The sequence below is a fragment of the Callithrix jacchus genome, chromosome 4 (assembly GCF_049354715.1).
Source record: "Callithrix jacchus isolate 240 chromosome 4, calJac240_pri, whole genome shotgun sequence".
In the NCBI taxonomy this organism is placed as follows: Eukaryota; Metazoa; Chordata; class Mammalia; order Primates; family Cebidae; genus Callithrix; species Callithrix jacchus.
The window spans coordinates 51,959,756-52,240,208 of NC_133505.1; the positions used below are offsets into that span (position 1 = coordinate 51,959,756).

The 280,453-nt window shown below is 47.1% G+C and overlaps 10 protein-coding genes and 1 non-coding gene across 53 annotated transcripts; 6 read left to right on the forward strand and 5 right to left on the reverse strand.

Annotated features, from left to right (window-relative positions):
- Positions 1-1,517: 1,517 nt before the first annotated feature.
- Positions 1,518-30,309, forward strand: TJAP1 (tight junction associated protein 1). 24 transcript variants are annotated; one of them, XM_078369228.1, is made up of 13 exons: positions 1,518-1,580; positions 2,059-2,177; positions 12,303-12,393; positions 13,157-13,286; positions 22,272-22,369; positions 23,296-23,473; positions 25,138-25,166; positions 25,888-26,049; positions 26,368-26,434; positions 26,675-26,704; positions 27,471-27,578; positions 27,696-27,779; positions 28,507-30,309. In XM_078369228.1, the coding sequence occupies exons 6-13, from the start codon at positions 23,375-23,377 to the stop codon at positions 29,602-29,604; spliced, it is 1,677 nt and encodes a 558-aa protein (XP_078225354.1). In that variant the 5' UTR covers positions 1,518-1,580; positions 2,059-2,177; positions 12,303-12,393; positions 13,157-13,286; positions 22,272-22,369; positions 23,296-23,374; the 3' UTR covers positions 29,605-30,309. The 24 variants fall into 24 exon arrangements, with proteins under 24 accessions (XP_078225354.1, XP_078225351.1, XP_078225357.1 ...); XM_078369225.1 differs by having other exon boundaries at positions 2,089-2,177; XM_078369231.1 differs by having other exon boundaries at positions 2,089-2,177; positions 23,301-23,473.
- Positions 30,310-30,775: 466 nt separating this feature from the next.
- Positions 30,776-34,166, reverse strand: LRRC73 (leucine rich repeat containing 73). 2 transcript variants are annotated; one of them, XM_002746575.6, is made up of 6 exons: positions 33,338-34,166; positions 32,581-32,741; positions 32,108-32,230; positions 31,638-31,738; positions 31,267-31,489; positions 30,776-31,119 (listed from the first exon to the last, which is right to left on the reverse strand). In XM_002746575.6, the coding sequence occupies exons 1-6, from the start codon at positions 33,607-33,609 to the stop codon at positions 31,049-31,051; spliced, it is 951 nt and encodes a 316-aa protein (XP_002746621.1). In that variant the 5' UTR covers positions 33,610-34,166; the 3' UTR covers positions 30,776-31,048. The 2 variants fall into 2 exon arrangements, with proteins under 2 accessions (XP_002746621.1, XP_078225372.1); XM_078369246.1 differs by having other exon boundaries at positions 32,581-32,820.
- Positions 34,167-35,658: 1,492 nt separating this feature from the next.
- On the reverse strand, positions 35,659-40,026 carry YIPF3 (Yip1 domain family member 3). 4 transcript variants are annotated; one of them, XM_035295731.3, is made up of 9 exons: positions 39,824-40,026; positions 38,981-39,190; positions 38,703-38,809; positions 37,366-37,411; positions 37,137-37,229; positions 36,885-37,016; positions 36,574-36,687; positions 36,253-36,376; positions 35,659-36,132 (listed from the first exon to the last, which is right to left on the reverse strand). In XM_035295731.3, the coding sequence occupies exons 1-9, from the start codon at positions 39,902-39,904 to the stop codon at positions 35,984-35,986; spliced, it is 1,056 nt and encodes a 351-aa protein (XP_035151622.1). In that variant the 5' UTR covers positions 39,905-40,026; the 3' UTR covers positions 35,659-35,983. The 4 variants fall into 4 exon arrangements, with proteins under 4 accessions (XP_035151622.1, XP_078225371.1, XP_078225370.1 ...); XM_078369245.1 differs by having other exon boundaries at positions 38,981-39,282; XM_078369244.1 differs by having other exon boundaries at positions 38,981-39,285.
- Positions 40,027-40,186: 160 nt separating this feature from the next.
- POLR1C (RNA polymerase I and III subunit C) lies at positions 40,187-78,394 on the forward strand. Of its 4 annotated transcripts, none has more exons than XM_017971114.4 (9): positions 40,187-40,278; positions 40,406-40,477; positions 42,418-42,525; positions 42,801-42,933; positions 43,152-43,271; positions 43,361-43,513; positions 43,686-43,835; positions 43,995-44,111; positions 78,200-78,394. In XM_017971114.4, exons 1-9 carry the CDS (start codon positions 40,210-40,212, stop codon positions 78,205-78,207), a joined length of 930 nt encoding a protein of 309 aa, XP_017826603.2. In that variant the 5' UTR covers positions 40,187-40,209; the 3' UTR covers positions 78,208-78,394. The 4 variants fall into 4 exon arrangements, with proteins under 4 accessions (XP_017826603.2, XP_017826604.2, XP_002746623.2 ...); XM_017971115.4 differs by lacking the exon at positions 78,200-78,394 and adding an exon at positions 56,003-56,230; XM_002746577.7 differs by lacking the exon at positions 78,200-78,394 and adding an exon at positions 44,252-44,575.
- On the reverse strand, positions 45,399-91,042 carry XPO5 (exportin 5). The gene is made up of 32 exons (XM_002746576.7): positions 90,753-91,042; positions 88,496-88,617; positions 87,540-87,612; positions 86,343-86,480; positions 85,984-86,166; positions 84,797-84,823; positions 83,521-83,706; positions 81,628-81,704; positions 78,237-78,336; positions 76,635-76,718; positions 75,881-76,006; positions 74,523-74,613; positions 72,428-72,556; positions 70,828-70,958; positions 68,657-68,812; positions 67,237-67,278; positions 66,820-66,909; positions 65,690-65,889; positions 65,039-65,138; positions 63,997-64,178; positions 55,478-55,578; positions 54,290-54,386; positions 53,503-53,639; positions 51,878-51,975; positions 51,219-51,265; positions 50,702-50,799; positions 49,689-49,751; positions 48,899-48,981; positions 47,881-47,988; positions 47,606-47,743; positions 47,265-47,429; positions 45,399-47,111 (listed from the first exon to the last, which is right to left on the reverse strand). Exons 1-32 carry the CDS (start codon positions 90,855-90,857, stop codon positions 46,974-46,976), a joined length of 3,615 nt encoding a protein of 1,204 aa, XP_002746622.1. The 5' UTR covers positions 90,858-91,042; the 3' UTR covers positions 45,399-46,973.
- Positions 91,043-91,171: 129 nt separating this feature from the next.
- On the forward strand, positions 91,172-133,349 carry POLH (DNA polymerase eta). Of its 4 annotated transcripts, XM_002746578.6 has the most exons (11): positions 91,172-91,416; positions 96,789-96,929; positions 97,463-97,597; positions 101,960-102,177; positions 114,286-114,455; positions 117,884-117,987; positions 119,870-119,989; positions 120,610-120,733; positions 121,223-121,288; positions 125,737-125,906; positions 129,216-133,349. In XM_002746578.6, the coding sequence occupies exons 2-11, from the start codon at positions 96,793-96,795 to the stop codon at positions 130,099-130,101; spliced, it is 2,130 nt and encodes a 709-aa protein (XP_002746624.1). In that variant the 5' UTR covers positions 91,172-91,416; positions 96,789-96,792; the 3' UTR covers positions 130,102-133,349. The 4 variants fall into 4 exon arrangements, with proteins under 4 accessions (XP_002746624.1, XP_078225350.1, XP_035151605.1 ...); XM_078369224.1 differs by lacking the exon at positions 101,960-102,177 and having other exon boundaries at positions 129,216-130,874; XM_035295714.3 differs by lacking the exon at positions 96,789-96,929 and having other exon boundaries at positions 129,216-130,874.
- On the reverse strand, positions 132,187-142,083 carry GTPBP2 (GTP binding protein 2). Of its 4 annotated transcripts, none has more exons than XM_035295716.3 (12): positions 141,781-142,083; positions 139,776-139,802; positions 139,313-139,497; positions 138,844-138,952; positions 138,454-138,651; positions 137,979-138,153; positions 137,603-137,822; positions 137,027-137,162; positions 136,831-136,889; positions 135,454-135,625; positions 134,823-134,987; positions 132,187-134,021 (listed from the first exon to the last, which is right to left on the reverse strand). In XM_035295716.3, exons 1-12 carry the CDS (start codon positions 141,964-141,966, stop codon positions 134,013-134,015), a joined length of 1,641 nt encoding a protein of 546 aa, XP_035151607.2. In that variant the 5' UTR covers positions 141,967-142,083; the 3' UTR covers positions 132,187-134,012. The 4 variants fall into 4 exon arrangements, with proteins under 4 accessions (XP_035151607.2, XP_002746625.3, XP_035151609.1 ...); XM_002746579.7 differs by having other exon boundaries at positions 132,187-134,607; XM_035295718.3 differs by lacking the exon at positions 141,781-142,083 and adding an exon at positions 141,424-141,652 and having other exon boundaries at positions 132,187-134,607.
- Positions 142,084-143,592: 1,509 nt separating this feature from the next.
- Positions 143,593-143,729, forward strand: LOC118153209 (U4 spliceosomal RNA). Its single transcript, XR_004742472.1, has one exon. It is a non-coding gene; the product is annotated as a U4 spliceosomal RNA (small nuclear RNA).
- Positions 143,730-150,733: 7,004 nt separating this feature from the next.
- MAD2L1BP (MAD2L1 binding protein) lies at positions 150,734-155,230 on the forward strand. The gene is made up of 3 exons (XM_002806704.7): positions 150,734-150,818; positions 151,284-151,549; positions 154,318-155,230. The coding sequence occupies exons 1-3, from the start codon at positions 150,788-150,790 to the stop codon at positions 154,828-154,830; spliced, it is 810 nt and encodes a 269-aa protein (XP_002806750.2). The 5' UTR covers positions 150,734-150,787; the 3' UTR covers positions 154,831-155,230.
- Positions 155,231-159,422: 4,192 nt separating this feature from the next.
- Positions 159,423-180,844, forward strand: RSPH9 (radial spoke head component 9). 7 transcript variants are annotated; one of them, XM_054254022.2, is made up of 7 exons: positions 159,423-159,677; positions 164,400-164,565; positions 168,045-168,174; positions 169,357-169,503; positions 170,677-170,744; positions 175,192-175,272; positions 178,892-180,844. In XM_054254022.2, exons 1-7 carry the CDS (start codon positions 159,451-159,453, stop codon positions 179,201-179,203), a joined length of 1,131 nt encoding a protein of 376 aa, XP_054109997.1. In that variant the 5' UTR covers positions 159,423-159,450; the 3' UTR covers positions 179,204-180,844. The 7 variants fall into 7 exon arrangements, with proteins under 7 accessions (XP_054109997.1, XP_035151627.1, XP_054109999.1 ...); XM_035295736.3 differs by having other exon boundaries at positions 170,704-170,744; XM_054254025.2 differs by lacking the exon at positions 159,423-159,677 and adding an exon at positions 159,816-160,038.
- MRPS18A (mitochondrial ribosomal protein S18A) lies at positions 179,553-199,227 on the reverse strand. Its single transcript, XM_002746592.7, has 6 exons — positions 199,105-199,227; positions 189,381-189,412; positions 186,814-186,921; positions 183,316-183,439; positions 183,023-183,092; positions 179,553-180,005 (listed from the first exon to the last, which is right to left on the reverse strand). The coding sequence occupies exons 1-6, from the start codon at positions 199,214-199,216 to the stop codon at positions 179,861-179,863; spliced, it is 591 nt and encodes a 196-aa protein (XP_002746638.1). The 5' UTR covers positions 199,217-199,227; the 3' UTR covers positions 179,553-179,860.
- Between the last annotated feature and the right edge of the window lie 81,226 nt (positions 199,228-280,453).

Below are 280,453 nucleotides of genomic sequence, written 5' to 3' on the forward strand. Positions count from 1 at the left end.
CTACACAGGAAGCTGAGGAAGGTGAATCACTGGAACCTGGGAGGTGGAGGTTGCAGTGAGCTGAGATCACACCACTGCATTCCAGCCTGGGCAACAGAGTGAGACCCTGCCTCAAAAAAATTAATTAATTAATTTAAAAAGCAGAATAAAAAAAAATTGTTGAATACCTAATATGCCAGGCATTGTTTTAGACACTGGAGATGCTGTGATGAGTGAGAAAACATCCCAGACCTCTGAAGTTTGCTTCGTAGTGGGGAGATGGTCAATACAAATAAATATTTAATATAATGTCTGATAATGATAAGTGCTATGAATGAAAACATTAAAGCAGGGTAAAGAAGAATAGGGATGCTGATTTAGATTGAGTGGCCAAGCAAGGCTTCTCCAAAGTGATGACACTTGAGCAAAGATACAAATGAGAGTCAATATCTGGAGGAAGAACATTCTAGGTATGGGAAACAGCAAACTTAGAGACCCTGAGGCAGAAATATGCTTAGTGCATTGGAGGAAAACATGCCATTTATTCATGAGGCATTTATTGTGTGCCAAGCGCCTGCTAGGGAGTATGAAGATGCAATCATACTCGGTTTTTGCACTGAAGAAGCAGCAGGGCAAAATGATATAACATGTAAATAAATAATTACACTGCATGAGACAGCTACAATAAAGCTATATACAAGTTTCTAGTGATGCCCAGCAAAAGGAGCACTGGGCTGGGCATGGTGGCTCACACCTGTAATCCCAGCACTTTAGGAGACTGAGGTGGGAGGATCACAAGGTCAGGAGTTGGAGACCAGCCTGGCCAACATGGTGAAACCCCGTTTCTACTAAAAATACAAAAAATTAGCTGGGCGTGGTGGTGCACGACTGTAGTCCCAGCTACTCGGGAGGCTGAGGCAGGAAAATTGCTTGAACCTGGGAGTCGGAGGTTGCAGTTAGCCGAGATCGTGCCACTGCACTCCAGCCTGGCGACAGAGCGAGACTCCTCCTGAAAAAAAAAAAAAAAAAACCACTGAAGGAAAGACTTTCTGGAGGAGGTAACATTTGAGTTGATGGTTTGAAGGAGTAGGAAGAATTGAGGATGCAAGGGAGGAGGAAGGAAGTTAGACGTCTTAAGGCCTGATGTCCGGAAAACAAAGGACAATTTGGAAACCTGAAGTTCCCGGGAGAGGTTAAAAAAAAAAATGAGGCTGTTGAAGGTGGAATTGGCTAGATCCTGCAGATTTCTGGATGCCAAACCCAGTAGCAAGAGTCTCTCTCCCACCGTATCTTTGAGCTGGGTTCCCCTATTCTTTTTTTTTTTCTTTCAGTACTAGAGTCTTTCCCCATTTCCCGCAATTGCTCTGTTCCTGACACGTCCTTCCTTCTCCGGTGGCCAGGCCTCCAATCCCTGCTTTCAGGAGAGCCCCACTTTTCGCCAGCATCTCGTGTCCCAGTTCGCCAACCCGAGGCCCCGCCCCCATGGCACCGCCCCCGATGACGCGAGACGCCAAGTGCGTGGGGATTCCCGCAGCCTTGGCCACTACCCGGCCTGCCCCGCGGCAAGATGGCGGCCTGAACACAGCTGGCAGCGGCGGAAAGTTTGTTGAGGGGTTGGAGTAGTCGGGCGGGGAAGCCAGAGTTGGGAGGATTGCGGGGACCCTAGCCTGTAGTAGGGGCGAAGGGGGGACTGGCTCCCGGGTTGAAAAGAGGTTATGGAATGGAGGAAGGTCCTAGGCGGAGAGGAAAAAAAGGAACTGGGGCGGAGGACAGGGGCCCTAGGGTCTAGTGGCAGCCCTAGCGGGAGAGGGATTTGGGGCGGGGCAGCCACAAGTAGGTGGTGTGCAGGCCCTGGAGACGCAGAGTCACAAGTTGGAGGAGACTTTCTTATCCGCGAATAAAGAAGCCTAGAGCGTGGGACAGAGGCCCGGCTCTATCCGGCCAGTGGGGAAAGGGATCTTTCTACTAGAGTGGGATAGTGAGGAAGAGAGATCTGGAGGATGCCGGGCAGATCTGCTAAGGAGGGAATTAAAGCCAGTCAGATGACGCTCTTCTAGGCTTAGATCAGCCTTTCCACAGCTCCTGTAGCAGCATCTGCCCCAATTTCAGCTGAAGATTCATTCAGGTGCCCCAGGGACTGGAAGAAAGTACAGTGCCTACTTGGAAAGAAGACTTGCCCCAGCCCAACCCCAGAGCGGGTAAGGTGCTTCCAGTGACAGGTTTCTGGCTGGCATGCTCCCTGGGAGGAGGATGCATGGGCTTAGAATGATGCCAAGAATCATTTGGTCTGAGAAGGACTCTCTTCTATAAAGGTTGTCCTTTCTCTGAAGTCCTTAAGTTAGTGTTTGACGTAGATTGTAGGCTGACTTTTGAGAGTTGGTGTAGAATTGAGCCTTGTGCGCCTTCACCATTGCAAGCAAAACAGGCCTAGAGACCAGGCTGAAGGATTTTAATACATCCCTGTCACATGCAGTTTCTTACATGCTCCTTTCTGCTTCAATTTCTCCATCACATCTTCATTTTGGCATCCTGCCTAGAAGTGGAGATTTATGGGTGACAGATGGTGGGGAGTCATGGGAAAACAAATTCTGATCGAGTTCACTGACCATTTAGGTACTTGCTGTCACCAATTCCTAAATTCATTCTCGCTGTGTGTCTACTTTTGCTGTTTCAGTAAGAAGTGCTCATTGGTGTTCCTCTGGGGATGTGGATTGTGGTGGGGGTATCAGAGGTGAGAGAAAGACAGGTTGGGATTAGTGAGAAAAAATATAGGTCAGTTTCTGGTTAGGGGTCAAGCCGACTAATGTAAAGCTCTGGAAGTGTTTAGCACCTCACTCCTTATCCTTGAGACCCCTAATATTTGAGAGCTGCTTTACAGTTGGAGCAGTGTGGTGATGGAAGGAAAAGATTATGAAGCTTGCTGTTTTCTCGTAGTTTTTTCTCTCCTTTGTAATTTTCCCATCAAACTTCTTTTGAAAAAAATCAGTTTCATTAGCCAAACTAAGCATGGCCTGAGAGGAAGTGAATTTGGTGCTGGAAAGAAAGGAGGGGAACTAGAGCCAGAGAAGACAGGGAATGTGGCCTTCATTTCCTTTGGTGAGTGTTATGCCGTAGCTAGAGTTGGGAGTAGCTTCTTACTAAATCCTGTTTTGGGAGCAGCATTGCTTCATGGTGGACTGGGAGGTATGGTTTGATCTAGAACTCTTCATTAACCCTCTGCTGTCTACCCATCCCCCCAGCCAAAAGCTTACTCCAGACAGAACAACCCAAATTACTGTTACCAGGTCAGCTTCAGTACCTTTAAGTATCTGAAGAACTGATGATATGTAGCTGTGACTCCATTACTGAAGGTTGAGAACCTTCTTTTTCTGAGGACAATTTGTGCTCCCTTTGAAATTGTAATCACCCAAGGGTAGTGTGGTGAGAACACTAATAACACTCACTAAGCACCTTTAATAAGGGTGGCATGGGCTGGGCGCAGTGGCTCAAGCCTGTAATCCCAGCACTTTGGGAGGCCGAGGCGGGTGGATCACGAGGTCAAGAGATCGAGACCATCCTGGTCAACATGGTGAAACCCTGTCTCTACTTAAAAAAAAAAAAAGGGTGGCACATCCCTGTAGTTTTAACTTAAATATGCCTAGTGGCAATTTGTATCTCTCGTTTGTTTGACTATATTTGTAGTCCCAGCTACTTGGGAGACTGAGATGGGAGAAGCACTTGAGGCCAGGAGTTCGAGTGCACTATGATGGCACCTGTGAATAACCATTGTACTCCAGCCTGGGCAACGTAGGAGACCCAGTTTCTAAGAAATAACAAAAAAAGAAAGCACTGACTGGGGCCAGGCTGCCTAGTTCAAAACCTGACTTTGCCATTTGTAGCTCTGTATGCCTCAGTTTTCTCATCAATCAAATGGGGATAGTAAGAGTACCTATCGCATAGAGTTGTTGTGAGGGTAAATTAGTTAATACATTAATATGTTTACTCAGTGCCTGATAGTAAGGATAGTAAGTTTTAGTTATACTAGTGAGATCTCAGCATTAATTTCTGCTTCATGGTTGAACCTGCTGTCTCTTTATAAAGCATCTGCACTGGTTTGGGCTGCTAACCTGATGTTAAAGAGATGAAACAGCTTTTGGATAACACAGATCTTTTTTGTGGTGAGAATATCCTCATTAGGCTTTTTTTTTTTTTTTTTTTTTTTTTTTTTTTTTTTGAGACAGAGTTTCGCTGTTGTTACCCAGGCTGGAGTGCAATGGCGCGATCTCGGCTCACCACAGCCTCCGCCTCCTGGGTTCAGGCAATTCTCCTGCCTCAGCCTCCTGAGTAGCTGGGATTACAGGCACGCGCCACCATGCCCAGCTAATTTTTTGTATTTTTAGTAGAGACAGGGTTTCACCATGTTGACCAGGATGGTCTCAATCTCTTGACCTCATGATCCACCCGCCTTGGCCTCCCAAAGTGCTGGGATTACAGGCTTGAGCCACTGTGCGCGGCCTCATTAGGCTATTTAACGTGATGTTAAAATGCCAGTGATTTCCTGTTTGAAGCTGAGGCTGTAGAATTATCTTTGCAGTTGAGTAATGATGATAATAATAACAATAATACCACTTCTCGAGCACATTCTGTGCCTAGGATTGTTGTAAGGGCTTTTTATATAGTAACTCATTTAATTTTTGACTTTTTTTTTTTTTTTGAGACGGAGTCTCGCTCTTGTCACCCAGGCTGGAGTGCAATGGTGCAATTTCCGCTCACTGCAACCTCAGCCTCTCAAGTAGCTGGGATTACAGGTGCCCACAGCCATGTCCAGCTAATTTTTATATTTTTAGTAGAGACAGGGTCACCTCATTGGTCATGCTGGTGTCAAACTCCTGACCTCAGGTGATCTGCCCACCTCTGCCTCCGAAAGTGCTGGGATTACAGGTATGAGCCACCATGCCCAGCCAACTAATTTACTTTTCATAACCATTTGAAGTAGATAACTTACTATCCTTTTCTTACAGATGAGAAAATGGAGGCAAAGTGGTTAAGTAATTTGCTTAAGATCATCCAGCTAGTAAATGACAGAGCTGGGATTTCAACCTAGGCAATCTATCTTCAACAGTTGAGCTTTTTTTTTTTACTTTAGATTTGTATCAAGTTAACTTAAATATGCCAATGGCAATTTGTATCTCTTGTTTTTTTGACTATATCCTGGTTCATGTTCGTTTGTCAAGATGGTTAAATGTATATCCGTATTGTAGCAGAAATTTTTTTGATTATTTAAAAAAATGTTTAGGGGCTAAGTTTTTCATCACAACCCTCTCCTTCCTCTCAGAAATAGTAACTGGTGCATGGGCTGTGGTGAGGGAGCCTGCTGTGCCATGTCAGTCAAATCTGGACTCTCTTCATTATTCAACTTGGTGATGTGATGCAACCTTGGGCCTGAGTTGAATGGGCAGACTGACATTAGAATCTACTCTGAGTGCACCTTAAAGGGATGTGTGTGTGTTTATTACTATAAATGCATATAAAAGGCTCATTTCTGACTTTAATTACTGACATGAGCAGTTGATGAGCCATGGTAAATATTAAATTCATAGTCTGGATGTAATTTCTCTTTTCTTTTCTTTTTTTGAGATGAAATTTGCTCTGTCGCCCAGGCTAGAGTGTAGTGACACAATTTCAGCTCACTGCAACCTCTGCCTCCTGGGTTCAAGTGATTCTCCTGCCTTAGCCTCCTGAGTAGCTGGGATTACAGTAACAGACCACTATACCTAGCTGATTTTTGTATTTTTAGCAGAGATGGGGTTTCATCATATTGGCCAGGATGGTTTCGATCTTCTGACCTCGTGATCTGCCCACCTCAGCCTCCCAAAGTGCTGAGATTACAGGTGTGAGCCACCGCACCCGGCGGTAATTTTTCTTTTAAAAATAGCAAGGCGTCATCCCCCGCAAAAAAAAAAAAAACAAAAACCAAACGTAACATTCATTGTCTTTCCTGAATAAAATTAATAAAATTTGAAACAATAAATAATAAAAATAGCAAGTAGCAAACTACACAGAAAAGAAGTGGCATTTTAAGCAGCTCCTTCCCCTCAGCTGGAGGGGAAAATGGAAAACAGATGTGCTGCTGAAGTCTGTGTTGTTGAAGAAGGCCCTGGCAGGGGTGCTCAGTCTCTCCCTTTAGCCAGGCAGGAGGCCCAGTGTAGCCTTGGGGCAGAGGTGTGCCCTAAGTTTGATTGACTGGCTTTCCTTTGCCCTGTGTTTAAGACACTCCTCTCCTCCTTCTGAGTCATGTCCTGTCTATTTAACACACCCTCAGGGGCCTTTTTCTTCAGCAAATGACTCTACTCTGCCATTGAAGTAGGCAGGTGTCTGTTATCTAATTAGATTTCAGGGGAATTGGGGGCTCAGGACTTTGGACTTTCCCTGGGAACTCTCTGCTGGCCCTCTGATGAACCTTTCCTGTATGTTTGGCACATGTGATTTTGAGAAGTAGACAGTATCTGTCTTTGCTTCCCACTCCATGAACGCAGGAGCCATGTATCTTAGGATAGTGTACTGTATTTTGCATTGCGCTGCAGTCAGCATGCTGAAACGTGTTATCTCCGAAGAGTGTACCTTTGTGCTTTGGTAGAAGTCCTCACATTTTCTGGTCACATTTTAGGAAATTATGGAGTTGCAAGGTGAAAGATGATCGATTTTGAGTTGATTCTTCCCCTTTACTGTTTTGTTATGTAAATAGATTCTCAGAGTGCCCCTTAGTCAGGTATTTATGAAGCCAATCTCTTCACTTCCTTCTCACCACCATGTTTTGAATGCCAAGGACCTTCATTTCTCACCCAGATTCAGCCTCTTAAATAGCTCTCTGAACTTACCTCCTTCTAGCCTCTAGATCTTTGCATACGCTGGTGCTTCTCCTCCTTTACTTTTCTTTTTGTCTTTCAGGTCTCAGTTTAAATGTCACTTCCTTTAGGATCTCACCCCTGCCCCCTTATTCTGTGCTTCTGTCTGATACTTATGCTGTCATAATTGCCCATTTACTTGTCTGATTCTCACAAGACTAAGTGCCCTGAGAACAGAGACTATGTCTTTATTCACTCCTGTGTTTGTAGCATTTAGGACAGTGCTGGGCCATAATAGGTGCCTTATGTTGCTATGGTGCATGTAGAATGAATAAAATGTGGTGGGCAGTCTCTTCTCATGTCAATCTGTCTTCTATGGTGCTGTCAAAATTGTTTGCCTATAAAATAGATTTTCCTTAGAAATGCCATGGATTCTTCCTTACCTAAGTTAAAGCCCACACTGTCTAGCCTGGCCTGCCTAAAGGCCCGTTATACTGGGGTCCAGACCAGACCATTAATCTGAGTTGCTGCTGTTCCACCTCATCTGTCCTGTGCTTCATTGCTCCCAAATGTTTCACTGCTCCTGAACCTGTCATGGCCATCCATTTACTTTCATCTTTGCCTGTGTACTTCACTCAATCCATAATGCTCACTTCCACCTCTGAAACTGCCCATCCCCAGAGATCCATCTCCTTTGTCACCTCCAGTGAGAGGTCCCCCCTGCTTTCCTTTCCTCCTCTTGGGCCCCTGCAGCACTTTCTTTGAACCTCTGTTTTGACACTTACCATGTTGTTTGGTGAGGGCTCTGTTTACTTGTCTGTTTCTTTCACTGGGCTGATCTCCTGTAGACAAGGGACTTTCCTGAGCATGTGGTGGAGAGGAGTTGGTGGGAATGGTTATGAACAGTGTGAAAAAATCTGACTGTGGAGCTAGGCAGACCTGGTTTAAATCCTAACTCTGCCACTCACCACCTGTGCAACTTTGGGCAAGTTTCTTAACCAGTAGGGTTCTTAGTCTCATCTTGGTCTCTAAAATGAGGTTGGCTGGCTGCAGTAGTTCACTCCTGAAATCCCAGCACTTTGGAAGGCTGAGGCAGGAGAATCACTAGAGGCCAGGAGTTTGAAGCCAGCCTGGGCAACATAAGAGACTTGGTCTCTACAAAAAAATGTATAAAACTTCTCTGGGTATAGTGGCATGTACCTATGGTCCTAACCCTCAGGAGCTGAGGTGGAGTTTAGCCCAGGAGTTGGAGGTTGCAGCGAGCTGTGATTACACTCCAGAATGGGTGACAGATCCAGACCTGATCTCTAAAAATATTAAAAACAGGCCAGGTGCAGTGGCTTACGCCTGTAATTCCAGCACTTTGGGAGGCAGGTGGATCACGAAGTCAAGAGATCAAGACCATCCTGGCCAACATAGTGAAACCCCAACTCTACTAAAAATACAAAAATTAACTGGGCATGGTGGCATGCGCCTGTAGTCCCAGGGAGTACTCAGGAGGCTGAGGCAGAAGAATTGCTTGAACTCAGGAAGTGGAGGTTGCGGTGAGCTGAGATCGGGCCACTGCACTCCAGCCTGGCAACAGAGCAAGACTTCACCTCAAAACATAATAATAATAAAATAATAAATAAATAAGTAAAATGATTATCTTTTTTTCAGTAGTAATGAGTTTATACCTTCTAGCATGGTTCCTGGCATATAAAGGACACTTGTTGAATATTTGTTGAATGAATAATGTTCCCATTTTGGAAAACACTGCAAATAGGAAAAGGCTTTGTTCCATTAAATCTAGAATAAGCCTTTTGATTCCTGCCTGGTAGCCAGGAGCATTTTTGAGGTGGGAGTAAAACTGAGTCTCCTTTCTTGTGATGAAGTAGTAAAAAAGATGAGATTAGGAACATCGTCAGTGAGCAGCCTGTGCAAAGATTGTTGATGTTTCTCCCTATCTCTTTTTTTTTCTGAGACAGTCTTACTTTGTCACCCAGGCTGCAGTGGTACAATCTTTGCTCACTACAACCTCTGCCTCTCAGGTTCAAGCAATTCTCTTGCCTCAAACTCCTGAGTGGCTGGGATTACAGGTGTCCGCCACTGTGCCCAGCTAATTTTTTTGTATTTTTAGTGGAGACAGGTTTTACCATGTTGTCCAGGCTGGTCTTGAACTCCTGACCTCGTGATCTGCCTGCTTCAGCCTTCCAAAGTGCTGGATTACAGGCGTGAGCCACAGCACCTGGCCTCCCCATCTCTTGTTTTGTGATGACTCTTTTGATGATCGTGATAAGCTGGCCCTGGCCCTGGTGATGTTGGTAGTGGAGGATTCATAATGTAATTAGTTAAGGCTGGGGGTAGACAGAAAGCTGCATGCAGTGGATGACTGGATGGAGAGTTTCAGTATCCATGTTTCCCAGTATTTTATGGACTGAAATATGGGTGAAATGGATGGAACACATCCAGGCATTGAGGAAGCCAGACTTCTTGGCTCCACTTTTCTTAGGGCTTTGATGGTCTTCTTATGTCACGGAACAGGCTTAACTTGGTTGCTTCCCACAAATGGGGCTGATAGCTGCATCACGATCCATTCTTTGCTTTTTTGTTTCTAGTGCAATTGATGGGGGGTAGTCCTTAGGGCCCCAATTCCTAACAAAACCAAATGAATGTCTGTCTGCAAGTTTAGATCTCTTAAGTGTATAATGCCAGGTGATACTCCAGTGCAAGTTTACAATCAGATGAGGAACATATGTCTGAGTTCTCTGGATGACAGCCTTGTCTGGTCCTTAAACCCTTGTCCCAGCTAGGTGCCTCTCCTTTGTGTGCTCAAAGCACTTACCACACTGTGTTGGAAGTGACTGTTAACCTGTCTTCCCGACTAGGGATAAGATCTTCTGTCTCTGAAGCTTCTTAGGGACAAGCTTTTTTACTGAAGGCCAAGCATTTAGGCACTACAGAGTAAGTGCTGAGCAATGTTGGTTACTGTGTGACCCAACCCAGTCCTTCCTCGGTGGGATTAAAGAAGATGGAGTCTGTCTGGCAAAACCTTTGGCACTCTTAGGAAGGAAGGTCCTGCATAAACAGAAGGTGATAGTGTTAACAATAGCATTACTAATTATTTTCCAGGATTGCATTCATGTGGTTAAATGATCTTCCAGGTGCTTGGCTTCAGCTGTCTCCTTTTTAGCTTTTTTTTTTGAGATGCAGTCTCACTCTGTTGCCATGCTGGAGTGCAAAGGCATGATCCCGGCTTACTGCAACCTCCACCTCCTGGGTTCAAGCAATTCTCCTGCCTCAGCCTCCTGAGTAGCTGGGACTACAGGTGCGTGCCACCATGCCCAGCTCATTTTTGTATTTTTAGTAGAGACAGAGTTTCACCATGTTGGCCAGGTTGGTCTTGATCTCCTGATCTTGTGATCTGCCTGCCTTGGCCTCCCAAAGTGCTGGGATTACAGGCGTGAGCCACTGCGCCCTGCCTCCTTTTAGCCTTTTCATGTTCTTTTTTTTTTTCTTTGAGACAGTGTCTCTGTCATCCAGGCTGGAGTGCAGTGGGCCAATTTTGGCTCACTGCAACCTCCACCTTCTGGGCTCAAGTGATTCTTGTGCCTCAGCCTCCCAAGTAACTGGGACTACAGCTAACTTTTGTTATTAGTTATAATAACTAATAATAATTATTAGTTAATGTTTTAGTTATAACGTGTTATTAGTTATAACTAATAACATATGCCACCACGTCCAGGTAACTTTTGTCTTTTTGTTAGAGATGAGGTTTTGCCATTTTGGCCAGGCTAGTTTCGAACTCCTGACCTCAGGTGATCCCGCCTGCCTCAGCCTCCCAAAACGCTGGGATTACAGTTGTGAGTCACCATGTCCAGCCAGCCTTTTATGTTCTAATAACACATCCCTAAGCAAGCAGGAAGGGGTTAAAGGAGGAGGTGAGGTATATGCTTTTTTTTTGCCTAATTAGCATCTCCTAAAAGGTATTTGGCTGCTGGCTGCTTCTGTGTAATTCTTCAGGCTGCCCTTTCCAGTGCCCGCTGCAACCTGCTTGCTTTTCTGGTCCTATCTTGAGTCCCATCAAGGCGTGCTCAGTGCTCACAGCCAGAGCTTACTACAACCTTGTTAATGCCCAGATGAATCAAAAGGATGAAACCAATAGCTAAAAATGAACTGAAGGAGTTTTCCCTGGGTTCTCTCCCTTGTCCCTGGGTGTGAGAGTGTACATTGCATTGTGGCCTGTCTTTGCAGATGGAACTTGGCTAGTGTGATAAACTGTATTGTATGTTAAGCAGATTTGAGAGGCGGTTGAGTGAACCAGCCAGACTGGATTGCTTTGGATATCTTAGGCTTCAAGAGAACTAAGTCTCCTTGACTGGCCCTGAGTAGAAGAGTGGGACCTCTTCTTTGTTAGCTACTATCTTGTAAGTGCCAACTGTGTGCTAAGATGATTAGAATTTATAAAGGGCATGGCCCCTCTTTGTGAGAAGCTTCTGTGCTGTGGTGGGGAACTCGGTACCCATCCCCTGAGGGGAGGATCCGCCTAATGAGAAGCCATTCTAGACCCCAAAGCCCTGGACTTCTACTCAGCTAACCAATAGGATAAAACTCTGCTTATCATTTTGGGTACCAAGTGGTAGGTGGCCTCTTTATACCTTCACAGGTAGCCCAAGTAGGGAACCGAAGCTCATAAGTCTTTAAGGGTCTTGATATCAGGGCAGAATTGTCCTGGCTTTCCTGTGGCTTCCTGGAAAAGAGAGGTTTCCACGCCTTGCGCTGGCATTGGAGACACTGGGTTCTGTCCCAGTTCAGCTTGTGGTCTTAGGCAAATCACTTGTCCTTTCTGACCCTCACAATGGGAGAGCTCCCTACTCTTTGTGCCTCACTGGACCATAAGCATCAGAGGAAATATCATGGAAGGGAAAGTGCTTCTGGAATGGTAAAGCACAGTGTAGATGCAGGGTTTTCATCTGCTTGCCTAGGAACTGTTGGTTTCACCATAAACGTATGTCCCTTGTATAAAATACTAAACATACAGAAAAGTGTACAAAATAAAAATATCCTCCCTTTCTTCTCCCATTGTTCCTGCCTGACTTGTTTCTCCAAAGATAGGGAAAAACTGTTCACCATTTATCATGTACCCTTCTTCTAATAGGTTTTTTTTTTTGGAGACAGTTTCGCTCTTGTTGCCCAGGCTGCAGTGCAATGGTGTGATCTCAGCTCACTGCAACCTCTGCCTCCTGGGTTCAAGCAATTCTCCTGCCTCAGCCTCCTCAGTAGCTGGGATTACAGGCGCCCACCACCATGACCAGCTAAGTTTTTGTATTTTTAGTAGAGACAAGGTTTTGCCATGTTGGCCAGGCTGATCTCGAACTCTTGACCTCAGGTGATCCTCCCACCTCGGCCTCCCAAAGTGCTGGGATTACAGGCGTGAACCACTATGCCCGGCCTCTAATAGTATTTTTATGTCTAGACATTCCTCACCACAACTCAATACTAATGTATACTCTTCTTCAGCTTTCTCTGTTCACTTAACAAGTGACCCAGGAGTGGAATAGTCCCTGTTGGAGCTTCTGAGGAGCTTGGTTACAGCCTCCTTCCCAGCTGAGTGAGTTATTCTGGGGCTGGCTCTCTGGGAGGGTTGGAGAAGCTTTGCTAGACGGTCTTGCCACAGCAGGCACCCTGGCTGTCTCTGAGGGATAGTTTTTGATTCTGTGATGAAATTGGCAGGAGTATCCTTGAGTAGGGATCAGGATTCCTGATTTCTGAGTCTGGGAGTCGTGCTTCTCTGGGGCTGGCTCCCTGGGAAGTGCCATCACCTGGCCCTTTGAGAAACTGTAAGGTGGTAGTTTGTGGCCTGTGCTGTTGACCGGCCCAGCTTTAGGCCAGGCACACACTGCCCCATTGTACTGTGCTTTCTGATGCAGCCCTTGTCATAGCCTCTGATCCCTGGGCTGCTTCTCTCCCAGCTCTTCGGAGCCTGTGGGAGGTGGTGGGATGGACTCTGCTGGCACCAGTGTGGGATGGGTGGCAGCTGCAGCTGTGGGTGGCTTTGTTCTTAGAGCCTAGCTTTCAGAGGCCTGGTGCAGCCTGGCAGCAGTGTTTGGGTAACAGGCGAGATAGAGGAGCTGAGCCCCTTCTCCAACAGCCATCCTCCCTGTTGACCAACCAGAGAGGTTTGCTGCCTGAGGTCAGCAAGCTGGCCTCACTGGTTGGCAGGGGGAGTGCCTGGCTTCTGCCTGGCATGATTTCTGGATGGGAGAATGCCCCTGAGGGTCTGGTGGTAAATCTACAGTGCTTCCCGTTAGGAGAGTGCAGTGTGTCCCCTTGGGCATCCTGTAGCTTGGCATTCCTCTGCTTTCTCTCTGCAGCTCCGGAGTTGGGCTGCTCACAAACCAAGCTGTCTGTTTATATGGAGTGCCTGGAGGGCGTCTGCCATGAGTCTGTCGCTAACTGCACTAACCAGGAGAGCTGGCTGGTTGGGGAGAAGACACTAACCCTGTGAGTCTGACCTTGGCCAGCTAACCTGCCCTGGGGTGCCACCAGCAGGGCCTCTGTCCTCCATCCCTCCCCACAGCCTGGCTGCCTCCCTCCTTAGCTTATACCATGCCATCTCCTCTGCTCTCTTGTTCTTACTACCGGGTCCCTCTATTTTCCCAGTCTCCCCTTGCTGTGGGTGAGGATGTGCCCCCTTCACGGCCACGAGAGGGAGATTTCTCCATGGCCATCTGCCTATCACCAGCCTGCTGCTGGGCTCCACTGCCCCCGCCCCACCGTCACCCTCCCCCAAGTCAGCCCCACACTCTTCACTTCTCCCTTCAAATAGAGTTGGTTGGAGTTTCTGTTGAATCTGTGCTTTTAGCACCACAGAGTTTGAGAAGATCCCTCAGTTACCATGCTGCTGCTGCTGCTTTTCACACCTCAGAGACAGATGAACTAGAGTGGGAAGGGAATTTTCTCCTAGACCAGATCATTTCCTCTCTAGGTTAAGAAGTTAGGATCAGCTACAGGATTCTCTTTAGGACTGGGGAGGTAGAGGAAAACCTTGGCCTGGTTCTGGGGAATTCCCTGGGCAGGAGAGTGAAGCTACTTAAACTGAATGCTGGGGCCCTGAACCAGGGACCTATGTGAGATGTCACTCCCATTGGTGACCGTTGCTCTGGAAGGTGGAGTTTGGCCCCCTCACCCCCTTCCACCTCTGGTGCTTCAGGTGGACTTTAGCCATGAAAACTGGGAAGGGCGCCTCAGTAGAGTCAGGGTAGGACCTGGCTTCGGATTCCACATTGAGCTTAGAAAAGATCCTGGCTTCAGATTGAGAGAGGGGTGAGTGCAGCCTGGTATCTCCCACACAATCCCTTCTCCCTCCAGGCTTGGGAAGGAGAGGTGGGTCTGGGGATCGTGAGAAAGTCCATTGCCTGTTATTTCCTTGTTTTCCACACAGGTCACTCTAGACAGACTGTAGCTCCGACCTCTGGAGGCAGTGCTGGGGAGGCTGGACAGGGGAGCTTGAAACCTGAAGGCTGTCTAAGTGGATTCTGTTGCCCTTGGGCTGGGCAGGAGACAAGAGCCTACCAGCATTGGGTGGGAGCTTGTAAATGGGAGAGGGTGGGTTATGGGTCCGGAGTGAGCAGGGTAGCACTCCCGAGCGGGATGATGGTTTCTTGGAGGTTGGTAGATTAAGAGACCAAAGTTGGTAGGGGATATCCATATTGACGAGAAATATCTTTTTTTTTTTTTTGAGATGGAGTTTTGCTTTTGTTGCCCAAGCTGGAGTACAGTGGCACGATCTCAGCTCACTGTAACCTCTGCCTTCCGGGTTCAAGTGATTCTTCTGCCTTAGCCTTCCAAGTAGCTGGGACTACAGGCATATGCCACTATACCTGGCTAATTTTGTATTTTTAGTAGAGACAGGGTTTCTCCATGTTGGTCAGGCTGGTCTTGAACTCCCGACCTCAGGTGATCTGCCCGCCTTGGTCTCTGAAAGTGCTGGGATTATAGGCATGAACCACCGCACCTGGCCCAATACGAAATATCTTGACGAAAATGTGCTATGTTTGATACATTAATATATGTACTATGTAATGTTAAGGATGTATAGTATTAATCAATATCCATGTGGAAATGCATTTTATTATACGATTAGTAATAGTGAATGTGGCCAGGTACAATGGCTCATGCCTGTAATCCCAACACTTTGGAGGCTGAGGCGGGCAGATCATGAAGTCAAAAGTTTGAGACCAGCCTGACCAACATGGTGAAACCCTGTCTCTACTAAAAATACAAAAATTAGCTGGGCATGGTGGTGCATGCCTATAATCCCAGCTGCTCAGGAGGCTGTGGTAGGAGAATTGCTTGAACCTGGGAGGTGGAGATTGCAGTGAGCCGAGATTGCGCCTCTGTACTCCAGCCTGGGTGACAGAGTGAGACTCTGACTCAAAATAATAATAGTGAATGTATGATAGTTGATTAATAAATAATACCTGTTTATATGCATGTGGATTGAGCTTATAATGTATTATTTTATATGAATGTACTATGTATAAATAAACATTTATAGTACTATATATTATTCATGGGGACTAGCAGTAATGCAGAGACATTTAGGGACCCCAAATGGGGAGTTCACAAGCTGGAGGGTTTCTTGACTTGGATCTGACCAGGAAAACAAAAGGGCCTGGAGTTGAGGCCTGGTTTAGGGCCATTTCTTCACGTTGGCCTTTCTTAGGAGAGGGCATGGGGTCTAATGTCAAATGCAGGCTATGAACTTGAGATTTCTTGCCCTCTTTTTTGGGGGGGTCAGGAGGGATTGGTTCGCCTGGCTCTTTAGCCTCTTGTTCCTGTTACGTGTTTGTCTGGATGTGAGGCCAAGTGGATAGACTTGACGTGTTTGCTCAGGTGGGAGCCAGGTGAGCTCTCACAGGTTACAAGCCCTCTTTCTGAGTCCTCAGGATTACTCTGGGGCAGAATAATTCTCACTCTTTGTCTTTCAAAACCCTGTCAATCTGTTTGGTTTAGAGTAGGCAGGAGGCCAGGTCAGGGCTTCAGGCAGCTTTTGCCAAGAGGGTGAGGTTGTACTTGCCCAGAGGGGTGGTGCATAGCTGTTGGAGGGGCAGCAGGGCTGGTCTGGGCACAGACTGACATCTTCTAGCCTCGTCATCAGCCCAGAGCAGAACCTCTGCCCGGGCCCCACCCCATGAGCTGTTGGCTGCCTGCCTGCCACGCGCCCGGGATTGCTGAGGGCTTTGCTCATGTATCTCAGGAACAGCTGCATGCCGGAAACTGGGGGCTGGTGGCAAGCAGGAGGGGTACCCTGGGGATGATGTGGGAGAGGCTGAACCCAGCTTTGGTGGGATCAGCTCACTGTGCTGAGGGACTGCTCTGCTATTCACAGGCAGTCTGGGAGAGGGGCTGTATTAATGGTGCAGGGGGTGGGAATCTTCACGGGCAATCCCCAGGACCAAGGCCAGGTCACCTGGTTCCAGGGCTGACCCTTGCAGGGTGGCCATTTGTGTTCCTTGGACATCAGTTGGAAGTAGAGACTGAATTTCAGAGGCTTGAGAAGCTGCCAGACTTGGGTGGCAGTAGTGTAGCTGACCCCCACAGGGGCACAGCTTGGCACAGGCTTGCAGAGTTCAGAGACTCCACATCTAGCACTTACAGCTCAGGAACAGTTCCTGTGGGGGAGGCCCCAGTCCCTGTGTGATCAGACATTTGTGTTTTAGTGGTTGATGAGGGGCTTTAGGAAGGGCTTGTATTTATTGTTATTATTTATTTATACCCTGCTGGGTTCCAAGGGAATTGAGGCGGCATACAACACAGCTGGTGTATTCTGAAACAGGCCAGGGTATTCCTCATTTGAAAAGTAGTGATTACTAACTTCCGTTTGATTTTGCCTAGTTGAATAATGAAGAAGAGCTTGGATGATTTTCATGGTGATGTGTCTGGTCCCTCCCTGATTCAGAAGATTGGGTTCATTGACTCCTCAAGGTCTCTTGCTTGATTGATTCATTGACAGCAGCAAGGCTTCCTAGTAGGTTCAGAAATGATCTGAACCCAGATAAACTGATGGAGACACAATTACCTAAAGTAGGTATTGGTGATGTGGGGAGTAGGGAGGTAGTTGCCCTCTAGGGCAGGGCAGTTGCTCCAGGATCAGGAGAGTTTTGGAGTGAGGTAGTAGTGCAAAACCTGGGGAACTGGAGGTGTTTGCTGAGGAAGGCTCAAGTTGGAAAAGCCAAAGAACCATATGCACTTTGGATTCTTGTCTCCCTCTCCTGGGCCAGCAGGAAGAAGGCTGGATGCTTGGAGCTCCTTTCCTCTTCTGTACCTTTGACTTTGCCTGCATCTTAGGCAGAACCCCAGAAAGGATGGCAGAAGGAACGTGGGATGGCATCCTTGGCTCTTGGGATTGAACCTTTTTGCTATTGCTTCTGTGGGTGCTTGCTGGGGACAGTAAGATAGTGTATTGGGGAGCATCAGGATTCTGAAGAGGTTTCTCTCTCATCCCACTCTGTCTACAGCAACAGCAGTCTTCCACCATGGTGGAAGCCCCTGATCAAATACATGTACCCACAAAAGGGAGCAAGTGTAAGTCCTATCTCCTGAGTGGTGCTTGGCACATTTTTTTGTCCTTTTGTTAAAGGACACTCTTAGCCAGCTTCTGGTGCAGATCATGCCTTACACCTATCTGTCTACACTCTGCTTAGCTGTTCAGAGGGTTCACAGTGCAGCTCTGCTGTGCGTGCCGAGTCCCATTTCTAATGAAAGTAGACTTTGTTCTCTGAAGGCAGCTATCCGTGCCCCATGGGCTGTATTTAATACAGGGCAGGCGGCAACAGGCGGCCGGCACTGACTGGCAAATTGCAACATGGCAATTAGGAAGCTATCACCCTTCTTTCCACCCCAGCAGATATGAAGTAGAGTCTCTCCTTTGAACTGATTTTTGAGTAAGCGGAGAATGAATGCTATGCAGAGCATGGCAGAAACTGGGGTTGGATGGGGTAGGATGAGGCAGGGGCAGGGAGGGTTGAGGAGAGCCCCTTTCCCTTCTCACTTCACCTTCATGGGATGGGAAAGGGTTGCTGCCACTCTGGGGGTCTCCCTCAACACTGCCTGCAGGTCCAGCCTGAGGAGCCCCAGGCCACGTTAGGTCAGCGAGAGGTTTTAAGCTAGGCCTCAGCCATTCTCCCAGGGCATAGCAGTTCTTACAGAACAGACGAAGCACATGATCTGGTAGTCCCACATCCCGAGTCATCTACCCCCAGTTCCTCAAGGCTCAGGTTTAGTTTGGGGTGGGGTAGGAGTGGGATTCTTTCCTGCTGATTTCTTTTTTTTTTTTTTTTGAGACAAGAGTCTCACTCTGTCACCCAGGCTGGAGTGCAGTGGCATGATCTCAGCTCACTGCAATCTCCACCTCTTGGGTTCAATTTTTGTAGAGACAGAGTTTCACAGTGTTGACCAGGCAGGTCTTGAACTCCTGATCTCAGGTGATCTGCCCGCCTTGGCCTCCCGAAGTGCTGGGATTACAGATGTGAGCCACCACACCCACTCCAGAAGACTGTGCTATAGCAGGCCTAGAGTTAGAGCCTGAGCAACGTCATTTTATGAGACAAAGATGTTTTTTCCAAAAATAAGTTGTTCTGTCCCATTCTCCTTGCAATAACTGCTGACCTTGGCTTCTGTAAACAAAACTGCCAGCTTGCTCTAAAGAACGCACACTGCCAGCTGGGCGCGGTGGCTCAAGCCTGCAATCCCAGCACTTTGGGAGGCTGAGGCGGGTGGATCACGAGGTCAAAAGATCGAGACCATCCTGGTCAACATGGTGAAACCCCGTCTCTACTAAAAATACAAAAAAAATAGCTGGGCATGGTGGTGCGTGCTTGTAATCCCAGCTACGCAGGAAGCTGAGGCAGGAGAATTGCCTGAACCCAGGAGGCAGAGGTTGCGGTGAGCCGAGATCGCGCCATTGCACTCCAGCCTGGGTAACAAGAGTGAAACTCCGTCTCAAAAAAAAAAAAAGAATGCACACCATGTAAAGCTGCTTGTCTTTTTCTTATTAGTAACTGTCTGGCCTTTGCTTATCAGTAGTTACCAAGGTAAGCTTCTGTAGAGTTGCTTGCCCTGCATCTAGGATGTGGTTTTTCAGCTTAAATGTCCTGCTCCCCCTGAGTTCGGGGCCACGGGTTGGAGAGACGAGAGTCCTCCGTGGTCGCCGGCAATAAAAACCCTGCAATTGGGCATACTTTTGTCTTGCTTGATTATTTCAATCTCGCATCCAATACTTCAAGACCATCTTATTGGTGGTGCCCTGGAGCCAGCTCAGCATGGGCCATGGACTCAGAATGGGCCATGGACCACAATGAGCCAGTGGCGGCCAAGGACAGCCTCTGGGGTCACTCGCTCATCATGGTCCGTGGCCCATTCTGATTGTCCATCTGCTCTCCTTTGGAACCTTTTCTTTCCCGCACGGGATTGGGAGTCCTCCTTGGGCTGAAACACTCCAAGGCAACTTGGGAAACCTTTGCGTGAAGGAGATGTGGCCAGGGGAGGCTACAGCTAGTAGCTGAGTCTTCCTGGAGGGACTTCTCTGATGCCATCTGCCTTACCCCTTTACCTTCTCCCAGCTTGCAGGCCGAGTGTCCTGCTGCTTCTCTCTTTACTGTCCACTGCACCTTGCATCACTATCTTCCTCCGGTCTGTCCAGACCTTTCCTGCACACCTTCCTTGCTTCCCGTCAAGGTATGTGGGCTGCCAGGCCCATTGTATTCCTGTTCATTGCTGGAACTGTGGGCCCCTCACGGGCTGGATCTGGGGCATTCAGCAGATTTCAGAAGTTGGAGCTAGGGCCTGGGTGTCCAGCACAGCCTGTGTTTATGGACACAGGGCAGGCAGTGGTCCAGATCTCCCTCACGGCCTGGTGTTGAGGAACTTCATGAGCTCCCTGGTAGATTGCCTTCCCCGTGGCCATTGCCTCTGCTTCCCTAGTTTCCTGTCCCTGTAACTCGGATGTGTGTGAGAGTAGGCTCTGATGGAGAGAATAACCTCCCATCACCACCACCCCAATCCCCAGAGAGTCTGTGTTTGCATCTACTGTCCGTCCCACTGCCAGCCACCTTCTCCGGGTGCTCCTTGCCTAGTAAGCCAGATCGCCTCTGGTCATGGAAGCCCTGGGGATAAATATGTGCTATAGGGCCAGGGAGTGGTGCTTGAGGTCAGGGTGAGGCAGGTTGAGCTATAGGATGTGTGGCAATGAGAGCCAGGGCTGCAGGGTCTGGAGTGAAGCAGCCCTCCCTGTAGTAGGATTGCTGGACACACGAGCATGTTTGCGTCCTCCCTGCAGGTGTCTTAGTACCCAGAAGATAGCATGGGCCTTGGCGGGAATAGGGACAGGGAAATAGAGAGGTGGTTGGGAATAGAGGAGGGGCACACAAAGGGGCCTGCAGAGAGAAAGGGCTTCCTCAGCCGACTGGGGAGCATGTGGGGGAAGGGAGCTGGGACCCGGCCCTCTGTAGAGAAGGGGTAAGGCAGAGACCAACTCTCAGAGCTACCCCTTGATTTTGTAGAAGCTTTTGACTGCTCACATCTCTCACTGTTCCATCTCTGGCCCTACCCTGTTTTCCAGCTGATGTACCCCATGTATTTACTGTCTTGAGTATCAGAACCCACGTATCCAGGTGGGTTTGGGACTTTTCTGGGCCTCTCCCTCAGGCCATAGGACCACCCACCCTGGGCCCCTCTGGAGGGGCAGCCCCAGGGAACCTGTGGGGAGGACTTGTTTGCTCCCTACACCCCAGGAATGTGCTGTCCTTCCAGGCCCGCCCACCTGGATTCTTGTGCAGGGAGTCAGCTGACACAGCCTGCTGCATGTGCCCTGTGGGGACACGTTCTGCCTCCTGTCAGGGGGAGGAGGTTGGCGGCTCGTGCCTCTGCTGCCACACCCCAGTTCCCCGAAGAACCCCAAGCTAGGGCCTAGGCTGTCCAGACAGAGAAGGGAGACCACTCCTGCTTCCCCACCCTCCCTGTCCCCAGGTCCTGTTAGAATGTGACAGGAGTCACTGCAGGGCCTGGAGTAAAGCAGCCGTCCCTAAGGTAGGATTGAAGTAGGATTGATTGCGCGTGTCCAGCAATCCTACTGTAGGGAGGGCTGCTTCACTCCAGGCCCTGCAGCCCTGGCTCTCGTTGCCACCATTCTTCCTGCCCCAGGCCCTGTTGGAATGTGACAGAAGTCATGGCCAGGGCATGTCCCGACAGTAGGAACACATGTTTTAGCTCGCAAGGCTTCCCTCAGTCTCCAGCTCTGTTTAGGTTGATGGGGGCGGGAACAGATTGTTTTTTCTGCTCAGAAGGCCACCTGAGGTTACTGCCTGATCATGGTGGTGGCTGCTGCCCCCGTGCTGCAACCCAGCTTATTACAGGTGGGGGCCGGGGAGGGGTGTGGGCCCATCCCTAAACTTCAGGAGCCTGGAGGGGCTCTCACTGGTCACTCAGTCCAGCCACCTCTGTGTAGATAAGCAACTGGCTTATCCAGTGAGGAAGCATGTTACACAGGGCCCCGTGGTGTCAGCACTGATCCTGGAGCCCAGGTGTCTCCAGCTCCCCAAACTGGGGTTTTGTTCACCAGTGTTTCTCAGCCTTGGCACTCTGGACCATTTCTGTCGGGAATTCTTTGTGGTGGGAGCTGTCCTGTGCGTTGTGGGATGACCAACAGCATCCTGGCTTCTACCCACTAGATGCCATTAGCACTTATTCCCTCCAGGTTTGGACAGCCACAAATGTCTCCACACAGTTGCCAGACATCCTTGGGGAAAGAGAGTGGGCGCCAGACATCCCTGGGGAAGGAGGGTGGGCGCCAGACATCCCTGGGGAAGGAGGGTGGGCGCCAGACATCGCTGGGGAAGGAGGGTGGGCAGAATTGCCTGGTTGAGAACTACTGCTCTGTGTTGCTCCCTTTTCAGATTTCTTCTCCTAGCCCTACGCCTTCTCATTGCAAAGGCTGTTGACCATCCTTGTATACCAAATAGCCTTGGGCCTCCTTCTGGAAATGCTGGGCGCTCTCTTTCCATCATTTTCTCTCTCCATCTTTCTGGATCTCTGCGAGGCTTTTTCCTGGTGTTCTCATTTGTAACCCATGTTCCCCAAATCTTAGTTGTTTCCAAACTCTGAGAGGCCTGGGAGATGAGGAGGACAGATGTGGAGGAGGGATAGAATGGAACCAGACCCATTCCAGAGTTGGACAATGTACTGAGACCATGAACATACACACAGTCTCATCTGGGCCTGTGATAGTGCTGCCATGGAGAAAGGCAGGAACCCAGTGCTTCCGGTCATCTGTTCCAGCTGCTTTCCCCTCTGGCCCCCGTTTCATGGCCCTCCTGCCCTGGTTTTCCCTGGGGCCTTCCGGGTCCCAGACTGGGCAGGCAGGCCTGTGGCACTGACAGACAGGCGGCTGACACCTGGTTTCCACTTTCTTCCCTTCTCTGGTTTCAGGAGCTGTTGGCTAAAGGAAGTGGAGGGGCCGTGGGATGCGGAGAGCCGAGGGCTAACTCCCGGACGGCGGAACAGAGAGAGCTGCCGACAAACAGACGGTATGTCCCCGATGAGGCCTGTGCCCTCAGCCTGGCTGTCTTCTGGGGCAGGTGATGGGGCAGGCAAGTGTTCTCTCTCAGTGGGGGCTGGTGAAAAGAGTGGTAGAGGCCACAGGGGTTTGGCTGTCATTGGCTGAGTCCAGAGAGCTCTCTTGGGCTTTGAGACTCCCACTGAGGATCCTGGATTGGATCCCCTAACTCATATTTTTTGGTTATGATTTTTTATTTTTAGCTAACATTTATTCAACATATTCTAGGTGTTTTACATCATCTTTACAACAACCCCATGAAGTTGGTGCTATTCTTAGCTGGGTGCAGTAGCTCACACCTATAATCCCAGCACTTTGGATGGCCAAGACAGGAGTTGCTTGAACTTGGGAGTTTGAGCCTGGGCAACAAAGAGAGACCCTGTCTCTACAAAAAATAGCCAGGTGCAGTGGCACATGCTTGTGGTCCGAGCTACACAGAAGGCTGAGGCAGGAGGATTGCTTGAGCCCAGGAGATCGAGGCTACAGTGAGCCAAGATTGCGCCACTGCACTCCAGCCTGGGCAACAGGGCAAGACCCTGTCTGAAAAAAAATAAAAGAAAAACAAAAAGAAATTGGTGCTGTTTTATTGCTAGAGTTAAGAAAACTAATGCAGAGAGAGCAGTTTTACCTTCTGAGGTCTTCAAAGCCCACAAAGGAGTGACGAGGAGAGTGGTGGGCTGCTTTTCAGGCTTCCTGCCCCACTCTTAGAACCTAGGTGCCCTGGCCCTAGGCCCTGCCTTACCCACCCATCTGTTCCCTCCAGCACTCCTTTGACCTGTGGGGACTGACACGCTTAAATCCAGCCCTTCTAGTGATTCCAGTAATGGCCCAGGTCTGTCTGCCTGTGTGGTGGCTTCAACCTATGTCCACTTTCATCATCTTTTGTTTTTTTCTCAGTCCAGAGTCCTCCTGGCCACATCTCTGAGCCTCCCTCCTTGCTCCCCGTTAGCAGCTGGAGGAGCCGTCCCACCCCAGAATGACCAGTGCCGCCCCTGCTAAGAAACCCTACCGTAAGGCACCGCCGGAGCATCGGGAGCTGCGACTAGAAATTCCTGGATCCCGGCTTGAGCAGGAGGTCAGCAAGACTGGTACCCTAGCCTGACTGGCAGAGGCAAGGCCCCTGAGGCTGTGTGTATAGCTGACTTCTACCTGAGCTTCTGGTCCCGAGTTGGGGTGAGAGTGGGCCTTGCTGTTGCAGGCCTGAGGTCTCCTAGCCACAGTAGTGCAGGTGGTGGCAATGTAGGCTCATGGGAGACTGTGAGTATATGTCCACATGTCAGGGAACCCCTGAGTCTTTGTAGCTTAGCAGAAATGATCTCATACGGTATTCTCCCTGCAAGAGGCAGCCCAGCAGACTGAGGGGTCCTAACCCGCTGGTGGCTGGGACTCTGGTCCTTCATAGTGGAGAAGAGCCTTCAACCTGTGGCCCCTTTGGGGAATATCAGGAGGCAGTGCTACCATCACTTTCCACCAGTGCAGCTGCTCTTCATTGTCCCCAGCACGTCCGGCTCTTCCTCTAGCTTTGCTTTGTTTGGCTGACATTTGTTGAATACGCACTCCCTGCCAGGAACTGTTAGGTCCGGGCCCTGCTCTTCGGAGGCATATAGTCAGCTGCAAAACATTGGCTCTCCTCCCCCATTAACCTCACTCACAGGAGGAAACAAGGGCCACAGTGCTTTACTGCCCTTGCAGCATGTCTCCACCTGGTCGCAGTGCATGGAGCACATTTAAAGAACGGGAGACACAGCAGCTGCTGAGCATCAGGCAGACTGTAACCTGCTTTAGTCAAATTCAAGGTAGAAAAGCCATGACTTGTTCATTTCAGTTCAGGGAACATTAAATTAAGATGCCAGCTATTATGCTAGGCGCTGCTCAGCGAGCATTACCTCAGTTTTGTAAGTAAGGGAACTAAGGCTCAGTGAGGTGAAGGTTGTATAACCAGTATGCAGTAGAATCGGCCCAAATCCAGTTGTCAAAGTCAGTGGAAAAAGGAGGCCACCTACCTCCATTTTTCTGCCTGAGACTGTACTTCTGAAGCAGTCAGCTTCATGTAGAATAGGCCCCTTGATGTTTCCCTCTCACCGTAACATGGGCCTGCTCTGCTTTGTAGTTGTCTGAACTTGACTCTTGAGCCATGACCGTCATAGGGGTTTGAGGAAGATGGGGCAGGAGGTTAAAAGCCAGACAAGACCCCCCTTCCTCCCCTCAGTCGGGATTAGCCCTCTTCTCCCATGCATTTTTTCCTCCTGAGCCTCTGTAAGGTCCTCATTCTGCCTTTGTTTTCCTCCCATGGCTGAGGGCTTGGCCAGAGCTCAGAACTCTTGTGTATAGTTCAGCCTGACTTCACTTTTCTGGAAGGTCTCTGCCATGCCTGTGTGGAAACAGGAGACAGCGCCCACCAGGAGCTGAGTGAACAGCTGAGAGGCTGTCTCTGCCCCTGGGGAGAGGTAGCTTGGGTGCCAGGACTTATTTGAAAATGGCTTTAGGATGAGGGGTGAAGGTTGGAAGAGGTTCTTGAATCTTCTGGTTGGCATGGGAGAGGGTAATCAAGGCTTGTCCCAGCATTACTGAATTGCTACCATCAGTAGAGAGCCCCATAGCCCTCTTCTGCTGTGAGTCTTTGGGCTTCACACCTGAGCCTTTTCATGGCTGTTTGGAGGGTGAGGCAGCCAGGGGGCCAGTGGTCCAGAGCTGAGCCTCATGTCTCTCTCTCTCTCTTTTTTTTCTTTTTTTGCCTAGGAATCCCTGACTGACGCAGAAAGGATGAAGTGAGTATCCGCTGCCCAAGATACTGCTCTGCGTCATCTCTGTCCCTCTTAGCTCCAGGCTAGACTATTGGTACAGTTGGACTTTTCCTTGGATTAGGCAGAAGTAAAGGTTGGGATGGGTCGTTTTAGGGACTTTGGGAGGAGTTTTGATGTTGTGGATATTTTTTCTGGAAAATGGGATTTTATTATTCCATGGGCTTTGAGAGAGCCTAGAATCAGGAGGTGAATGGCTCTGAGGGGGCTGCTCTTCTTGCTAAGGAGCCCTTCCACAGCTGCTGACTCCTGTACCAGCTGCTACCCTGCAGCCCTTAGCCACATGAGGCTTCTGGAGAGGAGGGCAGTGCTGGGCTGGATTTCCCAGAGATGAATAATGGAGAAGCCTGATTGTGCAGTGGGGAAACTGGAGCTGGCGGCCTGGTGGCCAGCTGACATGGGCTGTAACCAGAGAAAGGCTGGGTGCCATATCCGTCTTTTCATTCTCAATAGTGAAGGGAGGCTGGACTGTCCCCTACCATCCCCTTTCCTTCCCCAACCCTCCAACCCAGGCTGTGTTCCCCGGGCCAGCAGGCCTATAGAATATGCTGTCCTAGACTCAGGCTGAGACTCCAGGAGTTTCCCTGCCCCTGGTTGCCTGTCCTCATGTCATCCCTTCCTTCCTGAGCCCAGGCTGGATCTTGAGGGCAGGCCCTTCTATCTCTGATACCCCTCTGCCCTTGACCAGGCTCTTGCAGCAGGAAAATGAAGAGCTTCGCCGGCGCCTGGCCTCGGCCACTAGGCGCACTGAGGCCCTGGAACGTGAGCTGGAAATCGGGCAGGACTGCCTGGAGCTGGAGCTGGGCCAGAGCCGCGAAGAGCTGGACAAGTTTAAGGATAAGTTCCGCAGGTGTGGGAATGAGAAAGCCAGACACACACACACACACACACACACACACACACACGTTCAAGGGTAAGTTCCGCAAGTGTGGGAATGAGAGGCCAGACACACACACACACACACACACACACACACACACACACCCCACGCATCCACCCACCCTTCATAGGAGGTTAGGAGATGGAAGATGCCTCAGAGATCATCTGATTCTGATTAGAAATTCTTGAGGGAGAATGACACATTCAAGATCCCCTATCAGGGTTACTGAACAGGGCCTGAAGGATGGGATCTTGACCCAGGGATGTGCCTTGTATTATCCCTTTTCAGGCTGCAGAACAGCTACACAGCTTCCCAGCGGACCAACCAGGAGTTGGAGGACAAGCTGCACACACTGGTAATCCGTCCAGGAGGGCAGCTTGGTGGGCACTGTGCTCACAGCATAGCAGGAGGCCAGGAATGGCCAGGGGAATGCCACTCTGCCCTGGGGCTCGGCGGTGGGGGAGATGGTGGGATGGGGCAGTGGTCGGGGGACCGCAGTGTGCTCTGCAAGTCAAGACTGTCTTAATGCTCACACTGTTTCTCTTCTTTCCTCGTCTTCCCCTTCATGCTGCCACCGTTGCTGCCGCACTCTCAGGCCTCTCTTAGCCACAGCTGGATTTTTGCAGTTGCGTCTGAGTTTGTGTGTCTTTTCCCTTGCCCTGGCCTCTTCAGCTGAGATCTAGAATTGTGGACCCTGGCTGTTACCCTCTGCCCCTTGAGTACACCCGCTCCTTTCTCTTCCTTGTGGCCCATTTAGTAGTCAGTGCCTCCCTTCCAGGAGAGAGCTGGGGAGCCTAGCCTGCTCTACCCTTGGCTCTGGCAGAGGTACTGATTGATGTCTCCACTGAACACCCAAAGCTGCTTGGCTGCAGTGGCAGCAAGCCCAGGCTGTGGGTGGGGAGGGGAGGCTGCAGATCCAGTCCCTGGGCTGGAGATCAGAAGGCTACTTTTGAGCCTGCAGCTTGCTCCCTGCTCAACGAGGTACCCCTGGCTGCCACCAAGCCCTGTTCCCTCTTCCCTCTCCTAGCCTGATACTGCAAACAGCTGCACATGTAGGAGGCTTCAGCCCCCTGGTTTGCAGTTACTGCCTTTGAGGTACCAGCTGCCTTCCCTGGTGCCTAGAGCCTTTGGAACCTCAGGGGATGGACAGCTCTTTATACTGCCTGTGTCCTGGACCCAGGTGGCAGGAGGTCATGCTAAAAAAGCCCCCACCTCACAGCCAGTCCAGAGAGCGGGAGAGATGCCCAGTCTCCTTCTGTCTGTCCATCATTTGTCTCTGTTCTGTCTGCCTTGGCTGCCCTAGCACCTGTGTTTCCAGGATGGGAGGAGGTAGAGGGAGAGGAAGGGCTGGCTGGGGTTTGGGCTGGGTTAACCATAAGTCTGTGCCTCAGATCAAGAAGGCTGAGATGGATAGGAAGACGTTGGACTGGGAGATCGTGGAGCTGACCAACAAGCTGCTGGATGCCAAGAACACCATCAACAAGCTGGAAGAGCTCAATGTATGTGTGCTTCACTGCTTAGGCCTTCCCCACCTGGGGCTCGCTTTGTCCTGGGCCGGCCCTGCTCCCTTGGGAAGGGCTGGGCTGGGCTGGGCTCTGAAGCAGCTCTGTCTATAGGAGCGGTACCGGCTGGACTGCAACCTGGCTGTGCAGCTTCTCAAGTGCAACAAGTCCCATTTCCGAAACCACAAGTTCGCCGATGTGAGTAGAACACACCCATTCCCTGCCCACATAGACCATTCTGGCCACTGTAGGACTCCTCTAACCACAGTTTCTGCACCTCTATCCTCCTGTTTTTAACTCCTCTTTCCACTTTGCCCTCCTCTTGCCTCCATGTCACCTCTCAAGCCAGTCAACTCTGCCCCTGGTTGGTGTCCTGTATACTGTCGAGGGCCCATCACTAGTTCTGGGGGGCCTGCCCTGTTGGTTTCTGTAACAGAGACAGAGAGAGAGGATCCCAGGCAGGAAGGAGAGAGTGGTCAGAGCTATCTGCCCAAAAAGTACTTAGGATTAGGCCCATCTGATTGTGTTACCTCAAGGGGTAAATGACCCCAGAGCTTCAAGCCCAAGGTTGATTGGCCTGCAGAGGTAGAGGGATTTCTAAGGCCACTGGTCTATACAGATTGTCCAAACTTAAGTATGGTTTGGACAGAAGCTGGGAGACAGAAGTTTGAGAACATTCAGGCATCGGCAGCAGATCTGGGCTTAAATGCTGGCCATTAACCAAAAACTTCAAGTTATCATCTCTGTGCTGGGCCTGTGTGTCTGTGAAGTGAGGGTATACACACTGGCATGCTGTAAGAACAGGAGGTAACAGAGTGCTGAGCACACAGAGGTACTTAAACGTGGGAGCCATTACTTTCGCCATGAGTCAAGTTGTCTTTGGCTGTGATCACTGATGTCTCTCTTTCCTGGTCTTTTACCTCAGCTGCCCTGTGAGCTACAGGACATGGTTCGGAAACACCTCCATAGTGCTCAGGAGGCCGCCAGCCCAGGTTCTGCCCCCAGCTTAGCCCCAGGGGCTGTGGTGCCTACCTCGGTCATTGCCCGAGTGTTAGAGAAGCCAGAGTCTCTGCTGCTGAATTCAGCCCAGTCAGGCAGTGCTGGGCGCCCCTTGGCTGAGGATGTCTTTGTGCATGTGGACATGAGTGAGGGCGTCCCAGGTGATCCAGCCAGTTCCCCAGCTCCCGGCAGCCCCACCCCCCAACCCAATGGAGAGTGCTACTCTCTGAGTACTGCTGGGGGCTCCCCGGAGGAAGAGCTGCCCCTGCCAGCCTTTGAGAAGCTGAGCCCCTACCCAACCCCGTCTCCACCACACCCACTGTATCCTGGCCGCAGGGTAATAGAGTTCTCTGAGGATAAGGTTCGGATCCCCCGCAATAGCCCCCTGCCCAACTGCACTTATGCTACCCGCCAGGCCATTTCGCTGAGCCTGGTGGAGGAGGGGAGTGAGCGGGGCCGCCCTAGCCCAGTACTCAGCACCCCTGCCTCAGCCCAGGCCTCACCCCACCACCAGCCCAGCCCAGCGCCCCCAACACTCAGTGCCCCAGCCAGCTCTGCCAGCTCTGAAGAGGACCTGCTGGCCAGCTGGCAGCGGGCATTTGTGGACCGTACTCCGCCACCTGCTGCTGTGGCCCAGCGCACAGCCTTTGGACGTGATGCCCTCCCTGAGCTGCAGCGCCATTTTGCCCATAGCCCTGCTGACAGGGATGAGGTGGTCCAGGCACCTTCTCCCCAACCTGAAGAGAAGGAGCTTTTGCTATGCACAGAACCTGACTCTGGCTTTCCAAGGGAGGAGGAAGAAGAGCTGAACCTGCCCATCAGCCTTGAGGAAGAGCGCCAGAGTCTGCTGCCCATTAACAGTGGCACAGAGGAGGGGCCTGGCACTTCCCACACTGAGGGCAGGGCCTGGCCACTCCCCAGCTCCAGCCGCCCCCAGCGCAGCCCCAAGAGGATGGGGGTCCACCACCTGCACCGCAAGGACAGCCTGACCCAGGCCCAGGAGCAGGGCAACCTACTCAACTAGGCCCCTGCCGGCCTTCCTGCCATTGCTGCACTGGGACTGCAAGGAGGCCCCACACCTTTGCAGCTCAGGGTCCCCAGTCCAAGCCCTTGACCGTGTCCCTATCCAGACCTGCACAGCTGCTTCCTGTGTGGGTGGGGTTGGCCGTGGGCCACATCAGGCCTGTCAGCTGCGTTGACTGACCACAGCAGCTGGCCTCATGGTTTTCCCCTTTTCTTAGAATATTTATTCTCCAGAGGTGATGTGCAGTTAGGTCTCAACACCTTTTCTCCAATCGGCCCAACCCAGCCCAGACTGGTCTGTTGTGGGGAGCTGAGGAGTTTATCAGTATTCATCTTCCAACCTCCTGTCATAGTCAGAAGCTTTGTTTTTTTTTTTTTTTTTTTTTTTTGCGGGGGATGTTGTTGGAGTTACTAACCTCATTTCTGTCTCCTACCTGTTTCCTTTCCCCCAATCCTCCGCATGAGCTGTTGCCCTCAGGGGGCCTGGCACAGCTGGCCTCGGGGATGAGGGAGAGGACTGACTCAGGGCTCCCCTCAGCTGTTTCCTCTCTCCCTCTGGAAGGGAGGGTGGGGTTCAGGGGCCTCAAGCTGGGCTCTGGGTGAGGCCTGACCCCCTCCCCAGCCTTGGCTCTAGACTGTTACTCCCAGCTTTGGGAAATTTTCACATTGATGACTATTTTAAAATCAAATAAAACTATTTTACTGGTATGGCCGAACCTGTCTTAATGACCTTCCCTCTCCCACCCATCTCCCTATTTGTGAGTATTCCCAGTTCTTTTTTTTTAGGAAGATGGCCACTACTTAAAAAGAGGGCTAGAGTAGTCCCAGGGCTTGTCTCATCCTACTCTGCTATTGACTCCCCCTTGCCCCACTCTGCCTAGGGTTTCCCTGGGCACAGAGCATCAGGGAGAGGGGGCACCTTCAGTAACCTTAGCAGGGTTCCTGAATCATCCCTTGGAGGCAGGAACCAGATCTTTATGGGGCTTGTGTAAGGTGTTGCCCCAGAAGCCAGGGTACTAGGCTTCGGGCCAGGCCTGTTTTGAGAGATTCTGGACCCGTTCACGCAGCCTGGAGCTTGGGCTGTGGGATGCTACTGCTCCCTAGTGGTGCTTAGTGGTAGTTCCAGCTCCTCCCCTACTGCCGGCCCCCAGTGACTACAGGCACACGCCAGGTTGTGGAGTTCATAAAATCTTTTCCGAGCCAGCGGGTTGCAGTCAGAGCTGCCAAATTCAAAGGTATTGCCCTGGGTTTAAGTGCCCCCCCAAGGCTGTTGCTCAGTCACAGCTTCCAGAGCTTCCTTCCCACCACACTGCCAGGAGCTGCCAGAGCCCTGTGCAGCCCCTGACCCCAGTTCCCTCCCAAGCCCCAGGGCCTGACCCTGATATCTAGGGCAAGGTGTTCGGGACATAGACAAGCAAAATGGTGTGCAGAAGCCCAGTGGAGAGTCACATCTCGGTCTCAGCCAACAGACTGTCCCCTAGTCCTGACGTCATTAGCACCATCTGAGAGCTGGGATCTGTAGAAGGGCAGACGGGTGTTCAGACCACCATTCCTTCCACCGTTGGGGACCACAAATAAGTGAGAGCCAAAGTTCTCCACACCCACTCTCCCTTGTCCCGAGCCTCTTCCAGACCTGGCTCTGATCAACCCTCTGGGTTCTTACCGCTGGGGCACATCCAGGAGCTGCTGCCCCTCTGGTGGGCAGCAGGCTCCCGCCCTCTCTCCCACTCCTGGATGTTGCCAGCCCCTCCTGCCACTTCCTCCTCCTCCTCTCCCTCAGAGAGGAGGTCACAGATCTGTTGCTGCAGCTCTGGGCTAATGCTGTTCTCAGCCAACACCAGGCTCCGTAAAGCTGTGGGGTAATTTTCTACCATGTCCAGCAGGGTCTGAGGTGGAGAAGAATATGGAAAAGGATGAATGTAGTTAAGGCAGGTCCTCAGACCCCAACCTGCCACCCCTTAGGTATGTCAGCAGACAACGTAGGCTAACCCCCACCCCATCCCCTGGCTGTTTCCAAACATGATTACTTCCCACCTGAGCTGACTGGTTGGTGAGCCCTGTGCCCTCCAAGTCTAGGACCTCTAGGGTACGGCTGGAGGCCACAGCTACAGCCAGCATTCCTGCCACATGGTCACCTGGGGAGACAACACACATGCACACGTTCACATCATTCACACACATGCCTGCTAATCCTTACAGATAGCTTCCCCATTGCCTTAACAACTTTAGATAGTAACCCCTGGCCAGGAAACACAGACAATTGGTGGTCAGGAAGGGATCATTGTGATTGGTGAGCATGAAGCAAGTTAGGGCTCGGGTGGTGACTGATGCTTTGATCTAATTGTTGGTCACCTGGTCCTCCACATAGCTACCTCCTTGATTCCTGGAGGTTCTCCTGCCTCTTCCCTCTCCCAGTGTAGGGGTTACCATACCAACTGATGGCCCCAGGCTCTTGGATAGGGCATGAGGCAGTGAGAACCTAAGGGGATGTTCTTGAGCCTCACCCAGCGGGTTGTAATCCAGATTGAGGACGCGGACTTGGGAGCTGTGGGCCACGGCAATGGCGAGGCGGCTCCAGCCCTTAGGGGTGATGCCAGGGTTGGCACTCAGCGTTAGCTCCTTCAAGCCTGGGCAGCATCATAGCAAGAAACCAGAATAGGGAGAGTTAAGCCCTCCTCCAACCCTTCCCTACCCTCCCTGTGTCCCGGTGTCCTAGTGGCTGGGCACCACCTCACCCCCGCCCCCCCCATAGCGTTCCAGAGCATTAAGGAGACCGATGCCTCCCCTGCCTGCCCCAGCCTGCCTGGATTCCTGAGTTTCCATGCCACCCCTAGTCCTGCGCCTTCCTGAGAGGGTTAGAAAGACGTTCTCACCCACATCGTCAGAGCTCTGGGCTCTGGGCCACACCCCCTTCCCTCTGCATTTCGATGTTCATTGCTGCCACACTAGCCCAAGCCCTGAGCAGGGCCCTGCTCACCAGATTTGGCCCCGTCTGGGGGCAGGAGGCCACAGATGAGGTTGATGGCTTCATCACCCAGCATGCAGTCCCCCAGGTCCAGAGCCACGAGGGCAGGGTGAAGGGCCAGGGCTGGGTTCAGCAAGGCCAGCCCTGCATCTGTCAGGGGGCTTCCATGCAGGCTGGAGGGGAGTGAGAGCGGGATTACTGCAGGCTTCAGTCCTATCTACATGGGGAAGGGCACTTTCACTTCTGTCAGCCCTAGGGATGGGGAGGGCACACAGTCACAGCACTCGAGAGGCCCAGAAAAGGAGAAGGAAAGTTCTAGATTCTCAGGAAATATAAGTAAAAGGAGAATTCAGTTTGGTTTTCTGGGGCAGGGACTGGGATCCAGGATATTGCACAGGGAGAGGCAGAGAAGGGGTGGGTGGGTGGAGGACTGGAATTCTGCAGTGGGCAGGGCTCTCGTCCCCATGGGGGGATTCCCTCTTGGGAACCTAAGAGCTGCCCCAGAGAAGTAAATGCAGGTGATTAGGTGGGGAGGTATGGCCCCTACCCAATGTCAGGAAAGGGTGGGTATCCCAACTTGGGTGGGGTCGCGCTTAAAAATTCCAAGCGTGTGCTTGGAGGGTGTTTTGAAGGGCCGAGGCACGGTGTGTGTGCATAAGGTATGTGAAGGTAGGATGGTACTGGAAGGAGTGTGGAGAAACAGGAGGTGGCAGGGGAGTGCATGGAGGGATGCAGTGCCCGGGACCCCCTTGCGAGGGGGCGCACTCACAAGAGGGACTGGATGGAGCGGTTGGTCCGCAGAGCCTCAGCCAGTTGCTTGATGCGACTGGGGCTAGACACGACGCCCAGGTTAAGGTTGAGCTGCGCCAAGGACGTGGCCCCGGCCAGGGCCCGGCAGATGCGGCCGAAGTCGCGGTCGCAGAGGCGGCAGCCGCGCAGTGATAGCAGGCGCACGGCGTTGTCGCGCAGGCCGCGGCAGATGTCCCGCACCTCGGCTCCGGACAGCGGCTCCCCGGAAATCTGAATGGAGCTGGGCAGCATCGTGCCCTCAGCTGGGCCTCTGGGGCCGGCGCCGGAGCGGAGGTTGGCGGGGTCGCGGGCGGGGCCGGGAATAGGGCCGGGGTCAGGGTCCCGGCCGGGGTCGCGGGCGGAGCGGGACTCGGGGCGGAGGCAGAGGCGGTGGCGGAGGCGGAGGCTGCGGCGGGGGCGGAGAAGAGCGATCGGGACGGAGCCGGAGCCGGCCCGAGGTGCGGAGGCGTCCAGGGCGCTGGTCCGGCTGAGGTGGGGCGGTACTGGGGCGGGGGCGGCCCGAACGGTCAGTGTCAGGGCGTTGGGCTGGGCGCGTTTCGGGGGCTGGGCAGGCGTTGCTCGGCGCTTGTCCTTGTCCCTCGCGGTCGTGGCGGCAGCGGCTCAGGGCCTTCGGCTTACCGATCCTGGCTGGGAGGCCGTACCCTCTCCCTCCCTCTCTGCCGCCCGGCTCCCCCGACCACCCCGTGGGCCTGGCCGCACGGCTGGCTGAGAGAGCCCGAGGCGGGCGGCGGGCGGCAGCTCCGGCTCCGGCTCCAGCGGGCGAGCGGGCGGCGGGTTTCCATGGCAACGGCCGCGTCACCGCCGCTCGCCCCGCCCCCTGCCCGGCCACGGCCACGGCCACGGCCACGCCGGCCCACGAGGTTCGCGCACAAGGGGCGGTTCGGGGCAGGGAGCTGGGAGTGATAGGTCGCTCTTGCCTTGGGAGTGGGGTCAGCCAGCTGGCAGAAGGAAGGCGACAGGGCTGAGGCCTAGGACTTACAGGGTGGGGCATACTGGCGGGGAGCGGAATGAAGGCACGCCACGTGGAGATGGCGTTGGACAGTTACCGCTTTTTCTGCCTATTCTCCAGTCCTTCCGGTTCCTAAGGTCCAAACCCTCGCCACGATCCAGGACACTGTTCCCTTCTATTTGGAAGGCCCCAGGGCACTTTCATACGCACCTCGCCCCGCCCTCGCCCCCGTGACGCGAGGCGCAGCGTGAGTGGGGATCCCGGCCCACGGGGACTTCCCCGCTTGCTCCTCGCCAAAATGGCTGCCTCGCCAGGGCGGCCCCAGGGACCACGGCTGGGCACAGACAGCCGGAGTTGCTGGGGACAAGAGAACCCCAGAGGGTCCCTAGGGCAGGGGAGCCTCAGATAGATGCAACGTCCTGGTGCCACTCCTCCAGGTGCGCAGAGCACTGTTGACGTCTGAGGGTGTGTCCATGCCGGGAGACTGGGGCAGCCAATACAAAGGAGGGGCCGGGGCCAGGGCCCTGGAGCAGTGGTGAGGACGTGAAGGCGGCTAGGCCACCGGCACGGTACAGGCAACGCCGTCACAACTTTGTCCACTGGCCAGGGTGATGGGGACCTCGCTTGTGTAACACAAGACAAATGAAGGGCACCTCTGTTAGTCCCTTTGTTAGGAGGGTTAGATGCTGACCCAGATTTACTAGGAGAGGATTCTTTTCCATAAAACGTAATATTCAATGTAGTGAAGGGAGGTCAAAGGCCCTATTCCCTCTTAGCCACCTGAATTAACTTAGTAAGTGGAGCAGATAAAACACATGGTGGTGGTGGGGTGGCGCTATGTTAGGAGTGGTGGTTGGTTTTAAGAGGAAAGACAGAAAAACCGAAAGGAGCTAGCTCCAGTACCACCAAGGCAAAGCCAAGTTTGGCTTCAATTATGAGCTCCACAGGAAAATTATGCCCACAGTGCCCAGCTGCAGAAGATTTTCCTTGTTTTGACACAGGGTTTAAGTCGGGATGTTTTGTCCAATTGTCACTCCTTCATTGGTTTTCCAAGAGTGTAGCTGAGTGCAGACTCAAACTGGGTGCACTTTCCATCAGGCTTATGGTTTTTTGCTTGAGGCCTCCCTGCCCCTTCATGGGTCAGGTGTCCCCTGCCCTCAGGGGCAGGTGGTTCCATATTCAATCACTGCCTTCTCTGTAGTCTGGCCTGTCCCACCTTTATCCTGCTGGTTGAGGATATGAAGGGAACATACAATATTACCATGGCTGACAGAGCAGGAAAGTATAGAGGAAGTAAGGTAACAGGGAGGACCACTGGATCAGCTCTGCAGTTCCAGACTTCAATCAGCATTTTAATTACCAAGTCTATATTTAGCAAGACAATGTGGGAGAGATAAAGAGGAAGGAAGGGGTAGGAGGTGAGGGAGTCTCAGAGGAGCTGACCCACTTTGTGCACGGGCTGCAGAGCCTTGCAGTCCTGGCCAGGAGTTCCTGACCTTGTGCCCTTCAGAAGTGCCAACAGGCATCAAGGAGGTACTTAAGCAGCTACAGCTCAGTAGCAGCTGCAGACCCCATATGAGACATCAGGACTGTCCTTTAGTCTTCCTCCTCTCTGCAGCTGTGGTAGAGAGGACTGGCCAATAATTTCAGGTGGGGTCAGTGTGACTGCAGGGTCACAGCAATAGCCTTGGCTGTGGCATTGAGTATGGTGGTGGGAAGCCGAGCAGCAGGGAGCATGGCAGGGATGTCTCTGGGGACCCTCTGAATGGGTGGGATGTTGGGGCCCTCCAGTGTATCCAGGATCCCTGAAAGGAAGATGGAAGGTGAGTGAGGGTCAGATGGGGCCAGGCCACTATCATATCCTGCCTTTTGCCCTAGACAGCTGCTTTCCCATTCTCCCCCACCCAGACCTTCCTGCCACTTACCCTCTACCACTTTGTGGTAGGCAAAATGCAGATAGAGCAGGAAGAGCATGTGTAGGGCAGCCAGGGTGCCACAGAGGAGCAGCCGCTGTGTGGGGCCCACGGTCCGAGACACCAACACTGCTACCTAGGGACATGAGAATATAGCTCAAAGGGCCTGGCTCCAAAGTGAGGAGTGGGTACAAGACAACCCCACCCAGGGCAGAACCCTCTTTGAGCCCCTCCCTCCCATTTAGGGCTCTTTGTGAGATGGACAGCTCCAGGCTGTCTTCCCCAACTCCCTGGGAGGACATCCCACCCCTGGAAGCCTCTTGCCCGGCTTACCATGCGCATTGTGGACAGCCCACCCACCAAAAGCCAGAAGAGGTAGAAGAGGGCGTGGAGGTGGATGTTATAGGTGATGAACAGGACAATGCAGTGCCCGAAGAGGCCATAGCCCTGGGAAGGAGGATGGTGGAGAGGAAAATCACTCAGGTTGGGCTGGTTTCTGGCCCCTCATGGGGAGCCTGGGAAACAGATGGTCCAATGGCCCACTCCACCCATTCCAGGATCTGAGGCCCCAGGACAGATGCAGACCAAGACCTGGCTACTCTTTTTAACATCACCCTTGCCTACCACCATGCCAGGCTCCTTACCAGCAGTGCCAGCATCTGCAGCATGGTGATCTGGGCGTTGCACAGGTAGGCGAGGAAGTAAATGAAGGATGAGACGCCCAGCCAGTAGCCGAAGCAGGTGCCAATGGCTGTGCCCATCAGGGTGCCCTCCCGCTGTGGGGCGAAGGCTCTACTTAGTCCTAGGAGGCTTCTGAGCTCAGCCTCATCTAGGGCCTTCCACAGGGAGGCCCTACTTCAGCCACCCCCCGACCCAAAGTCCTCTGTCCTGCTTACAATAATAGTGTCAGATGTCTTCATCCCGTGGAGTAGGATGGCAACCAGTGTGAAGACCAGCATGAGAGGTCCATAGAGTTCACCTGCAATTTTCTGTCAATATACCAACTCATTCAGGCTGGAGGGTACAATGGCTTGTCTGTTTATACCTTCCCAGGCTTTGCCTGGTCGCCCCACCCTCTGCCCTGGTGCTTCACCCGGCTCTCCAGACATGCCACCCTCTATTCACCTGGGGGAAGTTGACCATCTTGATAGGGATCATGGACTCCAGAAGCCTGAGAGAGGAGAGGAGAGATGAAAGCAGAGACAGCACTAGGCCATGAAGTTCTGGAGGGCAAGGCCTGAATCTTACTCATCTCTAACTCCAGGGATTGGGGCCTGGCCTAGAGGACATGTTAGATGACAGGGGAGAACAGGGTAGTAAAGATATACAGGGAATGAGGAAATCATTTCCTTGCCCCTAAAATTACTTCCAGGAAGGTTAACCCTCTGAAACTTAGCTGACTGAAACAGCAGCTATGTGCAGAACTCAGCCCTGCTGGGCCTTCAGAGAGGGCCTGACCATGTATCTGTCACCCCGTCTCCCCTTGAAAAGACAGGCAGACCTCAGCAGAGAGTACCCAGAGTATTAGACTGTAATGGGGAAGCCCTAGAAAAGGTCTAGTCAGCTAGATGGAAGGTTTAGAATGAAAGGTGTTACTGAGGGAACAGTAAGAGTGCCTCCAGGCACTGTCGAGCATTTTCTTGAAAAACATATGTGGAGTAGTAAGAAAATTCAGTCACCGCTCCCCACCCCCGTCCCTGCCAAGGTGGCTAGCTCCTAATCATACCTTGGATTTTAGCTAGATTTTACTTCCTTTGGGAAACCTGCCCCGTCCCACCCACCAACCTGCTATGGCTCACATATCGATCCCGTGTACCCCATCATAGCATGAGGACTGTACTATAACTGTACTCAAGAGCAAGGCTCCCATCCATCTTCACCACCGAACCGGATACAATTAGCATAGGGTCTGCCACAGAGCAAATGCTTAATAAATACTTGCTGAGTGGTCCTGGGTATTTGCTTAGCACTGATTAAAGGATGAACAACAACAAACAAAACAAGCCAGGATTATATCTAGTTCTTGAAAAGTCACTCAAAAACTATGCCCTGATATTCTGGTTCAGAGACTGTTCTGGTGCTGGGAATAAAAAGATAAACAAGATAGAGCCTGCTCTGGGGGGAAAATTCCAGCAATATGAAAGGATGGCAGTGCTGAAGTGCTGTCTGTTGGAGGCAAGTGTTCTATAGGAATACCAGGAGAGAACAAACTGGGGATGGGATTGAGGAATGTGGAATAGGGGAAGTGACATCTGAGGTAGGTTTTGAGGGAAGATGAGTAGTCGGCTAGATGGAAAAGAGGAGGAAGGCGCTGTGTTATGATTATTTGTGTTCAATGACAGGTGCAGTGATGAGAGGTGATGAGGTCACGAAGAGGGGGAGCCCACCAGAGCACAGGGCTTGTAGAGTGCATGAAGGAGTAGGTATTAGGAGGGAAGCTTCTTCAAGAGAAGGCTCCTCACCTGCTTCGCACCTGGGCAGGCTCCACATCAAAGTAGGGTCTCAGGATGTCGATGTTGGCATACAAGCTGAAGGCCCTGGAGGCTTGTCTCTTCCCAGCCTGCCACATCTGAAGGAAGATGGGCATAGGTATTGTGGAACTCTTGGCATTAGACCCTGTTGCCTATTTTCCATTTGATTTCTACCAGGACAACCTGGGGCGACACACCAATACCAACTCCAGGACATGGGACACACCTAGGTTTACTTTTCCACCTGCAGGGGATTCCATCTTGCTTACCTGATCAGCCACCTGCCGGCTCAGCTGTCCCTTAAAGCCCTTCATGCCCAGGAACTCTCCATCCTCTTCTTCAGCAGCAGCCGCATCAGCGTCTGCATCAGCGTCTACTTCTTCCTCGCGCAGGCGCTGATGCAGTTCACCCATATCCTCGAAGCTAGAGCCTGAGGTATCATCCATGTTCTCCATGTCAATCACAGCTGAGCCTCCGCCCTGTTAAGACAATGGCTCCTAGAGTGCAGGACTTTTCTGTTCCATCCATTAAGTCCTCTGCTCATCCCAGGGCTTAGGGCTTTGTTCTTCCACTGCTGAGGATACGGCTTGGAATCACTACAGATCATGCCACTCCATTCCCCCTCATTTGCTCTCAGAACGCTTGATTTATAGCTTTGGCTATCTTTTCTAGCCTGGGAAACCAACTAGTCTTCCATTCATGTCTTTCTCCTACCTTACCTATCAAAGACTAAAAGCTTGAAAAAGAATCCATTTCTGTCTTTCCAAAGCCCCAAACAAAACTATGAACACAGTATGTTTTCGGCGAGTGCCAGTGAATCCCACCCAACCCCACTCCAGGCCTGACCCCAACCAACCTCCTAACTTGTTCCAAGAATACGTTCTTCCTAACGCCTCGGGCGGGCCCAGAGACCCGAGATCCTCAGGCTGGAGTAGTAGACTAGTCTGGCCCTTTCAGGTCAATGTTAACTCCACTGACTTTTGTGTGCAAGACCCAAAGAAGGCAGTTTTGCAAATGGAGTGAACTTCCAGGCCCCGAGGGAGAATCCCCAAGACACTTCTGGACATCGCCGGCCCTCGGGTTGCTGGCATCTGGTGCCTTGGGGCCATTACCTGGATGTTTTCTTCGAACCCTCCCCATTCCGGGCCAGCTCCGTTTCGGGCGCCGCCCGTCGGCGCCGCTGTAGTTGCCATGCCCTTTGAGGGCTCCCGTCGCTGAAGCCCGCGATAGCCCCGCGCGCAGGGAAGTGTGCGAGATGTGAGTCCCAAGAAGGGAGAGGTCCCAGGTCGCGGAGAGGTGGGATCAGCCGGAACACAAAAAGGAGAAACCCGGATGTTTGGACAAAACCAACTTCCGGAAATTGGGGACGTGGATGAAGGTGGAGCAAAGTCTCGCGATATTTAAGATTCCAGGAGGCGGTGCGTTGCCACGGAGATGGAGCAGTGCTGCTAGAACGCACGCGCCAGCTAGAGCCTGTAGTCTTTTGGAGAGATTGAACATGGCGGCTACTCAGGCCGTGGAAGAAATGCGGAGCCGCGTGGTTCTAGGAGAGTTTGGGGTTCGCAATGTAAGACTTGTGTCCTTGAGCTCAGGCGGGAGGAATGAGAGCGGAACAGGGATGGGTCTTGGGATTGGCGTGGGGATAGCCGTAGGCTCACTGTCCATTTGTGGACAAACTCATCCCTTTGCTCTAGGTCCATACCACTGACTTTCCCGGTAACTATTCCGGTTATGATGATGCCTGGGACCAGGAACGCTTCGAGAAGGTCAGTGGGGCCAGAGTTGTCCGGGGATTGTTAGGAGGGCCAGACCCTGTGGTCTCAGCAGCATGTGTCTGTCTCAGTAGCTGCTCTTGGGGGTCGCTCCGTTTGTAAGTTTTGTTGAGCAATGTGGTAGACCTCCGTTTACAGGCCAAGTTAGACACAGTTTCTACCCAGTTCTGCAAACAAGATGTTCAGTCTTGTTGAGGAATGGTGCGTATAAACAAGTGAATCTAGTTTAATATGGTAAAGGTGGTTGATAGCTGTGAAGATGGCAGGATTCGTGTGGGGAACATTATGCTGAGACCAGGAAGAGGGGCCCAGAGGTACTTAACATTTCTTGAGGAGGGAAGATCTGAATTGAGCTTTGAACGGTAAGTAAAGAACAGGAGTTAAATTAGGAAGGCTTTGAGTTTCAGGTCAGTGAAGTTGAGGATATACAGGTTTTGTGTGTATTTAGTCTATTATTGTTTCACTTAGCTTAAAATAAGGATTAAAATTGCATTTAAATAGATCACTGAATGTTACTGTTTATGCAACTGAACTGTGTGTGCAGTTTATAAAACATGATCTATAAATCTGTGCTTGGGAAAATTTTACTTTTTTTAACCTGTTGATACAGGAATAAAGTATGAACAATGAAAAAGGCTAATGCTTGAAAAAAAGTTATGGTGTGAATTGTGCTCCGGGAATGTCCAAGCAGTTCTGGCACTAGTGGTAGGCAAGATTGAAGTGTGTCTTGGGCACTGTTGATGATAGGGAGCTTGAATAGTTAAGCAGACATGATTAGATTTGCAACCCTGATAGCTGGGAGGGAATGAGTTTGAAGAGGATCGTATGGAGCAGGCAGATCTGTTGTAAGGGAAGCTGAGGTTGAAGGTATGAACTAAGACTGACGGTAGAAAGAGAGCAAAGGAAGAAAGAAGGTAAATTTGTGATTGCTTTGGTAAAGGCTGTTGGGGTAGCATAAAATGACTTTTTGACTTGGGAACTGCTTTGATGCATTGTGGTATCATTTACTGAGAGAAGAAATGGGTCTGGGGAAGAGGAATGATGATACGTCGTTTCCTGCATTTGGAGAAATCTAGCAGGCTAGAAGACTGCATATTTGAAATGAGATCAGAAGGGAGGTAAAATTTTGGGAGGTGTCAGCACAGATAGTTGCTAAAACCGTTGTTAGTGTGGTTAAGGTCACCTGGGAGAGAGACCAGAACCTGGTAGATTTAGAGATGGGTGGACGTTGTTGATCATCAGAGAAGGAAGAATGGAGCTCAGAAGCCAGGAGAATAGTTCAAAAAAGGAGGGGATTTTTTTTTTTTTTTTTTGAGATGGAGTCTCTGTTGCTCAGGCTGGAGTGCAGTGGCAGGATATCAGCTCACTGCAACCTCTGCCTCTTGGATTCAGGCAGCTCTCCTGTCTCAGCCTCCTGAGTAGCTGGTATTACAGGTGCACACCACCATGGCCGGCTAGTTTTTTGTATTTCTAGTAAAGATGAGGTTTCACCATGCCAGTCTCGAACTCCTGACCTCGTGATCCAACCACCTTGGCCTTCCAAAATGCTGGGATTACAGGCATGAGCCATTGCGCCTTTCCAGGAGGGGATTTTTTTAATCAATGCCAGGCGTAACAGACGTCTAGTAAAAGGACTGTCTAGTGTCAGCATGACTAAGCAGTGAGGTGGGTTTCTGTTCTTAGGACAATAGCTTCTGTGGATGGTTTGGTTGGGAGCCATATTGGATAGGGTTTTAATGAATGGAAGACAAAAAATGGACACTTTTCATGAACCTAAAGCAAGCACTGGACGAGAAAGAACATTTAATAAGGGACGTCTGGGCAAAGGGTGGTTTTTGGATGAGTGGATAATACTTGGAATCATCTGAGGGGGAGGTATGAAGAGCTATTACAAAGAGAGCAGGCTTCACTTAATCTTTTTCCTGTCCCTCTAGAATTTCCGTGTGGATGTGGTACACATGGATGAAAACTCACTGGAGTTTGACATGGTGGGAATTGATGCATCCATTGCCAATGCTTTTCGACGAATTCTGTTAGCTGAGGTATTGGCAGGCATGGTGACAAGGTTGGATTTGCTTTGGGAACTGCACTGACACTTGGAGTGTCACTTGGAGAATTAAGTGTCTCAAGCTGTCCTTCCCTTCTTATTTTTCCTGGAGTTTTGCTGGCTAAGGATTTTACCTTCTCATTCTTTGTAAACTTCTCATTAAACATTCTAGGAAGAGAGATAGCTCCCTACCTCTGGAGGTTGGAGTTTGTGGGGATAGGTAGGGGGTCTATTGGGTTTTTGCTGATAAGTGATTTTTTCCTTGGGCAGGTGCCAACTATGGCTGTGGAGAAGGTCCTGGTGTACAACAACACATCTATTGTTCAGGATGAGATCCTTGCTCACCGTCTGGGGCTCATTCCCATTCATGCTGACCCCCGTCTTTTTGAGTATCGGAACCAAGGTGAGAAAATGAAATTTTGGGAGAAGTGGACTGTCTGGGTTTAAATCCTGGTTGACTGTGACATTGGGTAAGTATATTAGTGTTTTTCATCTGTGAGAACACTTGCCCTCTCTTCCCAAGTTTGCCAAGATAATTAAATGGGAAATATGTAAAGCATTCAGCATAGTGCTGGCACTCAGATATTTACTAGTTCTTAAGAGCTCTCTCCATTGGTGCAGGAGATGAAGAAGGCACAGAGATAGATACTCTACAGTTTCGTCTTCAAGTCAGATGTACTCGGAACCCCCATGCTGCTAAAGATTCCTCTGACCCCAACGAACTGTACATGAACCACAAAGGTAAGTAGTGGTAGAGTGAGGAAGAGGGCCCACCTGTGGGTGGCTGCTAGTTTTAGGGACTGAGATCCTCTGACACGTTTTTCCTGCAGTGTATACCAGGCATATGACATGGATTCCCCTGGGGAACCAGGCTGATCTCTTCCCAGAGGGCACTATCCGACCAGTGCATGATGATATCCTCATTGCTCAGCTACGGCCTGGCCAGGAAATTGACCTGCTAATGCACTGTGTCAAGGGCATTGGTGAGAACCCTTGGGCCTTCCTGGGAAGGGCAGTGGGGCCAACTGACTGAGGAACTCAGCCAAGATATTCCCCAAAGGTAGAAAGCCAACAGGGTTATGTCTTTTGCTGTAAGTAGCTTAGGAAGAATGAAGAAGGGTTTCCTATAGGCAGATTTTCCTTCTTCCCCTCCAGGCAAAGACCATGCCAAGTTTTCACCAGTGGCAACAGCCAGTTACAGGCTCCTGCCCGACATCACCTTGCTTGAGCCCGTGGAAGGGGAGGCAGCTGAGGAGTTGAGCAGGTGCTTCTCACCTGGTGTTGTTGAGGTGCAGGAAGTCCAAGGTATGGTATTTGGGATGCTGTTCAGGTCAGGACACAAAGTATATTTTCTCTGAAGGTGACAGAAATAAAAACTGTGGTCTCCTAAAAGTATACCATGTTTTGGTGTTACCAAGTGGTAAATTAGAAAAAAGAATCAAAAACATGGTTTGTTCTCATTAGGTAAAAAGGTAGCCAGAGTTGCCAACCCCCGGCTGGATACCTTTAGCAGAGAAATCTTCCGGAATGAGAAACTAAAGAAGGCTGTGAGGCTTGCCCGGGTTCGAGATCATTATATCTGTGAGTATGAATTGGTGAGATGGGTGGGTAATGCTCTTTGGTGCTGCAGCTTCCTTCCAGTCTAATTGTAAAGTTTAGGAATAATAGGGGCTTCTTACAGGCAAGCGCTGCCTGGGCTAAAGTCTCTCTTTGGTCCCCAGTCTCTGTTGAGTCAACAGGAGTGTTGCCACCAGATGTGCTGGTGAGTGAAGCCATCAAAGTACTGATGGGGAAGTGCCGGCGCTTCTTGGATGAGCTAGATGCGGTTCAGATGGACTGAGCTTGGATGCTCCTGAGGCAAGCTGAAGCTTTGGGTTCTGACGGACCCACCCTACAGAGCCCAGTGTAATTAGGGATCCTGAGTTTTCTGGGACAATTCCAGCTTTACTTTTAATCAATACATTTTGTTAAATGTGCCATAGAATGAGACTTTTTTAGGCCTTTATAAGGCCTTAGATGTAAATAAACTCATGTCCAAACAAAAACTTTGAGACTACTTTGATTTTTTTTTTTTTTAAAGACAAGAGTCTTACTCTGCCACCCAGGCTGGAGTGCAGTGGCACAATCTTGGCTAACTGCAATCTCCGCTTCCTGGGTTCAAGCAATTCGCCTGCCTTAGCCTCCCAAGTAGCGAGGATTACAGGCGTGCACCACCACGCCTGGCTACATCTAATTTTTTTTTTTTTTTTTTTTTAGTAGAAACAAGGTTTCACCATATTGGTCAGCTGGTCTCAGAACTCCTTACCTCAAGTGATCTGCCCACCTTCGGGCCTCCCAAAGTGTTGGGATTACAGGTGTGAGCCACCACAAAAGAGGAGGGCCTCACTTCAGAACTGGGTTGGCATTTAGCAATTAAGAACATTGGATGTGCACTTCAGCCTGGGTGAGATCTCGTCTTGAAAACAACAAAAAAACACCGCCTGAGAATTGGCAAATTAAGTTGGTTTCTGGGAGCACAGCCAAACCCCTAGGAAAACATTCAAGCTAGAATGAATGTGCCACTTCACCTATCTCCTGGATTACCAGGGAAGTTCATGTTGCTATTGACAGCTCCAACAAAAAAATAGCAATTCCCTTAGGTCAGGCACAACAGCCACACATGTAAAGACACTGAGAATGGTATGGGCTGCCTAGTCTGGTTATGTCATGAATAGATCCTTTTCTAACTGGCATCCCATTTCAGAAAGCTTGAAAGACCAGGTCCACTGATCACATTTTTTCCTGTTTAGTCCTCTTTGCAAGGTGCTCATGAGGAAGTGAGCATGTGACTGGAGCATGTGACTGGTTTGAAAAAGGCAGATGGGTCCCTTTCTGTATGAAACGGAGATTTTTACTGACATGCAGATGTGCTTTAGAGTTAATGTTTCTACAAAAGGTTTCTATAAACAATAGAAAATTTCTAGCATGAAGTCACAGGATGTTAAAAATATTACAACACAATAAATACAACTACACCCTCCACAGCCCCAACCAGACAGGAATAGGCAGCTATAAGGTTTGGAGGGAAACACTGAGATCGCCTTCACAATCAGCAGAAACCTGGAGCACCACACAGGAAGAGGGAACAAGGGCGAGTCTATGTAGCAGAGAGAGCAACACGCGACTCCAACTTCTGCTTCCCCAGCTTTGCCTTTTCCCAATCTGACCCTGCCTGTGGCTTGCAACAGCTAAAAACCATAGCTTCAGTCCACTTCGGCTCTCATAGAAACCGTCTTGTCAGTGCACTGGATGGACAACAGGTCTGTTTTTGTACAAAGCACATGGGCACATGCTGTGGTTTCTATATCGATTAAGTCTGCCTTACGGCCAATAATAACTTCAAGGCCAGGTGCCATATGTGTGTCCTCTCTGCTTACAGGGCCTTTCAGTGACCTCCAGAATGGACTCACAGTACAGGTTGTGATGCGAAGGCATATATTCTTTTCTTTTGGAAATGGCCCTTGAGAAAAGTAACCGGGACCTGAAAGAAAGACCATGAGATTGTGGAAGGCACCTGGACTTAGTCCTAGGAGAAGACCAGTGAGTGGCTCTGCTAGCTGCTTATCACAGTTGTAGCCTAGTTGGTCTGGATTATCCTTGGATGACAATGGTGTCATGTGACACTATATAGGGTACTGTGGCTCTTGTGCCTGAGTGGACCCTGAGGCTAGGGAAGCCAGACTGAGGGGTCATTCATGGAAGGGCAAGATGTGAGAGCTCTAATGGGGATGTTAGCACTAAAGATTGCCCAGTCCTGGTCCTTGGAGGTACTATACTTAATACTGTGCCAAGTTTAGCAATAGCCTGTACCATGGATCCCATCAGGTGACCAGATTCTTGCACAAAGCAAAGTTGAGGAACTGGCCAAGTTCTCTTCAGCACTTAGCACCTAATCCAGACATGCCCCTTAGGGAGTGGGGAAAATTCCCTGCCAGCCCAGCAGCAAAAGGGCTCAGTGGGACTTGGAGTGGTCCAAGAGAAACTCTGACACAAGTAGTTGAGGGCTGTGCTCTTGCTGCAAGCCTCACTAGTCGCAGTGTTGGGCACAGTACTCCTAGTTACCATTCTGTATAGGTGTGTGGCTGCACAGGGGTGGGAGGGCGTGCAGGAGAAGGGCAGCTCTGCTCTAGCTTTTCGTGGAGAAGCCAAAACTCCAAGTAGAATGGGAACTATCTGGGACATTTAGACAGAATGGTATAAGCCCTAACTCCCTTTCTTTGTACTTTAGTATAATTATTTCTGGCCCTGCACAGGGCCTGTTATCTCCAGCTCCAGACCTGGATCTCTCTCCAGGCTGACCATGGTGGAAAGTGAGGTGGCAGTGCCAGAAGGGCCTAGAGATTAGCTACAAAGGGAAAGAAGAGATGACAATAAAGGCCGAGGAAGGATGCCCAAAAGCTTGATTCAAGGTTCAAAGATGGTGGCCAGGCCACCCCCATCATTGTCCAGCACCTCCGTCTCCAGCACTGGCTTTGGTTTTTTGAAAAGTGAGGGAAGATTCTTAATGTGAACTTCTTTTCGGAACTGCTCTCCCAAGGGTTTCTGTGGAAAACAAATGAGAAAGAATTAATGCTGGGCTCTAAACAGTAAAGATTATCTCACCACAATGGTCAATAACTACAGCTGCTTTATGGTTTTCCCATACACATGATTTAAGAAGGGGGTTGGGTGCACTAATGAAGGTGCATGACCTACCCCAATGCAACCAGCAATGAGGCGTTTGAATTGGTCCTTTCGGCGCTTGTCAGCCACTTTCTGCAGGGAGGGGTTTAAAAGCTTGCAGTCAAACTGGTCCAGTGAATCCTTCTGTATTTCAGGGATTTGCTCCATTACAGCTCTTATCTCCAGGTACCTGGGGCGCTGGTATCAGTAGGGATAAACTTACTGGATGTAGGTCTGGACAGTGCTACCTTCCCCATTTCCCACCACACCCATTTCTAAGAGCTAGCACCATCAATGGTAAGGCCTAAGAGACCAGGAGCAGATACTGAGTGATGGAGCTACAGCCATCCTGCCCCCATGCTTTCCCCACTCACCAGCGCCTCATATATCTGGAATGCCAGATGGACCAGGGAAGCCATGCACCCGTCGTGCTGCCCGTGCATCTGTAAGCCTTTCAGCACACTGGTGAAAAGCCATGTAACTGCATCTGCGAGCAGTGTCCCTGACAGCACCTGGGGAGACAGCTGTGCTTTAGGGCCACAGGGGGACTCTCTGAAGGCCTCAGTACCCCAATTCTTCTGAAAGATTTAGTCAATCTGCATGACCCAAACCTTTCATGAGGGGCAGGGAAAAGGGTGGAAAACCATACTTGTTTGAGGAGAGGCCAGCAGAGCTGTGTGGTTGTCCTCTGGCAGGACAGAGTATCCTTCCAGGCCAGGGAATTGAAGGCTGTAATTAATAGTGCTGTACAAACATCCTAAACAGGAAAGGATGAAGGATTACAATAGGAAAAGCAGCACAATTTTTTTATTATTCTTATACATCAGGAGCTGGAGTTTCTTTTTTCTCCCCCCTCTAAAGATGGGAGTCCTCGTTTTGTTGCCCAGCTGGTCTCAAACTCCTGGGCTCATGCAATTGCGATCCTCCCACCTCAGCCTCCTGAATAGCTGGGACTACAGGTGTGTGCCACCAGGCCTGGCTTAGGAGCTGGAGTTTCAAATAGCTAAGCAGGAAAAATAAAAGCTGAAGTGAGTTTACTTCCTCTATTTTTGTGTATCAACAGTCAAAAGAAAAAATCATTGGGAGGTTGAGGCAGGTGGATCACAAGGTCAGGAGATCAAAACCATCCGGGCCAACATGGTGAAACCCTGTCTCTACTAAAAATAAAAAAAATTAGCTGGGCATGGCGGCACACGCCTGTAGTCCCAGCTACTTGGGAGGCTGAGGCAGGAGAATTGTTTGAACCCAGGAGGCAGAGATTGCAGTGAGCCAAGATTGAAGATCGCGCCCCTGCACTACAGCCTGGGTAACAGTGTGAGACTCCATCTCAAAAAAAGAAAAAAATTAAAATGTGAGAAAACCTGTATGTGTAGCATGGAGACAAAGCTCAGGTCTGTCGGGGGGAGACTAAACACCAGGGATCTGTATCAGTGTGCCTACTATGTTTTTTCCTGAGAGCTTCTGCCTATGCTGGTATGGGAGACACCATGGCATTGTACCGTTTCCCTCCTTTTTTTTTTTTTTCTGGGAGCTTTAGGAACCAGGAACTTACATAACAAAAGAATAGCAGAAAAATCTCTCCTGATGGCATCACAGAGCAAGAAAAGTAGAAGGAGCCTCCCCAGCTGAGCAAGGAGTAAAGGTATCTATCACCTGCTCCTACCCACCTCATGCTTCATCAGACATTTGCCCAGGTCTGTAAGCTCTGCCATAGCTGAGGGGGAGACCTCTGTGGCCATCATTTCTTCATCTGTAAGCAGGGAGTAGAATGTTAAGCTCCATCCTTTCAGAACAGAGAAGATTATCTTGTTTTGACAGAAGTGCAAAAAACAAAGCAAAGCTGAGTGTTCTAGGCTAACTGGTGCTACGTAGTACTTCTTAATAGAAGTCCATGCCCATGGCCATACCTGGGGAGCTTCCAGGCAGAAACACAAAAAGCTGCAAATGCTGAAGATACTTTGTTGTTGGACAAGTATTTGAGCACCCTCTGTACCAGGCACTGATTTAGTTACTGGGGATCAAAAAAAAAAAGGACAATAGGTCCCTTCCCTGATGGGAGTTTACATTCTAACAAGGGAAATAAGTAAGAAAGGAATATATAAAAACATAATGTTGGGTAGTGACAACTGCTATGAAGAAGAATAAAGCAGAGAAATATAGAGTAGCTGGGGTTGCTGTTTTTCATAGGTTGGTCATGGATGAGCTCTTGGAAGAGGTGACATTTGAATGAAGCAAGGGAATTAGTTGGGAGAAAATCATTCTAGACAGAGGAAACAGCAAGTGCAAAGGCTTGGAGGTGGGAGTATGACAGAGGCACAGAGCAAGAGGGCTAGTCCAGAGATAACAACTAGATGTAGGATGTCTCCTCCTCACCAGACTGCGAAGAAACTGACCTGATTCAGAAGGAACAATATCAGGAGGCTAAGAGTAGACCTCCAAGGTCTCAGGCTCACTTACCATCTCCATCTGCTGGGGGAGCACTACTGTGGTCAGCACCCTTCTTTGAAACACAGCAAACCGCTAAGGCAAGAAAGCAAGGTTACTAGGTCAAGGGAGGGTATATACTACCACAACAGCCACTTCAGGCCCACTGATCCCAACCTGTCTCTGGCCAGGTGAGGAGGGAAGATGATGGGGATACTGTGTAAGGCATAAAAATCAGCTTCACCAATAGGAATAGAGGCATTCTGATGACCAGACTGTTTTGGTCCTTCAAGTTCAATTAGCTGGGAGAAAATTACAGAATTCTCTGAGAGTGATTAGGAAAGGATGCTTGATACATCCTTGGTCTACTTTGAATCTTTTTTTTTTTTTGAGACGGAGTTTCGCTGTTGTTACCCAGACTGGAGTGCAATGGCATGATCTCGGCTCACCACAACCTCCGCCTCCTGGGTTCAAGCCATTCTCCTGCCTCAGCCTCCCGAGTAGCTGGGACTACAGGCGCACACCACCATGCCCAGCTAATTTTTGTATTTTTAGTAGAGATGGGGTTTCACTTGTTGACCAGGATGGTCTCGATCTCTTGACCTTGTGATCCACCCGCCTTGGCCTCCCAAAGTGCTGGGATTATAGGCGTGAGCCACCGCACCCGGCCTGGTCTACTTTGAATCTTAAACAAACAAAATGACACAGTAAAAATAAAAAGCAAATTAACAGCCTCCATGTCCAAGAATTTAAAGTTCCTCTATTTTGACAAAACTAGGAAGTTATTCCTAATGAATCCAAATTCCTTCTGCTATTTTAGATTGTTTACCCATATTCTGGCCTTGGTACAATTCAGCTTGCAATTCATAAAGTGTCCTTGGGTTGACCAAGGACTGCCTTGCTTCTATCCAGTTATTCTTTAGGGTCTGACAGTGTTGTTGCAAACATGAATCTTTGCATCAGTCAGGGCTTCATGGGGTTGGCTTAGCGACCAGCTCTTCTTCCAGAAAAATTCTCCATAGCCCTGATTTCCACATGCCACTTACTGATTAGGTCCATGACTTCTCGAGTTAACATCCTCACCAGTTGTTCCTCCAGCATCTCTTGAGACTCTGGGTTTTCATCTGCAGCCTCATCTTCTCCACTGCAGAAAACCAGGGGGCTAAGTTCCATAGGAGTGCAGAAAGGGAAGGACAAGTAAAGCAGGGCCCTAGCCGGACTCTCTGTGACCAATTTCTTCTCCTTTGGGTTAACATTCTATGCACAAGTTGGGAATGGACAGCAGTGATCCACTGAGGACACTATTACTAGTGACTCTGTGCAGTTGAATAGACATTACAGAATCAAAATAAGTAAGGTAACAGTAGCCCCTATGAAGGCTGGATCTCAGAGTCTGCCTGCTGGTCACAGGCTGTCCAGATAAGCCATCTATCACCTAAGCTGAGAATGACTATAAGCTACTGCTCTTCTAGCTCTGAGACAGCAGAATCCCTGCCCCCTTTCTTTCCTAATCCCAAACCTGGCTGCCAGCTCATTCACCAAGAAGGGGTGGGTATCCCTTACCACAGCAGGCTCCTCTGGTTGATAACTTGCCATTTCTGAGAAAGCCTCTGGGAAAACACAAAGGAAATAAATGCTAGAATTGGGGAGAGGATTGGAACACATAATATCTAAAGTCAAGTCCACTTCATGATTAAAATTAGCCAAGGATGAGTCTAGGCATCAGTGACAGCCTCTGTAGACTCCACACCACAAAGTTAAAAAAGCCATCTATGGTTTCTGTAACCTCTCCCATGTCCAAGATAAGGGTGGTATATCAAACACCTCTTTGCTTGGAAAGAATTAAAATAACATTTTTAGAATCCTTGGGTCTCTAGACATACCTGTTCTCCACCCAGCTGGTCCCCCTGCTTAATTCCAGAGTCAGGGTAACAGACCCAGCATCCCTGGCAAGGGTCTGTGAACAAGCATTCCTCTTTTTACCTCTCCTCAGTTAACAGGTTAGGAACAGAATCTGCATCTGAAGCTGCCTTGTGGCAATTAAATCAGTTTACTTCTTTGGGGCTTGCTCAATCCTACAGCAAGGATAGTATGCTAGGGTAGAAGCTCTGCCCAGCCAGTCTGGCAGGGCTAGGGGACAACCCTTCTAGGAGCTCCTGACTTACAAGGCTCAAAAATGGCCACAGACCTTCTTTGTTTCCTGTTCCTGACTTATCTCTTACCATATGGAGGTAGGTGAAAAGAGGTCCGAGGATAGGGGATACCAGGGCTTCATAGTGCTCGGGGGGACAGAAGAGCACCAGAGGCTTTACAAAGACCCGTGCTGCAGCAAATTAAGGAATTTTAGTGTATAAGCCCATGCCCTCACCTGCCAGGTGCTGGCTATACCCCTGGGCAGAATCAATCCCTAAAGGGTTTGCCAGATGTCAAAAATATCCTATGCAAATAGTGAAAAATCTTCAAGTTCCTTTTCTAAAATCCTAAACAGTATGAAATCCTCAATTTCATTATATTAGTTTAGCTGTACTTTCATCAGGCTGCACATTATGGTCACTGGGTTGCCTGAAAGTTGGAAGAAAAAAATAGGAAGGAGGATATCCTTGTAACAAACTCTCCTTCATTATTCTCCTTATAATTTCAGGTAAAAAAGACAGAGTCTCAACTAAATAAGGGTCTGAATAAGAAGTACGAAATTGCTTCTTCTGGCTGGTTGTGGTGACTCAGGCCTGTAACTCTAGCACATCAGAGGCTGAGGCAGGAGAACTCCTTGAGCCCAGGAGTTTGAGACCAGTCTTGGGAACATAATGCAGATCCCATCTCTACAAATAATAATAAATAGCCAGGTGTGGTGGTGTGCATCTGTGGTCCAGTCCAAGCTATTCAGGAAGCTGAGGTCACTTGAGCCTACAGGTGAGCTTTAATAGCACTACTGCAATCCAGCCTGGGTAACAGTGAGACCCTGTCTCAGAAAACAAACAAACAAACAAAAAGCAAGTGTTTTCTAAAAACACAGAAAAGGGGTAAAAGTTTTATCTTTCATGGCTGAGCATGGTGGTTCATGCCTGTAATCCCAATACTTTCGGAGGCTGAAGCAGGCAAATTGCTTGAGGTCAGGTGATTGAGACCAGCCTGGCTAACATGGCAAAATCCTGTCTCTACTAAAAATACAAATATTAGGTTGGCCGTGGTGGCTCACACCTATAACCCCAGTACTTTGGGAGGCCGAGGTGGGCAGATCACTTGAGGTCAGGAGTTCGACCTCATGTGCTCAGCCTGGCCAACATGGTGAAAACTGCTCTTCTAAGAACACAAAAAAGTTAGCTGGGTGTAGTGGCATGCGCCTGTAATCCCAGCTACTTGGGAGGCTGAGGCACAAGAAGCGCTTGAACTCAGGAGGTGGAAGCTGCAGTAAGACAAGATCATGCCACTGCACTCCAGGCTGGGAAATAGAGCAAATAGCACCCAGTGGTGGTACATGCCTATAATTACAGTTAGTTGGGAGGCTAAGGGACAAGAACTGCTTGAACCTGGGAGGTGGAGGCAAGATCACACCACTGCACTCCAGCCTGGGCAACAGAGCAAGACTCAATCTCAAAAAAAAAAAATTATTTTTAATATTTCCAAGGAGGAGGAAAGTAAAAATTTTCCCCTAAGGAAAAGTTTATGGCCATCTGGACTATCTTCATGTTTTGCTGCAATCTGCCAGTGTTTTTAATGACATGATGCACTTAGATACATAATCTCATCTCTTCCTTCCAGTTCTCCCTCCTCCCTCTGGTTCCTGTGAGCTGTTTCTGTCTCTAATTTTCTGATCTTTTGGGTTATATAGGGACTTTCGAAAGGATATGAAGCATGGGTCTGAGTCGGTAGTCAGGAATATTGTTCAAGTTGACAAAGGCTGAGCTGAGAAGCTGGGTAGCAAGGTCCTCCACAGAATAGAAGTCTTGCTGCATGGAAGGGCCTGCCTTCCCTAGGATATGAAAACTGTAAAGGGGGGAAAAAAAAACACTGGCAATGACAAATCCAACATCTGTTACTGCCAGCCCTGACCCATGAATTTCATTTCTAACCTACAATAAGATTTTTCAGCCAGAAAAACAGCTGTATTTACTTAAGAGAACTTACAGATATAGCATCTTTTTAAACACAGATATTAGTGGCCAAGATCAGTAGTAGATTTCATTACTATTTAATGTGGACTTATAATGGAGGATCTCATTAGCTAGGCTGATCAGTGTACTGGGTTAGTGAAGCCAAAGCCCATGAGGGCCAGTTACCTCCCCAACCCACAATCACTATCCAGCCACCTCACTCCCGTGAGAAGTAGGCTACAAGCAGTGTAGAGTCTAAGCAATCCCCATCACTTTTAGCTTCTGGTTGGGTTTCATCATTTTATACACTAGAAACACAGACAAGTTGGGCATGAAGCAGGCTGGGACTGTGAGGCTCATATGACAATTACAAAAAAAGCAAATGCAGCAAAACAGGCTGTTCATTATTATTTAACACTAGAATCATTAATTTCCTATCAAATTCTTGCCTCACCCTACATGGATGAAAAGTCCAACCCATGGACACTCCTACACAATACATACCCAGGAAGAAAATATGGAGAGGCAGCATTGGTTCCTTACCAGTTTTCATAGAGGGTAGAGAAGAAACGCTGCATTCTTTCCAAGACAGTTTTGAAGACAGGAGAGTCACTGAGTTCCAAGAGAGGCTGAGGTAATCCTACAGGGAAACATGGGTCAGGAACACGACACTCCACTGTCAGGAGTTTCAACTGGTCAACACTCTACAGCAGGCAGATGTGGTTCAGGGGAGAAGACGTGTGTATGTCTGATGCTGTAACTGCAAAGCAGTTGGCTCTGTAATTTGTTACACTCTTTCGGACCCAGAACTTTAGACTAGACCCAGGTACTCTTTTACCTGCTTTTTTTTTTTTTTTTCCAGATACAACTTGTACCAAAAAAAGTGACAACTCGAAAGTATTTTTCCATAAAAAGCTCTGGGGATGCCCCTGCTATTAAGTTGTGAAACCCCCCCAGTTTTGCTCTTGTTGCCCAGGCAGCTCACCACAACCTCCACTTCCCAGGTTCAAGTGATCCTCCTGCTTCAGCCTGCCTCCCAAGTAGCTGGGATTACAGGCATGCACCACCACGCCCAGCTAATTTTATATATATTTAGTAGAGACAGGGTTTCTCCATGTTAGTCAGGCTGGTCTCAAACTCCCAACCTCAGGTGATCTGCCTGCCTTGGCCTCTCAAAAGTGATGGGATTACAGGTGTGAGCCACTGTTCCCAGCTGTGAAACCCCTTTTTTAAGCAAAATCTTACACAAAAGACTAAGATGTATAGCAGCTCAAAATGAAACCCACTTACCTTAGTATTTAAAACTGCCTTAAAAGATCTATATTTTAAGTGTCATCAGAGATTTTATATTTCAAGTCTTATAGTCAGAAGCTATCAGAGGGAACTGTTTGTCCATTCTAGTATTTCTGGTTGGCCACTTATTTCTATGGCAGGAGTTCCTGACTTCACTTGAATAATGGGATGGGGGTGTGTGGTGAAGCAGCACCTACTTTTTATATTAAGAGCAATACACATTTTGGAAGTTCTATTTTTATTGGTGCCTGCAACATAACCCTTAAGTGGAATGGTGTCAAAGGAAAAGAGGACCACAAAGGAAAAGAGTCAGCCCTGGCCAAAACAGACACTCCAGCCTGGGTGACAGAGACTATGACTCTCAAAAAACAACAACAAAAAAAAGGACATCCATTAAGGATAAGATGAACCGAGGAGAAAAAAGGTTACATTTCTTACCTAATATAGCAGATTTTTCTGCATCAAGCATATCCAGAGCCTTGATGAAAGGCTCTGCCATTTTGGCTAGCATTTCTGGTGCATATAATGTATTGTGGGTTCTGAAAGAAACAAGAATGCTATTGAACTTTTCCATCTCATACAGAAGTAAAGAGTGAGTTTTGCTTGTAACTCAGTGATACTACAGTTCCACACAGACAGATCTGCCCATCAACACTACTCCTGGCAGGGGAAAGAAAAGAAGGTATAAATATCTGAATGCTTGCTGGAGGAGGGAACAGACTTGTACAGATTAGTATACAATACCTAAGATAAATTAACATGAGAAGCAAACCCCAAGACAACAGGACAGTATCAGAGTCCAGAGCTAGAAAGCAAAATTCTTTTAAACCTCAGGTGATCCCAGGAATTTTCTGACCACTAGTGATATGGAATGAAATATGAGCAACATTGTGGATTCACAGGTAGGAACACAGAGGAGGTAGTAATTTGCCCCATTTTTCAATGTTTTGTCTTAATTCCAAGAGCATGGACCTTGCAACAGCTGTTTGGACCTGATAGAGGAACACACTTGCCAACATATGCTGCCCCCCACCAAAAAGACTACCTGAGCAAGACTTTGAGTAAGGAGCAAGGACTGTGAACTTGATACACCTACTGTCCACAGCACTCTTTCCTGCTCACAGAGATGGCCCCACTGAACAACTGATGGCTACAGGTTTATCATGCTAAATGAAAACATCTTTCAGACCATGTTTAAGCCTCCATAGTTTGTTCTTTTTGTATTTTGCTTAAGAAGTCATTTGCTAGCCGGGCGCGGTGGCACGTGCCTGTAGTCCCAGCTACTCGGGAGGCTGAGGTGGGAGGACCGCTTGAGCCCAGGAGTTCTGGCCTGTAGTGCACTATGCCAATTGGGTGTCCGCACTGAGTTCAGCATCAATATGGTGACCTCCTGGGAGCGGGGGAGCGCCAGGTTGCCTAAGGAGGGGTAACCTGGCCCAGGTGGGAAACGGAGCAGGTCAAAACTCCCATGCTGATCAGTAGTGGGATCGCGCCTATGAATAGCCACTGCACTCCAGCCTGGGCAACATAGGAGACCCCATCTCTTAAAAAAAAAAAAAAAGTCATTTGCTGGCCGGGAGCAGTGGCTCTTGCCTGTAATCTCAGCACTTTGGGAGGCTGAGGCAGGTGGGTCACGAGATCAGGAGTTCAAGACAAGCTGGACCAATACAGTCAAACGCTGTCTTTACTAAAAAATACAGAAATTAGCCAGGTGTAGTGGTGCGCCCCTGAAATCACAGCCACTCAGGAGGCTGAGGCAGGAGAATCACTTGAACTGGGGAGGCAAAGGTTGCTGTGAGCCAAGATTGTGCCACTGCATTCCAGCCTGGGTGACAGAACAAGACTCTGTCTAAAAAAAAATTTTTTTTTTTTTACTTTTTGTGTTTTAAAACACCTGAAACTTTTTTCTGTCTATGGTGACTGATAGGAATCTAATTGTTTTCTCCCCATAGAGAGCCAACTATCCCAGCATTGAGTAGTTGATTTTTGTTTCATTTTTTAAAGAGACAGGGTCTCACTCTGTTGCCCAGGCTGGAGTGCAGTGGTGTGATCACAGCTCACTGCAGCCTCAAACTCCTGGGCTCAAGTGGCCCTTCCACCTCGGCCTCCCGAATAGTTGGGACTATATAGGTGTGCATTACCACACCTGGCTAATTAAATTTTTTTTTTTTTTTTTTCAGAGATGGGGTCTCTCTATGTTGCCCAGGCTAGTCTCAAACTCCTGGTCCCAAGAGATCCATCCTCCTGCCCTGGCCTCCCAAAATGCTGAAATTACAGGTATGAGCCACTATACCCATCCATCTTTTTCTTACTAACTTTCATTACTTCTGTCATAAATCAATCTGTAATACATACCTGGGAGTCTTTAAAAGGCCCTTTTACTATTGTGTTGAACCCATCATCACTTACAAAGGATTATCTGCTAAGAAACTGAAATGGTATGAAGTCAGTAAAAATGGTCTTAAAGGCCCTTTTACTATTGTGTTGAACCCATCATCACCTACAAAGGATTATCTACTAAGAAACTGAACTGGTATGAGGTTAATTTTCTAGAACAGAGGTCATATTAGTATATGTTTTAAGTTTGTCCAGACATATGGTGTCTGTTGCTGACAACTCAACTCTACATTGAAACACAATAGCCATAAACAGTAACTAAATGAATGGGCATGGTGTGTTCCAATAAAAGTTTACTTACAAACATGTGGAGGCTTGCATTTGGTCCTCAGGCTGCAGATTGCCAACCCCTCCTTTAGACATATTCACATATAATAAATATAAAGTAAAGTAGACTACATCAAACAATACTACAGATACAATCTTCAAAATTTCGCCAGGGAAACTCTAAGTACAAGTTCACCTTTTTCAACAAATAAACTGAAAAGAAAAGAGGGCAGGGCATGGTGGATCATGCCTGTAATCCCAGCACTTTGGGAGACTGAAGCAGGTGGATCAGTTGAGCTCAGGAGTTTGAGAACAGTCTGGGCAACATGGCAAATCCTGTATCTACTAAAAATACAAAAACTGAGCCAGCTGTGGTGGTGCACAACTGTAATCCCAGCTACTCGAGAGGCTGAGACAGAAGAATCGTTTTATCCCAGAAGGTGGTGGACTGAGATCGTACTAGTGCACTCCAACATGGGTGACAGAGGGAGACTGTCTCCAAAAACAAGAATAAAAAAGAGGGCAACTTATAAATTTAGAGACTAAGAGATATCTTTTTTTTTTTTTCTTGGAGACACTGTCTTGCTATATCACCCAGACTGGAGTACAGTGGCGTGATCTCAGCTCACTGAGACCTCTGCCTGCTGGGTTCAAGGGATTCTTGTGCCTCAGCCTCCCAAGTAGCTGGGACTACAGGCACATACCATCACACCCGGCTACTTTTTAAAGTTTTTAGTAGAGAAAGGGTTTTGTCATGGTGGCCAGACTGGTCTCAAACTCTTAGCCTCAAGGATCCCTGCCTGCCTTGGCCTCCCAAAGTGCTGAGATTACAGGGGTGGGCTACCACGCCCAGTCTAATTTAGTAACCAAGAGAGTATCTTAATCAAATATACATATATAAACCTTATGTGGATAAGCAGAAAAAAGGAAAACATTTGGTGATATTTGAATACTAACAATATACTGGATTTTGAATTACTGGTAGTACTTTAAGATATAACAATTTTTAAGATATAACAAGTTTTAAGATATAACAATGGAAATGTGGTTATATTAAAAGACTTATTACTAGATCCATATTGCCTTTTATTTTGAGACCCAGTCTCCCTCTGTCACCTAGGCTGGAGTGCAGTGGTGCAATCTTGGCTCACTGCAACCTTTGCCTCCAGGGTTTAAGCGATTCTCCTGCCTCAGCCTCCCAAGTACCTCCCAAGTACCTGGGACTACAGGTATGCGCCACCATACTTGGCTAATTTTTTGTATTTTCAGCAGAGACGGGGTTTCACCATGTAAGCCAGGATGGTCTCGATCTCCTGATTTGCCTGCCTCGGCTTCCTAAAGTGCTGGGATTACAGGAGTGAGCCACTGTGCCTGGCCCATACTGCTTTTGATTTGGGATTTTTGCGTCTATGTTTACAAGTGATTTAGGCCTATAATTTTCGTCTTTGGTACTGTCAATATCTGGTTTTGGTATCAAAATAAATTAGCCTCATAAAATGAGTTGTGGAGTACCGCATTTTTCTATTCTTGGGAATAGTTTGTGTCTAAGAGATAAATTATCTGATCCTTGAAGGTCTGGGAGAGCTCATGTAAAATCATCTAGGACTAGGTACTTTAACTACTACCAATATAATTAATATGAAGTTTATATCTCTTTAGGTTTTCTATCTTTTTGAGTTAGAATAAGTTACATTTTCCCTGGAAATTATCCATTTTTTAAATATTTTATTTTTAAAAATAGAGAGGGGGCTGGGCACGGTAACTCACACTTTGGGAGGCTAAGGCGGGGGGATCACCTGTGTTCAGAAGTTTGAGACCAGCCTGGCCAACATGGTAAAATCCTATCTCTACTGAAGATACAAAATTAACCGGGTATGGTGGCGCACGCCTGTAATCCCAGCTATTCAGGAGGCTGAGATAGGAGAAATACTTGGACCTGGGAGGTGGAGCTTGCGATGAGCCGAGATTGCGCCTTTGCACACCAGCCTGGACCACAAGAGACTCCCTCTCAAAATAAATAAATAAATAAACAAGAGATGGGGTCTTGCTATGTTGCCCAGGCTGGTCTCCAGCAATGTTCCTGCTGTGGCCTCCCAAAGAGCTAAGATTACAAGTACGAACCAACATGCCCAGCCCCATTTTTCTTAAGCTTTTGAATTTACTGAGGTTATCGCTGGCATTTTCAAAGAACCAGCTTTATTCTTATTACAATTAAAAAAAAAAACTGAGCCATAATTCACATAAGGTAAAACTAACCACTTTAGGAATACTGTTGAGCCTTAAAAAATGAGATCCTGCCTTTTGGAACAATATGGATGGCACTGGAGGTCAGTCATCATGTTAAGTGAAATAAGCCAGGCACAGAAAGACACATCACATGATCTCACTCTTCATGGAATCTAATAGTTAAAACAATTGAATGCATGGACATAGAGAGTATAATGATGGTTAGCAGAGGGCTGGGGAGGGTAATGGGGTTAGAGGTAAGGTAGGGATGGTTAATGGGTACAAAAAACCCAGAAAGAATAAGACCTAGTATTTTACAGCACAACAGGGTGACTATAGTCAATAATAACTTCTATTGTACATTTAAAAAGTATAACTGGAGTATAATTAGATTGTCTGGAACACAAAGGATAAATGCTTGAGGGGATGGATACCCCATTTTACATCATGTGATTATTATGCATTGCATGCCTCTATCAAAACATCTTGTGTACCCCATAAATATATGTACTGTGTACCCACAAAACTTAAAAAACTAACAAAAAACATCCCTCCAAAACCTAATCATTTTTAAGTTCACAATTCAGTGGTATTTAATACTTTCAAAGTGTTGCATAAACCACCTCTACCTGGTTTCAAAACATTTCCATTGCCTCCGAGACAACTCCCATGCCCATTAAGCAGTAGCAGTTTATCTAAACTTTCTTCTCCTTTCCAACCGGAGGCAATCACCAATGTACTTTCAGTCTCTATGGGTTTACTAATCTAGATATTTCATAAAAATGAAGTAATACAATATATGGCTTTTTTTTTTTGAGATGGAGTTTCGCTCTTGTTACCCAGGCTGGAGTGCAATAGCGCGATCTCGGCTCACTGTAACCTCCGCCTCCAGGGTTCAGGCAATTCTCCTGCCTCAGCCTCCTGAGTAGCTGGGATTATAGGCATGCGCCACCATGCCCAGCTAATTTTTTGTATTTTTAGTAGAGATGGGGTTTCATCATGTTAACCAGGATGGTCTCGATCTCTTGACCTCGTGATCCACCACGCCCAGCAATATATGGCCTTTTGTGTCTAGCTTCTTTCACTTAGCATGATGTTTTGGAGATTTATCCACAGCGTAGTATTTATCAGTACTTCATTTCATAAGAACTGCAGTAATTATCAATACTTTTTTTTATTTTTTGAGATAAGAGTCTCATTCTTTTTTTTTTTTAGACGGAGTTTCGCTCTTGGTACCCAGACTGGAGTGCAATGGCGTGATCTCGGCTCACTGCAACCTCCGCCTCCTGGGTTCAGGCAATCCTTTTGCCTCAGCCTCCTGAGTAGCTGGGATTACAAGCACGCACCACCATGCCCGGCTATTTTTTTTTTTTGTATTTTTAGTAGAGACGGGGTTTGACCACGTTAACCAGGATGGTCTCGATCTCTTGACCTCGTGATCCACCCGCCTCGGCCTCCCAAAGTGCTGGGATTACAGGCTTGAGCTACTGTGCCCGGCAAGAGTCTCATTCTTTTTCCCAGGCTGGAGTACAGCCATAATTTTGCCACTGCACCCCAGCCTGGGCGACAGAACAAGACCCTGCCTCAAAAGTACTTGCTCTACCAAGTGATATGAAGGTGACTAGAAATTGAAGAGAGATTACATTTTTTTAAAAAAGAAAATTACATAAAAAATGATAAGACATACTGTTGTCTTGTGGCCTTTAGACCCAATCAGGAATGGACCCCATTTCCACATCTGGGTTGTTAACACATAGATTCTGGCCACAGGCCTAAAGAGGCCTAGTTGATTAGCTTCTTTCCCTATGATTTCCATCACTTTCATGTTTCTCTAGCTGCAGAAAAGCCTTGTGGTTTAAAAAACACCACTGTGGGGCTGGGTGTGGTGGCTCACACCTTGGGAGGCTGAGGCAGGCCCATCACTTGAGCTTCATATGTTCAAGACCAGCCTGGACAACATGGCAAAATCCCATTTCTATTAATTAAAACATCATTATGGAAACAAGCCTTTCCACGACTGAATGTTTAACCCTCTCAATACAGGTCCTACTTCTTTTTAGAGACCTCTTTCCTTCTTTTGAAATCGGAACAAAATATTGTCTTTTTTTTTTTGAGACAGTCTTGCTCTGTCGCCAGGCTAGAGCGCAGTAGTGCAATCTTGGCTCACTGAAACCTCTGCCTCTCAAGTTCAAATGATTCACCTGCCTCAGCCTCCTGAGTAGCTGCGACTAGGCGCACACCACCACACCCAGCTAATTTTTGTATTTTTGGTAGAGACAGGGTTTCACCATGTTGGCCAGGATGGTCTTGATCTTTTCACCTCATGATCTGCCCACCTCGGCCTCCCAAAGTGCTGGGATTACAGGCGTGAGCCACTGTGCCTGGCCCTATCTTTTTTTTTTTTTTGAGATGGAGTCTCCCTGTCACCTAGGCTGGTAGTGGCACAATCTTGGCTCACTGCAATTTCCACCTCCTCTCCTGGGTTCAAGTGATTCTTCTGCCTCAGCTTCCCAAGTGGCTGGGATTACAGGCATGTGCCATCACGCCCAACTAATTTTTGTAATTTTAGTAGAGATGAGGTTTCACCATGTTGCTCAGGCTGGTCTTGAACTCCTGACCTCAAGTGATCCACCGTGCCTGGCCAAAATATTGTCTATTTCCACAGACATGTCCACAATGTCAACTTTATCAGACACTCCAGCCCTCCAATTTGTAAACATTAACTTAAAAATCTTTGTTTCTTGGGCTTCAGGTCTTGGGTGTCTATTTCCAGGGGTTTCCCTGAGACACTAATGATTTGGTTTGCCCAGTTGAGGCTGCTTTTACTCCCTGGAGAAGGGGCCAAAAGGTACTGAAACAGAGCTCTAACAATGTAACTTAAAAATCCTGTGAGAGTCAAAGCACAGTGGATCATGCCTGTAATCCCAGCACATTGGGAGGCTGGGGCAGGCTGATCACTTGAGGCCAAGAGTTCTATACCAGTCTGGCCAACATGGTGAAATACTGTCGCTACTAAAAATACAAAAATTAGCTGGGAGTGTGGTGCATGCCTGTAATCCCAGCTATTCAGGTGGCTGAGGCAGGAGAATCGTTTGAGGCTGGGAGGCAGAAGTTCCAGTGAGCCAAGATCATGCCACTGTACTGTACATGTCATCCTGGGTGACACAGTGAGACTCTGTTACAAAAAAAAAAAAAAAAAAAAAAAGATCCTGTGTGATATAAAAGCACTCGTATTCTGCTTTGTCCAATAACTGAATTCTATCAAAAACCTATCTTTTTCTTTTAGAGAGCAACCCTGAGTCATCAAATATCTATCTAGTAACTGACAAGCCTATTCTGGCCTACTTCCACTTGAATATATTAACTTATGTGATTTAGAACAGTGATTCTGAATGTTTAATGTGTATATAAGCCATGTGGGGATCTAGTTAAAAATGCAGATTCTGATTCAATATGTCTAGGGTGGGGCCGTGATTCTGCCTTTTAAATAAGCTCTCAGGTGATGCTAATGCTACTGGTCTTCGGACTCAGCTTTGAGAACCAAGAACCTAACAAACCGAGGTGAAAAATGTATAATCCTTTGTTTAGCATGTTCAGCTAGCAGTTGTTTGGTCCATTTGAGCTCAGACTCGGTATTGATAAATTCAGATTAGCTCATATGAATACAACCCAGTAAAAGCAGTCTCAACTGGGCAATGAGAAACACCATTATAGAAGGCAACTGCCCTGCTCCCAATGAGCAATTCCTTTACTAAAAAATTTAGACCAAATAAAACAAGTAAAAACAGGGATGAGTTATAAAGAAATGGAAGAATAACAAAGAGGAGGCTCAAAATAAGAAAAGCCCTTTTGGGATTAGTCCCCTTGGGTTCACATGAAAATTAAGATTTATGCAAGTGACAGCTGAGGTTATTTTTTAAAAACTGAGACACTCTCTAGAAAGAATAAGACTTAAATCAATGCCTCATTAACACCACTAAGATATGAAGATATATAAGACCAAACTTTTGAAATTTTTAAGGTAAAGAAGTAAAAAACAACAGAGAAAAGCCATTATTCTGGCTCACCTTATAAGGGCAAGCAAATTGTCAAGAAGTTTCAGAATCTGCTCTGTGCAGGGGTTACGGAAGATTGGATTTCCACTGGATGTATAACCCACCACAAATCCCCCAGCTTTGGCCTCTTCCAGGTCAGCGGGCCAGCAAGTTCGTTTCACAACACCCAGAATGCTGTATACACAAAAGCTCATCTATAGAAAAATGAGAATGACAGATAAATATAAAAGAGAAAGAAAACACAAAGTACTGTTAGATATATTCAAAGCTCTGGCAAAAGTGATACAGAGGCCAGAGAGAATGAAATAATTCTTTGCTCCCCCGTAGTCCCCTGTTCTTTCTTTTAAGGTGAAGTCCAAGAGGGATCCTCTCACTGCAATTTTCAGGGCCAGTGGTAGGCTCCAGAAACTTCCCTTTCAGCAAGCTATCTTTCTAGGAGCTGCAGTGACCCGCCCACAGGACCCTGATTAGAAGGTGTCTTAGATACGATCCAAAACAAAGTGTTTAAATTGCCATCATTTCATCTTCTTTGAGTTGATCCTGTACCCTCCAGCTTGGGCCTTGACAGCTAGTGTCCTAATCCCCCGTCATGGTACTCTCAATCAACCTACTACTTGCCAGGTTAAATAATGGGACTTGTGCAATAATGGAACCAGGAACATTGCTTATTTAAATAGCAAAGCACTGAAAAATCTCAGGTTTGCAAGTTAAGCCATCACTTAAGACTTTTCATGCCAGAGAGCAATGGCAGGGAGGACTCACCCTGCTGACCAAGTTCTGACCTACTTCCTCATTACACCTTCAGTCTTCAGAGCTATTTAGAGATCCTTAAAGCCAAAATAATGACTTCATAGAAAAGACCATCTGCTCTGCTGTGGGAACTAACTCAAGAATTCAAGACTAAAGAAGAAAAGAAAGGAGAAGCTTAGGGAAGTAGAGATTCCCAGGTTTCTCACCAGTATAGAATAAACAAATCTATGAGAAACTTGACAACAGACAACATCCTACTCCTACCCATGGCCAATGCCACTTCCCATTCCCAGGAAAGTCTTACTCGTGCACGGTTTAAGCCACAGGGATCCTCCAGGCCTGGGTCACAGCTCTTCTGATCTGTACCCACATATGCAATGAAAGCATCAACATCTGATAGCACTCTGAAGGTTGGAGGGGAAAAAACAAGTTATATCATGATTTTAAACAAGGACAGTTTCTTCCTCATAAGTTAACAGTTACGATTATTTGGCCCTTAAGAGCAGTTTTATAGTGAGAGGACTATAATCAGACTGTCAGCTGTCATTTGAAGGTTTAAATTTCCTTCCCACTTCCAAATGTTATTAGTAACAATTTAAGAATTAAACAAGAATATAATATTGAAAATATAAAGAAAATGATTTTTCTACTGTGTAAGCACAGATAAGTGTCTGTGTGGTTGTACGGCCCTGCCTAGCTGTTCTCATTTCTCCAAATGTGCTGGTACTGCAATGTAGACACTAAAGGAGTCTCACTCTGTGCCCTTCCCACCCATAATCTAATCTAACCAGAGATTCAATTACAAAAGACTTCTTTTAGAGAACTTCAGAATACCATAATGGTATTATGGATAATGCCATCACACTTCAATATCCTTAACCCCTATCTCCACCCTGGGCCAAGCTCTTAAACCAAAATGGGTGCATGTAGTGAGAGGGCAAAGGATCTCCTTTACCTGTGCATGTCTTGAGAAAGCCAGATGCTGGCCACGGGTGCCATCAGCTCCTCTAGGAACACTTTCTGACGCTCATAGTTCTTGAATTGGTTGCTAATGAGAACCAGTGCTTCCATGAGGGCACACTTCTCCATTTGTGTCAGGAGTAGCTCATTGGAGAGGAGTTGCTTCACATGGTTATAAAGCATGTCAAAATTGGGCTACAGATCAAAAAGAAGAAAAGCCAGAGGTGGCAAAGGTCTGATTTTCAAGGAGAGGTGGCTCACTCAAGGAAGCAAGAAGAAAACCAAGGCAGTCTCAGGAACGTCAGGCCTATAAGGGTATTACTTGGTAATTCTGTTATACATCCTTGTTTTGCCTAAATAAGCAGGCACTTTAGGCAGAAGATAGCTCTCGTCTTGAGTATCTGGATAACTGCACTTTCCCATACTACAACTGTGAAAAGATCAGCTTGTTATATATATAGGAAGACAACTACTGTGCATTCAGAGAAGAAATTTCTGGTTAATTTGTAATCTGGAGTAATGTTAAATTTCTCATCACCCCATGTCCCAAAAAGGGTTGTGATTTGCATCTGCTTTTCTCAAGATCATTCGGCACATCATTTGGCAGTAGTAATGAAGGTCATCACATGGTAAAGAGTTGTAGAATTGTAAGGGTAAACTATCTGTATTTTGAAGAGATTATATTTGCCATCACATTTCTAACTATACTACTAAGTATACGAAGAAAACACCAATTCAAGAATGCTGATTTATTTATTTTTGAGACGGTGTTTCACTCTTGTTGCCCAGGCTGGAGCAATGGTGCAATCTTGGTTCACTGCAACCTCCACCTCCTGAGGAGCTGAGATTACAGGTGCGCACCACCATGCTCAGCTAATTTTTTGTATTTCTAGTAGAGACAGGACTTCACCATGTTGGCCAGCCTGATCTTGAACTCCTGACCTCAGGTGATCGACCTGCCTCAGCCTCCCAAAGTGCTGGGATTACAGGCATGAGCCTCTATGCCCAGCCAAGAATGCTTATTTGATGTAAAGCTATAGCTACTAGTTTTTTCTTTATGCCAGGTACACTGAAGTCTAGATTTATACACAAATGTAACCGAACTTGGCTCTTTCAGCAGCTTACCAGCACAAGCTGGGGGTAGTCACGACACATCTTGATGATGGAGGAACAAGCATGTCTCCTTACATTCCTCACTGCCCGGGTTCTAGGGGCCTGGAAAGAGACATTCAACAAACTTGGAGCTACTTCCATATAGTTTATAGATGCTGTATAGAATCATGTAAATATTTCAATTAGGGGCAAGTTCACAATGATTTTTCACAACCGTAAGAATATAATGGAGTAACATTTATAGCCACCAAGAATCTGTATGTTTCCTGTATGCCCTAGAGTGTCTCTAGGGCAAAACACCATATCATACGAGAATCTACTGCCCTTACTACCCCCCTCCCACTTACATAAAAATATAAACTGGGTATCAGGTATTCATACTTTTGTTCTCAAGAAGTTGGAATCTGTTAGTTTAATTAATAGTCTTACCTTACTTTCTTCAATAGTTTCAAAAGTGACAGATGAAAATAGCTAAGGGAGAGGAGGAAAAAAGGGTCACTGATGTTTGTTTGTTTTAGAGATGAGATCTTGCTATGTTGCCCAGACTAGACTTGAATTCCTGGGCTCAAGTGATTCTCTTGCTTTAGTCTTCTGAGTAGCTGGGACTATAGGCATGAGCTTATTCATGTTGTCCATTTTCTCAGATACCTCCACAAGAGGCTTCGAAGTCACAATTTTACCATCAAAACATTTCACAATAGGATCCCAGAACAATTCATGCCATCACCCAAACACTTGGCTATGGAAACACCTTTATCTTCCTTTTATCAAAAGTTGTGTGATCTATCCCCCCCGCCCCCCAATTCCATTTCATTATTTCCCATTTACTCCTCATCCCAATGAAATATAGCTGCTTCCTTGACCACTATTATGGAATTAAACTCAAGACAACAGTGTAGTCAAGAAACTCACTGGACATTTGCCAACTCATAAGGAATAATAAGCCACTTTTCTGAACAAATAAGCCCACTTTTCTGAAGTTCTGCTGGTCTTGCGACACAACATTTTCATCTCTCTGGCTCTTTTTTCTTCTTTGGGGGCTTCTCATTTTTTTCTCTACTCCTCGAATGATAGTGATTCACTAGGTTCCTTGCTTGACTCACATGTCTCCTAACTCTAGATAATCACTTAAGTATCCTTATAATTTTTGGTCTTGGGACTTCTATGATGATGATGCTTTAATTTTATCTTGTTACTTCCTAGAATCTAGATCTTCAACCTCAAATAGCCAATTTATTGTGAGATGTCTCCATAAAGATGCTCTACGTATACTTCAAACACAGTATTCCAAAATACTCACCTCTTTCTCTTTACTCCTGTTCTCCTTCCTGATCCAGTATTCTCACTCAGGTAGTGGCTCTATCACCCACCTAGTCAACTGAACTAGAAACCTGAAAAGTATTGTTCCTTCCTCTCATAAGTCCCCTCCCAGGCTGGGAGCACAGTCTAATACTCTCCTTTAAGTATTCTTTCCCATTTCCCAGTGTACAAGTCTTCATTGCAATGCCATATAGGTAACAATATCTGTTTTTGTGCCTTTCTTCCCAGTGTTCCTAAAGAGTAGGGCACTAGCATACTGCCTAATCCACAGTAAGTACTGAGGAGGTATTTAATAAATAACTGTGTTTATTAGTTTGCCTCACATAATTTCAAAAACAGTTATAAAAATAACTAGGTGATTGATGCATGCTGTAGTCTCAGCTACTCAGAAGGCTGAGGTATGAGGATCCCATGAGACCAGGAGTTTGAGTCCAGCCTGGGCAATATAGCAAGATCCTGTCTCCAAAAAGTAAAATAAAATTTAACTTAGAAATGTCAAAATAAAATTTACAAAGGACATGGACTTTACCTTAGAGAAGACCTGGGGCAGGAACTCTGGTCTGTAGGTGACAAATGGAAACAGTGCAGAGACATTAGTAAGGACACAGGACAGGATGAGGGGATCCTTGGTATCAAAGTTCAGAACCATCTGCAACAGCTCTATTCCATCATTAACAGGAATTTCCTGTAATAAAGACATAAAATGGAGGTTGACATGCTGCCACCACTCAGAAAAAACCATTTTGGCTAAATTTTTTCTTTTTCTTTTTTTTTTTTTAAAGAGACAGGATCTCGCTCTATCACCTGGGCTGAAGTGCAGTGGCACAATCATCACTCACTGTAACCTCAACCTCCTGAATTCAAGGGATCCTCCCACCTTAGCCTCCCGAGTAGCTAGGACTACCGGCAGGAATCACCATGCCAAGATACTTTTTAAAATTTTTGTAGAGACATTGTAGAAGTGTTATGTCAACCAGGCTGGTCTCAAATTCCTGGCTTCAAGTGATCCTGTGGCCTCAGCCTCCCAAGTAGGTAGGACTACTGGTGTATACCTACACCAGTAGGTATACATGCCTGGCTAATTTTTTATTTCAGTAGAGACGAGGTCTCACTTTATTGTCCAGGCTGGTCTCAAACTCCTGGGTTCAAGCATTCCTCCCACCTTGGCTTCCTAAAGTGTTGAGATTGTAAGTGTGAACCACAATACTCAGCTGTATGTGCCCTTCTTACCATATTCTCAGCAGTATATTTATTATTCCCTAAAAACTTTTAAATTTTTTATTTCTTCAACTAATAATGAGGCCGAATGTTTCTCATATTTATCAGCTACTTCATTTATTTATATATTTGTTTCTCTTTTTTTTGAGATGGAGTTTCATTCTTGGTTGCTCAGGCTGGAGTGCAATGGCATGATCTCAGCTCACTGCAACCTCCACCTCCTAGGTTCAAGTGGTTCTCCCATCTCAGGCTCCAGAGTAGCTGGGATTACAGGCACCCACCACCATGCTCAGCTAATTTTTCTATTTTTAGTAGAGACGTGGTTTTGCCATATTGAACAGGCTGGTCTTAACTCCTGACCTCAAGTGATCTGCCCACCTTAGCCTCCCAAAGTGCTGGGATTACAGGGGTGAACCACTATGCCCAGCCCTTTTCTTTTCTTTTCTTTTCTTTTTTTTGAGACAGAATCTTGCTCTTTCATGCAGGCTCAAGTGCAGTGGCGTGATCTCGGCTCACGGCAGCCTCTGCCTCCTGGGTTCAAGTGATTCCCATGGCTCAGCCTCCCAAGTAGCTGGGATTACAGATGTACACCACCAGCATGCCCAGCTAATTTTTGTATTTTTAGTAGAGATGGGGCTTCACCATGTTGGCCAGGCTAGTCTTGAACTCCTAAACTCAAGTGATCTGCCCACCTTGGCCTCCCAAAGTGCTGGGATTATAGGCGTGAGCCACCGTGCCTGATTTATCTGCTACTTTAGGTTCTCCTCTATACATTATTGGATTCTATCTTTTGTCTATTTCTCTATAATTTAGTAAATCCTCATCTGCACACTTTAACAAATATGATTTTACTGATACAGTCGAGGCTCTCTGTGCATACCTTCCTTTTCAGACCTAGAGGTGGCCACTATACTGGTGGCCTACAGTACTCTAAAGCTGTGTGGTACTTAAAATGTATACAAAATGTGGTAGGGCTTAGAGTTAGAAAGACCTGAGTTTTGCTTCCAGCTTTGCCATTTATTAGCTGTTTGAACTTGAGTATGGTATTTAGCCTCTCTAAATCTCAGTTTCCTTTTCTGTAAAATGTACATCCACGGATTTTCCTATTCCACTACCAGTTTAAAAAAGATCAAAACTAGCCAGGCATAGTGGGTCATACCTACAATCTTAGCACCTTGGGAGGCCAAGGCAGGAGGATCATTTGAGGCCAGGAGTTTGAGATCAGCCTGGGCAACACAGACTCCATTTTTATTATAAATTAGCCAGGCGTGGTGGCACATGACTGTAATCCTAGATGCTCAGGAGCCTGAAGTAGGAGGATTGCTTGAGCCCAGGAGTTGGAGGTTACAGAGAGCTATGATTATGCTACTGCACTTCAACCTGAGCAACAGAGAGAGATTGTGTCTCAAAAAAGAAGGAAAGAAAGAAAGAGAGAAGAAAAAAGGTCAAAATCATCAGGCAGTCAGCATGGGAAATACTTACTTCTCTATCTAGTGTTCGAAACATCTGGGTGATAACACTTTCCAAAAAAAGAGTCATGGCTTCCCATTGCACGAATGAAGGTGAGAAGATGGAACAGAGGCTTCCTTCTCCACTTCCGGCTGCAGAACAAGCTTTAAAACACACACACAATTATCATCATTGAAGGATCACAAAAGACACTGAGAGAAAATGGAGCCTTAGAGAACACCCAAGAACTTCATGACTGAAGGAACAGGGTAATCTAACCCCTCTTAGCTTGGGCAAAGAAAAGATGATGTGTAATGAAAGCAATAAGGTAGGTGGAGGTTCCTACCATGCCTCCTCCTCTAACAATGAGCAGTCTGAATTCACCTCTCTGAGCCTTGTAGTAAAACCGTTTTGAGTAATGAATGAGAATACACACGTGAACATCAAAAACATTAACTAGCCCCGTAGTAGGCACTCAAAAACACAAATCAGTTTCTCCCCTCCTCCCCCCTTATAATCTTTTCCATGAGAATCTAAATAATTAAAATTGAGACCATAAAGAATCTTCCCAATTAGGAAACAATGTAATATACAAACCACTGCTTCATATCCAATAGCTTCATGACAACTCTAAGGGCTATGTCTAGAGAACTGTGCCATCCATCAGGTTTACAAATATTACCACAGCATACCACTCAAATAGCAAGGCACAAGCAAAAAAAGATTTACCAATTGCTTTTCTTTTTGAGATGGAGTCTCACTCTGTTGCCCAGGCTGGAGTGCAGTGGCGGGATCTTGGCTCACTGCAACCTCTGTCTCCTGGGTTCAAGCAATTCTCTGCCTCAGACTCCTGAGTAGCTAGGGTTACAGGTGCCTGCCATCACATGCAGCTCATTTTTGTATGTTTTTTAGCTGGGGTTTCACCATCTTAGCCAGGCTGGTCTTGAACTCCCGACCTCATAATCCCCCCGCCTCTGCCTCCCAAAGTGCTGGGATTACAGGCATGAGTGACCATGCCCCGCTGCTTTCCTTTTTTTTTTTTTTTTTTTTTGAGGAGTCTCGCTCTGTTCCCCAGGATGGAGTGCATTGGTTTGATCTTGGCTCACTGCAACCTCAGCCTCCCAGGTTCAAGTGATTCTTCTGCCTCAGCCTCCTAAGTAGCTGGGATTACAGGTGCCCAGCACCATGTCCAGCTAATTTTTTTATTTTTAGTATTGATGCGGTTTTTCCATGTTGGCCAGGCAGGTCTTGAACTCCAGACCTCAGGCGATCCTTAGCCTCGGCCTCCCAAAGTGCTGGGATTACAGACGTGAGCCACCAGGCCCGGCCTAAGATTTACCTATTGCTTTTCTTGCTTACATTCAGCATAGTCCCATTTACTAGTTTCATCTCGGTGCCATACATTTGGGCCTCCTCAAACTTTCAAGTTACCAAATGTCAGAGAACTTTAGAGACAATTGTAAATACAACTGAATGCTAAATCCCTAAATCTCTTTTGTGTGAGCCAAAAGCAAAGTTATTTTTGAACAATATTAGTATATTGTTCTGATGTGTGGCTCAGGCTCATTTCCTATACATAGTTTTGATACCGTCCTAACATTTCACTAACATTCAGTGGTAAAAAAAAACTTACAATTCACAGAACCAGCATCAAGAAAAGTTGATAGTTGATACTTTAGCCATTCCCCAGCCATCTGGAAGCTAGTCTTGGGATCCAAACGACATGCCAACCTCATCACCTCTCCTTGTTGAGCTCGGGAGGCTGCCAAGGGAAAATGCCAAGGGAAGGACAGGAATCGATAATTGGTATAAAATATGTACTTAATGTTTATTCATTTACCACCCCAGGGGAAAAGAATCAAAGGAAATGTTTTGCAGACTTGTACTTTGAATGTAATAATCACTCAATAAAACTTTGTTAATGAATCTAGAAATTTTCAAAAATAAATGATCTCTGGAAGCTAACAGCTAGATCCTATAAGTGGCAAACTAAAATTAGTCTCCCATTTCTGTTGGAATTAAAAGGAAATCAGGGCTGGGCGTGGTAGCTCATGCTTGAAATCCTGGCATTTTAGGAGGCCAAAGTGGGCAGACTGCTTGTGCCCAGGAGTTTGAAACCAGTCTAGACAACACAGTGAGACCCAGTCTCTACCAAAAAATACAAAAATTAGCCAAACGTGGTGGCATCCATCTATAGTCCCAGCTACTTCGGAGGCTGAGGTGGGAGAATCAGCTGAACCCAGGGAGGTCAAGATTGTAGTGAGCCATGATTGCAACACCACACTCCTGCCTGGGCAACATTATGAGACCATGTCTCAAAAACAAAATTTTAAAAAAGGAAATCAGGTTGCTGGTAATATAAAATGGTGCAGCTCCTGTGGAAAATAGTCTGGCATTTCCTGAAAATATTAAACATGCAATTGCCATATTATCCAGGAATTCCACTTGTAATTATATATCTGAGATTAAAAAAAAAAAACAACTTACGTCTACACAAAACCTTGTATATAAACATTCATAGCAGCATTATTTCTAACAGCCCAAAATGGAAATAATTCAAATGTTCATCAACAGATGAATAAATGAGTAAATTTGGTATATCCATGCAATGAAATATTGGCAATAAAAAGAAATGAAGGCCAGGCATGGTGGCTCATGGCTGTAATCCAATCCTCTGGGAGGCTGAGGCGGGTGGATCAGCTGAGGTCAGGAGTTCGAGACTAACCTGACCAACATGATGAAACCCCATCTCTACTAAAAATATAAAAAATTAGCTGAGGATAGTGGTACATGCCTGTAATCCCAGTTACTTGGGAGGCTGAGGCAGGAGAATCGCTTCAACCCAGGAGGCAGAGGCTGCAGTGAGCCAAGATCATGCCATTGAATTCCAGCCTGGGCAATGGAGCAAGACTCTGTTGCAAAAAAAAAAAAAAAAAAAATCAAGTACCAATAAATGTCATACCATGGATGAATCTTAGAAACATTACATAAGTAAAGAAGGCAATCACAAAAGACCATCTGTGATTTCATTTATATGAAACAGAATAGGTAAAACAGAGACAGAATGAGACTTAGGAATTCTCTAAAAAATAAAGAAACAAACAAAACCAGAGACAGAAAGTAGATTACTGGTTGCCCAGGACTGGGAGAGATGAGGGAACTGGGGAATGACTCCTAGTGGATACAGGATTTATTTTTGGGGTGAGGAAAATATAATCTAAAATTGATTGTTGTGATGGCTGCGCAACTCTGTAAAAATACTGAAAACCATTAAACTATATACTATACGTGGGTGAACTGTATGGTAAATGAATTTTGTCTCAACAAAGATATAAAAAAAAAAAGGAAATAAGGCACAAAATAAAACACAGAACAGAATATTAGAATAAAATGGATTTTTCCACTTTTTTGGAGGAAGAAAGAACTATAAGGTAAGATGGTATTTAATCCTAAGTCTGAAAAAAAGTCAAGAGCATCTTAAATATGATTAGTATACCTAAACATCAATGTCCAAAGGCTGTGTGTGGGGTTTGTGGTAAAAAACAAAACACTATGCCTGGAATACAGCCCCAGCACTCTTCTACAATGGGAAACTAGGGCTTAATAAGTAAGCTGCTATCCAGATTTGGGGATCTTTCATAAGAACCACAAACATCATGCACTGTGATTCATAATACTGGATGCCATTCTGAGACTGCTGAGAGAAATTCAAGGCCAACATCACTTACAGTTGAAGAAAGCATTGAAGTCCTCATCGCTATCAAAATCAAATCGAGAATATTCACAGCTAGGGCTGTCTGTTTTAGAAGGAAAGCCCATCTGGAAAGAGAAAGGTAATTGGGGTAGGGGATGAAAATGGACCCACTGAGAGTGCTTAAGCTTCAGGAGTTCAAGCACTTTTAATTTAGTTAAGAGTTAAGGGTTTGCATGAGATATTGTATGATAAATAACCACTTCTGTTCTATCACAGGTCCACAGTTTGCTCCCAGTTCCAGTATTCCTCAGTGGTAGAAAAGAGAATACTTTTCGTTGATACTATCCTCCAAGTTCCTCAGGGAGAATTAAATTCTTGAATTCTTTTAGGGCCCAAAATGATAATTCAGCAAGCAGTAAGGAAGAAAGAATTGAGAACCACTTGCCTCAACTACTGAACATGTAGAATAAGCTTATAGAACTTTGTATGTTTCATTCAAAAAAGTATTGAAGACCATGGCAGAAAATACAAACAGTGTGTGCTATGTGCTAGATAAATTCCTTAAGAAAATAAGGAAACCCTTGAATGTGCCCTATTTTATGATGTTACAAATTAAGAATCTGTCAACTGCAAGAGCTCTTAGTAGGGAATTCATGAGCAATTTTCTACTGAGCAATTTCTACAATCTTTGCTTTCACTCTCACTCCCCGCATTTGCCTTCCTAACTCCCACTTGGCCTTCAGAAACAATCGTTAGATATTGCCTTCTCTTGGACTCTTCCCAACTCAACCATCCTGTGTACTTCCAAAGCATTCTGCTTTTAACCCCTAAATAGCAATTACCACATTGTATAGTTGCTGCTTTTGCCCTAGTACCTAGCCCAATACTTATGATACGTAAGTACTCTGATAGAGAAGAGCAGTTATAATAACCAGTAAGGACTGATTTCTTCCTGAGGAATAAGAAAATATGTCCAATAAAGGAATCTTAGTGAAGAAAAGGCTGTTAATAATGCCAATAAAAGTCTTTTTTTTTTTGTTTCTCCCCGAGACAGGGTCTTACTCTCATCGCCTAGGCTGGAATGCAGTGGTGTGCTCTTAGCTCACTGCAGACTCAACTTCCCAAGCTCAGGTGACTCTCCCACCTTAGCCTCCTGACTAGCTAGGGCTACAGGTGTATACCACCATGCCCTGCTATGTTTTTTGTATTTTTAGTAGAGATGAGATTTTGCCATGTTGCACAGGCTGGTCTCCAACTCCTGGGCTCAAGTGATCCTCCCACCTCAGCCTTTCACAGTGGCTGAGATTATAGGCGTGAGCCACTGTGCTCAGTCTCGAAGTCCTATTATGTGTATTCACCTACACTCCACATGTTTAGATTCCCATTATATACCTTGACTAAGTTAGTCATGGAAGCACGAAGATATTTTGGTATTATTGCTAATAGCAAAGGATCACGGGACAGGATTTCATGCCTGAAGAGGGCTCCCCAAGTCATCTGAGTTGAAGAGCGTAGAAACTAAAGAGAAAAAAAGAAAACAACAGTCTTAAGGATTTGGATTCTATACCCAAGATAATTCTAACCCAGATTATTACTTAGCAGTTATCAACTCCATTTTTTCTTAGAAATAAATCTGTACAATACTTTGAAGCTGTCTCTACTGCAATGCATCAGTAATGACTACTCATGATGGACCATATGTTAGTAAGACAGGCTGTTGGTCAGGGAAATCACCTGGAGTGTGGACTGAATTTTACTACTTTTTCTTCTTTGCAAGAAAGAATACTGGAATCTCAGAGTGATATTAGAAGAACAATTTTGAACTGACTGAAATTAATTTGATAACACAATCAGACTTTTCTTTTAAAAATCTTTATAACTTTAGTACTAAATCACCTGGGACACACCTCACATATGACTGAGTACAACCAGAATATTACCTGAAAGGAAAAGCTGCTGACCTAGACAAGTGCATTGTTTGGCTTAGGAAGAAGAGCCAATACTTCTCTTAATGAAATGGCACTACAGTCATTCCCCAGGGCCTGAAAAGTCACATTTTATACATGATCTACAATATTTCAGGACATAGTGCTTGATACTGGTTCACCTAACTAAAATTTTGAGAAGTTACATGTATAACGTTTACCTGACTTGGATGGGTTGTGAAAGCAAGAAAAGATTCCAGGTATTTCCCAAAGTTTGATGGTGTTTCCACGTCAGAATCAACACCCTGTAGGAGAAGACCACTATATTAATGATGCTGATTGAGAAAATCAGGAGAGAAAAAGCAGGGGAAAAATAAAGACAAATTAAACTCTTGAAAAATTCTGTTTTTAAAGGACTTTATATTTCCTTTTGGCTAAAGAAAAGCATCACTTCTAGGGCTAAAATATAGGAAAGTTACTTTTTCTACTCAATAATCATCATTAAAACCCACTCTGTGGTCAAATAGTAAAATAAAAAAATACTCATTTCAGAAATTACAGGGAGAAAGAAAGTCTGTATTAATTCCTCAAACCTTGCCTATTCACATCTCTGTGAACCATCCTATTAAATAACCCCTTCAATAGTTTCTCTTTTTTTTTTTTTTTAGACGGAGTCTCACTCTGTTGCTCAGGCTGGAGTGCAGTGGCAAGATCTCGGCTCACTGCAACCTCTACCTCCTGGCTTCAAGTGATTCTCCTACCTCAGCCTCCTGAGTAGCTGGGATTACAGGTGTGCACCACCATGCCCAGCTAATTTTTGTGTTTTTAGTAGATACAGGGTTTCACCATGTTGGCCAGGCTAGTCTCAAACTCCTGACCTCAGGTGATCTGCCCGCCTTGGCCTCCCAAAGTGCTGGGATTACAGGCATAAGCCACTGCGCCTGCCCACCTCAATGGTTTCTTATGTCTGAAACTATCCTCTCTAACCATTTAAACCACCACAAGACAATAGAACATCAATTGCAAATGTCTTTTCCAACGTTCTATCTTCCAGCTTGTAAGACTGGGTATTAAATATGTCTCAGGCCAGGCGCGGTGGCTCACACCTGTAATCCCAGCACTTTGGGAGGCCGAGGTGGGTGGATCACGAGGTCAACAGCTCGAGACCATCCTGGTCAACATGGTGAAACCCCGTCTCTACTAAAAATACAAAAAATTAGCTGGGCATGGTGGAGCGTGCCTATAATCCCGGCTACTTAGGAGGCTGAGGCAGGAGAATTGCCTGAACCCAGGAGGCGGAGGTTGCGGTGAGCCAAGATCGTGCCACTGCACTCCAGCCTGGGTAAGAAGAGCGAAACTCCGCCTCAAAAATAAATAAATAAATAAATAAATAAATATTTCTCTAATGGAAGTTTTCCAGGTCAATTAGTTTGTCTTTTGTGATCCAATAATACATTCCTTAGATTGGGAAAAGGGTTCTTTATTCAAGTCCATGTTTCATGGACTAATAGAATATAAAAGCGTAATACACTCAGCAGATTGAGGTTCTCTAAGTATCAAAATTCACAAGAAACCAACGTTGACTTTATGGAGTAATAGGTGTGGATATCTGACTTTGGTATAACTATTTTATTGTTAAAAAAAAATTTAGATCACTTAAACACTATTAAGATAATTTAATCTATAGAATCATGCAAAAACCTGTAGGGCATTGCCCCATCAGGCTAAAATCAATGACAATTGTAACCCCTTATTGAAACTAAGTTTCTAAATATTCTTCCCAAAGGGCCTTGAAACTCTCCAGAAAGCAAGCACCAGCTCACCAGCAATGCACACAGCTGATTGCCCAGCGCACACAACACCTGACAGAGTCTCTTCAGAAAGACATAGTGTTTTTCTACCAAACCTCCTCCATCAGCAGTCCTGTAAGATGAGAGAATTCCTTATATAACTGACAAAATTAAAAAGGTCATAATAAAAACATTACTTTGTGTCTCATTTCTCCAAGTCATACAGTTCAGGTCTGTAATTCAGCAGAATTCCAATAGCTTTGCTATATTAAAAATTTTTAATTTTTTAATTTATTTGGTGGCAAAACCTGACCTGATATGATACAGGAATATGCACACAAACAGCAAGTAATAACTACTAGTATGAACAGCAGCCATATTAGCTGTCTTCTGGAGGACGAGAGTATCATGTAAAAGGCAAGGACCTTGGGGTAAACGAGGCTTAGGCTTTAGGAATGGTGAAAGACAGGATGCTATTATGGTGTCCAGTGCAATCTCTGCAGCTTGACTGCCTGTGTTTGAATCATAGCTTTATGACCCATGGCTGTGGCATGGGACCCATAGCACAAACAGAAATGGGACACCACTTAGTATGAGTGTCATGATCTCTATGGAACTAAGAATTGGACCTAAAAATACTAACTACCCAAAAAACATTATTCATTTAATTAACAGAATCCCTTAAAAACAGTGCTGCAATCTCTACAGGGAAGGAAGCCGTGATAAATGTGTATTAGAATACATAGTAAGAGATTTTAAGTAAAACATACATGCCTCACATCTTTTCATTTCTCCTTGGGACCAAAAGTGAAGAGTATCAAAAAGCTGCAACAGATTCAATGACTTATAATACATAGTTCTGCCTGACTTCCTGGTAAGAAACATTTTATCAAGAAATGCTTTAATTTTTTTTTTTTCTTTTTTTGGAGCCAGGATCTTGCTGTCAGACCTAGGCTATAGTGCAGTGGCTTAAACATGGCTCACTGTAGCCTCAAACTAATGAGCACAAGGAATCCTACAACTTCAGCCTCTTGAGTAGCTGGGACTATCGGCACACCACCATACCCAGCGCATTTATTTTTATTGAGATTTTTTGTAGAGATGAGGTCTTGCCATGTTGCCCAGGCTGGTTTTGAACTTCTGCATCCAAGCAATCTTCATGGCTTGGCCTCCCAAAGAACAGGGATTACAGGCATGAGCCATTGTGCCTGGCCTTGCTTTACTATTTTCTAGAGCAACTGGAAGAAAGTATGAGGAAGCATCACTTAGTGACTGGGGATGTGTACTGAGAAATGCATCATTAGGTAATTTCATCACCATTTGAACATTATGGAGTGTGCTTACACAAACTTACACAACAGGAATAGCCTATTACACATCTAGGCTATGTGGCATAGCCTATTGCCCCTAGGCTACAAACCTCTATAGCATGTTACTACCAATGCTGCAGGCAACTCTAACACAGTGGTAAGTATTTGTGTATCTAAATACAGAAAAGGTACAGTAAAAGTATGGTATAAATGATAAAAAATAGTATACCTATAAAAGGCACTTACCATGAATGACTGAAAGACTGAAAACTGCTGGGTGAGTCCAGAGTGGTGAATGAATGTGGAAGCCTAGGACATAACTGAACACTACTGTAGACTTTATAAACACCATTCCCTTAGACTAAGCTAAATTAATTAATTAATTTATTTATTTATTTATTTAGAGGTGGAGTCTCACTCTGTCACCTAAGCTGGAGTGCAGAGGCATAATTCTGGCTCACTGCAACCTCCGCCTCTCGGGTTCAAGTGATCTCCTGCCTCAACCTCCTGAGTAGGTAGGACTACAGACACACACCACCATGCCTGGGTAATTTTTGTATTTTTAGTAGAGATGGAGTTTCACCATGTTGACCAGGCTGATCTTGAACTCCTGACCTCAGGTGATCTGGCAGCGTTGGCCTCCCAAAGTGCTGTGATTATAAGCATGAGCTACTGCACCTGGCCCACTAAATTTATTTTAAAAATTTTCTGGCAGGGCACTGCGACTCATGCCTGTAATCCCAGACTTCGAGAGGCTGAGGCAGTTGGATCACCTGAGGTCGGGAGCTCGAGACCAGTCTGACCAACATGGAGAAACCCCGTCTCTAACAAAAATACAAAATTAGCTGGGCATGGTGGCACATGCTTGTAATCCCAGCTACTTGAGAGGCTGAGGCAGGAGAATCACCAGGAGGTAAAGGTGGCAGTGAGTCAAGATCATGTTATTGTACTCCATCCTGGGCAATGAGAGCAAAACACTACCTCAGAAAACAAAACAGAAAAAAAAAATCCTTTCTTCAATAATAAATTAATCTTAGCTTACTATCACTTTTTACTTTATAAACTTTTAAACTTTTTAAAACTATTTTTTTTTAAGACAAGGTCTCAGTCTGTTGCCCAGGCTGGAGTGCAGTGGCATGATCATGGCTCTCAGTAGCCTGGACCTCCTGGCTCCAATGATCCTAGCACCTAAGCCTTCTGAGTAGCTGGGACTATAAGTGCATATACCACCACACCCAACTAATTTCTGTATTTTTTTAGAGATGGAAGAAATCCTGCCACGTTTCCCAGGATGGTCTTGATCTCCCGGCTCAATTAACCCTCCTGCCTTAGCCTTCCCAAATGCTGAGATTACAAATGTTAGCTACCACATTCAGGGATGACTGCCTCATTTTCTTTCTTTTTTGGAGACAGAGTCTTACTTTGTTGCCCAAAGTGGAGTGCAGTGGCGCAATCTCAGCTCACTGCAACCTCCACCTCACGGGTTCAAGACAATCTCCTGCGTCAGCCTCCTGAGTAGCTGGGATTACAGGGGTGCAACACCACACCTGGCTAATTTTTGTATTTTTAGGTGAAAAAAAATACACGTTTCACCATGTATTTTCACCATGTTTGCCAGGCTGATCTCTAACTCTTGGCCTCAAGTGACCCACCGCCTCAGCCTCCCAAAGTGCTAGAATTACAGGTGTGAGCCAATGCCTCAATTTCTTATCCAAAAACACTATCTATTGACAGCTAGCATTTAAATAAGAACCTCAGCTAGGCACTCCTGTAATCCCAGCACTTTGGGAGGCCAAGGCAGGTTGATCACCTGAGGTCAGGAGTTCGAGACCAGCATGGCCAACATGGCAAAACCCTGTCTCTGCTAAAAATACAAAAATTAGCCAGCCATGGTGGCATGTGCCTGTAATCTCAGCTACTGGGGAGGCTAACACAGGAAAATTGCTTGATCCCAGGAGACAGATGTTGCAGTTAGCCAAGACTGCGCCAGTGCACTCCAGCCTGGGTGACAGAGCAAGACCCATTTGAAAAAAAAAGAAAATTCAGATATACCCAAATAAGGTAGAAAAATGATAAAGAAATTAGAAAACACAATGAAAAGTAAAGATACTCACTGTGCAGCGGAGAGTATATAATGCATGGCAACATCTCCAAATAAGACCATCAAGGGCTTCCGGTCTTCCAACTTGCCCTAGACCCAATTTTAGGAAAACACAGTCATATAAACCATACTTCAGAGTACCAACATCTTCTATAACTATATAATCAAATACATTGACTTCATAATTTCTTATATACCCCAGGGCTTAGTGAAATACTAGAAAGAAGCCCAATTCTTTAAAACCAAATCTGGATAAACTTCTACTTTCTTTTGCAAAACTATCAGTTTAGCAAAAAAGGATAAACTTACATTTTTAAATGTGTTGGGCAGGCTGGACATGGTGGCTCAGCCTGTAATCCCAGCACGTTGGAAGGGTGAGGTGGGCAGATCACCTGAGGTCAGGAGTTTGAGACCATCCTGGCCAAAATGGCGAAACCCTATGTCTACTAAAAATACAAAAATTAGTTGGGCATGGTAGTGCACACCTGTAGTCCCAGCTACTTGGGAGGCTGAGGCAGGGGAATCGCTTGAACCCAGGAGGCAGAGGCTGCGGTGAGCAGAGACTGGGCCATTGCCCTCCAGCCTGGGAAACAGAGTGAGACTCCCATCTCAAAAAAAAAAAAACAAAAAAAACCCAAAAAATTAGCCAGGCAAGGTGGCACATGTCTGTAATCCCAGCTACTCAGGAGGCTGAGGCAGGAGAATTGCTTGAACCTGGTGGCAGAGGTTGGAGTAGACTAGAATCGTGCTACTGCACTCCAGCCTAGACGACAGAACGAGACTCTGTCTCAAAAATAAATAAATGCTGATATGACAGCAAAGTAAATTATATTTGTAGATAATATTCCTATGGAGAAAGGATTTATGGTTGCATTGGTTAGCCAAGACAGATATAGGCTGGGCATGGTGGCTCATGCCTATAATCCCAGCACTTTGGGAGGCCGAGGTGGGCAGATCACTTGAGGTCAGGAGTTCAAGACTAGCCTGGCCAACATAGTGAAACCTTGTCTTTATTAAAAAATAAAAAAATTAGGCCAGGTGCGGCGGCTCATGCCTGCAATCCCAGCACTTTGGGAGGCCAAGGTGGGCAGATCATGAGGTCAAGAGATCGAGGCCATCCTGGGCAATATAGTGAAACCCCATCTCTACTAAAATACAAAAATTAGCTGGGCATGGTAGCACATGCCTGTGGTCCCAACTGCTCGGGAGGCTGAGGCAGGAGAACTGCTTGAACCCAGGAAGCAAAAGTTGAAGTGATCCGAGATTGCGCCACTGCACTCCAGCCTGGCTCCTGGTGAAAGAGTGAGACTCTGTCTCAAAAAAATAAAAAAAAAAACAACAACAAAAATTAGCCAGGCGTGGTGACATGCGCCAGCAGTCCCAGCTACTCGGGAGGCTGAGGCGGGAGAACTGCTGGAACCCGGGAGGCAGACACTGCAGAAAGCCAAGATCATGCCACTGCACTCCAGCCTGGGTGACAGAGCGAGACTGTCTCAATTAAAAAAATAAAAATTTTATATATATACACACACACACACACACAAATGTATGTATGTATGTATGTATATATGGAGACAGATATAAACCCAGTGTAGCCACCATCCAAGGTTTCTTGATAGTCATTAAGTGAGCTTTAAACTTAAACATTTACTTTTTATCTGTTAAGTGTAAATTGCCAAGTATCACAGCTATTTCAAGAACCATGCAGCCTGACAAATTTCCACATTCTGCCAAGGGATCCCTTGATATTGGCAAACTCCTGTCCAAGGGGGTTGGAGTAGCAAGTCGGCCCCAAAGAATAAAACCCAAACCTTTAAATGAGTTTCTGCCACAACATGCAATTAAACAATATACAGCCTACTTCAGAGACTCTAAGGATAAAAGTCAGTTTGAAGTGGTAACTTACTTTTCTGCTGACTGCAATGAGAAGACACTCAGCAGCTCCCAACTGAAGTCCCTGTTCATTTAACAGCAAACACAGTATCTCCAGGAGTTTACAGTTTTCAGCAGTAATGTGACTCATGGACACCCAGTCAATATAGCCTGCTAAAGTATTCAATGCGGCAACTCCTACTCGACAGTTTGCTTGGGCCTACCAGAAAAGAAGTAACTTTTGACCATGAAGTCCTCAATAACACATAAGAATCTTGTGGTTATAATTGAACTCCTAGTTTCTAAACAAGAAAATGATTTTTTAAAGAATGTCTTCATTTAACAGTCATAGGTAGGGAACACAATCACTTCTCAAACAATGGCATTCTCAACATCCATCAATAAGACCATAATGGCATATGTGGCCATTTTATCTTTTTCACAAAATCCCAAATCTTATTATTTTACTTCCCAAGGCTGGGTGCAGTGGCACACACCTGTAATCCCAGCACTTTGGGAGGCCAAGGCGATTGGATCAATTGATCCCAGGAGTTCAAGACCAGCCTCAGCAACATGGCAAAACCCAGTGTCTATCAAAAAAAAAAAACAAAAACAAAAAACAAACCCCAAAATACTCAAACCAAACACAGACACACACACACACACACACACACACACACACACACACACACACACAAATTAGGCATGGTGGTATGTACCTACAGTCCCAGGTACTCATGAGGCTGAGATTAGAATCACTTGAGCCCTGGAGGTTGAGGCTGCAGTGAGCTACGTTTGCGTCACTGTACTCCAGCCTGGGCAACAAAGTAAGACCCTGTCTCGAAAAAAAAAAAAAATTAAAAAAAAAAAAAAAAAAAAGTTTTTTTTTACTTCCCTTCCACCATAGCTCAGTGATCAAAAACAAAACATAGGATGGACGGAGTGGCCCATGGTCACTTTGGGAGGTCAAGGCTGGAGGATCACTTGAAGCCAGGAGTTCAAGACCAGCCTAAGCAACACACTGAGACCCTGTCTCTATAAAAAGTATTAGCTGGACATGGTGGTACACACCTGTATTCCCAGCTACTCACAAAGTTGAGGTGAGAAGATCACTTGAGTTGGGGAGGTTGTGGCTGCAGTGAGTTGAGATCACACAACTGCACTCCAGCCTGGGCACAGAGTAAGACCCTGTCTCCAAAACAAAACAATATAACACAAGCAAGGCTGAGGTCACCATCCACTAGGTGCATGTATCCCCTCACCTGAACGCCTCACAGGTCTACTTCGAACTTTATATAAAGAGCTCTTACCTTTGACTCCTGGGAAGTATCTGTCTTCTGAAAGGAAGTATAAAGATCCAGTGTTTTTAATGAGCAAAAGGCCACATAGTAACATTCTACCCCTCCAAAATCAATGCCCTTGAATAATTATTCTTAAATATATGCTATTATTAATCAATCTTGGAAAACAACACAACTTTACTAAGAATGCATAGCTGATATTCCCCTAGGGAAAACAAGTGAAGTCAGAAGCATAATTAAATGAATACAATTTATGACCATGTATGTATGGCATAAGTATATGAAAACCAAGTACTCAAAAATACTGGATGTTAAATATATCAAAATAATGGCTACTCAGTGAATATACAAATATGGTTGATTTTTATCCTTTTATTTCCAAATTCCCTACAGAGGCATTAAATGTTAACTTACAAGTATAAATTTTATAGGCCTAATTTTAAGGTCAGGCACGGTGGCTCACACCTATTTAATCCCAGGCTGAGGCAGGTGGATTATTTGAGATCAGGAGTTTGAGACCAGCCTGACCAATATGGTGAAACCCCGACTCTACTAAAATATAAAAATCAGCTGGGTGTGGTAGTAGGCACCTGTAATCTCAGCTACTCAGGAAGCTGAGGCAGGAGAATCACTTGAACCCAGTAAGCAGAGCTTGCAGTGAGCCAGGACTGTGCCATTGCACTCCAGTCTGAATGACAGAGCAAGGCTCCCTCTCAAAAAAAAAATTTTAGTATTTTCTTAAGGAACTTCTGAAAATAAAACTAACACCTAGGGCTGGGCATGGTGGCTCACACCTATAACCCCAGCACTTTGGGAGAGCAAGACAGGTGGGTCACCTGAGGTTAGGAGTTCAAGACCAGCCTGGCTAACACAACAAAACCTCGTGTCTACTAAAAATAAAAAATTAGCCGGGCATGGTGGCACACACCGATAGTCCCAGCTACTTGGGAGGTTGAGGCAGGAGAATTGCTTGATCTCTGTCTCTTAAAAAAAAAAAAAAAAAAAAAGAAAGAAAGAAAAAAAAGAAAGAAAAGAAAATGAGCTCTGGGTTTTCACATTTCCTAGTTTTGTTGTTGTTTTGCTTATAAAATAGCCTTTTATTTTGCTGACCTAGACATCCTAGTTCCTTACTGAAAGAGTAATAAAAAACACTCATATTGGAAAACAGAATTTTTATAGGTAGGGGTATCCCTTACCGCTTGCTGGTATTTGTTTACATTTTCTTGAAGTGTGTTAAGCAGAAAACTGAAGATGCTTTCCATGTTCTGAGTTAACGTTTGCTGGATATCCCTTCTTCTTTGAGGGGGAAGTGTCTGAAAAGTCACTACATCCTCTGCCAGTCGCAAAAGGATGAACATCACCAATTCTGTCTGTGTTTCCTACACCAACAAAAATAGGCTAGTTAAAAACTAAAGTATCTTTTCATTTTATGTATATCCAAAGGCTACTTTCTGTTGCCAAAAAAAAAAAAAAACCCACAAACAAAATCAAACAACAAACCCTGAAATTTGTTCCAAGGAAAAGTATGCCAAACTGATACAGCTGTGGTCCATACCCCTTGTTTGGAAAGGATGTCCAATTCTATTAGCATGTCAGGCCAATGCTGTGGCCACTCTCGCTTGATCATTTCCACTACAATTCGAGATAGAGCATCTTTAATATGGTTCTCCTCTTCCAAAATGTTCAATGTTCCCTGAAAAAGAACAAGAGATCTTTAAGAGATATGCAAGACTGGATTCCAGAAAAAAAAGCTGGGCTGTAGAATTACACAAAATTTATCAGCAGGCCTACTTTTAAACCAAACAGAACGAACCTGTTCTTCATGCTTGAGTCACCTGTCCTGCATTCTCGCTAATCATTCTTTCACTTAAAGCTTAAGTGAGGGTTGTTGCACCTAATAAAATGGCTGTCACATAGAGCTAGAGTGAATCATTATCCTTTACAAAATGAAAAAATTCTCATATTGGTTGTTTCAGTTTGCAGAAGGCCAGGGAGGAAGAGTATGGAAATAAAGAGTATAGTGAGTAGCTGGTAAAATGTAAGAGTATGAAGGAGCAAATAAATATTTTACCAATAGTTCTAATATTAGAAGACACAGAAATATTAGGAGATACAGATTCCATCTTTCATGTCTTTTAGTCAAAAAAAGAAAGGAAGAAAAAAGGCTATAATTCTGAACATGTTTAAAGTCATATCCTGCTTTGTGTTTAAAGGGACAGTCATCCAGTCATCACTAATTGAAATCTAAGAATCTTATTGATTTGTTGAAATTATTTAATCCTCTTTACCCTGCCTTTATAATTTAAAAAATAGAAGTCAATACATAAGAGTAATTAATTAAACCTAGAAAGAGACATATGCTGAAATATGCTTTCTGTTTTGTTTTTTTTCCTGAGGCAGGGTCTTGCACAGGTGGAGTGCCATGGCACTATCACACCTCACTACAGTCTGAACCTCCTGGACTCAGGTAATCCTCCCACCTCAGCTAATTTTTATATTTTTGGTAGAGATGGGGTCTCCCTGTGTTGCCCAAGCTGCTCTTGAATTCTCAGACGCAGGTGATCCTCCTACCTCAGCTTCCCTAAGTGCTAGCATTTCAGGTGTGAGTCACTGTGCCTGGCCTGAATTATGATTTATTGTGCTGTCTGACCCTATTCGGAACCACTGAATTTTTACACAAACTCTATATTGAAGAAGTCACACTTTGTCTAAACTACCTTGGAAACACGTTTCCCAGTCACCCTTTCCTTACATTTGCAGTCAGCTCCATGACACTGTTCTTCAGATAGACCTTCTCCAATCGAGACATGCCGTTCCACCGAAATCTGGCCACCAAGATGCATAAAGTCAACAGAATTACATTAGAAGTCTTCTCTTTACAAGAAAATAGCACTGATTTCTATATTTGATTACATTCTGGAGATTTCACTAAGAAATTATACTTTTGATTTTGTACCCTTCAACAAACTGACAAAAATGGTCTACATTTAACCAAAATACTAACAGAAAAATTCTTGGGAAAAGACTTTATATGCACAGTGGTCCATTAACTGGAATCTGCACAAGATTTGGACCCCAAATCAGCTTTTCCTCATTTTATTGATGCGCTAAAAGTGAATACACATCTATGTCAACTGCAACAATGTACTTGCCTTTCAGAAAATACAATCTGGACATCACTCATTTTCTGTGCTGGCTTACAAAATAATAGCATAATTCTGGAAAAACGATGGCTAAGTCTTAATGGCTGCCTCTTCTAATAGGTGTTGAGGGTAGGAGAATCAGGTTAGGAGGGGTTTTCAGTTATTCTCATATAATCCTGCTTTGGATGTGCCTCTCAGAGAAGGCACACAAACTCAGAGAGAGAGAAAGAGAGAGAGAAAAAAAAAAAGCCACTGCCTAATCAGAGATTTACTGACCTATACATTGCATTATTCTAAAAAGGCTTCAAAGGCTACTGGCATATAGTCAGAGCTCACTAAGTGTTGGCTAAATGACAGGTAGTATTTGTTGAATGGGTACTATGTACCACACACTTTATATGAATGAAGAAAAGAAAGGTTAAATCTTGAATGAGAGCTCCTGTGAGGTTCTGATAACATCTAGGGGATTATTCCTTTCTTCTTAGAGATTGCTCTTCTCTACTCACCTAAACAGCATCTGTACAGATTACATAAGATATAAAGATCTGTTCCAAGAGCTCCTTACTTGACAACGTGTTCCAAGATCTGAAGGCCAAAATGTCTGACGATGGCAATTTGTGTTTTCTCAGCCAACCTCAAGCCACAGGGGACACAGATAGGACACTTTTCTTTAAACTCTTCACAGAACTGAAAGAAGAAGTTAGAGTTTCTTTTGGAGGTCTAAGAGAATAGGGACTAAAATAATTTCATATTAAGAAACTCCAACCAGGGCTGGGTGTGGTGGCTCACACCTGTCCCAGCACTCTGGGAGGCCGAGATGGTGGACTGCTTGAGTCCAGGAGTTCGAGACTAGCCTGGGCAACATGGCAAAACTCCATCTCTACTAAAAAAAAAAAAAAAAATTTTTTTTTTTTTGCATCTTGCTCTGTCATGATCTTGCAGTGGCGCGATCTTGGCTCACTGCAACCTTCGCCTCCCAGGTTCAAGAAATTCTCCTGCCTCAGCCTCCCAGGTAGCTAGGACTACAGGTGCACACCACCACACCCAGCTAATTTTTGTATTTTGGGTAGAAACAAGGTTTCACCATGTAGACCAGGCTGGTCTTGAACTCCTGACCTCAGATGATCCACCCGCCTCAGCCTCCCAAAGTGTTGGGATTACAGGTGTGAGCCACTGCACCCAGCCTGCCAAAAATATTTTTAAAAATTAGCCAGGCATGGTGGAAAGTGCCTGTAGTCCTAGCCACTCAAGGAGGCTCATGTGGTAGGAGAATCACCTGAGCTCAGGACATCAAGGCTGCAGTGAGCTGAGATCTTCCCATTGCACTCCAGCTCCGGCAACCAGAGTTAGATTCTATCTCAAAAAGAAACTCCAACCTAAGCTATATGTTTAAGTTGCAAAACCTAGATCAACATTATATGGCTCTCCAAGCACAGCCGCTTTAAAATATATATATGTAATATAAAAATATAAATATAAAACGTTTTATATGTAACATTTCCTCCAAGTGGTGTTCACTTTATTTTATGAAGAGATATATATATACACGTTTACATATCTTGTGAATAAAGAACTGATAAACATCCCTTTCACCGTGATGGTTCCAGATTTTTTCCATGCAATGGTCAACAGTAGCCCTACTAATGTTGGGGAAAAAAATGGACCTAAAGGAAATTATTCGTTAGAGACATCCCCCTGATGTACATAGGGGTGAAATAATTTCTAGGGTTTCCTTTAAAAACCTGTGAGGCGGGGAGAGAGGATAGGCAGTGGAAAAAGCAAATGTGGTAAAATCTTTAATTGCTGAATTTAGGTGACAGGAACATGCAGAACCACTATCGTATTCTCTCCACTTCTGTGTCTATTTTAAATATTAATAATAAAAATCAAACTAATAGAACTCAATTGTTTGCTTCCAAACCCTGTGGCAAACATCAACATGTTGTAACGTTTCTTCCAAGTGGTGTTTACTTTCTTTTTTGAAGCTAACATCACTTTAAAAACGTACAGCACAAGCACAAGTATATTCTCCTAAACGGCCACTTCTCACAGTCCACATACATTGTTTTCTGGGCAAGCAAGCTTGGACTGTATTAGCATCCCAGAACTGCAACATGAGTCAGTCCCAAGAGCAGCGCATACGGGTCTCAAGCAAACTACTTTCAGGAAACCAAAAAGTGTGCCCTTGTTAAAATGCAAAGTGGTAGAAGTTCATCTTTGCGCAAAATAGCCTAATAATATCACACTCAGAAACATGGAAGGAGTGGAGGTGTAAGAATTACCCCAGAAAATGCCCAAGGCACAAACGAAAGTTAGCGAGAGATGTTAAAGGATACAGGCTATAAGGGCACTAGAGAGGCTGGGACTTGGTCAGTTCGGGTCAGGGGAGTGGGCCAGCAGGAAAACATTTAGGGCAGGGGAGACCATAAAGAATGAAGCTGGTGTTGGGGGAGGGATCTGCACGTGCGCCGCGGGAAGGCGAGGGGATGTGGGGCTTGGGGAATGAAAATGGGCGAGGGTCGTGGTGCGGACAACTGCACAGAAGCGAGGAAAGGGGGACGACAGGATTGTGGGTAGCGGCAGCGAGATGAGAAGCAGCAGCTAGCGACCGGAGTGTCCCAGGCAAAGTGCAGGAGCGGCAGGTAGAGAAGGCGGGGGTTTGGGAGAGGCGCGGAGGGCCGCAAGGGGAAGGTCCCGGGGAGTTGGGAAAGGAGGTCTAGGGGCCGCGTGGGCGGGAGACTTCCCCAGTTACAGGGGGCGCGGAGCTGCTGGGGCTGGTAGACGGTGTCGAGAACGGCCCAGGGCGCCAGGACCCCAGCTACCTTGAGGGCTTCCAGACGGTAGCGCTGGGTGGAGCTGGGGTCCATCATGACCGTCACCGCTTTCACCAGCTGCTCGCACAGCGCGTTCACTTGATCCATCGCCATGCCTAGCGCCACGCGCCGAGAGCGCACACAGAGTCCCAGGACCACGAGGCACGACGGCTCCCTCGGCGGGACCACCCGTTGGTACCGGGCCGCGCGGGGCAGCGGGGGGTGGAAAGCTGGAGGAGGAGCAGGAGCAGCAGCTCGCGCTGGGAAGCCGGCCCTGCGCACGCGCCCGGCCCGCCACTGCGCACGCGCCCGCGGAAGTGGCGGCTCCCGTGTGACGGTTGCGCCTGGGTGGGTGGGGCGGGAGGCGGAAGGGCCGCGGTGCGCAGCCGCGTCAACGGCCCTTCGCAGTGAGCGCGCTGTCCGACCTCAGTCTGGCTGCTTAGTTGCTGGGCGCGACGCTAGTGGCTGATTCCTGCTGGGCCGTGGGCATCCTTTACGACCCCTTCTCGGTTTCTCCGTTGTCACGGAAAATAAGTCTCGCTCGAAACTCACTGGCCCGCTCCCAGAAAGGCGAAAAGATATTCAAGAGCCCTTCCATTTTCCTTCCAGTGGACACCGACGCCAGCATTTGCGGCACCCGCTGTTCGCAGTTTGCCAGGTGTTCGTTACCTTGGTAAGAAATGGAATTGTTCACTGTCACTGTGTTTCAGACTTTCTATGTTGCCTTGGCTATTGGTTTTATTATGATGTAGCGGTGACTGGGCCGACGTTATGTGAAATAGAAATCATGCTAACAGGGATAATGCCCTGGTACCGTCCTCTAAGATTTTTCTTAGAAAAAATGTTTTTACTGTAGTTCTTAAACCTCTGCATGTATTATTACCTGGTGGGCACCAAACTGGTTTTGTGCGGATCGAAGTAAATCGAGATGTTTAAAGAAGAATAATTGCAATTAGTGAAAGTTTGTGCGGTTTTCGTAATTGACCAAGTGCTATATATAAGGATTTCAAAGTAGTGTAATCCTTATCCAAAAACATGGTTTGGGCAGAAAGTGTGTTTCATTTTCCATCTTTATAAAACTCTGGCCGGGCGCGGTGGCTCACGCCTGTAATCCCAGCACTTTGGGAAGCCGAGACGGGCGGATCACCTGAAGTCAGGATTTCATGACCAGCCCGGCCAACATGGAGAAACCCCGTCTCTACCAAAAATACAAAAATTAGCCGGGCGTGGTGGCGGGCGCCTGTAGTCCCAGCCACTCGGAAGGCTGAGGCAGGAGAATCGCTTGAACCTGGGAAGCGGAGGTTTCTGTGAATGGAGATCGCGCCATTTTACTGCAGCCTGGGCGACAGACCGAAACTCCGTCTCAAAAATAAACAAAGCTCTTGCTTTCTTGAGTAAATACATAAACTGAAAACCTCAACAGCTTTATTATCTGTTAAAGTCTGCAGATCTGCTTTTGTGATTGTGTGATTAGTAAAATGATTTCTGAACGTAAATTACTGCTTCCTATTCCTGCCCCACTCTGGTATTTGGATCTAATATGGTGCTTAGCCTGTGGGTTATTTTTGTTTTGTTTTGTGACAATGCATTTCCTATTCGTTGGCTTCATCTGTTCCAGTACTACAGAAAAGCCACTTCAACGTAAAGGGATTTCTGGCATGTTACGATTTTTTAACTTGTAAATGTTTTAAGTATCACATTCTGCCTGTTTTAGGCAAGTGGTTGATTGGAATTTATAAGGAATTAATGCTGGACTCCTCTGATTTTCTTAATTTTTTTTCACTCATCCTCCTGCTTTGCAATTATAAGACATGTTTTTTTCTTTTTTTTTTTTGTTTTTAGGACATTTTTTTTCAAGATGAATGTTTTTGAAAAACTTTTTTTAGAATACAGTTGGGTGCTCACTCAACTGTATAACCTGTGTTTCTCTTATTTGAATCATAGATTGCTGATATTTCCATTGTCTTATATAAGTCTTGGCTCCCAAACTGCTGCATATAGGAATCACCTGGAGAGCCTTTAAAAATCCCCCATGCCCAGGTCATACTCATATCGATTAAATTAGTATATATAGTTGTGGCAGTCAGATATCAATAGTATTTAAAGCAGCTTGGCCAACATGACAAAACCTTGTCTCTACTAAAAATACAAAAATGTTAGCTGGGCAGGGTGGTGTGCCTGCCTGTAATTCCAGCTACTGGGGAGGCTGAGGCAGGAGAACTGCTTGAACCTGGGAGGCGGAGGTTGCAGTGAGCTGAGATTGCACCACTGTACTCCAGCCTGGGCGATAGTGAGACTCTGTCTTTAAAAAAAAAAAAAAAAAAAAAAAGTAAAGGTTTCCAGATGATTTTAATATATAGGAAATTTTGGGAGCCACTGCTTTATATTTCTTCTTCCATATTACTAAAAATGTTAAATTATTGGCATCCACTCTCAAGCATGTAAGGTTTGTTCTTCCAAGCTACCATTCATAACTTCATGTATGTTTATCTGTTAGAGTGAGTTTTTTTGTGTGTTTGAGAAATTTACATGAGTGGGTAGAAAATCACAGAATGCTACAAAGTAATTGTTAGGCACTAGCCACTGATGGGTGCTTAGTGATTGAAAGGTTGAAGAGAAGCAAGATGTTTGCAGTCTGAAAGTATCTTTGATATCAAGTATCTTTAATATTTTTAAGTTACAAAAGGAAAAATAGTAACCTTATAATGAGAAATGTGGCAAAAAAACATTTAATCCATCATGGTTAAACAGGTAATAAAATATACTGACAGCTTGTATTCCCCCCCACCCCATGTGATGCACTGAGGAGAGCACATCAATGCCATTATATTCTTTTTTTTTTCCAAAGGTTGCTTCAAATTGCTTTAATTAATTTTCTAGCCAGGATCACACTAAATAAGACCTCATGACAGTCCCATATGCAGCCATTTCAACTAAAGCGTGGCACAGAATGCTCTGCCATGAGCCACAAGCAGCACAGTCATCACCTCCCCCAAGCACAGGTTGCTGCGGTGAGCCACCCTTTCTTCTCAACTGCATTTCAGTTTCCTAAAGGTCCCGGCCACACAGAGTTCTTTTAGGGATTAAAGTAAAAGGAAAAAAAGTAGAAGCCAACATCCATCCTTGAAGAAAAAAAGTAAATCCATTTCATGGTGAACTTCAGCTTCCTGACAGATTTGAGATCAGTATTCTCCAGTCTGAACATAGTCTTCTGTGACCTGGGAGAGTGTGGTCAGGTACTGCAAGCTCAGGGCAGCCAAGAGCATGACGAAGGACAGGTAGATGGGGGAGTAGTAGCTTCGGGAGATCAGCTGACAGTTGGGAAGATTCTGCGTCCGGATGGTGGAGATGATCTGCCTCGTTTTACTGGAAGATGGGTCTGAGTCGGGGATTCTATAGTAAATCTCTTCCAATGCCATTATATTCTTGCCAAAAATGCATAATCTTAATCATGAGAAAACATCAGACAAACCCAAATTGTTGTTATTATTATTATTATTATTATTATTGAGGCAGAATCTCACTGTTGACCAGGCTAGACTACAGTAGTACAATCTCATCTCACTGCAACCTCCGCCTCCCAGGTTCAAGCAGTTCTCCTGCCTCAGCCTCCTGAGTAGCTGGGATTACAGGTGCCCACCAACACACCCAGCTAATTTTTTGTATTTTAATAGAGACAGGATTTCACTGTGTTGCCCAGGCTGGTCTTGAACTCCTGATCTTGTGATCTGCCTGCATTGGCCCCCCGAAGTGCTGGTGTGAGCCACTATGCCCGGCCCACAAACCCAAATTAAGAGACATTCTCAAAATACTCTTAAAAAGTGTCATGGTCATGAAAAACAAGGGACAACCAAGGAAATGTCAACAGATTGGAGGAGAGTAAAGCATAAAGTTAATAATATACCAACGTTCATTTTTCAGTTTTGATAATTGTGTTATGTAAAATGTTAACATTAGGAAACTGGGAGTAGGAGAACTCTACCATTTTTTGCAATTTTCTTTAAGTCTAAAAGTATCTCAGAGTAAAAAGTTGACATTTTTCATGAAAGCTATGATGTTATGTATCATTTCCTGCTTCTCTTTTCCCTGAGTTTGTACGTGAGATTTGTCTATCAACTAGATTTAATATTGGTTCTCTTCCCTTGGTGATATAGATTGTGATTTTAATTTCCATTTCCCCATGACTAATGATGGTGAGCCTATTTTTATGTGCCAGTTGGCTATTTTTGTATCTTTTGTGGTCAGTTCTTTTGAGGGTATTTTTAAAGCTTTTTAATACGTATTACCCTCATACAGTTGTCTAATTTATTCCTATGCCAGCAGTACAGTTTGAGTATCTGTGATCTTATGATATATGTATGCTAGTTTTTGTCCACGGTTCCTGGCTCATGACTCCCCTAGCTTTCGTTATAATGTCGGGGCTCTTGAAGCAAGCCTCAGAAAACAGAATTTCTCTCTGACCTTCTGCCTTCCTTTGATTTGCCCGAAGCAGGACTCTCATCTTCCCCTGGCTTTCTGCTTTTGGGTCATAAGATTTTCATTTCAGAAGAGTTTCTACCCCATACCCTGGAGGAAGGAATGCTACCAGAGAGGCCAGGAAGAATCTGAACAGACAGGCCTTGCTGCCTATTAGTATTAGATCATACCTTTTTGTCCACATTTCTACATGGGTTGTCAGTCATGCCTAGCCAATGAAGTCTTCATAAAAGGGCCAAGAGGACAGGGTTTGAAGAGCTTCTGGATAGGAACAAAAGGAGGTTCCTGAAGAGTGGTGTTTCCAGGGAAGACATGCCTTGCCCTTTGTATCTCTTCATCTGTATATCCTTTATAATAAACTAGTAAATGTGATTTTTCTGAGTATGAGCCACTCTGGTAAATTAACCAACCCCAAAGAGAGGGTCATGAAAGCCCCAATTTATAGCCAGGCAGTAACAACCTGTGGCTTGTGATTGGCCTCAGAAATAGGGGCAGTCTTGTAGGACTGAGCCGTCAACCTGTGAGAACTGACTCTCCAGGTAGATAATGTCAGACACAAATTGGAGGATACCCACTTGGTGTCTGCTGCAGAATTGATTGCTTTGTTGGTGGGGAGAAATCCCCACACATTTGGTCACAGAAATCTACCTTGTTGATTGTTGTTGAGTGAAAGAATTTTAAAAACTGTGTTTTTTCCACTCAGGTATCCCTAATCTGAAATTTGATTATGGGTGCTTAACTGGTGATTATAATGCAAATATTGCAAAATTTGAAAAAATTCAAAATCTCAAGCATTTGGATCCCAAACATTTCAGATAAGGAATACTTAATCTGTATATTTAAATGCCTATTTTTTTTTTTTTTTTTGAGACGGAATTTCACTCTTGTTACCCAGGCTGGAGTGCAATGGCGCGATCTCTGCTCACCGCAACCTCCGTCTCCTGGGTTCAGGCAATTCTCCTGCCTCAGCCTGCTGAGTAGCTGGGATTACAGGCACGCGCCACCATGCCCAGCTAATTTTTTATATCTTTAGTAGAGACGGGGTTTCACCATGTTGACCAGGATGGTCTCGATATCTTGACCTTGTGATCCACCCTCCTCGGCCTCCCAAAGTGCTGGGATTACAGGCTTGAGCCACCGCGCCCGGCCTAAATGCCTATTTTTTTTTTTTTTGAGACAGAGTTTTGCTCTTGTTACCCAGGCTGGAGTGCATTGGCGCGATCTCAGCTCACCACAACCTCCGCCTCCCAGGTTCAGGCAATTCTCCTGCCTCAGCCTCCTGAGTAGCTGGGATTACAGGCATGCGCCACCATGCCCAGTTAATTTTTTGTATTTTTAGTAGAGATGGGATTTCACTATGTTGACCAGGATGGTCTCGATCTCTTGACCTCGTGATCCACCCGCCTCAGCCTCCCAAAGTGCTGGGATTACAGGCGTGAGCCACCGTGCCCGGCCCTTAAATGCCTATTTCATTCCTTTCTCCCATGCTCATGGTAACTCATCAGTGAAAGAAGGGAATTACAGTTTTCCTTGGCATTTGCTAAGTGTCCATAAAATGTTGTATTACAGAAAAATGGCTACTGGACAGGATCGAGTGGTTGCTCTGGTGGACATGGACTGTTTTTTTGTTCAAGTGGAGCAGCGGCAAAATCCTCATTTGAGGAAAAAACCTTGTGCAGTTGTACAGTACAAATCATGGAAGGGTGGTGGGTATGTATCATTGTTATTGTTACAACTATTAATCAATGGTAACACAGTGGCACTGTGGTAGGTGCTTTGTTGTTGTTGTTGTTGTTATAGTATCTTTATCTGTTAACCCATCCAGAGACCAGTGGCACCAGCAGCTCACAGCAGCTTTGACTTAAGCTCAAGTAATCCTCACACTTCAGCCTCCCAAGTAACTAGAACTACAAGAGCATCCCACCATACCAAGCTGATATTATTTTTTGTGGGGGTGGTAGAGATGGGGGTTGGTTGGGGGCAGGGCTCACTATATTGCCCAGGCAGGTGTCAAGCTCCTGGCCTCAAGCAGTCCTTCTGCCTTGGCCTCCCAAAGTGTAGAAATTGCTGGCATGAGCCACTGTGCCTGGCCCTATTTTTGAGATTTCTGAACTGCTTCATTTGGGATTAAATGGTAGCATCTGTGGTCAAAAAGTTTCTGATATGTTTATAGCTTACTTGTGTTAAATTTTACTTGTGATCATGTAATATGTTTTCTGTTTTCTCTTTTTTTCTAACCTTAGAATAATTGCAGTGAGTTATGAAGCTCGTGCATTTGGGGTCACTAGAAGTATGTGGGCAGATGATGCTAAGAAGTTATGTCCAGATCTTCTACTGGCACAAGTTCGTGAGTCCCGTGGGAAAGCTAACCTCACCAAGTAAGAAAAAACATTGCTTATGGAGACATAAAGGAGTCGAAAATAATACTTCATGAGGCTAAGAACTGGTGTTTTGAATTTATTCTCTGTAAATAACATCTGGAAAAAATTCTTTTTGGTCAATAATCTTGTCTCTGAAATAAAAAACATTTTGATTTGTGTCTCAGGGACAGTTCAAAACCATTGTAACATAAGAGTTGCTGCCTTTGACATCTATTCAGTTTCTTAATTGTTCAAAATTGGTTGTTAAATTAAGATTTAATACCAATTCCCATGTTCTCCTTCCAAAAGTCTAAAGTATTTGAAGTTATTAAGTTGACTGTAAAACAGAGTTTTTCCAGGAAAGGCTGAGTTTAACTGATGTTCTAGTACAATATCAGGAATTAGTTGCCATAATTGAATAATCTCAAGGGAGATTACTTTTCTTTGTTTTTAGATTAAGCTATCTCTCTGCAAATATTAGAAGTTTAGCCTTGGAATGGGGTATATGTATCAGCATAGCTAAGTCAGAGGTAGGCACAGACCCCAGCCATTAATCCTAACAGCTAGTATGTATTGAGCATATATCACATGCCAGGCACAGTGTTTAGCTCTTTATAGGCAATATGTCTATTAAATCTGACATTGTTATAAGGTAGGTACTAATATTACTCCCCCTTCACAGATAAGGAATCAAGTTCAGAGAAGTTAAATAATTTAAGTTAGTCTGGGTGGCTCATGCATGTAATTCTAGCATTTAGGGAGGCCAGGGTGGGCAGATCACTTGAGTCCAGGAGACCAGCCTGGGCAACATGGGGAAACCCCATCTCTAACAGAAAATACAAAAATTAGCACTACAGGTGTACTACATACCTGTAGTCCCGGCTACTCAGGAAGCTGAGGTGAGAAGATCACTTGAGCCTGGGAGGCAAAGGTTTCAGTGAGCCCAAATCACACCACTGCACTCCAGTTTGGGTGACAGAGTGAGACCCTGTCTCAAGAAAGAAAAAAAAGTTTACACAGCTAAGTGAAAGACTGAGGATTCACACCTGTTTTTTAAGATTCTAGTATCTGTGTTCTAAAGGTACACTATACTATACTATGTGGTGTGGTATTGGAATCATGCTTAACTCAGTCTAAAGGTAGAGTGGCACAGCCAGTCCCACATTGGAATTATTGCAAGAAAAGAAGATAAAGTTGAATGAAGATTAAGTTTTCCAAATACTTTTTTAAAAAATTTATTATTTATTTATTTTTTTAGTGACAGGGTTTCACCATGTTAAGCTGGTCTTGAACCCCTGACTTCGCGATCCACCTGCCTCAGCCTCTCAAAGTGCTGGGAATACAGGCATGAGCCACCACGCCCAACCTTTTTTTTTTTTTTTTTGAGATGGAGTCTTGCTCTGTCACTAGGCTGGAGTGCAGTGGCACGAACTTCGCTCACTGCACCTCCGCCTCCCAGGTTCAAGCAATTCCCCTGCCTCAGCCTCCTGAGTAGCTGAGACTGCAGGCACGCACCACCACGCCCATCTATGGGTTTTTTGTTATTTAAGTAGAGATGGGATTTCTCCATGTTGGCCAGGATGGTCTTGGGCTCTTGACCTCATGATCAGCCCACCTTGGCCTCCCAAAATGCTGGGATTACAGGCGTGAGCCAGCATGCCTGGCCTCCAAGTACTCTTAAAAATACTTTGGAGTGATTTGCCCAAGAGGCTGCGAGGAAGCACTGAAACAGCCTTGTTTTGGAAAAACTCAAACTATGGTTTTCCTCTGCTCTCACACCATAAGAACAGTCAATACAGAAGACATTTGTGACCAAAGGTATGGAGACATTTCCCCACACACCAAGCAGCAAAGACCAGCTGTGTGTCCTCCCAAGTCAATTCCAACACTGTCTACCTGGAGATAGCATCAGATTGCACATATTGAGGGCTCAGTACCACAAGAACACCCCCTCCTCCTTTTCCATCACAAGTCCAGGCCTTCAGAATGTCTGTCCAGCTGGCTTTAAGTTGGGGTGCCCACAACTCCCTCTTTGGGTTTGATTAATTTGCTGAAGCAACTCACAGAATTCAGGAGAATGTTTACTAGTTTATAAAGGATATTACAAAGGATACAGATAGGCTGAGCATGGTCACTCATACCTGTAATCCTAGCACTTGGGAGGCTGAGGCAGGAGGATTGCTTGAGCTCAGGAGTTTGAGACCAGCCTGGGCAGTGTAGTAAGACCTCCTCTACCAAAATTAAAAAAAAAAAAAAAAAAAAAAATAGCTCAACATGGTGGTGTCCACCTCTAGTCCCAGCTACTCGGGAAGCTGAGGTGGAAGGATCACTTGAGCCCAGGAGATTGTGGTTGCAGAGTTGTGATCAAGCCTGGGCAGCAGAGTGAAATCCTGTCTCCGCCCCCCGCCCCCAAAAAAGATGAAGAGATATGTAGAGCAAGGCATGTGAGAGGGGATGGGGAATTTTCATGCCCTCCCTGGATGACCCACCTCCAGGAATCTCTGCTATTACAGCTATTTGGAACCTCTCCAGACCCTGTCCTCTTGGGTTTTTAGGGAGGCTCCGTTATGTATGTACTCATGACTGATTAAACCATTGGCCATGGGTAATCAACTTGACCTGTAGCCCCTCCCTCCCCAGAAATTGAGGGGTGGGGCCAAAAGTCCCAACCCTCTATATATGCTTTGGTCTTTTTGGTGACCTACCCCATCCTGAAACTGTCAGTCAACGTTAGTGTACAAAAAGACAACACTTCGGTGATTCCAAGGATTTTTGGAGTTGCATGCCAGGAAAACGGGATGGAGACCCAATATATATTTCACAATGTTAGAAGTATCCCTTTCTGGCTGTGTGTGAGTATATTGCTCTTTCTTTCTTGTTTTTTGTTTGTTTGTTTGTTTGTTTTGAGATGGAGTTTTGCTCTTGTTGCCTGGCTGGAGTGCAATGGAGCGATCTCGGCCCACCCCAACCTCCACCTGCCGGGTTCAAGGAATTCTCCTGCCTCAGCCTCCCAAATAGCTGGGATTACAGGCATGCACCACCACTCCTGGCTAATTTTGTATTTTAGTAGAGCTCAGGAGTTTCAGTAAGCAATGTAGTAAGACCTTGTCTCTACCAAAATTAAAAAAAAATAAATTAGCCAGACATGGTGTTGTACACCTCTAGTCCCAGCTACTTGGGAAGCTGAGGTGTTGACTAACAGCTTCAGGATGGGGTATGTCACCAAAAAGACCAAGGCATATTTAGAGAGTTGGGACTTTTGGCTTCACTCCCTTATGGAGGGGTTTCTCCATGATGGTCAGGCTAGTCTGGACCTCGGGAGTGATTCACCTGCCTCAGCCTCCCAAAGTGCTGGGATTACAGGCATGAGCCACCACACCTGGCCTTGCTGTTTATTTTCTTTGAGGCCTATCCTTTTCCTGGCCCAAATAAAGATTAAAAAATAAAAAAGTCAAGTATTTCTCTAATTTGAGAATGTTTTAGAACAATAATTATACTAGTTTTTATTGGTGTCATGATGAAGAGGTACCAATGTTTTCATTTTTATGGTAAATATAAATTCAGTAGGAACAAAGAACTGGACACTACAAAGCAGGTCCAAACTAAAGCAAAGAAAATAGCTGCATATTGTCATAGAAGACTAGCTATATAGCCAGAAGAGCTGCTTATTAAGGTTTGAATAGAAAGCATATGGTGAGATTGGTATCTGTACCCTGAGGAAGGTTGCCTGCCTGCCCAGACATATCACCACATTCTAGGTGCTTATCTTCAACTTGATAATTTGAATATTAGTGTATCTATAAATGATTGGTTAAGGTATGTATGTATATGTGGTGATGACCAGTTCACATGTTAACCAAACTCACCATTGAAGTATAAAATCCATGTCACTTTGTTAATTTACAGTGAGAAAATACTGTCCTGAGGAAGACCAGATACTTTTGGTTCACTGATCAGTGTAGTGTTCTGTGTAAATTCCTTTTTTTGTTTGTTTAAGACAGAATTAGAAGACTTCTTGGTGAATATATGAAAATAAAAGGAATAAGTAATCACAGTAATACACCAATTTAAGGCATTTCTTTGCTTTTTAGGGAGTTCCTTATCATATAGACATGTTAATGGCCTGAATGCTTTTTGCGTTGGTAATTCTGGCATTGTGTTAAAAATGTTTGGCTCTGTAGTTCTTCCTTTTCCATGCTTCTGTTATTGACCATCTGCCTGCCTGTTGACCCTTTCAGTTGTTGCTACTATCTAGTCTCTGTTAAGCCCCATCTCTTGATTATGTGTAGTATTGTTCATTATGGCAGTTGGGGAGTGGAGCAGACAATCTGAAGATTGGCTTTGTTTATTGTCTGCATAAATGATCCGTGTATTACTTAGGTACCGGGAAGCCAGTGTTGAAGTGATGGAGATAATGTCTCGTTTTGCTGTGATTGAACGTGCTAGCATCGATGAGGCTTATGTAGATCTGACCAGTGCTGTACAAGAGAGACTACAAAAGCTACAAGGTCAACCTATCTCAGCAGACTGGTTGCCAAGCACTTACATTGAAGGGTTGCCCCAAGGCCCTACAACGGCAGAAGAGACTATTCAGAAAGGTACTTCCATAGCATCGTATTGCTTCTGCTTTCTGCCTTTGGAACCTGCTTTGCTTGGTCATGCTGATTCTCCTTGGAATAATTGAAAGGAAACTTAAACTACAGCCTGAATGAATCACAAGACTCACATGGAAGGATATATAAATTTTCTTATCTTTTCAGGTACATTGCTGTTGAGAAGCTGTGAAATCTGTATGAAAGTAAATTTATCTTTAGATATAACTAGGGCAGGTTAGTGTTATCAATAGAAAGCAGAAGGCTGACTGAGTACTTTGTCATTGGTAGCTTAATTTATATTATTGTAACTTAGTGTCTTGGTTTCTTCATCTATAAGAAGGGTAAGATTTTTAAAGGGGGACCTCAGGTATAGGGAGTTGAGTGACTCAAAATTTCTAATCACTTCTTTGCACATTATTACATATGGGCTTCACAAGACCCTTCTTACTGTATTTTACTACTTTTACCCTTCAGAGTGATTTTCCCGCTCCCTCTGCACCCTACTCACCCTCTTGCACCCATTGATATATTTGATATGTCTTAGATAAGATGGATAAATTTACAATGATGGGAATAAACAAGCATAAAAAGGCTGAGAATACCCAAAATCAGAATGCCTCTCCCTCTACAGGGGATCACAGTTCCTCATCAACAGGGGAACAAGGCCTGATGGAGAACGAGTGGGTTCCATTAACAGAATTAGGCTGCAGAAAGTGGATAATAAGAAACTTCTGTGAGTTAAAAGAACCTGTTCTAACCCAACGTAAAGAAACTAAGAACCTTGAGAAAAGGTTTGACGAAATCCTAATGAGAATAGACAATTTAGAGAGGAATATAAGTGAATTAATGGAACTGAAGAATACAATACGAGAACTCCACAAAGTATGGATAGGTTTTAAAAGTTGAATTGATCAAGCAGAAGAAAGGATATCAGAGGTCGAAGAGCAACTTAGGGAAATGAAACGAGAAGAGACGACTAGAGAAGAAAGAGTAAAAAGGAATGAGCAAAGTCTCCAAAAAATATGGGACTATGTGAAAAGACCTAATTTATGTTTGATAGGTGTACCTGAATGTCATGAAGAGAATGAATCCAAGCTGGAAAATATTCTTCAGAATATTATTCAGGAAAACTTTCCTAACCTAGTAAGGCAGGACAATACTCAACTCCAGGTAATACAGAGACACCACAAAGATATTCCTCAAGTAGAGCAACCCCAAGACACATAATTGTTAGATTCACCAGGGTTGAAATAAAGGAGAAAATTCTAAGGGCAGCTAGAGAGAAAGGTCAGGAAAGCCTGACCTTTCATAAAGGGAAGCCTATCAGACTCACAGCAGATCTCTCAGCAGAAACCCTACAAACTAGAAGAGAGTGGGGGTCAATATTCAATATCCTCAAAGAAAAGAATTTTCAACCCAAAATCTCATATCCAGCCAAACTAAGCTTCATAAATGAAGGAAAAATAAATTTTTTTGCGAACAAGCAAGCACTCAGAGATTTCATCACCACCAGGCCTGCTTTACAAGAGCTTCTGAAAGAAGCATTACACATAGGAACAACAAGTATCAGTCATCCCAAAAACTTACCAAAAGGTAAAGAGTATCTCCACAATGAAGAATCTATATCAACTAATGGGCAAAATAGCCAGATAGCATTAAATGACAATATTAAACTCACAAATATTAATATTAATCCTAAATTTAAATGGATTAAATGCCCCAATCAAAGACATAGGCAAATTGAATAAAAAGTCAAAACCCATCGGCACTCTGTATCCAGATCCATCTCATAAACAAGGACACACAAAGACTCAAAGGATTGGAGAAGACTTACCAATCAAATAGAGAGAAAAAAAACAAAAACAGGAGTTGTAACTTTTTGTCTCTGACAAAATAGACTTTAATAGTAACAAAGACTAAAAGAAACAAAGAGGGACATTACATAATGGTAAAAGGATCAATGCAACAACAGGAGTCAATGATTATAAATATATATGCACCCAATATAGGAACACCCAGATACATAAGACATTCTTAATGACTTGTAAAGAGACTTGGACTCCCGCATAATAATAGTGGGAGACTTTGACACCACACTGTTAATATTCGACGGATCAACGATAATAGAAAATTAACAGGGACATCTATGATTAGAACTCAGACCTGGAACAAGTAAACTCAGTGAATATTTATGGAATTCTTCACCCCAGGTCCACAGAACATACATTTTTCTCAGTATCACATTACACCTATTTTGAAAGTGATCACATAATTGGAAGTAAATTCACTCTTCAGCATTTGCATAGCATTTCACAGACTTAAATGAAATATTGGTTGGCTGTTATTTTCTTCCCTTATTCCTTCCTGTCACCGCTGTTAAGTACAATTATCAGCATAAAAGAGGTTTTTAATACTGTTTTTAGATTGCATCCCAGCCTCGGCAATAGAGCAAGACGCCTGTTCTCTCTCCCCTTTCTCTTTCTCTTTCTTTCTTTCAAAAAAAAAAAAAAAAACGGATGGCAAAGGTGGGACGAGAAGGGAAAATGTTGGAAGAAGGGAGGGCAGGCAGAAAAACCTACATTTTCTAGAAGAAAACAAACTCGAAATTGCTTAATTGCTAACAGGCTTCCAGCATTTGTACTGCTAGGAGATTGAAACAGGGAGCCGCCCAGTGGAGAGGTTTCCCTAGCGCCTCCGGGGTCGGCCCCTGCCCACTTCCCTCCCTGCCCGGCACTTTGGCAAGGCTGTCCTTTTCTCTCTGTTGATCTTCCTTCTTTTTCTCCCTTTCTTTATACATTTTTTTTTCCCCAGACAGAGTCTAGCTCTGTTGCCCAGGCTGGTGTGCAGTGGTGTGATCTTGGCTGACTGCAGTCTCCCCCTCCTGGGTTCAAGTGATTCTCTTTTGTCAGCCTCCTGAGTTGCTGGACTATAGGCACGTGCCACCATGCCTGGCTAATATTTTGTATTTTTAGAAGAGATGGGGTTTCACTGTGTTAGCCAGGATGAACTTGATTTCCTGACCTCTTGATCCACCTGCCTTGGCCTCCCAAATTGCTGGGATTACAGGCGTGAACCACCACACCCGGCCTGTTTTGCTTTAATTGACATTTCTCTGATTACTAATTGAGATTGAAGATCTCTTCATACACTTGTAAGCCAGCTGAGTTTCTGCGTCTGTGGTTTGCTTATTTATACTCTTTGCCCATTTTTCCATGAAAAAATAGTAAAATTATTTACTTTTGATTTGCAACAGTTCCTTGTATATCCTAATTATTGGTTCCTTGTCTTTTTTTTTATGTTGCCCTGGCTGGAGTACAGTAGTTGTCAGAGGTTATTCACAGGTGTAGTTATGGCTTACTGTAGCCTTGAACTCCTGGGCTCAGACAATCATTGCACCTTAGCCTCCAGAGTAGCTGGAACTACAGGTGTGTGCCATCATGCCTGGCTAATTTTTTAATTTTTTGTAGAGACAAAGTCTCACTATGTTGCTCAGGCTTTTATATATTTTTTTTCATTTTCTATTTGGTTACTGATGTGTTGAAAAATGATAAAAAAATTTTAAAATCTATTTTTATTTTATCTGAAAAAATTAGTGCTATAATCTGTATGAAGTGTTTTGACACTATGTGTACTTGAACGTTAATTTTTTTTCTTAGATTTGAGTAAAATTAGGACAACATAAACTTGCTTTTGTGATAATGTTAGATTATGATAGTCCTAGATTACGGGTCTAAGAATTTGGCTAAGAATGAGGTCCTTTTTTATTTTTATTTCTATTTTTTAATTTTTTTAAGGTGGGCTTTCACCATGTCGGTCAGGCTGTTTTTGAACTCTCGACCTCAGGTGATCCGCCTGCCTTGGCCTCCAAAGTGCTTGCATTACAGGCGTGAGCCACCACGCCTGGCCTGAGGTCCTTTTTTAAATTGAATATTATGAATGTGGAATTAAGTTGTATCCCCCAGAGCAAATAATTTTGCCTAAGTTTTATGTTTTGGCTGGGCACGGTGGCATGCACCTGTAATACAGCACTTTGGGAAGCCAAGGCAGGTGGATCATCTGAGGTCAGGAATTCAAGACCAGCCTGGCCAATGTGGTAAAATCCCATCTCTACTAAAAATACAAAAATTAGCCGGGTGTGGTGGTGGGTATCTGTAATACCAGCTACTTGGGAGGCTCGGGAGGCAGAGGTTACAGTGAGCCAAGATCATGCCACTGTACCACAGCCTGGGTGACAGAGCTAGACTCTCAAAAAAAAAAAAAGATGTAATATGTAAACTTTGCTTTTGCTGCTGAACAATTAGTTGTATGATATGCCTTTAACGTATTGTGCAGAAGGGTAGTAGCAGAACTGCCTGAGGAAGTTTGTGACTTAAGGAATTATTTTATTCTCTGATCCTTATGATGCAGAGTATGTCAAGCTAGAGGCTGCAGATCATTTAGTTCTCTGGATAAAATATAATGGACAGTAAAGATGTGCCACATACAAAGGAGGCAAAATCATGGTACGTAAGCATTTGATATGAAAAATGCCAAGATTTTATTATTCTGGGACCAGCATCAGAAATTTAATTATCATGATAAGAAAGGTATTCTTTGGTCTTGCCTTTCTGTACTACATTATTGCATAACTTACTTTTTTCTTTTTTTTTGAGACAGTCTCTCGCTCTGTCGACCAGGCTGGAGTGCAGTGGTGCAATCTCTGCCTCCTGGGTTCCAGTGATTCTCCTGCCTCAACCTCCCAAGTACCTGGGACTACAGGCATGTACCACCAAGCCCAACTAATTTTTACATTTTTAGTAGAGACAGGGCTCTACTAAATTGGCTAGGATGGTCTTGATCTCTTGACCTCATGATCCACCCACCTCGGCCTTCTTTTTTTTTTTTTTTTTTTTTTGGGATGGAGTGTTGCTCTTTTTGCCCAGGCTAGAGCGCGATGGTGTGATCTCGGTTAGCCACAACCTCTGCCTCCCAGGTTCAAGCGATTCTCCTGCCTCAGCCTCCCGAGTAGAGTAGTTAGGATTACAGACATGCACCACCACACCTGGCTAATTTTGTATTTTTAATGAAGACAGAGTTTCTCCATGTTTGTCGGGCTGGTCCCAAACTCAAAACCTCAGATGATCTGCCCACCTGGGCCTCCCAAAGTGCTGGGATTACAGGCATGAGCCACCTCACCTGGCCTCTGTTTTTTGTTTTTTTTTTTAATTAAGTCTCCCTCTGTTGCCAGACTCTAGTGCAGTGGCATGATCTCGGCTCACTTCAATTCTGCCTCCCAGGTTCAAGCGATTCTCCTGTCTCTGCCTCCTGAGTAGCTGGGACTACAAGCATGTGCCACCTGCCTGGCTAATTTTTTGCATTTTAGTAAAGATGGTTTCACCATGTTGGCCAGGATGGTCTTCAAACTCCTGACTGTGTGATCTGCCCATCTCAGTCTCCCATGGCGCCTGGCCATAACTACCTTTTTTTTTTCCCATATGCAACACCGGATTTTTTTTTTTTTTGGATAGAAAGTCTTGCTGTGTCACCCAAGCTGGAGTGCAGTTGTGAGATCTTGACACACTGCACCCTCCGCCTCTGGGGTTCAAGCAATTATAGGCATATGCCACCATGCCTGGCTAATTTTTATGTTTTCAGTAGAGACAGGGTTTTGCCATGTTGGCCAGGCTGGTCTGGAACTCCTGGCATTAAATGATCCATATGCCTCGGCCTCCCAAAGTGCTGGGATTACAGGCATGAGCCACTGCACCCAGCCTGATTTTTTTTTTTTAATAAACATTTGGAATTGGTTTTATAATGCCTTAAATCTGTGGCTTTTTAACGTTTGAGAATTACTTACTCTTCAAAATTTGTTGAAAGCTATAGACCCATGCTTGCCTCCAAAAAAAATATATCTACACATAAGACAATTTTGTATGCAGTTTTCAGGAGATTCACAAACCCTCTTAAATTTACCTACTTCAGAATTAGAATTAGTCTTACACATTATGTTTGTTTTTGCTGCAGAGAATTGTTGGTGTTCTCATATCTCTAACTGAAGATGGTATATCCCTACCTTGGTGGTTGAATGCTAACTCAGATGGGCATGTTCCTCTTTCTTCTGTACTTAGGTTTCTTTCCTGTGTACAATTTTTTTTTAAATGCCCGTGTTTTTAGTGAAGTCTATTTCTGTATGCCTTGTGTCTGTTACATTAGTGTGTCCAACTTAAATATTAAGCTCCCAAGTGCAGTGACATCTTATTATATGTAATGTTCAGAACAGTGCAATGTCTAGGAAATATTGACATTGACATATCATATTCCTGAATTTTTTATGTGTGCAACCACAAAAAACTGATAACAGAAATTAGCTGATCTGAGTGGATATAACCTTCCAGAAATCATTTTTAATGGATGCAACATATTTCAAATCTGAGAGGCCAGGTATTTGTAATACCTTAATACTGAGCTTTTCATTCCACCTTGCCTCTTAATGGATTAAGAGCTAGTAATCATGCTCAGCCCTCCTGCATTTGCAACATTGTATTTTCTAAAATAGTTATTTGTGTATAAAGTTTAAATAGTAGGATTTAAAGTATATCTCAGAAATTGCCAACGTGAAAACTTTCCCTTCATTGCCATTTTGTAACCAGTTTGTGAGCTAAGAACTTTTTCTTTTCCCTTTGCTTTCTCTTAATTCATTTCTTTATTATTATAAAACATAGAGACAAGGTCTCACTGTGCTGCCCAGGCTGGTCTTAAGTTCCTGGCCTCAAGCAGTTTTCCCACTTCAGTGTCACAAAGTACCAAGATTATAGGATTGAGCCATTGCAGTTGGCCTTACAAAACAATTTTATAATAATTTTTGAGATGGGGTCTCACTACGTTGCCCATGTTTGCATCGAACTCATGGGCTCAAGTGATCCTCCCACTTCAGCCTCTCAAGTAGCTGGAACTACAGGCATGTGCCTCTATGCCTGGCTTTATCTCATAATGATCATATATCTATCATCATTAAAGATTATAAAATTCAGTGGAGAGATTATACTATCCATTGCAGTCCCTTCCAAAATCCCAAAGAAATTGACAAACTGATTCTAAAATTCGCATGGAAACTCAAAGAATGTGGAATAGCCAGACTACTTTGAAAAAGAACTATGTTAGAAGACATGCTACCAGATTTTAAGATTTAACTATAAATTTATAGTAGCTAGGGAAGTTTGGTATTGATATGAGAAAATACATAGATCAATGATATAGAGTAGAAAGTATACAGGTAGATCCCACTTTTCAGGCAGGGGTGTGTGTGGTGACAATTCATTTCCACAGTGGTGTGCCAAGATAATTCGACAAGAAAAGGAAAGTCTTTTTCTCAGCTTTCATGGGCATTTAACTCCAAGAACTACGTGAAATACTTCCTGTAGTCCATTTCATGGTATTGAAGAGAAACCAAAATTTTACAGATTTTATCAACTAGAGGAAAGGTAAAAAGCATTGTAGGAAAATAAGGGAATTCTGCGTATCTTCAGTGGTCCTATTCAGTTGATACAGATAAAGAATTAAATTTAAAATCAACATTGCAACAGGATTGCAAAATTACCCAATCTAGGAGAGCAATGATGGAAAAAATCTAAAGCAAAGAAAATTTAGCTCTGTTTAAAAAGATGCAGAAAGTCACACAATTATGATATTCATTATTTTATTTCCCAAAGCTAATATATCTAGTATAAATTGTTTTAAATGATGAATGTTTTAATAGTATTTATTGTTCTTATGTACAAGCCTTGGTGTTTCAGGAAAATAGATAAGAAAATAGGCCAGGCACAGTGGCTCACACCTGTAATCCCAGCACTTTGGGAGGCTGAGGCAGGTAAATCACGAGGTCAGGAGATCGAGACCATTGTGGCCATGGTGAAACCCCGTCTCTAGTAAAATACAAAAAATTAGCTGGACATGTTGGTGCACGCCTGTAGTCCCAGCTACTCAGGAGACTGAGGCAGAGGAATCACTTGAACTCTCGAGACAGAGGTTGCCGGGAGCTGAGATGACACCACTGCACTCCAGCCTGGTGACAGAGCAAGACTCCGTCTAAAACAAACAAATAAACAATATATATATGAATGTATGTGTGTGTACAAGCCGCTGTGCTGAGGAACTTTATTTTTAAAAACTAACTTTTGTCTGGGCATGGTGGCTGAGGCCTGTAATCCCAGCACATTGGGAGGCCAAGGTGTGTGGATCACTTGAGGTCAGGAATTTGAGACCGGACTGGCCCAAAATGGAGAAAAATTGTATTTTTCTCTACTGAAAATACAAAAAAAACCAAAAAGTCAAGCATGATGGCGGGCGCCTATAATCCCAGCTACTTGGGAGGCTGAGGCAAGAGAATAGCTTGAACCCTGGAGGCAGAGGTTGCAGTGAGCCAGCCATTGTGTTCCAGCCTGGACAACAGAGTAAAACTCAGTCTCAAAAACAAAAACCTATCTTTTGGCTAGGTGCGGTGGCTTACGCCTGGAATCTCAGCACTCTAGGAGGCCAAGGCAGGTGGATCCCTTGAGGTCAGGTGTTCAAGACTAGCCTGGCCAACATGGTGAAACCTCATCTCTACTAAAAATATAAAAATTAGCAGGGCCTAGTGTCCAGCACCTGTAATCCCAGCTATTTGGGAGGCTGAGGCAAGAAAAGTGCTTGAACCCAGGAGATGGAGATTGCAATGAGGTGAGATCGTGTCACTGCACTTTAGCCTGGGCAACAGAACAACTCCATCTCAAAAATAGTACTAATAATAAAAAACTTTTAACACTTATAACAGCTATATGAAATGCAGTTTGTAGACAAGGAAACTGAAGCTTGAGAAGTATGTAACTTGTCCAAAGTCATATGTTCAGTAGGTTATGAAGCCAATATTTGAACCCTGCTTGACTGCAGAATATTCTTTTAACAATTATGCTCTACTTCCTATGGCTATACACGGTGGCTCATGCCTGTAATTTCATCAGTTTGGGAGGCCAAGGCTGGGGGTGGGAAGGTGGGAGGATTGTTTAAGTCCAGGAGTTTGAGACCAGCCTGGGTGACATGGTAAAACCCTATCTCTACCAAAAATACAAATTAGCTGCGTATGTTGGCATATGCCTGTAATCCTACTAATTGGGAGGCTGAGGTGGGAGGATTGCTTGATCATAGGAGGTAGAGGTTGCCCGGCCAAAACATTGTTTTGTTTTTAAGACAGGGTTTTGCTCTTGTTGCCCAGGCTGGAGTGCAATGGCACGATCTCGGCTCACTGCAATCTCTACCTTCCAGGTTCAAGTGATTCTCCTGCCTCAGCCTCCCGAGTAGCTGGGATTACAGGCATGTGCCACAACGCCCAGCTAGATTTGGGTTTTTAGTAGAGATGGGGTTTTTCCATGTTGGTCAGGCTGGTCTTGAACTCCTGACCTCAGATGATTCACCACCTCCAAGAGTGCTGGGATTACAGGCGTAGCCACCGTGCTTGGCCTCAATAGTTTTTCCTTGAGATGGTGTCTCACTGTCACCCAGGCTGGAGTGCAGTGATGCAATCTTGGCTCACTGCAACCTCCGTCTCCTGGGTTCAAGCAATTCTCCTGCCACAGCTTCCCGAGTAGCTGGGATCACAGGCTCATGCCACCACGCCTGGCTGATTTTTGTATTTTTAGCAGAGATGGGGTCTCACCATTTTTGGCCAGGTCCAAAAGGTAGCTTTTTTTTTTGTTTTTTTTTTTTTTTTAAATAAAGTTTCTCAGCACAATGGCTTACACATGGTGTTTTTTTCTTTTCTTTTTTATATTATCTATTTTCCTGAAACATCAAGGCTTGCACATATTAAGAATAATAAATGCTATTAAATCATCCATTATTTAAAACAATTCATACTGTAAGTGAACCAAGATCATGCCACTGCACTCTAACCTGGATGACAGAGTGTGACTCCGTCTCAAAAACAAAAGAAAATAAAGCAATTATGTCTATTTCCTAATGCAGATAAAAGGTAAAAAACTTTTTTTTTTTTTAGATGGAGTCTTGCTCTGTCGCCAGGCTGGAATGCAGTGGCAGGATCTAGGCTCACTGCAACCTCCATCTCCTGGGTTCAAGTGATTCCCTTGCCTCAGCCTCCTAAGTTGCTGAGACTACAGGTGTGCACCACCATGCCTGGCTAATTTTTTGTATTTTAGGAGAGACAGGGTTTTACCATGGCCAGGATGATCTTGATCTCCTGACCTTGTGATTCACCCTCCTCAGCCTCCCAAAATGCTGGGATTCCAGGCATGAGCTACCGCACCCAGCTGGTTAAAGCGGTGGCTCACGCCTATAATCCAAGCACTTTGGGAGGCCAAGGCGGGTGGATCACGAGGTCAAGAGATCGAGACCATCCTGGTCAACAAGGTGAAACCCCATCTCTACTAAAAATACAAAAATTAGCTGGGCATGGTGGTACGCTCCTGTAGTCCCAGCTACTCTGGAGGCTGAGGCAGGAGAATTGCTTGAACCCAGAGGCAGCGGTTGTGGTGAGCTACGATCGTGCCATTGCACTCCAGTCTGGGTAACAACAGCGAAACTCTGTCTCAAAAAAAAAAAAAAAAAAAAGGATTTTAACGAGGTACTAGAAGCTAGCTAGAATAGTTGAAGGAGAGGACTTCATGATGATAGATAAACTTGCAATAAGCCCTAAAGTATAGATATGTTTAAGGAAAGAAGAATAGAGTTAAGGAGTAAGAGCTTACAGAATAAATGATGTTTTAAGGTAGAAACATGGTATGTTCAGGAAATTGTAAGGAGATAACAAACTTGAGACTAGTGGGAGATTAGTAGGAGATAAACTGAGACAGTTTATAGAGTTGATACTTTATTCTGTAGGTGTGGAAAGCCAATGGCAGTTTTGAATGGGGGATGAGATGGATAGCATTGGTATTTAACAATATCTAAATTGGAACCATTGTGTAGAATGCATTCAGAGAGAGGATAGTTTCAGAGTTAAAGTGGCTTAGGCAAGAATAAAGAAAACCTGAATAAAACAGGTGGGTTGCAATGGATTTGTGAAATATTTTAAAGTAGGCTTTGTTGACGAAATGGCTGCCTAATGAGGGATAAAAGAGAGAAAATAAGCCAATAGTAATGTGGATTTTAAGTCTTTAATAGAAATAGGGAGTTAGTTGGGAAAAGAACATTTGAGAAAGAAGATAAAGTTTGATTTTAGTTATGTTTAGTTAGAAACTAAAAAGTTCTTCCTTAGGGAGGTAGAGCTGAGCAATTAGAATGTAAGTTTGGGGATAGAGCTAAAGAGTTGTGTGTACTCAGCGTAAGATATTTTCAAGGTTCTAAGTCCAAAGCAACATCTAACTTAAAACAGCTTGTCAGGGGAATAAATCTAGTGCCTCGGAGTAGATTATAAGCTACGCAACTGAAATCTACCTCCAAAACCGTGTAAAGGTTGATGTTTATATTAAAACTTGAGTTAATTCTAAATATTTTCTAATTGAAAAAATACATAATTCTTGGAGATGTTCAAGGGAAAGTAAGAGGAAGAAAATTCAAGAGAACTGGGGAGATAAATGTTTGTTTGTTTGAGATGAAGTCTTGCTCTGTTACCCAGGTTTGAGTGCAGTGACATAATCCTGGCTCACTGCAACCTCTGCCTCCTGGGTTCAAGCGATTCTCCTGCTTCAGTCTCCCGAGTAGCTGGGATTACAGGCCTCCGCCACCATGCCCAGCTAATGTATTTTTAGTAGAGATGGGGTTTCACCACGTTGGCCAGGCTGCTCTTGAACTCCTGACCTCAGGTGATCCACCTGCCTTGGTCTCCCAAAGTGTTGGGATTACAGACATGAGCCACTGTGCCTGGCAAAAAGTGTGTTTTAAAATCATTACTCATGAAAGATGATATTAATACAAAATATTTGTTGTACATTAGCACTATAAAATTCAGCCTATGCTGAAAATAAGCTGCGAGAATCACTGAACAAGAAATTGATCTCTCTTGTAATTAGTCTTCTAAACTGGCTGCCACTTTTTGTGAAAGCTTACATATCTAAATACCTGTAATCTAAGCATTTTTGCATTAGACAGCACAATTAAGTAATTTTTTAAAATGTCTAAATGTGACTTCTTGATTCATTTCAGAGGGGATGCGAAAACAAGGCTTATTTCAATGGCTTGATTCACTTCAGATTGATAACCTCACCTCTCCAGACCTGCAGCTCACCGTGGGAGCAGTGATTGTGGAGGAAATGAGAGCAGCCATAGAGAGAGAGACTGGTTTTCAGTGTTCAGCTGGAATTTCACACAATAAGGTGAAGGCTAATGGTAGATTTCAAAGAGAAACATTGATATCCTTAGTCAAATACAGCAAGGATAGTGGGACATTTAAATTATTACACATAGGCTGGATTCAGTGGCACACGCCTATGTGGATGGATCACTTGAGCCTAGGAGTTCAAGAGCAGCCTGGGCAACATGTTGAAACCCGTGTCTCTACAAAAAATAAGCCAGGCATGGTGGTGCACACGTACAGTCCCAGCTAATCAGGAGGCTGAGGTGGGAAGATCAGCTGAGTCTGGGAGGTTGAAGCTGCAGTGAGCCGAGATCATGCCACCGCACTTCAGCCTGGATGACAGACTGTCTCAAAAAAAAAAAAAAAAAAAAAAAAATGGTTGTTAACACATATACTTTGAATGGATTTCTGTTTAAAATTCATGTTGAGGCCCAAATGAAAGCATAAGTAATTCTGTAACATGGAAACGGACATTAAATATGTATTTTACTAAGAAGCAAGCTGAAGGCTGGGCGTGGTGGCTCACACTTGTAATCCTAGCACTTTGGGAGACCTGAGGTCAGGAGTTTGGGAACAGCCTGATCAGTATGGTAAAACATCATCTCTACTAAAAATAAAAACCAAAAAAATTAGCCAGGCATGGTGGCATGCACCTATAGTGGGGCTATTCAGGAGGCTGAGGCAGGAGAATTGCTTGAACCCAGGAGGCGGAGGTGGCAGTGAACCAAGTTCACACCACTGCACTCCAGCCTGGGCAACAGAGCAAAACTCTATCTCAAAAAAAAAAAAGCTAAAGAATTACAACGAATGCTTATTTATTTAGTGGCATCTAAATGACAGTTGGCCCTCTGTATCTTCAAGTTTTATATCTGAGGATTCAACCACCCATGGATCAAAAATATTTTTTAAAAAAATTAAAAGGCCCGGTGCAACAATACAGAATTATACAAATGAAAAAACAAGTCCAGGCACAGTGGCTCACGCCAGTAATCCTACCACTTGGGGAGGTCAAGGCAGGCAGATCACCTGAACTGAAGAGTTTGAGACAAGCCTGGGCAACATGGCAAAACACGTCTCTCCCAAAACTACAAAAAAATTAGCTGGGCTGGGCATGGTGGCACACACCTGGAGTCCCAGATACTTTGGGGGCTGAGGAAGAAGAATTGCTTGAACCTGGGAGGTGGAGGTTACAGTGAGCCAAGATCCCACCATTGCACTCCAGACTGGACAGCAGAGTGAGACCGTGTCAAAAAAAAAAAAAGGTCAGGCACAGTGGCTTATGCCTGTAATACGAGCACTTTGGGAGGCTGAGGTGGGTGAATCACGAGGTAATGAGTTCAAGACCAGCCTGGCCAAGATGGTGAAACCCCATCTCTACTAAAAATATAAAAATTATCAAGATGTGGTGGCATGTACTTGTAATCCCAGCTACCTGGGAGGCTGAGGCAAAGAATTACTTAAAAACCCAGGAGGTGGAGGTTGCAGTGAGCTGAGATTGAACCACTGCACTCCAGCCTGGGCGACAGAGTGACTCTGTCTCACCCCCCAAAAAAAAAAAAAAAAGGCCGGGCACTCATGCCTGTAATCCCATCACTTTGGGAGACCAAGGCAGGTGGATCACAAGGTCAGGAGTTTGAGATGAGCCAGGCCAACACGGTGAAATCCCATTTCTACTAAAAATATAAAAATTAGCCAGGCATGGTGGTAGGTGCCTGTAATTCCAGCCACTCTGGAGGCTGACGCAGAATTGCTTAAACCCAGGATGCAGTGAGCTGAGATCATGCCATTGCACTCCAGCCTGGGCAACAAGAGCAAGACTCCATCTCGAAAAAAAAAAAAACAGTATACTGTAAGAACTATTTATATAGAATTTATATTGTACATCATATGTGTTATAAGTAATTAGAGATGATATAAAGTATACAGGTGGATAAACAAAGGTTATATGCAAACACTACACCATTTTATATTGTGGGACTTGTACATCTTATTTACGGGACTTGGGATTTTAGTATTCACTGGGGGTCTTAGAACCAATCCCCTGCACATATTGAGGGATGACAGCATTTTGGGAGGCAGCGGATCACCTGAGGTTGGGAGCTTGAAACCAGCCTTACCAATATGGAGAAATTTCATCTCTACTAAAAATACAAAATTAGCTGGGCATGGTGGTGGGCACCGGTAATCCCAGCTATTTGGAAGGTTGAGGCAGGAGAAACCAGTTGAACCCAGGTGGCGGAGGTTGCGGTGAGCCGAGATTGCACCATTTCACTCCATCCTGGGCAACAAGTGCAAAACTCCGTCTCAAAAAAAAAAAAAGGGGGTGGGCGCGGTGGCTCACGCCTGTAATCCCAACACTTTGGGAGGCTGAGGCGGGTGGATCACGAGGTCCAAAGATCGAGACCATCGTGGCCAACATGGTGAAACCCCATCTCTACTAAAAATACAAAAATTAGCCGGGTGTTTGGCACGAACCTGTAGTCCCAGCGACTCGGGAGGCTGAGGCAGAAGAATCGCTTGAACCCAGGAAGCGAAGATTGCAGTGAGCCGAGACTGCACCACTGCACTCCAGCCTGGCAACAGAGCAAGACTCTGTCTCAAAAAAAAAAAAAAAAATGTTCTCTTGGGAGTCTGAGGCAGGCAGATCACGAGGTCAAGAGATCGAGATCATTCTGACCAACATGGTGAAACCCCGTCTCTACTAAAAATACAACCATTAGGTGGGTGTGGTGGCTCAGGCCTGTAGTCCCAGCTACTCTGGAGGCTGAGGCAGGAGAATCACTTGAACCTGTGTAGCATAGGTTGCGGTGAGCTGAGATCGCACCACTGCACTCCAGCCTAGTGACAGAGCAAGACTCCTCTCAAAAAAAGAAAAGTGTTAAAGAGTTCTCAAGGATTTAGATTTTTTAAGTGTTATTTGTAATATAAGAAGGTGTTTGCTATTGGAGGATGATTTTTGAGCCCAGTCTCTATAACAGATACTGAATTATGATAATTTGTGTTAAATTGGGGACTCAAAATGGACTATTAATCAAGAAATGTAAATGGGATAGGGATAAAACAAATTTATTTCAGCACTTTTATATAGACACACTGAGAAATGCATCTTGCTTGAGTTTCTCCTGCAGTTTCTCTACTTTTCAAACCTCTTGGAGTTGGATTAAATGGGAAGGAAAAAATGACTAGAGGAAAACTGAGAACAGGAGAGATGTGGGAAAAACAGTCAGGATAATGATACTGTGTTATGTTCCCACTGGGGATGTTGTGGGATACCAAGTTTTAGAGGTGTCTTAAGTTTCTGGTTTGGTTTTTGTTTTTAATGTAGAAATGATTTGTTGCAGCCACTGAGGGGTGTGTGTGTGTGTGTGTGTGTGTGTGTGTGTGTTTATATTCACCAACTATGGTGGGTTGACAGTAATGAGGTTTTTACACTTTGCATGCTTCCAGGTCCTGGCAAAACTGGCCTGTGGACTAAACAAACCCAACCGCCAAACCCTGCTTTCACATGGGTCAGTCCCACAGCTCTTCAGCCAAATGCCCATTCATAAAATGTAAGTATTCAGGCAGCACCTTAAATTTCAATTATATCCCTGTGTAGGAACTCTCTGGTTGTAGTTTCTTGTGTTACTAATAAAGTAGTAGAGCCGGGGGAAATAGGTACCAGTTAGAAGGAAGATAACACAGAACATTTTGAAATACTCGCTGAGACTTTTATTTTATTTTTATTTATTTTGAAAGAGTTTTGCTCTTGTTGCCCAGGCTGAAGTGCAATGGCACAGTGTTGGCTCCCTGCAACCTCTGCCTCCCAGGTTCAAGCAATTCTCCTGCCTCAGCCTCCTGAGTAGCTTGAATTATAGGCTCCCACCATGCCCAGCTAATTTTTGTAATTTTAGTAGAGACGGGTTTCACCATGTTGGCCAGGGTGGTCTCGAACTCCTGACCTCCAGTAATTCAGCCTCCCAAAATGCTAGGCTTACAGGCATGAGCCACTGTGCCCAGCCACACTGAGACTTTTAATGAACCTTCAATTCTGGGTTATCTGTGGCAGATACTTAATCCTGAATTTTTAAAAAATGAACCAGGTGTGGTGGCTGACATCTGTAGTCCTAGCACTTTGGGAGGCCAGGGTGGGTGGATCACTTGAGCCCAGGAGGGCAAACCCAGTCTGAGCAACATAGTGAGATCCCATCTCTATAAAAAATAAATAAATAAACTAAAGAATTTTCACTGTGTTCTTTTGTTTTTTTGAGATGGACTCTCTCTCTGTTGCCTAGGCTAAAGTGCAGTGGCATGATCTTGGCTCACTGCAGCCTCCACCTCCTGGGTTCAAGTGATTCTCTTGCCTCAGCCTCCCAAGTAGTTGGGACTGCAGTCACACACCATCATGCCTGACTAATTTTTGTATTTTTAGTAAAGATGAGGTTTCACCATTTTGGCCAGGCTGGTCTCTTGGCCTCAAGTGATCCATCTGCCTTGGCCTCCCAAAGTGCTGGGATTACAGGCGTGAGCCACCACGCCCAACTGACTATGTTCTTAAGGACAAGTTTAGGTTACATATTCCTTTTTTTTTTTCTTTGAGACAGAGTCTTGCTCAGTCTCCCAGACTGGACTGCAGTTGTACAATTAGAGCTCACTGCAGGCTCAACCTCCTGGGCTCAAGCAATCCTCCTGCCGCAGCCTCCCAAGTACCTGTAAGCACAGGCACATGCAACCATGCCCATTTTAATTTGCTGGAGTACAGTGGCACAGTCTCAGCTCAGCGTAACCTCTGCCTCCTGGGCTCAAGTGATCCTCCCACCTCAGCCTCCTGAGTAGCTGGGACTACAGGTGCATAACGCCGCACCAACTAATTTTTTGTAGAGACAAGGTTTTGCCATGCTGTTCAGGCTGTTCTCAAACTCCTGGGCTCAAGTGATCTACTTGCTCTCTCAAAGTGCTGGGACTACAGGTGTGAGCCACCGCACCTGGCTTTAATTTTTTTTTTGGTAGAATTGGGGGTCTTACTTTGTTGCCCAGGCTGGTCTCAAACTCCTGGAGTCAAGCAATCTCCCCACCTTGGCCTCCCAAATTGCTGGGTTTATAGGCTGAGCTACTGTGTCCGGCCAGATTACACATTCTTAAGTTTTAGCCATGGAAGGGATTTATTTTGTGTTTGGAATTTTAATCCCCAAATAGGACAGCAGGTGTTGTACAACTGAAAGTTTTATATATGGTTTACTTGATAGTTAATCAAGGACTCTAACCTTTTGGTTATGTTATTGTTAATCTTATCCTCAAACTCTAACCCCCAGAGTAACTGAATTCCCAGAATATATGCTCTCATTTGTCCTGAACCTTTTGGAGAGCTACTTACAAAAGCAGAATGCCTTATGTTTGCCGATAATTAGATAATTATGATGTGACCTATCTATTCTTTGTTTCCTTTGTTATCAGCCGTAGTCTTGGAGGAAAGCTAGGAGCCTCTGTCACTGAGATCCTAGGGATAGAATACATGGGTGAATTGACTCAGTTCACTGAATCCCAGCTCCAGAGTCATTTTGGGGAGAAGAATGGGTAAGTGATTCATATTTTTTTAATCATAACCTTTATGGAGATGCTACATTCAAATATAGACACAAGCATCTAGTAAAATCTATACCTATCTTTAAGTTAACATTTGTTTCTTGAGATAATTTCACTGGTCCTTCTTGCTTTAAAATCTTGGGTTACCGTGGCCTATCAGTCTAGAGTAGTTCTTTCCATGTACCTGGGTTGATAGATAGGATTTGTTACTTTCATGCCTGGGTATATACTAATTGCATCGTTCTTGGATGCTGAGATGCTATATTCTCTTAAAATCCTTGTGTTTAATGCCCTAGCAAACACACACACACACACACACACACAGACACACACACACACGGGGGTGTGAATCAGTGGCTTGCTTGGCACTTTTCCAAAAATACAAATGATGATTTGGCTTTAGAAAGCAGAACCAGTGTTCTCATTATCCATATACTGCACTGGAATTCATTGAGAAGGGCAGGAGTTCTGTCAGAGGTCCGGTACACTAAATTTTGGACAAGTTTTTCCTTTTTCATGAAAAGGATAAAAGGGCAGTATAATATAGTTATTTAGTTTTAACAAGAATAACCATTTAATTTCACCTTAATGTTTTTTGCTGGTCTTATTAGGTCTTGGCTATATGCCATGTGCCGAGGGATTGAACATGATCCAGTTAAACCCAGGCAACTACCCAAAACCATTGGCTGTAGTAAGAACTTCCCAGGAAAAACAGCTCTTGTTACTCGGGAACAGGTAAGCAGGCATTCATGACAGAATACTACCTCTTTTAAAGGGGTCAACGAGTAGGTTTTGGTAGCTGTGGAAGGTTTAATAAGTTAGAGAAGACCTTTATAAAGTTTGAAGAAAAAAGATGTTCTTTCCTTGGGTTGAAAATTGACTAGTTTATTATGATTTATTACTTTTTTCCCTTTCTTCCATTGAAATAAAATGGAATTTCTCATTTGTTTAGTAGATGGGGACTTCGAAATCCTAGGATATTATACTTCAAGTTTGGGTCTTGTCTTTTTCTCAGAGCTAGAGCATGCTTGAAAGTCACCTGATGGCATACCAGCAGGAAAATAAAATGAAAGGCTTGAGCTAGGGCAGGACAGAAAGAATAAGAACATTTCTGTGATCTGTGATCCTTTGATTATGGGGGACATAAAAAGAACAAATCCACCATCTAGTTCTTAATAGATTTCGAGTATTTAAATGAAAGATGAAGTGTCAATACTTTTTTAGGTACAATGGTGGCTGTTGCAGTTAGCCCAGGAACTAGAGGAGAGACTGACCAAAGACCGAAATGATGTAAGATTTTTTTTTCTATATTCCTGGGTGGGGTGTGCTTTGCAATTTATATATCAGTTTCTCTTTACCTTATGGGACGGGAACAAAGACAGAAGAGAGTATCAGCATAGAACCTTGACCTCCCAGGTTCAAGCTATCCTCCCAACTTAGCCTCCTGAGTAGCAGGGACTACAGGTGCATGCCACTACAACTGGCTACATGTTTTTATTTTTTGTAGAGACAGGGTCTTGCTAGGTTGCTCTGGCTGGTCTTGAACTCCAAATAAGGAAATTTTTTTTTTTAAGACAGTTTTTCCTCTTGTTGCCCAAGCTGGAGTGCAGTGGCATGATCCTGGCTCACTGCAACCTCTGCCTCCAGATTCAAGTGATTCTCCTGCCTCAGCCTCCCAAGTAGCTGGGATTACAGGCATGTACCACCACACCTGGCTAATTTTTTATTTGTATTTTTAGTAGAGATGGGATTTTCCATGTTGGTCAGGCTGGTCTCGAACTCCCGACCTCAGGATATCCACCCACCTCAGCCTCCCAAAGTGCTGGGATTATAGGCATGAGCCGCCACGCCCAGCCATACATTTTTCTTTCTAATGTTTTTCTTTTGTTCGTTTGTTTAAGATGAGGTTTCACCATGATGGCCAGGCTGGTCTTGAACTCCTGACCTCAGGTGATCAACCCATCTTGGCCTCCCAAAGTGAGCCACTGTGCCTGGCCTTTTTTTTTTCTTTTTTTCTTCTTCTTAAGTCCATTTTCTGTCGCTGTAACATCTTTCTAATGTTAAGGACATCTGATAGTTTCTCTTTTTTTATTTTTGCTTTATCTCCCCATCTGGAGTACAATGGCGCAATCTCAGCTCACTGCAGCTCTGCCTCCCGGGTTCAAGTGATTCTCCTGCCTCAGCCTCCTGAGTAGCTGGGATTACAGGCACCCACCACCATATCCAGTTTATTTTTTATTTTTAGTAGAGATGAGATTTTACCAGGTTGGCTGGCCTGGTCGGGAACTCCTGACCTCAGGCAATCTGCCCGCCTCAGCCTCCAAAGTGCTGGGATTACAGGCGTGAGCCATCATACCTGGCTGTATCTCTCCTTTTTAAATAAATTTATTGGCATATACTTTACATACCATAAAATTCACCCATTTAAAATAGTTCAGTAGTTTTCGTATATTGCATTGTACAACTATTCTACAATCAATTTTAGAGCATTTTGTCACCCCCAAAAGAAATCCGGTACCCATTAGTAGTCATTCCCATTTCTCTTCCACCTACCCCCGAGCGCTAGGCAACCACTGGACTGCTTTTTGTTTTTATAGACTTACTATTCTGGACACTTCATATAAATGGAATCCAAATATGTGGTCTTTTGTGACTGGCTTGAAGTCTTTCACTTAACATGTTTTCAAGGTTCAGCTGTATCGTAGCATGTATCAGTACTTAAATGATACATGCTCTTTTATTATTTTTTTTATTTTTGAGATGGAGTCTTTCACTCTGTCACCAGGCTAGAGTGTAGTGGGGCGATCTTGGCTCATTGCAACCTCCACCTCCCAAGTTCACGTGATTCTCCTGCCTCAGCCTCCCAAGTAGCTGGGACTACAGGCACTCGCCATGCTCAGCTAATTTTTGTATATTTAGTAGACATGGGGTTTCACCATGTTGGCCAGGATGGTCTTGATCTCTGGACCTTATGATCCTCCTGCCTCAGTTCCAAAGCGCTGGGATTACAGGTGTGAGCCACTGTGCTCAGCCAGTACTTACTCCTTTTTATGACTGAATACTCTGTTATATTAGTATATACCACATTTGGCTTATCCATTTATTAGTGAATGGACATTTGGGTTCTTTCCATTTTGGGCTATTACGAATAATGTTGCTATGAGCATTCATCTACAGTAGTCCAAAACTACGTGTTACTTTTTAGCTGGAATTGGTGATAAATATTTGTTCCTTTGGTAGGCATCATATAGAGGGATTGGATGCACTTGTGTTATTGCCCTGTTCAGCTTTTGCCCACTAGGTGGCACTTGGTTCTCATTTCTCTATAAGCCCCTGGGGCTTTTCTTTCCACTTTTTTTTTTTTTAGTTGAGATGGAGTTTTGCTCTTGTTGCCCAGGCTGGAGCGCAACAGTGCCATCCTGGCTCACTACAACCTCCACCTCCCAGGTCCAAGCAATTGTCCTGCCTCAGCCTCCCGACTAGCTGGGATTACAGGCATGGGCCACCAAGCCCATGTAATAATAATTTTGTATTGTTGGTAGAGACAGGGTTTCTTCTTGTTGGTCAGGCTGGTCTCGAACTCCAGACCTCAGGTGATTCATGCCCACCTTGGCCTCCCAAAGTGCTGGGATTACAGGTGTGAGCCACTGTGGCCAGCTTCCACTTTTTTTTTTTTAAGAGACAGGGTCTTCTGTTAAAAGCATTCAGTTAAAAAAAAAAAGAGAGAGACAAAGTCTTGGCTTTCATCCATGCTGGAGCACAGTAGCACAAACTTAGCTCACTGCAGCCTTGCAGCCTCAACATCCTGGGCTCAAGTAATCTTCCTGCCTTAGCCTCCCACAGTCCTGGGAGTATAGGCATGAGCCACTGTGCCTAGTCCTTTCTTCCCACTTTGTATCCAGTGGAGATCCCTGAAAATCTGTCTTTAAGCTTCAAAGGACTTTAGCCAAAAATAATTCAGGACATAGCAGATCCTATCACTTCACTGTTTTTAAAACATTCCAGTGGTTTCCCTTCAGACTTAAGGCATATTAAGGACTTTTTAAAAGTAATTCTATAAAGCCAAATATAATCTAATTTTTTACTACTTCTCTGACCCCATCTCTTATCTTCCCCTCACTTACTCTAGTCTCCACTCTATTGGCCTCCTTCCCTTTATCTAACATACCAAGTAAGCTCTTACTTTAGCACCGGCCGTTTCTTTGCCCTGGAGACTCTTCGTTCATATATTCTTAATATTTGCTTCCTTGTTTTATTCAAAGCTCTGCTCATGTTTTACTTTCTTCAGGAGGTCCCCCATAACCCTAACCCTGTCATAGCAGCAGCCTCCATCACTCTCTGCCTTATTCTGCTTTTCTTCATGGAACATTTCTGTTACATACCTATTTTTTATTATCTATAGTTCCTATTACAACATAGGATCTGGACTTTATTTTGTTCTCTCCTGCATCTCTAGCACTGTCTAGAGATACACAGTAGGTATGCAGTTATAGTTGAATAATTTTAATCAAGGACTCCTTTGTAATTGCCAATTTGTATTCCCTCAAGATATATAAATCTGTACAAATGTATTTCTTATCCAAAAAGGAGTTCCTGCTCTCAGACTGTTTGCCTTAGGGGTATTACTCCTCACTAGCATCTTTTGATAGGGGTCCCTTATGTAGAATTTTAAGCTTCTTATATTTCTGCCTCTTGGCCATTATTATTCAGTTTGCTGAGATTACAGTATTCAGATGCTTCAGACTTCACTGAAAAGTGAGTCATGATCTTGCTTTCTGGAGGCAGGCTTACTACATGGTATCTTCTCTAGATAAGCTGTAAAAAAGGTGTTGGTAGAAACTTCTGGAATTGGTGGTGAATATTTACCATAAGAGCCTCAGGGCAGAAAAAAGATATGACTTGATTGAAGGCTAGTTCCACTTTGCTCTCAGACAGTTACTTACCTGAAACCTTCCTTCAGTCACAGAATAGTATCTAGTATAGGAGTTATTTGTTATAATTGTCCTGCTTAGACACCATGAGCAATATTTAGGGGAGTCCCATTTTCATTTGTTCTGTCCTGTTCCCATCATCTCTCAAAACATCCTAGATATTCCAATGTTTCGTAACCCAAGTTATGTCTTCTTCAGTTACTTTTTACACCCAGAAATAGCATAAACTTTTTTTTTTTGTGGAACCATGTAATCAGATTTCTATTCAGAAAATGCATTCTGTTGCATATAGTTTTTTTTTTGTTTGTTTTTTTGGGGGTTTATTTTAGATGGAGTTTTGCTCTGTCACCCAGGCTGGAGTGCAGTGGTACCATCTCAGCTCACTGTAACCTCTGCCTCTCAGGTTCAAGCATTTCTCCTGTCTCGGCCTCCCAAGTAGCTGGGGTTACAGGCGTGCACCACCACAAGTGGCTAGTTTTTTGTATTTTTTTAGTAGAGATGGGGTTTCACCATCTTTGCCAGGCCAGTCTCGAAATCTTCACCTCAGGCCAACTCCTCACCCACCTTGGCCTCTCAAAGTGCTGGGATTACAGGCGTGAGCCACCATGCCCAGCCTCTTTCTCTTTTTTACATTTTATCTTTACTCCTTGCAGAACTCACAGTCTACCTTTATTCCTGACTTTTAAACTACTGTTTACAAACCATTGTCACCCTGGTTCTTTTAATTTCTTCTCCTGCAGTTGAGTACCTAGAATCCAGATGCTCCTGGTAACTTTACTTCTGGTCTTCATCCTTTCCCACCCACAGAATGACAGGGTGGCCACCCAGCTGGCTGTAAGCATTCGTGTACAAGGAGACAAACGCCTCAGCAGCCTGCGCCGCTGCTGTGCCCTTACCCGCTATGATGCTCATAAGATGAGCCATGATGCATTTAGTGTCATCAAGAACTATAATACTTCTGGAATCCAGACAGAATGGTGAGTTCTTTTCTAGCTCATCTTCTCAGAAGAGACTTATGCCCTGTCTTTGCTCTAAAATTAGTAGGCATCTGAGCTCTTCCAGCTGGGATAGACCCTGACTCAGAGTTTGATAGCACCTATTACTCAAGAAGAAAATAAATACAATACCATCCTGAGAAACAAGACAGCTCAGTGCAGATCCTTTGCCTACAGCTGATACATTCCAGTTCCCAGAGGAAGGTTAGACCCTTACCTTGTATGGGCTTAGTCAAATGGCCAGTTGTACCTTGTATGGGCTTGGTACAAATGACCAGTTGTACTTGGAGAACAGAGCTCAAATTTCAAGGGTACGTTTGGGAACTCAAACTACTTGGGTTTTTTTTGTTTTTGTTTTTTTTTTGAGACTGAGTCTCGTTCTGTCGCCCAGGTTGGAGTGCAGTGGTGCAATCTCGGCTCACTGCAACCTCCACCTCCCAGGTTCAAGCAATTCTCCTGCCTCAGCCTCCCAAGTAGCTGGGACTATAGGCATGTACCACCATGTTCAGCTAACTTTGTATTTTTAGTAGAGATGGGGTTTCACCATGTTAGCCAGGATGGTCTCGATCTCCTGACCTGAAGTGATCTGCCTGCCATGGCCTCCCAAAGTGCTGGGATTACAGGCATGAACCAATGTACCCGACAGATTGTTCTATCTTAAAAGCATCTTTCTTGTTTATAAAGGTGACCTTTGTTCACGGATAATCACTATCTGACATCCCAACTCAGTTACAAGCTCCACTGGTACTATACCAAGTGTCATATTCATTAGTAAACTTCACTTCTGTTGGTCATGAAATATAAGCCTCTTTTTGGAGCATGTTCATTTTCTGTCCAGATAATAATCATTTTCAGGATTGGAATTCTTTAATTACATATTTAATAAAGCCTGTTAACATTTGTGTGTGTGTGTGTGTGTGTGTGTGTGTGTGTGTGTCTGAGACAGTCTCGCTGTTGCCAGGCACCAGGCTGGAGTGCAGTGGCCCAATCTCGACTCACTGCAACCTGTGCCTCCTGGGTTCAAGAATTGCTTGAACTACAGGCACACACCACCATGCCCAGCTAATTTTTGTGTTTTTTAGTAGAGATGGGGTTTTACCATGTTGGCCAGGATGGTCTTGATCTCTCGAGGCAAGAGAATGATCTGCTTGCCTCGGCCTCCCAAAGTGCTGGGATTACAGGCGTGAGCCACCACGCCCAGCCACATTTTTTTAAAGTATTCCAAATTCACAATAGAAATATAGTTATGAGAGAAGATAAGTTGTTTGCTCATTTACAGGTGTATATTGAAGATTATACAAAATAAAATCAAAGTTTAATCACGTTATTACTTATCTAAATATATTGGCACTACAGTTATATGTACAGACCTATAATGTGGTGGAGTCTCTAAGTTAGAGCCTTTGTTCTTAGGGCCAGGCGCAGTGGCTCACGCCTGTAATCCCAGCACTTTGAGAGGTCAAGGCAGGTGGATCACCTGAGGTCAGGAGTTCAAGACCAGCCTGGCCAACATGGTGAAACCCTGTCTCTGCTAGAAATACAAAAATTAGCCAGGCATGGCGGTAGGTACCTGTGATACCAGCTACTTGGGAGGCTGAGGCAGGAGAATGGCTTGAACCTGGGATGCAGAGGTTACAGTGAGCCAAGATCATGCCATTGCACTCCAGCCTGGGCGACAAGAGTGAAACTCTTGTCTCCAACAACAACAAATAAATAGTCTTTGTTCTTAGAATAATTTATTTAATTTTTGCTTACTGATATATTTTCAAATATTGAAGTTTTACGAAACCAAATAATAACTGTGGTACTAGTATTCACATGAATCCATATTTGAAAAGTTATAAATTGACAAACTATAACAAATACTACTCATCAACTGGGTGAAACTCCCTAATGGACAGGGAAGCATAAAAATTATCTGATTATAATAAGACTGTACCAAAGCATGAAACCTGAGAATGGTGGGATACTTTTTTTTTTTTTTTGAGATAGAGTCTCACTCTTGTTGCCCAGGCTAGAGTGCAGTGGCACAATCTTGGCTCACTGCAACCATCACCTCCTGTGTTCAAGCAATTCTCCAGCCTCAGCCTCCTGAGTAGCTGGGATTACATGCGCCTGCCACCATGCCCGGCTAATTTTTGTACTTTTAGTAGAGATGGGGTTGTACCATGTTGGCCAGGCTGGTCTCAAACTCCTGACCTCAGGTGATCCACCCTCCTTGGCCTCCCAAAGTGCTGGGATTACAGGCGTGAGCCATCTCACCAGACCAATACTTTCATAACTTTAAAATGACATTTACCCTTTACCTCATTGAAGGACTAATCTGTACATAAAAGCATGTTTCATCTTCTGAAATTCCGCTCATGTGAAAATTTGAGTGATTAGACAGAAAGAGGAACTTTGTAACAAGAATTTCTTAAAACATTTCTGAAACTGGGACTGGCAACAAAAAGCAGTTGTGGAATTTCATTCTCTAGAAATTCCAGAGTGGTTAGTCAGTCAGGGTTAGATGGTGCGCTGTTTCAAAACAGGATAATAACTAGGAGGATTTTTTCAACTCTTTTTAGTCTAAATATTCTAGAGCTTTTTTGTTGTCTTGAATAAAATTTCTTGCTCCAACCCTGAATTACAGCAACTTTCCAGTGATACCTTATGAAAAACAATAATCTCTAAAAGGCTGGGCGCAGTGCCTCACAACTGTAATCCTAGCACTTTGGGAAGCTGAGGCAGGTGGAGCACCTGAGGACAGGATTTCAAGACCAGCCTGGCCAACATGGTGAAACCCCATCTCTACTAAAAATACAAAAATTAGCTGAGTATGCTGGTGGGCTCCTGTAATCTCAGCTACTCAGGAGGCTGAGGCAGAAGAATCACTGGAACCCAGGAGGCGGAAGTTGCAGTGAGCTGAGATTGCGCCACTGCACTCCAGCCTTGGGTGACAGAATGAGACTCTGTCTGAAAAAAACAAAACAAAACAAAACAAAAAAACAATAATCTCTAGCTGTCAGGAGGTGAGTGGTTACTAAATTAATGGTTCTCAAGACACAACATCAGTATCACCTAGGAAGTTAAATTCTCTGTTCATCATCAGGTCTGTTAATCTCTGATGCACATTAACATTTGAGAATCACTGTAGTAAAGAATAATTTTTGTGGCAGAACCAGAATCCTAGTCATCTATGGATTAAATCTGTCCTATGGTGAATTAAAACAGATTCAATTCGTAGAATTAGCAATAGGTCACTATTTTAATCTTCTAAATTGCTAATCATCTTATTTATTTTCTGTATAGGTCGCCTCCTCTCACAATGCTTTTCCTCTGTGCTACAAAATTTTCTGCCTCTGCCCCTTCATCTTGCACAGACATCACCAGCTTCTTGAGCAGTGAACCAAGTTGTCTGCCAAAGGTGCCAGTTACCAGTTCAGAAGCTAAGACCCAGGGAAGTGCTCCAGCAGTGATAGCCGCTAAGAAAGCAACCACCTCTCTGGAATCATTCTTCCAAAAAGCTGCAGAAAGGCAGAAAGTTAAAGAAGCTTCGCTGTCATCTCTTACTGTGTCCACTCAGGCTCCCCCGAGCAATTCAACATCCAAACCCTCATTACCTTTCCAAACCAGGCAAACTAAAGGAACTGAGCCCTTCTTTAAGCAGAAAAGTCTGATTCTAAAGCAGAAACAGCTTAATAATTCTTCCATATATTTCCCTCCACAAAATCCACAGTCCAGCTCTAAAGCATTACCAAACTCTTTACCAACAGAGTATCCAGGCTGTGCGCCTATTTGTGAAGGGGTGTTGAAGCTAGAATCCTCTAAAGCAACTCCTGCAGAGACGGATTTGGCCCACAACAGCCAAAGCATGCATGCCTCTTCAGCTTCCAAACATGCTCAGGAGGTGACTCAGAAAGCAACTCCAAGTCTTCTAGCTGCTGAGGATCAAGTGCCCTGTGAGAAGTGTGGCTCCATGGTACCAGTATGGGAGATGCCAGAACACATGGACTATCATTTTGCATTGGAGTTGCAGAAATCCTTTTTGCAGCCCCACTCCTCAAACCCCCAGATGGTTTCTGCATCTCCTCAAGGCAAAAGAAATCCTAAGAGCCCTTTGGCCTGCAGTAATAAACGCCCCAGGCCTGAGGGCATGCAGACATTGGAATCATTTTTTAAACCATTAACACACTAGTGCTGCCCTCAGGCTTGCCTGTAGGATTTGATATTTTATCTTTACAGATCTTTAACATTTTATCTTCACAGATTTCCCTGAGAAGGGGAATTATGAAATTTTTAATACAAAAAACAGTCCATTTAGGTGCTGAGTTCCTGTCCCATCTCTTCACAGGCATGGATTCTAATCCCACTGCTGACAGAGATGTAAAAATTAATCCTACCATTGAGTTTTTAATCTTTAGCATTTAGGGAGGCAGTGTCATGTAGTAAAAAGTGTGTGGGCCTTGGAGTCTAAGAGACCTGGTTCAAACTTACCTTTGCCTATTGCAATGATGACCTTGAACAAGTCATTTTTGTCACTTTCTCATCTGTAAAACTGAGATAATACCTTACAAATTATTGCAGATTAACTGGTTTTAAATTACATAACGGCCAGGTGCAGTGGCTCATACCTGTAATTCCAGCACTTGCTGAGGTGGACGGATCACCTGAGGTCAGGAGTTCGAGACCAGCCTGGCCAACATGGCAAAACCCCGTCTCTACTAAAACAGGAAAAGCTAGCCAGGTGTGGTGGGTGTGCACCTGTAATCCCAGCTACTCAGAGGCTGAGGCAGGAGAATTGCTTGAACCCTGCAGGTAGAGGAGGGTTGCACTCCATCCTGGACAACAAAGAGTGAAACTCCGTCTCAAAAAAAAAAAGAATTAAGTACATAAAGTTGTCACAGAAAAGGAACCAAGTTTAAAAAGGGGTTTTAATTGTAATAACATTGCATAGGTAGAAAAGAAAAAGGATTTTAAGAAAAACTTCTCTCTAGTCTGCGTCCAATTCCTAGCACCTATAATCCCAGCACTTAGGGAGACTGAGGCTGGCAGATTGCAGGAGCCCAGAAGTTTGAGACCAGCCTGGAGAAGATGGTGAAACCCTGTCTCTACTAAAAAAAAAAAAAAAAAAAAAAAAAAATTTAAATTAGCTTGGCCTGGTGGCTGGCATCTGTAATCCCACCCACTAGAGAGGCTGAGACAGGAGAATTGCTTGACCCTGGGAGGTGGAGGTTGCAGGGAGCTGAGATCATGCCACTGCACTCCAGCTGGGGCAACAGACTCCCATCTCAAAAAAAAAAAAAAACACTTCTCTCTAGCTCTGTGAAGGGGCAGTTCAGATAATGCCTTGACCAGAATTACATGTTTTCGGCTGGAGAATGTGAGGTGAAGCTTTGAAACCCTAAAAGTGATACAGTAATAGGGCAGGTCTCTGTACACAAAAGCAGCTTAATAAACAGTGAATTTCATACAGGTAAACCCTATTAGCCTCAGTTCTAACCATTGGCCTATCTCTTGCATTTTGTTTTAATAGAGAAATAGTCTCAGGTTCACCATTATTCCAGCTTAATTGTAATCTGATATTAACAAGATTTCCCAGTGTGGGCCAGGTGTGGTGGCTCATGCCTGTAATCCCAGCACTTTGGGAGGCCAAGACAGGCAGATCACTTGAGGCCAGGAGTTCGAGACCAGCCTGGCTAACATGGTAAAATCCCATTTTTTCAAAAAAATAACAAAAATTAGCTGTATGTGGTGGCGCATCCCTGCAATCCCAGCTACTCAGGAAGCTGAGACAGGAGAATTGCTTGAACCTGGGAGGCAAAGGTTCCAGTGAGCCGAGATTGCACCACTGCACTCCAGCCTGGGTGACAGAGCGAGACTCTCCGAAAAATTTTCCCAATATGTATCTTAAAGTTTGAGAAATGCTGACCTAAAAGATACTAAAGGCCAGGTGTGTAGAGAACATTTCTTAAGCCCTAAAGTACCAATTTAAGAGGTAAGTGCTTCAGCCATTAGGGTTACTGGCATGGCCTTTTCCCCCTAAATAGATATGTAGCTTCTTAAGGCAAGGATTCTTCGTAGTGCTTTGCATGTAATGGGTGCTTATATTCATTGGATGAATATATAAAGAATTTTAGATGTGATTACCACAATTGAGACCATGAAAATGTATACACTCCTTGGGAGTCTGCCTTATATACTTTTTATCCCCCTAAATGTTTCATTAATGTTGCAGAATTGCTTACTAGTTCCTGGAGATGTCTTATTAAGTACTGAAATGTGATTTTCCAAAATTTCCTTTTTAATACAGGCAAAAGATAAGGAAACTGAACAGAGCTTTCATCTCAGCGATGTACAGATCAAGTTGAATAAATTAACAGTTGGGTTAACTGGCATGGAGACAAAAACAATGCTGCAGAAACTTAGGTTTCATTGGATTTTCAGAGGCCCAAACTGGTAGAGTTGGAGGCGGGTGGGGGGAAGTGACTAGTGGCTGACCAATAAAGACAGTACCTGCAGCATACCTTATCTTCTTGGGAATGCCAGCCATGCCCTGGCACACTGGCAATGGGTCTATGGAGGGGATAGCAGACTGGCATGCAAACGTCAGTCCCAGGTGAAAACTACAGTACCTTTTTGCTGAATATAGCTATTCCTTCCTCAGCTGTTTGTCAGCAGCTATACAGAGGAAATAAACAGTTTAGCCCCTAATAGAGAAGTTGTTTAACTACAGGCTTCTTAGTAGCAAGTTAAACCAATTATATTTCATAAAACTGACTCTGAGTGGTAGGGAAGCTACCACTTTAATACTCTAGAGGCAGAATGCCACATAGGACTCTGGGTCACATACTTATTTTGCCAGAGTCTGCTCAAAATTCAGTCTCTATTTACAGTTGACTTTGGGCCCTATTTATTTACCCATAAATGTCAAAATCAAGTAGTCTGAACACAGGAACAGTGACTAAGGTTTGGTCACGTGCCCCTCATTGTTCCAAGAGCAATTTAAGCCACATAAACTTGAAAAGTGTAGGACCAGATTACCTTTTGTCTCTAAATTCTGCTCCTCTTTAAGTAGCTGGCACTGTGTCTTTGACAGGTCATAAAAGTGGGCTCCTTACTATTCTGACCACTAGCAAGTGGCCAACTCTTTAGATACAGGGTAGCTACCTATTTCAGGTGAAAGGCCTCAGTACTTTGCTCACTTGAACTATGCAAAACGGACCACTATGCTTGGTTACAGTACTGGAATGCTGATCCTATGTGAAGAAGAGAAAAAGAATGGTGAAAGATACCAGCTGGGTTCCTGACACATTCAGGGCTCAGCAATGCTGGGGTTTCCCTTGTCTCTAAACCTGAAGCAGTATCTAGCCCTGGAAGGAAGCTGAGCCTGTGGTCTAAGCATAAGGACAGTATATTCAATAAAACATTTTTTATTCTGTACAATATATATGTGTATTTAAATATATATATACATACATATATATATATGCGCGCAGAGAAACCTCAGCCAACAAATCCCTGAGTCCATGGGCACCCAGGACACTTACTTAACAAAGGGAAAGGGAGAGTCTATGCCTAAAGCATAGGAAATATGGCAACATCTTTCCCTTTCCTCCTGGTTCCCTGCAACAGAGGGAAGGGAACAGTCACTACAAATTATTAAAACGAGCGTTTAGGTGGGGCAGGAAAAAGGAGTGAGAGTGGCAGGATGGGAAACTCAAGATGCCACCAGTCTGGGGAAGTAAAACATTTAATCCAGCATGAAAGCCAATATGACTGCAGAAGAAAAGGACCAGATTGATGGGCATGCAGCTGGCCTTTGGTATATGCCAAGTCTTTGCTTGGTAGCCCCACACCTGGGCCAGCAAAACAAATAGCACCTGTGGGGCCTATGAGCCGGGAGAGGGTGGGGGAGATGGGGACTGGGGAAATGGCCCTTGAGTGAAGGATAGGGATATAAAGCTGAGGAAGAGGCCTCAGGCCTCAGCACAGGGTGGGAGCACTACCATTCACTGTCCTTATGCCATTTCTTCAGATTCTGGGCCACAACCACCAGATGGCCAAAAGCAGTTACCTTCTGTCCACAGTCAGGTAGAGATGGGCAACTTACATGGCCTTGAAAAGAGGTATAGAAAAAGGAGTGCTTTTGAGGGCCACCCCTTGTGTGATGCAGAGACCACACCAGCAAAACATGCCCAGTCCTAGTAGTGGGCAGAGGCATTGATGAGTAGATGTAGTCAGCTCCAGCAGACAGGCCACAGGGTTGCCAGGGTTGATGAGCCAACCAGATGAGCACACAGCTTCTGAGCACCGCCCTGAATCCTGTCTTTTCCCTCAGGACTGCCCTTCCCTGGCCATGCCAAGTTTGGCACCTCTCCTGAAAGCTGGCAGGGAGCAAGTGGCAGACAGCACTCCTCTCTCCCTAGCCTATTAACACACAGAGCTGCCAAAGGTGGGGCAGCATGGCCGGAAGTCACCTTATATATTGTAGGGACAGCAATAGAACTGTCCTTGCCTGGAGGATTCAGAAGCCCATGTTGGCCTGGGCTTCTCCTGCTGCAATGGCTTGTACATCAGTGACATGGCCGATGCCCTTGGTGACACCCTCCCGGAACAGCAGTTTGGCGCCCACCTTCAGGTATTCTGGGTGTTTCAGGAAGCGGAATCGTACCACTGCCTTCTCCCCTGTTCGCAGTTTGTCCTGGAGCAGATAAGTGGTCACTCCCCTGGCCAGTGCCTTCTGTCCCATTCTCTGCCAGCTGTGGCTCCACCCTCCAGGGGCCTATCAGGCCGATACCCACCCTAAGTGGGGGCTTTATTCCCATTGTGGGATCAGGGAGTTCTCTGCCAGTCTGGGGTAGGCCTCCCTCTTTTCTGACCTCTGGAGAAATGGAAGCATGGCCAAGTCCCTCTCACCTTGGCATGGATCTTTTCCACCACTGCCGTCTGACGTACGTTGCCCACATGTACTGTCACCTGGAATCCTCGTCGGAAGGTGGTGGCATGGAACAGTAGGACTATCTCTGCCTCGAACACTGAACAGATGGTAGGATTCATCTCTGGGCTCACCATCACCATGCCCTGGGGAGGAACAGACCCCAGGCCCAGGAAGGGCAGCATTAACATTAGACTCTCCCTCCCCAGCCAACCCCATGCACTTTATAGCTCCTGAATTTCCTCTTCCTCTACACAACTCCAAACACAAAGACCTTGAAAGACAATAATCAAAACTCTCAGAGGGAATGAGTCTTTACCCACCTCCTGTGTCCTCTAGCCCTTCTAACTCTTCGTATTTTTAGGGTCCTGAACACTAAAAATAGTGTTCAATAAAAACAGTGTAACATAGTGATTCACATTTAGTTACCTGCACCTCCTGAGTATTCTAAGCTGTTTTTATAATCTACGTAGCTAGACCAGAAGCCTCTTGGATCAGAAAGTGTGTTTCCTCTGAGTTTTTCTGAAGCACCCTAGATGAGTCCTCATTCAGTAGCCAGTCTCCTAGGCACTTCTCTTAGTGTTCCCTCCCCAACCTATTAACCCACCTCACCTTGCGAAGCAGTGCACGGTCAAAGTCCCCAAGCGCCAGTGTAGCAGCCTGACCAGCTCGCAGCACACGACAGGCAGAGCGGTTGCGCTGGATGCTGCATACTCTCAGCTCCAAGAAGCAGCCATCATCCGTGGGGCCCACCACCAGCTGGTCCCCCTCACGGCAAATCCCACTGCAGCCCAAAGGGCAGGTGGCACAGTGTCAGCCAAGGTCCCCAAACCTACTCTATTAGGATCACCCAGAGCATTCCTTCCCTTCTAGGGTTGAGTCCCTCAAGTGGGGAAGAACCCTAATTTCTGACTTGGATGTAACAGGGATGACCACCAGAGTTCAGAATCAGAAGACTAACTTCAGAAAAGACCAGTAGTGATGGTGGACAGAGAAGCACTTGCTGGTTTGACAACACTGAACACCTAATCCCTGAAGGGGCAAGTTATCCCCTTGGGTTTCATTCTCTGCTTAGCAGAGTCTTAGGCTGGGCGCAGTAGCTTACACCTGTAATCCCAGGACTTTGGGAGGCCAAGATGGGTGGATCACTTGAGGTTCAAGACTAGCCTGGCCAACACGGTGACAACCCTGCCTCTACTAAAAATACAAAAATTAGCCGGGCATAGTGGCAGGTGCCTGTAATCCCAGCTACTCAAGAGGCTGAGGCAGGAGCACTGCTGGAAACCAGGAGGCAGAAGTTGCAGTGAACTGAGATCACACCCCTGCACTCTAGCCTGGGCAACAGAGCGAGACTCTATCTCAAAAAAAAATAAAAAAGAAAATCTTGGCTGGGCTCAGTGGATCACACCTGTAATCCCAACATTTTGAGAGGCAGAGGCAGGTGGATCACAAGGTCAGGAGTTCAAGATCAGCCTGGCCAACATGGCGAAACCCCATCTCTACTAAAAATATAAAAAATTAGCCAGGCATGGTGGCGCACACCTGTAATCCCAGCTACTGGGGAGGATGAGGCAGGAGAATTGCTTGAACCTGGGAGGCGGAGGTTGCAGTGAGCTGAGATCATACCACTGCACTCCAGCCTGGGCAAGAGAGCAAGACTCCATCTCAAATAGAGTCTTAAGTGACCTCTCTCAATTCCCTATGTGAGATGATGTCAGTTGAATACACTATTTTTCTTCCTGGAGCCCAAGACCCACACTTCTCTCTCAGGAGCCTGGAGATGCCCAGTAGGCAGCAATACTGTTTCTTCCTTCCAAAGCCAACAAACTACCTTTCTCTAGCTCTTCTGATGGTGAAAACCTAATCTGCAAACAAGCTCGTCCTTTAAATGGGCTCCGTTCAATTCCAAGGTCTCCTCCTTTGGGCCAGAATGTCTTAGAGTATATGGCTGAGGGCTGAGAGGGGAGGGTAGCAAGCAAGACAATTCACCTGGAAAGTGTCCCTCCAACAACAGTCCCCACCTCTGGTACTGTGTAGATTTCATCTACCTGAAGCCAAAGAAAATGCTATCAATGGCCTGCCAAATAGGGATGGTGGGTCCAAAATCTCTAAACAGACTCTGGGTTTGGTCTGAACCAGCCCCTCCCTGTTCCCCAGCCTACTAGCTGTTTGGGCAGTCAACTACCTGAAACTCCGTCAGCTGCTGCATGAGTTCTTCCTGCTCTTTGCTGTTGGTGAGTGGTGGCAGAATATTCAGAAAGACTTTGAGGAGGTCCAGACTCTCTCCAGACACACTGGACAATGTGAAGATGGGGGTGACACTGTAGAAGGAGGCATGGAATGGACAGATGAAGACAGTTCTAACAGGAGGCAGAGGCCAGAGCCCCATACAAGGAAAAGTGAGCTTTGCTCTTGGCGGCTAGGGGCCCCTCTGTCCTGCCGACAAATGGCTCAGGAACTCCGGGCCTTCTTGTGAGCCAGCCAAGCAATGTTGCACATGAAGCCCATCCCAAAGCCCAAGGGAAACAGCAAATGCCTGGCATAGCACGTCATCCCCATGGTCCCAGCAATACTCCAGCTTGGCTCAGGGGAAGAGGCAGACCCTTTAGCAAAATGCCCTTCCACAATCCCAAGCTGAAAAACCCGCTGAAATAAGCCAGAACTAGTCTGGCCCTGGAGGAGTGGGATATCATACTCCTGGGCCCTGGGCCCTGTGGCAACCTTCCTAGTGGATCAGGGCTTTAGAGTAAGGTGGGCTTACTTGGGTGACTGGGCAAACTGCTGGGCAGCAGTGACGGCATCATCCTCAGAGGTGACCAGCATGGGGACCTTGTGGCAGCCAGGCTGCTTGAGGACTCGCTCCAGCTGGCGTACTGTCCTCTCCACTGTGGTCTTGGCACACAGGTCAATCTTGCTGACCACGATGAAGAAGGGCACTTTCAGGGCCAGGGCTAGCCCCAGATGTTCCCTTGTGGTGCCAGCTGCCTCAGAAGGACACCAGGCAGCAGGAGAGAAGAGTGAGAGTGAAGAAGGGAGGAGAGGGAAGAAGAGCGTTGGTCTGTCTCCCAGATTTGAAGCCCAGGGTAGGAGAGTCAGCACCCCCCCTTCAGCCCCGTCCCTGCCCTAATGCCTCGTACCAATCCCAGTGTTGGCACTGACGAGGAGCAGCGCACAGTCAGGGCAGTAGGATGTGAGGCCAAAGATGGTGGTGTGTAGGTACTTATGGTGGCCTGCCAGGTCGATGAAGGTGATCATCTTGGAGCTGCTCTCACAGATCTCTTCTGCCGTCCGTGAGTCGCTGTAATTCACCACCTGGCCCAGGGCCCAGGGCTCTCAGTGCCCCCTGCCAGCCCTTCCAACCCTTTCAGAGTTGCCAGGACTTAAACCATTCCCTGGGTGACCCTGCTTTTTAATCCTGACCCCGTTTTTTATTTAATTCAGTTGATTCCCCATTTATTTCCTAAGAGGGACAGAGCTTGTTCACAGTCCCCTCAGGGCATTCATCTATACCATTTCAAAAAGTCTCCACACTCTGCCCCCATCTTATATCCTTCACTACTACCATCCCATCCTCAGAGTCTGGTCCCACTGGGTCCCATTGGTCCCATGCACCTCTCCCTTGCTGTTAAAGCCCAGGATCTCGAAGCTGATGCTGGAGGTTCGGCCAGACTGAATCTCATGCAGGTGGCGGAAAAGGTTGAGCCGAGCCCGGCCCCGCCCATTGTCCAGCTCTCCCTGGGTCAGGACTCCAAGCAGAGTCGACTTCCCTGAGTCCACATTTCCCAGGACGGCCACACGAAGGTCTAGGAACTGTGGACGAATTGCCAGAGGTAAGGGCTCCAATCCTTCACCTCTCTCACTGAAGACTCAAGGGCAGTGATGCTCCCTAGGGAGCAAGTGATGAACTGGAAGCCCCAGGATCCCAGGCCAGAAGATAGCCTGCCACCACAGGGCCCTTCCACAGAGTGTGGACATGAGGAACAGAGATGGGAGTGTGCTTACCTGTTGATTGTCAGGGACCTTTCGTACCAGCACCTCAGTGATCTTCCGGGGCGTGTCGCTATCATAATCCACTTCTCGCTCTCGGAGAACGGTGATGTCTGCCCCAACCCTGGCACAGCAAGGCCACAGCTGCCATATCTAACCTGTCCTTCTCCTATTCCAAGCTCACTGTGAACTTACAGCCTTCCTGCACCTCCCACAGAGCTCCCAATACCTTAGTGCACTTCCTACTACCCTCTAATATATTTCTCATTCACAGTTGCCTCTAAAATAATACACATATCTTAATTCAAGGAGCAAAAAAGCCTAGGTCCACTGAGGAGGGGACCAGAACACTAACCCTCCCCACTTCAGCCCTTTGTCAAGGGAAGGAAAGTCCCACCTTGGCCCCCCAGGTCCTAGGTAACTGGGTATGCATGGGTTGTCCCAAGTCAGGTAAAGGAGAACTGGCGGGGAAGGGGAAACATACTTCTCTGCCATCCGGTGCAGGGTCTTGAGGGAAGCTCGCATCTCCTCCTCAGCAAGCCCCACCAGCAGTCCATTGTCCTCTACCCCAATCTGGTAGACGGCCTCACCACGTCCCTCCTGGAGCCGCCACTTCATTTGTGTCACTAGGTGCTCAAAGCGGTACTGGGATGGATTCACCAGCTTCAACTTAGGGCAAGTGGGGTATCAAGAGAAGGTGAAATCAGAGATGTTCCTCCCAAACCACTGGTCCTGCTGCAAGGACCAGGACTTTCTCTTTCCACTTAAACTCCTCATATGTGATCCCCTGTGATCCCCCTCCAACAGAACGAGGTACAGAGCCCTTAACCTGAACCATATCCTTAAACTGCTATAGATTATGAAGTTGGGAGGCTCTCAGGGAAATTATCCTATGATGGCAAGGACAACCTACCCAGCCCCTGCTTTTCCCCCAGCCTGCAACTCACTTTGTATTCAATGTTTCCATCTTCAGCCTGAAAAGAAACAGTGAGCAGTTACCATACACTGTCCAGACCCAATCCCTACTTCCCTTCAATTCCCACTAGAGTCCAGGTAGCTAACTTGAGAAAGCAGGAAGCCCCACTGGCACCTGCTCAGGCAAGTGCCTGCCAAAGGTCAGTGGCAGACAAGATCCTCTATTTAGCCCCAGCACAGCCTCTAAGAAGGGAAGGCCAATAAGGACACAGGGAGTCACCCGTTAAACCAGGAACAGAACTCTCAACCAATCCGTTCAGCACATTCTTCCTAGATGCAAGTTCATCCCTTCCTCCCCACCTCCAGGGCCTCAAACCTGCTTTTCCCAGAAGTCTACGTCTCCTCTGTGCCCAGGCTATTAAAACCTTTCTTTGCCACTGGTCTAGGAGACACCATCTTCTCCCTGCCTGCCCCTCTCAGTTGATGTCATCTAGAGTAAGAGACTACAAGAGGTTCTGGATCAGAGCCAAAGGGTGAGCTCAGCAATGGTCACTACAAGCCTGATGACCAAGAAGATCTAGGTGAGAGAGGAGCAGAGGTTCAAAGCTGGGGCTGAGAGAAACAGAAAAACTCAGAAAATGTAATGAAATGGACAGACTCACTATGACCTTTACTGCCTGCCCCCTAACGTTTATGATTCAGTGGAGGTGAAATCCTGAATCCACCCCGCAGCCTCTTCTAGCTCCAGGTGGTGGCACAGCACAGAAGCACCCTGTTGCCTGAGACTTCTCCTCCCAGGTGCAAAGAGATATGGGATTTGTCTGTCTGGCCAGTCTGAATTTCTCTACTCCCCTCTCTGGATATTTTATCTTCCCTCTTCCCTTCCTGTCATCATTCCATCCCTTCAAGGCTCTCTGGCTCTCAGATCCTAATGGGTCTTCACTCATAATCTCCACCTCATGGTGGGTTTAGATTACTTTTTTTCCCATCAACAAAAACCTTCCAGAAACCTTTTAATCATTTTCCTGGGGATAGTTGGCTTCGGAAATGTGGTACAAGAATGACAGTCTAAGGCCCAGACCAATGGTTTCCAAAGTGAGGTCCTGGGACCTCACATGAGAACATTAGCATTAGCATCACATGAGAACTTGTAAGAAATGCAAATTCTCAGGCCCATCCTCACTAGTAAGAATCAGAAATTCTAGGTTGGGCGCGGGGAGGCCGAGGCAGGTGGATTACCTGAGGTCAGGAGTTTGAGACCGGCCAATATGCCAAAACCCCTTGTCTACTAAAAATACAAAAATATCTGGGTGTGGTGGCGGCCACCTGTAATCCTAGCTACTCGGGAGGCCGACAGGAGAATCGCTTGAGAACCTGGGAGGCTGAGGTTGCAGTGAGCTAAAATCGCATTACTGCACTCCAACCTGGGCAACAGAGCGAGAATTCGTCTCAAAACAAAACAAAACAAAAAAGTAGCCGGGCTTTGGGGACCAGCAATCCAGATGGTTCTGATACATGCCAAAGTTTGATAACCACTGGCTCAGGCTGTGAGTGTGCCCGTGTGTGTGTGTGTGTGTGTGTGTGTGTGCGCGCGCGCGCGCACGCGCGCAGAGGGAACATACTGCTCTTTTCCCGGGACTCCCCTTCTCCCTGCGGAACAAATTTAGAAGTGGTGGTTACTCTGCCTGCCTCTCGTCCCAGGATGCAGTATCTCTTCCTTATGGCTGCACACGCAGTTGGTCGGGGTGCTGTTCCTAGGATCCCCTTTCTCTACTTCTCTCCTGGGGTAATCTAGATCAGAAGGGGCAGTCCTCTCTCTTCACTCTTCCTCCGTGAGGTCCTGTCCCCTTAAGGTCCAGTCTCTCTGCCCTTCCTCACTGGGGTCCCGAGACCGGAAAGAGGGGTTCTCCTCCCGTGTCCCTCCTCTCTGGGGTCTCGACACCGGAAGGGAGGATTAATTCTCTGGGTCCCGCCTCCCTGGAGTCCCGGGCCGAATAGAGTGGCTTCTTCCCGCCCCACCACTTCTCAGGTGCTTACCTCGGGGGGCAGGTACGGAGGGTTGTTGGCTTTGCCCCCTCTGTTCCTTCCGTTCTTCTTCTTCCCCTTCGGGCCCCCGCAGCCGCTGCTGCTGCCGGCCCCCCTTGCCTTGAGGGTTCCGCCCACGGTCGGGCCCCCTCCGGGCCGGCAGCAGCCGCCGAACAGCTCCGATACCCGCGAGTCCATCCGCCGCCGCCGCCGCCAGCCCCCCGCCCGGCCCCTCCCCCGGCCGCCGCCAAAGCCGCCGCCGCCGTCGCCGTCGCCCTTACTGCCACTGCCTTGTCCTGCCGGCCTTAGCAGAGCGGGGTGGGGCCCTGCATAAGCCACGCCCCCACCTCCCTGGCCTCCCTGTCGCGTCAGAAACAGCCGCGGGGTACCACGGGACATAGAGTCCCCAGGCTTGGAAACTCGCTCAAAAGGACACACCACCGCCCTACAATTCCCAGGAGGCGTCGCGGCGTAAGTGGCCGCGGGAGTCATCGGAGGCGTGGGAAAGAAGCGCGCCGTGGCGCGCAAAGGCCTAAGGGAACTGTAGTCTGGATTCCAGTCCCCGCGCTCTGAACGGGTCTTTCTCTAGGGCTTTGGGGGGTTCAGAGCCTCGCGGCCTGGGGTGGGGACGCGAGGATACCAACGTCAAAGACCTTACATCAGAATCGAGCTTTGTGGGCGCTCCGGGGTTTGGCCCTTTAGCGTGGATCCTAGACAACATGTTTTGGACCTCGAGAGCTGCCGAACTGAGGGCTATTGGTCCCGCCAGCCTGCTGGCTCCGCCTCTGCCTCAGTTTCTTCCCCAATGGCCCGCGTGCCGCTGGGATGAGTCAGGACGAACGCCAGCGCAGAGGCGGATGGTGATTAACCAAATTACGGTTGTTATTGTTGCAGTGATTATGCCACCTTTACATAGTAGTCACTGCTTTATTACCAGGCTGGCATCATCCAGGGGCTGGTTTTAACAGCCGGAGGCACCGCGGTGGCCCCAACACGAGACCCGAACCCGTAAACCAACTTGCTGCCTTCAGGCTGCAAGCATACCTAAAGCAAGTATTCCTCCTCCCCTTTGTTTTGAAGCAGAACCAATTGGGAAGAACGGAGTTTGGTTTTAAACGGCCAAGACTGTAGGAGGGGCCTGGCCCCTACTTCGGGCGGGGCTGGAGCTCTGGTTACATCAACCACCACTAGGGCGGGGATGTGGCTGGGAATAGAAACTTGGCGTAGGGCCTCAGGTGATTGTTGACTTTTGACTTTCTTGAGAAGCCATCTCCTGCTCTTTAGTGCTGTTGTATTCTACAGAGTACACACATTCAGCGACAGAAACTAGTGCACAGAACACCAGCAAGGCAGGATGGAAAAGCAGTTATGTTGCTGAGCTGCGAGTCAGGACGCCAGGGCTCAATTCACAGCCCCATGGCTGTCTCATGACTCACCACTCACAGTGTGTCCACATCCCCTCTCTTACTGAACTGCGAGGTGCTTATATACGATTAAGAAGTTAAACAGCCCGGCGCGGTGGTGTGTGCCTGTAGTCCCAGCTACTCGGGAGGCTGAGGTGGGAGGATCACTTGAGCCCAGGAGTTCTGGGCTGTAGTGCGCTATGCCGATTGGGTGTCTGCACTAAGTTTGGCATCAATATGGTGATCTCCCAGGAGCGAGGACCACCAGGTTGCCTAAGGAGGGGTGAACCGGCTCAGGTAGGACACTGAGCAGGTCAAAACTCCCGTGCTGATCAGTAGTAGTATCGAGCCTGTGAATAGCCACAGCACTCCAGCCTGGGCAACATAGCAAGACCCCATCTCTTAAAAAATAAAATAAAATAGCTTTGTGCAGTGGCAGTATCATAGCAATGAGGTTTATCCGAGGCGCTATTATTTCTCATTTAAAACTTTTCCCAATACTCCGCCATGACGACTTGAAATAAGAGCATTGGCAATTTTTGACAGTCTCTACGGAGACTGAATTTAAAAATAAAATAAAAATAAATGTTAAAAAAAAAAATTAAACAACTTGGCCGAGCATGATGGCTCACGCCTGTAATCCCAGCACTCTGGGAGGCTAAAGTGGGTGGATCACCTGAGGTCAGGTGTTTGAGACCATCTGGCCAACATGGTGAAACCGTGTCTCTACTAAAAATACAAAAATTAGCTGGGCATGGTGGCACATGCCTGTAATCTCGGCTACTCAGGAGGCTGAGGCAGGAGAATCGCTTGAACCTGGGAGGCGGAGGTTGTGGTGAGCCGAGATCACACCATTGCACTCCAGTCTGGGTAACAACAGCGAAACTCCAACTCAAAAAAAAAAAAAAGAGAGAGATCGAGACCATCTGTCTCTACTAAAAATCAAAAAATTAGCTGGGCATGGTAGCGCATGCCTGTAATCCCAGCTACTCAGGAGGCTGAGGTGGGAGAATTGCTTGAACCCAGGAGGCGGAGGTTGCGGTGAGCTGAGATCACGCCATTGCACTCCAGCCTGGGTAACAAGAGCAAAACTCCATCTCGAAAGAAAGAAAGAAGAGAGAGAGAAAGAAAGAAGGAAGGAAGGAGAGAGAAAGAAAGAAAGAAAGGAACTCTTCTCTCCAGAAAGAGACAAAGAAAGAGAGAGGAAAGAAAGAAAGAACTCTTCTCTTCAGACCTCAGTTTTCCTTGGAAAACTAGAAGCAGCAACAATGACTTACCTCTGGTGATCCCTTCAGGGGTTCAGACTTGGTAGAGTCCATGGCTTCCTCCCAGGACCACAAGGAGGGAGGCAGGTCTACGGATCATGCTGTCCATGTAGCATAATTTCCCAAACCAGTGAGAGCAGAAAGACCAAAATCTGCAAAAGGGCCTAGCAGACTCTAGGCCAATTATGTAGGTCTTCAGTGTTTGAAAGCACATGTGACTTTTCTCAATCCTGTGCCACTGAAGGAAAGGTTATGCTGTAGAGGTCAACCCTAGGCAGGGACACAGACCTGCTAGGGAAATTGCTGCTCAGAGACAGAGACTAGAAAACTCAGTGAGAGATCTCAAGAAGGATGGGGACTGGAAGAAAGAGATAACACCACTCTCCCAACATTCTCACCATGACCAGTCCTAGGCCCTCTTGATAACCAGAGCCTGCTGCACTTGTTTGATAAAATGCTTCCCTTCATAGACGTGGATTTTTTTTTTTTTTTTTTTTTTTTGAGACGAGGTCTCTCTCTGTCACCCAGGCTGGAGTGCAGTGGTGTGATCCCAGCTCATTGCAGCCTCAATCTCCCCTGCTTAAGCAGATCCTCCCACCTCAGCCTCTAGAATAACTGGAACTACAGGGCAAGCCACCACACCAAGCTAATTTTTGTTTTTACTGTGTGTAGAGACGGGGTCCCCCTATGTTTCCTAGGCTGGTATTCAACTCCTGGGCTCAAGCAATCCTCTTGCCTTGGCCTCCCAAAGTGCTGGAGTTACAGGTGTGAGCCACCACACCTGACCCAGTATTTTATTTTTATTTTAATTTTATTTATTTATTTTTATTTTATTTTTTGAGACAGGGTTTCACTCTTCTTTTTTCTTTTCTTTTCTTTCTTTCTTTTTTTTTTTTTTTTTGAGACGGAGTTTTTCGCTCTTGTTACCTAGGCTGGAGTGCAATGGCGTGATCTCAGCTCACCGCAACCTCTGCCTCCTGGGTTCAGGCAATTCTCCTGCCTCAGCCTCCCTACTAGCTGGGACTACAGGCACGCGCCACCATGCCCAGCTAATTTTTTTTTGTATTTTTAGTAGAGACGGGGTTTCACCTCGTTGACCAGGATGGTCTCGGTCTCTTGACCTCGTGATCCACCCACCTCGGCCTCCCAAAGTGCTGGGATTACGGGCATGATCCACTGCGCCGGGCAGGGTTTCACTCTTGTTGCTCAGGCTGGAGTGCAATGGCGCAAACTCAGCTCACCGCAACCTCCAGCTCCTGGGTTCAAGTGATTCTCTTGCCTCAGCCTTCCAAATAGCTGGGATTACAGGTATGCGCCACCCATGCTTGGCTAATTTTATATTTTTAGTAGAGACAGGATTTCTCTATGTTGGTCAGGCTGGTCTCAAACTTCCAAACTCTGCCTTGGCCTCCCACAGTGCTGGGATTTATAGGCGTGAGCCACTGCACCTAGCCCGATTTTATTTATTTGTTTATAGATGGATTTTTGCTCTTTTTGCCCAGGCTGTCATGGAATGATGCAATCTCAGCTCTCCAAAACCTCTGTCTTCCGGGTTCACGTAATTCTCCTGCCTCAGCCTCCCGAGTAGCTGGGATTACAGGTTTATGCCACCATTCTGGCTAATTTTGTATTTTTTTTTTTTTTTTTTGAGACAGAGTTTTGCTGTTGTTACCCAGACTGGAGTGCAATGGCACAATCTCGGCTCATCGCAACCTCTGCCTTCTGGGTTCAAGCAATTCTCCTGCCTCAGCCTCCCGAGTAGCTGGGACTACAGGCATGTACCACCATGCCCAGCTAATGTTTGTATTTTTAGTAGAGACGGAGTTTCACCTTGTTGACAAGGATGGTCTCAATCTCTTGACTTCGTGATCCACCCGCCTCAGCTTCCCAAAGTGCTGGGATTATAGGCATGAGCCACCACGCCTGGCTATTTTTTTTTTTAAAGAGACGGGGTCTCACTATGTTGCCCAGGCTGGAGTGCAGTGGCAGTTCACAGGCGCGATCCCACTGCTGATCAGCACGGGAGTTTTGACCTGCTCCATTTCCGACCTGGGCTAGTTCACCCCTCCTTAGGCAACCTGGTGGTCGCCTGCTCCCGGGAGGTCACCATATTGATGCCAAACTTAGTAGGTCTTCAGTGGTTGAAAGCACATGTGCGGACACCCGGCATAGCGCACTACAGTCCAGAACTCCTGGGCTCAAGTGATCCTCCCACCTCAGCCTCCCGAGTAGCTAGGACTACAGGCACGTGCCACCGCACCTGGCTAATTTTGTATTTTTAGTAGAGATGGGATTTCTCCATGTTGGTCAGGCTGGTCTCTAACTCTTGACCTCAAGTGATCTGCCTGCCTTGACTTCCCAAAGTGCTGGGATTACAGGCATGAGCCATTGTGCCCAGCCCTATTTTACTTATTTTTTAAGGGTGTGGAGAAGGAGGAAGAGAGAGAATGATTGACTGATTGACTTTTTTTTTTTTTTTTTTTGAGACAGGGTCTCCTCCTGTTACCCAGGCTGGAGTATGGTGGCGCAGTCTGGACTCACTGCAACTTCCACCCTCTGAGAGTGATTCTTCCACCTCTACTACTGGGATTCTTCCCCCAAGTAGCTTAGATTACAGGCATGTGCCACCATGTCTGGCTAAGTTTTGTATTTTTTGTAGAGAAGGGGTTTTGCCATGTTCCTCAGGCCAGTCTTGAATTCTTGGATTCAAGCAGTTCTCCCATCTCTGCCTCCCAAAAATTCTGGGATTACAGGTGTGAGCTACCATGCCCAGCCAGACTCAGTATATTAATCATTGTTTTTTTTTTGAGATGGAGTCTTACTCTGTTGCCCAGACTGAAGTGCAGTGGTGCCATCTTGGTTCACCGTAACCTCCGGCTTCCAGGTTGAAGCAATTCTCCTGCTTGAGCCTCCTGAGTAGCTGGGATTACAGGTGTCTGCCACCACCACACCCGACTAATTTTTTTTATTTTTAGTAGAGACAAAGTTTCACCATGTTGGCCAGGCTGGTCTCGAACTCCTGACTTCAGGTGATCCACCCACCTCGGCCTCCCAAAGTACTGGGATTACTGGTGTGAACCACCACAACTGGCCCGTTGTACTTTTATAGTATGCTTTGATCTCTGGTCCCTACTTCCTGAAACATACTCTTTTCTTGGCCTCTATGACCTGACACTTATCTTTTTCTTTATTTTTTTAGAGACAAAGTCTCACTATATTGCCTCAGAGTCGTCTTAAACTTATGAAGTCTGCCAGGTGTCATGGCTCATGCCTATAATCTCAGCACTTTGGGAAGCCAAGGCCAGTGGATCATCTTAGGTCAGGAGTTCAAGACCAGCCTGCCAACATGGCGAAAACCCATCTCTACGAAAAATACAAAAAATAGCTGGGCATGATGACAGGCGCCTGTAATCCCAGCCACCTGGGAGGCTGAGGCAGGAGAATTGCTTCAACCCAGGGGGCAAAGGTTGCCTTGAGTCAAGATCGCACCATTGCACTCCAGCCTGGGCAACAAGAGCGAAATTCTATTTAAAAAACAAAAACAAAAACAAAACCACCCACAAAAAACTTCTGGACTCAAGCAATTCCTCTGCCCTCAAGAAATTCTCCCATTTCAACCTCCCAAAATGCTGGGATTACAGGAGTAAGCCACCATGCCCAGCCAGACCCAGTATTTTAATCATTGTACTTTTATAATATGTTTTGACCTCTGGTCCCTACTTCCTGAAATGCACTGTTTTCTTGGCCTCCATGATCTGATGGTTGTCTTTTTTTCTTTCTTTCTTTTTTAGGGACAAGGTCTTACTATGTTACCCAGACTGATCTCAAACTTCTAAATGCAAACACTCCCTCGCCTTGATCTCCCAAAGTGCTGGGATTAGAGGCGTGAGCCGCCATGCCTGGCCCCACTTGTCTATTTTGTTTTTGGAGGCAGGATCTCCCTCTGTCACCCAGGCTGGAGGGCAGTGGTGCAATCACAGCTCATTGTAGCCTCAACCTCCCAGGCTCAAGCAATTCTTCCATCTCAGCCTCACCAAGTGCTGGGAGTATAGGCATGAGCCACCTGCCCGGCCATTTGTCTATTTTTCTTTATCCTTCTGTCGGTATGCCTTAGTCTTCTCCATAGGTTGTCTCTCTGGTCATCCCCTAAACATTAGTGTCTTCAATATCCTAACCCATTCTCACTCCACATCATCCCTCGGTAATCTTATCCACTCATATACTGATGGCTCTTTTTTTTGAGATGGAGTGTCACTCTGTTGCCCAGGCTGGAGTGCAATGGCATAGTCTCGGCTCACTGCAACCTCTGCCTCCTGGGTTCCAGCAATTCTCCTGCTGCAACCTCTTGAGTAGCTGGAATTACAGGCATGCACCACCATGTCCAGCTAATTTTTGTATTTTTAGTAGAGACAGGGTTTCACCATATTGGCCAGGCTAGTTTCGAACTCCTGACCTCGTGATCCACCTTCCTCGGCCTCCCAAAGTGCTGGGATTACAGGTGTCAGCCACCATGCCCAGCTGCTAATGGCTCTTAAATACTTATCTCTATTCCAAATGGCATTCCTCAGTGTTTCCATTCATTGTCCTATGGAGACATCAAATTCAATCTGTGAAAAACTGAACTCATCTTTTCTCCTACTCACCTCCCACCTCAATAAATCTGGTACTCTTTTAGTGTTTCCTCCATCCTTTTTTTTTTTTTGAGACGGAATTTTGCTCTTGTTGCCCAGACTGGAGTGCAATGGCTCAATCTCAGCTCACCATAACTTCTGCCTCCTGGTGTCAAGCCATTCTCCCGCCTCAGACTCCTGAGTAGCAGGGATTACAGGCATGTGCCACCATGCCCAGCTAATTTTGTATTTTTAGTATAGACGAGGTTTCTCCATGTTGGTTAGGCTGGTCTCAAACTCCTGACCTCAGGTGATCCGCCTGCCTCAGCCTCCCAAAGTGCTGGGATTACAGGCATGAGCCACCATACCTGGCCCCATCCTTTTTTTTTTCTTTTTGAGTCATTGTCTCGCCTTGTTGCCAAGGCTGGAGTGCAGTGGCATGATCATAGCTCACTGTAAGTGTTGAACTCTTGGAATCAAACAATCCTCTGCCTCAACCTCCTGAATAGTTGAGATTATAGATGTGTACCATGACATCTGGCTAACTTTTTTTAAAATTTAAATTAAAAAATTTTTTTCTTTTTAAATCAAAGCTACTGCAAATCAATTTAATTTTTAATTTTGCAGAAACAGGGTCCCCAATGTTGTCCTGGCTGGTAGCGAACCCCTGGCTTCAGCACCCTCCTTCCCTCTGACATTGAATGGCACAGCTGACCTTACAATTGCTGAGGTTAGAAACCTGCTTGTTTTCTTGTCAGTCTCTTTCTATTCCTCCTCCTCCTTGCATCAATCACCAAGTTATGTTTACTAGACCTCCTAAATATTTCGAGTTTACCCAATTATCTCCACCGAACTGTGACTACCCTAGTTTAGGCTGCTTTCATTAAGTACTTGGGTAACTGCAGTCACTACCTCTAACTGGTATCTCTCCCTCCTCTCTTATCCTCCTTGTAATCCAATCTCTACCCTACAGCCAGGGTAGAGATTAAATTTATAAGAAGTAATTTAATCAGGCCACTTTCCTACTTAAACCTTTCAAAGCTTCCCCATCCGCCTACAGGATCAAGTCCAAACTCTCACGTGGCTTATACAGTCCTGCCATGGTCTGGGTTCTGTTGTTCACTACAGCCTTAACTCTTTAAAATATGAATTCTTTTCATTGCTTGGACAGAGTATGCTCTTGTCTCAAGGTCTGTAGGAGCTCTAGGCCCTCCTCTTTACCTTGCTGACTTATCCTACAGGTCACAGATTCACCTATTTTTTCTGCGACCACGCCTTCCCAGCCCCTACGCACGCTTGCTTTTTGCTTCCACAGCCCGTGTACACGCTTCTGTATAATTTATCACACTGTATTGTATCTACAGGCAGTGAACCCCTTGAACACGGGGTCTGTGACTGGCTTGTTCTCTGCTGAGTCTCCAGGATCTAGAACAGGGCTTGGCACGAAGGAGGTGCACAGTGGGTAGTGAATGCAGGAGTGAATGGATGCGGGAGGGCTGGTGTCTTTTGGAAAGGAGCGCTCGATGGCTGAGAAGCCTGCTGGGCAAGGGCTGGGTGTACACCTGCCAGGGTGTTAAGGAAGGAAAGCAGGATTCAAATCCCATCCATCTAGCCTCCCCAACACTGCGACGGCGCCGCGCCTTCTTCCGGCCCATCTGAGCCGGAAGTGGAGGCGTGGGCTTCCCATGATGCCCCGCGGGATCTTTATCGTAACCGCAAGGAGTAGAGGGAGGTGGTCGAGATGGCGGCGCCGGAGGCGGCCTCGGTCCCTGGTAAGACATGGGGTCCAGAGTTTGGGGAGCCTTGGGGACCTGTTTCTTTCCTACTGTCGCGCCCTCCATTCATTTATCCCCTGGTCCTCTCCCCAGCCCGTCTTCCCTGTCTTCCGGGTGTCCTACACGGCTCTGGCTGTCACTCCATCGCCCTGGGTCGTCCTGGACCCTGCTTGACTACACTTTTGACTTACTTACCCAGATCAGGTCCCGCTGCTTTCTAAGCGGAGCCCTAGTACTACTTCCGAAATCCCCCCACTATCTTGCAGTCAGTTAAATCTCAGGCAACAGGAATCAGGAATCTCTCCCTGCCTCTCCCACACTGTAGGCTGCGGAGGGTATGTGCGTATGTCGGAGTGCCCCTTTTCGCAGGGTGGCAGGTATGGTGGCCACAGGGAATCAGAAGATTGACTTTGGCTTTTAGGTTTTTAATTTTTCTCTCTTGACCCTCTTTTCACCTTCCAGATTTGGAGTGGTATGAGAAGTCCGGAGAAACTCACGCCTCTCAGATAGAACTACTTGAGACAACCTCTACCCAGGAACCCCCCAACCCTTTGGAGCCCTTTTGCCCAAGAGACTGCATGGTACCAGTGGTGTTTCCTGGGCCTGTGAGCCAGGAAGGCTGCTCTCGGTTTACTTGTGAACTTCTAAAGCATATCATGTACCAACGCCAACAACTACCTCTACCCTATGAACAGCTTAAGCACTTTTACCGAAAACCTTCTCCCCAGGTAGGCACAGGCTTTGGGAGCAAGTTGGTGGGAACACTTTGTGGCTCTTAGATGGGAGGCAGGTAGAAAAGGGGATCACAAGGTCAAGAGATCAAGACCATCCTGGCCAACATAGAGAAACCAGTTTAGTAGAGAAATCTCTACTAAAAATACAGAAATTAGCTGGGCATGGTGGCATGCACCTGTAGTCCTAGATACTTGGGAGACTGAGGCAGGAGAACTGTTTGAACCGAGGAGGCAGAGGTTGCAGTGAGCCAAGATCGCACCACTGCACTCCAGCCTGGCAACAGAGCAAGACCCTGTCTCAAAAAGAAAAAGAGAAAGAAAAGGGGTCTAAAATCTTCAGAGCCTGTCAGCCTAAGCAACTTCCAGGGCTTTAGTCACTTTCTCCCTACTCTAGTCTTTGGTAGCCTAACCCTTCTGGCTTTTTCTCCTCTTCTTTCTTTCAAACTCATGTGTTGCATTTGGACTTAATGAACTGTCTCTTTTCAAGTCTCCCTCTTTCTGCCAGGCTGGAGTGCAGTGGCACCATCTCTGCTCACTGCAACCTCCATCTCCTGTGTTCAAGTGATTCTTCTGCCTTAGCCTCCCCAGTAGCTAGGATTACAGTTACGTGCCACAATGCCTGGCTGATATTTGTATTTTTAGTAGAGACAGAGTTTCACCATGTTGTCCCGGCTGGTTTCAAACTCCTGACCTCAAGTGATCTGTCCGCCTCAGCCTCTCCCAGAGTGCTGGGATTACAGGTGTGAGCTACTGTGCCTGACCTGCACGTTTCTTTTTAATAGCATCCTGTTGTTTAATTTCTGTAGGAACTACTTTTTTTTTGAGATGGAGTCTTGTTTTGTCACCCAGGCTGGAGGACAGTGGCACAATCTTGGCTCACTGCAACCTCCATCTCCCAGGTTCAAGTGATTCTCCTGCCTCAGCCTCCCGAATAGCTGGGATTACAGGCATGCACTACCACACCCGGCTAATTTTTTTGTTTGTTTATTTTGAGACAGGGTCTTGCTCTTGTCGTCCAGGCTGGAGTGCAGTGGTGCCATCTCAGCTCACTACAACCTCCACCTTCCATGTTCAGGCAATTCTCCTGTCTCAGCCTCCCAAGCTGCTGGAATTACAAGCATGTGCAACCACGCTGGGCTAATTTTTGTATTTTTAGTAGAGACAGGGTTTCACCTCTTGAAGTCCTGACCTCAGGTGATCCACCCACCTTGGCCCCCCAGAGTGTTGGGATTACAGGTGTGAGCCACCCCCCGACCACATCCCACCCCCATGAACTTCTTTTGCCTGAGGATATTATTGAATTTTTGAAGTTTTTCTTTGTTCCTTGCAGTATCTCAGTTTCTTCCAGAATCCATTCCCCATTTGTTCTGGTCTTTGACTTCCATGTTGGAGGCTTTTATTCTGTGTCTGGTGAATATTTAAGAATAAATCAGGCCCAGCACTGGTGGCTCACACCTGTAATCCCAGCACTTTGGGAGGCTGAGGCAGGTGGATCACTGGAGGTTGGGAGTTTGAGACCAGCTGAAACAACATGGAGAAACCCTGTCTCTACTAAAAATACAAGATTAGCTGGGTGTGGTGGCAAATGCCTATAATCCCAGCCACTCGGGAGGTTGAGGAAGGAGAATTGCTTGAACCCAGGAGGCGGAGGTTGTGGTGAGCTAGATTGTGCCATTGCACTCCAGCCTGGGCAACAAGAGTGAAACTCCATCTCAAAAAAAAAAAAAAAAAAAAAAAAGAATAAATCATTACAAGCTCTGTTTGCATACGTAGGCCTTAGGAACTGATAGACTTCACTATAAGGAGATTAGATGGGAACCTGGTGATCTCTTTGTTGGGGGATTCTTTAAACATAATATTGGAAAATCTTCCCTCTGGTGAGGGAGAAATTTGGCAGGTGATCTAAGCGTCTTTACACAGATTTCTATTCATTTCCCCATATTCACTCTAGCCTCTGTGGTGCCTATATCACCAATTACTAAACCTTTATGGGGTTCTGCTCTATGAATCAGTTTGGATCCCTTGGGAGTCCCTTCTGTCAGCACTTGGTATTCAGCTCACTTGAACTCTTAACTCCTCATCTGCTTTTTTTTTTTTTTTTTTTTTTTTTTAAGACAGGGTTTCACCATGTTGGTCAGGCTGGTCTTGAACTCCTGACCTCAGGTGATCTGCCCACCTTGGCCTCCAAAGTGTTTGGATTACAGGTGTGAGCTACCATGCCCGGCCTCTTCATCTGCTATCTTCCAAAACTTTGTGTTTGCCTTTGGCCAGTGTTGTATAGTCTCCAGTTCTTTTGCCCTTTGGCGTTCTCTTTCTTGCTCTTTCCTTTCTTTGTTTCTTAATTTCTTTCCTCTCATTTTGTAGTATTTCAGGTGGAAGCACAAATAAGCATGTGTTCAGTTTACTATTTAAGTGGAAGAACAAGTTCAAAGTTATGTTTATTAGACCAAATAATCCTCATTCCTGTTATCACTTGTCATGCCATCAAATCTCTTGTTTAGTTGCTTATATCTGGATGCCCTCCACCTTCAGAACACTGTTTGCTCCTCTAAATGTGGGAGAATTATGGTTTTGTACAAATAATATATTTTCCTTTTCAATATAATGCCCTCTGATAAAACACAGTGTTTTAGCTATGGCAGTTCATTGAGCTAGAACTTTAGTCCTGTAAGTCTATGTACACATCCCAGCAGGGTTCTTTTCAAAGGGCATTAGCTTCTCCTTGTCTTATCCTTCTCTCCCACCATTGTTTGTCCTTACAGACAGAGGAGATGCTGAAGAAGAAACCTCGGGCCACCACTGAGGTGAGCAGCAGGAAATGCCAACAAGCCCTGGCAGAACTGGAGAGTGTCCTCAGCCATCTAGAGGACTTCTTTGCACGGACACTAGTACCACGAGTGCTGATTCTCCTTGGGGGCAATGCCCTAAGCCCCAAGGAGTTCTACGAACTCGACTTGTCTCGGCTGGCCCCCTACAGCGTGGATCAGAGCCTGAGCACAGCAGCTTGTTTGCGCCATCTCTTCAGAGCCATATTCATGGCTGATGCCTTCAGCGAGCTTCAGGCTCCTCCACTCATGGGCACCATCATCATGGCACAGGGACACCGCGACTGTGGAGAAGATTGGTTTCGACCCAAGCTCAACTATCGAGTGCCCAGCCGGGGCCACAAACTGACTGTGACCCTGTCATGTGGCAGACCTTCCATCCGAACCACGGCTTGGGAAGACTACATTTGGTTCCAGGCACCAGTGACACTTAAAGGCTTCCGCGAGTGAATGAGCGCTTCTTAATCCTGAAAACACAATGGCTGAATTATCTTTCTCCATGTGGCACTGAATCACCTATCTAGTTTGGAGCTAGAGTTGCTTCCTGGTGAGAGAGGAAGCAACTCTCCTTTTGGTTGTCTGCCTCCTTCCTCAGATTTCCTGGTGGGCTGATGGCATGTAGCTGTGACTGTAATCATTGCTGAACAACATCTCTTTGAATCAAAGGTTGATCTTCCCAGAGGGTGCTGGGTCAGTGTTTCTGTTAGGGATTGGAAAGCAAAGATGGGTCCATAGACAGACACTCTATGGAGGTGGCCCTTTCTGCTCTTTGCTGTGTTCTTTCTGAATTTTTACCAGGAACATAATGTGGATGTGACTCATGAACTTAAATATAAATAGATTCTTATTATATTTTCCTGAAACTGTTTTGACTTGAAGAAACTTGTCAGGCTTGGCCAGGTGCAGTGGCTCACACCTGTAATCCCAACACTTTGGGAGACTGAGGCGGGTGCATCACGAGGTCAGGAGTTCAAGACCAGCCTGCTAAGATGGTGAAACCCCGTCTCTACTAAAACTACAAAAAAGTTAGATGGGCATGGTGGTGGGTACCTGTAATCCCATGTTCTTCAGCCTAGGTGACGAGTAAGACTTGTCTCAAAAAAAAAAAAAAAAAAAAAAAAGGCTGGGCGTGGTGGCTCATGCCTATAATCCCAGCACTTTGGGAGGCCGAGGTGGCAGATCACAAAGTCAAGAGACGGGACCATGCTGTCCAACACGGTGAAACCCCGTCTCTACTAAAAATACAAAAATTAGCTGGGCATGGTGGTACACGCCTGTAGTCTCAGCTACTTGGGAGGCTGAGTCAGAAGAATTGCTTGAACACAGGAGGTAGAGGTTGCAGTAAGCCGAGATCATGCCACTGCTTTCCAGCCTGGTGACACGGAGACTCTGTCTCAAAAAAAGCCTTGTCAGGCTTGATTGAGGCTATTTTGTCTTTCTCCTTGGCCTCTTCTGCTTCAGGGCTTCTAGAATTTTTTGTTTTGTTTTTTTGAGATGGAGTCTTGCTGGAGTGCAGTAGCACAATCTTGGCTCATTGCAAGTGATGTGATTCTCCTTCCTTAGCCTCCTGAGTAGCTGGGACTGCAGGTGCCTACCACCACACTCAGCTAATTTTTGTATTTTTAGTAGAGATAGGGTTTCAACATCTTGGCTGGCTGGTCTCAAACTCCTAACCTCAAGTGATCCACCCGCCTTGGCCTCCCAAAGTGCTGGGATTACAGGTGTGAGCTACCGTGCCCAACCTTAGGATTTTTTTACTAAGGTTTTTTTTCTCTTCTTTAGCGCCAGGCTAGTCTAGGAAGTTAAGTGACTTGGCCAAGTGCATATGTAGTTTGATGGAGTTAGGACTGTAATCCTCATTAGCTATCTTTTAACCAACATGCTTTTCTTACAACATACAGGTTTTTGTGATGCTTAAATTCTGTATCCTCCAAAGTAGAGGCCACCTTTATTTGGAAGGATTCTGGTAAGGAACTTAGCTTACCAGGCTACTGAATGAGAGCAGTCATTTCAGGAAATAGTCTGGCTCTGTGCTTCATTTGTAGTAAACTCTGAGCAGGTGTGCTGATTAGTGAGCTGGGAGGAACCACCATGCTCAGCCAAACATCTGTTTTTGGAAGCAAGTTGAAGACAGAATCCTCACCTTGCTGGTGTTGGGGATAGGTGTATGCATGTGTATGTATGATATAAAAATTTTATTTATAGGTCAGGCAGGTGACTCATGCCTGTAATCCTGGCATTTTGGGAGGCCGAGGCAGGCAGATTGCCTGAAGTCAGGAGTTGGAGACCAGTCTGGCCAACATGGTGAAACTGTGTGTCTACAAAAAATACAAAAAAATTAGCCAGGCATGGTGGTGGGTGCCTGTAATCCCAGCTACTCGGGAGGCTGAGGCAGGAGAATTGCTTGAACCTGGGAGGCAGAGGTTGCAGTGAGCCAAGAACTGCACTCCAACATGGGCAACAGTGAGACTCCATCTCAAAAAAAAAGTATATATGTACACACATATATACATAGTATAAGATACATGTATGTACACATGTATTTTTTGTATACTATTTTGTATACATAGTGTAAGTTACATATATGTACACATGTATCTTTTTGTATACTATACACAGTATGTATACTATTTTTTAGTATACATACTATGTTTTAAGCACTTACATACATTATCTAACCCTGACAACTTTGCAGTGCATGAATTATTGTCCCCATTTTATACATGAGGTTGGGGGAGATTGAGCAGCTTGCCTAAGTGGTGAAACTTGGATTCATCTACACTCCCGCACATCCAATGTGATTTTACTCTGAAATATTTAGCCAGGATTTGCCTTGCCAAAGGCATTAGCATCAAAAAGCTTCAGGATTCCTTTCTGGCTTTAGATTCTTGTGTCTGCCATGGATCCTGCAATAGGTGCTGAGTAAATATGGAATTAATGAAAGCAAAACACCTGGGCTCTTTTCTGTGCTATGGCTACTCGAGAGAGATTCTGCCAATCAGAATTTTGGCTGTTTTTCTGTCTAATGCTATTATAGAGCAGAGATTGGGCCTTGTCTCCCACTCAGGGAAAGGAAAGGCTGAGGGGTCTGCCTAAAGGGAGTGCAGGTGGTCCTGAACAAAGGAGTCGTAAATCGTTTTGAGATAACACATTAAGCCAAACAACTCCCTAAATATTAATTTTATTTATTTACTTGTATTTTTGAGATGGAGTCTCACTCTGTTGCCTAGGCTGCAGTGCAGTAGCATGATCTTGGCTCACTGCAATCTGCCTCCCAGGTTCAAGCAGTTCTGCCTCATCCTCCCAAGTAGCTGGGATTACAGGCCTGTGCCACCATGTCCAGCTACTTTTTTTATTTTTAGTAGAGATGGGGTTTCGACATGTTGGCCAGGTGGTCTCAAACTCCAGACCTCAGGTGATCCACCCATCTCAGCTTCCCAAAGGTCTGGGATTATAGTTGTGAGCCACCATGTCTGGCCAAATACTAAATTTAAAAGCCTTCATAAACAATGCCTAAGGCTGGGCATGGTGGCTCATGCCTGTAATCCTGACAGGGTCTCACTTTGTCACCCAGGCTGTAGTGTAGTGGTGTGTGATCTCAGCTCACTGCAGCCTCGACCTCCTGGGCTCAAGTGATCTTCCATGAGGCTGGAGGAGATTGAGTAGCTTGCCTAAGTGGTGAAACTTGGATTTGTCTACACTACTGCACATCCTGTGTGGTTTTACTCTGTAATATTTAGTCAAGATTTGCCTCCCAGAACTTTGGGAGTCTGAGGCGGGCAGATCACTTGAGCTTAGGAGTTCAACACCACTCTGACTAACATGGGGAACTCCTGTCTCTACTAAAAATACAAAAAAAAGATGGGCATGGTGGCACACAACTGTAGTCCCAGCTACCTGGGGGGCTGAGGTGGGAAGATCACTTAAGCCCAGGAAGTCTAGGCTGCAGTAAGCTAAGATCACACACCACTACATTCCAGCCAGGGTCACAAAGTGAGATCTTGTCAAGACAGACAACCCCCCAAAACCAACAATGCCCAGATAATTAAAGTATCTGGGTAATTTAGACACTTATTTGTCTACTGGGACCTGGGTCATTCTGATTTCATGAGTGCTCTTCAAAGGAATCCAGAAATGAAAATACCAATTAGCAACATTAACAGTAAAGCCCATCTCCTTCCGTGGCAACAAGCTTGCTGAGGAACCTATTTATGTTTGTCCTTGGCTGGGGACTCAAGAAGTGAATGTGAAGAAGTGGTCTAGCGCAGGGAGTGAAGAGCTCCAGCTGCAGTGAGGTTCTGGTCTTTCATCTCTTGCTACCATTTGGATCTAAAAACAACAGTGTGGGTGGTAGTTGATGAGAAGGTGCAGTCTGTAAATGTCACCCTTTTTGTATCTCTCTCCTCACCCTCCTTTTAGAAGGTGTTACCCTATACCTTGCCCCATTGCCTAGATCTTCATTTGTCCTTTAGAATAGGGTAGATTAAAAAGCGGCTGGTGAAGATGGAAGAGAATGGATGGACCTCATTCTGTAAGACCTGGCTTGGGATGGGGTGGGGGTGGAGGCAGTGGGGTTGTCAGAATCTTATTTAGAGCCAGGAGGAATCTCAAATTCTTTTCTTCGCAGATCTTTCTGAGGTCAAGGAGTGACATGGCGGATGAAATAGTACAGTTAGTGTCAGTGTTGGGGGTTTGTATTGTTTTCTTTCCAGACCCCAGGTGCATATACGGTAAAGACTCTAAATGTCAACTACGTGAAAGGGCTCAGGGAGAGCCATTGAAAAAGGCTGGGTTGGGACCTCCAACCCCACATTGTAGCCTAACTGCAGTAGGGGAAGCCATGCTGTGGCCGTGACAACTGAACACATCCGGTCTCAAACTCCGGAAAGGAAGAGGGAGGGGGCTGTTTGCCCAGGCCTTACGTTAGGGCTCCGTGGGGAGGAGGGCTGGGCGGTAGGCGGTAGGGTGGGTGGAACCTAGCTTCGGGCTAGGCGGAAGGGCGGAGCTTCAGGTCTCCATGGAGATGGCTTCTCCTAGCAACCAGACGCGTTGAGCAGAGCCGCAAGCCTGATGGACGCCGAGAGCCTCCTGCTGTCGCTGGAGCTGGCGTCTGGCAGTGGGCAGGGCCTCAGCCCGGACCGTCGGGCCTCGCTGCTCACGTCTCTTTTGCTGGTTAAGCGCGACTACCGCTACGATCGGGTTCTCTTCTGGGGCCGCATTCTCGGCCTGGTCGCCGATTACTACATCGCGCAGGGCTTGAGTGAGGACCAGCTCGCACCGCGCAAGACGCTCTACAGGTGAGGAGGCCCTTGGTGCGGGGCCGCCGCCGGACCCCAGAGAGTGGCTACCTGGAGAAACGGGGGAGTGGGCGGGTCTTAGCAATCGAAAGGGGCGGGGCCCATAGGGCCAAGAGAGGGGTGGGCGGGAGCTGAGGTGAGTGGAATCGGGCAGGGCCAGAGGGGCGGGCCTGGGGACGGTCGAGGGGTGGTGGAGGAAAAGGGTGGGGATTGGGATGTCTCGGAATCTGAGGCTGGGGAGGAGCCTGAGGGGGCGCGGCAACGGACGGGCGAGGTCCCGGAGGGCGGGGCCCTGCGAAGACCTGTTTTCCTCCTGAAGAGGCCAAGAGAAACTTGGATGCAGATGGTTTACAGAAGAGAGGTAGGGTCAAGAACGGAGGGGAGGCAGTGGGAAGGTTTCTGGAAAATGCGGACCTGGAGATGAAGACAGGTGCTAGCCAAGTGTTGGGCCTGGCTCGGTTTGGAGAAGGGTCAGACGCCCGGAGGAGTGGGTGGTGCTCTTTGATGGGGGTGTCTGCTCTGCAGCTGGAGGCACTTTTGGAAGTAGAGAACGAATGCGGAATGGGGAGGGAGCTGGGGAAAATTCCCTGGTCTCTACCATACAAGACCATCCAGTCTCGCCCTCTCCTCCCCTCCCCTCTCCTCCCCTCCTCTCTTTCCCCCTCCCTTCCCCTCCCGTCCTCTTTCTTCTTTTATTGAGTCTCTCTCTGTCACCCAGGCTGGAGTGCAGTGGCGCAATCTCGGTTCACTGTAACCTCCCGGGTTCAAGCGAATCTCCTGCCTCAGCCTCCTGAGTAGCTGGGATTACAGACGCGCGCCACCACATCTGGCTAATTTTTTGTATCTTTAGTAGAGACGGGGGTTTCACAGTGTTGGCCAGGCTGGTCTCGAACTCCTGACCTCATGATCCGCCCCCCCCCAGCCTCCCAGAGTGCTGGGATTACAGGCGTGAGCCAACGCACCGGGCTAATTATTTATTTATTTATTTTAATTTTTGTATTTTTAGTAGAGACAGGGTTTCACCATGCTGCCCCGGCTGGTCTCAAACTCCTGGCCTCAAGTAATCCACTTGCCTCAGCCTCCCAAAGTGCTGGGATTACAGACGTGAGCCACCACGACTGGCCAGCCTCTTTTTGACTATAGGGGAACTTACTACCTTACAAAGCAGTCCATTCGGCCAGCCTGGGCCATATAACAAGACCTCATCACTATTTAAAAAAAAAAAAAAAAAAAAGGCCAGGCTTGGTGGCTCACGCCTGTAATCCCAGCACTTTGAGGGGCTGAGCTGGGTGTGGATGGATCACAAGGTCAGGAGATCGGGACCATCCTGGCTAACACAGTGAAACCCCATATCTATTAAAAATACAAAAATTAGCCAGGCATGGTGGCGGCACCTGTGGTCCCAGCTACTCTTGAGGCTGAGGCAGGAAAATTGCTTGAACCTGGGAGGTGGAGTTTGCAGTGAGCCAAGATTGAGCCACTACACTCCAGCCTGGGCAACAGAGTGACACTCTGTGTCTCAAAATAAATAAATAAACTTAAAAAATTAAAATGTCAGCACATTGACTCATACCTGTAATCCCAGCACTTTAATAGGCTGAGGTGGGCGGATCACGTAAGGTCAGGAGTTTGAGACCACGTTAGTCAGCTAACATGGTGAAACCTGTTTCTACTAAAAATACAAAAAATTAGCTGGGCATGGTAGTAGACAACTGCAATCCCAGCTACTTGTAAGGCTGAGGCAGGAGAATCTCTTGAACTCAGGAGGTGGAAGCTGCAGTGAGCCGAGATTTCGCCATTGCACTCCAGCCTGGGCAACAAGAGTGAAACTCCATCTCAAAAAATAACTAAGTAAAATAAAGCAGTTCACCTAGGCTGCAGGTAGTTGGAGACTTCATTCATCTATCCATGTATCAATACAACATTGATTGGGTGCACCCCATGCTAAACTTGGTTGCTAAGATGGCAGTGTACATCTGTCTCTGAGTTATTTCACATCCTAGGGAGGAAAACTGATGAGTCAATCAGCAATTCCAGCATGCTGTGTTGTACACAAAGGGAGACCAAGGTGGGCATTCTAGAGAAAAACCAAATAAGGTAACTAAGGGAGTAACTTGCATTGAGTTCTGAAAGATTGAAAGATGAGCAGGTATACTACAGGCAGGTTTTGAGGCAGTTAGAGGGAACAGTTAGACAAACTTGTTGGCTGGGGAAGGCTCAGAGTGTTTGGGAGAACAGGAGTACAATGTTGTATAGAACTGGTTCATGAGGCAAAAGGATATGGAACTTTGTTCATAGGTCATGGGGAACTACTGAGGGGCTTGCAAGAAGAGCCTGCTCAGATCACAGAGGGCAGAATGGCCTGAAAGTGTGGTGAGCACTGTGGTTAGGAGTTCATTGTAGTGTTTATAAGAATGAACCCTGAAAGGTAGAGGTAGCTGAGGGAGTGCAGAGGAGGGGATGGGTTGGAAAGATTTAAGTGCTAGAATTGTCAGTACATGTGACTGATTGGAGGAGGATGGTTGTAAAGAAGAGGTCGAGGCTGAGTCCTCCTTCTAGCTTAGACTACTAAATAAGTAAATACTAGCACCACTCAGGAGAGAATTCAGGGGCAGGACTAGGGAAGACATAGTGAATTTGGTGTGAGGTGCCTGAGTTATAAGGTGTTAAGAAGGCATTTGGAATACAGAAGAAAAAACTGAACTGAAGATAGAGATTTGTGATTTATTTCATTCTATAAGCATTTGCTGAGCACCTACTATGTACTACCATGTGCTAGGTATTGATTTAGACACCAGGAGTTCAGCGGTAAATGAAGTCCTTGTCTTCATGGAGCTTACATTGTAGTGTGTGTTTAGGGGGCAGAGAAGGGGAGATAGACAATAGCTAAACACACATCTATTACATGTCAGATGATGTTAAAAGCTAAGGGGGACAGAGAATACAGGATGGGGTACTATTTTAAACCACTATTTTAAATAGGTGGATCAGGGATAGCCTCTTTGATAAGGTCACATTTGAGAAGACACCTGAAGTGACTGAGAGCATGAGCTATAATAAATATCTGAGGGAAGAGAATTCTAGGCAAGTGCAAAGGCCCTGAGGCAGGTGTGTGCTTAGTGTGTTTGTGGAACCCTATGGAGACTAGTGTGGCTAGAGAGGAATGAGTGAAGGGAGTGTTGTAGGACACAAGGTCAGAGAGGTGAGGGGTGGAAAGCCATCATGCAGGGCCTTGCGGGCATTGCAAGACTTGGCTTAATGGGAGGCCATTGGAAGGTTCCACAGAGGAGTGACGTGATCTGGCTTAGGTGTGAACAGTTGGGTGGGACTAGTCCGAAGGGGAAATAGATGTGGAGGCAGGGAGACTAGTTAAAAGCCTACGGCAATATCTAGGTAGTAGGTGGCTTGGGCCAGGGTGGGAGCAGTGGAAGTGGTGGGAAGTGGTTGGATTCTGGTTACTGACTAGGCAGTAGCTGGGGCTCTGGAAGGCAGGTGGGTAAGACTGCAGAAAGAAAAGAGGGGTGAAAATAGGTCCCTGGAAATGCCTGAGGCCCTGGAGGAGGAGAAAGGGAGATGTCAGAGGAAATAGAACTGGAGATGCATTTGTTGGCGGTTAGGTGTCATGGCCTTCTCCTAAGCAGTTTCTTGAAGTGGTAGGGGCAGAAATCACAGTGCAGTAGGCTGAAGAGTGAAAAGGAGGGGGAGGAAAGGCACCCACAGGGCAATTGTTGTTCTGAGATTATTGTTGAGAGTTGGGGAAGTGGGAGGGAAGGACAGGAACAGCGTTTTCTAGAACTACGTAGATTTGGAGGGCTGCTGTTTTAGTAGGCTGAGCAGTTTTTATATTGAGGGGAATTGGTGGAGAGTAAAGGGCAGGAGGATGAGCAGAGACCAGGCTGGGGACCCAGGCCCAGGGTGTATTTGAGAGGAATGGGAAGGACCTCCTCTCCTAGCAGCAGGAAATGAGAAAAAAGGGAGCCGGTGGGCCTGGTGAGTGCTCCTGAAGACCTCAAATGAGAAGTCCTTGAGCATAGGCCTGGCATTCCTGAGAAATGGGAGGAAATGGTTGTGCTGTTGATTCAGTGGGCAGGCTGAGCATGAATTTAGGGCCCACCAAAACATGGGTCCCCATAACCGAAGAAAGTTCAGCTATCAGAAACTCATCTGGAATTTCAGTCTGGATATCTAGGAAGAGGCTCATTTAATTTCAGCACATATGGAATGAATGAAATTGAATCTGCTTATACATATGAGGGTGGGTTCACTATTGGCACTTGGAGCTTTCGTTTGTTTGTTTTTGAGTCAAAGTCTTACTCTGTCACCCAGGCTGGAGTGCAGTGGTGGGTCCTTGGCTCATTGCAACTTCCACCTCCCAGGTTCAAGCGATTCTCCTGCCTCAGCCTCCTGAGTAGCTGGGACTACAGGCACGTACCACCATGCCCCATTATTTTTTGTATTTTCAGTAGCGATGGGGTTTCACCGTGTTGGCCAGGCTGGTCTCGAAATCTTGACCTTAAGTAATCTGCCTGCCTGCGCCTCCCAAAGTGCTTGGATTACAGGCGTGAACCACCACTTCTAAAGGTCTCACTACAGCACTGGGAGAAAAGATCACAATTTCAACAGCTTTTCCTGGGCCTAACCGACTAGAGAGAAGGGAAGATAGTAGGAAGACTGGGTGAGCAGGGAGTTGGAATCCAGGGGTAATGTGAATATTGTTGGCAGCCTGAATTGCACAGAGTGGAGCCTCTTGCCCCCTGCCACAGAGGAGATGGTGGCGCAGTCGTCTGTGGTGAAGGGCCGCTTCATGGGGGACCCATCATACGAGTATGAACACATTGAGCTGCAGAAGGTGAATGAAGGCGAAAAGGTCTTTGAAGAAGAAGTAGTGGTGAGTGAAGAGGAGGGAAGGACGAGGGCCTAAAAGAGGGCCTGGGCTCATCCAGAACCCAGCCCAGTCCAAATTATGGCAACAGGTACCATCATTATCCCCCTTTTTTTTTTGAGACAGGAATCTCACTGTGTTACCCAGCCTGGTCTCAAACGCCTGGGCTCAAATCATCCTCCTGCTTCAGCCTCCCAAGTAGCTGGAAGTACAGGCATGAGCCACCATGCCTGGCGACTGTTATTATTACCTTTATGCCACCTTGGTTATTGAGTATCTGGGTGTGCTGCTAGGCACCATGCTACTGTGTTTGTATCATCTGTTTTCATCCTTAAAACCCTATGGAGTTGGTACATTACTTTCCAGGTTGTAGAGAAGAGGACATTCTGCCAGTTTAGAGAGGTTAAGTGACGTGCCCAAAGCCACACAGCTAGCTCCTAAGCAACTGGATAAAGGCGGTGGGTAGGTTCTGGGGTGAGGACTGGGAGAGGTGGTGTTCTGTGCTATACTCTGGGGTCAGGGAATGTGCACAGACTCTCATATTTTAGTATCAGTTTTCATTTCACGAAACAGTATGTCAGATGTTCAAAATCCAAAGGTATAAAAAGGAGTATTGTAAAGTTTCCTGCTATCTCTGTCCACCAGTCACACAGGTCCTCTGTTTTAGGGGACATTAACTTTTTTTTTTTTTGAGACAGAGTCTCGCTGTCTTGCTCAGGCTGGAGTGCAGTGGTGCCATCTTGGCTCACTGCAACCTCTGCCTACTGGGTTCAAGTGATTCTCGTGCCTCAGCCTTTGGAGTAGCTGGCATTATAGGCACCTGACACCAAGCCCAGCTAACTTTTGTATTTTTAGTAGAGACAGGTTTTACCATGTTGGCCAGGGCTGGTCTCGAACTCCTGACCTCAGGTGATCTGCCTGCCTTGGCCTCCCAAAGTTTTGGGATTACAGGTGTGAGCCACCATGCCAGCCTGACATATTTTGCATGTGCATGTGTGTGTACATATGTGTATGTGTGCGTCTAAATTTTTCTGCTCAAAGTAGTGTCTGGATCAGAAGCTTTATCATGTCCTAGGAGTTAGAAATATAGAATCTTGGGCCCCAGCATCAGGCATCTGCCTTTTAAAAAATCCCCTGGTCATTTGAATTCACATTAACTTTTATTTTATTTTTAAGATAGAGTTTCATTCTTGTTGTCCAGGTAGGAGTGTAGTGGTACAATCTTGGCTCACTGCAACCTCAACCTCCTGGGTTCAAGGGATTCTCCTGTCTCAGCCTCCCAAGTAGCTGAGATTACAGGCATATGCCACCATGTCTAGCTAATTTTGTATTTTTAGTAGAGACAGGGTTTCTCCATGTTGATCAGGCTGGTCTCGAACTCCTGACCTCAGATGATCCACCCACCTCTGCCTCCCAAAGCACTGGGATTACATGCTTGAGCCACTGTGCCTGGCCTGAGTTCACATTAAATTTCTAGATGCTGCTTCTGGAGACATTTCATGCAAGTATAAGCCTCAACAAACACCATACCTACATATATTCTCTTTTTATCTTAAGAAACAAAACAAAACAAATGGCAGTATGTTATACACATGGTTCTGAACCTTGCTTTTTTTCATTTAACAATATATTTTGGAGCTCTTTCTATATCAGTGCCTTAAAGAGCCTTCCCATTCTTTTTGAGACTGAGTCTTGCTGTCCTGCCCAGGCTATAGTGCAAGGGGCTCATCTTGGCTCACTGCAACCTTTGCCTCCCGGGTTCAAATAATTCTCCTGCTGGAAGAATCCTAGTAGCTGGGATTACAGGCGCCTGCCGCCATGCCCAGCTAATTTTTTGTATTTTTAATAGAGATGCGGTTTTGCCATATTGGGCAGGCAGGTCTTGAACTTCTGACCTCAGGTAATCCTCCCACCTCAGCCTCCTAAAGTGCTAGGATTACAGGCATGAACCACTGTGCCTGGCTTATTTTTTTTTCTGTAAAATTGAGATAACTGTATTTACTTTGCAGGCTTGTGTAGATTAAATTAGGTAACATAATTAAAGACCCTGGCCTCAGCACATAAAGCTTAGTGTCTACCTTTCCTTTGTAAATCGTTCAAGTAGGTAGTCTATGGCAAATAGGTGACCCAGTGACTCTCTAGGGGCCTAAATTGACATGCTTTCTCTGTCAAGCTCTTCCACAAAATCTCTATGAAATCCTTTTGTTCAGGGTTGCCCTAGATAGTAATTGTAACTAAATATCATCTCTGTAAAAAGGGTATGATATGGGGAAATGCTTGGGAAATAATGTAAAACTGAAGAGAAGGAATATGAAACAATATAAACTGTGACTCTAATTTTGCTTTAAATATATGCATAGAGGGCTGGGCACTGTGGCTCACCTTGTAATCCTAGCACTTTGAAGGCTGAAGCAGGCAGATTGCTTGAGCCCAGGACTTCAAGACCAGCCTGGGCAACATGGAGAAACCCCATCCCTACCAAAAATACAAAAATTGGGTGGGCAAGTGGCTCATGCCTGTAATCCCAGCACGTTGGGAGGCCAAGGCAGATAGATCACCTGAGGTCAGTTCAAGACCAGCCTGGCCAACATGGTGAAACTCTGTCTCTACTAAAAATGCAAAAATTAGCTGGGTGCGGTGGCGCATGCCTGTAGTCGCAGCTACTCAGGAAACTGAGGCAGGAGAATCACTTGAACCTAGGAGGTGGTGGTTGCAGTGAGCTGAGTTCATGCACTGCACTCCAGCCTGGGTGACAGAGCAAGACTCTGTCTCAAAAACTAACTAAATAAAAAATTGGAAAAAAAAAAGTTAGCCAGGTGTAGTGACATGTGCTTACATTCCCAGCTACTGGGAAGGCTGAGGTGGGAGGATCATCTGAGCCTGGGAGGTTGAGACTGCAGTGGGCCATGATTGTGCCACTGCACATGGCCTGGGTGACAGAATGAGACCCTGTCTCAAAACAAAAAACAAACAAACAAAAAAACCATGAAGAAAGTATACCAATATGTTATCAGTGATTCTCTTTAGGAGGTAGGATTTTGAGTGGTTTTAATTCTTTTTGGTGTGTCTTTCTCTATTATCCACATATTCTACAGTGAACATGATTATATTTATATTTTTAAAAGGCAAAATAAGCAACATTTAAATATGCTGATAGGATGGTATGCCTCTGGAAGAGTGCATCAGAAACCTTCAATGGTGGTTGTCCCCAGTTAGGGCAACTAGGGGCTCAGGGACTGGGGTGAAAGACTACCTTTTTTTAGTTTTGAATATCAGACCACCTGTATGTGTTACAAATTAAAACATAAACAAATAGAAAGGAAGAACATCTTGATAGGAAGGCGAGGGCTTGCCTGGCATGATCTCTGTGGCTCTGGTGTCCACTACACTGCGGTGATGCAGGTGAGATGGCCATGCAGAGGGACCTTGCACTGGGGTGGATGGGCACAGTGCCCTGGCAGGATACTCCTCTCCTGTCTCCTCAGATCCAGATCAAGGAAGAGACCCGCTTAGTGTATGTCATTGACCAGATTGACAAGGCTGTGGCCATCATCCCCCGAGGCGCCCTCTTCAAGACCCCTTTTGGACCCACCCATGTCAATCGGACCTTTGAAGGTGAGTTCTCTGGGGCCCCTCTCAAGGCCTGGAGGGTATCTTTTCCCAGACAGTAGAACTTATGTCTAGGAGTCCAGCAGGGGGACATTCACACTTCATCAAAGAAGGAGTAGCTGTGACCTTATCACCTGGGAAGGTGTGCCCAGTGACCTGGCCCCGGTGGTCGGTATGGGCTCCCCAGTCACTGGTGCCTGACTCTCTTCAGCTGAGGAGTGGAAGAGCGTATAGTCTCCTGGTCCCAGGGCTTTACATGGGTCTGGGCTACCTGCTGTTTCCTATCTCCTTCCTCCTATCTTCTCCTTGGACCCTCCCCTCCCCTCTCCTCCTTTTCTCTCCTTCCCTTCTCTTTCCCCTCCCCTTTCTCCTGTCTCTTTCCCTCCCTTCCCTCCCTCCTTCCCTCCCTCCCTCTCTCCCTTCCTTCCTTGAGGGAGTCTCACTCTGTCCCCAGGCTGGAATGCAGTGAGGCAATCTTGGCTAACTGCAACCTCCGCCTCCTGGGTTCAAGAGATTCTCCTACCTCAGCCTTAGAAGTAGCTGGGACTACAGGTGTGTGCCACCACACCCAGCTAATTTTTTGTATTTTTAGCAGAGATGGGGTTTCACCATGTTGGCCAGGATGTTCTTGATCTCCTGACCTCATGATCTGCCTGCCTCGGCCTCCCAAACGGCTGGGATTATAGGTGTCAGCCACCGCACCTGGCCCACTTCTTTCTTTCTTGAGTTTTGCTCTTATCATCCAGGCCAGAGTGCGATGGCACGATCTTGGCTCACTGCAACCTCTGCCTCCTGAGTTCAAATGATTCTCCTGCCTCAGCCTCCTGAGTAGCTGGAATTATAGGCACCCACCACCACACCCAGCTAATTTTTGTATTTTCAGTAGAGACAGGGTTTCGCCATGTTGGCTAGGCTGCTTTCACACTCCTGACCTTAGGTGATCTACCTGCCTGGGCTTCCCAAAGTGCTGGGATTATAGGTGTGAGCCACTGCGTCTGGGGGGACTCTATGGCAGGATCTGGTCTAAGTTTGGACTGAGGGAATGCTTATCCCTTTTATTCCTTCAGCTGTCTGTCAGTGGTTGACAAGGTCTTTTGCAAGTCCCACCATGTGGTCCCAATGCAGAGAGAAAGGGGGCTGGGGGGTTTTAGGCTAATGATCCTTTTCCTGCCTGCCACCTCTTTCTAGGACTGTCCTTGTCTGAGGCCAAGAAGCTCAGCTCCTACTTCCACTTCAGGGAGCCTGTTGAGCTAAAGAACAAGACCTTGCTTGAGAAGGCTGACCTGGACCCCTCCTTGGATTTCATGGACTCCTTGGAGCACGATGTCCCCAAAGGTTAATAGTCCGTTACCTTGAGGCCATGGGATCTGTCCTCAGGTCATAGCAGTGGGCCATGCCACCTGCCATTCTCCTCGGAGACTGGAACCAAGGGCCTAGTGGGAGTTGGTGGTTCACCATGGGTTTTTGAGGGTGGGGCTTTCCCAGGGCCTAGAGCTTATAGTGTACACTTGATGGATGTTCTTGAATTACAGAAGGTAGGATTGATTTCCATATGCTTTCACAGAGTGGAGGTATCTCTGTCTCTTGATTTTCATAGCAATCTTGAATGGAGGCAGGTTGGAAATACTCTCCCAAACATCCCTGAAAATACTAACCATACTTACATCTGAACTATTACTTTTGGGATTCTGGGATTTGGGGATTGGATATAATGCTTGGCACATGTAAGTGGGGGTTGATTGACTGAATAGCAAACCACCTACTAAGGCAAGTTCTGTGCATCTGCTTTCTACTATACACATAGGAGAAAGTATTTAAAATCTTAAAACATACAGCTTCAGAGGCCTTCCTTTGTTGTAGGGCCTACCTGGCCCAGGCACAAACCCAGCAGTTGTTAGCAGGGCCACTGAGACCCCATTTCCTTCCCTTGAGCATCTCCCGTAGAGTCTTCGGATGCTATGACCCAATTCAGGTGCCAGGCTCTAGGCCACTGGGGGCCAGGCCCAAGGCACACACTCAGTGCCCTACTTCTTTCTCTTCCTTTGTTTGGTGTTCCTGAGAATGAGAGGGATCTAATGATGACGATGGCAATGATAATGACAACAGTAACAACTAATTCATGGAACATGACACTGCTGCCAGGTTCAGTGGCTCACGCCTGTAATCCTAGAACTTTGGGAGGCAAGTGGATTTCCTGAGCTCAGGAGTTCAAGACCAACCTGGGCCACATGGTGAAACCCCACCTCTACTAAAATACAAAAAATTAGCCCAGCATAGCAGCATACACCTGTAGTCCCAGCTACTCGGGAGGCTGAGGCAGGAGAATTGCTAGAACCCGAGAGGCGGATGTTGCAGTAAGTCGGGATTGCGCCACTGCATTCCAGCCTGGGCAACAGTGTAAGACTCTGTCTCTTAAAAAGAAACAAAAAAGAAACATGACACTGCTTATTGTGTGCCAGGCACTGTACTCAGCTCTTGCCATGCCTTATTTCATTTTAATCTTCACAGCCAGCCTATTTTATCCCCATTTTACAGATGAAGAAACAGAGGCTCAGAGACTTAAACCCAAGGACGCAGTAAGTGTTCAAGTGTTAGACTCCATGGCTCTGGCAGAAACTGTATTGTTAAGTAAACAACACAGTTTAAACGATAATAGGAACCACAGGACGATAGTCACCCACATCTGTAGGGGGAAACACTTTTGAAGAGCAGCCAATGACCCAGCTAGACAGGATCTCAGGATGGGGGTGGGGATGGCAAGGGCTGTGGATTCAGGCTGTTGGCCACTTACTAGCTGTGTGACTTCATGTAAATCCCTCTATTTCCCTGTGCCTCAGTTTTCTCATTTCTAAAAGGGGAGAATTGATATTTTCTACCTCACTGCGTTGTTATGAGAATTAAATGGACTACTATACCACCCTGAATGTGCCTAATCTGATCTGATCTTGGAAGCTAAGCATTTAATTCTCGCATCCAGGCCTGGTGAGTACCTGGATGTGGGAATTAAATGAGTTAACTCATGTACAAAATGCTTATAACAGTGCCTAACACATCATAAGGACTCAAATGAAAATCAACACACTAGCTGGGTGTGGTGGCTCATACCTGTAATCCCAGAACTTTGGGAGGCCGAGGTGGGTGGATCACTGGAGGTCTGGAGTTCAAGATCAGCCTGGCCAACATGGCAAAACCCCATCTCTACTAAAAATAGAAAAATTAGCCAGGTATGGTGGCATGCGTCTGTAATCCCAGCTACTCGGGAGGCTGAGGTAGGAAGAATTGCTTGAGCTTGGGAGGCGGAGGTTTCAGTGAGCCAGGACTGCACCACTTCACTCCAGCCTGGGTGACAGAGTGAGACATTGCCTCAAAAAAAAAGAAAAAGAAAAAGAAAAAAAACAAACACATCTTGGAGATAATGAAAGTTGGTGGTTCTTGACCACCACAATAAAGGAAACCCACATAAAGCGAGTCACACATTTTTTGAAAAGTTGTGTTTATACTATACTATAGCTTAAGTTTGCAATAGCATAGCATTATGTCTAAAAACATTAAAAACAATTAAAAATTCTTTATTTCATAACAGTACTAATCATCTATTCTTTTTGCTGGTGGAAGGTCTTGCCTTGATGTTGATGATTGCTGACTGGTCAGGGTGGTGAGTGCTGAAGGCTGGGGTGACTATGGCAGTTTCCCAAAACAAGACAACAATGGGCTGGGCGCGGTGGCTCACGCCTGTAATCCCAGCACTTTGGGAGGCCGAGGCGGGTGGATCACGTGCTTAGGAGTTTAAGACCAGCCTGGCCAAGATGGTGAAACCCTGTCTCTACTAAAAATACAAAAATTAGCCAGGCGTGATGGCAGGTGCCTGTAATCCCAGCTACTCAGGAGGCTGAGGCAGGAGAACTGCTTGAACCCAGGTGGCAGAGGTTGCAGTGAGCTGTTATCATGCCACACTGCACTCCAGCCTGGGCAACAGGGTGAGACTCTGTCTCAAAAAAAAAAAAAAAAAAAAAAAAAAAATACAACAACGAAGTTTGCCACATCAGTGGACTCTTCCTTTCACAAAATATTTATCTAGCATGCAATGCTGTTTGATAGCATTTTACCCACAGTAGAATTTCTTTTTGAGATGGAGTCTCACTCTGTCACCCAGGCCGGAGTGCAGTGGCACAGTCTTGGCTTACTGCAACCTCCACTTCCCAGGTTCAAGCAGTTCTCTGCCTCCACCTTCCAGGTAGCTGGGATTACAGGTGCCTGCCACCACACCCAGCTATTTATTGTATTTTTAGTAGAGATGGGGTTTCACCATCTTGGCCAGGCTGGTCTTTAACTCCTGACCTTGTGAACCATCTACCTTGGCCTCCCAAAGTGCTGGGATTACAGGCGTGAGCTACCGTGCCCGGTCAAAAGCCTACAGCACCCAGTATTCCCAGGGTTTTTTTTTTTGTAACAGTTTTGCTCTGTTGTCAGCCTCCTGAGTAGCTTCGACTACAGGGACACGCCACCACACCCAGCTGATTTTTGTATCTTTAGTAGAGATGAGGTTTCACCATGTTGGCCAGGATGATCTCCATCTCGACCTCATGATCTGCCTGCCTGGGCCTCCCAAAGTGCTGGGATTACAGGTGTAAGCCATTGCGCTGGCTTAGGTAATATTCTTAATCCTTTGTTGTCATTTCAACAGTGTTCACAGCATCTTCACTAGGAGTGGGTTTCATCTTAAGAAACCACTTTCTTTTTTGTTTTTTGAGACGGAGTTTCGCTCTTGTTACCCAGGCTGGAGTGCAATGGCACAATCTCGGCTCACTGCAACCTCCGCCTCCTGGGTTCAGGCAATTCTCCTGCCTCAGCCTCCTGAGTAGCTGGGATTACAGGCACACGCCACCATGCCCGGCTAGCTTTTTATATTTTTTTAGTAGAGATGGGGTTTCACCATGTTGACCAGGTGGTCTCGATCTCTTGACCTCGTGATCCACCTGCCTCAGCCTCCCAAAGTGCTGGGATTACAGGCTTGAGCCACCGCGCCCAGCCAAGAAACCACTTTCTTTGCTCATCTGTAAGAAGCAACCCTTCATCCATTTAAGTTTTATCATGAAATTGCAGCAATTCAGTCACATCTTCATGCTCCACTTCTAAATTCTAATTCTTTTGCTATTTCTACCACATCTGCAGTTACTTCCTCCACTGAAGTCTTTTTTTTTTGAGATGTAGTCTTGCTCTTGTCACCCAGCCTGGAATGCAATGGCGGGATCTCGGCTCACTGCAACCTCCACCTTCTGGGTTCAAGTGATTCTCCGGAGTAGCTGGAATTACAGGTGCCTGCAGCCATGCCTGGCTAATCTTAAAAAAATATATATTTTTAGTAGAGACAGCGTTTCTCCAAATTGGCCAGGCTGCTCTTGAACTCCTGACCTCAGGTGATCCACCCACCTCGGCCTCCCAAAGTGCTGGGATTACAAGCATGAGCTACTGCACCCAGCCTGGCTTTTTTTTTTTTTTTTTTGGAGACAGAGTCTTTCTCTGTTGCCCAGGCTGGAGTGCAGTGGTGCGATCTCAGCTCACTTGCAACCTCTGGCTCCTGGGTTCAAGTGAACCTCCTGCCTCAGCCTCCTGAGTAGCTGGATGATAGGCATGTGTCACGATGCCTGGCTATTTTTTGTATTTTTAGTAGAGACGAGGTTTCACCATGTTGGCCAGCCTGGTCTTGAACTGATCTCAAGGGATCTTCCTGCCTCAGCCTCCCAAGTAACTGGGACTACAGGTATGGACCACCATGCCTGACTAGTTTTTGTATTTTTTGTAGAGGTGAGGTTTCACTGTGTTGCCCAGGCTGGTCTTGAACAACTGAGCTCAAGGGATCCACCCACTTCAGCCTCCCAAAGTGCTGGTATTACAGGCGTGAGCCACTGCACCCAGCCTAGGCCCACCTTTTTCTCTTGATGGTTTGATGAGAGCCATGGCGATGGAGTGGAAGTGTGGATGGTCAGAGGGCAGACAGCTCTGATTTTCCTCCCCAGTTCCTTATCAGTTAGGAAAATAGCATACTGAGCTGCTGGAAGGCTCCCCTGCCAGGCAGACAGCAGCTGCGCCGGGCTGCTAATTGGGGCCAAAACCCCAAGGAAGAGCTCCCTGGGACACCAGGACTGGTTGGAGGGATGGGATTTGGCAGCTGTTTTCTGGTCAGTGAGGATAATTGTTTCCTTTCAGGGTCTGAGGCAATTGTTCAGGGTGACTTCTGAGCAGGTATGGTTTAGTTGGCTCTGTTCCTGGGGACTCCTGCTCTCTGTGTCCATGAGGTAGGCCAGCGGCTCAGCATCTTGGCCCTTGGCTGAAGTGATAAGACATGCCTCGGCTGAAAAGAGGAGGCGGGAGGGCTATTGTCCTCATGAGCTGTCATGCCATATCCAGGGATCTGCAATGTTCTATGGGAGTGCGTAGCTGGTTCTGGGGTAGCAGGACCATCCTCCTGTTGGATCCAGGGCAATGACTAAGAGTTCTCCAAACTTGGGCTGCAGCCAGGTGGCATATAGATGCAGCTGTGCGTCAGGAGTACACACACACACACACACAATTTTTTTTTTTTTTTTTGACGAAGTTTTGCTCTTGTTACTGAGGCTGGAGTGCAATGGCGCGATCTCGGCTCACCGCAACCTCCGCCTCCTGGGTTCAGGCAATTCTCCTGCCTCAGCCTCCTGAGTAGCTGGGACTACAGGCATGCACTACCATGCCCAGCTAATTTTTTGTATCTTTCGTAGAGACGGGTTTCACCATTTTGACCAGGATAGTCTCGATCTCTTGACCTCGTGATCCACCCGCCTCAGCCTCCCAAAGTGCTGGGATTACAGGCTTGAGCCACCGCACCCGGCCCACACACACATAATTTTAAGTCTTGCTGCAACCTTGGCTCACTGCAACCTCCACCTCCTGGGTTCAAGCGATTCTCCTGCCTCAGCCTCCCAAGTAGCTGGGATTACAGGCATAGGCCTCCACGCCGGACTAATTTTTGTATTTTTTTTTTTTGAGATGGAGTTTCGCTCTTGTTACCCAGGCTGGAGTGCAATGGCACAATCTCGGCTCACCGCAACCTCCACCTCCTGGGTTCAGGTAATTCTCTTGCCTCAGCCTCCTGAGTAGCTGTGATTACAGGCATGTGGCACTATGCCCAGCTAATTTTTTTGTGTTTTTAGTAGAGACGGGGTTTCACCATGTTGACCTGGATGGTCTTGATCTCTTGACCTCATGATCCACCTGCCTCGGCCTCCCAGAGTGCTGGGATTACAGGCTTGAGCCACTGCGCCTGGCTAATTTTTGTATTTTTAGGAGAGATGGGGTTTTACCATGTTGGCCAGGCTGTTCTTGAACTCATGACCTCAGGTGATCCTCCCACCTCTGCCTCCCAAAGTGCTGGGATTACAGGCGTGAGCCACCGTGCCCAGTCAGGGGGCTAGATTTCTAGGTAGTATCCTGCCATTTGAAGCTCCCTAACCATCCACTCTATCAGCAAATAGCCACTGAGCAAGCTACGACAGTCACCTGTGATGGCCCTTGGACTAAGACACCTCCCTTGCCTCTGAGGTTTGGGAAGATCAAATGAAAGAGGATGTGAAAGGGAAATGTAAACTAGAAGGTGCCTTGCAAGCAGGGTCATCGGTGTCCTGGGAGGTAGTTCGGAGGGCTGGAGGGCACAGCTCCTCTCCTTGCTCCACTCTGGGTTGGAGTGGATGTCTCAGAATTGCCAGGTGCAGTCAGACTGGGGCTCCTTCCCAAGCAATTTCTCAGCAGCAATGCTTAGTTCAGGCAGCAGAGGGCAGCAAGGGGCCTGCCTGCCTAGAAAGCAGCCTTTGAAAGCTGCTGCTGCTGGTGGCTGAGGACTAGGAAGGGGGCAAGTGAGGCATGCATGGTGGTGGTGGGGGGAACATGATGCCCAGGGTCAGCCTTCCCTTAGGGATGTGTGCAGGTGGCTCTTGCTATCCCAGTTTCTTGGAAGCCTGGCTGACCAAGTGTTCAGCCTTCTGGGCCATGGGGCCTGACTCTGCTGCTCAGACATTTGATAGGGCACTGGCGGCCAGGGGTGCCTCACTCCTCTTCCTCTGTCCTTGGGCCTCTAAGGATTACATGATTCTATCTTGTGGCCCTTGTAGGGGGTGGGGGTGCCTCTCCCACCGGAAACCCATGGCCATTTTTTTTGTGTGACAAAAATTTTGTTGGTACTCATCTGAGAGGGTTTAAGCCATCTGTTGCCCCTGGACAGCCCTGGTCCCCAGCCTGGCCCACTCTCCCTCAATCTTAATCCCAGAGCAGCCTTTCTTCCAGGATGGCAGGAGAAGGTAATTAGAGTAAGTACACCTTAGCCTGAGGTTTCCCTATTAGCAAGGTGGGTGAGACCCTGGGGGCCCAGGAAACCCTGCAGGGCCCCCTCCTGACTTAACTTGTACCCATCACATTCTCAAAACAGCTTCTGGAGGAGAGTGGCTGCTAGAGGACAGGAGGGATTTGGGAAGGCGAGAGCAGGGGCTGTGAACCTGCAGCACCAGGGCCGCAGGGTTTTTTTCCCCCGAGTCCTGGAGGCGGTGACAGCAGCTGGCTGGGTTCAGCCTGTTCAGCAGTTGCAGTAAGAAAGTGGGTGAAGTTGACAGCAAGTGCCTGGCTCTTCAGGTAGATGCTACGTGACTCCTGGCACGTTAAGAGCCTGTGTGTTTCCTGGGCGACCAGCTGAGCCTGGGACGATGAGAGGACAGGAGTGTGACAGGAATGTGAGGGAGGCAGTGCTGTTTTCCGGCTGGCCCCTCACATGCCACTACCACGCTCCACCAGCACCCTACCGCCTGCACGATGTTGCCCCCTGCCTGGTGGGGGCACTGTCTTTCTTTAGCTCCCCTGCCAGTTTCTCCTTGCTCTCTGGGTAGGAGCCCCTCCTGACAGGCCTGGGCCACTTTACCCAAGAACACTGCTCCTCCCACTCTGTGCCCCCCACCCCTATTATCTACCGAGGTAAGCGGTGGCCAAAGCCTAGGTTGGCAAGCTGGTGTAAGGGCAGGACCCAGCTCTTGCCCAGGCATGCCAAGGTGCTGGCAACAATGAACTGAGAAGGGTCTAGGTTGGAGGACTCCAGGATTCCATTTTTTCCAGGGCAGCATCTGGCCCAGGCAGGCTGCAAGCTGCCCTCCCTGGGAAGGCAAAGACAGATAAGGTCTGGTCTCATCTGCCTTGAACTAAGGCAGTCTGGTCTTAGTTCAAGGGGCCAAGGGACAGTTTGTGGGCTGGGAGAGCTGACAGGTCTGCACCGTGAATCTGACTTCATTATCCTTTGCATGGGTGATGGCACTTGGTGCTAAAGTGAGCTTTGTGACTGGCTTCTCCCTGAGCAGGACCAGGGACGGTCAAACTATATACTCCCAGAAAACTCTGGTTTTGACCTGGGCAGGCGGCTGTATTTTGAGCAGGGCTGAGCTGCCATGAGGATGAGGGGTTCTTGGCAATCAGGTTTCTTGGATGAAGGGTGGTCCCCAGTGGGTGGGGACTGAGTTGTGAGGCTGGTGGGTGTGGCGTGACCAGGGTGGACCATGGTTGGAGGTGGCCCGTGGGAAGCTGGAGCAGCAGGAGCCAAGCCGCCGCGCTGAGCTGGCAGCTGATGAAGGCTTCAGAGCAGCTCTCAGCGCATGGCTGGCTGGTCCAACACCAAAACTTTCAAAGCATTTGCCTTTCTGGCAGGGCCCAGAACAGGGCTGCGGCTGGGCTGGGAGAGGCCTCAGTGCGCAGGGGAATAGAAGCCCCAGATCTTCATCCAGAGGCGATTTTCCCAGGCTCCTTCCTCCCACACTGTGGCTCCCTCCCTCAGTTCTGGAGCTGAATCAGGCCCTTCCAGCCAAGTCTTCATGGCTGCACGACTTAGCCCTTAGCAGGGCTGCTCCTGTGTGGGGAGGCAAAAACCAGGGCAGAACCCAGGACAAAGGCTCATTAGGGGCAGCCCAAGTCCCCTCCCACCAAGGATGGCTCCCAGTTTACCAGCTGCCAGAAAGGGCCATTGAGCTAGGAGGCCTAAACTAGCCAAACTTCTATTTGAGACTTCCTTTCCTGGTCTGGTCTAATCCAACTCAGGAGAGGCTTCTGGGAGTGGGGAAAGAGAGTGAAATGGCAAGTAGGGGCAAACCACACTAGAACTGGTGACTGCACTGGGTATAGGGTGGGAGGAGCTGGTGTCTCCCTTGGCCCAGCCCAACTCCCCTCTGCCTGTGGATTCAGCCTCCTCCCCGACTCAACCTTTAGCTAGACTTGCTGACTGAAACGAAACAGACTGGTTCGAGTTTCACCTCTTCATTTCCTTTGCCCTCTCTCTGAAAGTGGTTTTAAGAGCAGTGAGATGGCTAAAACGGCCAGGTGTGACGGCTCACACCTGTAATCCCAGCATTTTGGGCAGCCAAAGTGGGAGGATGGCTTGAGCCCAGCAGTTTGAGACCAGCCTGGGCAATACAGTAAGGCTCCATCTGTACAAATTCAAAAAAGCTAGCAGGGTGTGGTGGTGCATGCCCATGGTCCCAGCTACTCTGGAGGCTAAGGTGGGAGGCTCACTTGAGCCCAGGAGTCAAGGCTGCGGTGAGTTGTAATTGCGCCATTGCACTCCAGCCTGGGCGACACGCTCTTAAATTGAAAATAATAATGGCTAAAAGGCAATTGGAGTAAAGCACCTTGGAGAATTAAAGGGTCTTTCCCCGTCTCCTCCCAGGGTCCTGGAGTATCCAGATGGAGAGGGGCAACGCCCTGGTGGTACTGCGCAGCCTGCTCTGGCCAGGCCTCACCTTCTATCATGCTCCCCGCACCAGGAACTATGGCTACATCTATGTGGGCACTGGTGAGAAGAACATGGACTTGCCCTTCATGCTATAGAAGGGGCCAGCCTGGATTTTTAAAGAGTCTAAACATGATTTTCCTAAGCTTCAGTGAACTTGGCCTGGTTGTTCTGTCCTACCTTCTTATCTCCATCATCGTCTGGTTCCAGGTTCTGACGGGCCCACTGAGCCAGGGAACTCATCTCTAAACCAAACGGCAGAGGGTTGCAATGTGCTGATGAAAGATACTAGACAATGATGGGTGTAAATGGCTGTGGGAGAAGGTGACAATCAGGGCCCCTTTGAAGAAGGCAGTTTCTTGGATTCACACGAGAGCGGCAAGTGTGCCAGGAATCCCTCCTTGGCTCCTTGCGGCTCTCCCAGACTAAGGAGCTCACAGCTGTCATAAAGAGGATAGAATCTGTTTGGCCCATGAATTCCCTCTAATTGACTCATTGGCCCCACCACAAGAGATCAGTGACTCAGTGCTCAGCACCCAGCCTGAAATGTGCCCAGGTGCCCCTGCACTTCCCAAACAATGAGCACACATCCAGTGGGTAAGCCCATGAGCCTACTTTATGACATTTCATTGGGCAAAACTCCTGTCCTCAGCACTGAGCATGGCCCAAGCCCCACAGCAACTGCCAAGGGATCCAACTGCCCTGCTTGCCTCTAGCTCTCAGCATTGCTACTGGGCAAGCCAAGCATACTGAAGTTTGTCCCACTGTCCCCTGTCCATCCATGTTGGAGGGGCCAGGACATCGTGGTGGGGTGGGACAGGAGTATAGTTGGGGCCGAGGGCTTGTGAGTGGGCCTCCTACTCCACAGCACAGGTGCAAGAGGAACTTTGGAAGCCCTACTGTCTGTCAGTGATACAGCTTCCAAGGTGTTCTTGAGTAGCAGACATTGTCCCTCAGGAGGGGTGACCCCACGGGCATGAGCACCCTGTTCCAGCGGGGGCCTTTTTTGTAGATGGGCTTGACGGACTTGGGAGCCCAGCGCGTCAGGTACCTGTGGAGGGAGAACAAAGACATGCCTGTGAGGGCTGGGACCTAGCTGGAACTGGGAGAGTGGAGCTCTGCGTCCTCAGGCCAGGCCATGGTTGGGCAAGCAAATCCTTTCACCAGTTTCCCTTTCCTGAAGTGCAGGGATTTTCCTGGGAGTAACTGCTGGGTGTCCTGTAAACAGATGGGCTGGGCTCTTGCTGCTGAAAGCCTGTGTGGCCAGGGTCAGGCAGTCCAGAGCCATGCGCTCCCTTGATCCTCCTAATTGTCAATGTTTGTGTGTGTTTGCTGAGCAAAAGGAGGAGGAAGAAACTGCCTGAGCAGATCATTCCTCTCTGGCCTCAGCCATAGGGTGAGAAGAGCTGATGTAAGGGCCTGGAGGAACCCATTACTCTTCCCCATTTGGCTCACTCAGCCACCCCAGCCTTCAGGGAACTCCCCAGGGTACTGTAACTGGTATAGGTAACCCTGCCTCTCACCCAACCTGTAATGGGAACCAAGTGGTAAGGGCCTGTGGGCACAGCCCTAGCCCAGGAAGGTTCCTGTAAGTAGGAGGGGGGTGGGGAAAGATGCCTGCTACCCATGGACCTTTGGCCTCCTCTCGGGATGGCCAGGGCCCTGATAGTTCCCAGAAAAGAGGCTCATGCTGGCTGGGATTTGGTTTTAGTCTGTCCAGAATAAAACTTGGATCCTGTCCAGAAAGGCCCATCCTTCATTCTGAAAGCTCAGCTATGACAAAGGCCAGGAATCCTCCCCTGCCTCCATTCTAGGTTGGGGCTCAACCCAGCTATCTCTAGAGACTGTCAAAGAAAACACTTATTTATTAAAAAAAAAAAAGAAAATCAATAACCTTGGCTAAAAACTCTTTAAAAAGTTAAAAAATGATTGCTGATCTATGCAGTTCAACTGAACTCTGCTGGACCTTGGTCTGCTGCTGCCAGCCTTGCGTGAGGGGAAGATTCAGGAGGTGCTGGCCTGCACTCCAAGCGTACGCTGGGCAGGGAGGAGGGGTGCCTATTCTGTTTCCTTGAGCTGTCACTGCCCTGGCCAGGGTGATGACTATGAAGGAGGCTAGCTACAGGGACTGCTTTTTCCATGGTCTGTGGTGCTGGGTGACAGAAGATTAAGAGAAAGGGAGGGGACCAGGGATGGCCCCTTTGCTGGCCTCTCCCAGGCTTCAGAGGGGTGCATGAGAGATGGGGTAGGAGAGTAGGCTCCCCAGAAGGGGTGCTCATTGAAATGTGGGGACTGCAGAGGATAAGCTGACCAGGTTCTCCTGAGCTACTGCCCTAGAGCTGTTCTTTCTCCCATGCCTTGGAGAGGGAAGCTGGGCTTTAGCTGGCCTTGGGCCTGATGCCTGTGCCACGTGGAGCAGCCAACTGGCAGGGGGTGGGATGGGTGGCCTCCAGCCAGCTCTCTGGGAACACCCCAGCTCTGGCAAGAACCAGCCCCTTCCTACCTCTCTTGAAGGGGCAGCAAGAGGAGGGACACAGCGGCAGACAAAGCATGGATCCACCAGGTCCCAGCAGAGCCTGCACCTATGCATGGCAGCATGGAACGAGACTCCTCTGCAAGGGAATCAATGTCCTTCATAGTCTCAACTCCCCCTCCCGCTCAGGGTGGCCTTTTGCAACCAACAAGCCCCCACACATCATCAATCCTGTGTCACGTTAAAGGAAGCCGGATGTATGGGAGGGCGCCTGGCCTAGCTTCAAAGGCCTGAGGCAGCATGGATTGTGTCCTCAGGCCTGCTGCTGTCTCTTAAAAAGCCAGAGGGGGGTGGGCTCAACTCCCAAATGGTCCATAGCACAATTGGGAGACACAGGAAGAGGTTAGCATGTCCTGCTCCCCAAGAGCTGCTGGCAGATGGCTTAGCTAGCAATGTGGGGGGTGCAGGTAGAGGTGGGCATGTAGCCAGGGTGCTGGCATGGTGTTGGTAAAGGTCCAGCTCTGACTTAGCCTCCAGGGACAGAGAGATAAGATACCAGGAAGAAGCCCTGCATTCCCACATCCTGCACCCCCCTACCCTCCATGCCTGAATTCTGCTGGGGATCTGCCCAGGAGGTTTGCTGGGGGCTGAGGTGTCTTTCTTTGCATCAGTCATCTTTGATACCTTACAGAGAGCAATTAAATTTAAAAAAGGGCAAAAACTGCAATTACTTTTGCATCAACTTAATATGTTCCTCAGTCCAGTCTGGGAACCACTAGCTGGACAGAAGGAAAGGGCCATTGGTAGGGGAGAAGAACCCCCTCAAATCTATTTTACAGACCTGGCTCTACTCTCTAAAGAGGAGACTACAGAGCTAAGAGTATGTGAGTGTGTTGCTGTCAGAGAGGAAGGATGAAGGGAGCCTGCAATAGGACAGCTGCTTGAACGTTAGACAAGAATCTGCTCTCGCTCTACAGGGTCCTGCTTAGACTAGAAGGCAGGCTGAATGATTCCAGGGGCTGGGGGCCGTCCTCTCCTTCTCTATATAAACTTAGGGCCTCCTGGACTGCCACATGGCGCGGTGTAGATTAACTGTACAACCCTGGGGAGCACTGTTTGTGACCTAGTTTACATGGATGTTGTCCTGAAGTTGTCCAATGTGCATCCTGCACAGCTGTATTCAGTGACGCTAACCCAGGAAGCCCTCCCATTTCTAAGGCCTTCTGCCCTCTAATAACCCCAGCGCTGGAGAGAGCTAGGATACTGAAAGCTTGCAGTGGTACTGACATCCCTATAGCAACCCAGTGTGATGTCATAAACGAGGGATTAGCAAGCCTCTACCCTCCTGGCCCCTTTGCTAAGGGCCCTACAGGGAAGGAAAGAGGCTGAGGCAAGCAAAGAAGGCAACAGAAGAAGCAAAGACTGCAGCAGGGGTGGACTGATGGGGGTGGGTGCCAAGCTGGCAGAGTATGGAACGGACAGGCAAGGTGCACTCTAGCTTTCCTGAGCTGTGGGATGATTTCCCGCAAACAGCTTCCCCAGTGAAGACTGCGGGCCTGCAGAACGCTCAGGCTGTTCACCCCAGGTTGGCTTACCGGTTGAGCTGGGGTTTGTTCTTCGGAACAACTCCTTCAGGAAGCCGAGGCCTGTGATTTGGTAACAGACCTGAGTGGAGGGAAGAGGGGACAGTCTTTGCAGTTCCCTCTGCAGCTCTAAGGGGGCCAGAGAGAAAGCCCAAGGGAGCGGGGAGGTTGGCATTGGGCAGTGAGTGTAATTAACACTCTGGATATCCAATTTTCTTCCAGGAGGGGCCAAAACATGGGGCAGCTGGGTGGGGAGAGACAGCTCCTGCAGCCCTCTACCCCTCTTGGTCCTGAGGGCCTTCTACCTGCTCGGTGGGCCATCTTCACACACTCCTCGATCTTTCGGTGTTCTTCCCTGCACAGGCCTGTGATCTTTCGGGGTAGCATGCCTCCATGAGGCCGGATGAACTGGCTAAGCAGCAGAACATCCTAGTGGAAACAGAAAACAGGGATGAGGGTCAGCTGGGCTTGCTTTTGATGCTGGGAAGCTAGGGCTTTATGGTCTAAAGGGGAGGTGGATGTCTCCTGGGAACCTGCATGAGATCATTTCCTCCACACACAGCACTGCACACTGGTCTGCTACCTTTATTTACCCAACAAAGGTTAATCCCAACGTAGTAAGATTTTCTGTACCCCATTACCAACCCCAAGAGCTCCCAGCTTCTTTCTCCATGAGATTTTTCCTTTTTTTGAGACAAAGGCTCACTCTGTTGCCCAGACTTGAGTGCAGTGGCGCAATCTTGGCTCAATGCAATCTTTGCCTCCCAGGCTCAAGTGATCCTCCCACTTTAGCCTCCTGAGTAGCTGGGACTACAGATGTGCGCCACTATGCCTGGCTAATTTTTGTTAGGGGTCTCACTTTGTTGCCTAGGCTAGTCTTGAACTCCTGGGCTCAAGCAATCTGCCTGCCTTGGCCTCCCAGAGTTCTGGGATTGAAGGTGTGTACCCCCACACCTACCCTCATGAGATCATTTTCTGACAGACTAGAGAGCAGAAACTCTTTCAGAAGCGTCACCAATCTTTTATGTACCTGAAGCATCTTTCTTGGACAAGATGTCTGCTGAGTTATTGTCCTAGGGTGGGGTTAGGAGGCATGCCATATGTTTCCACACAAACCTGTAACATTTTAGATCCCAAAACCTACATACCACAGGCCAGAGTATATGCAAACAGCCCCTCCACCTCCTGCCATTTGCTCTGAAGGGCTAGGAAGACATACAAGCGGGGGAGGAAGGAACCAGGGTTTCAAAGTTTAACCTCACATGATCTAGGCCCCTTGTGAACAGATCTGATTGGATTCTTGGGCTTCCTTTGGACCATCATGTGCTCACCATGCTGCTTGGGACAGGTCAAAGAAACAGATAAACAGAGCCATAATCAAGACAAGGAACCACCTTCCTGCCAGGTCTAAAATGTTACAATTCCCAGGCTGCTCGAGCCTAGGAGTTTGAGACCAGCCTGAGCAACATAGCGAGACCCCATTCTCATAGAAAGGCTGAAGGGGTTAAAGGAAACTCACCATTCCCCTCCCTGCAAGGGCCTGGTATGGTAGTCTTAGCAGTTAAGTTCCACAAACCAACCTGCTGCCCTGGCAAGCACCTCGCTGCATAACCACAGATTTGTTTTAATCACTGGACAGTTCCTGAGGGACCCAGGCCTTCAGTTCCCACCCCTGTACTTTTCAGAATCTGATGAAAAGAACTTGGATTGGATTAATCCAGGGCTAATCAACTGGGCTCAAAGCCCCAGCCCCTCATCGTAGGCTGCCAAGCAAGCCGACAGCTTTGTGCAGCTCAAGCTAATGGTGCTCTGAGTGGAAAGGGGTAAAAGGAAAAACAACTTTAGCCTTTACCTCAGACAGGATTAGATTTCTTCTGCTGGAGAGAGCCAAGTACGTTTCCTGGAAAAGGCTGGGAGGAAGAGTGCCCCATGGTGGCTGGGCAGGTGTGGGGTTTACTTTCCTATCAGCAGCTGAGGCTCCAAGGATGCCCACAACCCTGCTAATTTCTGCACGCGAGCAGCTGGGAACATTGCCCCTTGCCTGTGTGCTTGCTTTCTGTTACTCTAAGCGGCCAGCAGAAGGGCCTCAGGATAGAAAGAACCCCCCCAACCCCTCAGGGTGGCCTCAAGCCAGGGCTTCCAGCCCAGGAGATTAGTTGGGTCACTCTGTTCAGATCCCATGGGCATGTGGCTTCTCCTGCTCTTATCACCTAACAAGGATCTCTGCCCTTAGTCATCCTATTCCACAAAGGGGCACAGGGACAACCTGCAGGTCAAACTGGCCCAATGCCTGAATCACCTGAAACCCAAGAATAGGGTGCTTCATGTCACAAGTGAGAGCTCTGAAGAACAAGTAAGGATTTCTCCAGGGCTGTGTCCCTAGCCCCAGGCCCTCCCCATCTCTGGGGAGAAGGTAGTGTAGTTATTAGGGGCATGGGCTCTGCCTGGGCTTTCATTCCTGGAGTTTGTACCCCAGCTCTGAAACTAGCTGGGGGATCTGAGGCAACTTCACTAACTTCTCCATGCCTCAATCTTCCTCATCTGTAAAATGAGGATGAAACTAGTACCTACTTCATGAGGTTATTGTGAAAACTAAGTGAATTAAAGCAGGAAAGCAGTCAGTGCCGGACAGAGTACACACTCAATGTTAGCTGTTATTATTTTTGACAGTGTCACCAGGCTAGAGTGCAGTGGTGTGATCTTGGTTCACTGCAACCTCTGTCTCCTGGGTTCAAGCGATTCTCCTGCCTCAGGTTCCTGAGTAGCTGGGACTACAGGCACACGCCACCACACCTGGCTAATTTTTCTAATTTTAGTAGAGTCGGAGTTTTACCATGTTGGCCAGGATGGTCTCCATCTCTTGACCTTGTTATCCGCCCGCCTTGGCCTTCCAAAGTGTTGGGATTACAGGCGTGAGCCACTGCGCCCGGCCTAGCTGTTATTATTCACTACTGTCTTCTTTCCCTGGAAACGACTGCACTAGAAGAGCTCAAGCAATCAGGTATCTTTACAGCTCCAACACAGAACAACAGGGTCATGTATGCCCAGATCACAGGGAGAACCAGAGCCTATTCAAATAACCCTCATCATACAAGAGAAAAGCCAAACCCAGATCATGATTTCATCCCACAAGAGTACAACCCCTGCTAGCTGAGTTAAGGCCCCTAGTGGTCTGAGGCACAACCAGACCATAAACTCAATCAGTGGCTCTCAACCCTGGCTGCATGTTAGAGCCAGGGGAGAGCTCTTAAAAAATGCTCAGGCCCTACCCTGTGAGGCTGATTCAGTTGGTTTGGGGTAGGACTCATGCATCATTATTGTTTTTTTTTTTTTTGATACAAAGTCTTGATCTGTTGCCAGGTGTCAGGCTGGAGTGTAGTAGTGAGATCTCGGCTCACTGCAACCTCCCCCTCCTGGGTTAAAGCAATTCTCCCGTCTCAGCCCCCTGAGTAGCTGGGACTACAGGTGAGCGCCACCATGCCCAGCTAATTTTTGTATTTTCAGTAGAGACAGGGTTTCACCATGTTGACCAGGATGGTCTTGATCTCGACCTTGTGATCGACCCGCCTTGGCCTCCTAAAGTGCTGGGATTACAGGCATGAGCCACCACGCCTGGCCACATCATTACTTTTTAAAGCTCCCCAGGTGATCCTAATGTGCAGCCAGGGTTGAGAGCAACTGGAAAAAGTGCTCCCATCTCTGGTGGTTCCATGAAATGAAGTGTGGGGAAACGCTGCTCCAGTTAACCAGGGAATCTGAGAGCTTCATTCCACACAGAGCTGAGTCTCTGTAACCAGACTCACGTCATAGTTATACTTGTGCTTCAGGTTCCAACGGCAGATGGGGCACTGGCCAGAGGGGTTAGGAGGATTTGGAGTCTCCTTGGGAGTCACTGTGATACGGCCTTCAATCTAGGAGACAGAGAAAGAGAGCCAGTGTGAGACACAGGGCCTGCACAGAGCCATGTTATCTTTGTGCAAACCCCAAAATGATGGGAATGCTGGTAAAAGTTTATCTTGGTGGTTCTTGTGGGAGTAGCTAAGAGGTTTTCTGCCTGAACTATGGTGTTTATTTTGTAGTTGCTGTATGCTAGGCCTTGAGATAGCCACAGGGATATGGTTTGGTGGCTTACAGGGGTAACAGAAACCACCTAAACTTAATACCAGTGGTAAGAGGGAGAGAGGGGTTTGCTGTAACAATTGAATGCTACCTTTCCTTCCTCAAAAGAAAAAACAAAGGCACCAGAACACTATACTTTTTCCACTCCCTGGTTTTTTGGGGAAAATAATACATGCACATGGTAAAAAGTTTCATATAGCACAGGGATACAGAGTCCAAAGAAAGCCTCCCTCCAATCCCACATATCCTCCTAGGGGAAACTGCATTTCCCAGCTTTATCTTACAGAGTTAAGGCTATGCCAGTGGGTCTCAACAAGAGGTGATTTTGCTCCCCAGGGGATATCTGGCAATGTCTGGAGACATTTTTGATTGTCACCACTCGGGGAGGGAGTGCTACTACTGACACCTAGCAGGGATGTTCTCCCCATCCTACACTGCACAGGACAGCCCTCACAACAAAGAATTACCCAGCCCTAAATGCCAGGAATAGCAAGGCTGAAAAACCCCAGGCTGTGCCATATAAGCAGGTATGTGTGCATTCCTTCTTCTCTCTTTACAAAAGAAAGAAAGAAAAAAATAACACGAAACAGATGGGAGGATACATTTCCCTGTCACGCTCCTTGCTTTTATCATTTGGATGCCACCTTTTAAATCCTGCTAAGGCCAAGTGTGAAATGACCTCCCTATCACTGCTGTATCCTGTGGAATAGCCTTGGAATTGCTAAGTGCAATAAACCAACAATCTGGGAATTAGCTCCAACTGCAAAAGAGAAGTTTAGAAAGCCTTGCTGACTGACTCAGTGGATATGAGAGTGAGGCTGGGACAGGTCTGAGAGGCTTTGGGAGGGAAGCAACACCGTCTCTTGGGGGAGAACTGGCACAAGGGAAAGGGGCTGGAAGTACTACTTGGCTGTGCAGGGCACTGCTACCCTCCTTCTACCATGGTAATTACAACTATGCCAGAAACTGAGATTTTAGAGAAAATTTGCAAGTACATGGTAGGCCTTGGGAGGTGGGTTGCGGTGGGTCGGGAAGAGCTAACATTTATTGACTCCCCATTATATGTGTGGCTCAGTGCTAAGAATGATTCACATATATTAGTTCACTTAACCTCCAGAACCTAGTGATGTAGGTGTCCATTCTTATTTCATAGGGGAGAGAATAATACCCAATGTCAGCCATGGCAGTGCTGCTAAAAGCATGGATGGGATTTTCCCTCCCCTGAGGGCTCTCGTAGACCACAATGCCTCCACGTCCATTCTACAAACAGCAGACTCATGCTCCCATGAAAATGCTCTTTATACTCAAAAGTCAGATGTGTTTCTCTCCTCTAGCATGGAGTTTATAGAGTGAATGCTTGTTTTGGCTTTGAATCAAGAAGCCTAAACGGTACCCTAAGGAGATTGAGGGGGGGTCCCCTAAAAAGAACTGTTTTGAGGCTAAGCAGTGGAAAGGCAGAGGAAGCATTCTAGAGAGAGACACAATGGACTTGTCCTAGGAATAAGACTACCTTGGGGAAGACTGAGCTTGGCTGGCTACCTAAAGGGTTAAATCTCTGGTTGACATGGAAGTTACAGAGGTCTCTGGGAGCTCTACGGAGTGGCTGAGGATTTCTTGGAGGCACAGAAGGCCATGTGAAAACAACGTTGTCTTTTAAGGATTATAGGATAATCTAGGACCCATGACTCCCCAAGGAAGGGAGGTGGGATGGGCCCAGTGAGGGAAAGGGGGGAGTGGGTAGATGAAGAATTGTTCCAACTTTCTTACCAACAGACAAGCCAGGGCGCCAGGCATGTGAGGCCAGGGCATGGAGAATGTCACTTTTAAAATGCATCATTTAAAGAGTAGTTTAGTCATTCTAGGCAGAAAAGAAAGGAACTGAGGTCCAAGCTCTTGGTCCTGGGTCAACTTACTGTGGCTCTCTAGGCGTGCAACAATGCCTTAGTTTCCCCTTTGGGAAACTGATTCATCACCCACCAAAGAGCTTATCAGCAAAGGCCTCTGAGACCTTGCTATACAAAAGGCCACTTTAATGAAATAGCGATACCTCAGCCCAGGCACAAGAACTGTGTCTGATTAACCACACTATAGCACATAGCTTGAAAAATAGTAGACTGTGGGATTTATGGTCACTGAGGGAGCTGATCTTGGAGCCGGGAGTCCAGTTTGGGCCCCCTCCCTCCCTCAGAGGAGCAGCCAGGCAGCTCCAAGTGTTAAAGAGGTTATACATGGCCAACTCAATGATACTTACTATAGTTGTCTTCCCTTCTTGGATCTCCACCACTACAGAGATAAAGGGGAAAAAATTAGGTCAGCCATTTAATAAGGAACAGAGAGTTTCAAATAACAGCTCAAATTCTACACATTTGGAAAAAAGCAGCCTTCCATCTGTACTCTCCCATGGTCTCCACCTGGAGCAGAAAGCGTGCAGGATTCACGCCACTAGTGCCAAGGCTCTCTATGCCCTTGATGGGGGTGGGGGCAAGCCGAGGATGCCTAAGTAGCATCACCTCTCTGGTGTGGGATTAAGGAGTTCCACAGAGTTTTTGCCTTTCTATGCAAAGATTTATCTTGGTTCTATCCAAAGGAATTGGTCAGATCCTGTCCTATAGTAGACAGCAATAAAAGAGGGTGGGGCAGTGGTATCTAAAAGACCTTCCAAAGTACCCAGGCTGCGTGTGTTCCTGCACAAAGAGAATCAGATAAGAATGGTTTCTTCAGTGTATGGGTTAAGGTTTAAATAAATTTAAAAAAAAAAAAAAAGAAAGACTGGTTTCTGCTTTGAAGGGTTTACAATGTGAGATACAGCACTGAACTAACACTATTCCAGTGTCCCCAGTGAATGAACGAAAGACAAGTTCACTCCTAGAACACATCCTCAGAATCTTGAGTTAAATCATCTCCTTTTCTCCCTGAAGGGTTGTATGTTATTATATATACCGGAGCAGGTTGATGGACGAGGTAGGAATAAGGAGCCTGAAGATACTAGGTCCAGGAAGAATTTGAAGGAGAGTATTCACTACAAACGGAGAGGGACACCCTCAGCACTTTGCCTTTTTTTTTTTTTTTTTGAGACTGAGTTTCGCACTTGTTACCCAGGCTGGAGTGCAATGGCACAATCTCGGCTCATCGCAACCTCCGCCTCCTGGGTTCAAGTAATTCTCCTGCCTCAGCCTCCCAAGTAGCTGGGACTACAGGCGCGCACCACCATGCCCAGCTTATTTTTGTATTTTTAGTAGAGACGGGGTTTCACCATGTTGACCAGGATGGTCTCGATCTCTTGACTTCATGATCCACCCGCCTCGGCCTCCCAAAGTGCTGGGATTATAGGCATGAGCCACTGCGCCTGGCCCGCCTTTTTTTTTTTTTTTTTTTTTTGAGACTTTACTCTCCTTAAAATTCTTCCTGGACCCAGTATCTTCAGGCTCCTTATTCCTACCTCGTCCATCAACCTGCTCCGGTATATATAATAACATGCAACCCTTCAGGGAGAAAAGGAGATCATTTAACTCAAGAGTCTCATTCTGTTGCTCAGGCTGGAGTCCAGTGGCAAGATCTCAGCTCACTGCAACCTCCGCCTCCCAGGTTCAAGTGATCCTCCTGCCTCAGCCCCCCTAGTAGCTGGAATTACAGGCATGTGCCAATGTGCCTGGCTAATTTTTGTATTTTTAGTAGACACAGGGTTTCGCCATGTTGGCCAGGCTGGTCTTGAACTCCTAACCTGATGTGATCCACCCACCTTGGCCTCCCAAAGTGCTGGGATTACAGGCATAAACCACCATGCCTGGCCCCACATTTCCTATCTTACCTAACCAAGATGCAGAACGACAACTTCATCACCCAAAGAAGAACCAAGCTGATAGCCCGCATTCAGCAAATATAATCAAACAGTTCTTAGAGATACTCCCTTGTTGACACAGTTTCTTTTTCTTTTTTCTTTTGAGACAGAGTCTTGCTCTGTGGCCCAGACTAGAGTCGTACAATGGCGTGATCTTGGCTCACTGTAACCTCTGCCTCCCAGGTTCAAGCAATTCTCCTGCTTCAGCCTCCCAAGTAGATGGGATTACAGGCACCCGCTATCATGCCAGCTATTTTTTTTTTTGTATTTTTGTAGACGGAGTTTCACCATGTTGGCCAGGCTGGTCTTGAACTCCTGACCTCAGGTGATCCTTCTCCCTCAGCCTCCCAAAGTTCTGGGATTACAGGCATGAGCCACCACACCCAGTTGACACAGTTTCTTTAGAAAGACAGAAGACAGACCAGGTACAGTGGCTCATGGCTTATAATCCCAGCACTTTGGGAGGCCAAGGTAGGAGGAAATACTGGAGCTCAGGAGTTAGAGACTAGCCTGTGCAATGTAGCAAAATCCTACAAAAAATACTAAAATTAGCCAGGCATGGTGGCATGCACTTGTAGTCCCAGCTACTTGGGAGGGTGAGGTGGGAGGATCGCTTGAGCCCAGGAGGTTAAGGCTGCAGCAGCCATGATCGAGCCACTGCATTCCAGCCTGAGTGACAGAGCGAGACCTCCTCAAAAAGAGAGAAGTCACAGCTGTTAGCATACAAACTGGTAAATATCAAATGCTTAGTAAATGCTATGGGAAGCAAAATATTCGTCATGGTCCCCTTTTGACTGCTAATTACTGTAATAGGAAACTTAAGCCCATATAGCTAGGACGCAAACTGTCTTTCAAGACACTAAACCCACATTTTAACAGCAGTTTGGCTATGGCGATTTAGTTTCTACTCAGCTCTGGCCCAGGCAAGAAGCTATACAGATTAGAAAGAGTCTAAGGCTCTTAACTTTGAGAATTCAGTGAGAGCTATGAACTTCTCCCTAGGAAAATAACAAGACACATGCAATTAGACATGGATTTCAGGAGGCTCACAGCCTTCTAGAGCTAGATACCTAACAGTAACGCTGGTTCCCTCTCAGTGGTAGCACTAGGTGCTTTTAGTTTCTTCTTTTTGCCTCTCTGTATTTTCTAAAGTTTCTAAAATAAACATGTCCTGCTTTTGCAATTAAAAACAACAAAAGGCCGGGCATGGTGGCTCATATCTGTAATCCCAGCACTTTGGGAGGCCAAGGTGGGTGGATCACTTGAGGTCAGGACTTTAAGACCAGCTTGTGCAAACCTCAGGTGGTGAAACCCCGTCTCTACTAAAAACACAAAATTTAGCTGGGCATGGTGGCACATGCCTGTAGTCCCAGCTACTCGAGAGACTGAGGCACGAGAATCGCTTGAACCTGGGAGGTGGAGGCTATAGTGAGCCAAGATCACACCACTGCACTCCAGTCTGGGTGACAGAGCGAGACCCTGCCTCAAAAAACAAACAACAACAACAAAACCAACCAACCAAACAAAAAACAATAAAAAGAGAAAGGGCCTAAGGAAAAAAGGCAATTCTAACCCAATCACAGGCCCATGGCAGCATCTGTGATCAGTGAGCTCTGTGACCAAGACCTAACTGGACACAGATTGCCTGGAATTGTCCCCCATTTGTCTTTTGGGCAAGCCATTCATAAAGACTCACTGCTCCAAAACAATCCTGAGAGCCCCTCAGTGTCCAACTCCAGACATACAAAGGAGTTACAATGGCTAGAAAAGCCCCGAGGCTTTCTCCAGAGAACGATATAGTTACTAATCAATTCAAAGACAACCTAGGTTTCTCCACGTAAAAGAAAATGCGTCACCCCACACAATGATCTACTTGTACAGAAAAGAGACCAACCCAAAATGGGATTTGGGTGAGACTCAATGTGGTCCTCAGTCTGGTAGCCAGCACAGCTGCAGAGAGAAGGTCACTGCAATACGTCAATCTGCAGAATCAATCTGCAAATGGAGGATGGGGAGAAATGAAGGGAAGTAGGAAGAAGGCACATTCCCAGCTTGGTAAAGGTTCCAGGCAACATGAAACTGCAAATTTGCAAAAACCAAGTTGAGAGACAACCTAATCTGAGCAAGAACAAGTAGGGGAAAAGTTTCTAAGAATCCCCAAAGGAAACAAAAGGAGAGACACATTCTGCTACCACTGGAGTCAGCAGAAGAACAATGCCCTGAAACACGCAGTTGGATAAACATGTGGTTCCCTTTTTGGTGGAGGCACTTGGGTCCTAACCATGAGGTAAACAAGTCTAACAAAACACACATCACTCCCGGCAAAGAACCAAACCCTGAAGTCATCCTACTGGCCCCTGGAAAAAGAGATCAAAGCCCATGGCAAGCTCCACTGTTCAAAAGCTCCCCCTCCACACGGCAACTCTGAGCCAGTGAATCATCTTACATCTTATTGTTTTACCCAGAAGCCAGTGGGTGAAACAATAGGCAGATGCTTATCTAACAGAGACAATTTGTCAAACCAGAAGGAATGACCTGAGAATTTACAGGAGACTGACATTGATCAGGGTGGTGTCTCAGTGCAGGGGGAGAGGGCTCAGTTGGAGCCTGGAGGGATCCTTAGTAGATTTTAAGCCTCTGGAAAGAGGAGATAGGAATCAAAATAGTATTGATTTTCAGCGTGCATACAAAAACGTGTCAAAACCAAACAAAACCTGAGATCCACTTTGTCCCTGGCCCCTCTCTATTCAAGAGAAGTGGGAATAGCTAAGAAAAGCTGGACTGAGAGATTTAGGCACTAACAGAAGACTTTTATAGGAAAAGATGGAATCACCCTTGTGTTCTGAGATATGGCACTATCAAGTAAACTAAGGAAAGAGATGAAGCAGTTTTTTTTTTTTTTTGAGATGGAGTTTCGCTCTTGTTACCCAGGCTGGAGTGCAATGGCACGATCTCGGCTCACCGCAACCTCCGCCTCCTGGGTTCAAGCAATTCTCGGGCCTCAGCCTCCCAAGTAGCTGGGACTACAGGCGCGTGCCACCATACCCAGCTTATTTTTGTATTTTTAGTAGAGACGGGGTTTCACCATGTTGACCAGGACGGTCTCGATCTCTTGACCTCGTGATCCACCGCGCCCGGCCTGAAGCAGTTTTCTAAACTAGAACTAAGGGCCAAAATCTTTACAGATAAGCACTTCTCATACACATGAAATAATCTGTCCAAAATGACGCAACACATTTGCTGAGTACCTGTGGATTGTACAGCTTTGCTCTACCTACTGTAGAGAGTTACAGTAGAATAAGAGCCACAGTCTTTGCCTTAGAGGAAGAAAAGAACTAAACTCTGTATGGGAACTTGACTATAATAAAGTCCAGGCCTTGTAAAGAGGTCCTTTGAGAACTTCAGTAAATACTTGCCTAGGATGGAGTCCAAGATAACTGAATTATAATAGTTTGGAATGAATGGCATTGTGGTGAGACTGAAATGACTGCAAAAGGAGGAGAGGGGTGACACCTATAGTCTCAGCTACTCAGGAGGATCACCTGAGCTAAGGAGTTAGAGGCCAGCCTGGACAACACACCAAGACCCTGTCTCTTAAACAACAAACATGGAAAATGCAAAAAAACCTTGATGGCCACATGGACACAGTGAACTGCAGCTGTGTAAAGCCCCGACTGCTTAGTAAAAGAGGAAGTGAAAAAAGATGAGGAGTGCAGGGCACTGCTGGATCAGTGACTAGAGACCAAGTTCTCTCTTAGAGAGATCTGTGGAAATTAAGGCCTAAGCAGAGTAAGAAAGACTAGAGCAACTGCTGGCTGGGCAGTGGCCCTTGTAGTCTTACGTAGGGTCACGGAGAGGAGCGCCACCTTTGGGATGTGTGCCTGCATTTCTGGCCACTGCCCACTGACCGCTTTTCGCAAACACCTTCCTGCCTCAAGCCCTGATTCTTTCAGTTCATCTTTAATTCTGTCATTAAAGTTTCTGGTTACCAGTTGGGCGTGGTGGCTCACACCTGTAATCCCAGCACTTTGGGAGGCTGAGGTAGGTGGATCACGAGGTCAGGAGTTCGAGACCAGCCTGGTCAGTATGGTAAAACCCTGTCTCTACTAATAATACAAAAAAATCAGTTGGGAGTGATGGCACATGCCTGTAGTCCCAGCTACTCGGCAGGCTGAGGTAGAAGAATCACTTGAACCCAGGAGGTGGAGGTTGCAGTGAGTCGAGATCATGCCACTGCACTCCAGCCTGGGTGACAGAGCAAGACTCCATCTCAAAAAAAAAAAAAAGTTTCTGGTTCCCTCACCACCTGCCCCTTCCTTTCCCTTGGACCCCTGAGGGAACTTCCCTCTGCCCTATGCTTCAGAATAAGAGGTCTTATTGCTGCACAAAATTTTCTTCCCACCAGCTGGTTACTCTGGACTATGTCTCCTGAATATATTTTTTTTTGACACAGAGTCTTGCTCTGTTGTGCAGGCAAGAGTGCAGTGGCATGATCTCAGCTCACTGCAATCTCCGCCTCCTGGGTTCACGTGGTTCTCCTGCCTCAGCCTCCAGAGGAGCTGGGATTACAGGTGCGTGCCACCACACCTGGTTAATTTTTTTATTTTTAGTAGAGACGGGGCTTCACCATGTTGCTTAGGCTGGTTTTGAACTCCTGACCTCGTCATCTACCCACCTCAGCCTCCCAAAGTGCTGGGATTACAGGCGTGAGCCACTGTGCCCACCTGGTCCCTGAATTCTTTAAAGACTCCAACTCACTCCTCTCTCAAAGCTTTTATATGGGACTGCCCAACCTGTGAGGCATATCCTTGTCTGAAATGTTAGGTCTTCCAGGTCTTCTTAACCAACTGAAAGAAATAAAGTGAATTCCCTTTGGCTCTTACTCACTTCAGTATATCTTTCTCTAAGTGTCTGAGAGATCATGGCTTAATTTATATAATATTTTTTTAATTTTAAATCCATTTCTTTCACAACGGCTTTAAGAGGGATAAAGGAGGAATGAGATCTAACACAATCTTTGCTAAATCTGGCAGTGCCAACCATAAAGGCACTAACTGGTCTTTGGCAAGTTACCTGCTAAGAGCTTTCAGGGACAGCGGGAACAATAAGGGAGGCCCTGCCATGAAATACCAAGGTGATGTTACTGGCACAGAGGGAAGAGGGCTGGCTCTACTTCCAACTCCATCACTTATTAGCCATGTGATGTTGGGCAAGCTATTAAATCCTTGGGGACTGCATTTCCTCATTTATAAAAATGAGGACAGTTAATACCCACCTTTAAGGTGTTTTTGACAATAAATGTATATGGAAAACCTAGCACAGCACTTGAAGCAGGCCCAGTAAATCACAATTTCTATTTTCGTTCTTCTCCTTTCATCTTACTTTTTCCCTAATAATCTTTTTTTGGCTTTGTGTGTCTCTCTGGTCAAACTTTAAACCAGGCTTTCTCAACAGCAGCAGGACTGCCATTTTGGGCCAGATCTTCGTTGTGGGGAACTGACCTGGGCATTATGTTTAGCAGCATCCCTCGCCTCTACCCCCCCATGCTAGTAGTACCAGTGGTGACAACCAAAAATGTGTGCAGACACTGCCAAATGTTCCTGGGGGACAAAATTGCCTCCCAGTTGAAAATCACTGTTTTGACTGAAAGTCTTCATAGACAGGAAAATTGGTCTTCATGAGCTGACTAAACTTATGTATTATTATCTGACACTTTGAAAAGCAGGATGCTTGAATATTTTCAGCAAGAGACCCAGCTTCTTTCCCACAACTTTAAAATCTATATGTACAATATTGTTTAGGTGTCAAACGTACCAGCTGAGACTAGTAAAAATTAGCTATATGGGCCGGGCAAGGTGGCTCAAGCCTATAATCCCAGCACTTTGGGAGGCCAAGGCAGGCGGATCACCAGGTCAAGAGATTGAGACCATTCTGGCCAACATGGTGAAACCCTGACTCTACTAAAAATACAAAAATTAGCTAGGTGTGGTGGCGTGCGCCTGTAGTCCCAGCTACTTGGGAGGCTGAGGCAGGAGAATAGCTTGAACCCGGGAGATGGAGGTTGCAGTGAGCCGAGATTGTGCCACTGCACTCTAGCCTGGTGCCTGGCAATAGAGCAAGACTCTGTCTCCAAAAAAAAAAAGTAGCTATATATACAATACTTTATGCCTTAAAATTATTAAAAGAATAACAAAAGAAAATGTTTCATTTAAAAGTTTTGAAGACAAGTGATTCTCAAGAATAGAGAATACGGTAGTGCCTTCATGTAGAATCACATTTTAAAAAATTTATTTTATTTTATTTATTTATTTATTTATTTTCTAAAAGATGGGGTTTCACCATGATGTCCAGGTTGGTCCTGAACTCCTGACCTCAGGTGATCCAGCCACAACCTAACATTTAGATGAAGGACTTCAGAGACCCATTTGATTTACAGTCCACCATTTTTTCCCTTTTTTTTAAGAGGTGGGGGTTCTCACTATGTTGCCCAGGTTAACTCCAATTTCTGAGCCCGAGTGACACTCCCACCTGGGCCTCCCAAAGTGTTGGGATTAAAGATACGTACCACTGAACCTGGCTTACAGTCCATCATTTCACAAACTCTCCGACTGGAAAAATTTTTTAAGTCTAACTTCAAATATTTGTTGTTAAAACAAACAAAATGATTCCTCTTGCCTTTTTTTCTGGAAGCATAGCAAAATCTGCCTCAACTTTGAATTTCATAAATAATATGCAAATTGTAGCCAATAGTGTCTGACACTTGGTAGACACTCTCAAAAATGGTATGGGCATATGCCTATTTTGCAGCATGGGAACAGATGAAACATCCAAATCCTTTCTATCATCTGCATGATCCCTTTAGTGCCTTTATTAGTGGATTTACTAATGGATAAGTTAACCATGCAATATTCAGACTTTCTTTCTTTCTTTTTTTTTTTTTTTTCAAGCAAATGCTCCACTTCCCTTACTGGCTAAATTCTTCAAACATGCCTGTTATTTCTATTTCTTCATCAACTACCTCTTTCATTTCTCCAAACTGGATGCCTTGTTTGCCACTCTATTGAAATTGCTAATTGAAAGCTACAAAGAGACAAATCCAATGACCCCTTCATTAGGCTCTTCTTCTTAGACATTTCTGCTCCCTCTGACAACAATGATCACTCTTTTCCACTGAATACTTCTCAGCTTTCGTTAAAGGATATGCTGCGCAATACTATGCCAGATCCTCAAAAAACCCCACATCTCTTCTTTTGCACATCACTCATCCTTTCTTGTTTCCTAGTACACAAAGGAAGGCTATATCCTAAAAGACCTTTTCACTCTCCGCCAGATTCCATCCTTTTGTGAGGCTGCTAAGACACATCCTCTTTATGAAAACTTCCAACTGGGTTTGCTGTTTCCAGTAACTGAGTCTCCCTGTACTCCGTCACGTAAAAGGCTAAATTGCATTTATTGGAGTATGTATATATATATAATCTCACTAGAACCTAAGCTGTTCAAGAAAAGGGCTGTCTTTTCTGTCTCCAGAATTCCTTCACAGCTTGAAGCACAGCACTTGGCCTTCCGTAAGCTCTCAGTTGCTTTTCCAGATTAAGATTAATGAAAAGCTAAACCACCCTCGTGCATTTGCCTACGTCTCAGCCATTCAATGGCCTTTCCACTTTGGCCTACCCCTCTCAGGGAGACTAGCGGTCCGGGCAGAAAAAGCAGCCATCAGATCAGGATTTTGAGAAGCGGAAAGGGAGGCTCTGGGAGGGTACTCAAATGGCCTTCCTTCATGATCCAGAGACTCTTTAATAAAGGAGACTGCGATTCGGAGAATACGGAAGGGAGAATTAACACGCAAACCCTTTCCAAAAACTTTTCTGAATCCTGGGACAGGTTTCTTTTCTGCTCCTACTAAGTAAGCAGGTCTTTCTCTCCGTCCTCCTCGGCTTCCTGAGGATACTCAAAGGGGTAGGAGATCAAGAAAAGGCACCAGGGTCTGGAAGAAGCTTTTAAGCACCCGTGGAAAGCCAGTACCTCCAAAGTTTCAGAATCGCACGAAGGAAAGAGAGGAAGGGGCGCACCGGGGCGGGCGGAAGCAATCTCCGCCGCTCTTCTCAATTTCAGGAGGTTGCTGGAACGCATGACTCACCTTCCCTGAACCCGCGAGCTGGAAGCCGAGACCAGCTGGTAGCTGCCGTGCCCGCTAGGAGCCCACGGAGAAGCTGCTCACTGCCGGACAACAGAATCTTAAAGGCCGCCATCTTGAAAAATCAACCCTGACCTCTTGTCTATTTCCGCTTCCGGAACGTAGCGCGCGCAGCCGCAGTGGTGGGGTAGGAACTGTGGCGTGCTCGATTGTAGTTCGCTTACTCCTGTCACGTCATTTATCTCACCTGCTCGCTTTGGGATAAGAGAGGCTTCTGCGTCAAGATACATTTCGTGTTAAGGATCTAGTGGAGGTCTTTAGCTCCTGTCTGCCAGTGCCCGCAGTCTTCAAGGTTGCATTCGTTTCCTGGAATGCTTCCTTAGGAAAATCGCACGCAGCACCCCTACCTATGTCTTTAAAGCGTTCTCCTCACTGCACGTCAGCTGTGGACTTTAAGCTTCTGTTACTGGGGATAGACCTCTACAGGAGAGAGGTTGAAATGGTTGGGAACTCTGGATCTGGAGTATCGGGTATCAGGCAGACCTGGGATAGACTTGATACCACCTTCTTCCCTGACCGCTACCACACTGATCTTTGATTTGCATATACTTAGACCTCTCTCCAGCCCCAGGGCCTTGGCACAAGCTATTTCCTTCATCTGCTCTTTAGCTGTCTATTTAACTTCTACTTATTTCTTAGAGCTCACTTCAAATCTTATTTCCACAGTTTTGCTTGACTGTCCATTCTCAGCACCAGATGCCTCTCCATGTTAGTACATGACAGAATTTCAGTTTTGTTTGTTTTGTATTTATCTTCTCACCAGGCTGAAAGCTCCATGAGGGCAGGAACACTGTTTTCTGTTAACTCTCACATCTCCAGCACTTAGTATAGTTCATGACACATAATAAGAGTATAATATATACTTGTTGAATGAATGAGTAGAACCTATTTTATAGGGTCCAGGGGAGGACTAGACCCTGAAGATTAGATGTGATAAAACATAAGTGCTCAGTCAGGCATGGAGGCTCATGCCTGTAATCCCAGCGCTTTGGAAGGCTGAGGCAGGTAGATAACCTGAGATCAGGAGTTCAAGACCAGCCTGACCAACATGGTGAAACTCTGTCTCTACTAAAAATACAAAAATTGGCTGGATGTGATGGTGGGAGCCTGTAATCCCAGCTACTCAGGAGGCTGAGGCAGGAGAATCACTTGAACCTGAGAGACGGAGGTTGCAGTGAGTCAAGATCGCACCATTGCATTCCAGCCGGGGCAACAGAGCAAGACCCTATCTCACACACACACACACACACACACAAAGGAAAAATACACAAATCATCGGTTTATGTGCTTTTTGATGAATTTTTACAGAAAGAACACACTACCCATACCAACAAGCAGAATATGACTGGCACTCTAGAACACCCCCTTTTGTCCCCTTCCAGACACTATCCCCCAAGGATAATCATTATCCTGATTTTTAGCACAGCATCATATATTACTTTTCCCTGCATTTGACCTTTATATAATATTCCACCGTGAATATACCACATTTTAAAAATTTTATTCTGTTGATAGAATTTAGATACTTTCCACTTGGGACGACTACAAATAGTGCTGTGACATTCTTCTATGCGACTCTTGGTGAACACAAAGACAAACTTCTTTGGGGTCTATATCTAGCAGTGGAACTGTTAAATTGCAGGGTATGCCTCTGCTCAGCTTTAGTAGAAGACATTGTCTTGGTTTTTTTACAAAAGACTATTTTATTTTTATTTATTTATTTTTGAGACAGAGTCTTGCTCTGTCACCCAGGCTGGAGTGCGGTGGCATGATCATGGCTCACTGCAGACGACTTCTTAGGCACAGGTGGTTCTCCTACCTCAGCCTCCTGAGTTGCTTGGACCACAGGCACGCAACACCATGCCCAGCTAATTTTCTGTGCTTTTTGTAGAGATGGGGTTTTGCCATGTTGCCCAGGCTGGTATGGAACTCCTGGGCTCAAACAATTTGCCTGCCTCAGCCTCCCAAAGTTCTGGCATTACAGGCATGAGTCACCATGCCTGGCCCAAAGGCCTTTTAAAAAAAAAAAAAAAAAAAAAAACGGAAACCAAAAAACAAACAGTTTTCTGTAGCGAATGTATCAGTTTACTCTGGTATCAGCTGTGTGTGGCAGTTCTAATTGCTCCATATTGTATCAATATTTTATTTTATTTTTGTACTTTTCATCTTGCCATTCTGGTTGGTATGTAGTAGGATCTCCCTGTGTGTTTATTTTACATTTCTTTGATGCTTAATGAAGATGAATAACTTTTCATATGTTTACAGATCATATTTATTTATTTATTTATGAGACCGAGTCTCACTCCGTTCCCCAGGCTGGAGTGCAGTGGTGTGATCTTGGCTCACTGCAACCTCTGCCTCCCAGGTTCAAGTGATCCTCCTGCCTCAGCCTCTGGAGTAGCTGGGATTACAGGTGCATCCCACCACACCCAGCTAATTTTTGTATTTTTAGTAGGGACAGAGTCTCACCATGTTGACCAGGCTGATCTTGATCTCCTCACTTCAAATAATCCACCTGCTCTACCTTCCAAAGTGCTGGGATTACAGGCATGAGCCACCACGACTGGTCAATAAATTTTAAGCATGCAGTTTGTATAGCAATATAGGATCGTTGAGGGGAGGAGTTCGAGAACAGCTTGGGCAATATAGTGAGACTGTCTCTTTTGTAAAATGTCTGTTTAATATTTTGGCTCATGTTATATTGGGTTGCCTGTGTTTTGCTTTTCTTTTTTCTTTCATTCATTCATTTATTTAAGATAGGACCTCCCTTTGTCACCCAGGCTGTAGTGCAGTGGCACATTCGTGGCTTTCTGCAGGCTTGACCTCTTGGGCTCAAGTGATCCTTCAAAATCAGCCTCCTGAGGAGCTGGGACTATAGGCATACACTATGATACCCAACTAATTTTTTTTTTTTTTTGAGATGGAGTCTAGCTCTGTCGCCCAGGCTAGAGTCCAGTGGCATGATCTTGGCTCACTACAACCTCTGCCTCTTTGGTTCAAGCAATTCTCCTGCCTCAGCTTCCTGAGTAGCTGTGATTACAGGCATGTACCACCACACCCAGCTAATTTTTATATTTTTGGTAGAGGTGGGGTTTCACCATGTTTGCCAGGCTGGTCTTGAACTTGTGATCTCTGGTGATCTGTCCACCTTGGTCTCCCAAAGTTCTAGGATTATAGGCGTGAGCCACCACATCCAGCCTGATACCCAGCTAATTTTTAATTTTTTTGTGGAGACAGGGTCTCACTATATTGCCCAAGCTGTTCTCGAACTCCTCCCCTCAGCGATCCTCCTGCCTCAGTCTCCCAAAGTGCTGGAATTATAGGCATGAGCCACAGCTCCTGGCCTTTTTCTTATTGATTTGTAGTTCTTTATATATTCTGGATACTTATCCTTTCTTCAATATATGTACTTCAAAAGTCATCTGCCTCTCTGTGGGTTGCCTTTTCATTCTCCTGTAGTTTTTTTATGAGGATTATTAAAAAAATTTTAATATAGTGCACTTTATCAGTTTTTTTTCTTTTATGGTTGATACTTTTTGTTTTCTATTAAATTTTTTTTTTTCTGGCGGGATGTGGTAGCTTTTGCGTGTAATCTCAACACCTTGAGAAGTTGAGGCAGGACAATTGCTTGAGCCCAGAAGCTTGAGACCAGCCTGGGCAACAGGTCTCTACTGAAAATACACACAAAAATTAGCCAGGCATGGTGGGGCATGCCTGTAGTCTCAGCTACTTGAGAGGCTGAGGTGGCAGAACCACCTGAATCTGAGGACGTCCAGGGTGCAGTGAGCCTGATTGTGCCACTGCACCCCAGTCGCCTGAGCAATGGGAATGAGACCCTATTAAAAAAAGAAAAAAAAATTAGCTGGGCACGTACATGCAGTCCAAGCTACCTGAAGGCTAAGGTGGGGAGGGTCACTTGAGCCCAGGTGTTTGAGGTTACAGTGAACTATGATGACACTACTGCATTTCAGACTAGGTGACAGAGTAAGAATGTATCTCTAAAAAAAGTAAAAAATAAATAATAATTTTAGTCCTCTTCAAGTTCATGAGGATGTTCTATCTTTTTTTTTCTAAAAACTTTATTGTTTTACTTTTTACATTTAGATCTTCGAGTCATCTGGAATTGTTTTCTTATGTGGTCTGAAACTGGGATTAAGATTCATTTCTCCCCCATAGCAATATCTAACTGACTCAGCACCATTTAAACATTTCACACTTTTCCTGGTTTTTTTTTTTTTGAGACAGAGTTTCGCTCTTGTGGCCCATGCTGGAGTGCAATGTTTCGATTTTGGACCACTGCAACCTCCACCTCCCAGGTTCAAGTGATTCTCCTGCCTCAGCCTCCCAAGTAGCTGGAATTATAGGCACCCACCACCACGCCCGGCTAATTGAAAATTTCACGCTTTTGTCTGGGAGCAGTGGCTCACACCTATAAACCCAGATCTTTGGGAGGCCGAGGTGGGTGGATCACCTGAGGTCGGGAGTTTGAGACCAGTCTGACCAACAGGGAGAAACCCTATCTCTACTAAACATACAAAAAATTAGCTGGACATGGTGGCACATGCCTGTAATCCCAGTTACTCAGGAGGCTGAGGCAGGAAAATGGCTTGAACCTGGGAGGTGGAGGTTGTGGTGAGCCGAATCGTGCCATTTGCACTCCAGCCTGGGCAACAAGACTGAAACTCTATCTCAAAAAAAAATAAAAAATAAAAAAAATTCACACTTTTTCCACTGCATTTTATCTGGTCTGTTTTCTGGAAGCTTTATTTAGTTCCAGTGGTCTCTTTTCCTGTCATTTGGCACTATATATATTTTTTATAGACAGCATTTTGCTGTCACCCAGGCTAGAGTGCAGTGGCTTGAACATGGCTCACTGCAGCTTCAGCCTCCCGGGCTCAAGCACTCCTCCTGCCTCAGCCTCCTGAGTAGCTGGGACTACAGGCATACTTTGACGCTATTTTTAGTGGCTATGTACGATTTCATTGTCTGGAAGTGCAATCCCCAATTGCTAAGCTTTTGGCTTGCTTTCAATTCAAAATATTTTCTAATACCTACCTTCCTACTCCAGAAACAGTGTGTTCTATTTCATCAGTGAGTCTTTTGTGCCCTTCCTCCTAGTTGATTATGCTGTGTATGCTTTTTTAAAGTACAACTGTGCTGTGGAATAAAAGGGGCTTAGGACCCTTGTCTGGGAGCTGCAAATGGTTAGCTGCCACCCAAAGTAAGGGTCTTTTTCTAGCCTAAATATCTAGGGTTGTTGACAGAGTCATTCTCATGCCTGAGAAGAACTATTTCCAGCTGCAGTGGGTAATCTAGGAACTTGAAGAGCAGCAATGCCACTGTATACACATGTATGACAGAAGGGGGGCTGAGGAATCTCTATTTCTGACAAAATCTACCACCTTCTCTTTGGAGGAACCCAGCTGCCTGGGTTCCACCCCATCTCCCAGGGAGACCTCCCTTCTTTCTCCACACCTTTTCCAGGATTCTGTGTCTTAATTCTGGAGATAAACTTTCATCCCAAACAAACCTTCTCAATGAAGATGTTCAGGGAAACTCACAGGAGATGAACCCAGAAATGTTGATTTTTGCCAAGGAAAACGGAAAGTCGCAGCAGGGATGATCTGGTTGAGTGATGTGCTGCCGGCTAACAGGACAGTGAGGCTCAGGCCAGAGCCCAGGCAGGAGCTAGGCCAGCCCGTCTATGGCTTCGGGGCTCAGGAGGTTCTGGTCCCAGCTGTGGATGGATGTGCTCTTCCAGCCTTCCTCCCACCTCGCCCAGGAAGAGGGTCAGAGCCAAGAACAGCGCAGATGTGAGCCGCGAAGGAGCAGAGGCAATGGAAAGGGGCGTGAAGGTGGAGGGAGAGATGATCTGGGAGACCACAGGGGGCTGGGGGAATGCAAGGGAAAGCAGAGGAAGGGGCTGGCCGACTAGAGTGACAGTCGTGTTTGCTTTCTCCTAATTAATGCAGTTTCCTTACAAACCCACTGCTGATTCCCAGCTGGTCGACTCAACCATTACAACTTGTGGCCTGCCCTGCCCAGGCCAGGAACTGAGGCTTGAGCCTCCTGAGAAGTGTCTGGTTTCATCAGCAGCCGCTGCCCTCCTCCGCCTCACCGGCTCTGTGCGGATGAAGGAAGGGGCAGCACCACAAGCTGGCGAGAGAACTGGGATGGGGAAACCGCCTGGGGCTGGCCGCTTAGGGCTGGCCTGGTGACACACCTCTGTTTCCTATGACCTTTAAAAAAGTCAGTTCCCTCCTGTTAGACCTCTTGCCTCCCAAACAGGTATGAGTGGAGGTGGGGGAGACCTTGGACAAAGAACCCCTTGCCTGGTGGTAGCTGCTCCACAGGTGTGTCCTGCTTGACGCAATAGGCCTGGAAACAATTGGGGTGTGTCTAGAGTCTCTGCTAATTTAACATTTTCCATTGCTTTTTCAGTGTTGTTTGTCTTTTCATGAGGACTCTTACTCTGCCCATGTTATTCATTCTATCCACATATTTCATTAATTTATTTTGCTAATGGGTATCAATTGAGCAGCTACTATGTGCCTTTTATAAATAAGCAATGACGTGCACTGGTGAACACTCCGTGGATGAAAGCTCTTGTCTGACAAAGAAACCTTTTGTAAACTTGATGGTTGCCCTGGAATTTACTTGCTGCCTCTCTTTCTGTCTTTTTAATTTAAAATTTTAACTTTTTCATTGTGAAATAAGACACACATCCAGAAAAAGTACATAAAACAAATGTACCATATAATGGATTAATTATAAACAAACCTGATTCATTTCTATGCTGGAGCACTAGGCTACACAGCTGCCCTAATATGGATAATGAGGGAAAGTACAAAAAAGAAGTGGAATTGGCGAGAGGCAGTGGTAGGGACCTTCAGATCCCAAAGCCTTCTGGGAAAGTGAGGCCAGAGGAGGAAGGCCCCAACCAAAACTGCCTGCTGCAGGGGAGGAGGCCTGCTGTGGCCTTTGGGTGCACTCCCAGGCACGAGCCAGGACCCAATCCAAGTGAGAGGTTCAGCTTGTGATTACGGCCAGTGAGGCCTGCTCAGCTTAGGTCTCTCCCAATGTAAGCAAATGCTGGTCAGACATTTTTGCAGAGTGCTAGATGCCCTTTCTGAAAAGGCTGCGATGTCTTTGGTAGGCACCCTTGGGTCTTTGTTAGGCACCCAATTCCTTTCTCCTGGTGTCTGCATGCAGTTTTTTGTGTATAAGGAAAAGATTTTAGCTTCTTAGGACACTTTGGAACTATTGGCTGTTTTTGCTGGCACGTGCAAGATGGCACTCTGGGGAGACACTGTCCCCTGTGTACATCCCTATGCGTCCCCCATTTCTTCTCCTGTGAAGAAATAGATGAAAGCAAGGCCAGGTGAGGTAGCTCATGCCTGTAATCCCAGCACTTTGGCAGGCCGAGGTGGGAGGATCACTTGAGCCTAGGAGTTCAAGCCTGCAGTGATCTATGAATGTGCCACTGCACTCCAGCCTGGGTGAGACCCCCATCTCTAAAAACATTTAATTAAAATTTTAAAAAGGTGGTCCCTCTGCCTGCAAATCTTTCCCAGCTTTGAGTGGCAGGCCTATTTTGTTAAAAAAAAAAAAAAATTTTAAAAGATACAGGGCCAGGCACAGTGGCTCATGACTGTAATCCCAGTAGTTTGGGAGGCTGAAGTGGGTGGATTGCTTGAGGCCAGGAGTTCTAGACTAGCCTGGCCAACATGGTGAAACCCTATCTCTACTAAAAATACAAAACCTAGCCAGGTGTGATGGCACACACCTGTAGTTCCAGCTGCTTGGGAGCCTGAGGCAGGAGAATTGCTTGAACCTGGGAGGTGGAGATTGCAGTGAGCCGAGATGGTGCCGCTGCATCCCAGCCTGGATGACAGAGTGAGATCTTGTCTCAAAAAACAAACAAACAAAAAGATGTAGAAGCAGGAAGAAAGCACTGAAGACAGAAAATCAGGCTGTCCCCTAATCAACTGGCAATATACAGCCAGATAGTCATGTTCTCTGGGCTTCAGTTTCTCTGTCTGTAGAGTCCCAACTGGTCTGGAATTTGGCTTCTATAAACAGGCCCATCGTTGGTGCCTAGAGTGGCGGCAGTTCAGTGTGTAGCCTCCTCCCCACTCAGCCCTTCTTCAGGTCTCACCCGCTTTTATCCTCAGCAATCCCCTCAAAGCCGATAAGCCCCAAAGCCACAGCAATACTCTTTTGAGCTCTAGCCCTTCACCTGCTTATAGAAGTTTCTACCTTGTTCTTCTGAAGAAGCTTAAATGCACAGTGTCTAAGTAAGGCCATCACTACCTTCCTACTACATGCCATCCCTGATGTTGGTCTCCTGGTCACTCACAGAGGCATCAACTGCCCTCCCTTTAATTTTCACCCTTTTTAAAAGGGCAGTTTTTGTACATTTCATAAATTTCAAAGCTATCTCAAAGCTTTCTGCTCTTCCTTACTGTTTCAATTCCCACCACCTTCTAGTACCTCGGTTTCCCATTGTCTTCAGGCTCCCCATCTCCAATCTGCTCTACTGCTATGGTTTAAATTTTCTTTTTTTTTCCTTTTATTTTATTTTATTTTTTGAGACTGAGTCTTGCTCTGTTGCCTGGGCTGGAGAACTCTGCCTCCTGGGTTCAAGTGATTCTCCTGCCTCGGCCTCCTGAGTAGTGGTGGAGTAGCCCACCACCATGCCCCGTTAATTTTTTTTCTTTTTTTTTTTTGAGACAGAATCTTGCTCTGTTGCCCAGGCTAGAGTGCAGTGGCACGATCTTGATTCACTGCAACCTCCGCCTCCTGGGTTCAAGCGATTCTCCTGCCTCAGTCTCCTAAGTAGCTGGAATTACAGGCACCCACCAACATGCCCAGCTAATTTTTGCATTTTTAGTAGAGATGGGGTTTTGCCATACTGGCCAGGTTGGTCTTGCACTCCTGACCTCCTGAGGTGACCCAGCTAATTTTTGTATTTTTAGTAGAGATGGAGTTTCATCATGTTGGCCAGGCTGGTCTTGGACTCCTGACCTCAGGTGATCCACCTGCCTTGGCTTCCCAAGGTGAGCGGATTCCCAAGGTGCTGGAATTACAGGCGTGAGCCACTGCACCTGGCCTTGGTCTAATTTTGCTTATCATCCTTGGTCACTTTCCTGCTTGATGGCTTCTCACTGCCTACAATTGGCCTTTATAAGGCTTAGTTCTGGTGCAGTCTTGGTCTTCTCCCTAAAGGTAATATATCAGAACCTCTAATGGTGGGGCTCTGCATTTGTATTTTTAGGGAATGCTTCTCCTAGAAGACTAAAGTCTGAGACCTGCTGACCAAAGTGCCTAAAGTCTTAGCTCCTGAACTAACACATGGGGCCTTTCAAGATGCTGCATTCCCCGGCTTCCGCACGTTTTCTCCCCTGCTCTCCCACACAGACCCTGAGAACCCTCTCCGTGCTGATTTTCCTTCTCTACTTTATTCAGCTGCCAGTTAAAGCCCCTGCTTCCTTCAGGCCTGGCTAGGATGAGGTCCTGACAAGGAAGACGAGCTTCCAGGCTAGGGTGGTCTCCAGATCTCTGAGCTGTCTCGTCATCTTTGTCAGGACCCCATCCCTTCCATCTCTCTGCACGTTCTTTCCTTCCTGTCACCCCAGAGCTGGTCAGCTTCTATCTCTGGCTACTTGATCACATGCTCTTCCACATTGGCCAGGTCATTCTGGGTTGTAAGTGACAGTCACCTAGCTTGTAGAAGGACATTTATTATCTCTTACAACCAACCCAGGATGGGCACAATTCAGTGGGGACTCGGGGCAACGCCAGCCAGAGACGCCAGCACCTTCAGGCTCTTCCTTTCCTTCTCTCTCTCTGCATTTTGACTTCATTTACTCATTATTATTTCCCCATGGGGCTGCCAGCGGTTTCTGGCCTGGAGACAAAGGTTGAGACACTAGGATTGGCAGGCCCTAATTGACCTATATGGAGAAGGAAACAGGAAAGGAAGAAGAAGGGGCGTTTCTCCAAAGAAGGGGAAAAGTGAAAGTGCTGGGCAGAAAAGCTGTTCACCACTGTGTTAGGAGTTAGCTCATTTACGCATGACAGAAGATGCAAAATAGCAGTGCCTTAAATAGATGGCAGAGGACTCTGGAAGTAGTCAGAAAGTCATACTCCTTCCATCTTGTTGTTCTGCCCCCTCATAGTCCCAAATGCCTTTTTTTTTTCAGCTCCAGCCATCATGCCTAAATCTCCCATGAGCAGAAAGGAGAACCAACCTGCCATCCTTTAAAGATACCTCCTAGCAGTTGTACCCGCTATGACTTACATCCATTTGCTACCACTTAGTTATATGGCTATGCCGAGCTGCTGAGGCTTCTGGGAATAACCTTTATTCTGGGGAGGCATATATATGGAAGTAGAAGGCCTGGGAGCTCTAGAGTTGCCAGCTGGGTCAGATTGGGCCAGTCCATTCACCTCACTGAGCCTCAGTGTCTCTTCTTGCAAGAAATGGTGTCCTGGGAGTCACCTGGTGGGATGGGCTGAAGGTGGCTCCTGATCTGGCAGTGGAATTGGGCCTGATTTGAATCCTGAGGAAATCCCCAGGTCCTCCCATAAATTTCCAGCCTCACCTGGAGGGTGCTGTGGGTATCACCAGAGGGCCAGGAGGTCACTTGGGCTCCAGGCCAGGGATAGGGACATGTAGGTGAGAAAGGGGCCACCTTAGGAACCAGCTGGCATGGGCCCCCGGTGAATGCTACTGCTCAGAATGGTTTTCCTCAGAATCCTGGAAAGGCCTGGGGGTACAGAAACACCAGATAGTGGTGGCAGGAGAGGGAGAAAGGAGATGGCCAAAGAGGCCTGGGGAGTGTAGGGGACCTGCTTCTTGCACTGGGTCTGTCTCTGATGGGTGGTGACACCCCAGGTTCATCTCCAGACTGCTCTGGGCTAGAGTGACCTCAGTGTAGAGTGAAAGTCTGGGCAAAGGAGTGTGTGAGCCAGCTTCCAACTTTATGATTCTGTCACTGGAGAGCTGAAGTGCTTTCTTTGTGTATCCATCCCCAGGACTGAGTGGGTACAGAGCGGGAGGCAGATGCCAGGGCAGAGCAGCTTCCTCCTCCTTTTCTCACCCTGCGCCTGCCATTGCTACCAGAGCCACTGCGGCCTTCCAGGAAGACTGTGCTTGATGGGGGTGGCAGGGGGAGCAGGGTGTGAGAAGACTGAAGGGCAGGATGGGGTTAGTCACAACACTCCCTCAATAATACCTTTCCTGCCTTGAGGAAACCTCTGAGTGAACTTTGGATCTGATGGTTTCAAGATGAATTTATTAAAGTTGAGGGTATTCATATTAAAATAATCTAAACTAGATTTTGCATGGGACACGAGTACTCATGCCCACGTGGTATGTGCTTCACAGGCAGATTGTGTGTGTGCGTGTGTGTGTGTGTGTGTGAGAGAGAGAGAGAGAGAGAGAGAGCTGTCATAACTCAGTGTTTGGAAAAATGCCATGTTTTCCCTTTTCTTTGCTTACAGTTTCCTTTTGACCCCAGAGAAGATTTTTTTTTTTTTTTAGCTCTATGAGCAGCTATCCAGAGAAGATTTTCTGATGCATTTGTCACTAGGCGCTGCCAGGCCTTGGAACGTGAGAACTCAGGGGAGGAAGTGGAGCCAGCCTCTCTGCTTACTCCTACGGGATCATTGGAAGGCAGCTGGCCAGAACGAAGGGAGAGAGAGAATGTTTCTATGCACCCCCCACCTTTTTTAAAGCCCATCTAACCTTTTAAAGGGGATTGTGCCCTGCTGCCTTCCTCTCAGAAACTGCATGCAGGTTTGAATGGAGGCAGGGGTCAATGGGGGAACACGGACCATTAGGGAGGTATCCAGGCTAGGTTGATCTCCAGATTTCTGTTGGGGTCCAGGGCTCAGGGCCATTCCATGACCTTAGATACCAGGGGTGTGTCTGAGGTGATGTAATGTTGCTGAAAATCTGTGTATTTCATCTGCCTGAAGCTCCTGAGTCTCTGAGATCTGAGGGTCTCTGATGGGTGGAATCACCCCTCATCCTTACAGCAGTTCTGGAAAGCAGGAGAGGGCAGGCAGAGAGGGGTTTTCTCTTTCTGGAATGAACCCTCCCATTTCCACCAGCTCCAGAGAGGACAAGTGACTTGCCCAAAGTGATCCAGCAAGTCAGAGACAGAGTCCTAGTCAATCAAATGACCTGACTTCAATTCCAAATACAGGGATTGCATTTGCTGTCTGCTTGGGAGGTGGAAGGGGTTTCCTGCAGGACAGGATATTCCTGTGGTCCTACTCATCATCACCTGCTGAGACTGAGAAGAGCCTCCTCTGCTCCCTCAACCCTGGGTATGCCCAGGGAGTGGATGGTGGGGAAAGAGCAGAGTGGAGAAAGAGGGAGGGAGAGGCCAGGACAGGGGGAGGCCGGAAGAGAGAAAAGGGCTTGGGGACAGAGGGAGCTGGAGAATGAGCAAACAAAGTCCTGGAAAACAACTTGTGTCCCCTTCCCGGCCTCTCTGCCTGCTTTCTCTACTGGAGACAGTCATTTAGAATAACGAGTCATAGTTTGATTACATTATCTTCCAGCCTCGCAAGGTAAACAAGGATCTCCCCTGGAAGGAAGGAACGGGGTGGTCCAGGCTTCTGGCAGACTCCCTGGGACTAGGCAGGGGTTTTCCCCTCCTGCAGTTGTCCCTCTCTTCCTGGGTATGCTTGAAACACACGTCTGTGCGGCTTCAGCCCCCGTGTTCCACTAACATTTACATTCTGTTTGTGTTTTCTGACCCACCCTCCCTCCTCCCTGCCCTCCCTGGTAATGTCCTTGCCCCGAAGCCTGCACACCGTGTAAATATTTAAACCCATCTATTATTTCCTGTTTATTATCAGTATAAATCCTGAGTTCATTCATTGAGCATCTGTCCCCTGGTATCTATCTCAGAAGGGGAGGCCTGAAGGCAGGGCCATATGTCCACCCTTTTCTAGTACAGAGTCACTCAGGGCAGCTGGATTGCTAATTCTGGCTTTTATTTATTTTATTTTCTTCTCCAATTTAAAAATTGTGGTAAAATATGCATAACATAAATTTTGCCATTGTAACCATTTTTAAGGGTATTGCTCCAGTAGTATTAAGTACATTCATATGGCTGGGTGCGGTGGCTCATGCCTGTAATCCCAGCACTTCGGGAGGCCGGGCAGGTGGATCACCTGAGATCAGGAGTTTAAGACCAGCCTGGCCAGCCTGGCCAGCCTGGTGAAACCCCCGTCTCTACTAAAAATACAAAAATTAGCTGGATGTGGTAGTGGTGAGTGCCTGTAATCCCAGCTACTTGGGAGGCTGAGGCAGGAGAATCACTTGAACCTGGGAGGCGGAGGTTTCAGTGAGCCGAGATTGTGCCATTACACTCCAGCCTGGGTGACAGATTGAGACTCCTTCTCAAAAAACAAAGAACCCCAAACAATTAGCCGGGCGTGGTGGCAGGTGCCTGTAATCCCAGCTACTCAGGAGGCTGAGGCAGGAGAATCACTTGACCCCCAGCGTGGGCGACAGAGTGAGACTCCATCTCGAAACAAAAAACAAAAAACATTCTTATTGTTGGGCAAACATCCCCACCTTCTATCTCCGGAACTCTTTTCATTTTGTAAAACTGAAACTCTGCATTAATTAACACGAATTCCCTGTTCCCTCTCTTTTCACTTTCCCTGGCACCACCCTTCCACTTTCTGTCTCTGGATTTGACCACTCTAGGTGCCTCATATAAGTGGAATCACCACAACATCTGGCTTTTTGTGACTGGTTTATTTCACTTAGCATGATGTCCTCAGGTTCATCCATGTTGCAGCAAGAGTCAGAATTCCCTCCCCCGCTTTTGTTTTTGAGACAGGGTCTCACTTTGCTCCCCAGGCTGGATGGAGTGCAGTGGCACAACCTCGCTCACTACAGCCTCCACCTCATGGGTTCAAGTGATCCTCCTGCCTCAGCCCCCAAGTAGCTGGGACTGCAGGCATGTGCCACCATGCCCAGTTACTTTTTGTATTTTTTTTGTAGAGACGGGGTTTCGCCATGTTGCCCAGGCTGGTCTCAAACTCCGGAGCTCAATCGATCCACCCACCTTCTCTTCCTCCAGAGGTTCTGTTTGGAGTGTGTGTGTGCGCGCGCCCTGTGTGACATAGGGCCTGGATGGACCTATCTAGACTAGCCAGACCCTAGAATGAAAACAAGTTGCTGAAGGCCCTCAGGCTGCCAGAAATGAATTTCCGTCACCTCCCAATCAGGGGTGAGGGAACTGAGGGCGAGGGCAGAGGTCAGTGCGTCATTGGAGGGTGGGGAGAGGAGGAGGGGAGTACACGGGCTCCCACAGGGCGGGGTCAGGGAAATTAGCCTCTGTGCCTGCCCCGGCTCTTTTGCCTGTGACTGTAGCACAATTCCCGTGGTGTTTTGCCCCAAGCCCCACCCGTCCTGAGTCTCCCTGAGCTCCTGTTAAATGCAGGGTGGTGTCCAAGCCTGGAGAATTTCCAGGTTGGGCTCTGCCCTAAGGCATCCAGCCTCTGGAGCTGCTTGAATGAGGGCACATTGGGATGAGGGGAATCTGTTGGCCTGTCCTGAGGCTCTTCCACCAAGCCAGCCTTGAACCAAGATCTCTAAGATCCATGTGGGACTGGCAGCTTGCCAGCTCAGTGCCCACAATGACATGGAGGAGGGGGCTGGGAGTGCAGAAGAAGGAGGCCTACCTTGGGCCCTGGAGGACTGGAATTCAGCCACTGCCCTGCTGTGAGCCTCATGAGATCACTTCTCTCTGGGCTGTGACATCTCCACGTGTGTTAGTCGTAAAGGGTTCGGCCCAGATCCCTAGTTCTCAAATTCAGTTGCACTTTGGAATCCTTTGGGGAGCTTGAAAAGCTACCATTGACGATTTCACCCTCCAGAGATGCTGATTTAATTGGTGTAGTTTGTGGCCTGAGCATCAGGAGGTTTAGAAGATCCCCAAGCGATTCTAATTTAAGGACATGTTCTAGAAAACTACTTCCCAGTCACAGCTACATCATGGCACTCATAGAACATGACAGTATTTGAACAACATACTGTTACTTAGTTGCTCAGCACCTCAGTTTCCTCATCTGTCAATGGGGATAATAATAGAACTCGCTAGGTAGGTTTGTTGTGAAGATGAAATGAGCTAATGCACAAAGGCATTGAGAGGCTCACTTGGCAAATAGTAAAACGCTCAATAAATGTGAGCTGTTTTTTATTAATTACCCTCTGGCTCTGCTCCAGATCTGGCCCAACTTCTACCCTCTGTCTTATCTCTCCATGTCCACACACCTCACCAAAGAGACTCAACTTGGTAAACATTTACCAGGGGTCCTCTGTGTGAACCCTGCTGTGCCAGGTGTTGAAGAAGGGATGTGGTGCATTTGGAACCACCTATGATGCTGGGGACACAGAGATGCATGAAATAGGTTTCTGCTCTCCAGACAATCCAGGCTGGAAAAGGCAAGTGTGGAAACAGACCTGGCAGAAACACTCTGGGGCTGTTTAATACAGAAGATACTGTCACTCTTTCTGCTTTCTAGGGACGTAGCATGGTTCATCTTGGTGAAATGATTCTTTTTTGGGGAAACCACAGCAATGGGCCCTTTGCATGAAAAAGGCATGGCTTGACTGCGTGAAGATGAAGTCAAGAGAGTGAAAAATTTGCATAGGATATGAGGAAGCTGTCATCTCTGAGACAACTGGCCAGAGAGGAGTGCAGATGGGGCCCTCAGAAGAGGGCCAGTGGGCGAGGACAACCATTAAGGAAATCTCCAGAAAGAATTAAGCCTCATCTTGATTTTGCAAAAGTCTTATTTTTGTTTGTAGGTGATGTATTTTCTATTTTCTTTTTCTTTTTTTTTTTTTTTTTTTTGAGACAGAGTTTCACTCTTGTTGTCCAGGCTCGAGTGCAGTGGCAGGATCTCGGCTCACCTGCAACCTCGGCCTCCTGGGTTCAAGCAATTCTCCTGCCTCAGCCTCCAAAGAAACTGGTATTACAGGCATGCGCCACCACACCCAGCTAATTTTGTATTGTTATTAGAGACGGGGTTTCACCTTGTTGGTCAGGCTGGTCTTGAACTCCTGACTTCAGGTGATCCGCCCGCCTCGGCCTCCCAAAGTGCTGGGATTATACGTGTGAGCCACTGCACCCAGCCATATTTTAAAATTTTAAGAGTGTGAAAGTATATATAATGAAAAGTCTCCCTTCCCCTCCCCCCTCACTAGATTCTTATGTGTTTTCCCAGAGATATTCTAGGTATTCACAGCAAATGTGTATCGACATGTTTCCCTTCCCCCACTCCCCGTTTCTTTGGTGAATATACCATTCACAGTATCTTGCACCTAGCTTTATATTTACTCAGCATTTGCTTAGCTCTGTATTTACTTAGTGAACATACCATGAGCAGCAAAAATTTCCTCATTGTTATTATCATTTTTTTTGTTTGTTTTTTGAGATGGAGTCTCGCTCTGTTGCCCAGGCTGGAGTGCAATGGCATACTCTTGGCTCACTGCAACCTCTGCTTTCTGGGTTCAAGTGATTCTCCTGCCTCAGCCTCCTGAGTAGCTGGGATTATAGGCACACTGCCACCATGCCTGGTTTATTTTTGTATTTTTAGCAGAGACGAGGTTTCACCATGTTGGTCAGGCTGGTCTCAAACTCCTGATGGCAGGTGATCTGTCTGTCTCAGCTTCCCAAAGTCCTGGGGTTACAGACAGGCGTGAGCCGCTGCACCTGGCTTCTGTTTTTGTTTTTTAATGTGTCAGTATTTTATACTGCTAAGTGTACATACTTTATAGAGAAGCACAATCCTATGGTTTTTAAATAAAAACGGGGAAATGGTTTAACATACTAGGGTTGAATTGCCTAAGCCATTGCTTTTAAAAAATGGTTGTGGCCAGGCGCAGTGGCTCCCACCTGTAATCCCAGCACTTTGGAAGGCTTAGGCAGGTGGATCACAAGGTCAGGAGTTTGAGATCAGCCTGACCAACATGGTGAAACCCTGTCCCTACTAGAAACACAAAAATTAGCTGGGTATGGTGGCGGGCGCCTGTAATCCCAGCTACTTAGGAGGCTAAGGCAGGAGAATCGCTTGAACCGGGGAGGCAGAAGTTGTGGTGAGCCAAGATGGTGCCACTGCTCTACAGCCTGGGTGACAGAGCAAGACTCCATTTCAAAAAAAAAAAAAAAAAGAAAAGAAAAATGGTTTCACCAGGCCAGGTGCAGTGGCTCATGCCTGTAATCCCAGCACTTTGGGAGGCCAAGGTGGGAGGATTGTTTGAGGTCAGGAGTTTGAGGCCATAGTGAGTTATGATCAGGCCACTGTACTCCAGCCTGGGTGACAGAGTGAGATCCTGCCTCAGAAAGAAAAGGAAATTAAAAAAATGGTTTCACTGTATATAATACATGTGTGAAGTGACCATAAATACTAGAAACATCTAGTATAATACTACAAACATCTAGAAATACTAGAACTATGTTTCAGAAGAATGTAGTTTGATATTTATGGAGTATAAATGTTTCTTTTTTTTTTTTGAAACAGAGTCTCAGAGTGCAGATCTTGTCTCACTGCAACCTCTGCCTCCTGGTCTCAGGCAACCCTTCTGCCCTAGCCTCCTGAGTAGCTAGGACTACAAAAGTGCACCATCAAGCCCAGCTAATAGTATAAACTTCTGTGCAACTTTGTTGCACAAAACAGTGTAACAAATCCAATTTTTTTTTCTTTTTTCTGTGCCTCCCTCAAAAGACAAATCCAATTTTTACAAATCGTCTTTTAAAACATGGTGGTCACTTCTTCAGGTTCCATACTCCTATTTACTTCGTCCATTGCATTTTAAATTTCTTTGTGTCTTGTAACAGCTTGGCTCATCTAGCCCTGCAGTCTAGCTCCAGCCAGCCCACTTCTACCCGCTTGGTGATGACACCAGAGCCTGCTTCCTCTTCCACTACTGTTGTTAAGATTCCTGTCACCAGATGTTCCTCCTCTCCAGTAAGGTCACTTAGAGCAAAATGTCATCAAACATGGCAAAGGAATTTGCAGCTGGATGAGTTCTAGTAATCCAACAACTTTTCTTCTTAACTTCTGCTAAAATAGTCTCTTTCTAGCAACTTTAGGCCACTGTACATTTTAAAAAGCTGCTTACAAAGCAAACGTGCAGGCATCCAAAATGTTTCCATAATAGTTGAGGCAAATGGTGATCATAGCATAGAACTCAAGCACGCTTTCCTGGAGAAATGCATCAATTCTCTTTCTCGATTATCTGTGAATTTTCCATGTGTGCAGTGACCTGGCTAGAGGCTGGGATCTCTTCTCCAGGAGGTCCAGGCTGAAATCCCAAAGGAACACAGGGATGGCAGAACCACAGTAGGAGCCACACATACGTTATGGAGGCGTCTATGGGTGGTGCTGCAAACTCTGCTTTAACCCTACACATTACTGTCGGATTTCCCAGCTTCACTAAAGGAGAACTGATTGCAGTACTAATGGAACTTGTGTTGACAGTTGTGGTTCTGAATTCATCATGTTCTCTTCCATCAGGAGGGCGGATCTCTTTCAGAAATCTCCTGCAAGACACCAGAGGTTCCGTGGTTATGAACCAAGCTGCCATCTTGCCACCGCCACCTGTCTCCTCATTATTATTATTTTGTTCAGCTGCACAGTACTCCACTATGTGGATGCACCAGGGTTTATCTACTCGGACTCCTATTGATTAACCTTGATGTTGAACTTGCTTCCTTCTCTGCACTGCAGTTTTCCACCATATGGTGAACCTTCAGGAAAGTGTGATGCACAGATGTGGGCTTAGGGGCAGATTGCCATAAAGCAGAGGGCTTCAGTAAGGAAAGGCTTGGGAGAACTCCCCTGGTTTAGCCGTCAGAGTCACTGAGAAGGGCTGTGTACTTTTCACAGCTTGTGGGTGGGAGTGCCGGCCTTCCCACTGGGTGTTACAGGAAAGGGTAAGTCAAGGAGGCCCAAGGTCAAGAAGTCATCCAGATTGGAGATGCCCGGGTTGCTCAAATAATGGCAACATGTGGTGCCTAATTAGAAATTCAGACAAAGATAATAGTACAGTCAGAATCCAAGGTCATACAATGCCACAGCCGGAAGGGGCCTCAGAGACCACTGAGTGCTCCTCCCCAGAGTCACAACAATACAGCGTTAAAATTTATTGAGCCTTTCGCGCTCTGTGCCCTGTAGCATTCCAAGTGTTTTTTTTTTTTTTTTTTTTAAATCTATTAACTCATTTAATCCACACACTGTTTGAAGAAACTGAGACACAAGGAAGATACATAACACAGCCAGGTTCACAAAGCTGGTACATGAAGCGCTGGGACTGAAACCCCAGAAGCCCGTCTGGGGCCTGTGCTCTTACCGCGCCCCCCCCATGCATTCCGCCTCTGTACACTGCTGAGGAGACTGAGCCCAGTGGGGAAGTCACTCAGCTCATTGGTGGCAGAGCCAGGGCCAGAACCCAGGATCCCTTTAGGTCCTCCCTCCAACACACTGCCTCAGTTTGTCTGATGGCAGGGGCAGGAGTCAGCAGGGTGTGGCTCTGGGGGTGAAGAGAATGGCTGTGATTCCTCCTGAGGAGTAGGGGGGCAGCTGGTGCCTGTGGACATGCAGACCGACCCTCTGACATTGCCGGTGGGGCTGGGATGTGTCTTGCAGCCCCCTGATGTTGACTCCTGAAATGTACCCGCTTCTCAATACTCTCTTTTACTGTGGTTTGTCCCTTGGTGGTGTTTCTGTGGCCTGCACTGGCTCCTTGCCCTGTCTCCAGGCCCACTAGGTCCTCTCTCCCCCACCTGTCATCAGCAGCATCACTTTACCATATAAGCAGGGCCCACCCACGGTGTTTTTAGGGCAGCAGGGGGAACATTTACTAAAGAAACACAAAGAAACCACACGCAGGGTAGAGCTGTGTACACAGTGAGGACTCCATGAATGCTCTCAATGTCTCCTGTGGAGGTCTAGTGATAGCGACTTGGTAGTGATGGTGTCAGGACCCTTTCTGACCTCTTCCAGGATGGGGCACTTTCAACTACTGCTCCAGGGCCGCTGTGGTGCTCTCTACATTGCTGCCCCCATCCCTTTCCCAGTCATAGCTCAAGCTTCTGTGCTGCAGGACTGATCACTCTGTAGGACTGTCCCAGGGATGGAGCAGGGTGGCAGCTCTTCTGCTCCTGGTTGGGCTTTGGATTTCTCACTTCTGTGTGTGTGCTGTCACCACACTTTTTTTTTTTTTTTTGAGACAGAGTCTTGCTCTGTGGTCCAGGCTGGATTGCAAAGGTGTGATTTCAGCTCACTGCAACTTCTGCCTCCCAGGTTCAAGCAATTCTCCTGCCTCAGCCACCTGAGTAGCTGGGAATACAGGCATGCACCACCATACCCTGCTAATTGTTCTATTTTTATAGAGATGAGGTTTTGCCATGTTGGCCAAGCTGTTCTTGAACTCCTGCCCTCAGGTGATCCGCCCACCTCGGCCTCCCAAAGTGCTGGGATTACCACTGTGCCTGGCCATTCACCACACTCTTTACACTCTTTACTGCCATAGCTCTGCATGGCTCTGCTCATATTGGGCTCACCTGGGGGCTGTGGGCAACTCTAGGGCATCTCAGTCTTCTTGGCACAGGGCCTGGCACATAGTAGGCGCTCATCAAGTTTGTGGGACCAATGAGTGAGGCCCCCAGCCTACCATCCTGCATCTTGGACGAAAGCTACATCAACCTCTGTTGTCTGTCTGGCCCTCACCCGAGTCTGCCTACTCCCCCTCCCCCCTCATCTCCTTCCTGACTCCCAAAGGAACTTATGGTTTATCCAGCCTGTCTTTTTTTTTTTAAACAGCTTTATTGAGATATAATTCACATATTTCCCAATTTACCCTCTGAAAGTGTACAATTCAGTGGTTTCAGTGTATTCACAGACTGGTGCAGCTGCCACACAATCTGTTTTAGAGCATTTTCTTCCCCAGTCCATCTTTTGGCAGCAGCCATTCTCCTCAGCTTTCAAACACCCACAGGCCTCCTTAACTTAGAAAAAGCCTCCCTTGACCCTGGTCTGCACTCTCTGGACATTGTGCAATAAGTTTTTCTCCTTCTGTGACTAAACCACTTGAATGAGTGGTTCACACCCACTGCCTTCATTTTCTCAGAATCAGTAAACATTAAAAAAAGAATGTCTATGAGATACGATGCAAGAGCTTTTCATGTATATCATCTCATTTAATCCTCCCAAACACTCTGTGAGCTGGGGATTATTTTCACTCTTTTAGAAGTGAGAAATCCAAGGCCAAGGGAAAGTGACTTGCCCAAAAGACTTAGCCAGGATTTGAACCCAGGTCTGTGTGAGTCCAGAGCCAGTGCTTGCTATACTGTGGCCAGTACAGCTGCGAGGTCCAACTGTTGACCATCACACTTGTCACTTGCAGGTGCTCCTTGCATCCCATGACCCTTCAAATGACCTTCCTGTTTTAACCAGATTGGTGCCTTTCATGCTGGGTTCACTCTCTCCAAGCCTTTGTTCAAGCTGGTCCTTCCACCTGGCATCTTTTTCCTTCCTCGTTTCTACCTTGAAATATCTGAAAAATCCCCTTTAAAAAAAAAAAAAAAAGACCTGGCTCAGATCTCCATACTTTCTTCATGAGAGCTCCCTGTATCTGACGCAGCCTGTCTGCTCTCCCGGCCTAAGGCTTGCTCTGTTCTTTATCTAACAGCTTGGTTTTGTCACTGTAGTTTTTTTTTTTTTTGAGACAGAGTTTCGCTCTTGTTACCCAGGCTGGAGTGCAATGGCGCAATCTCGGCTCACCGCAACCTCCGCCTCCTGGGTTCAGGCAATTCTCTTGCCTCAGCCTCCTGAGTAGCTGGGATTACAGGCACGCACCACCATGCCCAGCTAATTTTTTGCATTTTTAGTAGAGACAGGATTTCACCATGTTGACCAGGATGGTCTCGATCTCTTGACCTCGTGATACACCCTCCTCGGCCTCCCAAAGTGCTGGGATTACAGGCTTGAGCCACCGCGCCCAGCCAAGGCTGTAGTTTTTAATCCCCTTAGACTCTGGAACAACACTGGTATCTTTTTTTTTGAGATGGAGTTTCGCTCTTGTTGCCCAGGTTGGAGTGCAGTGGTGTGATCTCAGCTCACTGCAACCTCTGCTTACCAGGTTCTAAATGATTCTCCTGCCTCAGCCTGCCCAGTAGCTGGGATTACAGGTGCCCACCACCATGCCTGGTTAATTTTTATATATTTAGTAGTGATGGGGTGTCACCATGTTGGCCAGGCTGGTCTAGAACTCCTGACCTCAGGTGATCTGCCCATTTCGGCCTCCCAATGTGCTGGGATTACAGGTATGAGCCACTGCACCCGGCCACATTGGTACCTTATAACTTCCACCTTGCTGGACTGTAAGTGGGGCAGGTGCCCAGTAAGTTTTCTGAAAGGAAGAAAGGAGAGAAGAGATGGAAGCAGGGAAGAAGGGAGGGTAGAAGGAAAAGAGGAAGGGAGGGAGACTAATGTCTGGGGGATGATGGTGAGGGTCCCAGGAGAAATGGATGTGAAGGCATTTCCAAATGTGAAACTTATTTTAAGGGCAAGGCAAGAATGATCTCTCAGCAAGGGGCCTCCCATATGCTGTGTGCTCAATGATGACTGAATTAAGTTGACTGGCCGCCTACCCCTTGCTGGGGGTGGTGCTTATGTCCTTTTCTGGCTGACAAGTCTCTGGAGAAAGGACCACATCTACTGTTCATCATTCTCCTGGGCTCGGTTCAGGGCCTGACACAGAAGAGAGCCCTCAAAAATGTTTAGTGAAAGAACGAGTTCACTTTTGCTTTCCCAAAGGTATCCTCAGAATGCATACCAGCTCAGTTGCTTCATTCTTTCAAAAAATGTTTCTTAAGCACCTACTATGTGCCGAGCATAATTCTAGGTACTTGGGATATAGCAATGAAAAACACAGATTTGCCATTCTAGCAGGTAAGAGAGGAGATAAAGAGGAAAGCATAAAAATAAGTAAATTATAATGTATGTTAGAGGCTGATAAAGGCTTTGGAAAATAAGAGTTGAGTAAGATAAGGAGAGAAGACAGTGTCAAGAGATGTGTGTTTACGGAAATAAATAGTTTGGTCAGGGTAGACCTACTTGAGAGAGATTTAGGATCAAAAGCTAAAGGGATGTGAGGGAGTGAGCCACGAGGATACTTGGGGGAAGAGCATTTAAGGCAAATAAAACAGCTGGAGTAAAGGCCATGAGGCAGGAGTGTGCCTTGCATGTTTGAGGCCAGTGTGGTGGAGCAGAGGGACCGAGGAGAGTAGGGGGTGGAGAGGAAGGGGGCTGAGGTCAGATCGTGTGGTTCTGAAGGCCATTGTGAGGTCCTGGCTTTTCCTTTGAGTGGGAAGGGAGTCACTGGAATGGATTGGGCAGAGTAGGGATGTGGTTGGCTTAAAAAGAGTCAACTAGAACTCTGGTTACTAAGTGGAGGGTAGACTGTAGCACCCCAGGGCAGGAGGGAAACCTGCAGGAAAGCCACTGAAGTAGTTGGAGAGAGAGGAGCTGGGAGCTTGGCACAGAGGGTGGAGGTGGCTGGGAGTGGTGGGTCCTGAATACAATTCGAAGGTTGAGCCAGCAAGATTTCTTGATGGCTGAAGGTGAAAGTGAGGGGTGTCAAAGGAGGATCCAAGATTGCTGGCCTGAGCTAGAAGGATGGAGTTGCTGTTGTCGGAGATAGGGAAGCTGTGGATGAAGCACATTTGGAGGAAAAGATCAGAGATTTGGCTTTGGCAATGTTGAGTCTGAGATGGGCTGGGGGGCTGATGCCTAGGTGGTTGACTGTTCAAGTCTGGAATCCTTTGACCTGGGTGAACTTAAAACTTGAGCAGGGCTGCTACTGTGCCCCTCCCAAGGCAGGTTGGTGCTGTTCCCATGGACTAGGACTGGGCAGGATTTGGGGAGGGCCTGCTTCTGAGGCTTGGTATCCTCATTTGTAACACTGACATAATAATACTAATTCTGGGGTTACTTTGTGTTGTGTGTTTGTGTGTGTGTGTGTGTGGTGTTCAATGAGCTAGTAGAGGCTGGGTGCAGTAATCCCAGAACTTTGAGAGGCCGAGGCGGGCAGATCACCTGAGGTCAGGAGTTTGAGACCAGCCTGGCCAACAGGGCAAAACCTCGTCTCTACTAAAAATACACAAATTAGCTGGGCGTGGTGGCGCACACCTGTAATCCCATCTACTCGGGGGGCTGAGGCAGGAGGATCACTTGAAACTGGGAGGTGAAGGCTATAGTGAGCCAAGATTGTACCATTGCACCCAGAGCGAGACTCTGTCTCAAATAAACAAAATAGAACAATAAAAACAAACAAAAGAGATGCCTGGCACAAAAGAAGCACTCAGTGAATGGTGGGTTAAAAATAGCAAAGAACTAGCCTGGAGTGGCTCCTGCAGATCAGTCATCAAATGGGTTAAGGGGGTGTGGATTCGGGAGGAGTGAGAGGAAAGGCTAAGAATGGAGGCTGGGAGCACGTGGGATGTGGTTTCATTGGTCCAGGGGGACTAGAGCTTGTTGGGCAACAGGAAGGGGAATGACTTGTGAAAGCAGGTGTAGTGGGCCACCCAACTGCAGGTGAGGGAACAGGCCCTTGGGTTAGGGCTCAGCAGCTGTTCTCTGTCCCAGCCAGGATAATGAGGGGGAGGCCGTCTGGTTGCCTGGGGACGCAGCCCCTTTGCAATAGCACCAGTAGGAGATATTAATCAGTTCTTCCTTTATTAAAGTTCTTCAATTGTTAAAGTCTTCTAAGGGGAAAATCCAGGATTTCCTCAGTTTTTCTCTCAGGCCCAGTCTGTGGCTTGGTGTGCAGCAAGTCTTTAATAAATAAAAATGGCATCGGCCAGGTGCCATGGCTCACGCCTGTAATCCCAGCACTTTAGGAGGCTGGGGTGCATGGATCACCTGAGGTCAGGAGTTCGAGTCCAGCCTGGCCAATGTGGTGAAACCCTGTCTCTACTAAAAATACAAAAATTAGCTGGACGTGATGGTGGGTGCCTGCAATCCCAGCTACTTGGGAGGCTGAAGTAGGGGAATTGCTTGAACCTGGGAGGCGGAGGTTGCAGTGAGCTGAGATTGTGACACTGCATTCCAGCCTGCTCAGCAAGAGTGAAACTCCATCTCAAGAACAAAACAAACAAAAACAACAACAAAAAAAATAGGCGGGCAAGCACCTGTATTCCCAGCTACTTGGGAAGCTGAAATGCCAGGATCGCTTGAGCCTAGGAGGCAAAGGTTGCAGTGAGCAGATTGCACCACTGCACTCCAGCCTTGGTGACAAAGTGACACCCTGTTTCAAATCTGAACGACAACAAAAAAAGATAGCATCTGTTCTTTCCTCTTGATCCACAAAATGGTGGCTAAACCTTATTTCCTAGAATTGCTGTGAAGATTACACGCAATATCATATAAGGAGACATTTTGACATTTAACCCCCAGGATAACTGAGTTCAGAGAAGTCAGATAATGTCCTGAATGACACAGGTGTGTCCACTAAGGGGTGAAGGGCGGCTTGGGACCATTGGAGCCAGTGGGAGCTGTCAGTGCAGGTGGTGGGGGTCTTCAGCAAGTTGTGAGGAGGGCAGCACTGGGCAGAGAGAAGGGCAGGTTAAGGCTCTAGGGTTTGGCTTTGAGAGCAGGCCTCAGATTAAGATGGGTATGCTAGATTCAGGCGCTAGATAGTGAGATCTTAGAGAGCTGGGCAGGTAGTGGAGCCAAGGGAAGACCTCTCTCCAAGCTTCCTGCTGCTCTTAGAGACGAGGGAGCAAGTGTTTTTGGATATGGACCAGACTGTATCTTCCAGAACTCTCTTGGCATCCTTGCCAGAGGGGTGCTGTTCTCCCATTGCACAGACGAGGCTGCTTAGGTCTGGAGAGGGTAAGGGCCTTGCTTGAGGTTCCTCAGACCGACAGTGATGGAATCAGGGTTGTGACCCAGCTTTGCTCAACTACAAAGACTGCCCTCTTTCCACTACACCATGAGGTCACCATGACCCCCAGGAAACGGGGATGGACAATATCAGATGACCTTTTAAAGATCTTTGCCAGCAGAAACATTTTCTCAATCTCTGCTCCTTGGTCTCCCTCCACACTCACCCCTGCCTCCTCCCTCTCGCTTCCCTCCTCATTACTCAACCAGCAGTAACCCCACTGGCTATCTATCTGCGGCTGGGGGAGGAGGAGACCAGCAGCTGTGGTTACTCAGATTAACCCTCTGCTGCCTGCCCACCACCCCTCCACCCTACGGATGTATTGGTGAGGAATCCCCGCTGCTCCACCCCTAGCAGGCAGCCACTGGCTGAGGGGTACTTCCCAGAATTAGCCACTGTGAACAGCTGTCTGGGGGGCGGGGGTGAGGGGTATGGGATAGAAAGGAGGCTAATAGCTTCCAGATGTGCCAAGGCACGAGAGCCTTGGGAACTTCAGTTTTGATGGTCTCCTCCTGTGGCTGGGGTGGGTTGGCCCTCGTGTCCAGGACTCCAGAATTACCAAGGCAGCCAGGCAGATCCTGACTTTCACGCTGCATGCAAATCTGTGTGTAGGGTAAGGCAGACCTCCAAGCTGCACCTGCAGGGGCCCTGGGAAAACCCCTGCAGCCCAGCTGCGCTCTGTGGTATTAATACTAATATCTACCATGTCTACACTGCCTGGGGCATAGGGCCACAGAGCATGGTAGCTTCGAGTGCAGGGTCTGGATTCACAGTGCTTAGAATCAAATCTCAGCTGAACCTCTTACCAGTTCTGGGACCCAAGCAAACTTCTCACCTTCCTTAGCCGTGAAATAGTTTCTATTTCATAAAGTTATTATTAGTATTAAATAAGATAATCTATGCAAAGTGCTTAATGCAGTGCCTGGCATGTAGGAAGTCATTGTCATTTAGAGAATATCTACCTTATTTCAGAGGCCATGGAATTTAAGCCTTGCAACTCTGGAGGTTAGCAATAAGTCGTCTTACTTTTATGAGGCTATATCAAGGCTCAGAGAGGTGAAGTTACCTGCCCAGGATCACACAGGTGTCAAGTGGGTGCAGGGCTGCAGCTTAAACCCAGGCCAAATGAACCCTAAAACCCAGGCTCATTATCCTGTGCCCCACCCTATGTGTTTCTGAACTCCTGATCTCGTGATCCGCCCGCCTCGGCCTCCCAAAGTGCTAGGATTACAGGCGTGAGCCACCGTGCCCGGCCCTCCCTATGTGTTTCTTTACCATTTTCCCATCAGTGGAAAGAGGTTGTAGGATCTGCTGGGGGCTGAGGGCATGATTTTCTGTCCTGCTTATTGAAGAGAGGCCTGACCCAGAAAAATGGGCAACAGTTTGGGGGTTCAGAGGGGCCCTGGAAGAAGGCAAGTGCCGTAGAGGGGACGCCAGGGACAGGAAATTTCAGGAAGATGGGAGGAGCAGAGGACGGAATATCAGAAGTTGGGAGAAATCCAGGTTGTCCTAGGGTGCCCTCAAAGAATATCCAGAGCCCCAAGAGTGGATCCCCAGGAGCCCCTGACTGCCCTTTCCCTGGGTGTGTTTCTTGCTTTGCCAGTTGCTGCTCCCCTTCTGCACGTCTTCTCCTTGGCTAGTGCAGGGTGGTGGAGGGTCTCCAGAATTCCCCTTTATGGGATGGGGAGGACAGGAGACCAGGGAGGAGGAGAACCAAGAGGGAAGAGGCTGGAGCCAGCCAGCAGGGAGGCCCGCCATTGGCCCAGCTCCCAGGGCCTGGGCCTGAGGACTATGAAGCTGCCTGCCCCTCACCATTCCCTCCCACTGCCCCCTAGGGCTCCTTGGCTGCTGAGCCTGCCAGCTGGGCCCCTGCCAAGCCAAACAGCTGCCAGGGGGAGAGGAAGAAGCATTTCCGAGCAGAGAGGCCCCTGCAGGCTCCTGCTGAAGCCTAGAATCCCCCTTTCTCCCCGCCAAGTGAAGGGGGAATCTGTGTACATGCACACAGGCATGCACGCATGGCACCGGGGAGCCCAGGCGCTGGGCCAGGGGGCCTGGGACGAGCAGGGGTGGGGGGGGCGGGGTCTAGAGCCAGCTTGGACAGGGGCCATGGCTATGCCAGGTAATAGGGAGTTTGGGGAATTAAGTGTGGTTCACTCTGAGGTTGGGGGAAGGTGGTGGGTTGAATAGAGATCCCCAAAGTCTATGCCCACCTGGGATCTGAGCTTGTGACCTTGTTTGGAAATAGGCTCTTTGCGGAGGTGATGAAGGTGAGGATTGAGATGAGATCATGCCGGATTAGTGTGGGCCCTAAATCCAATGAAAGCCACCTTCCAAGAAACAAATAAAAACACCCAGAGACACGAAGGGGACGGCCGTGTGAAGACCCATGTGAAGGTGGTGACAGAGACCGGAGCCCCGCAGCCAAGGAATGCTTTGAGCCACCAGAAGCTGGACAGGAACTTGGCCCTGATGGCATCTCCATTTCAGACTCTGGCCTCCAGAACTGTGAGAAAATAAATTTCTGTTGTTTTAAGCCACTGAGTTTGTGGTCATTTGTTACAGCAGCTCTAGAAAATGAATACAGGGAGGCACATGGCAGAAGGGTTGGGGTGGGGAGTGGGTAGGTGGGGGCTTGATAAGAAAGCCTTGGAAAACAGGATACAAAATATCGACGATTTATCTTGCCACCATTAAGTGCCAGGCACTGTTAAAGATATTTATCTGTGTCCTCACAATGACCCTCCCAGGGAGAATTATGGGTCCCATTTTACAGTGAGGTTCAGACCCAAGTGAACTCCATGTAGTTAGGATTCTAACCCAGGGTCCTCTGTCTCCCAAGCCTGGCCTCTGTCCACCTTCTTTCAAGGGTGGCTGCAGCAGATTCCAGGGTAGATGACACTTGCTTCAAGTTGGAGGGGTCTCCGGGAGTCTGAGAGGGGAACTTCCTGATGCCCCACTGGGGCACCGGGGAAGAGGCAATTGACCGGCTGCTCTGGGGGCCTTCTGCGCTGGATGCCCAGGACAATCTCGACTTACCACGATGTTCCTGTAGGCCTCAGTGACATGGCTGATGGTCTCTTCATGCTCCTGAGCCCTAGAGAGGGAGACATCCCTACTCACCTCATTCCCACTATGACAATCACATCGCCCCTCCACCACCATCGCTGTCTCCATCACTGCCACCTCCATCGCCACCGCCATCACCTTCACCATCATCCCCTTCACTGTTACCGTCACCACCACCGGAACTGCTACAGCAGCTGTCACAACCAGTACTTCCACAACCACGTCACCATCTCCATCACAACCCCTCTATCCCTCCTCCCCTCCACCATCATTGTGAAATGGTGGAGAGGTGAGAGGTAGGTAAGTCACTCAGGGAAGGACAGGACAGCCTAGCAGGAGTTAGCAGGGGAGGAGGAGGAGGCGGAGGAGTCGGGATGTGCCTGGCTGACAGGCAGGGTCCTTAGTGAAGGACCGTCGTAGGTTCAGCCCTGTTGAGAGGGAGGTGAGTCTGCCTGGCTGGAGTGAACACTTGGTGGGACAGGCTATCTTTGCGGGCGTTGGTTTGGGTGGGTGGAGGCTATTCCAGCAACACATCCGGCCCCTGCCTGGCTCCTGATGGCCTCTGGGGGATGTGGATTTTGGCGGGTCCCTGGATCCTGGCCACCTGCCTGGCCTGGCTGTGGCAGTGAGGTCATGAGAGTAGCTGTACTGGAAGTACTGGGGAATGGGGTGGGAAGGAGGGGCCCACCCTGGCTGGGAGAGAGAGGAAGGCCTCTCTCCCCTGGCTGACTACGGATAATGATGAAGCAAGCACGAGCCTTGACACTCCGTCTCCCCAGACTGCCTTCCCTCCGGCCTGCCCAGCTTGCCCTGGGCTGGGGTTCTGGGTGCTGTGGGCTCTCTCTGCCAAGGGCTCTGGGTTTCCTGTTCCCGGGTGACATCTTGCGAGTTGGATCAGCCTCCAGAGGGAATATACGGGTCAGAGGCTTGGATCTGGGTGTAGGGAGAGAATTCACTGTGGAGAAGGGTGTCCCATTTCTCCACTCTTCCTCGTGTTAGGCTAAAGATGCCTGTGCGCAGTGTAGGGAGAGGGTGGCAGAATGTTCCAGAGGCTCGGGCCACAGCCGCTCCCCTCACCCATTCCCTGCATACCTGGCCACCTCCACTGCCTTTAGAGGCTGGGGACTGGCCAGCTCTGGGAACAGCCTCTCTCAATCCTTCCAAAACCCTAAACTGCCCAAATGCCCAGCTAATCCCACCCTCACTTGAGAGCTGCGGGAAATGGGAAACAATACTATCGTGGGATGTGCTTATCTCTGCATCAGGCATGAGAGCCCGGCAGACAGGCTGGCGACTGGAGGGGCCAGGCGGCCACTGAGTCCCCTAGACAGGAGATTGGAGGGTGGGGTCAGTGAGAGCACTGGGGAAGGGCCCTGGCTTCCACCCACTCCCTGGGAAATGGCTGTGGCTGAGACACCTCCTGCTATAATCACTCCTGGGGAAAGGCCTTTTGCTGGCTTAGGAAAGACTTCGGATTTCGGCAGGACACAGAGACCTTTTGGGGACCATAAGATAGTGACAGCTGGTGTTTACTACATACGGGGCCCTGTTCAAGCGCTTTGCATGTGTCCACTCATTTAGGCCTCCCAGTGTCACTATGAGGTTAGTACGATTACTGTTATATGTATTTCACAGTTGAGGAAACGGAGGCACAGATAGCTAAAGACATTTGCAGAAGGTTGCAATGATAGGAAGTGGAGCTGGAATTTGTGTCCAGCTCGTCTGACTTCAGAGCTCATGCTCTTTACTCTGGGGTGGATTTTTTGAGTCCCCACTCCAAACCTGCAGAACCCTTCTTCCCCAGGGTGCCCACCTGGTATGGCAAACAGCACAGAAATGGGAGTCAGGAGCCTTGGGGCCTTGCACCTCTACCTTGCTCTATGGCTGAGGGCAAATTCTTGCTCTCTCTGGCCTCAGTTTCCCCATCTGCCTACTGTGCCAACATTGGAGTGATCCAGGGATCCCTGAAAGCCCTCCCGGCCTGACATCTGGAGCAGAACTACCCCAGCTTGGAGCTGTTGCTGTTTGTTGGGCCAGCCTGGGCCTTGGGAATGGCTGGGAGATGGGAGTTGGAGGGTGGAGCCCAATGTCCTGTGTGTCCGGACAGTTCTTACATGGCCCCATGGCAGCTGCCTCTTTGTACTCTATCAAGAGGAGCGCCAGCAGCACAGATCAGAGACAACAGCCAAACAGGCTTACTTACCCACAGACCCCTGCCTCACCGAGGGTAGGGTAGAGGGTCCACTAGGGTCCAGTCCCCACCAACCCTGGACTCCCCTGGCCTCTCCTGATTGGGTCTCTCCCGCTACAAGTGGTGGTAGGAGTAGGCAGACCCTTAGCCCCCTCTACCCTCCTTTCAGAGCACCCAGTGAGCAGCAAGCATTCCGATTATCTTCCTCATTCCATCCAGCCCTTCCTTCCTCTCCTAGACACACCTTAGATGGCCTTGCTTTTTATCCAGCTGACATTTACTGAGCCTACTATGTGCCAGGCACTGTGCCCAGGTGTAGGAAGACAGGATGGAAAAAGCTTGATTTCTGCCCTCAGGTGCTCACAGCCTAGTGGAATTAACCCTAACCCATCCCTCATTCCTTGCCCTCATGCTTCACCACTTTGAGTATGATCAAAAGCAGAGGGGAGAGGGCAGGGAAGGGATTATCTAGGGCCTGAAGACCAAGGAAAGTTTGGGGGCACTAGAGCAGACAGCAAGAGTGGGAGCTGAAGCCAGCAGGCCTTGGGAGGAGTTCACTTTGCCCTGAGACCCCCTTTTGCTGATTACTACCTGGGCTGCTTGAGTGGGAAGAGGATGGGGGTACTATCTTTCCCCTTGCTGGAGGTGACTTAAAGCAGGACAACAGCCTGTTTGCTGAGCTGGAATCCTAGAGTCTGTTAAGGCCAACGAGTGTGGTAAGTAGATGATCCTAGAATTTTAAGAAAAAGAGGAGCACAGAGCGACAGAGCTGAGATGGGTAGAGGAGGGCACATTTCCATGTGGGGAGTGAGACTTACTTAGAGAAGCTGGTGAGTCAGAGGTGGTAGTTCTGGTTGGGTTCATCTCTTAAAAGCATCTGCAGTAACTTGACCTGTGAAATGGGCAATAATAATAATCTCATGTAAAATATTAAGTTCATTCATTCACCAATAAGGTTTATTGAGAGGCTATCAGATTCCAGACACTGGGGTTTCAGCAGTAAAAAGACAGCGGCTGCCCTCTTGGAAACTGTGTTCCATTGGAGAGGGAGATAATGAACCAATTTTTATATGAAAAATGATTTTGGGCTAGGGGTGGTGGCTCACACCTGTAATCCCAGCACTTTGGGAGGTCGAGGCGGGTAGATCATTGTGTCAGGAGTTCGAGACCAGCTTGGCAAACATGGTGAAACCCTGTCTCTACTAAAAATGCAAAAAATTAGCCAGGCATGGTGGCACGTGCCTATAGTCCCAGGTTCTTAGGAGGCTGAGGAAGGAGAATTGTTTGAACCCAGGAGGTAGAGGTTGCAGTGAACCAAGACCACGCTATTGCACTCCAGCCAGGGTGACAGAGTGAGACTTTGTCTCAAAAAAAAAAAAAAAAAAGAAAAATGATTTCAATACTAATCTGAGAAGTAGAAGAGAGAAGTACAGGATGAGATGCTATGACAGTTTATCACAATTGGACCTGCCTGAGTCTGTGTGATCCAGGAAGACTTCTGGAGGAAGTGACATTTGAGCAGAAGTTTACAGGGATAAATCAATGTGTCAGGATTAGCTTCAGCTGTAAGTGACAGAAAACTCCCAAATAAGAGTGGTTTAAACAAGACAGAAGTTTAATCTTCTTCCATAAGTGAAGTCCAGAGCTGGGTGTTCCAGGGGTGATGGAGAATCTCCGTAGTCATGGCAGGATATAGGCCCCCTCTTGCTAAAGCCATGGCTGCACCATTCTCACATGCTCAGCTACCATCTCAGTCCGCAATGGCTTTTCCAGCTCCAGCCATTATGCCCACAGTCCAGTCAGCAGGAAGGAAAAGGGAGAGAGAGAAGAAAAGGATCTGGTTCTTCCTTTAAGGACACAACTTTGTAGGTGGCACACACCATTTCTACTTACAGACTTTTGGCCAGAGCTCAGCCACATGACTTCACCTAGCTGCAAAGGATGCTGGGGAATTTGTCTTTATTCTGGGCAGCCATGGGGGTATTACTAAAGAAGAAAGGGAGACAGACATCTATGCCACAAGGAACTACGCAGGTGAGGATGGGAGTGCTAGAGACAAGACTACTAGGGCAAGGGCCTGGCATGTGTGAAGGCCCTCAGGCAGACAGGGCATTGAGAATGACTCAAGGATCCTAGGTTCTGCTGCGATCAGTGGAATGGCTGGTGATTGCACTTGCTAAGCTAAGGGACCTTAAAGAAGGAGCAGGTTTGCTGACCAGGATGAGTCAAGTTTGAACTCGTTGAATTGAAGGGCCTGTGAGCCATCCATGTAGAGCTCACAGGTAGATGGGTCTGGACTCAAGATACAAGTCCAGGTTAGAGGTCTATTCTGGGCATTGCAGGCATATTGGTGGCAGCTACAGCCATCAAAGGGGGGGTGAGAAGGCCCAGGGAGCAGTGGAGAGAGGAGAAAAAGCCTACCGCACAACCTTGAGAACACTGGGGAGATGTTCACCCTCTTTGTGAGTTTCCCTTTTGGGGCATTGTCTCTCCACCATCTTGTGGGATGAAAAGCCAAATGATCTGCTCTACTCCAGAGCTGGAAGGATCCCTGGAGACTCATTCCTCCAGCCCATCCCTTTACCTCCATGGGGCTTCCGAGGGGTGGCCATCTGACCTAGACTCAGCTGGTCAGGCTCCTGGGTCTGTGCATCTTGGGCATCCTGACCGACACTATTATAGAAAGGGTCTTTGGAGTTCAGCCAGGTCACTTCCATCTGATTTCCAAGCTTGGTACTCCAGACTCCCAGTCGATTCTGTGACCTAGCTCCTTAATATTTTTCCAACGAATTCTTTTGTTTTTTTATTTTTTTCATCTAAGTGCCAGAGTTGGTTTCTGTTACTCAAAAACAAAGGGGAGCCAGCGAAGAAAAATAAGATGGACCGGACTTCAGAGGGGCAGGAAGAAAGCCGAAAACCGAGAGTGCGGTTTTACAAAAATAAGCGAAAGAGTATATCCTGAAGAAAGGAGGAGCCAGTGGCGTCAATTTTTATTTAGAAAGTGTCCAGTATGTCTGTATAAGCATGGGAGAAAGGCAAGAAGGAAACACAGCTGTTAACAATGAGGAACGATGTCGGGGGGGAGGCTCCCATAGATGTTTGTTTCAAAGGACAGGAGCCCAACTCATACTTGCTTAAGACAAGAACAACAGAAAAATAATTTATTGGCTGACATCACCTAAGAGTCCCGGGTGAGTCCGTCTTTGGCACAGGCTGGACAATGTCTGCAGGACTTGGTCTCTGCTCTCCTCTGTGTGGGCTTCCTTCCTGGGCGTGCTCTCCTTAGACTACTCCTGGAAACTCCTGGAATACATGTACCTACTTAGCAACTTCGGAGGGAGCAGAAAGCCATTCTTCTTCCCAGTGGCTCCAGTAGAATTCCAGGATTGACTCTGATTGGCCTGGTTTGGTCATATGTCCTTCCTGAACCAATCGCTACGGCCAGGACTATTTTTTCTTTTTTTCCTATGCTTGAGCGGTCAGGCCTGAATCTTCCTATGGTGATAGGGGGATGGAGTCATTTCCACCCAAGCCACTTTTACTGAAAGCGTAGGGATTGTCCAAAGGAAATCAAAACACTATTATCAGAAGAAAGAATGGGTGCGGGGTATGAAAACCTAATCTGTATCCCAGTTTATTAGGGGGAAGGGTGTAATGACTGGCTAGGTCTGGCTCACAAGGCCATACTTGGAGGACACGAGGCAAGGCCACTTGAGTCATGCTTCCCCGAAACCATGGGTACTGGGCAGAAAAAACTACACTTGAACACTGTAGGTGGACTTAGGGGTGGGCAGAAGCAAGAACAGCAAAATAGCACAGGGACGGAACAGGTAGGCTCAAATCCACAAGTTCGGATTTGAATCTGAGCTTTGCCATTTGCTAATTTTTTAACTTTGGAGCCTCAGTTTCTCCTCTGAAAACTGGGTTAATGCAGAAACAGTGCCTGTAGAATTCCTAGGAGAGTTAAACGGAACACTCAACATAAAGGATTTAGCTCTGTTCCTGAAAAAGCCAGTGAATGTTTGCCTTTCTGATAGTGGTCTTGAACTTCCATGGGGATGACTGTGCCCTTGATAAGGGGCCAGGCAGTCCTCGGAGCCCTCCTCTTCAAGCCATCAGGGCCTTCCCAGCACAGGCCTCAGACACTAACACGTTCCTCAATCAAAGCTTGGCCAGGTTCCAACCCCAGGCATGAGGGAAAGAGTGGGGGATCTGGTGTTCGAGTGTGGTCATTGTGCATCCTGATGGGGCTGGGTCAAGGCTGATGGGGAAGAGGCTGGAGGGCCAGGGATTGGCAAGGAGGAAGGTAAGGAGTAAGGGGAGAGTGATTTTGGCCAGAACCAGCAGGGGTCACTGCAGATCTAAGTAACATCAGGGAGGCAGCAGGGCCACCCATGGGCCCTCCCACATTACTACCTGCCTTCGTAACTGGGATACAGGTCTTGGATCCGTTCTGGTTGAGGAGTTGGGATAGGGTTTATGCAGTGGGAGGTGGCTGCCTAGGGCATCTGCCCTCAGTGTCCTCCCTGACCTAGGCCTTCTCTCCTCCATGGTGGCTCTTCACCACTGGGGTGTGGGCCTGGCATGCCACTGGACTCTGAGTTCCAGCAGTGCCTAGTAAGTGTATCTTGAGATGCTCCCCTATAAAGAGCTCTGACATGAAATGCATTTCCTTGTCTCCTCCCTTCTCTCTGAGGGTTGTGGCCCGGATTAGCATGTTAGAGGCTCAGAGAAGTCCTGCAGTCAAGAAAACCTGTTAGACTTTGTTTAACTCAGGTTTCCCGTGCTTATCTGAGCCCTTTTGCCATAACACAGTTAGGGAAACACTGGCTTAAGGGTGGAAAGAGGGTGTGCTTGATACATTAGCCTCCCCCAAGAGCATTTACCCTCTAAGCAAATAGTGTATGACACATATATGTCGTAGAAAAATGGGGGGAAGAAACTACAAAGAAAAAAGTTACCCATCCCCCACCTCCTGCTTCTTAGTCCCTTCTCAAAAGAGCGCTGGTCACTGTCCTCAGTCTTCCTAGAGAAAGGGTGATGATAAGCCTCCCCTCAAGGCACACCCACTTCTACTGGGGAGAAGCCCCATGAGGAAAGGACCCTCTTAGAGGTCATCTCATCCACCACTCTGGCTCCTCTCTCTGCAGATTCTTGTCTTCCTCTCTTGGTGACATTCCCAGAGGAAGGGAGATGGTGGGGTGGCTTGAAGGCTGTTGAGGGGCGTGGAGGGCAATTGGTTATGCAGATTATGAGGGTGGAAGGTGAGTTTCCTTTCTAGGTGGGGAAACAGGCTCAGAGAGGGGCCATGACTTACTGGGGTTTCACAATACAGATCCTGGCCCCAGACCAGGCAGCCTCCTCCCCCTAACCCCCCTTTCCCAGCTCTCAATGCCAAGAGGCTGGAGAGGGCCCTGTGCCCTCCTTGCAAGGCTGCGGTTTCTTCTGTGGGACTGAGGATTTATGCAGTGGGAGTGTATACCCAGGGTGTGTGGGTGCTGTGCGCGCACACTGCAGTTGTGTAACAGGCTCTGGGGTGTGTGCATGCTCAGTAACCTGATGCAACAGGGAAGTTGCGGTCCCGTGAGCTGGGGTGTGGGCGCTTGGCCAGTGCCCAAACCACAAAGAGTATTTGGCTTGTGGCTTCGGAGGCCAGGCATGGGGGTCGCAGAGTTGTCTACGTCAGGGCTTGTCTATCCCTGGTTGCCCACATCCTGGTCCCTGTGGGTGCAGGGCTGGAAATGGGGCTGCCTGGCCAGGTGATGCTGGGCAGGGTTGGGGGGTGCTGGGGCCTTGCCCCCTCCTCATCCTGTTTGCCAGGATGCCTATGCCTATTATGATGAGGGTAGGGAGCAGGCGGGGCTTCCTCCCTGTGGTTCCATCTCTTCCTGACTAACCCTCCCACCCAATTCTGTACCCTGCTCTCTCCAACAGTCCTGCAGCCCTCACCACAGATCCAGGTCATTTTGCACAGCAGCATCTGGCTCTCACTCCCTCTAACCCCCTGAGTCCCACAGCCCTGCCCTCCCTACATAATAGGCTTTCCTGCACACCCCCCATTGGGAGAAGCAGGACAGGGGTGAGGGGGAGAGGAGTGGCCACTTTGCAGCCAGCCCAGATTCTGACTTTCCACTGCCACTTCTGAACTGAGTGACTGAGAAAGATCAGTGTCTCCTCTCAACCTCTGTGTGCTCATCTAAGAGGTGGGGGGCGGTGATCCTCCTGACTCAGAGTGGTGGAAAGGTAGTGTGTGCCTGTGAACAGGAGCCCTGAAGTCCTGAACTCTAAGGTCTAGGAAAGAATCCCATGAAGGGGAGTTGTTCCTTCGTTCTGCTCCGTGTGGATTGAGTGTTAGGGTACCCACCCTCCTCCCAACCCCCCAGCATTTCTATCACCAGACAGGGTGGCAGGCACTTGGGAGAGCCAGGGTCCTGAGAGGAGGTGGCCCATGAAAGCAGGCCCTATCCTGCCTGCCCGTGGCCACCTGCGTTCCCTCTCTCCCCTCTTGTCCTCAGCGAGGTGAGGCACAGACATTTCTTCTGTCTGTGTCCACTTGCTCCAGCCCTTCAGAGAGGCAATATCCTTGGCGGTGGCCAGTGGGTGCCAGGGATGCAAGGTTAGGTGATGCAAGGAGGGCGTCTATGTCGGGTGTCCTGACTTTCTTCCCTGGCTGGGTGTACCTGGCACCTTGGGACTCCTCTCCAGTGCTCCTAGGATGCCCTGGATCTAAATTGCTTTATCCTGCACCAATCACCTACTGTTTTGATGATCTGTTTATTCATCTACTTAAAAATAACCAATGATGCACTTTGGGAGGCCAAGGTGGGAGGATTGCTTGAGTCCAGGAGTTTGAGACCAGCCTGGGGAACATAGTGAGACCCTCATTTTCACAAAAGATCAACTAATTAGCCAGCTGTGGTGGTACACACCTGTAGACCCAGCTACTCAGAAGGTTGAGGTGGGAGGATCGCTTGAGCCCAGGCAGTCAAGGCGGCAGTGGGCCGTGATCATACCGCCGTGATCATACCACCGCACTCCAGCCTGGGTGACAAAGGGAGACTCCTCTGTTCCACCCTCTCCTGCCCTGGGAAAAATAAATAATTGATGACACTCACATAGTGCTCACTATATTCCAGGTTTCACATATACCAACTCATTTCCTCCCTACAGTGGAGATGGATATGATTGTTCTCCTTGAGGAAACTGACATCCAGAGAAGGCAAGTGCCCTGCTCAAATTGAATTCGCTTGTGTTGTCTAATCTCAGTCACTATCCTACCACCCTGTTGTATTTTCTCCAGAGGCTTGCTTGGAGAAACAGTGGTCTATTGATGTGTTTGCTTGCCCATTGTTTGTCTCACAGACAGCGCAAGACATCACCTCACAGATAGCAAGTTCCCTGAGGGCAGGGCCTTCATCTTCCTTGTTCTGCGAGACATCACCTCACAGATAGCAAGCTCCCTGAGGGCAGGGCCTTCATCTTCCTTGTTCAGCGAGACATCAACTCACAGATAGCAAGCTCCCTGAGGGCAGGGCCTTCATCTTTCTTGTTCTGCGAGACATCACCTCACAGATAGCAAGCTCCCTGAGGGCAGGGCCTTCATCTTTCTTGTTCACATTCCCAAAGCCTGACTGGTGCTTTAGAGATGCTCAAAGATATTTGAGGAAAGAATGAGCCACTGGCCCACTGAATGGAGACTCCTGGAGGATGAACTCTATGATTATTCATTTCTATTACTCCCACACTGCCTTGCACAGGGCCTGGCACAGATACAGCACTCAGTAAACTGTTTGTTGAGTGAATAAATGAATTAACGAATGGGAAAAAAATCCAGAGGACTCGGTTGCTGATGCTCTTCCCTCCAGACTCTGGGAACTAGTGGAGTCTTCAGCCACAGGAGATGTGGGTGAATATTCTTTCTTGATCTCTGTTTTGGTTTCTCTGTGTGATTTGCTGTGTGTGCACAGAGTAGGTACACAGGGCAGAAAGCATGAGAAAAAGATTGGAAACTAAATAATCCCTGGGAAATGACTCCTTGAATAATTGCTTCATGTCCAAAAGCAAGAGAAGATAGAAACAGAATGTGTATGTGTGGGCTCAGAGGAGGTCCCTAGTAAGGGTTTGATGAACGAATGAGTAAGTGAGGTATTTGAAGAAAGGCCTGGACCATGATTTTCTTTGTAGTCCCAGACCCTAGAATGGGCCCAGACTAGAATATGATATGTTCGCTGAATGAATGAATGAACAAACAAATAGATGAATGCACACATGAGCACGAAGGAGCATGGAAATGGTGGAAAGGGTGAGTGCTGCAAAGAACCTCAGAGCCCTGGTGAACCATTCCAGGGATGAAGATTCCAGCCTTGGTCCTTTCCCTGTGAGTCAGGGTCTGAAAGTAAGGAAGGGGTCTGGTGAATGCCAAAAGCCTGGTCTCCTAGTTATTCTTTCTAGATGATCTGTGTGGGGTATTGTGCAGAGACTAATAATCATTGTAAAAAATAGTAAGAGCTCTGCCAGGTACAGTGGCTTACACCTGTAATCCCAGCACTCTGGGAGGCCAAGGCAGGTGAATTGCTTGAGCCCAGGAGTTTAAGAGAAGATCAGCTTGGGCAATATGGCAAAATCTTGTCTCTACAAAAGATAAAAAAATTAGCCAGATGTGGCTAATTAGCCAGCTGTCCCAGCTACTCAGGAAGTGGAGCCTGGGAGGGTTGAGGCTACAGTGAGCTGCGATCATCCTACTGCACTCTAGCCTGGGTGACAGAGTGAGTGAGACCTTGTCTTAAAACAAACAAACAATAAGAGCTCATATATATTGAGCACATACTATGCGCCAGGTTCTGCTCCAAGCTCTTTGTGTTCAGTCATATCATCCTTTCAGCAACCACATGAATCATTTTTTTCATTTTATAAAAGAGGAAACCGAGGCACAGAGATGGGCAGTGTCTGTCCATGATCACATAGCTAGCCAGTGAACACACAGTCATCGCCCAGGCTTGCTGGGGACAGCGGCTGCCCACCCGTGTGCCTAGAGGAAGGTGCTTTGTGCTTGGGTCTTGCTCTGGTTCTATCACCTCTCCAGGCCTCAGACCTTCATTTGTAGAATAGGAACATACATTTTGATGTTCTGGGACATGGAAGTCAAGGACTTTGTAAGCCATAAAGGGCTACCGGGCTCTTTTAATGGAAATTTCCTCCTCCTCATCATGAATCACCATCATCTTCATCATGATCATGATCACCTCTAGACCTGGCCTCCCACCATTAATACGCCAGGCTGGGCTGCAACCCTGGAAACACTAGTAGGACAGACCAACTTTCTTCCCACTCAGATAATTGTTATCTACTTTGGCTTCCACTTATCTCTTATTTCCATTTTTTTTTTTTCCTACCCCCTAAGCCTTGACTCAGCTCCAGCCCCCGCTTCTCTTTCCTCAATTATTGGCCTCCCAGCCTCTGGGTATCTCCCCACCCCTATTAACTAATTTGTTGAACACGTAAATCAAAACCTGTTACTCTCCTGCCCTTGTGCCAAGAACCAGCTCTAAACTTTTTATGAGATGAAAGGCACTGGTAATGTGGCCCCTAGAAACAACTCTTTTCCAGTCACCCCCACTGCCCTCCAGCCATGCCACATGGCTGGCAGTTCCTGTAACAGGGTATTATTTTCATGCTTCTCTGCTCTTACCTGTGCCGTCCCCTCTGCCTAGCAGGTTCTTTCCAACTTTGTCTCCATAGTGAATGCCCACATATTCATTTTACCCTTCAGAACAAAAATGGCATTATTGTTTTTCCCAGTTATAAGAGTGAAGAGCTCTCATTGTAAATAATTCAAACACTATATAATAAGCTAGAAAAAAAGGAAATGTTTCTTCTTTCCATAGTCTCAATAACTGGAGATAAACACTGTTAAAATACAATGGTTATAATCATGAATGTTTTTCTGTGCATATATATATATATTACTTTCTTTTTTTTTTTAAGATGAAGTTTTGCTCTTGTTGCCCAGGCTGGAGTGCAATGGCAAGATCTCAGCTCAATGCAACCTCTGCCTCTCTGGTTCAAGTGATTCTCCTGCCAGGCATGCGCCACCATGCCCGGCTAATTTTGTGTTTTTAGTAGAGACAGGTTTTCTCCATGTTGGTCGGGCTGGTCTTGAACCCTTAACCTCATAATTTACCTGCCTCAGCCTCCCAAAGTGCTGAGATTACAGACATGAGCCAACGCGCCAGGCCACAAAAATACATATACTTACAAAAATGAGATAATTCATCCCATATGGTAATCTACTTTTTGCCCTGAGTAAAATATTTTGGGTATCTTTTCCTGTGAATAAGCAGTACTAGATAATAATTTTTTGTTCTTCAAAACTGAATTCCAATTCAAATGTTTATTCTCCTGGAAGACTCTCCTGATTTCCTACTTCCCTCCTAGTCCCCACCCACAGTGCCCCACCTCCGAGGACTCATCGTATCATGTACCTCTTTCTTTGAAATCTTTGCCAATTATAAGGTCATTATCTGATTTAAAAGGCAAATGCATAAAAAATTATAAATCTATGTTAATTAACACATAAAGTATAAAGATGTAATCTGTAACGATAATAATATAAATGGGGAGGAATGGACAGGTAAAAGAGCAGAGGCTGGGCATGGTAGCTCATGCCTGTAATCTCAGCATTTGTGAGGCTAAGGCATAAGGATCAGTTGAGGCCAAGAGTTTGATCAGCCTGCATATCATAGTGAGACCCCATTCAACAACAACAACAACAAATTTAATATTAGCTGGGAATGGTGGTACATGCCTGGAGTCTTAGCTACTTGGGAGGCTGAGGCTGGAGAATTGATTGAGCCTAGGAGGTTGAGGCCTCAGTGAGCTGTGATTGTACTACTGCACTCCAGCCTGGGTGACAGAGTGAGACCCTGTCTTTTAAAAAAAAAAAAGTAGTCTGGGTGTGGTGGCTTATGCCTGTAATCCCAGCACTTTGGGAGGCTGAGGTGGGTGGATTACCTGAGGTTAGGAGTTCAAGACCAGCTTGACCAACATGATGAAACCCCATCTCTACTAAAAATACAAAATGTAGCCAAGCATAGTGGTGTGTGCCTGTAATCCCAGCTACTCAGGAGGCTGAGGCAGGAGAATCTCTTGAAAATGGGAGGTAGAGGTTGCGCTGAGCTGAGATCGTGCCACTGCAATCCAGCCTGGGTGACAGAGTGACTCCATGTTGAATAAATAAATAAATAAGTAAATTAAAAATTGTAAAAAAGGAGCAGAGCATTTGTATGCTATTGAAACTAAGTTGGTATTATTAAACTGAGTTGTTATAAGGTTAAGATGTTAATTATAATCACAAGATAACTAAGACAATGACTAAAAGTATACAAAAACGGAAAGAGAAGTGAATCAAAATGGTACACTAGAAAAAAATCAACTAAATATGAAAAAAGTAGTAATGAAGGAATTAGGGAACAAAAACACTCAAGCATACAGAAAACAAATGATCAAATGGAATAAGTAAATCATTGTTTATCAGTAATTACATTAAATATAAAAGAGTAAAATTATCTTTTTAAAAGGCAGAGGTTGACAGATTGAATAAAAAATGATATACTGTCTACAAGAGACTCATTTTAGATATAAGAGCATACAGAGATTGAAAGTAAAAGGATGAAAAAAGATATCAAATGCAAATAGTAACCAAAAATGAACTGGGATAGCTCTATTATTGGTATACAAGATAGACATTAAGTCAAAAAAGTCCACCAAGAAGATATAACAATTATAAACATATACATACCTAAAAACATGTAAATACCTAAACCCAAAATATATGAAGAAAACATGTACATAATTAAAGGGAGAAATAGACAGTTCTGAAAGAATATTTGGAGTCTTCAACACCTCACTTTTGATAAAGGATAGAACAATCAGACAGAAAATCAATAAAGAAATAGACAACTGAACAATGCCATGAGCCAGTTATATCTAACAGAAATACATAGATCACTTCAAGCAGCAACAGCAGAATAAGCATTCTCCTCAAATATACATGGAACATTCTCCAGGATGGACCATATGTTAGGCCACAAGAGAAATCTTAATACGTTTAAAAAGATTGAAATAATATATTTTTCAATGACAAAGGGATACAACTAGAGATCAACAACAGAAGAAAAACAATAATTTTAGAAAGACGTAGAATTTAAACAACACACTGTTAAACAACCAGTGGGTCCAAGAAGAAATCACAAGGAAAATGAGAAAACACCTTGAGAAAAATGAAACATACCAAAACTAATGGGGTACATCAAAAGCAGTACTCAGAGAGAAATTTATGGCTATAAATACCTACATTAAAAAAAAAAATCTCAAATCAGTAACCTAATGGTACACCTTAAGGAACTAGAAAAAGAAAAGCAAACTAGAAGAAGGAAGGAAATATTAAAAATTAGAATAGAGATAAATAAAATAGATAACAGAAAAACAATAGAGAAAATAAACAAAACCAAATGCTGTTTCCTTGAAAAGGTCAACAAAATTGACAAACCTTTAGCTAGATTGACGGCCAGGTGTGGTGGCTCAAGCCTGTAATCCCAGCACTTTGGGAGGCCGAGGCGGGTGGATCACGAGGTCAAAATATCGAGACCATCCTGATCAACATGGTGAAACCCCGTCTCTACTAAAAATACAAAAAATTAGCTGGGCATGGTGGCGCGTGCCTGTAATCCCAGCTACTGAGGAGGCTGAGGCAGGAGAATTGCCTGAACCCAGGAGGTAGAGGTTGTGATGAGCCGAGATCATGCCAATGCACTCCAGCCTGGGTAACAAGAGCGAAACTCCATCTCAAAAAAAAAAAAAAAAAAGAAAAAGAAAAAGAGAGAAGACTCAAGCTACTAAAATCAGACCTGAAAGTGGAGACATTACTACTGATTTTATAGAAATAGAAGTGATTCTAAGATAATACTGTGAACAATTACACAACAACCAATTAGATGACCTAGACGAAATGGACAAATTCCTAGAAGCACCAACTACCAAAACCAACTTAAAAGGAAATAGAAAATCTGAATAGAGATGTAACACGTGAAAAATTGAATCAGCAATCAAAAACCTCCCAATAAATAAAAGTCCAGGACTAGATGGCTTCACTGGTGAATTCTACCTAATATATAAAGAAAAATTGACACCAGTCCTTCTCAAACTCTTCCAAAACATTGAAGAAGAAGGAACCTTTCCAACTCATTCTGTGAAGCCAGCATTACCCTGATACCAAGCCAGATAAAGACACTACAAGAAAACTATAGGCTAATATGCCTCATGCATAGAGATGCAAACATCTTCAACAAAAAACAGACACACCAAATTTAGCAGCATATTAAAAGGATTATTCACCATGACCAAGTGGGATTTAGCCCCAGAATGTAAGGATGGTTTAACATACAAAAATCAGTCAATGTAATGTACCACATTAATAGAATGAAGGAAAAAAGAACCACACACATGAATGTCTCAGTTGATGCAGAAAAAGCCTTGGAGAAAATACAAAAGTTTCTTGATTAAAAACACTTATTAAATTAGGAATAAAGATAACTTCCTTAACATGAAAACTGTTGCATACGAAAAACCCACAGCTACCATCATATTCAATGGCAAAAGATTGAAAGCTTTCCCCCTACAATCAGAATGCCTGCTTTTACAACTAACTGATCACAACCAGTTACAGATTCCTTTGTTCCTTCTCCACTCCTACTGCTTCACTTGACTAGCCTTTAAAAAAAAACAGAATGCCTGCTTTTGTCACTTCTATTCAACATAGTAATGGAAGTTCTAGCCAGAGCAATTAGACAAGAAATAAAAGGCACCCAAATTGGAAAAGAAAATAAAATGATCTCTGTTTGCGGACAATATGGATCAAATGCCTAAATTTAGGAGCTAAAACTGTAAAACTCTTAGAAGAAAACAGGTGAGCCAGGTGTGGTGTCTTGTGCCTGTTGCCTCAGCGTTTTGGGAGGCCGAGGTGGGAGGATTACTTGAGCCCAGGAGTTTGAGACTAGCCTGGGCAATGTAGTGAGATCTTGTTTTCTACAAACAAAACAAAACAAAAGGAATCGAAACGGGGAAACCTTTAAGGCCTTGGATTTGGCAATGGTCTCTTTAGTATGACACCAAAAACACAGGCAACAAAGGAAAAATGTAGATAAATTGGATTTATCTATATTTTTAAATCAAAATTAAAAACTGCCACTAAGTTGCACACTTAAAACAGTTAAAATGGTGACTATTTATGTTATGCATATTTTACCAGAATAAAAAAGTGAAAAAGAAAATAAAACAACCTAAGCTAGGAAAACCTCATACCCCCTGCCCCAATTCCAGTTTAAATGTTTATTGTCCTAGTAGACTCTCCTGGTTCAGTCTTTTCCCTTCAGCCCCTCCTCCAAGGACTCACTGTACCTTATACATCTCTGTTTGAAGCCCTTCCTGCTTGTAAGACCATTACTTGTTTACAAGTCGGTTACAAGTTGGCCCTGTCCCCCCATCCCATGATAAGCTCCTTGCAGGCAGTATAGTCTGGGTTCACGTTTCTACTCTCCCTAAGGTGAAGTTCCATAACCACTCTGGGCTGCTATATCCTCATCTATAAAATAGGGGAGATGACAACACTTACTTCGTAGGGCTGTGATGAGGAGTCAGCTGGGTCATGCACTAAAGGTCTTATTTAAAAGGATACCTGCTACACAAGATATACTCAACACGTTTGCTATGTGGGCCTGGCAAAAGGCAGATGGCTAGACGGGTTGTAAAATGAATGTTCAACAACACTCCCTACTCTCCTCCCTGCCATTCCTGGGGCTGTACATCCATTCTGTACATACATATTTGAATGTCCAGACGTGGGGAGAGGAGGGAGCAAGGCCTTTGCACCTCTTCCCTGGGCCTGTCCTCCAATCCTGGCTCAATCCTCCTCCCTCCACACTGTGAGTTGGCCTGGGTCCTTGCTGGGCTGGAGTGGGGAAGATTAGACAAGCTTCCCTCCACCCTGTCCTTGGGGTGTTGTCCCCAGTGGCAGCAGAAACTCCACTCTTCTCCCTTCTCTCGGTTTTTGCCTCTCTCCAAAGTGGGCCTTTGGGTGTGCCCAAGTTGGGGAGGATGGGAAGAACTCGGATTTGGGGTTTAGAGTCAGTCACTGCCATCATATCAATCAGGGCCCTTTCATCAGCCGGAAACAGTTACATCCGGCTGCCCCAACAAGTCCAGACGGGGGTTCCCTGCCCTTTCCCAGCTTACCCCTCTTGCCCCCCTTCCCCAGCTGACAGTCACTCTTACCCTTCCCCGGATGTAAGGGACAGGCTGGGGCAAGCCAGGGACACACTCAGTTTCCCTTCTCTGCTGCCCCTCCCTGGTGTGACACCTACCTCTTCCCCCTCCTCCCCTCCCCACCCCTCCCCTTCCCACCCCTCCCCCTGCCCCAGTCCATCTTCCATAAGTCCCCAGGACCTGGCTAAGGCAAGGGTCTGGAGCAGAAATCAGGAGTCCACTTGAGGCTGACTGATGGGGTCTGAGCTCCTTAGGCAAGGTGCTTTCAATTAGAACGCTGGGACAGCAAGCCTGGGAGGGGCCTCGTAGCATAGAGAGGGAAAGGCACCAGCCCAGGGTCATTTGTGCTGAGCCAGGACCAGAACCCAGAGCTCTGGGTGCTCCTTTTCTTTCCTTTATCCCCACAGCCTCAGTTTCCCTCTCTGTCTGTGGTCTGGGAGGTCTCTAGACGTCCTTTGAGCTCTGATATTTGGGCCTGCTTGGTGCCTCTGTCTTCTCTCCCCCTCCCAGTTTCTCCCTGTGGAAGTGCCTAGGTTTACTAGTGGGGTGGTTGAGGGTGGAGTCGGGGAAGGGGGACCTTCTAGCAGGTTCAGGTAGCCTCTGTTTCAACAACATAATTCTCACTGTCGTCCAAGAGACCAGAGGCTTTTGTGTGGTGGAGTGCCTGGTTTGGCAGTGGCCAGATTGTCTCTGCTTGGTTCATAGCCCAGTGCTCTGCCCATTGGACCATCCAGCCTGACATTTGACTTTTGCCAGCACCTGATTGTTCCAGGCAAACTCCAGATATGGGAAGGATGTGTAAAGATACGGAGGCAACAATCTGGGCAGGACCCATGGAGTCAGAAGTCAGGATTCCCACCCAGTCAAGCAGGTTGGGGGAGGCCTGCTGAGCAATCCTCAGAACCCAGGCATCAGGGGGTCCAGGCTGTGGTGTGCCCTTCCCTGGCCTCTTTCAAGGGTCCTGAAGATCAGAGAAACCCTTCTCTTTCTTCTTTCATTTCTTTTTGATTGAGACGGAGTCTCACTCTGTTGCCCAGGCTGCAATCTGGGCAACTGCAGCCTCCACTTCCCGGGTTCAAACAATGATTCTCCTGCCTCAGCCTCCAGAGTGGCTGGGATTATAAGCATGTGCCACTACGCCCAGGTAATTTTTGTATTTTTAGTAGAGGTAGGGTTTCACCATGTTGGCCAGCCTGGTCTCGAATTCCTGACCTCAGGTGATCTGCTGGCCTCCCAAAGTGCTGGGATTGCAGACATGAGCAACCAAGCCTGGCCTTATTTATGATTGATGTACTTGAAAGAGTAAAAGAGCCTTACTAAGGTCACAGCCCCAAAGTCTTCCCTCTTGCTCAGTGACTGAATTGTATCCCCTCAAATTCACATGTTGGAGCCCTAAACTCCAGAGTGATAGTATTTGGAGATGGGCTTTTGGGAGGTAATTAGGTTTAGATGAGGTCATGAGGGTGGGGCCCCCATTGTCGGATAGGTGCCCCTATAAGAAGATACCAGGGAGCTTTCTGGGTCTCTCTTTCTCTGTTTCTCTCTCCATGTGCCTGCAGTGAGAAGGTGGCTGTCTGCAAGCTGGGAAGGAGAGAGAATTCCCATCAGAAACCAAATTGTTGAGCACCTTGATCTTGGACTTCCCAGCCTCCAGAACTATGAGAACGAAATGTGTTATATAAGCCACCCAGTCTGTAGTATTTGGTTTAACAGCCTGAGCTGCCTGAAACAGACAGCATCGACAGACAAGGCTGCCGGTGGGTGGAGGTAGGGATGCTGGGGGAGCCCTGAGGTGTGCTCTGAACCTATCCTGTTCTTCTCCTGGTTCTACCCTTCCCCCATGAGCCGCATGACTCTAGGTGAGTCACTGGGATTTGGCCTTTCCGTCTGGACAATGGGTCCTCACCCTGCCCTCTCCACTGCAGGTGGGTGTGGGAATCTCCAGGAAAGAGAGGGTGGGTCTCTGGGACAAGATGGTCCTTTAGCTTTTACCTATCCCAAGGCCTGAGGCCGTTGCTGCCACAAAGACATTTGTCAATCAATCCTGAGTCAAAACACCTCTATCTCCAGAGAACATCTGACACAGGGGCAGGCAGGTGGTGGCCCTGCCCCCGGGGAGCTTACTGTCAGAGCCAGCCAGCCCAAAGATGGGGCCAACAGAATCCCAGTTTAAACCCCAGGAGGAGGAGGAGAAGCCCGGACAGCCACAGCCCAGACTCTGACTGGCCATGTTCATCTGCAAGTCCAAAGGCAGCTATGGCCCTTTGCCCTTCTCTGGCCTGTCTCAGCCCCTCCCTCATTACTAGGTGGAAGTCCTCTGCTTTCCATCAGGATGTGAGCACCATGAGGTCTCGGGTGCTGCTGTCCTGGGGCCTGCACATGGGAGATGCTCATTTGGTGAAGGAAGAAATGGCTGATGAAACTCAATTCTCGCCTGCTTCCTTGTGTTTTCAACAAAGCCCTGGGGCTTTGAGATGGGGATTTATTGTTGTTGTTGTTGAGATGGAATCTTACTGTGTCACCCATGCTGGAGTGTAGTGGCATGATCTCCACTCACTGCAACCTCCACCTCCCAGGTTAAAGAGTTCCCCTGCCTCAGCCTCCTGAGTCCCTGGGATTACAAGCGCGTGCCACCACGCCTGGATAATTTTTGTATTTTTGGTAGAGATGGGGTTTGGTAGAGACGGGGTTGGTCAGGCTGGTCTTAAACTACAGATCTTGTGATCTGCCTGGCTCAGCCTCCCAAAGTGCTGGGATTATAGGTGTGAGCCACAGTACCTGACAAGAGATGGGGAATGTTACAAGGTCATGGGCAAGAGTGTTTTGGGAGGGATGTGGGATACAAAAGAAGAGAGAAAAAGAGACATACTTTCAACCAGACCATGGGTAAGGGGCAGATTTGGGTAGAAACTTAAGAGACAGGGGTGTCTAAGAGGTCCCCTGGAGCTGTGGGCCCCTCCTCCCTGTGGCCTTCCAGCTGAAGCTGCGGCTGTGGGCATGGCATATTCTCACGCAGAAACACTCCTGAAAAATTCCTCCACCACATCCTTGCTGGCTCCCCATCTGGTGTTGGTTTGGGGTGCCAGGGTTCTCCGTTTCAGAGAGTCTGGTGCCTAAGGACTCAGAAGGGCTGAGAGGGGCCCTGAGGCCAAAGGCCTTGTCGTGTGACATGGTGGGGGGCATGGGAAGGTCTTGCACAATGGGTGATCCTGGGTGTAGAGGGCACCTTAGGTATCCCCGTTCCCCAACCCCGCCCCTCACCATAGGTTGCTAGCTAGAATACAGGCTTCTCAGTGAAATATGAATTTCAGAGTCCTCAGCTCTGGGGCTCCCTTCTGCATAGAGAGAATAAGCAACAAATAAATGTTTAGTATACGTATGTCTCAAATATTGCATGGGCCTGTGGGTGTCCCGTATTTTCATTCGTAAAACTTGGAAACTTATGCCAGTGTGCACCCTGGCCTTCATCAGGGAAACCCTTCTCCCTCCAGGCTGCCTGGCGTGGGGAAGGCGCCAGTGGAGGTGGGCCAGCCCCTCTGCTCTGGGGGAGCTAAGAAGGCCCTGGGGTGTGCGGGCTCCATGGCTGTGGCCCGGGTACAGGCAGTGGCTGTAGTGAGTGGTGAGGCGGGGCGTGTGTTTGATGGGGGAGGAGAGCTGGGCAGTGGCAGAGCCAGAGAGACAAGGGAAAATTTTCTTGTGGGTTCCTGTCTCGTTCCCTCCCCAGACTCACTGCCACTGTGGGCCTGAGTCACCGGGAGAAGGGGCTGGGACAGATAAAACTTTTCCACTCAGCCCCTAGCCCAGTAACCTGGCTCACCTGATTGGCACCGCCCATTCAGAGGGAAATTCCAGGCCTAAATCCTGTCCGGAATTCTCTTTGGCCAGCAAAGGGGTTGGGAGCTCCTGGGGCTGGGCACATCTCCCGTCAAGGGAACTGGCTCTGGGACTCCCTTCTGCATAAAGAAGAGAGTGAGAGAAAAGAGAGAGAGAGACAGAGAGAGAGAGGGACAGGGGCTGATGCAGCCATAGCTGGGCCCACCGCAGGCTGGGCTTGGCAGTGGCAGGGCTGTGAGAGGGAGGCTAGGGTTGAGACCACATGTGCCAGATTCCTCCTGACACCAATTTACACCATCCCAGCCCCTGTGTGTGTGTGGTGTCTGTGTGTGTCTATGTGTGTTTGTGTCTGTGTGTGTGTGGTGTCTATGTGTCTGTGCATGTGGTGTCTATGTGTCTGTGGTGTCTGTATGCGTCTCTGTGCGTGTATATGTGTCTATGTGTGGTGTCTCTGTGTGTCTGTGTGCATGTGGTGTCTGTGTGTGTGTCTCTGTGTGGTGTCTGTGTGTGTTTGTGTGTATGGTGTCTATGGTATGTGTGGTGTCTGTGTGTGTGTGGTGCCTGTGTGTGTATGTCTGTGTGTGTGGTCTGTGTATGTGTCTGTGTGGTGTGTGTGTGTGTGTCTGCATGTTTGTAATGTGTGTGGTGTGTGTGTGGTCTGTGTGTGTGTCTGTGTGTGTCTATATGTGTGTGTGGTATGTGGTGTCTGTGTGTGTGTGGTCAGTGTGTGTGATGTGTGTGGTCTCTGTGTGTGTCGGTATGTGTGGTGTGTGTGTATGGTGTGTCTGTGTGTGTGCGTGGTGTGTGTGTGTATGGTCAGTATGTGTGGTGTGTGTGTATGGTGGGTCTGTGTGTGTGCGTGGTGTGTGTGTGTATGGTCAGTATGTGTGGTGTGTGTGTGGTGTATGGTGTGTGTGTGTCTGTGTGTATGGTCAGTATGTGTGGTGTGTGTGTGGTGTGTGATGTCTGTGTGTGCGTGTGGTGTGTGTGTCTGTATGTGTGTATGGTATGGTCTGGTCTGTGCGTGTGTGTGTGTATGGTGTGGTCTGTGTGTGTGGTGTGTGTATGGTGTGGTGTGTGTGTGTGATGTGTGTGTGTATGGTATGGTCTGTGTATGGTGTGGTCTGTGTGTGTGTGTGTGTATGGTATGATCTGTGTGTGTGTATGGTATGGTCTGTGCGTGTGTGTGTGTGTGTGTATATGGTGTGGTCTGTGTGTGTAGTGTGTGTGTATGGTGTGGTCTGTGTGTGTGTGTATGGTATAGTCTGTGTGTGTGTATGGTGTGGTCTGTGCGTGTGTGTGTGTGTATGGTGTGGTCTGTGTGTGTGGTGTGTGTGTATGGTGTGGTCTGTGTGTGTGTGTGTGTATGGTATGGTCTGTGCATGTGTGTGTGTATGGTGTGGTCTGTGCGTGTGTGTGTGTGTATGGTGTGGTCTGTGTGTGTGTGTGTGTATGGTATGGTCTGTGCATGTGTGTGTGTATGGTATGGTCTGTGCGTGTGTGTGTGTGTATGGTGTGGTCTGTGTGTGTGGTGTGTGTGTATGGTGTGGTCTGTGTGTGTGTGTGTGTATGGTATGGTCTGTGCATGTGTGTGTGTATGGTGTGGTCTGTGCGTGTGTGTGTGTGTATGGTGTGGTCTGTGTGTGTGGTGTGTGTGTGTATGGTGTGGTGTGTGTGTGTGTATGGTATGGTGTGTGTGTGTGGTGTGTGTGTATGGTGTGGTCTGTGTGTGTGGTGTTTGTGTGTGTGTGTGTGTATGGTATGGTCTGTGTATGGTGTGGTCTGTGTGTGTGTGTGTGTGTATGGTGTGGTCTGTGTGGGTGGTATGTGTGTGTATGGTGTGGTCTGTGTGTGTGTATGGAGTGGTCTGTGTGTGATGTGTGGTGTGTGTGTCTCTATGTGTGTATGGTGTGGTCTGTGTGTGTGTGTGTGTACGCATGCCCTTCTTGCTGCACTGCTGGTGGTAGGAGGGGCTGCAGTTACAGAGCTATCGCCCACATAAAGCCCGTATCTTTAGCCTGGTGTTCAAGGTCCTTTGTGTTCAGACTTCAAGGTACCTTCCCGTGGTTATCCGATGCTGCTCCCTTCCATGCCCTGGGCTCAACTCCAGGTTCTCAAACTTAAATGTCTTCAGGAACCAGACAGGTAACTGGGGACAAGGGAAGTGGACTGGGCAGAAAAGGATGGGGATGAGGGTGGGGCGATGGGAGGAGGTGCGCTACTCAACTTCTCAATGGTTGTTGCATTTCTGGAATTTAAGGCTGCAAAGCCCATCCTCCCACCCCTAGCCCATTGTTTACCTTCTGGCTGTGGCGATGGGCTGCACCTTTTCCCAGGGCGCTGTGCAGGCCAATGCAGGTGGGCCGGACAGAACATGTCTGAGGGCTGGATGTGGTCCACAGGGTGCCAGTTTGCAGTCTCCTCATCTGGCCAAACTGTACTTTTTGCTGTTCCCTTGTATAGGACTCTCCTATCCCTGCCTCTGTGCCAGAATCGGGCTCAAACTATGGCTCTGCTCATTTTTTATAGCTATGTGACTTTTGGCCTCGATTTTCTCATCTGTAAAATTGATATATGAATAGTATCCACACCTGGTGGTAATATGAAGAATGAATGTGTTAATACATGCAGAGCACTGAGTAATGTGCCAGACACATAGCATCCAATAGGTATAAACCGTCATCATCACTATTATTATTAGACAGCTTAAATGCTGCCTCCTCTGGGAAGCCTTCCCTAGTCCCACAGCTGGAATTAATCTCTCCCTCAGCTGAGTCCCTACTGCACTCTTTCTGCCTCGTGTTACGATTAGTGTCTACGTGGCTGACTCTCCCGTTGGAGTGCCACCTCTTGGAGGCAAGGTCTATGCCCCATTGCTCTTTATGTTTCTCAGTCATTCATTTGGTAGTTACTGAGTGTCTTCGATAGCCAGGCATGGTGCCAGGGGGCAGGAGATACGATGGTGAAAAGATATGGCCCTTATCAGCTGGCTCTGTGCCTAGGTTAGTGTTCACAGAGAGACTCTGGGCTTGTGGAGACACCGCCTTCCTGCCCCTGGTTCTCCTAGCATCCCTGTGGAATGGGCTGGGAGGGTGGAGCCCAGGTTCAGCTGACAACCCAAGGACAGCTCCATGTATAATGTGATCCTACCACACCGGGAGGGACACAAGCAAGTAGACACACGTCTCCTTGCCGGCCCTGTGTCCTCCAGGTGGGAACTGGGATAGTCCTGGCAGGCTGGGGACCAGCTCTGTGTGCCAGGTGGAGATTCCCCACTCCTGGGTCAACCCCCAGCTCTGTACCACTACACTCCCAGAGGCACTCACTCAGCTCCAACCTCAGAGTTCAGGCCTCCAGTCCAAGAAGTGCCCTGGAGAGATAACTGGACTAGACACTTACAAGCTCTAGAGCCAGACTCCCTGGGTGTGACTCCCAGTTATTGGACTCTTTGGGCCTCAGTTCCCCATAGAGGAATTATGTGAGTTAATACCTTGACAGTTCTTAGCATTAGTATGGGTCATTTTCACTAGGCGGGGGCGTCAGAGCCCCAGGGTGGTTACTGACCCACTCCTTACTCCCCGTGGCCAGGAGAGAGGGGAAGATACCTCTGAAATCTGCCTGCAGGGGCACGTGGCATAAGACAGGAAGGAGCGACAGCTTTGTCTCCCAGACTCCCAGCTATGAGTGGGATCCTGAGCATGCGGCTCAGGGAGGCCCGGGCTGCAGAGTCCTGGTGGGCCACAGACAGGAGGGGCCTCCTACCGACGCCCCAGCTGGATCCATCAGGGGGCCTCCCAAGGCAGTGGAGTCGGGAGGAGGTGCTGAAAGACTGAGCTTGGGAAGCCTAGCACGGGACCCCGGCCTCCCCTCCCCCACCAGGCCAGGCTGAAAGCTCCTTTCCCTAACCCCTTAAGTCCTGAGTCTTGGTCCTCATTAAAAATCCTAATCCTCCAGCCCCCACTGCAGATGCAGAGGCCTCCACTCCCAGGTCTGGCTGGGAGGGGACAAGCAATAGTCTCTGTCCCTCCATACAATCAGGCTGGGTCTAGGCACCTAAAGTAGTGGTCGGTGGGCATCTGGGGACTGCTGGGACCTCAGGACACAGCTTCTGGGAAATGGAGGAGGTAGAACACAGGCTTCTGAGGGGAGGAGTCCTGGGAAAAGAGGGATAAGAGGAAGAGATGGTGGCAGTGTCCTGACCAAGTGGGAGAGTCCCTGGCAAGAGACACTTCTCCCTTCCTTTCACCCTTGCCACCCCGGAAATTCCCTGCTGAGGGGTCCTTAGATGGCAGTCCCAGGCACCCAGCTCAGGCACCTCTGCTCGCATGGAGCAATTGAAGGCCCAGGATCCAGGCCAGAGGACCCTCGGGGCCTCAGTTTCCTCTGCTCCTCAATGGAGCAGATCACTTCCTCACTTGCTCCTGCCTACCCTGCTGGGGTCAGCATGAGGGCAGAGGAAAAGGCCCAAGCGAACACATTTGGGCAGGTGAGCGTAGCAAGTGCAGGAGGAGGCAGGGGTCAGTGTTTGCTACATGTTTGCAATTGGATCCTGGTCCCTGTGGCCAAGTGTTGGCCTGCATTATTTCCACTGGTCCAGAGGTTCCCAGTGAAGTGTGAAGCAATCTCACTCCTTCCCTTTTACCTCCATTCCTCCCTGAGGCTGCTGAGAGCAGCTTCTCTAAGCCTTTCCTTTCTATGCTGCATAAAAAGGGCTTTGTTGGGAGGCCCAAGGTTTTCCAGGCCTACCATTATCCCCCCATATCTACAAGGCCTCCTGAGCTGGGGTGCTGGGCTGGGGGCTGTTGGGAACTCTGGGGAGGGAAGGCAGACAGCCTCCCAGGCTGATGGGCCAAAACACAGCCTTTGTCCTCAGAAACCACATTTGGAATCAGAGAAACACACACTCTATATGGTCCAGTGTTGGCTGAAAGGGGCAGGTGGTCAGTTACATAGATCTCATACATAATCAACCATATTTCACCAAAAGCGAGACGTACAATTAAATTACACACCATGAAGCAGGAAGACCGCTGCTAATTAAACTCTGACACAGTGCCTTTTTGTTATTGACCGCAAGAAACATCCTGACTTCAGAGATGTTATATGTGAAAAATGTGTGTCAGAGAATCAAAATAAAGTTAAAAACATTTCTATCAACATTTCTCTTGGATACATAGCTTTCTGCATCTTGCAGTGTTTACTTAGCAGTGTTTACTGAGGTTTCTGAGATTAGACATAAATGGATGATGTAAAAGATGAGGTAAAGCTGTCGGCACAGTACCTGGTATAAAATCAACGGTCATTAAATGTTAACTATTGTTGCTGTTGCCATTATAGGTACAACGAGTTTATATGTAAAAGAAAATCCTTTGGCTCCCTAATCTTTCAATGCTCTAGAGGCTAAGGTCTGAGGACACCAGTGGCTAGAGTCAGAGGTGCCAGGAAAGCCGAGGAGGCAGCCTGAAAGAGGTGCTGTTCCGTGTGTGAACCCTGCAGTGTCCCTATAACTTTGGGAGGCATCAGAAGGGGCCTGAGCCCAAAGGCTGCTTTTGCCAGCTCCCCAGAAAAGCGATGCCCCTCACTTGTTATCCCTATGAGTCAATCAATCAATAGTCCAGTCAATTCATTGACACTTTCTGAACACCTGCACCGTGATAGTCACTGTGCTAAGTCCCTCCTCCAGCAGCCCCCACCTGGCCCCTGCCTGTTGGGAGCATTCAGGCTCAGCTATTCGAACTGGCACATCAAAGGGGGATTGGCCCTGACCCCTCATCAGAGGCGTCTTTCCAGGGATCAGCCTGAAGAGGTGGCAGCTCCTCCCCTTCTCTCACCATCTCCAGTCTCACCCACAATAGGGGAAGGGATCTTCCTTTCCCAGGCACTTCTAGGCCTTTGTACAGCCTGCTTCCTCTGCCAGGGCACTCTCGGTTCTGTGCTGCACAAAAATTCTTCTCTTTCCCTTTCTTTCAAAACAGGTTTCAAGCCTCTTCTCTGGAAAACCTTTGAAAATGCCTGTCCTCCACTCAGCTTCGCTGCCCTGTTTCTTAGTGCTCTCTGAACATAGCCTATACCCTGCAAATGGGACCCTCCTGTGGTCTGGGGCTTCTTTCCTCCTACCTGTCCCGTCTCATGGCCAGCTACCAGTTGTAACAGGACATGTGATCTGGCACTAAGGTGCTGACGCCCCACCTTTAATTCATAGCATTTTGCCTCCAAATTTATATGGTGTGGTATTGGGGACCTAGGCACTATGACAGGCACTGGGGTGGCCCTGCCCCTCAGAACCCTCTGGGCTATAATGTCCCCCTCCTAGGCCACCACATCACATTCCTGTTGCCTTGAATCCCAGCCTCATCCAATGGGGACCTGTGGTGTGCCTGTCCTTCATCAGACTGGGGTGTCCCCCTGAGAGCGGGGGAGCTCACTGTGTGGTGAGCCCTTGCGGGGAGCCCTTTGCTCCCCTCCAGCTGCAGAGCACTGAATAACCTTGTCTTAACTCCCCCTCCTACCCAAGCAGGCCCACGGTTGTTTATGGTTCAAGTGCAGACCCCAGGGGCCAAGGCCTCTCTAACACCCAGAACTGAGCTGTCCCGTCCTCAGCTTTCCAAGAACAGGCTCTGTCGAGCACACATGGTTGTGAAATGATCCTGCTGGGCTCTCCAAGAGATGAGGCCATTTGTGGCCTGAGTGGGCTGCCGTGGGCTGCCAAGGGTCAGGCTGGGGACCTGCGTGTGCTGAGAGTCAGGGCTCCGGTCAGTCTCCTCCCTGCACGAAGCCTCCGGGAGCAAGGGCTGGACATGGATGGGCATTCTTCCCAAGTTTAATTTTGAATATGCTTAAGTTATCTTAAAAGCAGTCTTGCAATATCAGGAACCCCAAATTAAACTCACACCTATGTTCCTGTGGGATGGGGAGCTAAGGTCTTCCCACTAGGGCTTCTCCAGAGCAGAAGGCACAGAGAGGAAAATAGACTTTCCAAGTTGGAGGGCAGGGCAGGATGCATTATTTGTGGGCCCAGTGAAAAATGAAATATGAGTCCCACCTTGTGCTGAGGAGGGGTCTGTGGCCTGAGACGGGAAGGGCCTGGCCTCTGCCTCCCTTGAGGGCAACATCGCAGCCAGGAATGGAGCCTGCTGCTCCTACTCCCTAACCAGTGCTCACCTCGGGCCCAGCTGCTCCAGGAAGGCCTTGTTTCCATCCTGGGCCTTCGCTTGCCTTGCCCCTTCTTACTCCTGGGCCTCCAAAAAGCTTCTTGGTGCCCCAACCTCTCCTCCTCCAGGAGATCTTCCTTTCCTGTTTGGACCAGTTTTACCTGCTGGCTAGTCCTCTGCTTCTTCCCCTTTCCAGGCTCTCTCATAGCTTTGTCCTTGACCTTCTGAGCTTTTGTTTAGTTTTTATGTGAGTGACAGAGCGGCCTCCCTCCTCCCTTGCCCACCGTTCTTTGGGGGGTCTCCTTCATCATACTAGGAGCTCTCTGAGGATAGGCAAGCTCTCCCTTTAGACTGGGGGTCCCTGGGGTTGGAAGTGTTTCTCGGGACTCCCCGTAGGCTTCCCTCTGCGGCCCAACATTGCATTAGAGGGTGACTGTGCCTGGTGTGGTGCCCAGTTGGCTGTGTGTGCACACTTGCATGTGTGTGTGTATGTGTTGTGGGGGAAGGGTTTGCTTCTGGTTCTCCATCACCTTCCTTATCCTTTCCTGATCAGATCCTCTGAGTGAGGCTGTTTAGGGAGATGGAGCTTGGAATAAGGGAAGAAGATGGGGCAGTGTGGCCCCCCAGCCCTACGCCCAGCAGGGTTCCAATGGAGAGTGGGCACTGCCACCTCCTTCCTGGGCTCCCCCCTGGGGTGTGAGGGAGGAAGGCTGGTCTTGGGCTGGGGTCAGGGTGGAGGGGGTAGCTTTTCAGCTGAGGTCTGTCACTCAGAGGCAGGGTCTGTGGCATTTGGCCTGCAGGGGAGAAGGGAGGGAATGTGAGGAATAGCCTGACTCAGCAATTGCCCCCTCCCAGCTGCGGGGACAGGCGCTGGGGGAGGACTGATTGCTGAGAACATGCAGATGGTGGTGGCTGTTCCTCTGGGTTGTGTTTTGAGGGGAGGGCTGGGAGAGATAGGAGTCAGAGACACCAGAGTCCCTCAGAGATACTGAGGAGGCATGAAAGGGAGCTGGGGGAGGGGAATCCAGGAGCGGGGTACCTTTTGACAGTGCCAGAGCTATGAATATCGGTGGCATGCAAAGGAATGCCCCAAACCTGAAGAAGACGGCTCCTTTGTGGGGATGCGAGAGGGACAGTATGAGGAGAGGGCTTGGCTAGGGGCAATGGGACCTCTGAGGGAGCAGAGGGTGTTAAGAGTGAGCCTACAGCGCCGGAAGCCCGGCCCAGCTGAAGGGGAGGGAGATGGCAGCCTGCTTTGGCCCAATCTAGAGCTCCTCTCCGCAACTGGATCATAAGCTTCATTAAGGCAGGGGCCATCTCATAACATCTCTTAATTATCTGACAACCCCTCCACAGAGCTGGGCACATATAAGCATTGTGCCCAAGTTTAATTTTGAGTATACTTAAATTATTTTTAAAGCAGTCTTGCAATATCAGGCACCCCAAATTAAACTCACACCCATAATCCCAGCTATTTACTTTTCTCCTTGTACCTTCCAGGCTTTATAGGCATGCTTATGTAAGGATGACTTAGGCAAACGCTGCCTGGGTCAGGCTTTTCTACAGCTTTGCCGGGTGCACGGGCTGACGTGGTGTAAGTGTGTGTATCAGGCTCCTTTGCTCGGAAGTAACCCTTGTTTGCAGGCAAGGAGAGCTTCGGGTGCACTCCCTACCCAGTCTCCTTGCTCTTCCCTCTGTTTACATCGCTGCCAGGAGGATACCTGCTTCATTTATCTTCTCACATGAAACGACTCTGACTTGTGCAAAAATGGACTACTTAAGACTTACCAGAACAAAATACTAACTTGATCCGGGGACTGTGTGTGTGGCAAGAGCTGGTTGATTTCAGGTAGTGATTCCAAACATTTTGAGCTGGAAAACCTTATTTTAACACTTAAAAAAAAAAACTTCAGAGAACTCCAAAAGACAGTGATTGTATAACAGATATTCATTACTTGAGAAAAATCCATGAAGACAGCAAATTATGGTGAAGTGAGAAATAATTTGAAATGATTGCCGGGCGCGGTGGCTCAAGCCTGTAATCCCAGCACTTTGGGAGGCCGAGGCGGGTGGATCACGAGGTCAACAGATCAAGACCATCCGGGTCAACATGGTGAAACCCCGTCTCTACTAAAGATACAAAAAATTAGCTGGGCATGGTGGCGCGTGCCTGTAATCCCAGCTACTCAGGAGGCTGAGGCAGGAGAATTGCCTGAACCCAGGAGGTGGAGGTTGTGGTGAGCCGAGATCGCGCCATTGCACTCCAGCCTGGGTAACAAGAGCGAAACTCTGTTTCAAAAAAAAAAAAAAGAAATGATCACATGTCATTGATCTCCACAGTATCTACATTAAGTTTAAAAGAAAAATAGCAGGCCGGGCGTGGTGGCTCACGCCTGTAATCCCAGCACTTTGGGAGGCTGAGGTGGGTGGATCACCTGAGGTCAGGAGTTCGAGACCAGCCTGACCAATATGGTGAAACCCCATTTAAAAATAAATTAATAAAAATAAAAGAAAAATAGCGAATGCATTCATAAATATTATTCACTTGACTGAGCAAAGATGCTTATGATAGGATTATAATTTAAGGTCAAATAACTAGGGTCTGTTGGGAGATGTTGTCCCCTACTTGGGTATGTGATGCCGCCATGTAAATGCAGTGCTGTACGGTATAGAATCTCTTTCTCTCTCTCTCTCTCTCTCTCTCTCTCTCTCTCTCTCTCTCTCTCTCTCTCTCTCTCTCTCTCTGTGTGTGTAGGAAGGTGCATGTGAAGAATGGAAAGGGAATGTATTAGAACAGTGTTTTGCTTGTGAAAATTCAGTTGTCTCTGGGAGAGGAGGGTGATGTAAATGACAGGGAGGGGCTGTGCCGCTGGCTGAAATCTGTGGGTGCCAAGAAGTCCATTCTGAGAGCAAAGTTAGTGTCTGGCCTTGAGTTTTGGGGTGGGGAGAGGAGGCTGAAGAGGCGGGCAGGAGCCAGACCACACAGACTCCGGTTGGTCATGTGAGGCAGAGGCTCCTTCTCCTTAAGGAGATGTCCTCTCTGGGTGTGGTGTGAGACACAGCTGGGAAGTTCCTCCCTGCACTAACTAAAGTCCTTCTTGCTGTGTTTTTCCCCCATCCCCTCTTCATTTCTCTCTCTCTCTCTCTTTTTTTTTTTTTTTTGAGATGGAGTCTCACTCTGTTGCCCAGGCTGGAGTGCAGTGGTGCAATCTTGGCTCACTGTAGCCTCTTCCTCCCAGGTTCAAGCAATTCTCCTGCTTTGGCCTCCTGAGTAGCTGGGACTACAGATGCATATCACCATGCCTAGCTAAATTTTGTATTTTTAGTAGAAACAGTGTTTCACCACTTTGACGAAGCTGGTTTTGAACTCCTGACCTGATGATCCACCTGTCTTGACCTCCCAAAGTGCTGGGATTACAGGCGTGAGCCACTGTGCCTGGTCTCATTTCTTTGCATTTTATATAATTGCTTGCTGGGCCCAGGGCAGCTTAGTGTAGATCTTCAATCTGTAGTTCCAGGAACCCTGTTTCCTAACCCCGAAAATCTGGGCCTGAGGTCTGACAAATCCCAGAAGAGCTGCAGGGATTACGAGGCAGGATGTGTAAAATTAGGGCCATCCGGGAACCTGGAGCCTGATGGTAGCAGGAGGAGTGGAGAAGCTGGGTCTGGGACTGACTCCTACTCCCCCCATTAGACCCCCTGGCCCTTCCCCTGGGGGGCTGGGAGCGGTCAGCTCCAGGCGTCCGGACGTCTCCACGGCATCTTCCACTGCTCGTGCTCTTCTGAGAGCAACGTGCTGAGGGAGCACTTGTGAGCCATGGGGGCAGGGGCTGGGGCAGGGGTCAGGGTGCTTTTTAATTTCTTGTAAGCAATGACAGCTGTAGAACTCAAGCAATTAAGGAGGACGACTCCCCCAGGATGCCAGAGGGCCAGTCCCCCGAAAGCTGTGCACAACTTCCTCCCTTCCTCGTTTTCCACGTCCCCCCTCTTCTCCCATCACAGGCTTCCCCTCCCTGGGCCCAGGAAGCTGTGGGCCACTGTTCAGGGTAGGAAAGGGGTGCAAAGGGTTCCCTTCTAGCACTTTAGCAGGGAGACAGAACAAAAGGAGAACAGAGGGGCAGCTGGGTTTGGAACCTGCTTCTCCCTCCCCATGGTTCACTCCTGGGGGTGGGCTGGACCTGTGGAAAGGGGTCCACTCTCTTCAGAGTTGGTATTGAGGATGGGGACATTAAAAACGACCAAAGGTTGGCCGGGTGTGGGGACTCATGTCTGTAATCTGAGCACTTTGGGAGGCCAAGGTGGGAGGATCACTTGAGCCCAGGAGTTTGAGACCAGGGTGCGCAACGTGGTGAGACGCTCTCTCAAAAAGATATAATAAAATAAAAAATAACAAAGGCATAGCAATTATTTTCCCTGTGTTTCTAAACTGAGTATCATCCCAAGCCAGCCTAACCCTTGTTGGCTGGGAGAAGGGTCTCAGGTGGGGAGGACAGGGAGGCGCTTTCTTTCCTTCTAAGATCTATGGGGGATTGGGCTTCTCTTGAGTGTCTTCTTCATGATCTGACTGGAGCCCTTCAGCAACCTGCTCCCCCCAGCTGTCAGGGGAGGGTCCATGTGTTCAATGCTATTCTTTTATTAGTAGCAGTCCCACCGCATGGGTGGGGACATGTTTTTGGGTGCAGAAGCAAAGCTTTTTATCCCTGTCCAAACATCTCACTCCACTAAGCACCGATGCTTGAAACTCTACTGTTAATATTTGCCTCCTTTATGGTCATCTCTTTGTGAAATTCCAAATACCCTTGGGAAGGAAACCTCTTCAGCATGAACAAAAGATGATCTGACAGCTGACATTGATACAAGAGTAACTGGAGTGGGAGGCATGCTGGCCAAGATTCCCAGGGATGGGGAGGAGTTGGAGGCAGAGGGTTGAAGAGGAGAGTGGACACACTTCATAGCCTTCCCCTGCTGCTGGTTAAGTCTTTAGAGCCTGGAAGACTGACAACCCAGGCTGTCTTCTCTGACCTAAAAGAAAAGACATCCTTCTCATTTTTATTGCTGTCAACAGCCTCTTATGGATGTTGAACACCAGGATGCCACAAAGATATTCAACACATAGCCCTTGCTCTCAAGACACTCACCGCTCACTATGGGGCACCCCGCTCACCTGAGTGTGCAATGACAAGCCTATGAAAGTTTTAGAAGAAGGGCTTACATGTGCCAAGTGTTATCTAAGGGACATTAGTCAGATGGTGGTAACCAAGGTGGATTGAGTGCAGGGGAGAAGAGATGGTGAAGCTTGTTGGGAGCCCTTTCCCATCACACAGGTGAGAGCTGAGAGGCCTCTGGTAGGCTGATGGCAGTGGGAGCACAGAGGCTAGGACTTCTGGAAAGGCATTTAAGAAAATTGATCTCCAGGACTCTGACTATGGAGAGGGTAAGAGAAGGAGGAATTGAGCATCAGCCCAAGGTTCAGAACTTGGGTCCCTGAAAGATGGTGGCAGCAGAAAGGGAAGTCTGTTGGAGCCGTGTTTGAATGGTAGGTGAGTTCTGGTGCAAATGCTGCATTTGAAGAGAGGTCATCCTGCCCCGTGCCCCGCCACATACAAGGGCAGGACTGAAGGCAAGCTGTGCATATACAGAATGCAATTTTTCTTAAAGAACTTATACAAGTGTCAGAATTCCTTCAAAGTGGTCAATACAAGAGGCTGGGCAATTTTTCCAAATAGCTTGCTTGATCAAAACTTTTTTTTTTTTGAGACTGAGTCTCACTCCATCACCAGGCGCCAGGCTGGAGTGCAGTGGCGCAACCTCGGCTCACTGCAACCTCCGCCTCCTGGGTTCAAGCAATCCGTCTGCCTCAGCCTCCCAAGTAGCTGGGACTACAGGCGTGTGCCACCACGCCCAGCTAAAAAACTTTTTTACTTTTTGGGGGATATTTTCTGTTTGTCCACTAGGTGCCTGGTATGGTCTAGTGTAGGAGACATGTAGACTGTTGGTTTATGCCTTCAGGGAACTTACTATCTAATCGGGGTGACGTTAGAGTGAAAGTCACGAAGGGCATCACAAGGCTGAAATCAAGGTGTCAGCTGAACTGAGTTCTTTTTGTTGTCAAAATTGTTGAGACAAGGTCTCACTCTGTCCAGCGTAGGCTGGGGTGCAGTGGTGTGATCATGGCTTGCTGCAGCCTTGAACTCCTGGGCTTAAGTGATCCTCTTACCTCATCCTCCTAAGTAGCTGGGACCACAGGTGTGCACCACCACACCTGGCTAATTTTCAAAATTTTTTTGTAGAGATGGGGTCCTGCTATGTTGCTCAGTCTGGTCTTGAACTCCTGAGCTCCTGTGATTCCCCCTGTCTTGGCCTCCCAGAAAGTGCTGGGATCATTGGCATGAGCCACCATGCCTGGCCACAAATAACCTCTCATTTTTAGAGTCAGCTATGGCATGGAACAACCTAGCTGCAGGAGTGAAACCCATCATCTCCACAGTCCTGGGATTATATACAGGGGAAAACCAAGAGGCAGAAGATTTTTTTTTTTTGAGATGGAGTCTTGCTCTGTCATCAGGCTGGAGTGCAGTGGCATAATCTTGGCTCACTGCAACCTCTACCTCCTGGGTTCAAGTGATTCTTCCGCTTCAGCCTCCCGAGTAGCTGGGACCACAGGCGCATGCCATCAGACCTGGCTAATTTTTTTGTATTTTTAGTAGAGATGGGGTTTCACTGTGTTGGCCAGGATGGTCTCCATCTCTTGACCTTGTGATCCGCCCGCATCAGCCTCCCAAAGTGCTGGGGTTACAGGCATGAGCCACCGTGCCCGGCCAAGGCAGGAGATTTTGGTGGGTCACCTTAGAATTCTCCCTACCACATTTAGAATTAAATATGAAGTTTTTACAGTGGCCTATAAGGCTTTACATGTTCTGGCGCCTAGGCACCTCTCTCCTTAGCCATTTAGACATTCTTACTTTTCCTCAAAAAGACAAGCATGTTCCGGTTTCAGGGAATTTGCCCTTGCTGCTGTCACAGCCTGGAATGTCCTTCCCCAGATATTTCCGGGCGTTCCCCCTCATTTCCTTCAGGTCTCTACTCAGAATGAGCCCTTTGTGGACCTCATCTAAAATAGAAACAGCCCCTTCCCCCAAAACCTGCTCAGTCTCTATCCCCTCACCTTGCTTTAGTTTTCTGAATAGCATTTATCAACACCATATTTTAAAAAATACATTTATTTATTAAATTACATAGTCAGTGCTGGGCACGGTGGCTCAGACCTGTAATCCCAGCATTCTGGGAGCTGAGGTGGGTGGATCACTTGAGGTCAGGAGTTCGAGATCAGCCTGGCCAACATGGTAAAATCCCATCTCTACTAAAAATACAAAAATTAGCTGGGCATGGAGGTGAGCGCCTATAGTCCCAGCTTCTCTGGAGGCTGAAGCAGGAGAATCACTTGAACCTGGGAGGCAGAGGTTGCAATGAGCCAAGATTGCACCACTGCACTCCAGCCTGGAAAACAGAGTGAGACTGTCACAAACGAACAAACAAACAAACAAGCAACAAATTACATAGTCCATCTGTGTGTGTGTGTAGTTTTTTTTTTAAATTGAGATGGAGGCTTGCTCTGTCACCCAGGCTGGGGTGCAGTGGCACAATCTCGGCTCACTGCAACCTCCACCTCCCAGGTTCAAGTGATCCTCTTGTCTCAGCCTCCCCAGTAGGTGGGACTACAGGGGTGAGCCACCACACCTGCTTTTATTAGGGATGGGGTTTCACCATGTTGGCCAGGCTGGTCTTGAACTCCTGGCCTCAAGTGATCCACCTACCTCAGCCTCCCAAAGTGCTGGGATTACAGGAATGAGCCACCATGCCCGGCCTACATAATCAATTTGAACATATGATCTATTTATCTGTTTATTGTCCTTCTCCAATTAGGACATAAGGTCAGTGAGGGCCTGACCTTTGCTTTATTCACTACTCTATCTCTGGTGCCTAGAATAGTGCGTAGCACATAGGAGGTGTCAATAAAGATTTGATGAATGAATAAATGATTGGATGTGTTTTCAGACTTACCGAGAAATTTTGAAGTAAAAACTTTATTTTAGAGCAGAAACCAGATGAAAAATTATTTCTGTACTTTTTGTTTTATAGTTTAACATATTAGAAAACTTTTGACTAGAGCAAGTTAAACACAAAGTAAGCAAAAGAAATTAGATATAAAGATCAGAGAAAAATTTGGCTGGGTGTAGTGGCTCACACCTATAATCTTAGCACTTTGGGAGGCAGAGGCAGTGGATCACTTGAGGTCAGGAATTTGAGATCAGCCTGGTCAACATGGCAAAATCCAGTCTCTACTAAAAACTACAATAATTAGCTCAGCATGGTGGCAGATGCCTATAATCCCAGCTACTTGGGAGGCTGAGGCATGAGAATTGCTTGAACCTGGGAGGTGGAGGTTGCCGTGAGCCGAGATTGTGCCACTACACTCCAACCTGGGCAACAGAGCGAAACCCTGTCTAAAAAAAAAAAAAAAAAATTCAGAGAAAAATTAATGAAGTTGATAATAGAACATTGAGACAATCAATAAAACCAAAGCGGTTATTTCAAGAAAATCAATAATATTGATAATCCTCTAGCCAGACTGGTCTGGAAAAAAAGAGAAGACACAAATTACCAGTATCAGGAATGAAAGCTGTGACTTGACTACAGATTGTATAGATATTAAAAAGATAAGAAGGTAATATTATGAACAACTTTACTTCAATAAATTCCATAACTTAGATGAAATAAACTAATTCTGTCAAAGACACAGACTATGGTAGCTTACCCAAGAAAAACCAGAGGCCAGGCGTGGTGGCTCATGCCTGTAATCCCAGCACCTTGGGAGGGAACGGTGGGCAGGCCACCTGAGGTCAGGAGTTGGAGACCAGCCTGGCCACCATGGTGAAACTCCATCTCTACTAAAAATGCAAAAATACAAAAATTAGCCAGGTGTGGTGGTGGTGCACGCCTGTAATGCCAGCTACTTGGGAGGCTGAGGCATGAGAATTGCTCAAAACAAACAAACAACAACAAATTACATAGTCTATACCTGGAAGGCAGAGGTTGCAGTGAGCCAAGATTTCACCACTCCACTCCATTCAGGTTACCTAGAAGAAATAGATCATTTGAATGGACTTCTATGTAATTTTTTTAAAAATTGAATTTGCAGTTGAAAGCCTCCTCACAAGGAAAATGCAGGCCCAGATGGCTTTACTGATGTATACCACCAAACATTTAAGGAAGGAATAATAATAATTCTATACAAACTTTTCTAGAATATTCTAGAGGAGGAAATACCTCTCAACTCATTAGATAAGGCCAGCATTACCCGAATACAAAACCAAACAAAGATATTACAAGAACAGAAAACTACACGCCAGTATCTCTCATGAGTATAGATGAAAAATTTCTACACAAAATTCATCTAAATATAATGGAACTCTATCATTTATAAACATACTATATATTCACATACTGCATAATGATGTTTGGTCAATGATGGACCTCATGTATGATGATGGTTCCATAAGATTATAATACTGTATTTTTACTGTACCTTTTCAGTGTTTAGATACATGAATACTTACAATTGTTTTAGTATTGCTTACAGTATTTAGTAGAGTAACATGCTATACAGGTTTGTAGCTTAGAAGTAATAGGCTATACTACATAGCCTAGGTATGTAGTAGGATATGCCATCTATCTATGCATTAGTATATATATATATATGTACTAGTGTACATAAATGTACAGTAATAACATCATGACCAAGTAGAGTTTATCCTAGGAATTCAAGTTTAGTTTAACATTCAACAATCGATGTAATTCATTAAATAAACAAATTAAAAAAGAAAAACCCATACAATCGTCTCAATAGATGTGGAAAATGCATTTGGCAAAAACACAATCTCCATTACTGATTTTTAAAACTTAAGCAAACTAAGAATATAAAGGAACTTCCACAACCTGATAAGCCCGTACCAAAAAAACCTATAATGATGAAAGACAGAATATTTTCTCCCTAAGATTAAGAGTAGGACAAGGGCCTATAGCCATTATAGCCATACCACCCTGAATGTGTTGGATCTCATCTGATCTGATCTTGTAAAGCTAAGGAGGGTCGGACCCCCTTAGTACTTGGATGGGAGACCACCTTGGAATACTGGGTACTGTAGGCTTTTGGCCTTTTGCTCCCTCCCTAAGAAAAAAAAAAGAATAGAACAAGGATGTCCAGGCTTACTGTTTATATTCAACATCGTACCAGAAGAGGCCCTAACCACTGCGATAAGGCAAGAAAAATGCAAGGCATTCAGATAGGACAGGAAGAAGTAAAGTTGTCATTATTTGCAGATAACATAATTAACGTTTTAGAAAGTCTGATGCAATCTACAAAGAAGCTACTAGAACTAATAAATTTAGTATGGTGGTGAGACACAAACGTGGGATACAAAAATCAGTTATATTCCTAAATATGAGCAATGAATCACTGGAAATTGAAATTTTAAAACGATACTTAAAAAATATTATCTGTTGCACTGGGCTCTCAGGGATTCCTCAGTTCTGGAAGATTCTCTTAGATTACGTCACTGAGGATGTCTCTCCCTGTTGCTTAGATATTGTTGTCTCTCCTGGACTGGTCCTATAGTTTTATTGCATAGTTACTTGTAACTTTCCATCCTTTTGTTATTTTCTCTCTACTTTATGGACATTTCCTCAGCTTTATTTTCCAAATTTCCACTGAATTTTTTATTTCTGCTATCACATTTGATTTTTTAAGACCTTTCTCTTATCCTGTTTTTTTAAAAACACTGCTCTGTTTTTGTTTCATCTTTGCAATATTTTTTCTTATCATTCACAGGATACGATAATAATGTGTTGTTGTTTTTAAGCTTTCTTCTTGCTATGTAGACTCAGCTTCCTTCAAGTCACTTTTTTGTTTGTCTTGGCCTCTGTCTTTTGTGTTAGAAGCTTTCCTCAAATGTCTCATAATCCTCAGTTGTTTGCTTAATTTTAGGTGTGGAGATTTGTAAAGGTAGTTGAAAGCTGGGTATGTGTATGTGTATGTGACTATGGGTGTGTAGCTATGTGTGTGTATATGTGTGTATATGAGTGTATGCATTTGAGTGTGTAGGTGTGTGTTCATAGTGTGTATGTGTGTGTGCATTGGGGTGTAGGTATGTGTGTATATGTGAGTGTGTATGTGTATGTGCATTTTGGGGTGTAGGTATGTGTGTATATGTGTGTATATGAGTGTATATACATGTGGGTATATAGATGTGGTGTGTATGTGTGTGTACATATGTGTGTATATGTGAGTGTGTATGTGAGTGTATGTATGTGTGTGTATAGGTGTGTGTGCATATGTGAGTGCGTATATGTGTGCATTTTGGGGTGTAGGTATGTGTGTATATGTGAGTGTATGCATGTGGGTGTGTAGGTATGTGTATATGTGAGTGTGTATGTATGTATGTGGGTGTATAGGTGTGTGTGCATATGTGAGTGTGTATGTGTGTGTGCATGTGTCTGTATGTAAGTGTGTTTGTGGGTGTGAAGGTGTGTGTGCATATGTGAGTGTGTGTACGTGGGTGTGGTTCTGTGGGCCTCACACAAGGGTGACCTGGCTGGGATGTTTCATTTTGTCCCCAGTGTTAGTTGGTGTCTTTGCTAACTTTGCTTTAGTGGAGATTCAGGAACAAGAAAACTAGATGTAAGAATTCAGGCTGCCAGCTTTTCCTGGAAATCTTTTAATTTATTTTTAGAGGCCTTTTAAATTTAAATTTTTTATTTTTTAGAGCTGTGGTCTCACTACATCATCTGGGCTGGTGAGCAAGGGCTATTCACAGACACGATCTTCATGCACGACAGCCTTGGACTCCTGCCTCTGCCTCCAGAGTAGCTGGGACTACAGGTGTGTGCCGTTGTGCCCTGCTATTGGAGACTTTTATTATTATCATCGATTCCATGTAATCATACTAAAAGTACAGATCAGGTATGCTCTGAAATTGAGTCAGTCTAGTTCACGGTGCTATTTCCATTCCCCAGCACAGGGCCTGGGATATAAGCAAGTATCAATAAACACTTACTAAATTTATGGATAAATAAGCTACTTTTGGAGCCTTTATCATGTTAAAGACTATTCCACAATGGTGTCAAGACTTCACCCTTAGGAACTAAATGTGTGTGGAAAAAGCCAAAAGTTGTTTAGTGCCCAGGTGTGTGATCCAGGATACTGAGCAAACTGAAGGTTTTTTTTGGTCCAAAACAAGGTGTGGCACCAAATTAAGAAACTGACTTCCTTGTATGGTGTGTAATGAAGTCTAAGACCAATTCATAAAGAGAAGTGAAGTCCAACAATGCTTTCAGCAAATTTGGTTTTGTTGGCCTAGGTGTGTAGGGTCCGCTTTCCGAATGTATAGGATTTTGCAGGTGATTTGGAAGCAAACGGTATGTGACTTGGGGCAAGCCATTTACGGCGCAGAGTTTTGCCTTTCCTTTCAGAAAAAGTAAAGTTGAACCAGATGAGCTCTCACTACCTTCTTAGTCATGGAGTTTGATGATTCTAAGTCCTGAGGGGCCGGGGTGGGACTGGAGAGATGAGAGGGTAGTGATGGCTGATTCTCAGGGACGTGGATCCTAGGAGACAGGTAGGAAAGGGTGCCGGGAGAAGAAGCTTTCCCACAGCCAGAGAAGGTCAGGCCTCTGGGCATCTCTACCAGGCTTGAAACGACAGCACCCACAGCCCCAAATGTTTCCTCTGCTCACCCTCCATGCCAGTGGCTGTGCTTTCTACTCGTTGCCTGGTTAGATCCTTGCCATAAGAGATGGTGGTCTTATAAGCCTCAATTCTCAGGTAAGGGCACTGAGTCACAGAGAAGGGATTGTGATATAGAGATTCCAAGGCAGTTTAATGCCAGAGCAGCAAAAGGAACGTGGCAAAAGAGAACAGAGGCCAAAAGCGGGAGGATTGACGGGGGTATATGTGAAAATCAGTCAGTGAGTGGTTTTCTGGTAGTTACTCTACATAATATTGCTGACTGACCAATGCTGTCCATTTAGTTATCAAAAAGTTGCCAAATTGTTAAACAACAAATGGAGAGCAAATAAAAGTTTCTTCTACAGAAGTTATGATAGAGCTAGAGTTGATAGGAACATTCTGGGAATTGAACAAATAAGTGATTTTTCTGACTGGCTCTGGGATGAATATTTTTTTAATATCATTTGTTGAAAAAATGGTCTAAAACCCTGCTGAGCGAGGAAGACCCTCTGGGTGCCTCTGAGACCATCTGGGTGTAATGCCTGGGTGGGAGCTCCAGTCTTAACCTGAGCAGTATAACATTCTGAAATTGAATCCCAATAGACTGTGATTTAAAACCTTGAGAGTATTTGAGTGAAGCTCTGATTTCTGCTTGCTTTTTGGTTCTTTCTTTGCGTACAGAAAGGAAATTTGGGTTTGTTGATTGTTCATTCTTGTATTCAAGCCATCCTGGTTAAGAGTGCTGGCTTTGGAGCCAGCAATAGTTGAGTTGAAATCCCGGTGCTGTTGCTTATTTGCCATATGACCGTAAGCAAGTTACCTAAACTCTCCTGGCCTTTGTTTTATAATTGTACTTCACAGGGTTATTGTTGGGATTAATGAAATAACATAAGGCGCACAGTAGGGATATGATAACAGGCAGTATTTACCATTATTCTTTTTTTTCTTTTTTGAGAGCGAGTCTCATCCTGTTGCCCAGGCTGGAGTGCAGTGGCACGATCTCGGCTCACTGTAACCTCCGCCTCCCAGGTTCAAGTGATTCTTCTCTTGCCTCAGCCTCCCAAGTTGCTGGGATTACAGGCACCTGCCACCACACCTGGCTCATTTTTGTTTTGTAGAGATGGGGTTTCACCATGTTGGTCAGGCTGGTCTCAAATTCCTGACCTCAGGTGATCCACTTGTCTCGGCCTCCCAGAGTGCTGAGATTACAGGCATGAACCACTGCGCCCAGCCACCATTATTATTTTCATTCATAAAGAGTTTACATGTAAACTGGGCGTGGTGGCTCACATCTGTAATTCCAGCACTTTGGGAGGCTGACATGGGCGGACTGCTTGAGCCCAGGTGTTCAAAACCAACGTGGGCAAAATGACGAAGTCCTGTCTCAACAAAATAAACAAACAAACAAACACACTGCGAAAATTAGCTAGGCCTAGAGTCACATGCCTGTGGTTTCAGCTACCTGGGCGGCTGAGGTCGAAGCTGCACCAAGCGGAGACACCGTGCTTCAGCTTGGTTGAACAGGGCAAGACCCTGTCTTAGAAAACAACAAAAAGTCTGTATGTGGATGTCTATACCTGCAGGCACGCATTAGTCCTTAGGCTTGGGTGGGGTAAGAGATCACTGAAAAGTATACTCCCTTCTCTGGGAATATACTTGGAGATACATACACACACACACACACACACACACACACACACACACTCCTGTACAAAATTAAACATGAGACAGCATTTGAGGCTGGATGAAGAGGTATAGACAGCTCATGCTGTAGGAGTTTAGGGGAGACTGCTGAGCAGAAGCGGTCTAAGAAGGTTAAATGTGTTAAGAGGCACATCTTCACAGCTGGCACTGTATAGACTGGGATGAAAAAATGAACAACCTGTGCTTGGGGGTGTCAGAACACCTGGCTGGCTAGAGTGGGTTGGATGTGTAAGGAGGCAGGGGAAAGTAGGGACTGCACAATCCTATCATGAATAATGATGGGAATAGACCACCATTTGTTTGGTTCCTACTGTGCACAGACCAGGTGCTTACGCTACATTCTTTCTATGAATTATCTCATTCAATCTCACAAGAGTCCTCTATAGGTACTATTAGCATGGATTTTCAAGGCAACTCAGGTTCAGAGAGGTTGTGTAACCTGCCCAAGGACAGATAGCTAGACATGGGCAGGTCCACAATCTGAATGAACAAATTCCACACACAGGCGCTGTCACAGACAGGCACACGCGCAACCCAAGCTCAAGCAGGACCCTTGTTGTTTCACCTCATCTGTGGCCCACTCTCCTCTAGTTGAGTTAGGTGCTAGAGCTTTCCTTTGAGGGGTCCAGTGTGAAAAAGCGACCCTACTCCTCACCTCAACTCTGCCTTAAACATCCCTGTGGCTTTAGTGCCCAGGCAGGCTCCCAGGAGGGCAGGGCCCGGTGCAGTGTTTAAGGAGGTGCTCACTCTTAGGGCCTGAACTGCACCTGTGTGACCCTTTCAAGAGTGGGCAGCCCTTACTCCTTACATTTGGTCCCCGCCTTGCTGCCTCGCTTGCCTCTCCCTAGTTCCGACTCTGCATGGGGCGAGGGTAGTGGTGCTTTGCAATGTGGGCCAAGAAGCCTCTTTCTCTTCCAAGGTCAGGGAGAGATTCCTGAGAGTCAATCCATTGCTCTTCTTTCTGTACTCAAATGAACAGTGTACTTCGGAGTATTATCTAAGTATTTACTCCGATAACATCTCCATCACTCAAACCCAGCCTTCTTCAGGGTCCTCCATAGTCCGGCCTACTTTTCTGCCCCTGAATCCTCCAAGCAGTCCCCACTCCAGCCCTGGCCCATACTCTATACTCCCCTGCCCCTACAGAGTGAGTCTGGATAGATAGCCTCTGGCGTGGTGTCCCCTCCCCAGGAACCAGGGGCCTGTGCAGAAAGCCTCCTGGACATGCCCCAGAGTCTGGGAAGTCCAGCACTGCTCCCCCTCACCCTCTAGAGGCTTGGGGTGGCACTAGGTGAGGTACCTGGGAGGGGTCCTGACTGAGGAGGAGGGCCTGGGCTTCCAGAGAATGTCTGGAGCGTGGCCACGGTTGGGCAGCAGCTACATCTGAAGACTGCTGATGGAAGGTGCCCAGCGAGATTGTTTTGTCGTCTCAGGCAGAAGGGGGTTCAAGGCCCCCCCCACCTCTGTCAGGGTGTTGCAGGTCTTCCCTCCTGTGGGCCAGAGAAGGGGCTCCCTAACCTGCACTCAGCCAGGCCAGCGGGACAGCCCCTCTCCACCTCCCACCTTCCTGTTGGGCAGCTTTGAGGAGCCTGGAGGCCTCCCCTGCCAGCCCTGGGGGACTGTGGCCCTGTTCTAGAGAGCCAGACATCCCTGAAGCGCTTTAGGAGAGGAGGGAGGAAGTGTGGGGAGCTGTGTCCCAGGTGGCTGTGATCCAGGTTGATGTAGACAGAACCTGGGAGATGGTGGGAGAAATCTTCAACTCCTGGTAGGGAATGACACATAGAAAAAGGGGAGGATGGCAGTGTGGAGACAGCTTGGGGGACAGGCCAGGGTGGACAGAGGCTGTGGAATCACTTAACAAACCTTTCTGGGCTGGAAGACTCCATGCTGGGACATGGGCCTCCAGCGGGGAATGAGCAGAGCAGACCCACTCTTCCTCATAACACCTAAGCATACGTTCATTTGCATAACAACACACCTGCTCACCTGGACCCCATGGAGATAACTGGCCTTGCTTCAAATGGTCCATTATTTTTGACTGAAGTATGGGAAAAGGGGACCCATTCTCTTGCTCATCCTTCTCCTTATCTGGTCCTTGTTGCAGTCGAAAGGAAGGTGGATAGTGGGAAAGAGGGACTTCCTTCCCCTGTGGCTTTTCAGTCTGCCTTCTCTTACGAGACCCAGAGATTCCTGGGTTTGGAACAGAGAAGGAGGAGGAGCTGTGAAATAAGTCACAGAATTCCACCTGCCCCAGGGCCAGGCCAGCCCTAGAGCAAGGATAGACATCTCCCTAGAGCCTTGCCTGCTGTCCCTGGGGAGGTCTGGGGGTTCTGTCTAGAGGAAGAGCAGGGGTGGCCTGGGCAGCCCAGGAGTCTGGGGGACGGAAGCACTTTTGCTCCTCATGATCTCCGGCCTGTTATCCTCCCCAGTGCCTGCGGCCAGGGCTAGGTATGTGTCATCTCACCTGAAGCAGTGGCTCTGGGCTCCCCTCCCAAACTAATGTCACAGTGGAGGCCCCAGGCCCTGCTCCAAGAAGGTTCTGTAGTCCCTGGAGTCAGGCTGCGGGAGCCCAGGGCTGAGGCTCCCTTCCATCCCCTCCCACCAGAAAAGGGTCTTTCTCGGTATTTCCCACAAACACTCATGGCACCACTTGACAGCCTTTTCATTCCATTCTCCCGCTTTCCTCAGCCCCACCACACCCCTGACACATTCCTTCCCCCACTTCAGCTCCTAGATTGCAGGCAGGGGCACCCCGCCTACCACCTCTCCCAGAGCGGGTGCCTGGGAACGGACATCTTGGCTCACCTTCTCCTTGGTCTTCTCTTCCTTTCCCCCACTCCCTGGCTTTTCACCCAGCCCAGGTACAGGCCTAGAAGTTTATAGAAAGACATCTCACTGCTATGATTCCACAAATCCTCTAGAGAAGATGAGTTTGGTAGACCTCTGCTTATCTGATTTAAATCCTTCTTACTGTAATCTCAGCTGTTCTGGCAGGTGGCAATAGGCAAACTCAGGCTGTTGGTCAGACAATGGACTGAAGAGTTTACTTTTCTTTGCTTCCCTACCCAACTGTGCCTGAGTAATCTTTATGGTATCGCTAAAAGATGGTCCTGGAATGGTGCTCCCTGGTCCTTCCCCATCTCTTGCAGTTGGCCGGGCCACACGTGGGAATGTCCACAGCTCTCATTTTACAGCTTCCTCCTCATTCCCTACAGCAATAGACTGGCAGCCCTATTGGGGCTTTAGCCATCAGTCTAGAGAGGCGGACACTGAGGCCCCTGCAGTCTAGAGAGGCGGACACTGAGGCAGGGATGGGCAGCGCCTTGCTCCAGGCCACACAGCAAGGCAGTGACAGTGCCTGCGTTTGAACCCAGGTGTCCTGACCTCCAGGACCCACACGTGGCAATCTGAGGAACTGCTCAGGGAGCAGAGTGCTTAATGGCAGGGCTTCAGGGACAGTATTTGTCAGAGGGGCTTTCAAGGCAATGCCTGTGGTGGTGCTGGGAAGGGGTGCCCAGCGGACGCCCAGTCTCTCTGCAGCCTTGGTTCGGAGGCCACTGTGACCCAGGTCAGCTTGCCTGGAACAGCTGGGTTTCTGGAAACACTTCTCTCTTCTTTGTGGGGCCTGTCGTAGGTGGTGGTGGTAGATGGGGTTTGTTTGCGTGTGTATGTGTGGTTTATTAGTCCCTGCAGCCTTCAGCCTGGAAAGCTGAGGAGACCTGGAGAGGCAGGACAAGGGTCAGGGCTAGTGAAGGGCAGATTCACGGTGCCTCCCTCTGTCCTCTTTAAAGCCTCTGGTCATGCCAGGGTCTCATGGAGGGTGCTTGGTGCCCCACGCTGTATTCATTGCTCTCTCTGCAGTTGCCACACCAACTCTCTGGCATCCCAACAGTCAGGAGTGTGTCCCATAGCCGCAGAAATGTCCTTTTTGGCTGGGTGTGGTGGCTCACGCCTGTAATCCCAGCACTTTGGGAGGCCAAGGTGGGTAGATCACCTGAGGTCAAGAGTTTGAGACCAGCCTGGCCAACACAGCAAAACACCATCTCTACTAAAAATACAAAAATTAGCCAGGCCTGGTGGTGTGTACCTGTAATCCCAGCTACCCAGAAGGCTGAGACAGAAACCTAAGGGGCAGAGGCTTCAGTGAGCCGAGATTGCACTGCTGCACTCCAGCCTGGGCGACAGAGCAAGACTCCATCTCAAAAAAAAAAAAAAGAAATGTCCTTTTTGCAAGTTCTTCCTAGTTCTAGCGGGGCTAGAGGGAACTAGGGGGATGTGAAGAACATATTTCCTCCAAGCTTGTTCCCCACTGCCTGAGCTTGCTCCCCAATAGTGAATGGGAAGTGGGGAGCAGTCACCTTCCCAGGGGGCTCCGGGAAGCTGAGCACAGAGGAGCTAAGCTGGCAGAGGAGTGCTTAGTCAATGGGACCGGGCCAGGAGGCCCCAGAGACAATGGGGCTGGGCAGAAAGGAGGAAGAGAGAAGGAGGTGAGGAGGGATGGAGACATCTGAGGAAAGACAGAGAAGGAAGGGAAAAGAAAATGCTCTGATTTCTCATAACTGTCCGTGATCTGGACATCTGAGTTTGGAATTCCACCCCAGAGCCGGGGCTTGCCTTGTCTACCGTGTTTTCAGCGGTGTCTGGGACCCATGAGTCCACCGCCTCGGGCCTGGCCTCTGGAATTGAAGGCCTAGTGAGGTACCTGCTATGCTGGGTGTGGGCTACACTTACGCATGAAGAGTAGTGGGGAGTCCAGGCCTGGCCTTTCCAAGAGAGGAGGAGGAAGGGAGGCACGCAGACCAGGGCCCCAGACAGGCCTCATTCTCAGCTGGGAACTGCACATTCCAGCCTAGAGTGGAGAGTGGACTGGGGCAGGGCAGACATTCACCTGGTGCGCCCCGGCACACCTCCTGATTGGTAAATAGCTGTTGTTCCAGCCCCTGAGCCCCCCCGTGCCTCTCTGGCCACCCCAGGCCCTTTCTTGGTTCCCTGGACCTCTCTGCCATCTAGAAATTAAGAGGTTTATGTCTGGCTTGGCATACGCCATCAGCTCTATATTAACTGTGCCTGAGCCATAGCAGGTGTTAAATGTTTTGACCATCATCCTGAACTCAGTAGGGGCCTGGCGCCCCACAGCTGGAGTTGCCTGCGACCTGGTCCTGGGACTTGGAGAAGCTGGCAGCAGGCACAGCAGCTCTGAGCATGCCCTGCCTTACTTCTCCTGATGTTTCCAGCTGTGTTCTGGAAGGTGATTGGTCTGGGTGAGCAGGCTGGCATGCAGGGAGATGTAGGCAGGACCCTCTCTTCAGGAGATGCCAGTGGGCATGGTTTAGCTGTGCCCTCTGCAGGGCACTGCCTGGAGTGAGGGTGTGCTGAACCCCTCTAGGGAAGGAGGAGCAAACAACGGATCCCTGGGTCAGCTGCTGACACAATCCTACGCATGTGGAACCTAGTTCCAGCACCTCCTCTCTGGCACTGCCTGGCTCCCCACCCAGCCAGTCACCTCTTAGAGGCAGAAACCCTATGTATCCCAAAGGTGCCTGGCTCAGTGCTGGGCCCCGATTAAATGATGAAGTGGCCCTGGGGAGGTGGAAAGAGCCACAGGCTGTGAGTTGAGCCATCTGGGTTGAGGTCTTGACTCTATGCAGCTGTCTGGCTTTGGACAACTCTGGGCCTCCTTCTGTTTCTCTGGCCAGGAAGCTTCTTTAGCAGTGGAAACTTTTCCTCAAATGAAATTCCAAGTGAAACACCAATAAATGAAGCAGATAAAACCACGTGTACTGTGTTTGCCTGTTCCCACACCTTCCTACCACCTGCCCCGTCTCTGAGGACCCCCAAGACTCCTGGGAACACAGTCTGATGTTCTCCTGACATGGAAATCCTCTGACTAATTGCCTGCTTCACCGAGTAGCTCTAGATATTGGGCCAGGCTGATCCTGGAGGCTGAGGGGAGGCCTCCTCACTCCCAATGCCCTGCACTTTTGGGTCTGGGAAAGCAGGCAGTATGGTGGGGGTGACCCCTCTCAGGGGGCCAATCATTAACTGGCTTTATCTTTGTGAACCATCCTGGGGGGCCCAGGTCGTCGCCACAGCTTCCAGCCCAAACCCAGGGGACTGCTGGGGGAAGGGGCCCTTCTTGCTGGGAGGTAGGGGCTGCCTTGGGTCCCTGCCTCTTATTTTCCTGGGACTTTCCCGAAGGAACTCACATTGCAGCCAACTCAGTGACAACCTAGTTACATAGTTGCTTCAAAGAAAGACGAAAGCAGGAATCAAGCCAACAGATCCCTCACCCCTAGTCATCTTTGGCATGCATTGTGTGATTTCTTGCTTTTTTTTTTTAACCACGGGTGGGGTAAACCCATTTCCCTATTTGTTTCTGTTTTACTTTAGCCAGATGATAGTGGGTTTGCATTCTCTAAGAGTTTGCTCACGAATGGGGGTAGGAATAGGAGACAGGGAGGGGAAGGGAAGTAACATTTATGGGATACCTACTCTGGTCCAGGAGCTTAGTTGATGTTTGCTATTTCTATATATTTCCCTACAACCCTGGGAGGTAAGAACCATGACCCTCATTTTACAGATAAGGAAACTGAGGCTCAGACAGATAAGTGACTTGTTCAAGTCTCAAAGCTGGGAGGAGTGGAACCAAGATCCAACCCAGCCTGTCTGGCTTTTCCATTACTCGCTATGGGGGTGGCAGGGTAGGATAAGGGGAGTGGGTGGGTGGCTGAGGCTGTTCACAGTGAGGGTTCACCAAGCTGGTATCTTTCCTGAAAGCACAGAGGTCCTGACATCCCAGGTAATAAAGGAAGCAGCTCTCTACCTGCTGGGAGTTGAGGGGTTCATGAGAACTGCTTCTCCCTTCATGAGAACTGCTTCTCCCTTCCATCACTTGGTACTGGACCCCAGATTTCACTATTAGTGCTAGATTTCTTTGAGTTAAGCACTGCCTTCTCCAAGAGGCTTTTAAAACACCACAGCCCGCAGAAGTTGTGACATTTGATATCAGTCATCTCATCTGGAGTGTTTGATGGCGATGTTACAGGCTCACAGAGCCTCAGAGCTGAGGGAGTGAAACCTCAGGCTTTACCTAGGAGAAGCCTGAGGTCCAGAAAGGGGAGCTGACTCGGCCAAAGTCATACAGCATGCAGCAGACTTTGGACTGCTTTTTTTTAGATGGAGTCTCACTCTGTCGCCCAGTCTGGAGTGCAGTGGCACAATCTCGGCTCACTGCAGCCTCTGACTCCTGGGTTCAAGTGATTCTCCTGCCTCAGCCTCCCTAGTAGTTTGTACTACAGGCACACACCACCATGCCTGGCTAACTTTTGTATTTGTAGTGGAGACAGGGTTTCACCATGTTGGCCAGGCTGGTCTGGAACTCCTGACCTCAGGTGATCTGCCCACTTCGGCCTCCCAAAGTGCTGGGATTACAGATGTGAGCACCGTGTCTGCCCAGACTCAGAACGTTTTTGCCCAGTGCTGTTTCCAGGTCGCCACATGCCTGTGACAGGTAGACAGGAGGGCTCTGGGTTCCAGGCAATGACAGGGAGGGATTAAAGCTGGAGGAAATCTCTTTCTGGTTTATGCCTTGCCCCAGCTGAGTGGCCCTGAGCTTGTCACAGGCTGGTGTCCTCTGCCCTCCTCCCCTCTCCCCTGGGGCAAACAACAGTGATGCTCCGTGTGTGAGCTGGACCTACCTCTAGTGTTGGCTTGTTTGTTTAAATTCTCCAACAGAGGCAAACTGTCCCAGGGGTTCGGGAAGGCAGTGTGGAGCTCACCCGCTGAGGGAGCAGCATTGTCTCTGTGAGCTTTGGCTGGGAATGTTTCTAAAGAAGCCCTAATCCCCTGCCCTGCCTAGCCTCAAAGTGTCTATCACTCACAGGAGTATTGGGAGGGCTCAGTGTGAGCCATCAGAACCCTTCAGGCTACCTTCCCTTGCCTGTTCTCTATCCACTGTCCACTTGGTTTGCTAAACTCCTGCTCTTCCATCAAGACCAACTCAAGGCTGGGCACGGTGGCTCACGCCTGTAGTCCTAGCACTCTGGGGGCTGAGACAGGCAGATTACTTGAGGGCAGGAGTTCGAAACCACCCTGGGCAACATAGTGAAACACCGTCTTTACTAAAAATACAAAAATTAGCCGGGCGTGGTGGCATACACCTGCTCAGCTACTCAGGAGGCTGAGGCAGGAGAATCGCTTGAACCTGGAAGGCGGAGGTTGCAGTGAGCTGAGATTACACTACTGCACTCCAGCTTGAGTGACAGAGTGAGACTCTGTCTCAAAAAAAAAAAAAGACCCAACTCAAGTATCACCTCCTCCAGGAAGCCTTCCCCTACTCCCAGCAATGAAGTTCCCCTCAGAGAATTCCCATTTTTGGTTTACTTTTCTGGTTTACCACCAGACAGGAACCATGCCTTCCCAATTTTAGCACCAGGATCCAACACAAAGCAGCACTCTCAAGCTGAGTTTAATAATTGCTTACCCAATACATGTCCCAAGCCACCTCCTGCAGGAAGCCCTTCCAGATACCCATTTCAGCCAGTCTGGCTCTTTGCTTCCACACCTTCATAACACTTGTGTCTCTCCCAGGTCCTCTTTCTCATCTTGCTTTCTAGGGCAGCTGTGTGCACATGTGTCTGTGTGCAGCAACTCTCTAAGGCAGATGTTTTTACTCCTATTTTTGATGAGGGGAGCTGTGGCTCAGAGAGGGTGAATAACCTGCCTACGGTCACACAGTTAGAGTGGCAGAGCTAGGAATGCAACTTGGATCCACTTGAATCCAAAGTCCCTGTACTTTCCACTGCCCTAGATGTCCCTATACCTCCTGTAAAATCAGCATAGACCCTGGTGCCTGGTAGTCCCTAGAAATATTCACAAACTGGAGCTTAGCTCAGCTCTCAGGCAAGGCCCAGGTCAAAAGGGTGGATACAGCTTTGGGACCTTAGTTGCCACCACATGCCACACCTTTCCCAGCAGAGGGACTCCCTCCAGGACAGGGTGGGGTGGAGGATGTGAACAGGGGCAGAAATGGGCATGTTTTGGGTCAGACTTGGAGGAGTAGCAGAGATTGGGGTGTTAGGAGGTGGGCATGCCTGGGGCTCTTGGGGAGAAGCAATTCATAGGGACAGCCTAGCATCAGAGGATTAGACTGGGGTCCGTGAAGGAGAGGCAGGGGCTCAGCTGATGGGCCTAGGGGTGCTGTGCGTGGGTGAGCTCCCCCAGACGGTGACTGTGCCCTGCCCTCTCTCCCACTA

Coding starts and splice junctions, on each gene's coding strand:
- MAD2L1BP (XM_002806704.7), top strand. CDS start 150,788: ATGGCGGCGCCGGAGGCGGCCTCGGTCCCTG. Junction 150,819..151,283: donor GGAGGCGGCCTCGGTCCCTG/GTAAGACATGGG, acceptor TTCACCTTCCAG/ATTTGGAGTGGTATGAGAAG. Junction 151,550..154,317: donor ACCGAAAACCTTCTCCCCAG/GTAGGCACAGGC, acceptor TTGTCCTTACAG/ACAGAGGAGATGCTGAAGAA.
- YIPF3 (XM_035295731.3), bottom strand. CDS start 39,904: ATGGCAACTACAGCGGCGCCGACGGGCGGCGCCCGAAACGGAGCTGGC. Junction 36,377..36,573: donor GGCTGTCCACAATGCGCATG/GTAAGCCGGGCA, acceptor TCATGTCCCTAG/GTAGCAGTGTTGGTGTCTCG. Junction 36,133..36,252: donor CTACCACAAAGTGGTAGAGG/GTAAGTGGCAGG, acceptor TCTTCCTTTCAG/GGATCCTGGATACACTGGAG.
- MRPS18A (XM_002746592.7), bottom strand. CDS start 199,216: ATGGCGGCCTTTAAGATTCTGTTGTCCGGCAGTGAGCAGCTTCTCCGT. Junction 186,922..189,380: donor AAGAAGGGAAGACAACTATA/GTAAGTATCATT, acceptor TCTGTCTCCTAG/ATTGAAGGCCGTATCACAGT. Junction 183,440..186,813: donor AGCACAAGTATAACTATGAC/GTGAGTCTGGTT, acceptor TGTTTCCACTAG/GATGTTCTGCTGCTTAGCCA.
- XPO5 (XM_002746576.7), bottom strand. CDS start 90,857: ATGGCGATGGATCAAGTGAACGCGCTGTGCGAGCAGCTGGTGAAAGCG. Junction 81,705..83,520: donor TCATTGCAGTCAGCAGAAAA/GTAAGTTACCAC, acceptor AATTGGGTCTAG/GGCAAGTTGGAAGACCGGAA. Junction 76,007..76,634: donor TCACAACCCATCCAAGTCAG/GTAAACGTTATA, acceptor TTTTCTCTTTAG/TTTCTACGCTCTTCAACTCA.
- GTPBP2 (XM_002746579.7), bottom strand. CDS start 141,966: ATGGACTCGCGGGTATCGGAGCTGTTCGGCGGCTGCTGCCGGCCCGGA. Junction 137,823..137,978: donor CAGTGCCAACACTGGGATTG/GTACGAGGCATT, acceptor CTTCTGAGGCAG/CTGGCACCACAAGGGAACAT. Junction 137,163..137,602: donor CAGTTTGCCCAGTCACCCAA/GTAAGCCCACCT, acceptor CTCCTTCTACAG/TGTCACCCCCATCTTCACAT.
- RSPH9 (XM_054254022.2), top strand. CDS start 159,451: ATGGACGCCGAGAGCCTCCTGCTGTCGCTGGAGCTGGCGTCTGGCAGT. Junction 159,678..164,399: donor CCGCGCAAGACGCTCTACAG/GTGAGGAGGCCC, acceptor TATTGTTGGCAG/CCTGAATTGCACAGAGTGGA. Junction 169,504..170,676: donor GGAGCACGATGTCCCCAAAG/GTTAATAGTCCG, acceptor TAATCTTCACAG/CCAGCCTATTTTATCCCCAT.
- POLR1C (XM_002746577.7), top strand. CDS start 40,210: ATGGCGGCTACTCAGGCCGTGGAAGAAATGCGGAGCCGCGTGGTTCTA. Junction 42,526..42,800: donor GACGAATTCTGTTAGCTGAG/GTATTGGCAGGC, acceptor TTCCTTGGGCAG/GTGCCAACTATGGCTGTGGA. Junction 43,836..43,994: donor TGAGGTGCAGGAAGTCCAAG/GTATGGTATTTG, acceptor TGTTCTCATTAG/GTAAAAAGGTAGCCAGAGTT.
- LRRC73 (XM_002746575.6), bottom strand. CDS start 33,609: ATGCTGCCCAGCTCCATTCAGATTTCCGGGGAGCCGCTGTCCGGAGCC. Junction 32,231..32,580: donor CCCAGACGGGGCCAAATCTG/GTGAGCAGGGCC, acceptor GATGCTGCCCAG/GCTTGAAGGAGCTAACGCTG. Junction 31,490..31,637: donor TCACCAACCAGTCAGCTCAG/GTGGGAAGTAAT, acceptor TCTCCACCTCAG/ACCCTGCTGGACATGGTAGA.
- POLH (XM_002746578.6), top strand. CDS start 96,793: ATGGCTACTGGACAGGATCGAGTGGTTGCTCTGGTGGACATGGACTGT. Junction 114,456..117,883: donor CTGGAATTTCACACAATAAG/GTGAAGGCTAAT, acceptor GCATGCTTCCAG/GTCCTGGCAAAACTGGCCTG. Junction 121,289..125,736: donor TGACCAAAGACCGAAATGAT/GTAAGATTTTTT, acceptor TCCCACCCACAG/AATGACAGGGTGGCCACCCA.
- TJAP1 (XM_078369226.1), top strand. CDS start 23,375: ATGACCAGTGCCGCCCCTGCTAAGAAACCCTACCGTAAGGCACCGCCG. Junction 23,474..25,137: donor GATCCCGGCTTGAGCAGGAG/GTCAGCAAGACT, acceptor TTTTTTGCCTAG/GAATCCCTGACTGACGCAGA. Junction 25,167..25,887: donor ACTGACGCAGAAAGGATGAA/GTGAGTATCCGC, acceptor GCCCTTGACCAG/GCTCTTGCAGCAGGAAAATG.